This window comes from Diplotaxodon limnothrissa, linkage group LG23 (genome assembly GCF_057381915.1).
Source record: "Diplotaxodon limnothrissa isolate DT_005_m linkage group LG23, D_limnothrissa_male_GT1.1, whole genome shotgun sequence".
Classification (NCBI taxonomy): Eukaryota; Metazoa; Chordata; class Actinopteri; order Cichliformes; family Cichlidae; genus Diplotaxodon; species Diplotaxodon limnothrissa.
This window is the reverse complement of record NC_140617.1, coordinates 39,040,422-39,298,505: the sequence shown is the minus strand read 5'-3', so window position 1 is coordinate 39,298,505 and position 258,084 is coordinate 39,040,422. Positions and strand designations below refer to the sequence as shown.

The 258,084-nt window shown below is 40.5% G+C and overlaps 3 protein-coding genes across 3 annotated transcripts; 1 reads left to right on the top strand and 2 right to left on the bottom strand.

Moving 5' to 3' along the window:
* Positions 1-55,430: 55,430 nt before the first annotated feature.
* On the bottom strand, positions 55,431-67,317 carry LOC146608650 (MSL complex subunit 3-like). Its single transcript, XM_085347768.1, has 14 exons — positions 67,068-67,317; positions 65,197-65,279; positions 64,991-65,086; positions 64,699-64,793; positions 64,517-64,614; positions 64,166-64,294; positions 63,777-63,934; positions 61,938-62,096; positions 61,599-61,834; positions 61,422-61,511; positions 59,886-59,995; positions 59,611-59,710; positions 59,441-59,525; positions 55,431-56,661 (listed from the first exon to the last, which is right to left on the bottom strand). The coding sequence occupies exons 1-14, from the start codon at positions 67,164-67,166 to the stop codon at positions 56,562-56,564; spliced, it is 1,638 nt and encodes a 545-aa protein (XP_085203894.1). The 5' UTR covers positions 67,167-67,317; the 3' UTR covers positions 55,431-56,561.
* A 5,484-nt stretch (positions 67,318-72,801) lies between these two features.
* Positions 72,802-213,443, top strand: LOC146608648 (rho GTPase-activating protein 6-like). Its single transcript, XM_085347713.1, has 14 exons — positions 72,802-73,269; positions 189,434-189,593; positions 193,024-193,095; positions 195,586-195,734; positions 195,872-196,000; positions 196,097-196,292; positions 197,332-197,387; positions 205,054-205,204; positions 205,298-205,446; positions 208,068-208,247; positions 210,403-210,494; positions 210,590-210,819; positions 210,979-211,050; positions 212,580-213,443. The coding sequence occupies exons 1-14, from the start codon at positions 72,802-72,804 to the stop codon at positions 213,122-213,124; spliced, it is 2,649 nt and encodes an 882-aa protein (XP_085203839.1). The 3' UTR covers positions 213,125-213,443.
* LOC146608649 (zinc finger BED domain-containing protein 4-like) lies at positions 123,117-132,465 on the bottom strand. The gene is made up of 8 exons (XM_085347751.1): positions 132,453-132,465; positions 131,685-131,821; positions 124,599-125,052; positions 124,357-124,501; positions 124,046-124,277; positions 123,813-123,956; positions 123,650-123,718; positions 123,117-123,554 (listed from the first exon to the last, which is right to left on the bottom strand). Exons 1-8 carry the CDS (start codon positions 132,463-132,465, stop codon positions 123,117-123,119), a joined length of 1,632 nt encoding a protein of 543 aa, XP_085203877.1.
* Positions 213,444-258,084: the final 44,641 nt, after the last annotated feature.

Genomic DNA, 258,084 nt, shown 5'->3' with positions numbered 1-258,084 from the left:
TGCCCTAACAGTTCTCTGATGACAGAGTCACACTCAGGACAACAGTGGTTGAAGACCACAGCATGATCACAGTAATTATTGAAATTGAAACATTGTTTCCAGTGAGATGATTGTTTTGAAAAATGGGGACCAAGTCTGCAACCACTCACAGTCAGTTGCCATCTTCAACTGTTGGTTGAAGATGGCAGTTGGTGTGCCAACTGTAGTGATAAAATGAGAACAACTCAGAGCCATCAGTCTGCTGAAAGTTGGCAATCTGTGGTAATACAGCAATGAGCTATAATGAATACTTGAGAATCACAAATCAGTTGCTGTCTTATTAAACAGAAGTAAGATAAGACAGGACGTAAAGCTTTAGTTTCTAAAAAGGGGCTGAAAGCTCACCTGGGCTTTTCTTTACGTTTTAACAAAACATGCCCTATAATGTTCCCCCTCAGGGTCCCATGAGAATTTTTATATTTTTGCGTTGTGTTAATGATTCTTTTATTGGATTTTAATGCGTCTACTCCATGTACAACACTTACACAGGAAGTGCTGTAAATAAAACATGAAGTTTGCTTGGTTTTAACATGCCAACCCCATACCTGTGTAAATATACATTTTGAATTCTTGCGAAGTAATATAAATGTAAAAGGGCATCTGCACTATGGGCTCTGTGTAAGCCAAAGCTTGATGAGCTAACAGGGTCATCTTAGTGTGTTGAAAATGAGAGCTGAAACAAAGATCAATAGGCAGCATGACTCCTACAGCTCAACAGGAGGTCTTCCTTCTCTCACCCCAACCGGTCGCAGCAGATGGCCGCCCCTCCCTGAGCCTGGTTCTGCCGGAGGTTTCTTCCTGTTAAAAGGGAGTTTTTCCTTCCCACTGTTGCCAAAGTGCCTGCTCATAGGGGGTCATATGATTGTTGGGTTTTTCTCTGTATCTATGAAGCGCCTTGAGGCGACTTATGTTGTGATTTGGCGCTATATAAATAAAATTGAATTGAATTGAATTGAATGCCTGTTTAGCAACAAGTATAGCTTTAGATCATATATTACCTCAAATGTTCCGATATAGATGGTTCCCCTTTATTCATTAACCACTCATTCTGGACCAAATAAAGTCAGTAGTCAATAAGTAAAACTGTGATTAGGAAAGACTTATTACTGTTCTTCAGTAATAAGTCTGAAGAACAAAAACAGAGCAACTACAAGGACAACAGAGAACAAGTGTAATGCCTTAAGTTGTTTCTGGACAAGATAACGGTGATGCTTGTTCTTGTGTCTACACTGTGTCAAAGTGTGGCACGCAGATAGCGTCCTCTGTATCAACAGCAGACCCAAAACACTTTACAGCGTCGCTTTTCAACCTTTGCGGCACAGCGGTGCGTCTCTGTTGGACAACAGAGTCCACAACACAACACCTCATTGATTCTCTGTAAATGTCACGTAGAGCTCTGTGGAATCAAGGGGCAGAAAATACAAAAGGGTAGCAGAGCAAGTTAGAAATGATAGTTTTTAACATGATATTTCTTTTTTTTTTTTTTTTTTTCTTTTTTTTTCTAAATGACATCAGAAACAGCAGTATGCGACATTACGTGATGGCAGAGCTTCAGTTCATCCTTTGTCATTTTTTTTTTTTTTTTTTTTTTTTTTTTAATAAATAGGACAGGGGGAATGAATGAGAGAAAGAGGGGGAGAGAAAGAAAGAAAACCAAAGGGGAGAAGAGACGGTGAGAAGGGGGGGGAAGAGAGAGAAAAAAAAAAAAGAACTCCTGGGTCACCTGTATGGAGAAGAAAAAAAAAACAAACAAACAAACAAACAAAAAAAACAAACAGAGGAGACAGCAAACAACAAAGAGCAACATAATAATAGGGAAAACAAAGCACCATCACAATAAACTAGCTAGTCATAGATATCAATATTTACTAAATAATAAACGATATTGTGCAGCACGCAAGATAGACAGCGCACAGTGTGCTTTGAGGCAGCAGCCAAGAAAGCTTTAGTCCGCGTCTGTGAATACCCATGTGTGCATACCTGTGTGGATCAGCATGCTTGCATTCCAAAGGTTTCTCCATGTAATGATCTGCTAGGGAGTGTGGGGGGGCCACAGCCCCGTCCTCCAGGGTGTGAAGCGGGTATGGAGGAGATCAAAACTCCAGATATCCAGAGGCCCCCAGAACACAAGAGACCATGGAAGACCAACAGAGGGGCAGCCGCGCCACTGTTCCAGTAAGAGCTGAGGAGAGTCCCAGATGAGGGCTCGCCCAGCAGCCGCGGAGCAGAAGTCAGGGGGACTTGCAGTGACGCGCCCGTGAGCTCCGCCGGCCCCCAGCTGTGCCTGAGTGACCGAGCCCCAGGCCGAGAGGCCGGGGGCACCCCACCTCCAAAGGGGCCCGAGCGAGCCCCTCTGGAGTATCACTTGAACTCACCGAGGGCAAAACTAGGATGATTACAGAGATTTTATTCCACATCACAAAGCGCCGGTGTTGTCTGAAGTTAGAATAATTGCCAAAGCCTTAATTTAACTTTAATTGCTTTAACTTTACTGTATGTGTTGAGCTAGAAGAGAAAACCAAAACCTGTAATGAGATTCAGCATTTTGATGGCAGTTTGCACCCTTATGGCTGCCGAACCAAGAGTAAGAAGATGCTTAAACACTGGGGCAGAGGTAATTATACTCACCAGTCAGCTTATTTTCACACTTTGTGACGACCAAAGCCCTTGAAATGTTTTATAAGCCTTAGTATATCAATGTTATTCGGTTTTTGAGACTTCTAGATGACCAGTCTGATTCCTCCCAGATTGGACAATATATTTTTAAGCAAAAAATTTGTAAATATGATACAATTTAAAACTCATATATAAAAATACATTTTTAATGTTTCTTTTTGCTATGGCAGAAGGTTCAAGAAATACTCCACATTTAAAACAATTGAATATTCTGGAAATTAAAAGTCAAGTGAAACTGGTTTGCTCTTAGATTCTCAGAAAACCACACGTATGAAATAATTATGTACGTTTCTGTAATTGTAATAACTGCATCATTTCTGTAAGTATGCATTTCCTAAAATTGGTTTTAATCATTTGTATTTGTTCTAGATCTTCTTAAAATCCATTCCGCCCTGTGTCAGAGCTCTTTATGCTCTTAACTGAGGCCATGCCTGTGGGGAGTTTCACTATCACTATGTTTCTGGTTGGTTGGCGGCTCTCGCGTGATGCAAAGCCTCGACTACTCTCCGTCTATTTGGTTCAAGTCAATTGGAAAGGTTAGAGGGAGAGCGAGCGAGGGAGCGTGTGTGAAAAGAATCCATAGCTGCAGAATGTGCAAATGTACGGCGCTAAATACGATCGAGCAAAGCCGTTCGTCACCGGGTGCATTCAGTCCACGTCAAAACACACGCGGGCTGCAAAACATTATATCTGACTGGAACATCTGCACCCAACAATGAAGCATAATTCCACAGGCTAAAAATACCCTCGAACGCTCCCTAAATAAGATTACTCGGGAGAATGGGGATCATTAGGATGAATAAGGAACACTTATGGTCATGTCTCGCTTCTTGAATCATAATTTCCGAAAGAAAATCTCTCTCCACTCTCGGATTGTATTTACACAAAAAAAAAGGCACAAAAAAACCCCCAGACAGAGACAGAAAATAAAAACTGCAATCAAGTAGTTTATGCCGTTGATAATAACGTAACGGATGAATCCCATCACAGTGATGAAGCCACAAGTGCTCCCATCAAAAATCTTTTCTTAACAAAAATGGCAAAAATGCAACAAGTTTTTACAGACAAAAGAGTTGCTCCCCTATATTTATGATCTAATGCTAAACTATGTTGAAAGAATTCTAACTCCACATATTGAGAATCTGCTGTGTAATGAGGTGCAGTGAGCTTTCATTCTTCTCTTAAATCCAGATGCTGTTGGAGTGTTACATGCTTTTCTGGTCAACTGGGAACACAATGCCCAGAAAACCATGCGCTTATTATTGTGCCAGGTGGAACAAAGGACCTGGAGAACATGACTGTCTGATGAAACGGCAACTTATATATTTCACACATGACGACATGTCAAGTCACAAATGACGATAAAGCTACTTGATCTCTGTTTAACTCATTTCCAGTCTCCAGCGTGTACCTGACTATTTTCAGAGGACTGTTTTTTCTTTGTAATGTCTGACCTACAAATCACTCAAGCATAAAAAGCCACCTAACTAAAGGGATGAACCAGTGTTGTGGTTACACACAGCAGGCGACTTAGCAATGAACCAATTTTAAATTGTATCTTTAGGCACTTTGTTACTATCAGCCTGTCACAGAACAGATGTTTCCCCATTTCTAATTGATGCCAAAGACAGCCTAGTTTGACAGGTGAGTCCCAGAGAGCTACTAGCCGAAAACTTGGCATATCTCGGCACTGTGTGCAGTGTGCCCTTAAATAAATTTGAGGGCACTGAACAAATGAGAGACAAAAGAAGAAGTGACAGGCCTAAAAGCTATCTACAGCAGATGAGCAGTACCTGAAAGTCCTTTCCTTAAGAAATAGGAAATAATCCAGCAAAGATTTGACACAGGATCTGTGTCACATGTGACCTTTCAGTTGATCCATCTACTGTTTATACTTCATCAGTAATGTCTCAGTGGAAGGGTGGCTGTCATGAAGCCATTCTTGAGAAAGGAAACACATTTTGGGGCCGCATTTCAGCCAGTAGTGCTTGGGATCTTATGAAAATGGATGGAATAATGAACACAGAAAAGTACCATCAGATATTGATCCAGCATCTAGCAATTTTTCTGTCTGAAAATAATCTTAAAATGTATTAAAGCATACCTGGATAGAAAAAAACACTATCAGTCATGGATTGGGCTCCCAAGAGCTTGGGCGTCAACATTATTGCAGCGGTGTGGAATCATCTTGAGAGAGAACGCCAGCCAACATCTAAAAAAGAGCTTTAAATGTCCTCAAGAAGCCTGGACAACTATTTCTGATGACTACAGAAACTGTGTGCGTATTTTATAATGTATATGCAGAAGTCATAGAAGTGTAAGCAACAAAAAATACAATAAACTCAGTAATATCAGTTTGCGCCTCGAGGCAACTGTTGTTGTGATTTGGTTTCTATATAAATAAAACTGAATTGAAGCACCAGTCTGGTCTTATGTGGAATCATTTTTCATAACAGTTGCCATTTGTGATAGTTGACCCATAAAAAGGGGTAAAAGAGGGTCTGTAATACCTTATAACACCACAGATTTTGATTGAGTGCCTTGCTAGGAGTTTGCTTTGCGGTTTGTTTCGGGTTTCACGTGTCAGCTGTTCTGAACCCAACATTATGGAGTTTTCCTTGGCTTCCAGTTTGTTGCAGGGACACGTGAAAAAATTTAACTCCACAGTATGTTTATACCATCACACGAGGCTGTGTGATGTGAGGGCTCATGTGTGCGAACTGTACGGCAGGCTTACAGTACATTTAGTGTGTGTGTGTGTGTGTGTGTGTGTGTGTGTGTGTGTGTGTGTGTGTGTGTGTGTGTGTGACCATGCTGCTCTGAGAGTACACATTGGCACTTATGTATTATGTGTCAGTATTTGGAGCAGAACTAATGCTTCCACTAGCCTCTTTTTTGAAAACACACGTATTAGCAAACAAACAACTGGCTGAACTCAGGGTTTGGTTTATCTTTAGCTTCTGTTTTACTCACTGACTGTAACAGGATTTTTTAAAATTCCATTTAACCTTCACTGAATCGGATTCTTTGACTAAATGAATTAGCAGATGAACGAATTGAGTCAAATTACAGTATGTGACACTGACGTAGGAAACCCCTCATCATAATAGGAAACGACACGCTCAATGCAAGTGCATAACAAGTTTATGTAACTTCATAAAAACATTTCCCCACTTGTACATTTGACGTTAAAGATAAACGACAAGCACTCGTCAAGTGCACATTTTGCTGTCATGTTTGATTTATTTGTTTCCCGGTGCTTGACTGAGACAGGAATTTGAAAACATGCAACATACAAGATGTTTTGCACTTTGCTTTTCCTGCTAGGGCCTCAGAATCGCTCAGTGCACGGAGTAAAACCAAAGCCAAAGTGATGAATTATTAACCGTCCGCTCGGAAAAAAGGATGTGTTGTTCTACTTTTTAAAAATGTATTTGCAAAAAGAGAATTTATGGAAAAAGAACAGAAAGATACGTTATTAAGATTGTGAAAACTGTGTTGTGTGCTGGTGTATATCTGTGTGTCTGAGGTGGGATTATTTGTTGTTTTGAGTTGACGTATCTGCCTGAGCGAAGCGGCGTGGAGAGAAATCAGCTGCCAGGATGGAGATCAGGTGGGAGATTGTCCTTTAGAGCTGACGAGAGCTATGTGTACGGCCTGTAAACATATCAGGGCGGTAGCTTATAGATAACTTTGTTCTGTCTTTCCAGTTGAGTAATATGTTTTGGGGTTTGTTTGTTTTTTCCCTCGGCCACTGCTGAAGCTGAAGTTGAAGATTTGTAGATGCTGTGGGATTGTAAATGAGGAAATATTGACTGAAAGGAAGACTGAAGGTGAGAGGGGAATACTAAGCATGTGCAGAGCCAGAATGCATGGAAGCAGTAGTAGCAGTAGTCCACTGCAGTGGAACATTCTGTACAAGTGCTGTGGTCTATGAAGCTCAGAAGCTTACAACTCACAACATGACTCATGACTGCTTTAGTTTCTGGTTGTCAGAGAGGAGTGAAGCAAAAATATACTAGTCAAAGTTTTTGTTTTATATAGCTTAAAATAGATTTTTATAGAAGAACAATATCTGTATTTACGTGATGCAAGCAGTCATTCCTGTTGCTCTCATAGACATGCAAGGACACACACGCCATTATCAAGTTGGCGTGAGGCACTGATGGTCACAATGTGCATACACTGTTTTTTTGTGTGTGTAGGTTCAAAGGCCACAGGCTTAAGAATAGAGTAAATGCTCAGAAGCTCAGAAGCAATTCTGAGGTGTACAAGTGAGTTCATTTGTGTTTGGTAAAGGTCAGAAGGAGCTGCTTTGTGTCTTTGTGGATCTAGAGAACGCATATGATGGGGTGCCAGGAGATGAACTGCGGTGCTGTGCAAGGAAGTCGGGTGGATGAGTTTTGGGAGTAATTTGTGACAGGATAGCAGCAGGGATGGTTTAAAAGATCGTGGTGAGACCCACTATGGTGGATAGGTTGGATTTACACTGACAAAAAGACAGGAAGCTGAGCTGGAGGTGACAAAGTTGAAGACACTAAGATTTTAATTGGGAGTGAGCAGGATGGACAAGATTAGAAACCAGTACATCAGAGAGACAGCTCGGGTTGAGTTGTTTTGGAGACAAAGCTAAAGAGGATGGTTTAGTTTCCAGTGGTTTACAGATGTGCAAACGAAGGCTATATTGGACAAAGGAGCTCCCAGGAAGAAGGAAAAGTGCATGACCACAGAGAAGATTCATGGATGTAGTGAAGGAGCACATGGCTGAGGGATTCAAGAGATGGGGTGAGATGGAGGCAGATGATTCAGGTGACCATGAAAGGAAGCTGCTGAGAAAAGAAGAAAAAGAAGAAGAAACAAAGAACCAGTATGGCCACTGAATAAACCCAATCAGCTTGAAGATTGAGAACTATTCACAGAATATATCTGGGTTTATTATAAGGGTTAAAATGACTTGCTGAGAAGTGTATTTAAAAAACACATTTTCTTCTTAAAATAGTAGATCTAAAAGTGACAATATTGGGCTATGCTGTATGCATGCTTAAGTAAGGTCAAAGGTCACGACAGAGCTAGCACTGGAAAGGGGGCCTATAATGGTCACCCCCCTCCATTTCCATGCAGGGACGTTAATGAGCTCTTTATTGATTTTAAACAGAAAGCATAAGTAGAAGGCCATACTTTCAGGTTAAGTATGCAATTTGCTTCCAGCAGGCAGTGAAGGGTGTGTTTATAGTGTAAATCTGAAGCAGCTGTGGGAGTTAATTGATTAATACAGAAATGCATTATGCTGAATGGAGAGACACTTGCAGATGGTGTGTTCAATGTCAATCCAAGGAGTAATAGAGATGTTTATCCAGTGGGAAATGTAGTTAAGTTGGTGGACAGGAAAGTAGTAAAAATTCAGTGTCATACTGTTTTAGAGTGTAGTTATTTTAATCGTAGATTGTTTGTCTTTTCAATGCAGTTTATGTCCTGGTGGATTAACAAACGGTGGAGTCAGTTTAAAGGGAGTGACGGTAAAGTAAACTGAGTTAAACTGAGTTTAAATTTTTACTTTTGGTCATGTTAAAATATAGATTCTGAGATAAATAAATGGATTGGGTTGTATGGTTATTGTTATGATTAGGTAGTATACAAATGGTCGACTTGCTATATATAACAAGATATCATTGGCATATAGGCTGATTTTAAGATAATGTGGAGTGGTTTTATGCTAAATGTTTTTCATAGCTACACTTAAAATAATGCCAAGATGTGTAATCATTGTGCACATTTCTGTTTCAACTGTGATGACCAATCTTTGCATATTTCTAACTAATGTTTAACTATGGTTAAGAGTTTATTATTCACCTAACACACCTCACTTATCACCTGAGTATTGCAAACTGGCGTTAGGGAAATGAGAAGGTGGTCTCAGCAAATAGGCTGGCAAAAAGGCCGTTATCCACTGATACAGCAGAGACCTATGTGCCCATGTGTCATTAAATAACACGCCAAGCATCCTTATCAAGGCTTCCATGCAGAACACATAACACATGAAAGAGCTAAAAGAGAAACAGATGCTTCTGCATCACATCTGCAAAATGCATGACGCACATCTCTGGGCGAAACTCAATGAAAACGTCACTTTTTGCGTCACTGATGCGCGCTGCATGTTATTTTTCAGTTTCAATGTGATTTGAAAATAAAAGTGTAACTGCTTGCTCTGAAAACCATTTGTTTTTGTGAGGCAGAGACGGGGGAAATTACAATCTGAAAAAAAAGAGAGAGAGAGTTAAACTTCATTTGCATAACAGATCGAATTTGGGGGCTCACGTCAAAGAGGGGCGGAAGCTGACGCGCATCACTACAGCCATTCAGTATTATCTGCTGTGAGAAATGAATGGAATTATGGGAAAGAAAATGTGGTAATCACGGCACAAGAGAACATTAGTGTTCACCAGGAAATGAATCCCTGCAGAAGACACTGTTCGGAATGCAGGACTGATTAAAGCATTTCATTTCAGAGCTTGTATCTTTTATCAAATAAGCACTGACAGATAACTAATGTGTAATAGACCGGGATGAAATTAAACGTCTGAAATAGGGGGAAAAGAAAAACATCACAACATCACATGTTAAGATAAACAAAAAACATCTTAAAGTAGATGTCAACACACTGATAAACTCAGAAACAACCTCACTTTCAATTTGAAAGGTGCAGGTCACCTGCGAAGCGGACCTGTGCCTGGTTTAAATTACAAGCTGGTAAAGTACACGGATAAGTGGATGGATGGGCTGCGATATGAAGCAGACAGAGAGGTAAGAGAAAGAGAGAGATATGTGGCACAGCCCCTCACCACCCCCACCCCACGCAGTGATCACCGACCAAATCCCTTAGGAGGATTATCCAGACTCAAATCAAGAAAAACGTGCAACTTTAAGGGTTATAGGCAGAGAGTGAGAAAGGGAGAAATTGAGTGGGGGTGGTTGCCCTGTAGTTTGGTGTTATTTTTCCTTCTCCAGTATTTGATTTTTTTGTGTGAGATACTGTACAGTATGTGCTCTGTGCCATCCAACAAACACCTCTGAATTTTAGGAAGCAAACACTGTAAGCTTTGTGCCTCAATCACACAGAAGTAAAAATAAATAAGAGTTTTTTGCATTCTGCGACTAAGACGGCATAACATTCTACGGCTGGAACTCAGACACAGAAAAACTGATGAGTATTTTAACCTGCTTTGTAAATCCACTTTAGATTCATCTGCACCTTTTAAGCCAAGGACTAGACATGGTACTCAGCCGTTACCTCGAATTAATAAGACAATGCTGGAGGGCAGGAAGGAGGTGGAAGAAAACAAATGATTAAAAACTGAAACCGGTAATGCTTTCAATGAACAGGTTAAAGAGGAAAGGACCAACTAATTTTCTCAACTTGAATTCATTCTGATAAGCACAGCCACAAGCTCACAGTGGATTCTCTTCTAAATCCTGTATGTTAAAATCAGATTATGGCAGCAAGTAGGAAATGCCTTCACATTCTATACTTTTTTTAAGGACAATGACATAAAATCCAAATCAATAATCTCTTACTCCATGATATTTTATCTTTTTTCTTTCTATGGATTAGCTTTTTAAGTGCTGCACAAATAAACTTTATTTTTATCATTATTTTATGATTAATATATAGCCATAAGTCTTTTTGCAATCACAGGACTTGTGCCCTTCTGGTCAACAGAAACGGTTCAGGGCTGGTGTGCATTGGCTTTTTATAGCTCCAGCATGACTGCTCTCCAGTCCACAAAACAAGCTTTACCAGAAGAGTTGAAGTGGTTAAGTTCATATGTGAGCTTGGGTAGACAAGCAAATAATTTTGGCAACATAGTGGATGTTTGAAAATATGTCAGCCCACACTGTCATGAACTAAGTCGTGCTACCAGTTTCTAGTCTTTATGCTAAACTAAGCTATATTTTCATGATTTTAGTTTATTTTTTGCCCCAATATCTCTCAGAAAAGAAATGTTGCATATATGTTATACATATAATAAACATTTCAACTTTTTTTTCCAATTTATATGTGCTTGGAGTCTGAAACACACTGCTCAGTAATGCTGACAGTCGGGCTCTGGGGAGGCCAATCCAGGACTGATAGTGCCCCACTGTGTGTTTTTCTATCCAGTTATACTTTTACCTCATAGGCAGTGTTTTGGAATTGTTGTCATACCGAAAACCATCGATCTCTGCCCAAGCCACACACTTTCCATTTGTTATTACATAGTGGATCAAAATCTAATTGTACTTTTCAGCAAGAAAAAGTCTGGCCTCTTGGAAGCTAAACATAAAGAGATGAGGCATGGCTCAAGACTTTTGCACAGTACCATACAAAGGAATAAGGCTGATACTAAATAAGACAATATTTCATATGCAGACAACTATGTGTGGGTGAATGAGTGGAATTATAAACAGAAATTCCAAAGATGCAATCGAGATTGTTAATAGTTAAAGGATTATGGGTCATTTTATGTAATGAAGCCCTTGAATTACTGAAAAATGAATAAACAATTAGGGTGCCATGACTTGTCAGATGGCTCTCTGTACAATGGAACTATGCCCTCTGAAGAAGCAGCATGTACTGGCATAAAGCAGACGGCAATTTGGCACGGATAACTGTAATCTGATATTCAGAGCACAAACAAGCACTGCTGGCTAGTTTCACTGCCAAATTCCAACACACTAAAGCCAAGATTTTCCCACCCTATAAACACTGATAAAGGTCCTGTGTTTGTCTTCACAATGCATGCATTGGATTTGATAAGACAGACTGGGTTAATGTTCCTGAGATAGAGCCAGATGTGTGACGACAAAACTCTCATTAGTTCCTAATTAGAATGAAGACAACAAACAGAAACAGAAAGATCTCCGATCCCCTCACCTGCTGCAGCTGTTTTACTGCCTGTCTTACAATGAATGATTTATAACAAGCATTCAAAGGTGATGAAAGATCCACGACTCATTAAAGTTTATGGAGCAAATTTAGCTTGTGCGCCATCTGCAAACAGAACGGTCTGACACTGTATTGTGGCAGATCATGGATACACACCAGCCATCTGGGTATACGCAAAGTGCAGCACTCTCTTGATGCCTGTTAGTGTTATGCTTTTATTAACCCTCTGATGCATGAATTATGAAAGCCTTGGTCAAGATTTTTTTCTTAAGTGCTTTTATTCTTCTCAGGACATGAAAAAAAATGTTCAACTCTTTTTTTCCCAAAAATATGTTTTTTTATAAAGTTATAAACTTGTCCACTCCAGTGGACTACATGCGCCTGAGCACTTAGCATGAAATACTGTGAATTTACTATAAAAATTAATTACCTTGTGTTCTATTGTAAATATACAAACACTTGTTTGCTTGTATCCTTTGAAAAACATCTCAGCAATTTTTTTGGAACTTTCAACTCATAAGGCCCCAATGTTTAGACGTAAATAACAAAACCAATCAACAGTCCTAGCTATGAATCCTACACCTGAATATGGCAAACTATCTCCAACAAGAGAAACATTTTTGAGTCTACACAGTTCTATAACGATGCAGGACAGTATTACCAAGCCCTTAGTAGCATGCTGGAAGAAAACACAAACTGACATCTTAGTCTCTGCATCTCCAAACACTTCTGTGTTCATCACACCTAGGCTGTCCGTAGTTCCTATGTCTCTGTTCTGCTCTGGCAGCCACTCTCATCATCACTGGACTTATCACTGAACTCATCATCACTGCACTCATCAATGAAATCATCATCACTGGAGCTGGATGGAATTTCCTGGACTATTCTGTACGCTGCCTTATTCTTTGCTGCATTTGAAGTCTACAAAATATGATAAAATAATTATTATAGTAACTCAAACTACAGCTGATCTGCACAGAAATATATATTTTAAATGAGTAGCTTATAAATGTAACAATTATATGCTTACTTATAACCAAAACAGTCCCAAAAAACAGTGAGACAATTTATGACTTATGTTAAAAAAATATAGTGGGTAATGCATGATGTCCACTACAGTGGACACATGGTTAATCGTAGTTTTCTACATATTAGACATAACAATTTCTTATTCCAAACAGATAATATCCTTCCCTAGATGTTACTGCATATCATCATATTTTTTTTACCTGTTGGGCTCTTTTAGCATAGAAGGATTGACAGGATATGCCAGCAGTGGTCGGCAGGGGTGACAGTTTGTCTGCCATCTTTGATTCAGAGGAAATTTACTTGCAGTTGCACTAACTGAACACTGAATTGACCTCAATGGAGCATGGCAGCAGAGAGCACTCTAAAGGCTAATATGCAGTTCCACCATAGAAACCAATGCATTAAAGAGATATGTACGTTTTAGTAGCTGTCCACTCCAGTGACCACTATGCATCAGAGGGTTAATTTCTTGCTATTTTACCTTCTGTCTACAATATATGAGCCCAATGTGTAAAAATAGATGTGCCGTACATTGCGACTGGCTGACAAAACAGTCGAACATAAGGAGTTGTGCAATTGGCTGCTCTGGTGAAAAACACGGGGAGGGGAAATTGAAGCTATTTATTTAAATTAGACACCATATTAAGATGAAAATGCAATGGCGTGCAAAACATGCACTCTGTAGACAGTTGCTTCTGCATTGCATCCATTCATATAAATGCGCCAAATATATGTTTTTCATTTTATTTATAAAAAGCACATTTTGAATGTGTTGAGCTCTCAGGATTTACAAGGATAGTTTAATACTGTGTTTTGGAAAAGTCTGCAGGAGCACGGTGCCTTCACTTAAAGGGTACATCTTTCACCATCTTACAATGCTGTGATTGCAGCCATTCCCCAACTCTCTGTGAATGGTACTCATGGCCATTGATCAGTGTTCTTTGATCAGTGGGCTTTGATCAGTAGTTGTTGATCAATGGTCAAGACAATTTGCATATAAATGATCAAGGAACTGACCTCACAGGCCATTGCTCATTAAGTGGGCTAGTTTCAGTTATTGTGCAAATGTACTGTTTATAAGATTGGGGAAACCTGCAGTCAGCTGAGACTGAAGAAGTCACTTGGATGAGTGATGAAACATTTATCCCACCGAAAAGGCTACGTCCAGATGAACAGAATCAACCTTTTGGTTTGGATTGAATTGGTTGCTAGTAAATTGCCGCTGTCTCCCATAGTTTGTATGGAAGACACAGATTTGTCTGCAAACACTTGCCAACTATATAGTGTAACAAGTGAGTTGCAGTGGCCCTGAGAGGTCAAATACACTGCAACTTGAGAAAAATGCTGCAAAAGCACACAAAACACAGCAGTGGAAATGTTTTTTAAAATTGCACAGTAGCTCATGGAAAAAAGACGTAAAAGACAACAGAAGTGTTTTTGGAGAAAAAATAACATGATGGACCAGCTGCAGAAGGGACGAGCTAACGGTAAACGTATGAAACATTTTACTACAGCATTTTGAGAATCATGCAATTAAAACACCAGTTACCGATGTAAACAGGGAAAAGTTGTACATTTTAAAATATGTTAAAACATTTGTACAAGATGTCAAAACACTACAGGCAACCACATCTACTGAAGCAATCAAAAAGGGGTTTACATCTTTACCTTGTGACCAGAGTTTGCCACAGGGTTGCTGACCAGTCTCTACACCTGTGTGACTGAAGCCTTAGATTTTAAACCTTTGGTATATTTCTTGTACAAAGTGTCAAAGATTTAATGTTACCTTGCAATGCTTTAGAACAGTTGCTAGCAGTGTGTAGTATTTCCTTTCAGACACTTGCTAAAGTAGACTTAGCAAGTATCTTAGCAAGTGTTTGTTTACCAAATGACTTAGCAGCATATTTAAAAAAAAACAACAACTTTTCCTTAAGTTTATACTCCAGCTTCTCTAGATGTAAGATCTTTTCCATCATTCATGTACTTCTGATGCTAAACACAGAAAAACTTTGCATATTAGTTGAAAAGACTGGTCATAAGCCACATTTGGTGGACTTAGTGATGTGACGACACATGAATCAAGGATCATGTGTATCAGTGAGTGTGAGCAACGGACACACAGTGAGTCACATTAAGCAAAGAGTTGGCTTTCTAATGTTTCCTCACACATTAGCTCAATTCAAACAGCTTGATACCTGCAGATACTCAGTTCAAATATCACTCACATCAAAGACCAAAGATATATTTGCCTTAAGGTGGAACTTTTAAAACAACTTAATGCTTTCTTTCTTTTTTAATTGATAAAAGTCATTGCATTTGCAGACACTGCAAATTCATCCTCCTGTTAGTAAGATCAAAATGTGAGACTGCATGAAACCTTTTTCCAAACAGATTTCCCATATGAGGTCTGACTCTTCTACCTGTGAACTCCCAAATACATGCAGCAAGTATGCACATTTAAGGGGATCCAAAACCCGTGCTTCTTTTTTAAGTACTTGCCAGTCTCGTTTCAGCTCTTTCTTTGCCTCACACACCTGGCTCACCATCCTTCCTTTTTAGTAAGTGTCTGTCCTCTCTTGCTTATCTCTTCCCTAATCCTTTCAAACATCCGGTGACTCCTTGTACTGTAGTCTGTGATCCTATTCCTGCTCTCATTTTCCACATTTCCCCAAACCTTTTTTTTTTTTATCACTGAATATTAAAACAAGTCAGAGGCTACCTTGGAGAGTCCCAAATAAGGACTGCTTAGTCACTCAAACTCAAATAATAGAAGAACAGAAGAAGGAGAAAAAAAGACCTCTCTCAAAGACACAGCAACCTCCATTAGTTATCCCCTCTTGTTTTTAGCTTTGATACCAAGCTGTACTTCACTGTAAAGGTCCAGAAAGTTTTTTCTAAACAAACCAAAAATTGAATGCAAGGCTGATTTTTTTAGGTGCAAACTTGAATAAGAACGGAGACATGCTTTTTTGAAGAAGTCCATCTTTCACAAAATTTGAAAAAAGGCTATTTGTATGATAACCTGCAGCCATGTGAAAGCAAACGTGTGAATTCCAGGTGTAAAACTCCAAACGCGCACTCACCCAGACAGCTTTGGCATCTTGGAGAAACCAAACATGTCCCAGAAGGTTTACGTCCCAAAGCTCAGGTGCTCCACATCAGTATTCTAATCCACACCCAATTCCCCTCACAGTTAAAACCAGGACAATCCAGCGTCAACCTGGATCCATGTCCGGAGTCGGCAAAAGTCTGTTGAATACCTCGCAGTTACAGGAAACAAGCGGCAGCAAGTATCACCCTTGCTGAATGCCCCATCCGGGGTAGAGTCTTAAGTGACTGCAGAGACAGCAAGGGTCACCCTGCACCTCTCTCCTGCTCTCTTTAGGACGAGTCAGTCCGTTCTGCAGCTTTCCACCTGGATCGGTTGGGCTGCAATGAGCCCTCTGTGTGTGCTTCCCATCTCAGCGCACGCAGGAGTGCAGTGATCGTAACCGCGGCGAGGGAGGGAGAGAGAACAGGAGAGGGAGATGAGAGGGCGGGAGAGAGCAAATGGATGATGGAGCCTCTCTGGTTCTGGTTTTGCCCCCCTGTTCATCGGGGCTGTGTGTCTCTTCGCCAGGCAAAGGAGAGGACGCATGGGGGGGTACAAGAGGAGGAAAACAAGATGAGAGATGGAGGCGGGACAGAAAGGAGAGTTAAAGTGCATTGGTTGTAAAGAGAAAACAAGTGATGGAGACAGAAGAAGGGGGGCTAGAGTGGTGACGGGCAGAGGAAAGCTGACTCTGCAGAACAGGACGCTGATGGGAGCGGGACCCCATCGCTCACGGTTTGCCTGTTAGGTTTCACAATGTGAGTTAATGCATGGGCACTCTCATCCGGAGCGCCATCACCATGACGCAGAACACAGACGGCTTCCTGGTTACTCATCAGATTAAACATTTGGCTTTCCATCGATTTTAAGGCGTGTCGCAAAATGTTTTTCAATTTAGCCTTTTTTATTAAAAGAATGCAAATTATGTGGAAAAGTTAGTCGATCATTGATTGTCTCTGACAGGAACAATAAAAGGCTCTTGTTACGTTACATCGCATCATGTAATGAAAACCTGAAATGAAAATCGAGTCAGGTCTAACAAGTGTGTGTGTGTGTGTGTGTGTGTGTGTGTGTGTGTGTGTGTGTGTGTGTGTGTGTGTGTGTGTGTGTGTGTGTTAAACGCACACAGATGGCTCAGTTTTAACAAGATGCTCGACCTGATGGCCCCACGTCACAAGAGGTGAAAGAACAAACAAGTGAGATAGTGACGAATGAGCTGAATGCAAACAAGTGCCGGGGGGGAGACTTTTTAGCATCATATGCAGTATAACATGCATGTTTTTTGTTTAGTTGAAGATAATAAGGAAACGGTTCTTTCAGACCATTATTTCTCTCTGTGCCGACTGTAGTAAGACTTGCAAAGATAAGGCGGAAGTCACTACATCAGCTGGTGACCAACTTCTCATTTCTTTTTCATTTTTTTTCATTTCTTTTTCATTTCTTCTGCTCTTCTTCATCTACTTGGGTGCTAGTCTTTTCTTTTAATGGGTTCTTTGAATTCACTACTCAGCTTTGAGGCTCAAGTAGTTCACAAGTACCATCCTGAAAAGCGCAAGAAGTGTGAAAAAGTGCTTGCTGCTTTCCTGATTTCCTATGTCTTTGTGTTTGTCATGCTTGTTTTGTGTTTCAGATCATTACATACATTTAAATATTACACAAAGATAACACAAGTAAACACAATTATTAAGGGCAGAGAAAAAATCAAAGCCTACATGGCCCTTTGTGAAAAAGTGATTGTCCCCTAAACCTAGTAAGTGGTTGGGCCACTCTTAGCAGTTACTGCCAGGTGTTGCAAACACTTGCTTGCAGTTGTGAGTCTTCTACAGCACTATGGAGGAATTTTGGCACACTTATCTTTGCAGAATTGCTGTAATTCAGCCACATTGGAGAGTTTGACCATGAACCACCTTTTGAAGGTCATGCCACAGCATCTCAATCAGATTCAGATCAGGACTTTGACTGGGCCACTCTAAAGTATTCATTGTGTTTTTCCTTCAGCCAGTCAGAGGTGAATTTAAAACTGCTGGCTAAGGGTAAACGTAAATACAGTAAAATCATAATCCACGTCGGCAGTAATGACACCAGGATACGCCAATCGCAGGTCACTAAAATCAATATTGAATCGGTGTGTAACTTTGCCAAAACAATGTCGGACTCTGTAGTTTTCTCTGGTCCCCTCCCCAATCAGACCAGGAGTGACATGTTTAGCCGCATGTTCTCCTTAAATTGCTGGCTGTCTGAGTGGTGTCCCAGAAACGATGTGGGCTTCATAGATAATTGGCAAACCTTCTGGAGGAAACCTGGTCTTGTTAGGAGAGACGGCATCCATCCCACTTTGGATGGAGCAGCTCTCATTTCTAGAAATATGGACAAATTTATTAAACCCCCCCAAATATGACTGAGTTGGGACCAGGAAGCAGAGTTGCAGTCTTACACGCCTCTCTGCAGCTTCTCTCCTCCTGCTACCCCCCCAAAAACCCATCTCCATAGAGACTGTGTCAGCTCCCAAACAGACAAAAAACAAACTAAAAGCCAGCAATAAACTACTTAAACGTAAAAAATCACAAAGAACGAACAATACAGTATCCACATCTGAACCAAAGAGTAAAACAGTGAAATGTGGATTATTAAATATTAGGCCTCTCTCCTCCAAGTCTCTGTTAGTACATGACTTAATAATTGATCAACAAATTGATTTACTTTACCTTACAGAAACCTGGTTGCAGCCGGATGATTATTGATGATTATTATCCGATACAGTTGACCATAATATCCTATTAGAGCGATTAGAACATGCTGTAGGTATTACAGGTCCTGCACTGCAGTGGTTTGTATCATATCTGTCTAATAGACTCCAATTTGTACATGCAAATGGAGAGTCCTCTTCACACACTAAGGTCAATTATGGAGTTCCACAGGGTTCAGTGCTAGGACCAATTATGTTTACATTATACATGCTTCCCTTAGGCAGCATCATTAGAAGACATAGCATAAATTTTCACTGCTATGCAGATGACACCGAGCTCTATCTATCCATGAAGCCAGATAACACACACCAATTAGTTAAACTGCAGGAATGTCTTAAAGACATAAAGACCTGGATGGCCGCTAACTTTCTGCTTCTTAATTCAGATCAAACTGAGGTTTTTGTACTCGGCCCTGGAAATCTTAGAAATATGGTATCTAACCAGATTCTTACTCTGGATGGCATTACCTTGGCCTCCAGTAACGCTGTGAGGAACCTTGGAGTCATTTTTGACCAGGACATGTCCTTCAACGCACATATTAAACAAATATGTAAGACTGCTTTCTTCCATTTGCGCAACATCTCTAAAATTAGAAATATCCTGTCTCAGAGTGATGCTGAAAAACTAGTTCATGCATTTATTACTTCCAGGCTGGACTACTGTAATTCATTAGTATCAGGATGTCCAAAAAACTCACTGAAAAGCCTTCAGCTAATCCAAAATGCTGCAGCAAGAGTCCTGACAGGGACTAGAAAGAGAGAGCATATTTCTCCTGTTTTGGCTTCCCTTCATTGGCTTCCTGTTAAATCCAGAATTGAATACAAGGTCTTAAATAATCAGGCCCCATCTTATCTTAATGACCTTGTAGTACCATATCACCCCATTAGAGCACTTCACTCTCGCTCTGCAGGCCTACTTGCTGTTCCTAGAGTATTTAAAAGTAGAATGGGAGGCAGAGCCTTCAGTTTTCAGGCCCCTCTTCTGTGGAACCAGCTTCCAGTTTGGATTCGGGAGACAGACACTATCTCTACTTTCAAGATTAGGATTAAAACTTTCCTTTTTGCTAAAGCATATAGTTAGGGCTGGACCAGGTGACCCTGAATCCTCCCTTAGTTATGCTGCAATAGACGTAGGCTGCCGGGGGATTCCCATGATGCATTGAGTTTCTCCTTTCCAGTCACCTTTCTCACTCAGTATGTGTTAATAGACCTCTCTGCATTGAATCATATCTGTTATTAACCTCTGTCTCTCTTCCACAGCATGTCTTTATCCTGTCTTCCTTCTCTCGCCCCAACCGGTCGCAGCAGATGGCCCCGCCCCTTCCTGAGCCTGGTACTGTTAAAAGGGAGTTTTTCTTTTGAGGTCATGAACTGATGGCTGGACATTCTCCTTCAGACCATCACTCGATCATCACCATATTTTACTGTTAGTATGATGTTCCTTCTCTGAAATGCTCTGTTACTTTTACAGTGGGGCAAAAAAGTATTTAGTCAGCCACCGATTGTGCAAGTTCCCCCACTTAAAATGATGACAGAGGTCAGTAATTTGCACCAGAGGTACACGTCAACTGTGAGAGACAGAATGTGAAAAAAAAATCCATGAATCCACATGGTAGGATTTGTAAAGAATTTATTCGTAAATTAGGGTGGAAAATAAGTATTTGGTCACCTCAAACAAGGAAAATCTCTGGCTCTCACAGACCTGTAACGTCTTCTGTAAGAAGCTTTTCTGTCCCCCACTCGTTACCTGTATGAATGGCACCTGTTTGAACTCATCATCTGTATAAAAGACACCTGTCCACAGCCTCAAACAGTCAGACTCCAAACGCCGCCATGGCCAAGACCAAAGAGCTTTCGAAGGACACCAGGAAAAGTATTGTAGACCTGCACCAGACTGGGAAGAGTGAATCTACAATAGGCAAGCAGCTTGGTGTGAAAAAATCAACTGTGGGAGCAATCATCAGAAAATGGAAGACATACAAGACCACTGATAATCTCCCTCGATCTGGGGCTCCACGCAAGATCTCATCCCGTGGGGTCAAAATGATCATGAGAACGGTGAGCAAAGATCCCAGAACCACACGGGGGGACCTGGTGAATGACCTGCAGAGAGCTGGGACCAAAGTAACAAAGGTCACCATCAGTAACACACTACAACGGCAGGGAATCAAATCCCGCAGTGCCAGACGTGTTCCGCTGCTGAAGCCAGTGCATGTCCAGGCCCGTCTGAAGTTTGCCAGAGAGCACATGGATGATACAGCAGAGGATTGGGAGAATGTCATGTGGTCAGATGAAACCAAAGTAGAACTTTTTGGTATAAACTCAACTCGTCGTGTTTGGAGGAAGACGAATACTGAGTTGCATCCCAAGAACACCATACCTACTGTGAAGCATGGGGGTGGAAACATCATGCTATGGGGCTGTTTTTCTGCCAAGGGGACAGGACGACTGATCCATGTTAAGGACAGAATGAATGGGGCCATGTATCGTGAGATTTTGAGCCAAAACCTCCTTCCATCAGTGAGAACTTTGAAGATGAAACGAGGCTGGGTCTTCCAACATGACAATGATCCAAAACACACCGCCCGGGCAACAAAGGAGTGGCTCCGTAAGAAGCATTTGAAAGTCCTGGAGTGGCCTAGCCAGTCTCCAGACCTCAACCCCATAGAAAATCTGTGGCGGGAGTTGAAAGTCCTTGTTGCTCGGCGACAGCCCCAAAACATCACTGCTCTCGAGAAGATCTGCATGGAGGAATGGGCCAAAATACCAGCTACTGTGTGTGCAAACCTGGTAAAGACCTATAGTAAACGTTTGACCTCTGTTATTGCCAACAAAGGTTATGTTACAAAGTATTGAGTTGTATTTTTGTTACTGACCAAATACTTATTTTCCACCCTGATTTACGAATAAATTCTTTACAAATCCTACCATGTGGATTCATGGATTTTTTTTTCACATTCTGTCTCTCACAGTTGAAGTGTACCTCTGGTGCAAATTACTGACCTCTGTCATCATTTTAGGTGGGGGAACTTGCACAATCGGTGGCTGACTAAATACTTTTTTGCCCCACTGTACGTGTGATGTAATGGGACTCAAAAAATCTAAAAAAGTATTTTCTCAAAAGTCTTAGAGATTATCAAGATATTTTCTGGAAAAACTGAGGCAAGCCTTCATGTTCCTTTTGCTCAGTAGTGGTCTTGCCTTGGAATTTTGCCATGGATGCCATTTTTGCTCAGTCTGTTTCATATGGTGGAGTCATGAACACTGACCTTGATGCAAGTGAGACCAGCAGTTCTGTTTTTCTGGGGGTCTTTTGTGACCTACTGGATGAGTCATCGATGCCCTCTTGGAGGATTTTGGTTGGCCTGTCACTCCAGGGAAGGTTCACCACTTTTCCATGTTTTCCTCATTTGTGGATAACGGCTCTCACTGTGGTTCGCTGGGGCTACTCTACTCCACCTTCAGGCTGGTCGTATTTAAGTGATTTCTTAACCCTTTAAGACCTACCATAGAACCAAGTCCGCCAGAGCTTATCTTTATATTCTTACATGTTGTGGTGCCATTTTTGGGAGCATTTCAAGTTTCTATACATCAATACAACCATTATAACCCAAGTTTTAATAATATGTATGCATTAAGTCCAAACAAACTACATAAATTGCAAAAAAGTGCATTAAACTACAAAAAAATTGAAAATCATTTTGGTTTTTTTTACATATATTTCTAGTTAGAGAAATTGAAGAGGTTGATTGCTCAAAACTGTAAATACAAAAAAGTTGCACAAAATAGTTTCCAATCACAGGAAATCTATTTTGTGTCTTCATAGTTTTATTTTTGAGATACACCAATTTTTATATACTGCAGGAAAAACAAAAATAAATATTATAATGCAAATTTGCAAAGAAAACAGCACGTGCATCAAAATAAACTATTTCCAGCAGTGTAATTTGAGTTCTAAGCATCCCAGAAACTATTCAGAAAAGAATAAAGCCAAATATGACTTTTTAAAACACCCGTATAGGCTTTTAAGGCCCTGAAGGTAAAAAAAAAAAAACCCTACATTTTCCACGAAAATGACATCACTTCCGGTTTCGGCCAGGTAATGGTGGACATACGATAGTTCGCGCTGAACTATCGTATCTATTCCAATGTAGGAAGTGTTGCGAACAGCTGATCGGATCGGCAAAGCGTGTTTATGGAATATAATGGTTATTTTGCTGCAAGCGCTTTTTATGCAATTTTTGCAAAGCTTTATGTGGAAGGAAACTGTGACCTAGGACAAGCTAATGGCGTAACATGTAAGTACAACTCCTCCAGTTTCATATGCAAAAAGAAATATTGCACTACCTTACGTGGTTCCAGTTCTACAGATATTTAAAAATAGTTACGCAAAACGGAGCATGCCCGCTCTGACCGGTTTTAAAGGGTTAATTGAGAACAGGTGTGGCAGTACTCAGGCCTGGGTGAGGCTAGAGAAATTGAACTCAGCTTTCCAAACACGTGATACCTTACAGTTAATTTATGTTATAACGGGATGGGCAGTGTACACAGGGCCCTGTCGGTTTGCTTTTTCCCCTCTAAATCATAAACACCTTCATTCAGAAACTGCATTTTGTGTTTTCTTGTGTTATCTTTGTCTAATATTTGACTTTGTTTGATGATCTGAAACATTTGACACAAAAACAGGAAATCAGGAAGGGGGCAAACAGTTTTAAACACCACTGTATTCTCAGGTGGGCTGTGGTATCTTTACATTTATATAACTGTTAATAGAAATCTATCCAGAGCGATGAAAGAAAAGTCAGCAGCTCACCAAAATTTCTCCTGGGATATTTGTAAATACTTATCATATCAAATATCAATGGGAGTCTCTATAGCTGACACAGAAAGGACACGGATAACGATACACTTGATGGCATCTTTTGGAAGGCAAATATTCATTCAACTTCAACTTCCACAAGGCTTTTATAACAATGCCAACATTCTTGCACAATGCAAACACATACATTTTTATGTTAAAATGAACTTCTACCCTTTATCAATGTGCTGTTCACTGGTGTGTCTGTGAATTAAAGGCATCACATGTCGCCTCTCTTGCTCGGAGTGTGAAGCACCAAAGACATAAAGCAGGCTTTTTTCATCAAGCAGCTTTGATGCAAAGACTCTTTGATAGCCTTCTCTGTCCCTTAGGCACACACTGAAGCACATGCATGCATACACATCAAACATACTTTTATGGGTGGCAAGATACAAACGGTTTTCGTTACCCTTTCATAATTTCATACTGGTTTAGGCACAAACCCATCTTGGGCCAGGAACGACACAAATGAAAACCCTCTTTATCTGTTGGTAGATTCAATTTCCTGGCTGCATTTTATTAAAAACTAGAAGCTATTTTGAGAGGTATTTGGTGTTGTGTATCTCTAGGTACTTTCAGATAACAATTTCAGAAATCAATCATACTAGTTTTGAAATAATGGGACTTTTTTTTGTGAATAAGCAACCCAAGTGGGTTGCTGTCTTTCTAACGGTGATGAAAGTGGTGATATGTGATTTGCCCCAATGAGACAAAAGAACAACCACTAGAGCAGGGCACATGTTCTTAATAGGGCTTCTTTGCTTTTAACAGCATGACAGATACCAGAACCTGTTGTTATCTTGCAATATAATGATAAGTCTCTTAGGACTTCTATAGCAGTAGACAAAGTTTCTTTCCATGCAAAGCCATCCAATGAAGACAAGGCATTGCAGATAATGGAGTTCAGATGTTGTTGTATGAGGTGCTGGTTGGGTGTTCTTGTCAGTTTTAGAAGTTGGAAAAAAAACATACTTTACAAGAAAAGCTAATTGGATTGAAACTTGCAGAAGCTTGTGACAAACAATTGGTTCTTGAGTGGATAAGCAAGACAAGTGGTACCTTTAGGCTTAAAAGATTGGTTGAAGTAATTGATGAGGGAGCTGCCTAACTTTAAATTGACAGGATTATAAAAGATGAAGGGATTCAAGAGAATGGAAAGGAGCCAAGAGGTTCAAGGACTGAGAGAGAAGGAATGACTAAGGAAGTTTGGGAAAGTGATACAACTTTGCCAAGGTCTTCAAATTTCTATTTTATCATTTTGACTTGTTCTAAGGAGATGTTGTTTTTTTCACTAACTTCTATTAATAAAAAAGTGTGGCACTGCCTGCCATAAAAAAAGAAAATCTTACAAAGGTAACCCTCATGAAGTTTGAAAAGGTTTAGAATACAGGGAAATTCAATTTATTCAGCAAACTTAATTTAGAGCCAAAATGATTCTGATTTTGTGCATCATCCTAAAAGGAAAAAACGAACAATTTAGTTCACCAAAGCTCACACTCTGGGGCAGAAACAGGTTATAAATATGCAAAAGGATGAAAAAGATGGTTTATTAAATAAGTCTGCATTCTTAACTTTTTGAGTGGGGTTCTTTGAGGGTCATGCAAGACGTTTTACATCCAAACTTGTAATTTGCTTCCGCACTTCACTGATTCCACCTCCAGTGGCTTGCAGAGCCATACAACTTTCAAAGCTGTTCCATCTCAGAGGGACTCTGAGTGCAAACTTTGATAAGTGCTATATGAAAAGTAAGCTTTCTTACCTCAAGAAACAAAACAAAAGAAAACTCAGTGTTTTCTTTCTGCCTGTCTTGTAAACCAGTTATTGTATCTTGACATCTTGTACAGTAATCAGTGTTATAAGTCTGATTATTAAGCATTAAAAAAAAGTAACTCAAGGGTGCCAGTTTAGCTCAGTGGGCGAGCAGGCAACCACATGCCGCATGGCCAGAAATCAGCGGCCTGGATTCGAGTCCGACCCGCAGCCCTTTGCTGCACGTCTTCCCCACTCTCTCTCTCTGCTTTCCTATCTTCACTATCCAATAAAGGCAAAGTGACAAAAAATAATATTAAAAAAAAAAATAATCAAAAAGGCTTCTAACACATCTTCAGTATACCGATGCAACACTTCTCTCGACCTGTTTTGATAACAGCAAATCATGTTCACATGAACAAGGGTGTATTTAATATTGCAGACAGAAAAGCTCTTAGGATCACGAAAACAATGGAGGGTAAAATATGTGTACATGTAATGTTTTTTTTTTTTTTTGAGAAACATACTGTGTGCAAGTCTTTGAAACATATGGATTTAGTATATAGAGCAGAAACAGACTCGATACAATTCTAACAAACTCCAAAGTCAATATTTGGTATGACCGGGGCTTAAAGTGAGCCAAAAAAAATCCTCAGTGATGCTTCGAAACATTTGGATAATGAGCAATCAAATATAACTAGTTATTACTGTCTATTACAGGATTATTACTGTTGAATAAGTTAATCGTTCATGCACTGAAGCCTTGTGTTGCTTCCAGTGACGGCATGAAAATACTACATGGAGATAATGTCACTCATGGTCCTCTTTTCTTCACAAAGACAAATATATGACATTGCAAAAGTTGTCATTTTGGTCACAAATTTCCTTACATGAACTTAAAGTTTTGCAGTGTAAAGTCTTTTAGTGACATAGACTTCTTAGCATTTAACAAGACTATCAAACTACTGAACAGATGCTTTTTGAATGGGCCCTGACTTTGTCCCACCTCTGGTCCCAACATGATTATCGGCTCTGATATCCGTTTGTAACTCTGCAAACAATAGTTTTGAAAAGCAGCAGACAATAATCCATGGAGTTTTTGTATGTATGTCAAATATTTTGTGTTTCCCTCGCAGTCTGAACAGAAAGGAAAATTAATTAAAAAGAGTTCAAAAATGTATTTTAATGTGACACCTGACAGACAGGATGGCGGGACTTTTCGCTCAAGGCAAACGTGTAATCTCGGCTGATTTAAAACAGCGATGCTTACTACAGTGAGGACAGATAGCAAAGCCACTGGCATCCCACTGCTGGTTTGTGTCCCATAGAGATAAGAGAAGGAAAGACAGTCTGCCCACCTCTGTCAACCAATGAATAACAATATAGCCCAAGGTCACCATTCCACTGTGAGTGAGTGTGTGAGCGAAAACTGGAAAAGGCAAAATGTGTGTGCTGCATTATTAACGCCACGCCGGCGTTCAGCACACCTTCAGTTAATCATTAACCCGTGTCTGTTTGTGCGCATTTATATCTAGATATATCTTTTGTCTCCTGTAAAATAGCAGAGCACATCACATCAAACAAAATAAGCTTTATAACAGTACAGCGTGATGAGATTTTCACTAGAAGTTGCTTCAGGAACAAAAAAGTCACAGAGACGAAATGCTTTGTGCCGAAGCATATCCATCATGCTGTAAATCCAGTGATGATAGATAATGAAAGTTATGTCGCATCTTCAAGCACACTCTGGACCTTGACGACTTTGACGCTTCCTTGAGTCTGAGCGGCAGTGTTCGTCCATTAATCACTGTCACCTTACTGTTTTCTGTTCTGCAGAACACTGACAAATCCACACAGAGCCTATCATATCTGCTGAAAAGATGATTATCTACTACCTGTTTTGCTTCTTCAGTTGCATTTTGATGGTAATACTTTCTGGTTGCACTGCATTGTTTCCGTTCTCCTCTTCAGAAAATTACTTCACCACTCCTGGTGGATAGGAGTGGTCTTTTATGGAGATAGCTGCCCCTCCCTGAGCCTGGTTCTGCCGGAGGTTTCTCCCTGTTAAAAGTGAATTTTTCCTTCCCAATGTTGCCAAAGTGTTTGCTCATAGGGGTCACATGATGGTTGGGTTTTTCTCTGTATGTATCACGATGATGACTTATATTGTATGTCTACTGCATAAGCAATGGCCAAAATACATTTTCAAAGCAAAAAAGTTTCAAACCAATGGGTCACAGAGGTTCCGTCCATAATTTAGATACAGGTTATGACTGCTGCTTGCTACATTTAACTGTAGTTCTTGCATTAATTCTGTGTTTTTTAAATATATATAAATACTTTTTTATATTTCAGTGTTACCTCTCTGTATCTGATGCATTGAATTCTTTTTTCAGTAAAAGTGCACCAGTGCTAACTAATCTGAATAACCTGATAGTATGAGCCTTAAAAAAAATAAAACCTTTTTCATCACTTTTTCGCTCTTTGGGATCTAAACTGATTTCATATGTGGTCTCTCTGCAATCCAATAGATCGAAATCTGTTGCAGCGGCAGAGAACTGTAATCCATGTGTGTGCTTCACTTTTATAAGCATTGTTTTCTTTCAAATAGATTGTCATGTCATGCGGTGGTTTATAAGGTCACAGCGCGGCGTGAGCCATTCAGTCCTAACATTGTAACGTTCTTCACTTTAACTATTTTGTTTGAATGTATAGCGTAATACACAGGAACACACAGTGCCTTAACATGCTGTGACAGCTACACGACATCATAGTGATAGATGAATACAATAATACTACAAAAAAGTCAAATCATCATTTGTTAAACTGTTTTTCTTTTGACCTACTAAACACAGGCAAGATTTCCCAGCATTCAACACTGCAGAGCCAGGCGTTCCTGGCCAGCTCCCTGTCATTACAAGGGATAAAGCAGACTCCACGCTTTGCATGCACACACATACACCAACTTTATGGGACTCGTCTAAACAATGAGATCATAGAATTTCATTCCCGTACCCCTTTAATCCAGCCGGCAATCTCACTGTTTCTCTCTTTTTCTTATGACACAGGCCTAATCTGATAGCGCAGACAACCCGAAAGAGAGGGAAGGGACAGTTCGAGGGAGGAGAAATGGACTAACATTATAAAACAAAGTGGGAACCAGGGAGTGTGTGACAGGCAGCGAGAGAGAAAGGTCAGGAGGATAAATGATGGATACTGGGAGAAAGGTTGTAAGACAAAGGTGTGATGCTAGAGTTGAAGATGGATTGAATGAGAAGGAGACGAGCAAACAGGAAAGGAAAGGGTCAAGTGGGGGCAAACGGGAGAAAGGATTATAAGTGAAGGTGATGAGAGAGAAGAAAAGATGAGGAGAGAAAAAAAGGCTTATACTTTTAATATACATAATGTAATGCAGGTCAAGATCCAGTGGGGACGTTTATTTAGAGATTTAGTGACAAGGCATGAAAGAGGGTCAACAAGCAAAGCCGGTATTTTATGCAAAGAACATCAAAAATAAATTTGTTTCAGCCACAGTATGTGGATTCAGTCCTTGTGGAGTTGGAAGTTTCATTAGATCTTGCTAGATAGGCCAGCCTTAGTTTCCAGCAGGAGAGCACCAACGGGTTCGAGTCAGCAGTTTGATCTACATTTATATGAAGTAAGTGCCGGTTGCTGCTATTAGTTCTTTACAGATTAATCTGTCAATTATTTTCTTGGGTAATCAATAAACAGTTTGGTTTGTAAATCATTAAAGTCACAAATTACATCTGGTACCAGAAACATCTGGTTTTATCCAGTTTAAAAAAAATGACACATTTATTATGGTGTAGAATGAATGATAAATGATAAAATAATCAAGCATAGCATTATTTCAGGCACATGCCTGGTCGATCGGGGGATCTCAGTACCAATGAGATCACCTGATCAGCATCAGCTGATGTTGCAGTATTATATGATACTATATACTGTTTAAAAATAATCTTGCTTTTTGCCATAACAAGTCATGGCTGATGCTCCATTTCTACTTCAGTGAGAAATCCATATCGTAAATTACAACCAAACCAGGAACCCCTGTTAACCTTATGCAGTAACCTTCCACGTAACCTGACATGAAATGGCATTACATAAAGGTCGATGCAGCCTGATATGACTGAATGACGTGGAAGGTTACAGCGTAAGGATCAGGGTTTCTGGTTAGGGCGTAATTTATGATGTAGATCTAATTTACCGGTGTACGCTCTACCTGACTCTGCTCGGATTATCTGGTTGTTGCGCTCATAACGTTCCAAACACGTGAATTACCGACAGTGAAGTTTGCAGAGCACCCTCTGGTGGACAAACTATGCAACATCAACAGAAAAAAGGGTGTTTCTCCTGTTTCCTCTTTTAATTTTTCAAGTATCAGTCATTATAAGTGCGTGCAACAATACATCAGCAAATTTCAGCTATCAGCTGATATACTGGTCATGCTCTAGTACTGCAATTGTATCTTTACTTATCTGGGACCTGCGATGAGAATTAAGCCTTTCCTCACACCTTGTTTGCAATGACTTGCCAATTAATTTATATCCGAAAATATATTAATATAAACATGCAAAGTAATCAAAGAACAAGAAATTGATTGCAAAATAAGGATGACATTGGATGAAATCTCATTGGGCGCTTTCACTATGTGCATTACTGACTGTTGATCCAAAGGCTAAATCAGCAGATTAGCTGACGAGGTTTTCTAAACTGGATGAAGTGTTTAAACCAGACGACATGATTAATGAGCTTGTCAGCCTTAAGTGCCAGTACTTCCCAACAAAGATGGACAATTTAAACTAAAGATAAACTGACAAACTATTAATGACATTAAAAATAGAACATCTACAGAAAGAAACATACCTACCATTAACACCTGCTGTAGATTTATTTCTTAGGCATGTGAGGACTCTGTGCTGTATATTAAAGTTTGAGCCCAACATTTTCCCAAAGAGGCAGAGTTTTTCATCCACCTGGCACATCTTACGTACCTGGAAGCCAATAGAACCTTTCTGGCGCATTACATAGGGAGCACTGATTGCTCCATGTGGGCTTAGACAAATAAAACATTTGGCTCAAGTATGCTTTCTTCCTTCTACCTCTCCATCTTCCCCCTCTTTCCCCACAACTCCTGCTGTCAGCTTACTAAACATCCCTCTTCGATAATTGGGCTTGTCATAGACATTTAGGAGATAAGGAAAACTGGGAACAGCAGAAGCCATTTGTCACCTCTCAGCATATTAGCAAGCTGCCGACTGCGCCTGAGCTTTTAGAAGGGGTCGCTTCCACATAGGCCTGCATCGGCTGCAAAGCCCATAGAAAAAAAACCCATCTTCCTCTGGAGGGTACATCGATACCATGCACATATTCCCATAATGCCTGGTGTGCACGCACATAAATGGACACCCATAGTTAAGTAGACTGAAAAAATTGATTAAATGCTATTAGCTATTCTCCAAGCCTACCCTGACATTTAATTACACACACACTGACTGAGTATGAATGCTGACGAGCGATGTACTGGGTTTTGAGGCAGCCAACAAAGCTAATTGTCTGAAAGCCAAACACAGTCTCACACACACACACACACACTGTATACAGGCTTGTATTTTTAGGGAGATCGTTAGAACACTATATTTTTTAATCAGCTATATATAGTAACACCATAGAAAATTGTGACAGGAAATAAAAGCCCATGACAACACAAAACAAAGCAAAGCAGTTCAGTTAAAAGGAAACTAAATCATTGATTTCAGTCATTTTCAACTGGGGACGACTCATTTATTAGTTAAGAACTACTGCTTGGTGAATGTAGGGACTAAAAGTGTGCTTTCCAGGCCAAGGACCAATAATTGATGATGAGAAAAGGACTCAAGGGGTTTTTTATGTGTGTTTTCTTTCTTTTTTTGACATGGGCAATAATCCCAGTATTGCTAAACATAACTGGGCAATGCTCCCAGTGAAGAGATGGAAAAAAAAAAGTGTCACTGTAAAGTTTTGGGCAGAAGAGGACATAATAAATAACAGCTTTTCCTGGAACAGAAGTCGAGAGGGCACATTGCAAAAAGAAAAATACAGCAATTTTTAAAGCAATTTTGCATGTTCAAACAAATTAGGAGTGTTAACGTGGAGAGCTACGTTGTGACAGCACACATGACGGAACTAAAAATAAAGATTAATTAAACATCATCGTAGCCAAGAAATTAAAAATTCTCTTTCAGAGACTACTCGCTCACTAGTCTTCATGCTGTTTAAAAATAAATAGCAGTCTCTAACCCACAGAAATATGCAGTTTTGGCAGAAAAACATCTCAGGTTTGCAAAGTTGCATCTGAACAAACTACAGGACTTCTGGAACAATCGCTTTTGCACAGAAGAGACCAAAGTTCAGATGTCTGGCTATAATGCAAACCACCTTTTTTGAGAAAAACCAAACACCTCTTGCTAACTGTGAAGCACGGTGGTGGAGGGGTAATGATTTGGGCTTGTTTTGCAGCCACACACCAGGGTGCCGTGCACTCGTTCGGTCAACTATGAACTCCTCTGTATACCATGCTTTGTATTCTAGAGTCAAATCAGAATCAGAATCAGAATCAGAATCAGAAAGGGGTTTATTGCCAAATGTTGAGCAGGTTTACAACATTAGGAAATTGCTGCGGTGCTTCAGTGCAAACATAGTGTCATAAATAGCACTTAAATAGACATGGAAAAAAATAAAAGTAGGGATAAGAATTAAAAGTGCTACGTGGGAAGATATGTGCATGAGATATACATGAGATATATACATGAGAATAAGAATTAAGAGTGCTACGTTGAAAGATATGTGAGGCCTTCTGCCTGACAGTTAATGGTGCTTTTATATTTACCACGTCGCATGGTGCCGTGCAATGACACTGGTGTAATTTCTCAATTTTTGTAACTCTAAGCATTCTGCTGTTGCCGCCTAACTAGGTGAAGACATGAGTGTGAAATTTTCCACAGTCCTGATGTGGTGGTATTTTCTGAGTGGCGACACCTAGAGTTCGGGAGAATACTGCAGCGGCTACTTGCGTCTTAATGATGAGCATAAATAGAAGTGGCAATGACATTACAGCAGCACAAGCTACAACCAATGCAGTGGCTGTAGTGTGGCCAAACTTGGCCAAAATTAGGTCATGCAGCAGGGCAATGATCCCAAACAGAGCAACAAATCCACAATAGAACGGGTGAGAAAGAAAAAAAAATCCAGATCCAAAGGACAGACCTCTGAAGCAGAACTGAAACTGAAGCACAGTTTTAAAGAAGAACTGGATTCGGCCACAACTATGTGAGAGTCTGTCAGAAAACAGTTACTTTAAGCTGTTGCTGCTAAAGGTGGTTCTACAGGCTACTTAATCACAGGCTGTGATTAGTTTTAATACTGCACACTGCAGTGACTGTTAAGTGAAGACATAGCAGGCGATAACATGACTCTGTGTAGGTCTTTCTTTTTGACATGGCTGTCAGACACCTTAAATGTTTATTAGGCAGACAATGCAAAAGCAAAAGAAAATAGAGAGCCGATAGACTTACCCAGGAAGTTTATGTGCGCTAAAAATGAGTAGATGCTGACTTTTGCTTTCATGCAGGGTTATAACACAGTTTTCCCAGTTGAAAGTCCTTTACTTAATCATTTAAGTAATTAGTTGGTTTTTTTTGTTTTTTTAAGTGTGTACACATGTGTGGGAGTTGGGTTCCCTTTCAGACCGCTTGAATTACAGCATCATAAAAGGTTATTATTCATCTTTTGTCCAGTGGCAGCAAAACGCATGTTGCCTACATCAGCTTTAAAAGCTATTGCTGCTGGTTGCTGCTGGTTCAGGGACAGGCTAATAAAAACGAATTGAAACTTCAGCCTGCAATCCAATTTAAAGTGCAACTTCACTTCAGAAAAACAAGTTGGTTTTTTTTTCCCCCCCCAACTATTTGGGCATCAAGCATCAGAGAGTGTAATCTAATAAACAGCTATTAAGGGGAATTTAAAAAACCTGATGATCCAAATCTCATCCATCTGATAAAACTTCGTTTAACAGGCGCAGCTCAAAGCATATGCAACTGTGGGTGGCATATGGGTTCTAACTGTTCCTCCACATGTAGAGACAGAAATCCTGTGACGAATATAAATGTTCCTTAACTGGTTGAGTCGCTGCCATGTCTGCATTAAGTCATTAAGGGATTTGTGGCTTTATACATTAACTCATTTGATATTTGGGAATGATATCTCACTGTTTGGAAACAGATGACGGATTTACGGCACAAATCCCCAGTTAGCGCACGGCTGGTCCGACACCACACATCCAGGTTTATATTACAAATGCTGTTCTCAGTAATATCGCATTTCTTTGCTTCTCTGGAGCAAAACCAAGACCAATAAATAACCTCAGAATTTGCATATTAACTATGGTTAAACATTAAATGATCTTCTTAATACATACTTACATTAGAATATCCATCACAAGTTCAGCCAATTTAGGATGCAACATTTGGCAGCAGGTACTTTCCAAGATATTACCTATATGATGAAAGCTAGAAACTGACACCCAGTTTCTGCTGGTGGTCTGATTTGCAGCCCTGCAGTGTGCATTTCAGGAACTGCAATACATGAAACTCACTTTTGTGTGTATGTTTTATTCCACACATGCTGAGGGTTTGGAATAATAGAAGCCGGGCTTCGACTGTGTGTTTCACGATGCCTTCCAAAACCATAGCTCCGTTTCCTTTTTCCAGCCAACAGAAATTTACATGAATTTTCCATCTGACAGGCGGAAGAAGAGTTGGAAGAGGACTAGACATTGAGCACCTGCCAGCAAACTAATCGGCCTATGACCGATTTGGCCTCGAGGCCCGTCCTGCCTGACCCAACCTATTCGAGCACAAACACCCTGCAGTGCGGCGGGAGACGCAGGCCGAGCGGCCATGTTTTAAAACCAGGGGAAGAACAGCTCGCAACTTTTCTTCCTGTGTTTGAGAATGGGAGAATTTGATTTGGCTTTCAGCAAAACAGCTGAAGCGTCTTGTTTCACTCAGATGGAAAAACTATGGTGTCGACAGGAAACCACTGAATTTCATCACATTCAAATCTTATTATAGAAAGTTTGTAATACCTCAGGATCTAATTTCCTTGTTATGTACAAGTCCAATGAGATTGAAATTGCAGAACAAATGGAAAAAAGAGATCACCCAAGGGATTTTCAGGAAACGTAGGTGCACTTTCAACCTCAGATGAATAATCACAGTCAAGAAATGAACAATGCCTCTCATTTCCAATGCTTATATCCTAGTTATGCGCCTTTATAGAATTACAGGTTAAAGCTGCAGTCTTAAATGTAATTTGTTTGGGAGTATTCCACTAAATATGCACTCTCTTGCTTTTGCATATGAACTAACAGCAGCAAAGGAAAGGGAAACTGTTATCTAATTACCTGTTATATCGGGTTTAAGATTTCCCTTCCAAATGCACAGTGTCAGGCCCAGTTCTATCAGGGTGCAAAGGCACCGATTACAGCCTTGGTTTAATATATTAGAACCTCTGCTGAAATATTAATAGCAAATGTGCCGCAAAGACATGCCATTAATTATACCAAGGACGTGGTCTTTTGTGAAGTATAACATAAAATAATTGCAACCTAATAAGCAATGGTCAACCTCTGGTGATGAAAAATTAGGCCAATGCAGAAGAGGCAAAAAAAACTGCAGTTCCACTAATGACCACAAGGTGACAAAAGGGAATCACTCTCCATAGAGTCCCAGCTTTACACCATTTAAAAGCATATTTATTTCCTGGTATAAAATACCGTTTTGGCCTCTATATAAAGTTTCACCCTTCACAATAACTGTCATGGTTCTCAAGATCTGGAGAGGTCGTGGTGTGTGTATTTTTTGTCTTAACCTCTCCCACCAGGGCGGAACTGGACCTTGGTTCCCCGCCTCTGAACCCACCCTGAACACACACCTGTGGCTCATTCACACTGATCCTGGCAGACTACTTAAGATGGCAAGAGAGGCTGCTTCCTCGCTGGATCGTCACATTACCAAGTGTCAGTGTAGCGTTGCCTATGAAAGTGTTCCTTTGATCCCCTAGAGTTTCCTCCTGACTTTGTTTTTTCCTCTGTGTACAGGCCTTCTAGACTCCCTGCCCGTCTTCCCTGCCGTCTGGATTTCTGTGGATGTGTGTGAGTGAGCGTGAGCTTCTTAGTGTGGACATTTTTGAGTTACGGATCAAGTGGAAGAAGAGCGTGTGTGTACCCCCGTCTTGGACCTTCCCTTCGGACCCCGCCCTACTCCCTGGAGCCCCGTGTTATCTGTTCCACTGTATATATGTATATATTCTCACTTGGTGTCACATTGCAAATAAACCCTCACCTTCTCTCTAAACTTCAGAGTCCTGCGAGTGAGTCCTCTGCCTACTAATCTGTGACAATAACTCTTAGTTCTTTATAACTTATCAACGTTCATCCACTGTTGGTTGGTAGCTGTCCCAACACAATAATTTGGGTCAGTTCACTCTCTGCCTGTTCCATTTGGAGCATTTCAAGGGGCTTATCTGCGTAATATTATGGCTTGCTTTTCTATACAGCACATCCTAGACCTTTGTGCTTAATTTTTGATCAGTATAATTCTGATATTTTATTAAATGATTAGGCCATTTACTGCTACTACTAGGCAACTTAGCATTGCGCCGTACAGTTTGAATGTATCTTGCTAGCCAAGCTTGATAACACTGGCTAATGAATTAGCACTCCACTCTGCATTTCATATAAGCTAATTTCGAGCTACAAAACAAACAAAAGGAAAAAAAAACCAATATGGCGGCACTCAAAGTGCCAACCTGACGCTTTAAAATCGTTGATGTCATGGTGGCTGTTTATTATGGCAATAGCTCTGCTTTGTGGTTGCAATACAACGTTTTTCATCCAGATGTATTTTTATTACTTTGGCAGAAAAGAAAAAGTGCGACTTTCAGAGAAAGGGATCGGTAGTGAATACAGAGGGAGAAAGAGAGTATTGAGTAGAAAAGGGTGGGCAGAAAAATCAACAGTATAAATATTACATGGAAGATGAAGAGACAAGAAAAGAGAGAGCCTCTGGAATGTTCTGGAAAGCAGAGAAACAAAAAGGGATGCTAAGAAAGCGCACATATGAAACCACATTTTTAACCTCCAAATTTATATTCAAAAAATAATTTTTAAAAAAGGCATTATATTTTAGAGCTTGCCACATGGATGAACATAAAGTTTCTGTATTTGCGTTTTTAATCTAGATAAAAGCAGCTGTAGATGGCTATAAACTAGGTGATAATCTGTTTTTGGCAGGCCGCGATCACTTTTAGGTGTCTGCCCTTTGCACCACAATAATTTCACACGCACCTTAACTGATTTTAGGTTTGGAACTGGGCCTGTAGAACCTAGCCCTACATCCGAGGAAAACCCTTTATACTACAGTAAGGGGGTAGTGGAGAAAAAGCACAGCAGATTCCCTTGGCTTTACTTGTCTCACTCTTTCTGCAGCTGCTGAGTCAACATTCAAATATTTGCAATATCGGTGGTCAGAAAACCACGAACAGCAGGTGGAGAGATTGAAAGAAAATCAGTTCATGCATGTCTGTCTGCCTGACACAGCAGAGCCAAGTCTGAATCAAATTTCATTTGTCTGCTTTCTGGGCCACATGTTTCCAAGCCAATGACCTATCACCTTGTTGCTGTAATCCTTCAACAATGATGCTGCGATCTGGTGCTTCCTCAATCCTACAGTCCACTGCTGACCAACAGCTGCATGGGTTTATCTTTATGTAGGAAAAAAAAAATTACACAGACCCTGCAAACTCACATCTTCTCTTCTTTTAGCTTTTCTCACAGCTGTTGTAGCTTAAAGATAAATAAATAAATAACAGTGTTGTGAAATCAAAAAATATCACTCAAATTGATTTGGCTCATATTCAAATGTGTTCATTTTAATTACCTGGATATTATTTAACACAACTTGCCATATATTAGGTTTAATATAGCAATAACTGTGTCTACCATAGGTCACCGGTTTCTTACTAGCTTCATACTAACTTCACTAGCCATTGCTAGTAAAAATTTCAACTATTTATACACTAATTTGAACTATTTTGGCTATATACCCTTTACTTTTCATAAAATAATACTTCTAAATTATTAACATAATTAAGTTTTTTTAAATCAGCCATTAAACCCTAATTTTCATCTTCAGTTAAGCTTTTATTAATATTAATCTTTTAATGTTTACATTTTCAGCCAATCTATCAGTGTGGTCGATTTTAACCATGCTAGCCCCACGTTTAGCTATTTAGCTATTTAACTTTAACTAACAGTTTCAAACATTTACCCATTATTGTTGTCCATTTCATAATAGCTGCTAAAAATTGTAACCATTTAGCATTACTTTGACCTAAATTTATTTAGTTACAGAAAGTTACAGCTTTTAGTTACATTTTGACCTTCTTTTTTTTTTTTAGCTTTTAGATAATTTACCCTTGTAGCCTAACAGTTTTAACCATTTGATTGCTAGCCTTAGCTAATAAGTTAAACGATTTACCCAGTACATTTGACTTCTTTTAACCACAGAGCCTTACTTTTAACTAATTTAACCCTTTAGCCAATAGATTAAGATTTGTTTGACCAGTCGTTACTTAAGCTTGTTCATACTATTTATTTTCACCATTTTGACTCTGCTCGATTGCTAATTAATTCCCATGCACCTAGTATTCAGCGTTACAACTGACAAAATTAGCAATTTTTTCATACTAGCTGACCTACCAGATAATATTTTAATGTGAACCTTGACAACAAAAGTACCTTGAGGTGTACAAATCTAGCAGGTGAATGTCACATCGTATTACATATTCATGGAAGGATCAGAAGCAAATTTGTTATCAGTCCAAGTAAAAACTTCACCAGGCTATTGAATAGACAACATTAAAACAACCTCCTCCTGAGCTTTTTTTACTCTCTACAGTAACTACATAACTTGTGTTCAAAATTTATGTGCAAAACCACATTTTAAGTGACCACAACCCACAAATACATGCACACACGCACGCACACTTCCCAGCAACCATATAGCTAAACCCTTCAATCCATGATGTAATCTCTAAGTGTGTTCAGTAATTACAAGGTCTCGGGTGCTTGGAGCCACCTCAGCCTTATGTAACTTAAGATTCACGTGCCGTTAATTCAGTGAGCGAGATTACAATATGGTTGTTCTAAAGCCTGCTGTGGGACGGTCCAGTATTGCATCCAGCTCCTTGCTAGTCAGCAGATGATGAAGAAAGCTAAAAACATGTATAAACTCTCATTCATAAGAGAAATCAAAATAAACTTTGAGATTGTTTGGCTAGGGATGCAAAATGGCACAAGCAAACTTTAAAACAATATGCATCTATGTCAAGCACATACTGTATTTAAGCTAAAGTCGTGTAGGCAGATTTTTGATGCCTCATAATTATAACAGCTATAGCCTGAATTTGATCCCTGCTTTGATCGACGTTTCTTCTTTAAAACATTTCACTGGATTAGATGTACAGATAATAGACACCTCTGCATAAGCAGGATCAACACAGAGGTGACTTTGGCATGCAAAACAAATATAAACTTTATTCGCAGTGCACTTAATGCTCATATGCTTCAGATAAAAGCACATAGCGATGAGATGCCATCAAAAGCTCAAAGATTGAAAATGGGTCTTGAAAAATTGCAGGAGTATACATTAAAAGTCAGTGGCCCTGAGCCAGAGGCCCATAACTGGCTTCACTACCAGCCACAATCTCTATGAAAACCTCCCCCGGAGCTTCATCAACAAAGCCTTCACTGAAGAGCTTTAACACGCCAGAGGCTGAAAAGGGATTACTTCAAATCAAAGAACAACAAAAGCATGTACGGTACAAGCGGCGTCTAGGGGCACCAGAACTTACTGGAAAGCTGCTAACATTCCCAGTTCGTCGTCATCATCACACGGCTCCATCCTGTCAGCTGGACAGATGAAGGAAAGATCGGGTGGAGTGAGCGGAATGGTTCTCCCAGCCCCACCACCACCACCACCTCCACCACCAACAGGCTTAGAAAAAAAAGAGCTCCTATCTCGCTCCCTGAGTCCAAGTCCTCCTCTAAAAAAAATCTACTTCCTCTGAATCTCTTTAGAAAAAAATCCCCAAACTCAATTTTCTGTGTGTGTGTATGTGTGTTTGCATATGTGTATATCTTTGTGTGTTCCTGTGTTTTTTTCCTCATTCCTAGCTTGGTGCCAAATGTTCCAGCTTAGTGCTGCTGTGCAGCACCGCTGGTGATGGATTTAGCCGGGGCATCTGGGCCAGGGATAAACTCCATTCTCACACACACACACAAATGCACGGACACCCACACACACATGGTATGCACATGAGTGTCATGCGAAATAGCAGCGGACAATGTTGAGACCCCCCCTCACAAAACCTCAACAGTAAGATCACAAGATGTGAGCTTTACAGTAAAGACACACACACACAGACCCACACACTACTTTTGCACTCGCAGAGCATCCGCACAGAGCCGCTGGATCAATGCATGAACAGATGTGTGCCAACTTCAGAGCTGCCACTAAGCGCAGACATCAGCAGCTGTACTTACACATGTGCATGTGTGCGTATCTCTTAAACCTTGCTGCTCCTGGGAAAAGATGCGTGGGACATATAGTAGGCACCTCACTACATTTATGTGTTTGTGTGAGAATCAGTGGCCATGATACAATCCTCTGTGGTCAGAGCAGACGGAGGTCAGCTGTGCCTGTGGGCATGCAGCAGACAGTGTGCGATTAACACAACAATGATGTATACAATAAGGACAAAACATAATAGCAAGCTCGTCCTTGCTGACTCGCTACAGAGGAGAAGCAGGGCCTGATGATAATAAAACCTGATCGTGTAAAGTGAGAGACAAGATTATTTCGGGGGCACCATCAAGTGCTGTTTCTTCTTTTTCTCTTTGAGGCAGATGTGTATAAAATCTCCTGTAAAGTTAACACGGGCTGATCTTCAGCATGAGTGTGAGTCTCTGATGTTTTTTTAACAGGGCAAACTTTCTGTTTTATAATTACAGGCCAGTCCATCATTTTACACTTTATATTTCTAATACTAACATATCTCAGGGATTAAGTGTGCTGCTAAACTTCTTTATACTAATAGAAAAGGGAGTGTCACTGGAGGCCCACTTAAATTAAAAGTGTATTTGGCCACAGCTGAGGGAGTTTGACACCCCTGCTGCAGATCCGACAGATAATCCTCTATTTTGTAAATCTTGGTCAATCAGTGTTTCAGAATAGACTTAATTTTTTATTCAGTAAGATCAGAAATAAGCAATTGAGCCCTTAAACTCAGCGCTAACAACCAAAATACGTTTTCCCATAGACTTTTATAGGACAGGAAGTCATTTTGCAACCAGAGCTATCGCCATCTGGTGGTCTTCAGATGGAATGCAGGTTCAAGGAACTAATGCACTTTTTTTTGTTCACTACATCCATGTTTTAGGCTGTCTATGATGTTGACAGCCACCAAATACTAGGTGTCCTGTGAGCTGAAAAGCATTATATAAGTACCAGTCCATTCAAACTTCTGAGATGTTTGAGATACTGAGATACTTTGTGTTACTTAGTGAGCTGGATGTTGTAGATGCAATTTTAGCTTTCAGTTTATTTAAACATAAAGTATTCATTATACAGCATTATTGCCGAATACTATCAAATAAGAAGTGCATAAGTCCTCTCTCACCAGATTGATGTAGAATGATGTAGTGGTCAGGATAAAATCACATTTAATGGGAAACTGGAGTCGAAAACATCATTGTCATTGGACATTGACTATATTACAATGCAGTGACTTCACATGAGCCCCAGGTGGCAGACTTCAAAAAAGTATACAGGAATGACTACCTGGTCATCATGTCTCCAACTGTTTTTGTATTTAAAGAGGATAATCAAGGCACAAGTTGTTCCAGGACTTTGCCACGGCGCTACCTGTGGACATCCTGACACACTGGTAAACAGTACTGGCTTTTCAAAAAGTGTATAGCGCCCAAGACACAGGCTCTAGGAGAAACAACTGGTGGCTTTATATGTCAAAACCTGTTATAACAAGCACTACCTTGATAACCTAAGTGATAAATAGGAACTACAGTCTTCTACTTTGTGACATCTAACAGCCTCTTTGAAGTGTTACCAGTCTGATAATCCTGTAGATTTATAATCGCATGTCGTGATGTCCTCTGCGGTCACACTTTGTGGCCGAGTAAATCATTCGTTTAACAGCTGAATTTGGCTTCGGTACACTGCAACATCAGTTTCTGTGTATCGCAATATGCAAATAACTGTTAAACAAGTTGGCAGTGACAGAAAATCATCGATATGTCATTATCAAAGGACAATGAAGTCAGCTTAAGCTGCCTTTTAAGGATGTGGCAGGACAGTTTTGGCACTGTGATGACTGTTCTGCACATTATTCCAAGATATGATGCCATCTCTGCACATTCCAGTCCAGTGAAGACCAGCTCCGTTTGCTGCCTCTTGAGATGCCACCTGCTCCTGACTCTTGGCCAAGGATATCTATAGCCAACACTACAGGGATGTCACTACTGATTTGTATGCAGCCATGACCCTGTTGGTCTAATTTTACACCTAACATAAATATCTGCTTATGCAGTGTATTGCATTGATATGAAATATGAAATATCAGCCAGCTAGCATTTTTCACTACAGATATGGCAGGATCCTTTAATTAGTAAATGAAAGTAACCCTAAACACACATACAGGTGTGTATGTATGTACAAATTATACTGGAAGCATCTCCTGGTCGAAAGACCTCAGCCTTGTCCATCTGGAGGCTTTGTAGACTTTATGTAACCCTGCCTGTTTACTGAGAAAAGCGTCCCCTGAGTAAAGGCACTTTACTTTTTTATCCACTCACTGTCATGAGCTCTGTTTTATGCAATATTATGTGGATTGTCATGGGAGAGCAGATGACGGGGGAAGGTAGTGCAGCGGGAGACGCAAAGAGGACAAAATTAGGGGAAGACGGAAGGAAGAAGGGAGATATGCGGAAGGAGAAGCAATTCAGAGATGACTCATGAAGCAAATTACAGGATGAGTGATCTCATTTCGTCTTTAGGGGAGTAATAATTGGAAAAAATACAATAATGACAATCCCAATTCAGAATCAAAAGTAATAAGCTGTCATCAGTTCTCTTCATTCACATCTCATTCATGGTGTCGTAGAAGAGTTGACGTGACACAGAGCTCAGTCCTGGGTGCCATATTACTTTTTCATTTTAAAAAGAATTTAATCACGCCCTCTCCAATCAGTCATAAAACACCACTAACTAACCAACACATCAATCTGGGACAAAAAAAAAAAAACACCTTTTAAAAAGTACACGATTGGCATTTATCTTGTGTTTTATACCAAAGAAAAAAATTTGTATGCAACTCACATCCAGTCGTGCTTACAAATTCATCTGCTGCTGCAGTGAGGGCACTAAATCAAAGGTCAGAATTTTAAACTCGAATGTTATGCACTGTTGGAGTGATTTGGACATCTCAGCGCTGTGATCTTGTGTTCAAAAAAGTACCAAACCAACCAGATGGAGGCAGGACGCAGTTGAATTTTAAATCGGCCTCGCATCTTTCTGCTGTATTTTTTAGTCAGTTTCATTAGATGTCTCCTTTGTATTATGGCAGGACTCAGTCTGATCAATTCTGTATTTGAAAACCCGCTTAGATTTAAATCCATCAGTCCTTGCCACAGCCCGATTAAAGGAGGAAATTGAAACTTGTAAAAAGAATAAATTTATAATGAATCTCTGCATCACATTACCCTGAATCCCCATTTTCTCTCTTCACATTTCCTTTGTATTAAGGCTGGACCGCAGTCTGGTCCCCTACTTGTTTACATTTTGGGTTGACTCATGGTGCCACGGCAACCATAGACAACTTTTTATGGGGAAAGCGAAGCCTTTAAAGCAAGAGTCCACAAAAAATCAGGTTCACACACAATTCCTCTGGTATATAATGATATTTATCCATCCAGATTGTTTTGGTGTCAGTTCCTCAGTTTTAAATATATATCGCCCAGAGAAATGTCAGCATTGTCGTAAATGCAACGGAAAGAAAAAAAGAAAATGACATTTGAAAATCTCCACAAAGCCGCAAATCTCGCTGAGGGCAGTTTCACATAGGAACTATTTTCTCTCTGCTCACTACATCCAGTATTAAAAATGAGAGACTCACCACGATGATTTGACAAACATCCGTGCCAGGAATGACTGTATGAACTGTTTGGGACATATTTTCTTTTGTTCTTGCTTAGATTTTGTAACCGTTAAAATATGTTGTTTTAGATGGGTAGGTATATTAAACTAAACCTTCAGCCAAGTTCCTTTCAGCCCCAATTACAAACAAATTCAGATAGAAAATGCTGTTGAACATTTGTACATGAATGGTAAATGGCCTGTATTTGTATAGCGCTTTACTTAGTCCCTAAGGACCCCAAAGCACTTTACACTACATTCAGTCATTCACCCATTCACACACTGGTGATGGCAAGTTACATTGTAGCCACAGCCACCCTGGGGCGCACTGACAGAGGCAAGGCTGCCAGACACTGGCGCCACTGGGCCCTCTGACCACCACCAGTAGGCAACGGGTGAAGTGTCTTGCCCAAGGACACAACGACCGAGACTGTCTGAGCCAGGGCTCAAACCGGCAACCTTCCGATTACAAGACGAACTGCCAACTCTTGAGCCATGAATGCAATTAACTCTCCTCATAACCCTGATCTTCTAATGGAAATGTCTTATTCATTTAGACAGCATGTGCCTAACATGGAGTTTATTTGGCGAGGTCGGGGTCAATAAGGACAGCAGAGTTGTGAGCTGTAATACCAAAACAATGAGCTGAAAGCTGATAAAATGGTGTTTAAAGAGTATGATCACAATATTGTGTGGGCTTGTTACTTTGAGTGATACCTTTCATGTTAGAAATAACCAAGTCACAGTCAACAGCCACTTTATGAGGTACACCAGTTCAACTGCTTATTAACACAAATATTCAACTAGCCAATCACATGGCAGCAACTCAGTGCAACTTGTCTTGTAAACATGGTCAACTGTCTGAAGTTCAAGCTGAGCATCAGAATGGGAAAGAAAGTTAAGTTAGATTAGAACATGGCATGGTTGCTGGTACCAGACTGGCTGCTCCGAGTTTTTCGGAAACTGCTGATTTACACAGTCGTCTATGGAGTTTACAGAGATTGGGCTAAAAAAAGAGAAAATATCCAGCGAGCTGCAGATGCCTGGGCAGAAATGCCTTGTTGGTGTCAGGGGAGAATGGCCAGACTGCTTCGAGCTGACAGGAAGACAACTACAACTTGAATAACCCCTCATTACAACCAAGTTATGCAGAAAAGCATCTATGAATGCACAACACGTTGAACACCGAAGCAGATCACCGCAACAGGTGCCACTCCTGCCAGCTAAGAACAGGGAGCTGAAGGCAGAATTTGCACAGGCTCGCCAATATTGAACAACAGAGGATTAAAAAATTCATATTTGGTCTGATGCGTCTTGATTTCTGCTGTGAAATTTGAATGGTAGGGTTAGAATTTGGTGTAAACAACATGAATCCTTGTATTAACAGGTGGATGGTAGTTCATGGTATGGGGGATATTTTCTTAGCACACTTTAGGCTCCTTAATTCATGCTCAATCGTCCAGGTAAGTAAATCTCCAAACGTTGATTCTGTTTATAAGATTGGGGAAACCTGCAGTCAGCTGAGACTGAAGAAGTCACTTGGATAAGTGACGAAACGTTTCTCCCACAAAACGTTACGTCCAGATGAACAGAATCACCTTTTGGAGATTTAGGCTCCTTAGTACCAACTGAGCATTGTTGAAGCACCACAGCCTTGTTGTTAGTCATGTCCATCCCATTATGACCAAACTGTACCCATTGTCTGATGGTTGCTTTCAGCAGGATAACACACTAAGTTATATGGTTTATAGAACAACTCAGCTGGCCTACCCTGTCATCAGATCTCAGTCCAACAGAGAGAGCACCTTTGGGATGTGGTGGAACAGGAGATTATGCAGCCAACAAATCTGCAGAAACTGTGCAACACTATCATATCGGTATAGCCCAAAGGAATGTTTCCAGCATTTTGCTGAATCAGGATGGCTCAGAAGGCAAAACACAATTCACAATCCAGTACCAGTACTGTGTTCATAATGGAGGTGGAAGGTGACTGGTTCTATAAAAACATTGGGTTAGGGTTATGGGCAGCTAGAGGATTATGAGTGGTTTGTAGCTTGCCTCCACCAGTGTGTGAATGTGAGAGAAAATAAATCGTGGAATTGTAAAGCGCTTTGAGTGTTTAGAAAAGCGCTATATAAATGCAATCCATTATTAGTATTATTATTATTATTGTTGTTTGTAAGTTTGGTTTTGAATTGCATTGGGACAGACATTATTATAGTGTTGACCTGCTAGCAGGTCTGCTTACTGCCACATTAAATGCTTAATTATCCATTTACTTGGATAATTTACATGAAACATAAATTGCATATGTTCATATTTCCCTATTTTTAACACATATAGGTAAGCCTGCCACCATCCTACAAAGCAAAGCACAGCCTCACACTAAAGTCAGACTCGCATTTTATGTCAAAAAAATCACAGAGCTTGAAAGGAGTAGAAAATGCAGTTGCTACAGTAAGATAAGGAGGAGGGCTCCAATCAGAGTGTCTCCACCCAACTGTGAAAATGTCTGTTTGCCACACACTGCGCTTGCCTGGAGAGATAGAAACAACTTTCTTCAAAATTCTCCAGCTTCTGCTCAGATGAAATGAGGTGCAAAGTGCATGGGGACACGGAAACACACTGCGATATTTGAATATCTGTGCTGTGCCATACGTGGCTAAAATAGAAATACTTTACCCATCACAAGCACCGCAGGTTCACCGCATTCCACCTCTTAAAAATATATACGGGAGACATAAAAGGATGAAATGGCACTAAACACTATATCATATCTTACCTCATGGCTTAATGTGCCATCTTTTTGCAGCTCTCTGCCCGACTGTCTCCTAATCCTCAGGCTGCCACCCAGCAGGTCCCAGCAAAAACAATAACCTGAACTGCAGCAAAATTACTTTATGTTCAGGGTCAGTGGGGGTGGTGTGGAAAAGAAAAACAAGATGTTCAAAGTTGAGGAGCAGATGGGATGCAAGGAAGTGAAGGAGAAAAGTGAGCTGAGAAGAAACAGACGTGATTAGGATTGGAGGAAGCTGGGAGTCGAGGGCAGAGGGTCCAGAAGAGTGCTGATGGGGTCAGGTGATTCAACGGCAAGTGGAAAATCTCTTTATCTGCTTTCTTTCCTTACATCTCTGAAGCTCTCTCTGCTATGATTATCATCAGGCTGCCTCTCCTTTTTCCCCCTCACCCTCCCTCTCTCGCTTGCTCTCGCTAAACATCTGGGGATGTGATTATTACTTTTGCTCGGGAAAAAATCCGAACGAGGGCAAAGACATTAACACAGAAACAGTTGCTTATGTTTAGAAAAGGTAATCATATTCTTGTATTTATGTTATGTTAATACTATTGTGAGGGTAATAATGTGCATTAGAAAGTCTCACCTTAATTGTTTTCAGCAATTGTCATTACTGTCACTTCCAGCCACTTCCTCCCCTCAACCCCAACCGGTCACGGCAGATGGCCCCGCCCCTCCCTGAGCCTGCTTCTGCTGGAGGTTTCTTCCTGTTAAAAGGGAGTTTTTCCTTCCCACTGTCACCAAAGCTCTTCGGATCATCTAATTTTGGGGTTTTTCTCTGTATTATTATAGGATCTTCACCTTACATTAAAAAAAATGCCAATGACATTTTTGGGGTAACTTTTTAAATGCTAAAATACCACTGATTCAATGTGAATAAGTAGCTTTACCTAAACGAATGATTGCTGTGGAGCAGCTGAGTAAGGCAAATGGCTTGGCTTAGCAAAAAGATTGATCTTTCTTCAGCAATATGAAACAAAAAATTTAAAAGAAGAGGTAAAACTATGGCAAGAGGAAAAGACCAGGAGCAGAACTGCAGAAATTGGACCAACACTGCAAAGGCTTAAAGCTACAGCGACACCTTAACAAGGACTCAGTAACATATCTTAGCAATTTCTTAAAGGTTTTGCAACACTACAACGCAAAGACTCATGGGAATTTAATGTTCATATATAAATAGGAGAATTAGCAGTGTTATTACTGGGTCTTCTTTTCCTTGACACCAGCTGTGAAATGTGTCAATATGTCTACTCTTCTCTTCCTCCTAAGAGTCGACATTTTTATCACATTTTCATGAGAAACAGGGATCATGGGAGCTCGTTGGACCGTTTTCCAGGACCAGATCAAATGTGTATATCTAACCTTACTGCACGTGGAGATTACTTCTGACTGGATAACTTCCAATTTCCTCCACCCTTTCTGCACAACTTAATCAATTCTGATTGGATCTTGTCTCTCCAGAATATTTCCCTCTCAATTTTATTCGCTGACAAAAGTCTCCATCATCGCTTTTGTCCTTGTGCATTAGTTTATATGTAGTTATCATCTTGTTTTTGTCAGAAAAAAAATGAAGAAGAGTAAATGAAGAAAAATATGATGACGTTATTATTATTAGTCAATGAAATTTAAATTGTCCGACAGTGGACTCCTCTTTGTGATTATCCTGCTAAACCTCAATACTGCTGACCATAATATTTTATTACAGAGATTAGAGCATGCCGTTAGTATTAAACATACTGTACTGCACTAGTTTGAATCATGCATGTCTATAGACTTCAATTTGTTCATGTAAATTCATTTCCCTGCTATGCCATATACCCAGCTTTATCAATCCATAAATCAGATGACAAGCTGGGTCTGCCAGAAGTTTCCTTCTTTTCAAAGGGATTTTTAATTCCCACTTTCCATACTACTATATAAATAAAATTAAACTGAACTAAACTGAATCAATATGTTCAGCTAGCAATGGGCCAATGTGATTGACAGTATTGTGGTGAAAACAAACTTTTGGCCAGTGTTTACATTTGTTGTCAAATTTGTTATTATACAAAATATGTGTACAACCGTACGAAAAAGAGCAGGGGTGGGGGAACTCCAGGCCTCAGGGGCCAGTGTCCTGCAGGTTTTAGATGTGTCCTTGATCAAACACAGCTGATTTAAATGGCTAAATGACCCCCTCAACATGTCTTGAACACTCCAGAGACCTGGTAATGAACTAATCATTTGATTCAGGTGTGTTGGCCCAGGGTGAGATCTGAAACCCTAGGACACGGCTCCATTGAGGCCTGGAGTTCCCCACCCCTGTTGTAGAGCCACCTTTGGCAGCGATAACTTAAAGTAAGGATAAGAGTTTTTGGTATGAATTTATCAATCCCTCACATCATGCCTGAGGTTTGCAGGCATTTGTTCATGCAGAACTCTTTTAAGGTCCCACCACAGCATTTAAATAAGGTTGAAAAAATAAGGTTTTTTCTTTTTCAGTCATTTCAGTTGTTTTCTGTTTGATGTTATTCTTGGGCTCATTGTCCTGTTTCAAGACACAATTTGGTCCCGGCCTTTGCTGTCATACATATGGCCTCACATTTGTTACACTTTGGTATAGAGAGGAGTTCATAGTCAACTCACTGCAAGGTGCCCAGGTCTTGTGGCTACAAAACAAAAGCCCAAATCCTCACCCTTCCACCACTGTGCTTAACAGTGGGCGTGAGGCGTTAGTGCTGATATGCTGTGCTTGGTTTTCACCAAATGTGGTGCTGTGCATTATGGGTAAGCATCTCCACTTTGGTCCATCCAGAGGACATAGTTGCATAAGTCTTGTGAATTGTTCAGATACAACTTTACAAACATAATCCATGCTACCATGTTCTTTTAGACGGAAAAGGCTTTCATCAAACAAGCAGTACTTGCTCAGTTTTTTTCATTAACTTTAACATCATGCTTGTAGAATCTGAGATATAACTCTTGGGTTTTTTGCCATTTTTTTTTGTGCACAGTCTGACCTTGGGGTGAATCAGCTTGGATGGAAGACTTTGGTAAAAATAGAGGTTTTGGGAGTGTGTTGGTCTAGAGCATTCAGGTTTAATAACACAATCATCAGCAGCTGGCTGCTACTTACCTCTTAATTCCTGTGGATTCACATAATGTTGCATCTTTGATATCTATACTGAACGCCATCTCAGTGAAGGCTGGAAAATTATAAGTGGGCTCTTTTCTAGCAGCCGTCGTAGCTTGTTAGGAGACTCACACGCTGATTAGCAGGAATTCAGAACCATGCTGCCTGAATGATTTGAGTTCATAAATATTTTTTGTTCAGTCAATGTCTTGATTGAAAACGCCTTCAGGTCATACCACAGCATTTCCATAGCAGTGGAGTGAGGTGGGCTGACAATGCCTTATAAAATATCTCAACACAATTAACTTTTGCCTTAACAATTACAAGAGGTTGCAAAACAGACCCAAATCATGATTCTCTCCCTACCATGATAATTGGTGTGAAATGCCTTTATTCTCTCATAGTGTTGTGTATTTTGGCCAAAGAGGTTCAGCCTTTGTCTCATCCATCCATCATTATCCCAGAGGTGATACCAAATGTTAACATTTGTAGTCAACCTTTATGACGCCCTTCCCGTGCCTACCACTTTCCGAACTGGACTGTGTCCTGTTGCTTTGATATTAGCAGAGCACCCACTTACTGTGTATGTATGCACTGATAAGCACCTATTTCTTTAGAAACGGTTTGCAGCTTTGTGCGATTCTTTGTGCAATGCTTCTTTACAACCCAAACTTCTATTAATTCCAACCTTTGTCTCGACATAGATTCTGGGATGGTCATTGTTTGTCAGGCACAGGCATTCATAAACTCCTTTTCTGGAATGTGTGTTTACTATTAGTTTAATCAGATGACATTTTTTTCTATAATTGCAAGTAATCAACGAATAAATCCTGGTAATTCCAGACGGCTGCCTTATTATATGCTCAAGAACAGCGGGGCATTTCAAAGAGCTACTGTTGTCAACAAGATTTACAGTCCAATTTGGATTTCTTCCCACCTGACTGTGAAAAATATAAAGTCAAATAGACATTTGCCATTCCTGCTCAGCTACCCGATTTGAAAGATGAAAAACAAGCTGCTGACAAAGACAGCAAAAGCATGAATGCATTTACATTCGTCAGCTGGCTCAGAAACACTCCTCAGCCAAAGTTTAATCAGTCTTCATGCAAAGATACTGAACACTCTGCGGGGAGTTTGGGGTGATTTAAAGACACGGCAAGAGTGTCAGCCAGTGAGTAAGTTCAGACATTTGTCTGCATGTGGAAGGCTAATTATATATACCAGGGCATGGCGGAGTGATGGAGAGTGGAAAGAAGGAAGTGAAACAAGAAAGGAATAAGAAAAGTAACACTTGATGCACAACACCCTGGTTTTTTCTTACTTGCCAGAGACTCTCAGTAGAATTCAAGGAGAAAAGGTGATTTATGGTTTCTATCCGAAGTAATGCAGGGTTTATTTTATCTGCTCTCGCAGTCCTGCTACTGGGAATCAGACTCCCATTATAGAACCGCTCGTGATTAAAGCCAGATGAAACAGCTCATGATTGCCACTGTAGGCTGAAAGCAAAGACTCTCACACACACACACACACACTTGTGACCGTGTGCTATTGGTCTGAGCCTCTTCTCTCCTGCGTCGTTACTGTTATTTGGCCCTTGCCTTACCAAAGAAAACCTCTTTTTTTTTTAAACATTCAATCAACTCGTGCAATGGTTTTATGAAAATGTCAATGAAATCCCATCCCAAGCTGAAAAAAATACACAACCACGTATTGATATTGCTGGCCTCGAGGAAAAAACATTGATTAGACCTTGTGTTTTTAATCAAAGTTGTCATATGTAAGAGTATAATTAATTTCAGTCTAATAAATAGACATTGCAAAATCACTGGATGGAATAAAATGTGATGACGTATCTCAGAGTGATGGCCTGAAATGGTACAACGGTTTACGAGTCAAGGTTGACGACTTTGGTCTGGTGTGACATTTCTAAAACAAAGCCGTGGGTTCTAACCTTGGTCATCATCGTGACTTTCCATTACAGTCTACAGCTATATAAATGCAGATGAAACATGCTAAAATCACATATTAGCGTACTGATATTGTCATAAAGCAAAGTTGCTAACATTTTTCAGCCCTACATCATGTCCCATATTTAAAAACGTGACAAATCACTCCACTAGTTATGGTACAATATATACATCTCCTTATATTAGCACTACTCTCCTTAAACAAAGACAAATACAGTGAAATAGTTCAAATTGGCTCTTCTAGCTTTAACATGAAATTGCCTCTCAGTCATTTTTAACTGTTGCCTGACTAAACTGCCTGATCCATTAACTGCAGTCAAGTACTTACTCGTCGTTTCCAAGAAAAGATGTCTCTCTCCACGCCACAGTTCGCACTTTACACAAGGCCGTGACTGAAGAAGACTTCTTTGGAAGCGAGTCCTCGAAGGGTTTGAAGCCGCTCTCAGCTGTTACTGGAGTCAAGATTTGGTCAGAGCTCAGTGATGTGATGTCACTGCTAATGTCAAATGATGTCCAAGAGGATACGGTGGACAAAGAGGGGCTGATGTCCACCGTCTCCCCTCTCAATGCGTGCCTTAGATCCATGACGCTAGAATGAAGATGGAAAGCGGTGGATGGAGAGAAGCAAGAAAGAAGAGAATGAAGAGGAAAACTGGAAGACTTTGATAACGGCTGGCGAGAAGACGTATGCATCATGTATGATGTGTCAATAAGACAAAGGTTTGGAATGGGTGAAAAGTGGAAATGTGGTGGAAAGCTCTCCTAAATTAGATAAGAGAATAGAAAGAGATACTTCCGCGAACTCCTATTGGCCAAAAGCGTCTCACTGTCTTCTCTCTGGCTGCAGTTAAGTACTGAAGTCAATGAAGAGATGAGCAGAAAGTCAAAAGACTTGTCAAAGCGAACATTAGACAAACGAGACGAGGATACAGATGTGAAGTGAAGAAAAGAAACTTGGGGACATAAGAAGGAGTGAGATAGAGAGATAGGAGAGTGGGATGGAAAAGCAGAGGCTGGCTTTTCCAAATGGAAAAAGGAAAAAGAAAAAAAGAAGCACATTCAGGTGAAAGGTGCCGGCAGCAGCACTTACAAGGTGATAGCTCACATCTCATTATGCCCCATTTCCTCCGCTAACAATTGAATCATGTGGTAAGCTGATAGAGACAACGATGGATGGGAAATCGAATTGAGATGCTTGAACTGGTGGCTTCTGTGGCTACGTGATAGCAGCAGGCAGAGAGTGCCGTATCAGGTTGCACTGATAAGCGGTTCATTACAAGAAGTCTGACCCAGTCCAAATACAATTAAGGTTCGCCACTGAAACCCATTAGAACTCTGATACGGGGAAGCCAGCATAGCCAGTTTCCCATAGGTGCACTAGAAGTAAAGAGCATAACTCTGCAGGCAGTAAAGATGTGTAATGTATCAAAGAGACGAACAAATTCTCATTTTTATTTAACTCTCGTGTTGTTTTGCAACTGTAGATTACACAAGAAGAAGAAACTTGCCTGGTAAAAACATTTGTATCAGCCAAACCCTAAATCACCCAATATTTAGCATTTCTAGGATAAGTACTGAGTAAGCATATACACTGTCAGTTTTCTAAAGATCTATATAACAATAATAGTCTAAAAATGATGTATGTATAAAACTTTTTCATCAGAAAGACATCTAAAGCTTTAGATTAGAATAAATAAGGCTTGTGTTTTCACTTGTCTAAATAATAATATGTTAATATTCTGCTTTATAACAGCAAAAACAATTACAGAGGAAACAATTTTCTTTGTATGAGATAAAGAAGAAAGGATCAATACCACTCTTATTCCTATAAAGAAAGGCAAATTATCAGCTAATCTAGCTACATCCATTGATTGTGTGGGTTCAGCAAAGACATCAACACTTGCTAACAATTTCCAGAGAACAAGAGTTGCCAGACCTCATTTTTCTGATGTATGACAGTCAACTTAATTCTGTTTTCTTACTCCTCCTAGTTTGAGTGCATAATCTTAGCTATGGTGGCCAGTGTAGGACAAACATGTTTTAGTCTCTTTTAGCCATCTTTGAAAAGTGTAGGCTGTCAGTCCGGTGTTTACCTCAGCTGTCAAAATGCCGGTGGAGAAGCCGCTAGATGTCCTTTCCTTTGCGAAGGAAGTGTTATGAGTCACACTTCTGTTTGATGACAGCGATACTGAGGTGACTTGTTCAGGATGTCTTGCTATTCTCTCAGTATGCGGTGTGTTTTTTGCCTCTGTTAGCCTTTGTTAGCTGGCATTAGATCCACCTCAAAGTTTTATCCCCATAATGTTGCAAGAATGTAATCAAACTGATTATCAGAGAGAAACTGGAGTTGTATCGCTCTGGACCAACCAACACAACTTTGACTTCACTTATTCATGTAATAATTACTTTAATAGGAATTCCACATTTGTGAGAAAAAAAAATGGATTTGTGGGTTGAGCAGCAGAGTTGAGCACTCTTCTGTCAAACAGCGTATTCTGCTATTGACTCTTTTAGCGGTCAGTTGGTGTCTACAAGCATGCCGTTTGACTGATCTGCTTTGGCTCGTGCCACAGTGCAACTTAAAGCTTGTGTTCCTTTTTGTGCCAAGTTTATAAAGAATATACATACCAGTAAAGTGCTAACATGCTGCTGCTTCTTCAAACATTAGTGTTACAAAAACACATTTTGATTAGTTTTTGTAACAGTGAATGCACTCCCTGTGCTGCAGATTACAGCTCTGAAACATTAATGGTGACTAAAGGAAATGTTGACATTGATCCACTGATAAACTAAAGCAAACTGAAATGTTTAAATTATATGTCTGTTGTTTTAATTGATTGAGCAGCTGTTGGTGATAAATAGCCCGACCAGTTTTCTAATCCATGTTCAATATCAGCAGTGGAAGGGCAGATAAAAAAAACAAAAAAAAAAAAAAACAATTATCCCAAGCTGAATGTAAATTCCAGCAACAATCTGACATTTGTGATGTTGATAAGGCACATAAAAAAAGCACATTAGCACAACAGGGGTGTAATGTGTAGATTCACAGGACTTAAAACAGACTAGGTAGAAGCACAAGGTTTTCATTATATTTACAATCTTTCACTTGCTCCTAACTAGGAGCAAGTTACGTGTTCAGGATAAGTTACCACGGCGACTTCGTTTGGTTTTGTAACACAAAAAAAAAAAACCTTTCGGTTTGGCATGGCTTACTAACCCACGCATCCCCGTTGAAGTAGACCCTTCAGCTACCTCCAGGGTGCATCCCGCCTGTATCTCCTCCCTGTGAGAGCCCAGATGTGATCCTGAATTTGACAAGCAGAAAAAAATGGCTTGATGGGAATTTTTTCTGCTCTTACAGACACAGTGGCCCCTGTAAGCTCACTCCAATCCCAAGACAAAAAGCCTTGCGGACTACAGTCTTCTGACCTCATTCCTAAAATCCACTGAATGATGTGGTGACATTCCTGACTTCACTATGACAAGTATTTCCAACTTTTCCCTACACATTAAATCAAGTGCTGTTTCAGAACCCGATCTAAATAAGTGCCAAAAACATGGCCACCTCTTGAGACGAGCACTCAGAGCCTCATCCACATTCAGCAGACATCGATCGGACCAACAGTCCAGCTGGCTGTGGCAGTATCGTACACCATCAGTTAAACATATCTTCCCGCTACTGTAGTCATTTTATTCTCTGTCATTTTATCACCTTGGATGACTGCCGGTGGTGCCACACTTAAACAGTATAAACGAGCACCAGGAGTTTCAATAAGGGTCGCTTTTAAGTTGCTGCGAGACAGAAGAGTCCTGTTGACAAAGACGGCGGAATCAAAATGTCAAGCTGTGGCAGCAACTTCCACCGCCTCAATTTTAAATCATCTGCTGCGTGCTGACAAGCAAGGTCGAGGCAGCTGATAAAATTCTCCTGTCTGTGTCCAAATTTAAAGTGCTCCATCACAATCCACTCGCATGCTTCCTGCTAATTCATCTTATAGTGAAAAAGGCACCAAGGTGCAAGAAGCGCATACACAAAACTGGCAGGGGCACCAAGTCGTCTCGCTGCCTCGCGCTTATGTAAATAAGCTGCAAGCCTTCAGAAAACGTCTTTATTTGAACTATGAACAGAGCTGGAAGGAAACAAAAGCGCTCAAATGAAACAGAAAAATTCAGACATCCTGTACATAGCGTGTGCGGCCAAAACAAACTGAGGTATTATTGGAGTGAGCCAGTGGTGTACAAAGAAATATAACATGCTGATGAACAGGCGTTTAGCATTTATTTACATGTTCACAATTTCACGAGTAAAGCACGTCGTTTCTTTTGCTGCATTAAAAATTGTACATTTGTACATAAAATTCAAAACTGAACTGGTCCAAAAAAAGCTTCAGGGTCTAGAAGAACTGTGCATTAAGACTACCCGTTAACTGAAGATGAGCTTTAGGACAAATTGCACCCGATTCTTACTGACAGGAGGGAAGAAACGATAAAAATCAGATGACTGACAGTTATCAGACATGCAAAACAAAGCAGGAAAGCAGACCTCAGGACACTGAACAGACCATAAAACTGTCAAGAACCTAAAGAAATCAGTCCTGAATCAAAGTTCTTGAACAGTCTGTGAATTTGATCAGCTCAGTGAAAGCAGGAAAACATTGAGGACAGGGAGAGAGAGTCCTAATGCAGCCTCAGGGAAACTGTATACAGAAGGTTGGTGGCAGCGTTGCCACAAATAGGACGGGGCTAAGCTTAAAGACAAAAAACAAACAAACAAAAAAAACAAGCAAATCTGCATACAAAGCCCTTGCGAGTATCCCAAATGGGTTCATCGGGAAGGCAGACAAGCAGAGCACCGCAATGTGGTCGCAGCTCTGAACTAGAGTGAAGAAAGCGAGGCTTTGATGGTTAGCAGTTTTCTAAGATTTCAGTCTTACCAAGGGTTACAGAAAGCTGCCCTCGACATGAACCACAGCAAAGCGGCACAGGCGTGGCCTCGCGCGCGTGACATTGCCACACACAGAGCATAGGCGAGGGTTAGTGGGGACAGTAGAAGCAAATGTTCCACAGTACAACACCCAGAAAGCTAATGTTGGGCCAGAGGCGAAGAAATCGGAAATCCAGAGAAAGCTGACATTTAGTCCAGTAAACACGAGCTCAGACAGGTCAGCGCTAGACAAGCTGAGGGGGGTGGTTAGAGGTCAGGGAAGAGACGAGCAAAGGAAGAAGTGGGCGACCCATGTCTCCTTCAGTAAACCGGCCTCGGTTGTTTCATGCTGTAGTGAGCCTCAGATGCCGACACGTATGCAGACTCTGGAAAAAAATCCTCATGGAACTCGGCCAGAAACCTGAAAAAGAGCAAAAAGGAGAACAAATAAATACTCAGAATGAGCCATTTTTTTCAGATGAAGATGACATGACAGGCTTACACGACAACAGTGCAAGGATGGTGTTGGCTAGGGCTTAGTATAGTCACTGATTTCTATAATCGATTCAATTCTGATTTACAAGGTCCAAATTTTGACTCAGTCAGAAATATTATAATTCTGATCATTTATCAGTACATATCCATATTTTTATATGTATAAAAACAAAGCTGACACTTGTGAGAGTTCAGAGGTGTAAGCATCATAGCATGTGCCTTTGTGTCAAAGTAACTGAGGATAAAATATTTTTATAGCAGATAACCTTAGAAATATTCTGCAGTAGATCACAAACTGAAGAAAACCATGAATCAACATCACCTGATGCTGCTGAAGTGAAGCAGAGCACAGGTTTTAATATATACACAGCTAACCGTTTTGATATTTAAAAAGTCTACATTTCCTCAATATTGAACAGCAGAAATGAGACTTTGTCGGAAGTCATTTTTGAAAAAACAAAACAAAACCGCGGCCAACAGCGCTGTACACAAAGGTAGACTGGTGTACAATAAGCAAGCATATAATGCAGAAAACAGAGATTTTAGATGGGAAACTGTTCTTGAAGTACACAGAGAGTGAGAGCTGCGCAGGAAGTGTGATTTTATCGTGGTGGAAGCAAAACAGCGAAAGTAAGAGGGAATTAATGACAATGTTTATCAAACGTGAAGCGTAGTTTGGATCTTCTTTTGTTGCTAGTTCAGTGAATTTTAATCAGAGTGACAAAACCTGCAGCATCAGAATCTGTGAGATGTCGGCTTTCAGCCCCGATGGCATGTACGTGTCGTCGGGTGAACGATCCACACTTTGTGTTTACGTCTTTGTGAGAAATCAATTTACCTGCTCTCATTTGCAGTTTTAGCTGTTTGGTTGTTGGTGAAATAGTTTTGTGAGCTTTAACCTGAGATTCTGGCATTTTTCTAGCAAAATACATTTAAAAATCCATTCAGGATTTAATGAATTGATATCGCTTTATTCAAGCTAAAATAGATTTGAATCAGAAAATCGATTTTTTTAAACCCACCCCTAGTCTTAGCTGACATCAGCCTGTGTTTTCCTAGATATCCCTGGCTGTGTTGCACATAAATCCTACACTCTGTTGCCTTCTGCCCTCAGCTTGGAGTGGACATTTTGGAGACAAAGCCCACACCCCACCAATCAATCCCTATAACCAATCAATGTGACAGAAAGACCAAGAAGACGACTGACGGACAGCCAGAGAGGGAAAGAGTGAAAAATCCCCCCACCCCACCCTCCCATCTAATCAGTAGCGGGGAAAACTAATCTGGAATCTTCTTAGTATCCGCCACTCGGCCAAATCCTCTAAATCTTGCCATCTCATCTTAGCTCCACCGGCCTTCCTAATCTCAATGCAAACAAATTATCCTCATCAGAGCAGAACTTAAGAAACAACAAACAAACTAATGGGACATTGATGGGAAAGCGTGACAAGCAATCAAAGACTCTTTTGTCTTAAAAACTTTAAATAAAAAGAATAAAATCAGTATTAAAAAGCAGCTATTTGTTGCTCTGAAAAGTGTGGGGCCTCTTTTGTGCCAGAAATTTAGGCCTCGTTGTCATCGTTGGCGCTGGATCAGAAACGACACAGGTACATATGCCATGACGTGCCCCACACGTGCGCCCCACACTTAATCGTATTCGCACTAGCGGAGAAAGAGAGAGTGAGAGATCAACTGTGGCCAAATCCCAGAATGCAATGCACATCAGTCCCTGCGACATCAATCAGTTTTTGCCCGCTCGGCACAATCTGCCACAAGGCTGATTACAGATAAAAACAGAAGAAGAAAAAAAATATTCCACTATGTTAGTTTGTGTTCAGGGTCTCACTAACTGCAACATGGTGAACATATTAATTAGACATGAAGGAAACATCAGAGAGCAACACTGATCCTGGAACAGCTCCGTGCCCTTTAACACAACGATGATCCTTCAGAAAAAGAAAGAAGCGATCAGCAGTCGAGTGAATTAAGAGAACCTTCTGCACATGTTTACCCCACTGCTGATGGGATAGCCTTGCCAAGAGGCACTGCTAATGTTTGAGGTAATAGTGTAATAGTCACACTATGACAATGATGTTTGAGACAAGAAAAGGGGCACAAACAAAAACAAAAACCAACAAAAAAAGTGATGCATCCCATCCTTTCCTGCTGCACGCCCCCCTCTCCTCACCTTGTCCTGACAAACTGACCGTCTCCCTGACAACCCTTTAATGACATCCATTTATAAACACTTACCACTTAGGTGATGAAAGAGGCAACGCCGGCTCTCAGAGCAGAGATCTGTTCCCGCTCCATGCCGAGCTCTGCTCACTGGCTCCACAGCGCTGCTTGATGGCAGAAGGCGGCACTGCATGCGTTTGATTACAGAACCAGAGGACCTAAATCCCCTCAGGTTTGGGAGCAGCTGAATTGAAGATCACTCGGGAGGATTTAAAGATTAGACTCCCGCGCTTGTGTAACGCCCACTCATCTCCCTCCCTCCAGCACGTGCTCCCTCTCACTCCAGCTTTCCCCTCCATGTTCTCATTTACTTGCTCCTCCTTTTCCTTTTTGTTCTCGTGATTCTCAGTTATTTTGGGCGTACTAGTGATTTGTCCATCCTTTTAAACTCTTGCTTTTGTGAACCAAGCAGAAATGAGCGTGAATCAGGTTTGCTGATCTAAGTCTCCTAACTAACAACCGATTACCTGAGGAACTGTTCCAGATGTTTAATCAGGGCTCGGAGACTCCTCTCAGGCAGCTGCATTTTTCCCAGGATTTCAGGAAGCTTCACTAAAAGCCAAAAACAGGGATTATGGGAGTGTTTCAGTGTGGGGAAAAGGCTAGTAGCATAAACCGTGTCTGGACTGAAACTGACCGAAGAGTCGCAAAAGGTGCTGTGACCCATACAGGTAGGATGGCGGAGGAGGCTGGTCATTCAGAGGGTAGTTATCAGGAGTCAGCTTCCAACTCAAAACCTGCTGGGCAGAGCAAACAGAACAGCACAGTTTAGTAGAGTTGTGAGTGCAATGTTTCAACCTCCTGTCAACTGGGTGGTGTATACAAATCTACAGCAGCACATTACAATACATAAAATGATCCTAGTGCCTTTGAGCAATTCCCACATTCCAGATAATCACACAGTTTCATCACCTCATTGAGCTCGTTGTTTCTGCGGCTCTCCAGGCCGTAGAAAGGGCCGCTGCGCTCTTTGCTCGGGGTCAAAGGCAACGGGGAAGAGGAGCCGCTGTGCACTGGAGTCTCTGCGGGACGGGGAAAATAAAAGGAAAGATCACTGCCAGAAAGACAGATCAGCTGATTCTGTTAATTATTCACATTTTCACAGCACGCTATCGATGATCAACAAAAACATTCAAAGGAAACGATTCAAACTGTTAGAGCTTAGTTATTGTTTTCATTTCATTTGGACCTGTTAAATTCAGTTTTGTTTCAGTTAGTTTCCAGTGTGGATTTTCTCATTACAGCTTAGTTTGAAAATGTTTAGTTTTTAATTAATTTCACTGCTAGTTTTAGTCTTTAATTATTACGGTGTGTGTCAGAGGTACGATTTAGGAATAATAATAAAATCATTAAAAACGAACTAAAATAAAATGTAAAGTTCACAAAATAGTTGTTTTTTATTTTCATTTTGTTAACTAAAATGTTTCTTTACATTTAACTTGAGTTCACTGTAATAACTTTATTGGCAGAGAGCAGCTCGCTGACTTTGAAGAGGGGAAGAATGTGGGAGGACAGAAGTGAGATAACACCACCTACTGGGCTAAACTGCTTACTACAAAATCAAAGTTAGCACTCAAACACAATCACTGTGCGTTTACAGGAAGTGCGTTATTCTGATCTTCACCCAATCAGGAAACATGGCTACAATAAAGCCTGCAGTGAGGAGCTCATGTCTCCCCCTTCTGGAAGTGAGTGTAATTATGCAAACATTCCCCTAAGAACATAAAAATAAATGAATCTGCATCTCTGAGGGAAAGACAAAGTTTCCAAACTACACCAAATTTGATAGAGAACACCAACGATCCCTTATGAGCGAGCTGTTGAACCCAACTGGGAGCTGCTTCCACAGGAGCCCGAGAGCCGAAACCTCTCATTCTACTCTTGCAAACTCTTCTTGTTGGTTTTCATTTTGTTTAGAATTACATAGCTTTTAAATTTCTTGACGGCAGCTGTGTTTGTCAATTTTGGGGAGGTTTTATCTGCACAGGCGACTAGATCAAAGAATACGGTTACAGATAAATGCTTGGTCTCATTCCTTGGTACTTGAGCATGCCGTGACCTGTGACAATACAAGCCTAGTAGAGCAATCGTTTAGCAGAGAGTTGCTACTATTGCCATTTTACACATAAAACCTGCTTCAGAAAGTTTAAAAGCAGAACGAAGAACCAGGTGAATACTTATCTACTTCTGTCTTGAAGCATTCTCAATCATCCAGGAAAGTAAATCTCCAAAAGTTGATTCCGTTCTGATTTGTCTACTTATGTGGACAAATTAAGGATTCTAATGAGTTAAATCATGAGTCAAATTTGATTTAGACTTGCAGGGAATTTTGGGGAGGTGCACGTCAGGTTACGCTGTAGGGTTTCAAAGAGGTTTGCAGCTACGACATGATAGTGATTTTCACAAACTTACAATCACACAGAGTACTTTCAGAGACGCGGAGCTTACTTTTGTCAAGGTTAAGGAAGAACTTGGGCTGCGATGAGGTGTCGACCACTCGCCGTTTGAGCTGCGGTGACGCCGTGGCGCTGCCTCCACCTATATCATGACATATGTTGCATTTCTAAGTTGAGTTTGTGTAAACACAAAGCTACATCAAATCCAGGAGGAACTTAAACTCATTACCGCCGCTGCTTCCCTCAGCTGGACGGTCACCTCCGGACGTGTTCCTGGTAGAGCGCCTCAGTGATTGCGACTGGTAGGAAATGCAGTCCATATCGGGGTGGCGCCGGCGCTTTGGGGTTGGGGCTGGAGTGGTGGGGGTTGTAGTAGAGATGTCACTTAGGGCTGGCTGGCTGTCTGTGGACTGAGGGGTAGGCGGGTTGTGCCCCAGTGGGCTTGGACTGCGTTCTCTTTGGGTGCTTTGGAAGCAAAGGCAAATGCATAAAAAATAAAATAAACAGCACAGCAGTTGAACGCAGTGCTTTCTGATGCGGCACAAGGGATTCATCGCAGCACACTTACTTGCTTGAGCAGGGGGAGCTTTCATTCATGGCCAGGAAGAGCCTCGAGGAGCTGACCTTCTTAAACTGGGCTTGCTCACAGGGGTAGAGAAGGATCATGGGTAAGGTGAAGTCAAACGTAATCCTCAGGCCGTCGACCATTTCCTTACACAGCTCCTCACTTTATTAAAAAACAGGAAGGAATAAGAGATGTAACAAGTGTGCGTTGATTATACAGGCCCCAGTGAAGGGAAGCTATTCGAGTGCCCTGTTTCAGTATAATTTCAACAAGATAAATGTTACTGTGGTTTACAGAGAACGGTCAGAAGAAAGGACAAATAACCACTCATTGCAACCAAGGTGCAAAGAAGAGCATCTCTGCTTCTGTAGCTCATCCACTTCAATTTTTAACATGTTGCATGTCCAGAGGACCACACCTGGTGCCACTCCTGTCAGCTAAGAAAAAAATTGAGGCTAACGTTTGGAAGGGCTCACCAAATCTGGTTGGGGGAGGGGGATGTCCTTCAATGCACATATTAAACAAATATGTAAGACTGCGTTCTTCCACTTGCACAACATTTCTAAAGTTACAAATATCCTGTCTCAGAGTGACGCTGAAAAACTAGTTCATGCATTTATTACTTCCAGGCTGGACTACTGCAATTCATTATTATCAGGATGTCCAAAAAACTCACTGAAAAGCCTTCAGCTAATCCAAAATGCTGCAGCAAGAGTCCTGACAGGGACTAGAAAGAGAGAGCATATTTCTCCTGTTTTGGCTTCCCTTCATTGGCTTCCTGTTAAATTCAGAATTGAATTCAAAATCCTGCTCCTCACATACAAGGTCTTAAATAATCAGGCCCCATCTTATCTTAATGACCTTGTAGTACCATATCACCCTATTAGAGCACTTCGCTCTCGCTCTGCAGGCCTACTTGTTGTTCCTAGAGTATTTAAAAGTAGAATGGGAGGGAGAGCCTTCAGTTTTCAGGCCCCTCTTCTGTGGAACCAGCTTCCAGTTTGGATTCAGGAGGCAGACACTATCTCTACTTTCAAGATTAGGCTTAAAACTTTCCTTTTTGCTAAAGCATATAGTTAGGGCTGGACCAGGTGACCCTGAATCCTCCCTTAGTTATGCTGCAATAGACGTAGGCTGCTGGGGGATTCCCATGATGCATTGAGTTTTTCTTTTTCAGTCACCTTTCTCACTCACTGTGTGTTAATAGACCTCTCTGCATTAAATCATATCTGTTATTAACCTCTGTCTCTCTTCCACAGCATGTCTTTATCCTGTCTTCCTTCTCTCACCCCAACCGGTTGCAGCAGATGGCCACCCCTCCCTGAGCCTGGTTCTGCCGGAGGTTTCTTCCTGTTAAAAGGGAGTTTTTCCTTCCCACTGTTTCCAAAGTGCTTGCTCATAGGGGGTCATATGACTGTTGGGTTTTTCTCTGTATCTATGATTGTACGATCTACTGTACAATATAAAGCGTCTTGAAGCGACTGTTATTGTGAGTTGGCGCTATATAAATAAAATTGAATTGATTACTGTCTGATCCAAGTCTCCATTTCTGCCATGACTTTCAGAAGGTCAAATCTGCAGCATCTCTGTGACGCCATCATATCAACAAGAACCAAATGCCATCTTTACATGACGAATTAAGGCAGCGCTGAAGGCAAAAGGGGATCAAATATGTACCTAATAAAGTGGCCACTGAGTGGACAAATTTGTATGTATTAGAGCATGTTTCAGTTTTAATTCCCATTAACCATTTTCTATTGGACACTTGGAAATGAAGACTAAGTGGTTTGCGTGCTTGGATCGCCTTTTTTCCCCTCCTGTTTAAAGAACATCAATACTAACCTTTTCTCTGGAGGGATTGGCTGTGGACTGCCGCTCTGCGTGGTGCTCTGCTGACGCCTGTACCGCTCGTTGGCCATGAACGCTTTGTTGATCGCAAAGTGCTTGACGTAGGACTCCAGGATGTGCACAACGTTTGTCTGACAGGGAACCATCACAAGCTGAGAGAGGTAAAACAACACGAGGTTAAATACTGACACGCTTCAGTTCCATATCCTACAATTCTTTCCAAACACAAACCAGTGTCAGAAATCTTTGAGTCGTGCCCACCCGTCCTTTAGCTGCCAAGCTAAATTATGATGGATTTGTAGAACAAAAACAACCAATGAGCTGTTGACATTTTGTATATAGGCTTTAGAAAGCGGTGTGTGCCCAGGATCTGCTGCCCGCACCTTCTTCCTCTTGTTGATGTAGAAGCAGTCATCTTCCAGTTTCTTCTTCAGAACATCGGGGATGTTGATGTCAACATGAATGACCTTCTCCTCATATTCCCTCTTGACATTCACGTCTGCCTCAACCCTCTGATACAAAAACAAATGTACAAATGGAGGATCAATAAAAACAATCGCGTAGATTTTCCGTGGCCAGAAATCCCTCCCACAACCACAGTTGAATTTATCAGCCACATATTACACATATCAAGGTCATTTACTTCAAGTTAAGCCTGACAGTGATGTTATCTAAAGGCCTGCAATGCAACTAGTGATCTACATGCCCTTGAACCTGTGCCGATCAACTTTTACCATTTTGTTGATGTCCTCAGAGAAGGTGCTGTCCCCGCTATTTGAAGACTCGGGGTCAGAATCGTCCCCGTCGCTGCTTTCCGAAGTTGAAATTAAGCCTGGAGAAAGAACACGTGGGGCTTAACTTGATTGCTGAGGGAGACGGGGAGCAAAAGACAAAGAGATGCAGAGAGATTTCTCACACGCGTCATCGCTGTCGTCCTCCTTTGGGAGAGTCTTCAGAGAAGATTTAGTACCAGACTGACGACGGCGCCTCTTTACCCATCCCTTTCTCTTCCTATCACCGAGAAACAAAAAGAAAAAAAAACTGTCTCAGACTTTTCTACAGACAGACATTCCAAAAGGTCAAATCCAAAACTTGCAGGCAATGAAATGAAATACACCACACTGGACTTTTTAAATCAAAATTTTTCAGAACTTCATCATCATGTAATTGCTGATCATCATCAGTAGACGATTAGAACGTGAACTTACATGCGACCTAGAGCTTTGCGAGCCAGTTTACGTTGTAATTTTCGGTTTTCCTCGGTGTCCCTTAGGACATGATCCTCTGCGGCCCAACGATCCCAGCTACAAAAACAGCCATATATGCAAAATATATCAATAATTAAAAGTGTGTGGCCTTGACAGCAGTGCTACATTACTGCTTCATACAAAAGCTGATGAAAGGAGAATTTTACCTTCTGTTCCAACCATTGAAATGAATCAGGTACTTCGGGATTCGTCTTCCATGTTCATCTGTACCTATCAAGACATCAAGGACCTGCAACATGAACACACAGTTAGCGCAGTCCTGCTAAACATCTATTCATATCTTAGCAAGTACCCAACACCACCATTTTCTGGGGTAATCATTCATTTCCAGTTTTAATAAAGGGTCAATAATCAATAAAGGGTTCAAGTACAAGAAGAAAAATAAGGAATTTGCATATTAGCATAACTAGCAGACCAACAAAGAGATTTTGTATCACTTATTTGTGGCAAGCACAGTGTACATTGTTGTGGTCTGCAGGTGGCACGGCATTGGCATTCAGGCGACCTTCAGATCAAAAGTGGCCCCGAGCACAACATCCTCAAGCTCTGAGCAACCATTTAGTCACCATAAGTTGCGCTTGCAGAATGTAAAAAAATACAATACAATCATCAGAAACCACTATTATTATAGCTGTAAAGAGATTTCTGTCTTAGTTTTACTTGTGTGACTGAGCCGTTAGCTTGACAAAGCTACCTCCTAATTCAGAGCAAGCAAAGTGTGTCCAGTGTTGGTCGTTTTGTTTGTTAACTTACATTAAATTGGCTCACCCAATATCATGGCTAACAACATAACCGGATGGTGGTGTACTCTTGTTCTTTTCCCAGGGTATTTTAATTTATTTAACAAAATATTGATATTGTAGCGATACAGGCACACCAGATACCGCCACGCAATATATGAGAATACTATCACACCCCAAGACATGATGCAAAAACTCCATTTGCTTAGTTATTACCTGCATATGAAGCTAAGTTATGTGTAATACTCAGTCTATTATAATTTAAAAAAATCTCTTGCACTTGTTACTCTGACTGTTATTACTTTGCAAATCAGAATTTGACACTTGCAACATCTAGACTCAGCAAAATCTTGATGTTAATGCAATCAGTATCAATCATAAAGCTATGAAAGGATTAGACCATAGAAAGTACAAACAAGTGTAGATAAACCCTTTACCCTTGAACCTCTCATAATAAAACAGTAATTACCCAACTTATAACTAAAGCTAAATACTTAAAGGTTTATCAGGATAAAAAAAAAATATCCACGTAAATCAGCTACATTCTGACACTAAGAATGATCATTTAATATAATATACTAAGACAACTGCAAATAAGTGTTTATGCTAACCACTAGCTAGCGCAGGTTAGCAACAGCCATGCTAGAGTGGAGTAAAGACTGTAGCTTTCTTGGAGCGTTAGCTTACCAGCTAGTCAGGCAGCAGAATAGCCACCAGTCTGCTGGACAATTTTAGCCCGCTTAAAAAAAAGCCAGCAAACAACTAAACTGAAATAGGCAGACAACTGTGTGTGCAAAGTTAGCAGCCCTGCTGTCGTGGTGCGCTTGTTGGTTGGTGTGTTGACATTAATCTGCTTTGCACGGCAAGCCGCCCGGGTAATAACTCCCTTACTGCTGTTTAAAGATGCTTCTAATGCTAACTGACTGCAACAGAATTTTCATGTGAAATTCCCCTTTCAGCAGCCTCCTCCACACAAACAAACCGGTAACATTACAAAACGTCAAGGTTGTGTTGACTTTTTTTTTTCTAAATTGTGACCCGCGAGCGACACACAGCTAATCAAACACACCCGGAAACCACTCGAAAAACATCAAGAGAACCTAGCCTGGGCGTTATTTGTGCAAGCGTATTTTCCTGTGGCCTAAGCAGCCATCCCAAGCTACATTTAGAGCCCCACACCTTAAAGAATCAACGCTGCTTCCCCCTTAGAATGAATTACACGTTTATACAAAGTCGAAAATCCGACCAGTCTGCATCTTTCTGCGCAAAACATTTACCTTAGCGTCATACAACACTTTAGCCTTGGTGGGGTCGGGTTCGAAGCACAGGACTCGCTCTCCTTTGTGAAATTGATATTTAATTCCCCGCGAATTCATTTGTTCATGGCGACGTGTGGGAGAGGAGGCATCGATCTGAACCCTGTAAACCCCTTAACCCTTTCGTTGCCAGACTCTTCCCTGTGAAGGCTCTTCCACCAAAACACACTGTGGAAGGATGGCGCTGTTGTGGGATGAGATGCTGCTAGTCTTACTGCTGCTGATGCTCTGGCTGCTTTCAAGGACCGCTCGTAATTTCTCTAGTCGACACAGCGCGGGACCACTGTGGGTCACGCGCTTACTTGTGGTTACTTGTGGATAACAAGTGCAGAGGCGGCGAGTCAAATGCATTTATAAACCCCCCTCCACGTACTTTCATTACAAACTGAAGCTGGAAACTATGGCTCTTGCACGTGAATTGCCGCAGCCTTGTAACTACAATCACAGTGAAGGCAGCATTTAAAAGCGCAATGAGCTTTTGAAATGAGCTTTCGGGGACACCGTACAGATGGTGTAGTTTCAAAGATTCACCAGAAGATGTCAGTATTTGAACTTTAAAAAAAATCCCAACGAAACGGACTTTGTTAGTGTAAAAGAATGGCGTTGTTGTAGCTGCATCCCTCAGAAAGCTTCAGGATTAGCACAGCAGTTTAAGGAAATAGGGTACAATGTATTAACTTAAATGCCTTTTTATAGGGTGCCCACTCAGCTGACTGATACACATGATTGGGAGGCTTTAAAGCAAATGAAAAACAAAGGCAATACCTGAAACAAATATCACTCACTTGAATAATTCCTCCAATGTACAATCGACTTCAGGAACTAAAAATGCTACACATAAGATACACATGCTGTAGAAATCCAAACGAAAACACCTGAACTCGACCTGAGCTGTCTCCCATTAATCCAGGTGTGGACAAGCAGGTGTGGGCGGATCCAAATAGCATCGGATCTCGAGGCTGGTACTGATATCAGATCGATGCTAGCGCAACTCAATACTTTGTTTCTATCTGCTAAGTTCAGTATGTGGCCCACTGAATTATATGAAATAAATGTTGGGGTTTTTTGTTGTAAAAAAAACAGCGTCCAACTACTTGAAAAGGTAAAAGGTGTGTTTTATTATATTAACCTATTATTGTGAAAAGTAAAAACATACAGTGATTTAGTGTTCAGAATTTACAAATTAATTTCGATCATCTCATAAATAATGATGCACTGCTTTCCCCTACATAACCTACCTTTACATGTTAAAAGTATTAATATTGCTTTGGTATTGGTATGCAACATTGGCCCTATAGTTACTTGGTATTGGTCCAATACAAAAAATGTCATTGGTTTGAACTAATTGAGTTGAGGCTAAGTCCCGCACCCATGCTCGAGGGCACGGAGAGAAAGTAGGATTTTTCATTATGAAAAAAATCCCACGGATGAGATCTCAAAGATGAAAGCCATCCATGTATTAATTAAGTTCTGAACAGACTAAAACCACGTAGCATATAAAAAGCACAGCTATATTATGGACAATTTGCTAAGGTTAAATGTACTTTTAAGTACAAATTAAGCAAGCTGAGGATGGTACAGCCTTCCAGGGGTGCAGCACATGTAGTTTTTCATATTTGCAGTTTTGGAAGATCACTTAGAGTAGACTAAATGAAAACTTTGCATGTCTCAATAATGCTAAATTTCCCTTAACTGAACCAATGTGTTATCGCTTACGTACACTAACTAGTGTATCAATCTGCAGACATCATTTAAAAACGTGATTTATTTGTAGGTCTAGACAGATATTTACTCGTGGTACATATTTCAGCAGGGTTTTTTTTCCTGACCTTGTAACCTTTTCACTGAGGCTTATCTCTCTCTAAGAGCCTTGAACAATGAAATGTGAACTGATCCCTGGCACAGGAAACCATGTCTCTGCTGCTAAATCTGCACTCATTTTGCTTAAAATGGTTTCAGGCAATGCTGGTCTACTACTGTGGACCAAATATGGACAGCGTGCATATAACGCTGAACATTACCGACCAATGTGCAGCGCTGCTAATTTCCGCTCATTGCCTTTTACCCTGACTGCACGTGATATATTTTAACAGATGTGTCAAATCAGTTTCAAATGAAATGCTTTCTAGGATTACATGTTTGTAACACGAGCTCACTAATTCACAGATGAAGAGCTGGAAGACAGCAAAACATTAAAAAGTCAAAGATTGGTGTAAATGTTTCAGTGATGCATAAATTCCTGTTACATTTGGCAGATGAGGGGTGTGTTCAGAGCAGGTGCTTCTTATTTCTGTATAAAAGTGGACACAGCCAGCCCACAGACACCCATATCTGATTATTAGTGCTAAGCAACAGACAAATAAAATACTAGAATTTCACTCTATACAACAGAAAACTTCTTGGGTGGGCTATACCACACAGAAAATTCAAGAAAAACACAGTGGGGAGATCCAGGTCACTGACTGGAAATAGTGGAATTGAGGCCTAGCGAGCGCCTACAGGCTGCAGCATCCTGTGTTGGCCCACCTGCCAATCAAAGCCACCAAGGCCCTAAACTTTAGGCCTTACCCGTGTGATTGCAGTAGTTATTGAAAAGTTTTGGTATCGACCTGATACCAGTACCAGATACTGACACTTTTAACTTTGTGTAGGCAGCTTATATAGGGAGGATAAGTGTGTTGTGACTTATTTGATGAGTCACTGTCATTTTGCTAATTCTGAATAAATCAACTAACAAAACTGATGACCACAAAATCAATGTGATTTGTAGTTTCACTTTTACAACATGATTGTGTCGATCAGTACCAATACCGATGTTGGTATGCTTACTATCGATTTTTGGATTGTTCCGCCCACCTCTAGTTATTATAAACCACAGTATCATAGGAGAAAACTCGAAATATTTATTTACATGGAGGCCAAAACAGTTTTTGTACCAGGCTGTAAACATCCTGGGGTGATGCTTTTTGAAGTTATGCATTTTAGCATGAGAGTCTTTGGGTTTGACTCACTTTTGAAAACACCCTCAAGTGGCTACTAGAGCAATTGCAGTCTTTGGAGCTCCCGAAATTGATTTTTTTATTTTTGCTGTTTTTGCAGCTACAGTTGACAGTTGCCCCCAAGGCATTTCAGAAGTTGATGTCATAAGAAGTTATAAGGATAAATTCACTGTACTCAGCTCTAAAAATCTTACAAACTAATGACTACTGTAATTCTTTATTATTAAGTGTTCCTGAAAACTCCCTGAGAAGCTTTCAGTTGATCCAAAATGCTGCACCAAGAGTACAGACAGGGACTATAAAGAGAGAGCATATTTCCCTAATACTAGCTTCTCTTCATTGGCTCCCTTGTAAATCCAGAATCACATTTAAAATCCTTCTCCTCACATGAATAATCAGGGTCCATCTTATCTTAAAGACCCTACAGTACCATATCACTCCAACAGACCGCTTCTTGCTCAGACTACAGGCTTACTTGTGGTTCCTAGGATATTTAAAAGTAGAATGGGAGGCAGAGCCTTCAGCTTCCAGGTGGGTCCAGCTCCCAATTCGGAGTTAAAAGACGGACACCCTCTCTACTTTTAAGATTCAGCTTAAACTTTTCTTTTTGACAGAGCATATGGTTATTAATAATAACTCGTCTTCTCTTCCACAATGTGTCTTTTGTCCTGTCTTCCTCCATCCCCAGCTGGTCGCAGTGGAGGTTTCTTCCTCTTAAAAGGGAGATTATCCTTCCTTACTCATAGGTGATCCACTTGAGATGACTGCTGTTGTGATTTGGTGCTGTATAAATAGATTGAATTAAATGTTTATGATTGTGCTTAGTGATTGGGGTTAGTGGTTAAACCTAGGGATGAGAGACTCGGGAATGCAGTATTATGGCTATCTGTCCTCACAAAGGTGCCATGTGCCCCTCCCCCTACACACAGAGTGGAGCAGGCAGCAGTCGGTGTACTGGAACGGTAGTGACAGAGAACGCTTTTAACCAATATGTGAGAATGACTGTAATCTGAATGACATCAGACTATTCAGTGTGCTTACCAGCATCCCTGGGAGTGTACCCACCAACTTTGTAGTGGACTGAATGAAAGATTGTTGAGAAAGGTGAAGAAAAAATCTCTAATCATGAAACAGATTCATGAACTGTCTTCTTCTAATTGGGACTGGAGTGTTTTTGTTCAGCCCGCGTCCCATTCTTTCCCCCCTCAGACTGTTTTTAGAAGGGTCAAATCTATCTCAGCTGTTATCAGTGTCATGTCACGCTGTTCTGTGGGTATCTGTGTGTGCGCATATGTGTATCTGTGTGTCATGCTGTGCAGCTTCATAAGCTCCTTTATCAGCCGGGAGACACCCTCCTCCCCAGACTCCCGCTGTCTCTTTTCATTTTTCCCATACTTTCACACACACGGGGCCACACATGCTTCTGCTTTCTCTCTCTCTCTATTACACACACACACACACACACACACACACACACACACACACACACACACACACACACACACACACACACACGCACTCCTTGTGCACACACAGCCAGCTTAACTCCCCCCTTTTTGGGCATCTGTGTAAACAAATGTCTCATGCACAGGTGTATAAAGAAAGGAATGGGTCTATTAATCCTGGCTTACTTATTGTTTGGCTAATAATAGCGCGCAGCAGCCTTTTGCTGATAGGTCTATTATTCCCAGACAGCAAGGTGGATTAATAGGAAGCTGGGATTAATACTCATCCCCAGCTAAATCACATCTACCTCTATGCATGACCTCCTTCCTGGCTGCTGATTGTCTGTCCTTGTCTTAATTACCTCTTATGGAAATGGGCTTTATAATTACAGAAAGTCATCTTACCCTTATTTTATTTTATTAAAAAAAAAAAGTGATGTAACTTAACTAAGACTGACCTTAAAATGATATTTTTCTGGGTGTGTTACGGCTGTGTGTATTTGTGTGAGCGTGATCTGTGAGAGCCGCTTATAGGCACTCTTAGGCTGAAGCGGAAGGGGTGAGCCGCCTTTTTCTTTGGAACAGTTTTCTCCTGTTTTCCGGGTTAGGGAGCGAGGGTTAGTATTGTCATTTGTTTGTTCTGTTTCTTTCTTAGGGTTGAGTTAGTTTTCTGGTGGGACTTAGTTGGTTTTGTTTATTATTTTGGCCTGAGTTCACCCTGGAGCTATGCTTCATTATCTTCAATAAAATCACCTTTTTTACTCACAACTGGTTTTGGATGTTTGGCTTGGGAACCAGGGCGGGTATTTGTCTCTCTCTCCTCCAACCTTATGTGCGTCTCTACACGCCTGGACTAGGGGCGTAACAGGGTGGACTTTGGTAGAGGAGGAACAGTGCTCACCAGCTGGTTATCTTGTGGAGAAAACCAGCCAAGCCCAATGTATTTATTAAACCATCACCAAACATTCAATTGACTATTAAGCAAAAAATAAAAACAAGCGAGGAGGCATTCGTCTTACATTTTCTGAACCCCACCCCTAAGCGCACTCTCCCCCACCCCACCTTTCTAGGATTCTCGCTCCAGCTCCAGCACAGGAATAAGCAGAGGAGCACGGAGGAGGAAAAGAAGACTTTGTCCACGGTGTCTCCACTCAGATGCATCACCGCCCGGCTCTTTTAATGGGGCAGCGCTGAACTTTTAAGTTCGCGGGGAAGCTTCTCCGAAGTGCGCTAATGTGAGTTCTGAACACAATGTCAGCCGCTCAAGGACTTCTAAACAGCGTCTTTTCCTGCTCGTCCCCTGCCTCCAAAGCCATAACCAAACGCAGGCTACGCCAGACCCGGAGCCTGGACCCCGCCATCATCAGACACTGCGGCACCGGGAGCGATGGAGCGGCCGCAGACACAGGTGCGTCCGCCGAGCGCTTGGCTGTGAAGCCGGCTTTACGCACCAAGATCCCGACCCTGAAGGAACCTATAACCCCTTCCATCTCCTCTCCTTCCATACCTCTGGATGTTTCCCCGTCCTCCAACTTCCACTTTGACTATGACGTGGTTAAGCGTGCCAAAAGGAATACCGCCGGGGATTTACCGTTTATGGTGAGGGGAGCTGGTGCCGCTCCCTCAGGGAGCACCGGCACGCTGTTTTCCCCGCGGAGGTGGCTACAGAAGAAAGTGCAGCCTTCCAGCTCTCACTCTTACGTCGTGTGGAAGTCAGAGGTAAACTCCCTTCCCAGGGTGACAGGTTTTTTTTTCTTTTGGTGGCCAAAAGGAACAGATTAAAACGAAATCCCACTCTTATCGTTCAGCTCGCTAATTAGTTTTCTTACATGAATGCATATGATACATATTTGTGAGAGTTATGTGCCCTCCAACCCCATCGCTTTCCTTGAAGTGCATTCTTGAGCGTCTGTGTGCTTCGGGGGGGGGGGGGGGGGGGGTGATAGGATCGATACTTTGTTTCTAGCCTCTTAAGTTTAGTGTGTAGCCTGCTGACTTGTGTTAAATGCATAATTTAAAAAGAAAATATTCATATTAACTTCGTAAATGAAAAAATATACCTCAAACACGCTCTATCAAAAATATCTGAACCTCTTGTGTTGACTGTATATTTTATTTGTAGCCTGTAGCACATTTAAACAACAGAAATTGACCCAAAGTGCTTTAGAGACAGACAATGTAAATTCAAGGTTTCCAAAAACGCAGTTTAAAAAAGATGAAAAGCTAAAAGATGTGTGTTTTCTAATTTCATTATGTAATTATTGTGAAAAGTAAATATCACAGCGACTGATTACTCATTCAGAATGTGCTTTTATAAGGTTAAAGTATTGGTATCAGCAGTCCTGGCCCTGCATTTGCTTGATATCAGATCGATACCAAAATTGCACAATGCTATCTGAAATTCGACCATGACCTGAGGTAGCGAGATGTTGGAGCTTTACCTAAAAGATTTATGGGTTTTAAAAGACAGGGAATGTTTGACATCTGCAACTGAAAGCCCTACAGTACCAAAGCAGTCAGCCCATTTCAGCCTGGAAAGTGCTTTTTTTTCCTAGTCTGGCCCAAGGGCACATGGGTAATTAACTCAGGGGGAAGGGATAGCTCTGGTCCACCTCCCCCACCTGGATTTTTGTTTCTCCCTTGGCTGCATGGTCATTACTGTGTTTTCAGTCTTTGTGGGAGTCACACCTTATCCTGGGAAAGCAAAAGAAAATCTTACAGCACTTTGAGGATTAAATCACTCCAACAAAAGGTGCAATGAAGTGTCGATAGATTTTTCCCTCCTACTGTTGTCATCATTGGGCTGCTTTGGCTTTTGTCTTCATATAGATGTCAAACTGAGTGTGAATATGGGGCAGGCAGTAGATGAAATCCTTACCAAAACATCCTTGGGGGACTTCTTTTAAGTGTGTGTGTGTGTGGGGGGGGGGGATGCATAGTTGACACGAGTCCACCTGTACTCTGTCTGGAAAGGTATAATTTTCCTGCTTCTTTAAACACTTAGTCTCCTTTTCTGCATATTTTTCTTGTATTTGATTGGAAGTGTGTGTGTATATGTGGCGGTATGTGTGTGTGTGTGTTGATATGAGGGGCTTAAGGACACATGGCCGGGGACTTGGTTCTCACGACTGCAAGCAGTCACAGGGTCAAAAGCACGCAGCCATCAAACAGCTCCCCCATCATTTCCCATTAAAAGGAACGGCTCCAGCGCCGCTCTCTGTTTTACTTTCTTGCAGCACGCCTCTTCTTTCTTTCTCACACTCGCACGCACACATGCAGGCGTCCATACTCGCATTTTCCTCCCTCTCTTCTTCTGCGAGATGTCTTGAGGTTCTCAGAGAGTGGCGTTTCCCATCACTGTAAGCCTGTTTAAGTTGCAGTTTCCACCCCCCGATTGGGGCCAACATGAGGCCATCGGTATGGAGTCATTAGTGCAATCTGGACCGAAGGTATTGCACCTCGGAGTGTTTGTAAAATTACGGAGCCAAGAAAGTGTTACTGGTCTACTGGGATGTGTCAAACACCTATGGGTGTGAAGTAAAACTCTGAAATGAAGTGTAAGCATGTATTTAATAGTGGGAATCGAAAGAATTTTGCTTTTAACATTAGTTAAGATGCAATTAGTTAATTTCTTTCCAAGGTTGACATGACCGGGGGTGTTGAACATGTTAACTTATGGGGCACGTGGATAAGGGCCTAGTCACAAAGAGTTAGAAGCCATTGGGCAACCATCTGGCAACCACAAGGGAAAAATGTGGAAAACAACTTCAGATTGCCTTGGTTGGTAGCAGATTGCCACAGTGGCCTGTAGTTTGCACAGAAGATGCCAACTGGTCTGCGAACACTTGACAACTACTCTCCGAGTGCTAGTCAGGCTGTGAGAAGTGTGACACAAACCGGACACGGAGACTGCTTGCCTTCAAAATAAAAGTTGTGGCTTTTGAAGAATGTTGGCTGCAGCACCGAGCAACTTCAGTGCAAACTACAGGCAAGGATTGCAAGAAGGATTTTGGTGCAGCACCCTCTTTGCAGCCTAGCAACAGCCAATAACCACTCACCAATATTTCGGCTTAGTGACCGGTGGTTGCCAAGGGGTCATCAGACAGCGTTTGAACAATGTGCGCATGATGTCATGTGAGAAACCTGTATACTTAGGATTAATACTGAGGAGAGCCAAACTATGAAATTCGCATGATTTCATTTCAAATCATGACAAGTGTAATCATCACAGCTTAATGAAATCAATAACACATGGTTTTTAAATACCCAATCACCAGAGGAACTTCCAATTCAGAGAAATAGCAAAAGAATGAGTCATCAACCTGTCAATCTCAATTCCTCTGGATGTTTTTTAAAAAGCACTTACAACTTGTTTCACTTAAAAAATTGCAGTTTTAAAAAGATAAACATTTAAAAAGACTGAACATGGCTTGTCTTGACGGGTTGCCAGGAGAAAGCCTCTACTCTCTTAAAAGAACATGGCAGCACAGATTAATTTTTCAAAGTCTTCTGGATCAATGTCCATGGACATACAAGACCACAGTGGAGATGTTTGGCCATAACACACAGCACCATGTTTGCACTGACATACTGTGTTTGGTTTTTACAAAACTCATCATAACAATTGTCAAGCACAGTGGTGGAGGCGTGATGATTTGGGCTTTGTTTCCAGCCATGGGACCTGGCCATCTTACAGTCATTGAGTCAACCTTGAACCCGTCTGTATACCAAAGTATTGTAGAGTTTAATGTCAGGCCATCTGTCTGGTTGCTAAAACTTGGATGGAATTGGGTCATGCAGCAGAAAAATGATTCCAAGCACAGCAGTAAATCTACAATAGTATGGCTTAAAGAGAAAAGAATCACCTTTTAAGGTTGAAGTGTGCACCAGTCAGCTTCAACCTTATTCAAATGGTGTGGCAGGACATTAAGAGTGCTGTGCATAAACAAACATCTGCACACCTCAATAAAATGAAGCAATACTGTAAAAAAAGAGTGGATCAAAATTCCTCCATAACGATGTGAATGATACTAAAAGGGCATATGGTAAAATGTTTATTTGGTTATTCTCAGGACTGCATAGATTCCCATGAAAATCTTCTTTGTCACACGTAAGTTCAAAATGAAAATATACCTTCAGTAATAAAAATAAGAAATAGTAGGCTGAGATAACCCTGACCTTTCGTCTTTCGTATGCCTCAGATAAGTTCATAACACACTGAATCCTGATTTTGAATGACGCAATTTAGACGCTCAATTTTCTTTTTAATATTTAACTGATAAATCAGATAACCTTGAAATGACATCACTATGACATCATCAGGAGAAAGCTCTCTTGTTAATTTTGTAAAATATTATTGTATTTAGAGTTAAATACACAATAAAGAGGGGTGTTCTTTTTAGGGTGGACCTATGTTGTCGATGTACCCCTCTGTTGTGATGTCTGTTTTAAAAAAGAAGATAGAGATGGCCAGAATAGTCAAATTAAGCCTTCATAATGAGACTTTACAGAACAACTGGTGACATCCAGATGGTTACATTGATCTTTCGTGTACAGTCTACGAGAAGAACTGCGAGGTTGCTGCTGATGCAAATGCACTGCATTAATATTATCGCATTACCTCTGATGGTTTAGCTCAACTATTTATAACGAAGTAATAGCTCCTGTATCTAACGAGGGCATATTTGTGTTGTTTTATTGTATGTATTAATAACATAATAAATGTTTAAAGATAAAGGTAGACCAGCACTGCAATATCAGTGATGTAAATGCAGGTGCCAGTTCATGCATCGCTATCTAGTCAAAGTTCAGACATTTGCCCAGATAGAGATCATTTGCACGTGTACTACTGAGTGTGTATGCATGTGAACAGGGCAACCTGTGCAGAATGGTCTCATGCTATGCCTTTTTAAGGAGGGAGATATGGACAGAGAGGAAGAATGAAAGGGTGAAACATAGACGGAGTGAAGCAAAGCCTGACAGTTATATTGGCCACGATTGCTTAACAGCTAAATTTTTCCACGGCCAGGTTGTTGATGCTGAAAGAGCAAAAAGAGATGCAAAAAGAAAAAGAAAAATTCATCAGGCAGTACCCTCTGTGTTATTACAGTAGGAGAGGGGGGTGGGGGAGCGGGGGGAGGTGGGGGGTGTCAGTGACTGGATGTGGTCCTTCTCGTGGAGTTACGGGCTCCAAAATTGGACACCGTATCAACACATGTTCTTGCAAAATAGCACGAGTATAAAAACAATGTAGGTTTTTATAGGCACATTCAGACATTGGTATTTGAAAGTTTAGCATTTGAAGCATACGCTGAACCTACACGTGCGCCGCTGTATTTCCAGGTACGCGCACAGAGACGCACACGCGCAAAGGCTCGGAGAGGAAACAGCAGTCGGCTAATTTAATCTTGCTTGTTTATGGGGCTCCAGATTGTTGACATTGTAGATCCTATTTTTAGAACCACTTACTCAAATGCTTTACAGAGGAGACTTAGTATGAAAAGAAATGTTACTAAATGATTGATAACAGATGACTTTGAGAAAGTTAGCGCTGGGTCTTTGAGGTAAAAGCTTTGCCTTTTTGGTGATTAACATTCGTAACTGTAATCAAAATGTTACATGCACAATTACACACTGAGCTCCTAAGTAATAGCAGTGTTAGAGGCAAAGTGAAGGAACGTGGGGTGGGGAGGGGCAGACTAATCTAAATAAAGAGACAATAAAAGGTGATTTTTGCTGTAATGTCTCACGTGTTATTAGCTTCCAAAAGTGACGATACACAATTGTGGTTGCTTACATTTGCACAAAAGTAACCACAGTTTTTGTGTTTTTGTTTCCTTACAGCATTACTGAATCCCTTGGCATGAGAACTTCAGATAAGGAGAATTCCCATTTGAATATTCTACTTCCGCTTGTGCTTATGAATTTTAACAAAATCTGAGGCATGAAAGTTTTATATAAGCTCTCAGATATGCAAGGTAAAAAACAAAGTTGGCATGCCTTATGATCTCCCCCAAAGGAATGCGAAGTTAGGAAATGGCTCTGTGTTAGTGTTTATTAGTCTATCATTGTATTTTATCTCTTGATTATCTTCTGGAAAAATTACTGCTGCTTGCATCTAGTTGTTACCATTCTTAAAATTCTCGAAAGGCCCATGTGTTTATGCAACATCATCAAACTATGTCAGGGTGCTGAGCGCTCACCGAATAAGTAGAATAACACAACGAGAACCAGTCATTTGTTTGTCTTCTTAGAATAAGTCAATTTGTCTCGTTTTCTTTGCTGGTCATTTAGGGTGGCACACATTGGTGTGGAATAAAGTGTCTCAGCAGGATGTTGCCATTAAATACCGTACCCATGACATTTAAAGGCCCTGGAAGATGAGACCTTGGAACTGTAGGTTTTAATTTACGTGGGCTCATATCCAAGTTGCCTATGTAACCTGGATAAACATATAGGTCATTTGTCCCCATCCTCTGAAAGTGACCCTAACAAATTCATACATTAAGTTTATATCACAGATTGTATATAAAAGATGTACATAGCCCCAGTGAACTCTCTCAGTACTTTATGGACTTAAATCTGACATATGCACTGTAGCTTTTTGGCTGTCACCATCTTGTCTTTTTGGAACCAGAAGACTACATTTAGACAAACAGCTGGAGTTATCAGCTAAGGCATGCTCAGTATGCATCCTTGGTAAGCTGCATTTTAAACACTGACACAGATAACCGGTAATCGTGTCACTAATCACTAAAATTTGACCCCTTGCTTTTTGGACATTTCTTTTCATTTAGAGTGCTAAATGATCAATTAACTCTAGCTAGCATGCTTGGTAAGGTAGAAGATACAGATAGCGAGAACTGGTAGTTCTAAACTAGAAGCAAAATGATAATGATAATCACAATACAACATTTTTAATTTATTTTATCAACTTTTCTTCTGATGATGCTGTCTTTGTTGAGCACTCAGTGGATCTGCGCTCGACAGTGCAGCCTAGGCGGAGTAGTCGAACGCAGATTCACTGAGCGCAGGGCAAGCTAGCGAGACAGAAGTTAAGCTCTCCTTGCAACATGGCAAATTGAACCTCCCCCACCCTCATTCAGATCTGGCGTTTGGAACTATTTTGGTTTTCATGTGACGTATGACCCTGAACGTAAGCGAGTCATGGACAAAAGTAAAACAGTATGTTGGATGTGCCACGCAATGCTCAATTACATGGGTGGGAACTAGTGTGTTAGCGCAGTTAGCTCGTTAACGTGTTGACGTCGTCCAGCCCCACACACGGGGCAATCCGCGGTAGCTCATTAACAGAGATTTGAGGTGTTGCGGCGTTAACGTCATTTTAACTAGATTAACGCTGACAGCACTAGTGGGAACACAACGAATATGACTGCACATTTACTCTGACATCATCCTAGTGCAAAGACAAGTGGAAGCAGACAAAAACAACAAGCACACATGCTACAAACTTTACCCGAGTCATTTAGACAGCCGTTAGCACATGATTCTCATTATGGGGACCTGATATGTTTAATATGCTGCTGAGAATATAGCCCAGAAGAAGCGTATAGTATAGCTTTTATTTTGGAAAGAGCCATTTCTCTGTAATAAACTCTGTTTTCCAAAGATGAGTGATTTCTCCATCAGATAGATTTATTTTTTTATTACTTTGTTGTTTCAGCAACATTAAATTTAAAAACTGTACTTTTGAGTTAAAATATATATTTATAATTTTAATAAATGACAAATTAAAAAGGCATGAACATTTTTTTTTGTATCGAAAAAATATTGAACCGTGACACCAAAATATCAAACCAAACCGAACCATGAATTTTGTGTATCGTTGCACCCCTAAGATATATATCTATATCTATATCTATATATAAAATAAAATGTTCATGCCTTTTTAATTTGTCATTTATTAAAATTATAAATATATATTTTAACTCAAAAGTACAGTTTTTAAATTTAACCCTAACCCTTGTGCGTGTTTTTTATTTTGACAGCGAATGCGCACCTGCGGACCACTTATGTGCAGCCCTGGTTATTTAGCTCATCATATCGCAGCCACAGAAATTATTTTGTCCATGAAACCATAAAGCTGCACTTTCTTTTTGCCTTATAGTCTGATTTGTCATAACTTTTCCGTTTTGTGGTAAGCTTTTCTTTGGCTGTCACTTCTTCACCCTGACCTGTCTTATTTGGCTCAGCAGAACTGAAATGCTTTTACACACGGACTCACATAAGCTCAGCGATTCTCTGCGCGATCAACCTCTCACATGTTTAAGCTTGCTGCGGGAGATTTCACTTGTCATGTTTGCATAGTAAGCTAACGATTAATAAGACAATGTCAGAGGAATTGGTGCACAAATTATCATCACTCACCAATCAGTACTGTCGCTCTCTATACACAGTTCACGCGATTGCAAAGTGAAAGCAAAAAAACAAGCGCAAATTCAAACGCGATTTCAATATGTCACATATTGACAGTGGCTCACCGATGCCAATGACATAATTACCCAGCTACATTTCCGAAAGAATGCAAAAGCATTGACATATATTTTTCCTTCCTACAATAGCCGGACGGGCAGGGCAGAGATAGATTTTGGTAGCCCAACTGGAAAAATCGCTAGCCCCGGGACGTCGGGCTACCGATTTTGCGAGCCCTGTATCTGATTGAGGAATCACTCATCTTTGGAAAAGAGAGTTTATTACAGAGAAATGGCTCTTTCCAAAATAAAAGCTATACTATCCGCTTCTTCTGGGCTATATTCTCAGCAGCATATTAAACATATCAGGTCCCCATAAGGAGAATTATGTGCTAACGGCTGTCTAAATGACTCGGGTAAAGTTAGTAGCATGCTTGTTGTTTTTGTCTTTGCACTAGGATGATGTCGGTGTAAATGTGCAGTCATATTCGTTGTGTTCCCACTAGTGCTTTCAGGTTAACCTCGTTAAAATGACCTTAACGCCACAACACGGCAAATCTCCGTTAACGAGCTACCCCTGATCGCCCCGTGCATGGGGCTAGACGGCCAACACGTTAACGAGCTAACTGCGCTAACACACTAGCTCCCACCCATGTAATTGAGCATTGCGTGGCACATCCAACATACTGTTTTACTTTAGTCCATGACTTGCTTACCTTCAGGGTCATACGTCACATGAAAACCAAAATAATTCCAAACGCCAGATCTGAATGAGGGTGGGGGAGGTCCATGTTGCAAGGAGAGCTTAACTTCTGTCTTGCTAGCTTGCCCTGCGCTCTTCCTTCTGACTATGCTGTCTGTGTGGAGCGCTCAGTGGATCTGCGCTCGACAGTGCAGCCTAGGCGGAGTAGTCGAACGCAGATTCACTGAGCGCTCCACACAGACAGCATCGTCAGAAGGAAAGTTGATAAAATAAATTACAAATGTTGTATTGTTCGATACATATGCGTACCGAACCGAAAGCACTGTATCGAACGGTTCAATATCGATACGAATATCGTTGCACCCCTAATATATATATATATATATATATATATATATATATATATATATATATATATATATATATATATATATATATATATGTCTGTGGGAATTGTTTTGTATCTCTTAAGCCATTCCTGATATACAGTCTTGTGAAAAAGAAGATTTAATAGGAAACTGTTCAGTCCCGTTGAAAACTGAGTACAACCTTAATGCTTCAGTTGAAATTAAGAGGGTAAGTAGTAGCCAGCTGCTGCTAATCAAATGCACTTGATTTACTGATCATCAACGAGTCTGCGCACCTCTATGGAAGCACAAGTTTTGGCATTTTTCTGGTCTGGGACATTCAAGTGTATGTTAACACAAGGCCACGATTTTCCTAGGAGTGCCCCAGGAAATTCACCCCAAGGTCAGACTGAGCAATGATCAGCAAAATACAAAAGAGAAAAGTTTAAAAAGAGGTCAGTCTCAGACCCTACGAGCCTACTTAGCATGGACAGGTACCAGGAGAAAGCCTTTTATTCTGTAAGAAGAGCGCTGCAGTATGATTTAGTTTGCAAAGTGGCATCTGAACAAACCACCAGGCTTCTGAATTTATGTCCTTTGGACAGGTGAGACAAAAGTGATAACAAAATACAGCATATCAGTGCAAACACCTTACGCCAAGCACAGTGGTAGAAGGGTACTATGAGTTTGTTTTGTAGCAACACAACCACAAAACTTGCAATCATTCAGTTGTCCATGTAGTCCTCTGTATACCAAAGTATTCTAGAGTCAAATGTGAGGCCATCAGTACAACAGCTTAACCTTTACTTAAAAATCTACAACAGAATGGCCGGGAAAGAAAAGAATCAAGGTGTTGCGATGGCCCAGTCCAGGCCTTAACTAAATCGAAATGCTGTGGCAGGACTTTAAGAGAGCAAATACCCACAAACCTTAATGAACTTGGGCATTGTAAAGAAGGGTGGGCCAAAATTCCTCCACAATGGTGTGAGAGACTGATAAAGTCATACAGAAATGGATTTCTGCATCATTCTGTTATTGGGTGCAGTTAGTTTATTGCAGGACTGCATAGAGTGCTGTGAAAATTGACTTTTCACAGCTGTAAAATACAATATGAAAAGGTGTTTAGGCAGATACAGAAATATCAACTCGACAACAATGAGAGCTATACTTCAATTAATAGTCACCTATTAAAGTATTGTGAAGCAAAAGGTAGAGGAAGAGTGAAAATGTTTCCTTTAAAGGACACAATATGTAATGTTAATAATGTTAAAGATGAAATACAACTGTTATTAGGATCCCAACATTTTGCTGGCTACTTGGTAAAATTTCCCTTTTTACATTACTGTGATGTACTGTGATAGAATCGCCCACAAGGTATGTGAAATATCTAATTAAAAAGCCTTTGTGTTGCATGTTTTCTGAAGCATTTAAACTGCTGCACATGTTTGCCATTGCTTACGCTGTGAACCATACAAGGTGGGGAGTTGACACGGGTCATGGCTCCGAGCCAGGAGGCAGCAGTTCTTGTTCTTTTCTACCAAATGGGTTCCACGCTGTAGTGTTTATAACAACAATAACTCTTCGGGGCTTTTGCTCCAAAGCTTTAAGTAAAGGACAAGACAAGTGTTTTTTCTTTTACCTTAATGATGCAAACTGTTCAAATTACTTTTGGGTTGCATCCCTGAAATTCTTGTGCAGGACACTCTAGACTGAGAACTGAAGGCAATCATACCTTTGCCGTCAGCACTCCAAGACTAAGAGAACAGGCTATCCATGTTCCTAAAATGATTACTTCACCAGTGCTTGGGGTATTCGACCCACATCATGATTCAGAATAAAATACATTTGCTACATTATGATTAACAACTGCATGATCAATCATAAGGTCAGGATTAGACACAAAGAACTTCACACTTATATGCAAGTACCCATTATTTTACTGTGTACATGCTAAACAGCATTCATTATATAAAATATGACAGTTGTGGTGTATGAAATGTAAGCTCTAAAGTATAATACTGTCAGCTGTTTAGCTGCCATTATACTGTTGGTGTGGTGCTGCTACCATAATCTGTATGAAAACACACACATATAAGTTGTTTTGTCATGTTATTCTTTTTATCTTTATGAAATCACTATGTAGTAAGATGGCAAAATCGCTGTTCATAAACACACACAAAGAAATATTAATAATATATAAAAAAAAAAACACCCAGCACGCCCCTGTGGGCGGTTTATCCTTCAAGCTCGGGTCCTCTACCAGAGGCCTGGGAGCTTGAGGGTCCTGCGCAGTATCTTAGCTGTTCCCAGGACTGCGCTCTTCTGGACAGAGATCTCCGATGTTATTCCCGGGATCTGCTGGAGCCACTCGCCTAGCTTGGGAGTCACCGCACCTAGTGCTCCGATTACCACGGGGACCACCGTTACCTTCACCCTCCACATCCTCTCGAGCTCTTCTCTGAGCCCTTGGTATTTCTCCAGCTTCTCGTGTTCCTTCTTCCTGATATTGCTGTCATTCGGAACCGCTACATCGATCACTACGGCCGTCTTCTTCTGTTTGTCTACCACCACTATGTCCGGTTGGTTAGCCACCACCATTTTGTCCGTCTGTATCTGGAAGTCCCACAGGATCTTAGCTCGGTCATTCTCCACCACCCTTGGGGGCATCTCCCATTTTGACCTCGGGACTTCCAGGTTATACTCGGCACAGATGTTCCTGTACACTATGCCGGCCACTTGGTTATGGCGTTCCATGTATGCCTTGCCTGCTAGCATCTTGCACCCTGCTGTTATGTGCTGGATTGTCTCTGGGGCATCTTTACACAGCCTGCACCTGGGGTCTTGCCTGGTGTGATAGACCCCAGCCTCTATGGATCTTGTACTCAGAGCTTGTTCTTGTGCTGCCATGATTAGTGCCTCTATGCTGTCTTTCAGTCCAGCTTTGTCCAGCCACTGGTAGGATTTCTGGATATCAGCCACCTCCTCTATCTGCCGGTGGTACATACCGTGCAGGGGCCTGTCCTTCCATGATGGTTCCTCGTCTCCCTCCTCTTTCTTGGGTTTCTGCTGCCTGAGGTATTCACTGAGCACTCGGTCAGTTGGGGCCATCTTCCCAATGTATTCTTGGATGTTCGTTGTCTCATCCTGGACTGTGGTGCTGACACTCACCAGTCCCCGGCCCCCTTCCTTCCGCTTAGCGTACAGCCTCCGGGTGCTGGACTTGGGGTGAAACCCTCCATGCATGGTAAGGAGCTTTCTTGTCTTTATGTCAGTGGCTTCTATCTCCTCCTTTGGCCAGCCTATTACCCCAGCAGGGTACCTGATCACGGGCAGGGCGTACGTGTTGATGGCCCGGATCTTGTTCTTACCATTCAGCTGACTCCTCAGGACTTGCCTGACCCTCTGCAGGTACTTGGTGGTTGCAGCCTTTCTAGCGGCCTCTTCATGGTTCCCATTTGCCTGCGGGATCCCCAGGTACTTGTAACTGTCCTCTATGTCTGCAATGTTGCCTTCTGGTAGTTCAATCCCCTCAGTTCTGACTACCTTCCCTCTCTTTGTTACCATCCGACTACACTTCTCCAGTCCGAACGACATTCCAATGTCATTGCTGTATAGCCTGGTAGTGTGGATCAGTGAATCGATGTCTCGTTCACTCTTGGCATACAGCTTGATGTCATCCATGTACAGGAGGTGGCTGACAACTGCTCCGTTCCGTAGTCGGTATCCGTAGCCAGTCTTGTTAATGATCTCACTGAGGGGGTTCAGGCCTATGCAGAACAGCAGTGGGGACAGAGCATCTCCTTGGTAGATCCCGCACTTGATGGTGACTTGTGCTATGGGCTTGGAGTTGGCCTCTAGTGTTGTACGCCACATCCCCATTGAGTTCCTGATGAAGGCTCTTAGGGTCCCATTGATCTTGTACAATTCTAGGCATTCCAGTATCCAGCTGTGGGGCATTGAGTCATAGGCCTTCTTGTAATCAATCCAGGCAGTGCACAGGTTGGTCAGTCTGGTCTTGCAGTCTCGGCTGACTGTTCTGTCTACCAGTAGCTGGTGTTTTGCGCCTCTGGTATTCTTGCCAATTCCTTTCTGTGTCCCACTCATGTATTGACCCATGTGCCTGTTCATCTTAGCCGATATGATGCCTGACAGGAGCTTCCATGTAGTACTGAGGCAGGTTATTGGTCGGTAGTTGGAGGGGACCGGTCCCTTCTTGGGGTCCTTGGGGATCAGGACCGTCCGACCTTCGGTTAGCCATTCCGGGTGTCTCTCGTTAACTAGCAGCTGGTTCATTTGTGCTGCCAGACGCTCGTGGAGTGCAGTCAGCTTCTTTAGCCAGTAGGCGTGAACCATGTCGGGCCCTGGTGCTGTCCAACTCTTCATACTGGAGACCCTTTCTTGGATATCTGCCACTGTGATGGTTACTGGACCCTGTTCAGGGAGGTCGCTGTGGTCTGCCCTCAGATCCACTAGCCACTGAGCATTGCCGTTATGGGTTGCGTCCTTCTCCCATATGCTCTTCCAGTATTGCTCTGTCTCCAGCCTTGGTGGTGCTGTTCTCTTATTATTGTTCCCTTGCCACTGAGAGTACACCTTTGCTGGTTCTGTGGAGAACAGCTGGTTTATTCTCCTGCCTTCTATCTCTCTGGTGTACCTCCTCAAGCGGCTGGCCAAGGCTGTGAGTCTTTGCTTGGCAGTTTCCAAGGCCTCAGGTATGGACAGCTTGCTGTATTTCTTATGCACCTTCTTTGTCGCACCTTTCTGCAACTCCGTTAGTTGGCTAACCTCCCTCCGTGCTACTTTGATCTTGGCCTCTAGCCTCCTTCTCCATGGAGGGTACTGCCCCTTGTGGCTGTTCAACTTGTAGCCAAGCATCTCACTGATCACTGCTGCCGTATTGTAGATCAGCTTGTTAGTGTCGGTAATCGTGGTTGTAGGTATTGCCCGTAGTGCTGCATTAACATCATCTAGCAGACCTTCTGAGGGTACTTCACGTAATCTTGGTAACCGGCTACGGGGTATCCAGGTTTCAAGCTTGGCCATTATCCTATTTTTCAGGTCAGTTCCTCTCGCACTCAACGATCCTTCTCCTATCGCACTTGGGGCTATGTACCCAATCTCGGGTGGGGGTGATGATATCTCCCCCCTGACCTGGCGTCCTGACTCCTCCTTGCCGTAGCATTTGTGTTGTACCTCGTCAATCTCTAGCTGTGAGAGCAGTCCCTTCTTTCGAATGTTGGAACACTGAGCTACTAGTTGTTTCGCCGTCATTGTGGATGTTGGGTATCGAAGAATCCATAGGTCCGTCATCCTATTCATGTAGCCCCTTCCGCCGGGGTTACTTGCGTAGTAGCATTCCAACAACGCCCTGTTTTCGTCTCTTGCCCACCGATGCCTTCTTGTTCCAGTAGCCCACTTTTCGCCAGGGTGCCCTGGTTCCTCAACACCTGACGCGGACCTTGTTGATCCGGGCGACGTCCGAGCCGGCATGCCTTCATATTTATCTGTCTCGCTCATGTCTGCGGTAGGCTTGCTTAGCATAGGGGGTCTAGCCTTAGGACCCTTACTGGATACAGACGCCCCAGGCAGGAATCGAACTTGCGATCCTCTGTTCCAAAGGCGTGTAGTCTAACCACTACGCTATCCAGCAGCAGCTGGATAGTGTATATATATATATATATATATATATATATATATATATTCTTCTTTGACAGCTACATATTGATTGTATGAGGCAAAGTAATAAGTAACTGGCAGTATAAGCATGTCACTGTTTGACGAATAGTTAATTATAGATATTCATTTAACACATTTCAGTGACCCCCAACATGCAACTGAATAAAAAATAGTTTACCAAAATGTGCTTACGAACATCAAGGCACATGTAATGCAGATGTAATATTAACAACATTTACAGCCAAAATAGTAAGACAGATTGTACGATACATTTTTTTAATTGGGAAAAGTGCAAGAGAGCAGCCAGAGCCACAGACAGTTAAGTCACGTTAGTAACAAAGTTAACACATCGGTGCTGTGATGATCGAAACAGTGTTCACAATCAGAACCACAATCACTTTTATTTCCAAATTTGTACACAAATGATGAATTTGTTGTGGTGTTATGGGGCAATACAGTAGTGGTACACATTTCTATCTAATGTATAGATTTCTATCTGTAAAAGGACTGTTAATAGATGCACAGGAAAGTACTCATGATGTCGCCTTTTTAATAAATATAATTTGTAAAGATCTGAGTGTTATATAAATAATTCCCTAAAGCTGTATTGATGATAATCGTGGGACCCTAGGCAGTTTATATAATAGGTTTAATCCCAACTGATTAAGAGGAGTTAGGTAACAGACATACACAATATGATGTATATTTACAAACTGCATATTTTTTCAGGTTAAATGGGATCCCAGTCTGCAGCTTCTTGTGCCCTGAATTAACTTTCATTTCTTTTCTGAAAGCTGTCAACATGTACAGCCTTCAACTGTATTGACAAAGAGTAATATCTTATAAAATTTACAGTATTTTTACATCAGTTTGTTACACACCAACCCCAATAACAATTTAAAATAATAACAAACATAGTTTATAATAGTGGCGGTTCAGCCATCTATTTGTTCGCAGTTGATTCTTTTACATGCTCCAGCAAACAGAGAGGTTTGAACTTGTGAACCTTCCTGCCATCCATTTTTCCCTTCTTACTCCCTGATTTCCTCCCTAAGTTCCCTCCGACTGATGAAGCTGCATTGGAGGAAAAAGACTTTGATGTTTGGACATCTTTGGAATGCTCATACGAAAATTGCGCATGCACAAACGCCCGCACAGAAAAAAACTAAACAAATTTTTGCTGTATCAGTGTTTTAAGAGAACAGTGGTATCGGTTCATAATGTGAAACAGAGTGAAGGAGTGAAACAGACGATGTTGTCACAGTCTTGCAAGAGCCTTGATGAAAACATTGAAAGTGTGATGAAATGCATGTGGATTTTTCTTGGCTCGAAACAGAAGGTCCTGGAGCGAGTCACAGCTGTGTTAAAGTTGTAGTCGGACCTCCCATCACCCTGAACTGCGATAAAAGGGCGTCCTAGTCATTGTCTGTATAAAATGCAAAGGTAGTTTGTATAGCACAGTGTTTAAGAAAGTGATAAAGTTTTTATTCAGTCAATTCTAATTGGTAGAGACACTACAAAATAAACACAGTGACAGAAATGAAATGATGATTTTACGGTGGATTTTTGTTTTACTTTAACCAACTGAAATCATGTTTTCACTTCGAAGACTACAATCTGTGCTTATAACAGAATAAATTAAGATGCCCTTCAAAATAAAAGACCTGTTTCGTATTACATACATACATTCCTGGTTATAATGACCTCTGCAGCATTCTCTCCTACAGTCTCCCCTCTTGAGAGGAGGTCTGCATGTATGCATGTGGGCCTGCAAGGGGTATTAGTCTGATTATGATTCTTATTCAATTTAATAGGCCTGGTTGTCAGCATTAAACTGATGGGCCAAGATTTTTGTACACAGGGGAGTAATAGAAACCCTGTAAGTAATGTTAAACATGTCAGCTTTTGCAGCTGCAATACTTGCATCATACCATCGCATCATTCTTCCATAATGAAATTCTACTTTCTGGGCAGTATGGCAGGATTAGTCTCCCTAAAAATGGATTGCTTTTATTGCACTTTGAATTACACAGACTTACATTGCTGTGGAACTGTTTTAAGTGACCCTTCATTTCTTGATATTTTGCCTCCAAGCACCCAGAGTTTCTTGTAATTTGAAAGTGGCCTTGATCAGTGGTTCTCCAGGCTTTCTGAAGGTCTTTCTTTTACATCTGCTGTTCACTGAAACCTCATCAGAAATGGTCTCAGTGGGAAGGGTCGCTGTCAAAAAGCCATTCTTAATGTAGGGAAACAGAAAAGGATAAAGTATCCCAAATTACACAAAAACTGGACTGAAAATCAGTGGCAACAGGTCCGATTGAGTGATGAAACATTTGATTAAAACTGTCATTAATAGGTCCAAAAATGATCAGGCGAGAAGTACAACAACAGTAAGTCTCTACAGCCATCTGGAACAGCGGTCCACAACCTTTTTTGCGCCACAGACCGGTTTATGTCTGACAATATTTTCACGGACTGGCCTTTAAGGTGGCGCAGGTAAATACAACAAAATAAAAAGAAGATTTATTCATAACACACGGGAAAAGATCCAGGGAAACCGAGTTAATGATTAAAACAGTAAGAAAATAACGATAAAAAAAAACTATAAAAACCCTGAAAACCCTAAATTTCACACCCGAGCCTCAACTCTCTTGGCCCGGTACCAAACGACTCACGGACTGCGTTGAGGACCGCTGATCTAGCAAACATGGAGGAGGGTCTGTCATGGTCTTGGGTTGCATTTCAGCCAGTGGTGTTGGAGATCTTGGTTGATGGTATTATGAGTACAAAAAAGTACCATCAGATTTAGATCCAGCATACAATAGCACGTAGAAAGCAAAAGCGGCAACAGCTTCATTTTTTTTAGCATGACAATGATCCCAAACAGACTGCCAATACAGAAAAAGCAGAAAAAAGTGGATAGAAAAAAACACATTGGAGCACTATCGATCATGGATTAGCCTCCCCAGAGCCAAGATCTTCACATTGTTGAAGCAATGCTGGATCGTATTTACAGAAAACAGAAAAAAGGCAGCCAATATCCAAAGAAGAGCTTTGATTGTCCTTTGAGAAATATGAAGAACTATTCCTGAAGACTACTTAAAGAATTGACAAGAAAGCTGCCTAAGAGAGTTCAGGCTGGTCATCGTACTAAATATTTACTTTAAAGCTCATTACAATTGTGCAAACTCTGTTTTTGAATTGTTAGTTTGCACTTCATTCAGTAAATTGCTGCACCTATTCCCCATTTTACTGGCAAAATATGAAGAAATAAGGGGTAGCTCAAGACTTTTGCACAATACTGTACAAGTTAAAAGTAAAACTTTTATGCTGAAGTAAGTTAGTCTAATTCACTTCAGTGTAGTGCTGGATTTATATTTTCTAGCTTCATTAGTTCTGCAAGACATACAGCACAGGTAGTGGCATCATCAAACTTAGTATATTTACATTTATTTCTTATACGCCACTACATGTTAGGAGGAATAATGCAAGTTTTGCTGTATCATATCATATTTTTATGTCAGTTTATCAAATGTTAACATTTATAGAATATGAAGGGTTAGATTCAACTGTACATACCCAAGCAAGTGTACACGAACATGTCAGGACTGTAAGAAATTGATTAGAAACTAAGTTAGAGTTTTAAAACACAGGTCAGCTTTTTAAATCTGAGGCTTTTCTTTATTTGATAATTGAAACAATTTGGAGGTTTGAACTACTGGTTTAAGACAAGATCTGTCAAGGAGGTACATTGTTCTCTGTGTAATCAGGACAATATATTTTCAAACAAGCCAAATTTTCCCACTATAAAGCATGAGTACAGTTGACAAATCCTTTTTCGCTCAGTAGCCCGTTTTTCTTCATTCTGCTGTAACGTAATATCTTCCTTTTGCACCATAAAGTAATCAGACAAACCTAACCAGCAGATCACAACATAAGAAATACAACTTAGAAGCCAAGAGGAGATGGTATAAAATACAACGTGTTTAAGAAAATGTGAACAGAAACACGAAACCGCACCGAGCAATCTTTTTTGACAAGTTTCCACGATATTCAGTTGAAAAGAAACACACAAGGCTATGGGGTTTGTTTGGTAGTATTTTGGTTTAGCATTCTCACATCTCCTTTGGGACGTTTCTCAATAGAGAGGGAGACGAAGGCGGCTTGAAATAGAGACGACTGAAAAGAAAACATTAATTTCCGTAGCCAGAATCTCCCTGTCTGTTGCAGATTAAAACTCTCCTTTAGTGAGAAACCAGCAGTGTTGAGTTACTTTTTTTTGTACAGAGGATTTTGTGCATGTGTGTGGGAGAGAATCCAAAAGTAGGGTCGATGATTTAATTGCGGACTTTCAAGTCTGACGGCAGTAATGTCTGTCCCCTCTTTTACTCTGTGTGTGTATTACGGTGACCCCCATGTCCGCTAACTTTCTCTCTAATGTGGTTTGTCACAGGCCAGAGAGGAAGCACGGATAAGTCTCACATAGGCCACGGTGTGTTAAGTTTACAACTTCCCATTTATGTATTCATTTCAATCACTGTATACTCTGGTGATATGACCCTCACAGTGGATGAAAACATTTCACAACATCTCAAAACACAGCTGGCCTCTGCCTAATCTTGGAACAGTTACAGGGAGATAGAGGCTGAAAGAATTTTTAACTGTAGTTTTTTTATGATCTCAGAGTTATTTATAGTTAGTTTAGGTTCTTGCAGAAAATTTGCTATGAGGAAAGCGTTAATCTCACTGTTATGCTACTTACTACCAGCCTGGAATTCACATTTGCGTTTTGATCACTACTGGTGGATAGCTGCAGATATACGCACTTTCATATCAGATGTTTCTTTTTGATATGCCCTTGATTTGATACTCCGAACCAAGCACATTGGTTTTTAACCTTTTTTTTTTTTTTGAATGTTCCTTAGCACTGCTTAGTAACTGTCGCTCTAGCCAATCCTCCAATTATTTACATGATAACAAAGACTAGTTAACAATGATCTTTTGTATACAGTCTCTGGAGTCACAGACTGTCCTTGAACATGGTACAGGTTTAGTTAGGTGGGTTTTTAGTGGTTGGTAATTCGATTCACTACAATTTAGTGCTGTCAGCATTAATCTCGTTAAAATGACGTTAATGCCATAACCGCGGATTACCCCATGCGTGGGGCTGCACGGCGCTAACTCGTTAATGACCTAACAGAGCTAAAGCTTTGACTCTGTGCAGCCCCAACTAGCTAACGGAGATTTGCCCCGTTAATGCAGTTATGGCGTTAACGTCATTTTAACGAGATTAACGCTGACAGCACTAAATTGTAGTGAATCGAATTACCAACCACTAAAAAACCACCTAACTAAACCTGTACCATGTTCAAGGACAGTCTGTGACTCCAGAGACTGTGTACAAAAGATCATTGTTAACTGGTCATTGTTATCATGTAAATATTTGGAGGATTGGCTAGAGCGACAGTTACTAAGCAGTGCTAAGGAACATTCAACAAAAAAATGGTTAAAAACCAATGTGCTTGGTTCGGAGTATCAAATCAAGGGCATATCAAAAAGAAACATCTGATGTGAAAGTGCGTATTTCTGCAGCTATCCACCAGTAGTGATCAAAACGCAAATGTGAATTCCAGGCTGGTAGTAAGTAACATAACAATGGGTGTGGCTGCAGTGACTCCATAGCGTGCTGGCAAAAGTATGGGACGAGTCTGATTATCATATGGACATATGGTGTGCAAACGGAGAGGGGCACATTGAGCACTGAACATTGTAATTTTTGTACGTAAAAGTTTATATTAAGCCATGTATTTTAAAATTTACAGCAAGCTTCTATGTCCATTACTTAAAAAATATATATAGCGTTATGAAATTGAATGATTATTTCACATGAATATTTAAAGGATAGCGTTGTTTTAAATCGCTAGTTCCGCTATCTGCTGGATGTTGAGAATATTAATAATAATAATAATAATGGATTGGATTTATATAGCACTTTTCAAGGCACCCAAAGCGCTTTGCTATGAGGTGCCGTAAGGGACATACTGAAACGCTCTCACACACACAACTGAAACGCTCTCATACACACTACTGAAACGCTCTCACGCACACTACTGAAACGCTCTCACGCACACTACTGAAACGCTCTCACGCACACTACTGAAACGCTCTCATACACACTACTGAAACGCTCTCACACACAAAACTGAAACGCTCTCACACACACTACTGAAATTTTAGCTCTCACACACACAACTGAAACGCTCTCACACACACTACTGAAACGCTCTCACACACACAACTGAAAAACCAAGACATTTCAGTTAAACAGGAAGGCGTTTCAGTTAAACAGGAAGGCATTTCAGTTGAACAGGAAGGCATTTCAGTTAAACAGGAAGGCATTTCAGTTGAACAGGAAGGCATTTCAGTTAAACAGGAAGGCGTTTCAGTTAAACAGGAAGGCATTTCAGTTGAACAGGAAGGCATTTCAGTTAAACAGGAAGGCATTTCAGTTAAACAGGAAGGCATTTCAGTTGAACAGGAAGGTGTTTCAGTTAAACAGGAAGGCATTTCAGTTGAACAGGAAGGCATTTCAGTTAAACAGGAAGGCATTTCAGTTAAACAGGAAGGCATTTCAGTTGAACAGGAAGGCATTTCAGTTGAACAGGAAGGCGTTTCAGTTGAACACGAAGGCATTTCAGTTAAACAGGAAGTTAATTCTTGACAAGGAAACTGAAGGAAAAAGTGTTAGATTTCAAACAAACCACTACACAGACGTCTACTCAGCAACGTGTTAGTTAGGGGTGGGTTTTTATAATCGATTTATTGATTAAAATTGATTCTGGCTTGGATAACGTGAAATCGATTCATTAAAATCCTGAATCGATTTTTTAATATAAATTTATTTTGCCCGAAATGCCAGAATCTCTGGTGAAACCTCACAAAATTTCAACAACCACCAAACAGCTAAGACAGTAAATGAGAGCAGGTACACGTAAACACACAGCGCGGACCCGCGGATCAGAATCAGTGAGATGTCGCCTTTCTCACCCGACAGCACGGACACGGTCGAGGCTGAAAGCCGACAGCTCGCTGACTCTGATCTGTCGGCAGGTCCGCGCTTTGTTTTCACGCCGTTTTTGCGCCGATTCTAAAGCTGTTAGTTTTATCTCTCTCCAAACAATATTGACTGAACCAGCAGCAAAAGAAGATCCAAACTGCGCTTCACATAAACATCATCAACGTCATGAATTCCCTCACTGTTTTGCTTCCACCACGATAAAATCGCACACAATGCACAGCCCTCTCTCTCTCTTTCTCTCTCTCTGTACTTCAAGAACAGTTTCCCGTCTAAAAATTTGTTTTCTGCATTATTCGCTTGCTTGTTAGGCACAAGTCTACTGTTGTTTACAGCGCAGTCGGCCGCTGTTTTTTTTTTTTTTTCATTTTACATACTTCCGAAAAGAAAACCTAATTTCTGCCGTTCAATACTGAACAAATTTAAACTTTTTAAAATTATGCAAAATGCAAAACGTTAGCCGTGTCTCTAATAAAACCACTGTAACGTCAGAGGTAACGTTCATATGTTGATTAATGGTTTTCTTTCGTTTTTGATGTACTGCAGAATATTTTTTATAAAATCCCAGGCCAGGAAAACCACCTTCATGTTTTTATGTGTTTTATCTTCAGCTACTTTGACACAAAGGCATCTGCTGTGTCACAGGCTGGGTCTCTGACCCAGCGCTCTGAGTTCATGTTTGTATTTGTCTCATTTTGTTATGTGATTAGTTTTGTGTCATTTCCTCTCTGTCTTTAGTTTGGGCAGCTTTTGTTTATTGTTCCTCTGGTTTTCTATGTTTTGGGTTCTTGTATTTATTCATTATGTATTAGGTCTGTTAGTTTGTGCTGTCATGTCTAGTTTTAGTGTTTCCTGTTTTATTCTGACAGTGTCATGTGTTCTTTGTTTATTGTATTTAGCTTTCCTCTCCTGGTCCTGTCATTAGGTTTATGTTAGTCAGCTGTTCCCCTCATGTGTCTCTACTTCCCCTGATCACCTCTTGTATGTATTTAAGCCCTTTGTTTTCTGCATGCCATTGTCGGTTCGTCTGTTTACCTCACCTCAGTCATAGGTCTAGTTTTCGTCTGTTATTTCCACGTTAGTCATAGTCTTAGCCTGTTTATTTCCACCTCAGTCATAGTTAAGGTTTTGGTCTCAGTACCGTTTAGTATTTTGTTTCTTAGTGTCTTGTCAGTTTACTTTGGTTTCCTGGTTTACTCCTGCAATCATCCAAATAAAGGATCGCTTTCTGTTTAAACCTGCAACACCTCGTCCACATCTGCTTTTGGGTCCTGTTTCAAAAACACACCGGCGCACCCCGCCGTGACATGCTGTGATGCTCACACCTTTGACAAAGTCTTGCGTGTGTCAGCTTCCTTTTTTTTAAATACAAAAATATGTAAATGTACTGATCTGAATTATAATACTTCTGACTGTCAAAATTCCCCATAATCAAATCGAATTGAATTGAATCGAATCGTGGAACAAATTGATTCTGGACCTTAGTGAGACAGCTGCATTACTTAACAATATATTAGCCTCAGCATAAGTCAAAATTTAGAATAGCGCGAGACGTGCATTATCCTGGCTATTTTTTTGGCATATGTGCTTTTTGTCTTTTTTAGCAAAGAAAAAAATATCTTAAAATCATCAATAAAACCAGGGAGAGAAGGCTTAGCGTTCCTCCATTTAGCACAATGGATATGATATTTACTCAAAATATCATATCATATCCAATGCTAGATGATCCATATAAAAAAAATTATGATGTAATTCAAACAGTGGCACATCATTAATATTTAGGGAAATCCAATTTTTTAAGTTGCACCAAATACATTGTGTGATAGGGCATAGAAAAAAAAAGATGTTCTAGGGTTTCATTTTCATCAGTACAAAAAGAACACTGATCCACCTCAAAGCCAAATCTCTTTTTTTAGAAATTCCTCCACAGTATTAGTTTTGTTTAAAGTGTGTTTCTTTAACTTTAGGTAGAATAGGCTATTTCATAAATTTTTAGTATGCTTTATCCAGTGTATATGAAATAACTAAATTAGAACCATGCCATGTAATCATTCTGTTGTAACTATGAAATATTTTGTCTTTGAAGAAACTACTAACAAATTTCTTATTGCATTTTTATCAAACAGCTGACATTGCCCTAGCAATAAATTTGGGAGCACTGATGAGAAATTATTGTATATCATAAAAATTTTAATCAAATGAAGCAGAGGCAGTGGGACCAGTTCACAAAATTTGTTATATTCTCTTTGAGAACAGTTTAGACAATATTTTTCTGAAAAGTCTGTGTAACTTAGAATGACACCGTTATCATCCAACAAATCTGTTATGAATATAATATTTTTGTTCAAACCAGTCACTCTTGAAAATTGATTTTTGATTAAGTGTTATTACCCTATTATTCCATAAGGTTGAATTATGGGGAGAAGTTGTGGGTAAATCTCATTTTCCCAAAAATGCAACGTCTGTTTTGGAAAGTTTGATATCTTTATGGGGATTTTATTTGCCGCAAAATCACATTTCAAAATAAAGTCTAATCCTGTATACTATTTTATTAAACAAGAATCATGGGATGTGGAGCTAAGTAGAGTCTGGCTGTGACAGACAAGATTTTAACCATTTAATTCTAAGGGTGCCAACCATAAATTCTAATTCTGGAGTTTTGATACCACCTTTATTGTATCCCTTCACAAGCTGAGATCTTTCTATGTAATGGGTTTTATTCCTCCACAAAAATTCGAACACATTTCTATTTATGGTTTTCATGGTATTTATCGTTTTTTTATTTTTATATCGTTTACGTGGCGCAAAAAAGGTTGGGGACTGCTGTACTAGCAGGTTGCTGAGTAGACATCCTTGTAGTGTTTTGAAATATACCACTTTTTCCATCAGTTTCCTTGTCAGGAAACAACTTCCTGTTCAGCGGAAATGCCTCTGGTTTCAGTGGTGTGTGTGAGAGCGTTTCAGTAGTGTGTGTGAGAGCGTTTCAGTAGTGTGTGTGAGAGCGTTTCAGTAGTGTGTGTGAGAGCTAAAATTTCAGTAGTGTGTGTGTGAGAGCGTTTCAGTAGTGTGTGTGAGAGCTAAAATTTCAGTAGTGTGTGTGAGAGCGTTTCAGTTGTGTGTGTGTGAGAGCGTTTCAGTAGTGTGTGTGAGAGCTAAAATTTCAGTAGTGTGTGTGAGAGCGTTTCAGAAATGTGTGTGAGAGCGTTTCAGTAGTGTGTGTGAGAGCTAAAATTTCAGTAGTGTGTGTGAGAGCGTTTCAGTAATAATGTCCCTTACGGCACCTCATACTTTACAATGCCACTATTCATTCACTCTCACATTCACACACTGGTGGAGGCAAGCTACAGTTGTAGCCACAGCTGCCCTGGGGCAGACTGACAGAAGCGAGGCTGCCATATCGCGCCATCGGCCCCTCTGGCCTCATGCATGCACTCATTGGCATTAAGGTCTGCTATAATAAAGTGTCAGTTTAACATAAACACTGAACCAATAAAAGAATCTATCTGGTCATTAAGTCTGACGTCACTAACCGTGTCTGGGCCTAAACTCCGCTGCAGGTCCATATATCAAACGATCATGGTATTACTGAGAGTTGAAAAACTGTCTAAAGTCTTTCATCTTTAATAAAATGATTAGCGTTCTGCTCTACCAGGTGTAACAATTGAGTTTAACATCCAGGCATCCGTGAAAACGGAATTTATGACATTTAACGGAGTTAGAAGTTAGCAGGAAGTTAGCTCGCTAGCTTCTATCTAAATACAATATAGCATGTCCTGACTGCGGGGTTTTGGAAACAAATTAAAACGTACAGCTCTGTTATCACTTCCAACATAAATGAAGACAGAAAACTAAACAGCAGTGACGTTTGTAGGGTTACTGAAGTTTGGCTAGCTAGTATATAATGATGTGCTACGTGACCGCTAGCGACACAGCTATGTTAGCATAATATAAACAAGCTAACTCTTTTTCCACTCGATAAAAGTTAACGTGAGTGTTCTCGGTGGTCAGGAACAAATGTAATCGCATGGCAGGATGCTGTTAAAGGACCAACTTCAGCCAGGAGAACAACTGAGATAATCCATCCACAATATGGGGTTAGTCATTCATACACTGCTGCATGGGCTGGGCTGTAGTTACATCCTAAGTAGGGATGGGTATCGTTTAGGTTTTATCCGATACCGGTGCCAAATCGGTACTTTTGAAACGGTGCCGGTGCTCAAACGGTGCTCAAACTGGTGCTTAAAGAATGGAGAACACAAAATTGGTCCAAAAACCTCTCATGTTCAGCTGTTTTTTGTAAAAAGATAACAATGTTAGCCTTTTCTGCAGCTATGGGGCATATATGGTATCACTCTTGGCTGGAAGCAGTGCTTAAACAATGGAAAAAACACAAACTTTGTCCAAAAACCTCTCATGTTTAACTGTTTCCCACTTTTTCTTTGGTCATTTTAGCCTTTTTGGCCAGGGTGAAGGGAGTATCTGCCATCAAACAAGAAGACAGCCGCATGTAGATATGATGATGTTTGCTAGTTCACCTTACATGCATTAATGTAATAACGTGGTTAGCCTACTCAACGTAAATTACACACGAACAACATTAAGCTACTCACGCAGAGAAGAACGGCTGATGCTGCATCATCATCCTCATCATTTCTGCTACACTGGCAGGGCTTTGGGCCAGGACTCTACTCTTCGTGTTTTTGGGGGATGTTGCATAACAGGCAACCCACCCGCAGTAGATGTGCTCGGTGTGAGGTCTCGCAGCAAGCTATCAAATACGGCGCATTTCTGGGCTTTAAAAAAAAACGCTATGCGTCGCCAGGTGTTTCATCGGATTTGAGGAGTTACCTCCTTTGACAGTATCACAGTATCAGCTTAAAGCACTTGTTGCTGCTGAGTTTGCATATTTTGCTGTGAAGTACAGCCAGACTTTTGACCGCTTCGCCTTGGACATTTTAATCTGTAGCTCTGCTCTAAAAGAACGTACGTACCTGGCCCCGCCTACTATCCTCGGAAACGTAAAATGATTGGCTAGAAGTGTATCACAGCTCAGGAAAAAAAAGCACCGAAATAAAGCACCGAAATGTGCGTTGCTTTTCGGTCTGGTTACTACCGTTTATGTCAGAACCGGTGCCATCATGGCACCGGACACCGGTACCCATCCCTAATCCTAAAGTTTTAAAAACTGAGCTTAAATAAATGATTAGCGGTAATAAAAGCCGAGGGAGGTCAACAGTGATCACTGACTATTTTAGGAGCTTTTTGAGATTTAATAGAAGAAAATACAAAACATTAAACATGTTAACAACACAAAAGCCATATTAAATGCAGACTACTTTAGGCCCGGAAGTATTCGTCACGTCATCACTTAACGACCGGATTGCTGTTAGCTAGCTAGTATTAGCTTAGCATTAGCTATGTCCTGATAAGGTGCATGTCACTACCCGATCCGTACCGGAAACCCGATCGGTACCCTGCATGCGCAAATCCTACGTCACTTCCTCTCTTTGCCAACAGTGCGACATTCAATATATTTGAATGATACGGTTAGCGCCCAGTTAGCTCCTAGCATTTCTCAACAGCTCTGCCTCCTTTTCGACTGCCCGGGACATTTAAACAATGGATAATCCGTATACAAAGAAATTCATGCTTTTCTCCTCAACAGAGAGTGTCCCCCGATTGAGCAACAGCGCCGTAAAATAAGAAGAATGGCGCCTAATTACAGAGTTAATAATGCAGACTTTGTAATATCTCACGTGTAGATTCATCAGCCAGATTAAGGCAAGGCAAGGCAAGTTTATTTGTATAGCACAATTCAACAACAAGGTGATTCAAAGTGCTTTACAGAGACATTAGAAACAAGAACAAATAAAAAGCATGATTTAAAATTGATTAAAACAAGCAAATAAACTAACTAACTAATTAACAAACAAACAAACAAACAAAACAGTATATAAAATCAAAACAGATAAAATCAGAACAGTAGATAAAATCAGTAGTTAAATGTAAGTTTTGAAATTTAAGCTTAAAAGTGTGGATTTGGTGCTTTATTCAAATGCAGCTGAGAACAGGTGAGTCTTTAACCTGGATTTAAATGAACTGAGTGTTTCAGCTGATCTGAGGCTTTCTGGGAGTTTGTTCCAGATATAAGGAGCATAAAAGCTGAATGCAGCTTCTCCGTGTCTGGTTCTGACTCTGGGAACTGATAAAAGACCGGATCCAGATGACCTGAGGGATCTGGAAGGTTCATACTGGGTCAGGAGTGTTTAAGTGTTTACTGACAATTGACAGTGATAGCGCACATCATCATCACTATTCCAACAATCCTCTCCTCACAGACAAGCATAAACACACTCGACTATTGCTAAATCAAATTTAACACACGTTTGTAATGACGCTAATTCAGTTTATAATAGGGTTTATTTGCTCGGTCAGCAGGTGGCGGTATCCTCGTACACTGGGGAGTAAACTGCCATTAAACGAACAGAAGAAGAAGAAAACATCTGCACATGCGCGGTACGGATCGGGTAGACCCGATTTGTACGGTCAGACTTTACACATGCGCAGTAAGGATCGGAGAGTCCTGATCCGTAACTTTCTTTTTATTTTTCGTTTTTGTCTACATTGTACTGAAATGCTTCATTATTGCAAACATTTTAAGATATACTTGTTATTCTTAACATCTTAACAGATACTCTGACCCATAACTATCGTAAAACGCTACGACCGGAAGTAGAAACCTTTCGCGCATGCGGGGTACCGATCGGGTTTCCGGTACGGATCGGGTAGTGACAGTGCACTTCTTCTACTGGCTGGAGACTGATTACACAGAGGAAAGCTAGCAACCACCAAACAAAGTGGTGATCATTCTGGAAGACGAGTTTACAGAGTTCCACGCTCATTTTTCTCCACTGTTGTGTCCAGTACAGCATCTGGACACATGATACTGTATGAAACTATGATATTCATTAGCGTAATCCACTTCAAAATAGCAAGTTTAAGAGTATGCAATATGAGACAATAATCAAAGTCCAGTACCTGTGGTACAATATAGAGGAGGCTAAGAAAGCATAAACCCCATATATTTCACAAGGGTACACATTTTTTCTAGAGTTGTCTTTGATATAAAACATTTCCAGTTACAGATTGAGTTTAGTAAAGCTTAGCAGACTGTGTTTTTCTGTCATGTCATCTGTCTGCATATAGCCTAAATATCTGTCTTCTATGTGTGCATCATCCTCATAAAGCATATCAAAAGGACACTCCAAGTTCATTTCCTGTCCTACTGCTGAAAAATGAGCCCAAAGGAATAAAATCCATTTTTAAAATTTTAAATTTGATCAAGCTCTGCTGCTTTGTTTTGCTTTTAAAAAAAAACAGGAACGAGACTTGATTTGAAACTTGAGTTGTACGGAGGGCATCTTGCTTATAGCCTCACAAGTATTTTCAGTAGAATTTGTCTTTGTTACAACTCTTATGTTTGTACAGCAGCTGTGTGCATCATTTTTCATGTCTATTTATTACAGAATAAAATCGTTTTGGTGCCGTGTTTAGTCCAGATTAACTTCTGTTCTCACTCACACTCATGGAGGATTCAGGCTGCTCCGAGGGCTAAGCTTTGAGAATTAGTACTTGTGATTGTGTGCATTTTTATGTATTCGCGTGTGTGCGCATGTGTGTTCGTGTACGTATTTTACCTTGTAGCCTTATCCAGTTTCCCCATATCAAATAAATCAAATACTTGTTAAAGTAGTTTAAATAAGCCGTGGATTTAGAGAAAATGTGAATTTTGCTGGGTGTACCCCGTTCTCGTACGTGTGTGTGTGTGTGTGCTTGTGTGCGTGAGTCTCTCTCAGTGGGGAGGTTTAGGGAATTATTTATTTGGAATTCCAGGTCAGAGCTTCATGCCGAGGCCCCGGGGCTCCTACTGAAATAGGGCTGGCGGCTGACTGAGTGACCCCCGACTTCCTCTCTACTGCTCTTCACTTTCTCTCTCTCTCTTTTTCCCTGGTTTTATTTTTCTTCAGAGAAGCTCACTCCCATCCATTCTTTGTTTTATTGACTCACTTTTATGGACATGCCTACAAACCCCTCTGCTTTCCAATCTGCAACCTAAGCTACATGGAGCCACTGAAGGAAACAAAGATGAGATCACACCAGTTTGAGTTTAGTTTTGAGAACCAATCTGGGATGGCAGCCTGAGTTTGTTGGATAGGTCCAGTTTCACCTTTCCAAGTACTAGAGTGACGCCATGCAGCAATTTGTTCTCTGACATAAAGATTCAGTGTCATTTTTCAGATATCTGCACATTTCGTTTGCAGTTCTCTGTCAAGTTTGTGTCTACCTTTGCTGACTCATCTGTGTCAAAAGCTAGCTGCCATAAATGACTGTGCTGACTTTTATGGTTCCCAGAGGATGACTCACTCTTCCTGATCCCCTTGTAACTTTGAATCTAGCTGTACCACCAGGGTCAAAACAAACGAAAGTTCACTTAATTCAGTAGTTGCTCAACATCTTTTCTGGGAGACATTACATTTAAATATTTACATTTAAAGTTTCTGTGAAACTTTGTTTTTACATATACAGTGGGGCAAAAAAGTATTTAGTCAGCCACCGATTGTGCAAGTTCCCCCACCTAAAATGATGACAGAGGTCAGTAATTTGCACCAGAGGTACACTTCAACTGTGAGAGACAGAATGTGAAAAAAAAATCCATGAATCCACATGGTAGGATTTGTAAAGAATTTATTCGTAAATCAGGGTGGAAAATAAGTATTTGGTCAATAACAAAAATACAACTCAATACTTTGTAACATAACCTTTGTTGGCAATAACAGAGGTCAAACGTTTACTATAGGTCTTTACCAGGTTTGCAAATGGTAAATGGCCTGCATTTGTATAGCGCTTTACTAGTCCCTAAGGACCCCAAAGCGCTTTACACTACATTCAGTCATTCACCCATTCACACACACATTCACACACTGGCAATGGCAAGCTACATTGTAGCCACAGCTGCCCTGGGGCGCACTGACAGAGGCGAGGCTGCCGGACACTGGCGCCACCGGGCCCTCTGACCACCACCAGTAGGCAAACATGGGGTTAGTATCTTGCCCAAGGATATTTGGCATGCAGCCAGGAGGCAGCCTGGGATCGAACCACCGACCTTCTGATTAGTGGCTGACCTGCTCTGCCACCTGAGCTACAGCCACCTCAGTAGCTGGTATTTTGGCCCATTCCTCCATGCAGATCTTCTCGAGAGCAGTGATGTTTTGGGGCTGTCGCCGAGCAACACGGACTTTCAACTCCCGCCACAGATTTTCTATGGGGTTGAGGTCTGGAGACTGGCTAGGCCACTCCAGGACTTTCAAATGCTTCTTACGGAGCCACTCCTTTGTTGCCCGGGCGGTGTGTTTTGGATCATTGTCATGTTGGAAGACCCAGCCTCGTTTCGTCTTCAAAGTTCTCACTGATGGAAGGAAGTTTTGGCTCAAAATCTCACGATACATGGCCCCATTCATTCTGTCCTTAACACGGATCAGTCGTCCTGTCCCCTTGGCAGAAAAACAGCCCCATAGCATGATGTTTCCACCCCCATGCTTCACAGTAGGTATGGCCTTCTTGGGATGCAACTCAGTATTCTTCTTCCTCCAAACACGACGAGCTGAGTTTATACCAAAAAGTTCTACTTTGGTTTCATCTGACCACATGACATTCTCCCAATCCTCTGCTGTATCATCCATGTGCTCTCTGGCAAACTTCAGACGGGCCTGGACATGCACTGGCTTCAGCAGCGGAACACGTCTGGCACTGCGGGATTTTTGATTTTTGATTCCCTGCCGTTGTAGTGTGTTACTGATGGTGACCTTTGTTACTTTGGTCCCAGCTCTCTGCAGGTCTTTCACCAGGTCCCCCCGTGTGGTTCTGGGATCTTTGCTCACCGTTCTCATGATCATTTTGACCCCACGGGATGAGATCTTGCGTGGAGCCCCAGATCGAGGGAGATTATCAGTGGTCTTGTATGTCTTCCATTTTCTGATGATTGCTCCCACAGTTGATTTTTTCACACCAAGCTGCTTGCCTATTGTAGATTCACTCTTCCCAGTCTGGTGCAGGTCTACAATACTTTTCCTGGTGTCCTTCGAAAGCTCTTTGGTCTTGGCCATGGCGGAGTTTGGAATCTGACTGTTTGAGGCTGTGGACAGGTGTCTTTTATACAGATGATGAGTTCAAACAGGTGCCATTCATACAGGTAACGAGTGGGGGACAGAAAAGCTTCTTACAGAAGACGTTACAGGTCTGTGAGAGCCAGAGATTTTCCTTGTTTGAGGTGACCAAATACTTATTTTCCACCCTAATTTATGAATAAATTCTTTACAAATCCTACCATGTGAATTCATGGATTTTTTTTTTTCACATTCTGTCTCTCACAGTTGAAGTGTACCTCTGGTGCAAATTACTGACCTCTGTCATCATTTTAAGTGGGGGAACTTGCACAATCGGTGGCTGACTAAATACTTTTTTGCCCCACTGTACTAACTGCATATTAAATCTTGCATGCACTCATTCGCATAGATGTGCAAAATAAGCACCTACATTTGTCTTTTGGACCATTTCGCTCTATTAATCTGAAAGGATATATCTTACCAACAAATTGAGGAATCTCTGTATGTCTCACTCTGTTCTTTGCCTACTGTATCGTCACTATGATACATTCAGTCTACCAGAGGAACCAGAGAAAGTGCAGTGTTGAGTCTAAAGATGTGTGGGTGATGTTGCTTGGTTACAGCATCAAAGCTGGTAATGACATTGACATGAGTAGACAAAGCACTCAAAGAAACCTGGATAGAAATGTATGGGATAATTCTAAAATGCTAACAGAGGCAGACCTCCTGGCATTGCCTCCAAGTCAAAAAGGGAAACAATTAGCAAATCATGTTTTTTGAACTGACACGTGTACACTGTTTCCACTGTGTGTGGTCGCTGGCATTTAATTTGCTGTCTTAGAAAAAACATGTATTAGGATGCTTTTTTAAAAAACTCTTTTGTGTCTTATTATATCCATTAGGTGAGTTAGCACGTCATTTCTTCATTGCTATGGATTTTCAATGTGGACCCACACATTCCATCATACAGCACACCCTAACCCTAAAGTAGATTTTATGCATCTGCGAGTCCTCTTGTGATGTAAATTTGGAAGTGTGAGGGTTCGCATAGATGTCCACATAACTGCCTGTTTTTGTAGCTATGACTAGTCAGCAGAGAATTTGCACCCAGATACCAGATTTCAAGCAGACTTCAAAGAAGTATAACAGGAATGACTACTTGGCCATTGGGTCTCTAGTTGACCATGTCCATGTCTGCTGCTGAGTATAATTCAGGCTTAACCAGAACCCTGTCCTAACCCTGACCCCACCCTGACACCAACACCGGGCTATCAGATATCAGATTGCACATTTGCAGCTTTTTATTGTATCTGATATCCCCGTGTTGGTGTTGTTCCTGCATCATTATAATTAATGTTGGCCGTGTATAAACACTGAAACTGACCAGTCATTTTGCAATGATGTCATAGCTTTGTTCATACAAAACTATATTCTGATTCAAATCATGTTGGTTTGCAAGTGATATTTTTTATAGCATTTGCTACCTTCTTGCCTAATGCTAAGTAAATGCTCAGACGATTGGTCACCTGCAATACTGATCCTGGACCAACACCGTTATGACAATGTAGGAACAAAACCAACATGGAGAAATGAGACTGTGCCAGCTTTTATCTCCTACTGAAACTGAAAATTGTGGCTCGCTTCCCACTCATTTACACGTTCCTTCATTGCTGATGAGTTGCCTCTAGAAGGACTTCGATGATATCATGAGCTAATAAAAAAAAAAGCCTCTATTGTGACATCTGCCTTTGCTTATAAAATCTGATGTGCACTTTCCAGTTCCCAAATAAAAGAAGAAAAAAATATCACCCTCCTTTCAGCCATAACCAGTAAACCCCTGATAGTAAGGGCATATTTCTAATTGTTTTTGTGATTCATTTAAGAACTGTTTGGCTTTTGGTCTGAACCTAAAACTGTGACATGCACATTGTATTGTTTACTTATGTTTTACAAGTCAATGATGGGAAAAAAAAACCCTAAAACTAATCTCTGGGTGTTTTCCTTTTGTGATTTTCCCACAGTGTTGGCTATCGTCACAAAACACTGCTCACTACACAGTCAGCCATCTTCTTTCCAGCAGCTTATCGTCTCCCTGCTTTCCGCACATCTCTTGGCCACCTCGGTTATCTGCTGGGAGTACACTCAACATTTGGCTGAACACTTAATTCAATTGGGAACGTCTTAGGGACTTTCTCTCAAGCAATGTTGATTTGTCCCTCACTTGTGTCACTAAGCATAGCATAAACATTTACTCATTCTTTTTTTTTTCATGCATAAAATACAGATGAGAAATATCCATGCTGCTGATGAACTGAGCACTGAGTTTGCTGCATACATCTGCTGCAAGTTTCTTTTTGGGGCCAATAGGTCAGTAGGGTGTAAGCACTAGAAATGAAGTCACATTGAGGCAAATACTCAAGTGACACCCACAGATCATCTTACTAACAGATCTATTATAGGCTGAACCCTTTTTTTCCTGCCCAGCTGATCAACCTCTACGCAACTCCTTATCATCCAAGGGTGCAAATCAATGGTTGCAGTGCCTGAAAAGCAAAGTGATTTAAACCAGATGACCCCCTTCACCCCATCAAGCCACAAATCTGTCAAACAGTAGGGAAGCAAAACAGAACGAGGCAGCGGGCATTTTTTTTTGACACAGCCGGAGCTCTGCGGCTATAAATAGAAAAACAGCTCAGCAGAGGAATGGGTCGAGGCGCAGCATATATCTCCAGTTAAACAACGGTGTGGATATTCTTAAACTCAGACTTTATAATGCAGAGTTTCTGGCGAGGAAACTAATATTGTAAGTTAGTTTATCAGAAAGGTAATGTAATGGCAATGCTGACTGAGAATCTGCATCAAAATGCCATCTAGTGGGCACTTTTGTTATTAAAACACAAGCCGTTCACCCCTAACCCACACACATGGTACCCAGACAAATTTTTTCAGTGCTTGCTTATGTTAAAGTCTACTCATATAAACACTGAAAAGACATTGAAATCCTAAAAAATGCTCACTAAAAGTTAAAAGTGTCTGAGCTGTGACAGATTAAAGCAATTGAAACACTATTTATATTATAGACTCACTCCATGTGGTCCACACTTAAGGACAAACCACAGTGAAAATTTGGCTGGATCCTTCAGGCTGTTTTCTGGCCTCCAGAGCCATATGTTTGACACTGCTGGTCTATAGCACAAACTTCTGTTTGTGGATATTGTGTTCTCACACACGTACACACTATTGGAGTTGTAATATATTTCATATTCCTTTTTATTAAAAAACAAAACAAAAAAACAACAGCAAAGTCAAATAGACTCCAACTTAATAAAACACCAACAAATAGAAAAACACAGAATCAGCACACAAAAAACAATGAAAGTTAAATAAAAACCATAGAAGTAGAAAATAAAAATAAAATCACAGAAAATTCAGCAGAAGTGTTTCTGGAGAAACAATAATGTGACGGACCAGCTGAGGAAGTGACGGAAACCAAAACATGTGAAGAACTGCACGGAGATGAAAAAGAATAGAAAAAAAAAGAATTCTAATGTGTGTTTTAATCGCATGAGACATATAATACTGTAGATACATAATGTAGATACGTGTTTGCTATTAGCTAGTCATGAGTTGCTATTGTTACTGTCAGCTCATTGTTTCCGGAGCAGTTCCATCGCATTGTCTTCTCAGCAAAAACACTTTAGTTTTTTCTCTTTCCATTGTGTTTTATTCAACTTCTGTTGTGTTTTGTGTGTTTTTACAGCAATTTTCTATTTGCTGGTGTTTTCTTGAGTTGCAGTGCGTTTGACCTCTCCAGGCCACCATACATATGGCTTGTTGGGGTGCAAGTACAGGTAGAAATGTACAATCCCACAAACCTGAATCATCTCTATTTTTGTTACCTACTGAAAGTCAAACTTTCTCTTAGTGCAGGTTTCCACAAAAAGCCAAGAAAGAGAAAAACGTGCGGAGATAAAAATCATGTTGTGATGGCTCAGTCACGCTACAGTTAAACCAGGGCAGCAGCCTCCTTGTAACGAGTGATTGGTGATTGCATGGAAGTTTTTCGCAGTCAGCAACCAATTGCAAGTAGTTGCAGCCACTGAAATTTCTCTGCAACCTGTATCTACACAATTGCAGTCCGACCTGAAGTGACTGTAATTGCTCTCAGATAGACTTGTGAAGGTTTGCAAATAATAATTTATTAATTTATGTTTCAGTCAGTCTTAGTCAGTCTGTGCTGATGAGTAGAAGCCATCTGGTTGTAATCTGATTATATGAAAGCAAGATTGCCAAGCACCTATGTAATTCTGTAATTCAGCTACTCCCTTGGGACAAGGGGTCGCTACAACAGGTAGAACCACTGGTTTTGATTCGACGGTTTTATGCCAGATTCCCTTCCTGACACAACTGGCTGGAATCAAACCAGCAACATTTTGCTTGCCATGCGACTGTCAGCCACTGCGCCATCTTCTGGCTATTTTAGCACCATCTTGACGCCCCAAAGTTGCTTTGAAGACAGACTTCAAGTGGTTCCCATCTTTTAAGCCACCATTTCAAAGGCAACAAGACCGCAAGTTCATTGCACACAGTTGGAGTAATTCTGGAGGATCTATGAGTAGCAGCTGCATGATACCAACACTGAACCAGTGCATTTAAACTTGTTCTGTGCCGTAGATTTTCTATCAACACGTCTCCACCTCCAGTTAATGAGAGACCCCTGAGTTCCTTATTACTCATTACTAAAACAAATATTAATAAATTTAGTCAGTTAAAAAAAGACTTAGCTAGAGCTTGAGCTTTAAAACAAGAAATTTCCTGTCATGGTTTGTTAGGAAAGAGGGCCCGATATGTAAACACAAGCAACAGGCAGGGGGTGTAAAAGCAAGGAACTAAGTAGAGTTGAGTGTTTCAATCTATGCATGATAGGAAACAATGGCGATTCAAAAAACAGGAACGAAGAAAGAAACAGACACACATGGGAGTGATGGATAACACACAACATGTAAACTCAATTAAAAATTCATGACATCAGAAAAAACAGCATCAGCTGAAGACTGGGGGTTTAACCAATATTATTAGGGCAATATTTTTAAGCCCTGAACCTGCCTTTCTGAGGATATAGAAATGCCATTATCATCTAATGTAATTCAGTAAAATGCGGCCATGTTTAAATTAAATGTAGAAATTTTTTTAGCCAGCAGAGGGCACCAGCAAGCTTCTAATAACCCTTTTGGTTTGTGGACAAACTTGGGGAACACTGAGCTGTCTCCTGACTGTCTCACATGCAAACATGGACACACACACACACACAAGATGAATCACTGTAAAAATGTGGGTGGGCTGTGTTGTGGCCAGTCACAGCTGCACACATCTGTCTCTTCAGCATTTCTGTGTCATAAGTATCTTATAAATACATGACAATAGCTGATAACGGCTGCAGGCAGAGTGTATTTCACAGCACTGGGGCCAAATAAAACCTTTAATAAATGCACTGGACAAGGAGGAAAAATCCAGCGATTTGATCTGAGTTCCCGAAACATGTTAACTCCATAAGAATGTTTTACAGCCCTCAAACATTTAAGCCTTATTTATATAGATGATGTTTTCTTGATTGGTTGTGGGCTGCAGAGCACTGATACAATCACGTCCCCTGCTGTTAAAGCTATCTGAGCAATAAAATCTTCTGGTAAATGTGGGTATGTGTTGTTCTTATTACACACTAGCTTAGTATGCTCATAAGGTAACTGCAGCCGAATGGAGTTGTTTGTACTGTCACCAGCACACACATTATCCACACACATCCACACACACACAAACATAACAATGTGTGTTTGTACTGCTTTAGTAGGGAACAGCGTCACTTCCAAGCAGAGATCCTATTCTCTCCTGCAGCGCACCTTCCCAGAACATTTTGGTGTGTGTATCTGAGTGTGCGTGTGCATGCTCATATATGGGATATTAGTTTTTGAGGTCCAGTAGTCCCAGAAGATTCAAAAATTGTTGACCTACCTTTTGGATTGGAATGATAAAAACACGTTTGCTTTTACAAAAAAAAGAAGAAGAAAAAAATCATAGGAAAACTTCATTTTTGTAAAATGAAGCTTAACCCTGCACTTTGCTGACTTTTCCTATTTAAATAGTCCTTTATCTACTCTGAACAGTCTTTAGAAAAGCCCTACTAGCAATCGCCAATATAAAAAGTTGTATGTAGCCGCAAGGCATCACCCTCTAAATTCTTGACTCATTTTCAAATCATTTTTATTATTTTTGGCCAGTGTGACCAGTGTACTCTACCTTCTTTTGAAAGAAGCTGGAATGCTCAGTTATAAGCTAATGCTAGCTAACATAGCTAGCATGCTAAAATAATTAACCCTCTGTAGCCCAACAGGATTCTATTAAAAAGATTTCCAGATTTATGAGAATTCTAAAAGAACGAGGAAATCTGCTAAACATTCAAAATCTCTAAATATAGCTAAAATGTTGATTATATTAGTTTTAGTAATATAATAACTTATTTAATAGCTTAGCTTATAGATTATTTATTTTCTGATATTGTTATTACTGATTTTCAGCAGATAAGACATGCAACCCTTCCAACAACTAACTGGCTTTAGCTGGCTAAACAATGATAGTTAGTTATAAGCTAACATTATACCAGGTAAGACTCAAGTTTCCTAAAAAAAAAAAAAACCCCACACACTTTTCCTCTCAGAGACAGTTTGATTACATTCACAAATTGAATGAAAATTTATTCGCTAAGTGTCCGAGTGTGACAACGTCAGAGTCACTTAAAAGAATGCTTTCGTTTCTGTTAGCGGTGGCTAACAGCAGCTAACAGAGGCTAACCAGTGGCAATTACTGACACAATCCTCAACAACACACCTCCATAGCGTTGTTATCGGACAGCTTCATTTGATGAGGTTCACTCAACTTGTATCGGACATATTTCACAAACTTTTACCTGGTGGCCACGTCCAGTTCAGCGACTTCAGGCCTAGCAGACAGTTATGGGCTACGGCTGTCCATGTTGCACATTTGTTAATCTACTTTACATTTTAACAGTATCCAAGTGGATGAATTTTGTTTTATTTATTTTTTAAATTATGTATTGTACAGCAAGTTGAAAACTGTCAATAGAATTTAATATTGCCTTTTGTAATGCCACAAGTGGCCACTCCAAAAACTGCAGTTTTTGGCACTACCTCTTTGGCTTGGCATTTTTCAGTCCTGCAGGCTGCTGTTTGGTCTTTCTTGCATTTTTACTTTCCCCGTAGCAGAAATTTTTATTTTTTTTTAAAAAGCAGAAGACGAGACAGAAGACTGACAAGTGATGAAAACTTAGCAAAAGTGTAAAGAACACAATAGAAAGCAATAGCAATAGCAAACCTTGCATCTATTTTTGTCTCTCACTGCAAAATAATTAAAGTGAAACTTAAAGGCTGAAGAAGAAAAAGCTAATGGAGGGACCTCAAGTAGCAGGTCAGATATCAATTAGCATGCAGGGTTTACTTTTGGAGGCCTCAAAACAAAGGCAGACAAATTATTTCAAAGAGCTAAACTCTAGAGCTGAGCATGAAGAGATGACTGTGCTTAATAAGAGTGTGAGGTGTGTCAGCTTGGTTTCCCACTGAGAGCTGCAATTTGCCTTAATTTGACCTAATTGGAGGAGGGTTTGCTGTTGTCAAGCTGCCAGCTTTAAGCGAGAATGCTGAAAAAGAGGACTTTTGCTAAATTACCGATATGAAATTGAGAAATGTCTAGAGAGTGAGAGATGGAGAGAAACTAAGTAGGAAAATAATAGACATGCCAAGAGAAAATAGGGGGAAAGAAGACATGAGGTAAAAACAAAAAAACAAAACCAAAAAAAAAACCTACCACAAACACACACACACCTGTGTCGGATTAGCTCTGGCTAGCAGGGAGGCTGTGTGTTAATGGAGATTTAATAGGCTCTGAAATGACTTACTGCAGTCATACAGTGTGTGTTCAGACGTGCAGTGTGTGCTTCACTGCGTGTTCTTTAAAGGTTCTCTGTATGCTTTTTGGCTTCATGAAGTTAGTAAATCTTTCCATTTTGATTTCTGTTAAACATGTAGACACTCAGCTATTGTAAAGAAAATGTGGGGTATGCTGGCTCTAAGATAGCTGAATGTTTAGATTTGGTTGATAGCCTGTATTTACAGAATTTAGATTTTATATTGAGCCACAGGAGACTAAACCACAGGCTGTATAAAAAAGATGGACATAGCCAACATGATGTCACCAGCTGGTTACAAAACTCTTAATTTGAAACCTCAAGCTGAACTTTTTTTTCTCTATCTCAGCATTTTAAAGCTGGACATCAAGATTAAGCAGCAGATCTGACTGAAAATTAGGGATACTGCATAATCATTCATTAGCAACTTATAATATCATGTTGTTTTTAATAAGACATTAAAGCAGATGATGTGAGGTCATAGAGCTAGGGACCCGTGAGCTGTTTCCTATTGACTTTTTTTATATAACCGGATATCTTTTTGCAACCACATGTGTTGCCTCTGCTGGCTACTAGTTAGAATGCAAGTTTAAGTCATGTCCACATGTCCATCTTCTCTATACTTTCTATATTTTCAGCTTTTTATAGGTTGATGTCTGTCTCTATGTTAGCTTCTTTACATTTTATTTACTTAATTCACAGATGCATTCCCAATGAAAAGGACAATAAGACATTGTTTACTGCAATTTATTAAGAAAAACAGCTCTAATCCAATCGTTTAGGTGTTTTTTTTAGATGTATTACCATGTAGAACTATTGGTCAAACCAAAGTGTTTATATACAGTTAAGTGGCAGATTTGTTTAGAATGTTTGCCTCTCATCTGGTTTGTTTTGGTAGGGATCCAAAATGAAGCCAAAGCTGAACTGGACTTTTAACTTTGACTGTCTCCCCAAGTGAGGCACTCCCACAGAGTATTATGTTAAAATGCCCAATATTAAAAAGCCTACCTGCTTTGCCTGAAAGCTAGGTCGATGCTAAACTAAATTGCCATAGTTGCTAGCTGTCTGTTAGACGAGTAATTTCACCCTACCGGACCTCTCAGACATGTTATTGGAGCTCGTGCCTTTTGGAAAAAAATTGCAAAGCAATCATGTGACAGATAGCATGACTTGACATGTGACTAATTTTACTTGCTTATGCTAGTGTTAATTTGCTGTGCGAAGCATCCATAAATTCCTTGTTAACCAAAATAACTTGACCTATAAGGTGACTTGTGTTTCTAAAAAAAAAAAACAAGATATAGGAAAAAGGTGAAGCTTAAGGCAAAACAGTACAAACCACAAACCAGTTGGTGATTTCCATCTTTTATTTACAGTCACTGTTTTAGAACTACAGCTCATGCTTTTTACTTACAAAATGTGACACATATTTCACATTTCTACCACATTATGCTGTCTTTAAATCATTTGCTATAACATCTGAGCATCAGCATTTGCCAGCGGACTTTCAAAGAGGATATGAAAGCATCTTAGAAGAAATATGCACACAGAACTAATTACCGTGCAGATTCTGTTCCTCTTTTGCTTGTTTCCATTTTACTTTTCAAGGACTTCAAACTCCAACTCTGCAGACTCTCTCCTTTCTGACTGTTCTGTCTGTTGCCACAGCAACAACTCAGTGATGTAAACACCGCCGCTGACCCTGGCTGTAGGAGTGAGAACAAAGAAAGCGTCATTTTTTAACGTAAGCATTAAGCGATAGTTTATATGTTCAAAGGCTCTGACGCAGTCAGTGCAGCTTCTCAGCAATGGAAAAATCAGACAAGAGGAAGATGAACGAACTAACAAATACAATCAAAGTAGGAATAGAGATGTGAAGTGAAAAATGCAATTTACCTTTAATGTCCTTCATATCTAATGTAATGCTATGCATAGGCATAAGGAAGCGCATATTTATATTTCCGGCAAACTACAGCACAAGCACAAGGTTATGATTTCTATTCCAGTTGTTAACATATAACTGTACCCGTGCTCTCTTTACTTGGAAAAAAACCCCCTAAATCATATGATAATGATTCACAGCAAAATCTCCAGTGTTAAATTAACACTGGAGAGTATCTATATGGGTCCACACCTCTGAGTGTTAAATACAACACTGTTGAGTGTTAAATTAACACTTTTGACAGTGTTATATGTTTAAAAGTAACCTAGTCAGTTTTGAGGATTAACAAAGACTAACACTGAGCAGTGCTGATTTTCTAACACTGGAATATTTCTAACATTTTGAGTTATTTTCCAGTGTTAGAAAATCAGCACTGCTCAGTGTTAGTCTTTGTGGCATGCCATGGACATATTGGGTTAGTACAACATAAGCAACTTTACCAACAATTAGTATTAATGTTGATTTTGATGTGTTAAATGTCTTAGACAACTAAGGTAATTTTTGGCTCAAGATTGCAAAACACCAATATATAAACAGCCACAAAGCCAACAGACCAACAGGTTAAGTCATGGCTATCTCCATCTCTGCTAGAGAGTATATGCCTCAGGTATGAAGGCTTATTAGCAATATTTCATACGTACATGATAAATTGGTTGTGTGTAAATGAAATAAGCACCAATACCATGAAAATTGTTTCTGTTTTTTTCATCTAAGTAATATAGTCAAAATATCATGTGTCATCACTGATGTTTTACCTAAATTACTGAAATCTGTCCACCAAAAGCTAAAGTTTGGCTAACAACCTGGCAAACATACTTTCCAGTCAGTGTCAGGCAAGTGCTCTGTTTCCAGTTTGCACACACACAAAGGAGGAGGAAAGGAGCGTGCTTTAAGCTCCACATCAACTGGAAAGATTGGAACATTCAATTTCTTATTTTACGGCTAAAGTGACACAACAGAAGTTATAGCTAGCGCAAACCCAGCATGTTTCTGTGTGTACAATGATACAAGGTGGTGGGAGTGTGGGTGGAGCCAACCAGGGAGTCTAGCTTAGATTCCAGCTGCATTCCAGAGAGAGAAAAAGACATGGGAGATGGATCTGTCAAACCCCACCTCCTGTCTTCCTTATACTTTTCTTCGTCCTCCACCTAAACACACATACACACAGTCACTGCCTGCTGAAGCTCAGGGTAAACCGCATATCAGTAACTGTCTAGGAAATTAACCTTCTCAGAACATAAAACCTTCATGTGTCTTTGGGTGTATGTGCCTAAAAAATCCCAAGTTTATTCTGCTCTTCCATATTTAGATGTTTCAGTGGTGAAATCCAAATCAGACAAAGTAAATGTTTAAAGTCATTGTAGACAAGTTCTATTGGAAGCATTCTTACTGGACAAATTGTTAAAGCAGCTGAACAATTTACAAGTGGAGCATACCAATGTGCTGCCAGAATAATGTGAAGAAAATGCTGAGACTTTAAATTGCCTGTTATTGGGAGGATGACTGGAAGGTCAACTTGCTGATGGATGAGACTGGTGATAATCTGCATTTTTATTATTGTTAATGAATCCCATGAAAGACCAAACCCAGTGATAGCCTGATATGTTTATCCCGATGTGCTTTAGAGATTTGATTCCTACTGCTGTAAATACACTTTAGAGGCATACTGTATGTTGATCTTTAACTGAAAATATTGCCTGAAAAATATCCATGTTTGAGTTACATTTGCTAAATGGTTCAGTTAACACTCTTCTATGCATTTGATTGAGATCTGTCTTATATAAACACCTTAGACATATTATATACACTGCTGCAGCCTGCCTGCAAATGTTGCAACATCTGCACGCCACTTTGCAACCTACCTTGATACCAGCCATTCCCATATTAAAAAGATGCATTTATTGTGCATTATTTGTGGGGCGACCGTGGTTTGTGGGGAAACCGTGGTTCAGGGGGTTGGGAAACCCGTCTGATCCCCAGCACTATCTGTTGTGTCCTTGGGCAAGACACTTCACCTACCGCCTACTGGTGATGGCCAGAGGGGCCGTTGGTGCGATATGGCAGCCTCGCTTCTATCAGTCTGCCCCTGGGCAGCTTGCTTCCATTCAGTGTGTGAATGTGAGAGTGAATGAATAGTGAAATTGTAAAGCGCTTTGAGCGTCTCGAAAAGCGCTATATAAATGCAATCCATTATTATTACTATATTGTAAAGATTTACATTGTTAAAGGCTTAGTTCTACTAGAGAAAAAAAACATTCACATGAGATTCACGTCTGTTTCATGCTGTGATTATCCAGCAGTGCAGAGTTTGGAAAAAAAATAGGGATGGAACTTTGACAAAAATGTCTGCTCATTGTTTGTGTATATGCAAGTGCAACACTATGAAACACTTGATTTCTGATGGAGTCCAGCACTTTCCAGTACTTCTACATACCTGCAAAAATAAAATATAAAAAAGTGTTCCCTAGAAACCCAGTGCAGGAGAGTATTCATGTTTACTTCAAAGGTTCAGCCAGACATAGCTGACGAAAAGAGAGCAAATTAATATAAAAATTCTACAATGCATTGGCTACAAAAACACACTTCTTTTCCACTGCAGGGACAGGGCTAAAGGAAACTAAGATCAGCCTATGTTACTATAGTATCACTCAACTGAAAATAGCTGTTTCTAGCTGTTTCTATATAAAATGGCAAATTTTTGTAATGGTTTTGTAATGTTGGGAAACTCATGATAAGAAACAAAAATCAGTAGATTAAAGTCCTGTAAGATTTAAATATCTGTGGAAATGTAATATTCATTTTGAACATTATGGAGCTGTCATAATTATTGTCAACACACAATTTAATTTATTTGGTAAAACTTTCTATATCAATTACTTTTTATTTATCATAACTGGCAGTTAGCTATCTTGGCAGTTAGGATAAATAGTCATGAAAATGAATGAATTTTTTCCATTTTCATGGACATGAATTGGGATTTTTTACACATCAGTGATCAATTAAAATAGAAAAAGGACCTCATATATACAGTACAAACTGATATTTAATTTGTTATGTTTTTTTGTGAGAAGGCTCAATAAACACATCTGAATGACTAGTTAAATTATTATTATTATTATTATCATCATTATTATTATTAATAATAACCAACCCCATCCATCATTCATTCATTCTCTTCTGCTTGTCCTTATCAGAGGCACGGGAGGCACAAATCCATTAAATGTGCTATGTCTTATAATGTCACACAGGACGTTATAAGACATAGCTCACGCTGCAACATATCTTCTTCACAGTAGTATCTGTGTGACCTGCGTCCTACAAACTGCACTGTCCTAAATTATTGTTCTTTTCCTAAAAAGATACTTGTAATTCTTTAATAGTTAACAGAAATGTATGCATCTGTAGGACATCTTAAATAAGCTATAGACTGCAGACAGCACAGTGGCACACTGTTGCTACCCTAGGCGCCTTTCTGCATGGACAGGCGTATCAGGTACTTCTGAAGTGGAAATGCTGAGGGGAAAATCGATGTATTTCTTTAGGGCAGAATTTTACAACACTCCGAGCTTTCTTTGTGTGGCGAATTTGGATCGCACATAAACAAAACGGCATAATATCTCTGATAATGCCTGATAATTTGCTAACAGTGTAGCAGAGACACATACTTAATAGCTGCACATGTTGAATCAACAGTTTTGTCTTTCACCCATATTATCAGTAAAAGGATAAAAGCATTGCTTTCATTTGTGAACAGCACATTTCTCAAACGCTGCTGTGTTTATACAGCAGGCTAAATATTTATACCATGAACTGAGAAGAATTGAGGCCGCTCGCTCTGACTTTGGTAACCGTTTGATATGCTTCAGGCCAGGTGACTTCCATGCTGCTCTGATCACACACGTCTATGTTCTGTGTATCCAGCTATGCAAATATATACTGTACAGGTCATATCAGCATGTTCTTTGATCCTGCAATCCTGCAAGTGTAGGAATGCACACATAGTTGTAAAAAGGGAATATTGGAAAAATGCAAAGAATCCAAATACATGCAAATGCACACACTCTCATAAACACAATTGACGGGTATGCTAAAGCAGTGTCACTTGTGCTAATTTGTTATTAACATAAGAGTAAAACTGAGTTCAAAGTCCACAGGAGGCCTAACCAAAGGGAGAAATCTGCAGCTTCTACTTTTATCATCGCAGCAGACTCGATTAAGCTGGAGAAATTTGTCTTCTTGTGGCTTTAATTGCATTTGTGGCATTGCTCTGCTTCATGCTACCTGTTGTTTTCCATTCTTCAAATGAAAGAAGCTGCTGTCGGAAGATGTGGGCCAGGGTGTACTGCAAACACAGCACACAGAAGAGAGATGGATGACTTTAAACACAAAGAAAGAAGATGGTAGGCGTGACAGAGAAAGAGATATGACTCCAGGGAGGGAGGGAGGGAAGTATTTCTCATCTCAACAGTCTCTAAGATACCTCCTTGTTTTAGCTCCTTCACAGAAGGCTTTGGCCTATTCTGGCATAAACAAACACCTGATACCTTCAAATTTATGAGACAAATTGATTTGCATGGGAAAGTGCGGCAGTGACCAGACTGAGCTGATTATCATAGTGGTGAAAATAAGCAGAACAATACAGGCAACGGGAGCCAGGTACAGTATGTTAGTAACAGCCATTCAGCTCCTTTTTTGTCTGTGTCCGTGCTTCTGCACCTGGTGCTTGTATGATTAGTAATTCAAAAACCAAATGGAAACATTAAGCAAATACATTTGCAGGCAAGGATCAGATTGGATGTTAACCCCACCAACACCCAGGGTATACTGCTAAGTCATTATAAGAAATACAAAACTGTTTAATTTGATTTCATTGTGTTTTGATGGCTGAAATGGCTCTCTACTTGCAGATTTGGAGTGCAAGATGTCAGACAAAGAAACTGTTTAGAGAAATTTTGTTAATTTTCAGTTAATAGCTGTTTTGGAACACCTTGTTGGTGCAGAAATACTCTTTTATGGCTTATTTTTTGTAAATTCAACATGCTTTGCATGCTTTTGCAAGAGATTGCTTAGTCACTTAGACTTTGCCTAGTTATCTGCAATGTATAAGTGGCCTTGGCTCAAGAGGTAGAGCATGGCAGCTACTAATTATGAGGTTGGAGGTACGATCCTTGGTTCTTCCAGTCTGCATGCCAAAGTATCCTTGGTGAAAATGCTGAACTCCAAGTTGCTGTTTGATGCAACCATGTAAATGAGACAAGTTGTATAAAGTCAGTTGAGTGCACAAGTAGAAAAGTACTAAGTAGGAACCTGCCCATTGTATAGATTCAAAACTTTTATCCCTTAAGTAAGTACATTTTTTATCCTTGAATGACACATGGATTAGTGTCCGGTGGCGTAACAGACAAAGGAACATTCCTCTGAAAATTGTCAGGTATAAGGACTGGACTGAAAATGAGTATAAAAGCTGCCAAAGTCCAAAGAAAAACTTTGAAAGACCTTCATAAAACCTAAGGACTGTTGCTCAAGACCACACAATTACAAGAATGTTTAGATCTTTGGAATGACAGGGGATTTGAGGAGACTCAAGAAGACTTGAGAATACTTTAAAGCATCAGGACAGGTTTGTTTGTGTGAATTCATATAAAACGAGTTCAAACGCTGTCCAAACATCCAGTGTTTCAGCTCTAACAGATCTCAGATATCCATGATGGCAGAGTCATACACACAAAAGCTGGTGCACAAATACACACAAGGGCCCATCCGATGTGTTTGGATAAATGTGCAGAGAGTGAAGCTATCCTTCTGCTGGAAGAGGCTTGAACAAACACACTTGCGTCACATCAGTCAGTGAACATTTTATTCTACTATTCAAGCTATTCCAAACCCTCCTCTCGAGCGTCTCTGGATATTCGCTCGCCGGAGAAAATCTCCTTAACGGCTGTTAGTCAAGAGCCGGTCCGAACCTCCCACGTCAGACAGAACTGTGTCAGCGACAAGCGGCAAGAAGACAAAGTAAGGTTTTGCTATGGTGGCTCTCTTGACGTATTATAGCACGCGTGGGGCTGCTGTTTTCTTCACGTACTGTCAGCTTCTATAAAAGAAGAATGTTTGAATTTGTGGGAAAGTCTTTCGAACACCCAAAAAAGAGAAAATATGTGATATCGTAGTGTTCATCGCTCACATGTGTGGTTAAGAACCACCGCCAACCCTGTGACTTTGTATCTCCAATCTCAGCCCATGTGAGCATGCTGATGTCATGTCACTCTCCCAGCGTCCCATAATGACCCAGACGCTTCTACTGTGGCGCTATGGCAACAAGTGCAGGCTATTTCTGACTTTCCTGCAGCCACCAAATACATCACACAGCACAAATTTACAGAAATGTATTCAAATACAATTACCTTGTGAAGAATCACAGCACATTATTGGGTATAAGCTGCACTATTAGACAACATTAGCGTGTCCTATTATATGCTGACACATGCGTATAGACGATATCACAGAAACACACACGTCCCTGTTATTGTCCAGCGCAGCGGGCGAGCCGAGACACCATGGCAACTGTTGTGGCAAAAAACATTAAGGAGGCGTGGGAGGTGGAGGACAGCGTGTCTGCTGGCGTCCGCGTGCGTGCGTGTGTGCACGTGCGAATTAAGGTGGAGGAGCTGAAAGACAAAGTATCTGTTTGTGAGATAGCAGCCTTTATGATACAGAGAAGGATTATACTCTGCACTTGAACAAACGGGTTGTGTTTTTGTCACGGATTTGAGCACTGCGTGACCGCTGCCGGTTAACATAAAATCAGAAAAACTGAAATAATAAGAACTCCAATGTAAAACAACAGCGTAGAAAGTGCAGCGCACTGGCTAATCATTTGAGTCATACTTCTAAACAGATTGTGTAGGTAACTTGTGTGGACATCTCACTCTGTTTCATTATGTTTTCCCTTCTTCCCTGCAAACCACAACTCCGTTTTTGCATTTACGTGTGGACTAGAAAAACGGAGAAAACGCAGCGTCAAAGGTGTGCGCATTTTTTGACGTCACACTGTGCGCCACGTTATTGTTTCGGTGAAATGAATTTCTACAATACTGTTACTGTTAATTCTACTCTCTGCAGTGTTTAAATGCTTACATATACACACAGTTACTGTCCCTCCACACATACCACTCGGTTCTGCTTCTATGCCCCAGCTTTGTTTACTTTTTCCCACCGAGGCTTCTAGACTTCTGATTGGCCAACATTTCTGCACGGTTAGGAATCTAGCGCCACCTGCTGCTTTGGCATGTTCATAGCAGCGTTTTCCTTCATTTCTGCCTTTACGTGTGGACGGGATTATTTTTTAAAACGAAAACGGAAAATCTCCGTTTTCAAAAATACCCGTGTACGTGTGGATGTAGCCTCAGTCTCTGACTGGAAGCGCTAATTCGTCATTCGGCTTTTGTCAGACTAAAGTAACTGTTAAAACTGTTTGAAAAGCTAAGCTATACAACAAGGAGAGATTGAGAATTTCCTTTTAGTTCTCAGTTTATTTGATATTGACAAAAGTTAGTCAATTTTGTCTGTTCTTCTGTAAAACAAACTAAGATTTATTTTTAGAATTAATATTTTGTTTCTAAGTGGAATTGACAATTTAGTCGTCTGTTTCGTTTGTTCTATTTTGAAACTTAAACGCTTTAGCGGCTGCCTTTTGTGTATTTTGCAATATTTGCCTTTATTTATCTGAAAAAGTCTCATGTTCCTTAAGTACATCTACCCTGTTGAACTTATTATGGGAAATAAATATTTAAATAAAAACAAGCTGCTGATTATTTCACATTTTACTTGTGAGCAACGGCACATTTAACTTACAAATATAGTTATTTGGCTTATATCGTGATAGATATCGTTATCGCCTGAAATGAAAAAAACATATCGTGATATGAAAAAATCTTATATCGCCCAGCTCTAGTGACAACTCGTACTTTTCCACTCTCTTTTTTCTCCCTCCCTCGCTCACAGACACATAACAGGTATGGCAGTCCATTCTCCCTGCAGCACGGACTGCACTGCCCATGAGTAGGGATGGGTATCGTTTAGGTTTTATCCGATACCGGTGCCAAAACGGTACTTTTGAAACGGTGCCGGTGCTTAAACGGTGCTCGAACCGGTGCTTAAAGAATAAAGAACACAAACTTCGTCCAAAAACCTCTTGTGTTTTTATTTTCCCCAGTAATTTTTTTAAGCAAAATTATAACAAAGTTAGCCCTTTCTGTCAATAAAACATAACGTCTTTGGAACCAGTGCTTAAACAATTGAAAACAAACTTTTTCATGAAACCTGTGATGTTTAGCAGTTTTTTTTGCAAGAAGATAATCATATTAGCCTTTTCTGGAGCTATACGGCATCGCTCTTGGCTGATGGCATGCCCAGCACAAGAGAAAACTCTTTCAGAAGGCGTTGATGAGGCTGGGACACACAAGTATTTTTCTGATAGGGCAGATAAATTGGGGAGTGTATCCCTCTTACTCCACCACCAGGCCACAGGGTCTTGTCCAGAGGTAATTCCTGGCAGTCTTTTGTATATTTGAAGCTCCTTATGTACCTGCTCTGTGATTGAGGGGACTCTACCCGCTTGAGAAGCAGCCTGTTGAAGCTCTCTGTCTTCATCCTCAAACAGCTTTTCTAAGGGTGACTTTTGGACCTTACTTAGCTGAAAAACAACAAAAAAAGATGTGTGAGGTTTGCAAAATAAATAAAGATCACTTTTAGAATGTAGTGGTTGTGTTAGAAAAAATCTGAAATTACATATTTTTCTGGCTTGTCCATGTCAGCATCATCCACCTCGCTGTGTGCTTTGGGGTCCTCAGTGGGAGGCTATGGACACACAGATAGTAAAAGAGCATTCCTTCAACATAGAAACTACATCATGATGCAAAAGGACAAGATTGTACACACACAATGAAAATACCTGCGCAACTGCTACTGTGGCATTTGCAACTGCTGCCTTCTCCAACCTGTCCCAGATGTCAGTAGCTGCCTCACCATCTAGCCTGCCTTTAAAACGTGGGTCCATCATCGTGGCCTCCTTCAGAAATTTCTGAAGGTTTTCATCCTTTAAGTAAAACAAGATATAACATAGGACCTGATACTGGAAAAAAGGTAACCCTATTTTCCATGCGCATTGACATTGTCTGCAAATACCTGATATCTTTTCTGCAGACTACCCCAGACTTTCTCTTTTATTGAAGAGGTGAAAACACTGTCTTCATCACATCGGCTGAAATGTGCCTCCAGCTTGGCCAGGATGGGGATGATTTGGCTGCATGTGGGTGACTTGTCACTTGAGACACACATGGTTGACGTGTACAGGACTTGCATGCACTTAATAAACTCCTCTGCCTTGATTAAATCAGTGTGCGTGAACCTTTCTAGTCTGTTGAAAATTTTTCACAATGTTAAAGGTAAATGACGTTATTTAGCTCTTGCAAGTGATGCTCATGTCATTCACTTACTTGTCCTTCTCCATAGGCTTCCTCAGCCGTTGATCCAGAGCAGCTACCTGGATTGCATCAAACTGCTCCATAACTCTCTCCACCATTAGGAAGAGAGAATTCCAGCGCGTCTTAACGTCAAGAATTACATTATGCTCTGGCAAATCTAAAGCACAGATAGACACAAACATATTTTAAATTACTATAAAAAAGGTAATATGAATAACAATACTTCTTGATATGTAACTGCATGTGCTACTTACTCAGGATTCGCTGCTTTTCTCTGAGCACAGTTTTGCTCAAGGATGAACGTTTGAGCCACACCACAACTGAACGGATTTTGGCACACCAGCTGGAAACTGCAGGAATGTCATACACCTTTTGTGCGGCCAGGTTGAGGGTATGAGCAAAGCATCCCACTTTTAAAAAGTCCAATTTTTTCAAAGCAACATCCATGTTGCAGGCATTATCTACAGTGGCAGCAATTATTTTCCCTCCCAAGTGAAATTGCTCCACAACGCTTGATATTTCTTTAGCGACAACTGGACCTGTTTGTGACTCATAAACTGCTTCAGTGCTGAGCACATTCTGCTTCATTTTGCCTTTGTAGATGTAGTGAACAGTCACTGTGAGGAAATGGTCCTGAGCAATACTGGTCCATCCATCACAGGTGATAGCGACCTTGTTAACCTGTGCCAAATTCTGGATGAGGTTTGTAGCGACTTCCACAGTCGCTAGAGGCCGGGGATGAAGCCTGCCTATTTGCCTGACGCGCTGTCAACTTTACGCAATAATGCGAGAGGTGGAATTGTTTGCTTGTTTATTAAAGTGCTTTGCGATTTTTACAGAGTAGTATCATCGGCTCCTGATTCAGACTCTTACAACGTCACAGGCTCTAATATAACGAAGCGAAACATGTTGTGCAGCGGTCAACAAAAACTACGGCTACCCAGCCCTCCTCTCTGTCAAAATCAAACCCAGTGAATGACAGACTGACAACGCCCATTTATGTCACCGCTAGCACCCACGTGACTCCCATAACAACCAAGCAAATAAAAACCCAGTGATCATCAGAATTCAATACATTCAATTATGGCTCCTACACACCAGCCCCTAATTATTAGGATCCCTTCTAATAATTACCCATAATTAACCAAGTAGGAGACATAAAACATGCAGAGAAAAGTCAAGCATTTACTGTATTTCAATATTACCCGCAGGAATCCTATAGGTAATCTTAAAGTCTATCTTTAAAGAAAAAAAATGAGAGACATTTTATGTCCAAATACAATCCAAGTCTGATAATTGGACCCAGAAGTCTTTGACTGTGATCTGCCTCCAGCAGTAGACACAGTTTGGTAATAGGTCGATCCAGGCAACTAGTCTGAGTTTTAATCCGAACTTGACGAACGAATCCTCTTCGGTCAGGAAAAGTCTTTATCACACGTCCCATTGGCCAAGAGTTTCGAGGTGCCGAACTGTCCATGATAAGAACCAGATCTCCCACGATGAGGTTCCTTTTTACTCCAATCCATCGCTGACGTTCCTGTTGCTGTAGTAGGTATTCCTTCACCCATCTTTTCCAAAACAAGTCAGACATGTATTGGACTTGTTTCCATCTTCTGTGTGTGTACATATCAGTGGAATGGAATACTCCTGGTGGTAATATCGGTGAAGTCTTTAACAGAAGAAGATGATTAGGGGTCAAAGCTTCCAGGTCGTTAGGATCCATTGAGGCTTTGGTAATTGGGCGGCTGTTAATGATGGCTTCAACCTCACAAAGTACAGTATGAAGACCTTCTTCATCCAGGTTTTGTACTTTCATTATGGAATTAAGTACTTTGCGAACCAGTCTTATCAGTCGCTCCCAGGTTCCTCCGTGATGTGAACCTCCAGGTAGAAAAATGTTTAAACAAGCGAGTAACAGAATTTTCTCCAGCTTGTTCAACACTCACTGTGGCAACTGTTTTTACCTCAGGATCATCAGATGCAAGCAGACTGATGTCATCTGGGTAGACAGGCCATTCACTCCTAGATTGTAGAAGATACTGAGGCCCAGACAACCATTTTGTATTCTTCATAAAAACATCGACTTTCACTCCTCTTGAGGCCATATCTGCTGGATTACTGGCAGTGTCCACATATCTCCATTGCGAGGAAGATGAAACTCTTAAGATTTGTGAAACTCGGTTGGCCACAAAAACCTTGAATCTTGAAGTTTCACTCCTGATGTATTTAAGAACAGAAGCACTATCTGTCCAAAACACAGAATCCAGAAGTTCCATCTGCAGCTCTTTCCTCCAGAGTACATCCAATCGACTGGCCATGGTTGCTGCAATGAGCTCCATCCTCGGGATGGTAAAGGATTTAAGAGGAGCAACACGAGCCTTTCCCATAACAAACGCACAGTGTCGTTCTGAACAGATGTTTTCAATCAGCAGGTAGGTCACTGTTCCATACCCATCCTCACTGGCATCACAGAAATGGTGCAACTGAGCACTCGTGATTTCTCCAAATCCATCAGGTTTCAGACAACGACTCACTTCAAACTTGCTCAATAGCTGGAGCTGCTGGAGCCATGTTAACCATCTTTTGGAAAACAGCTCTGGTACGTTATCGTCCCAGCCGATTCCTTCCTGGCATAGATCTCTTAGGATTTTCTTAGCAGTTAAGACCACAGGACTTAGCATTCCAAGAGGATCATAGATAGAACTGACAATTGAAAGGATTCCTCTTCTGGTGAGCGGTCTGTCCTTGAGCACAATCTTGAACTTAAAAGAGTCTGATTTTATACACCACTCCACGCCCAAAACTCGCTTGATCATTGAGGAATCCAATTCCATGTTCAACTCTTTCATTCCTGTGGCTCTATGACTTTCAGGAATTGATTCCAGCACTGCAGGCTTGTTGGTGATCCACTTTTTGAGCAGAAATCCTCCTTTGGCACACAAAGAAACCAACTCGTGGTACATTAACACTGCTTCCTCATCAGTTTCAACGGACACAAGACAATCGTCCACATAAAAACAGTGCAACAACTTCTTCACAGCTTCCTCACTGTAGAGATGTCCGAAGTCATCCGCACACTTTCTGAGTGCAAAGTTGGCACAACTTGGTGACGAAGTTGCCCCGAAGAGATGTACATTCATCCTATATTCAGATGTTGGTTGTTCCAGATCACCTTTAGGCCACCAGAGAAATCTCAATAGATCTTTATCTTCAGCTGGAATCATGACTTGATGGAACATGGATTCAATATCTCCCATAACTACAACTGGCTCCTTCCTGAATCTTGTGATCACTCCTATTAAAGAGCTTGTAAGATCAGGTCCTTGTAAGAGTTGGGAGTTTAAAGATGTTCCCTGATAACTCATTCCACAGTCAAACACAACTCTGAGTTTCTTCTTGGTCAGATGGTAAACACCATGGTGTGGTATATACCACAGCTTGCCATCATTGCGATTCATCTCCTCTTCCGGGACCTTTTCAGCATAACCTTTAGCCAGAAGCTCATTCATGAAGACTTTGTACTCAGTATGAAACACTGTGTCTCTCTCAAATCTCTTTTGTAGAAAGCGCAGACGTTGTTGAACAACTTTCTTATTGTTTGGCATACTGATACTGGCATTCCGAAAAGGTAATGCTATCTGGATATGACCACCCACATATTTGGCAGAGTTAGTCACTATTTCCAGAAATCTCTGATCCTCTCTTGACAATCCAACCTGCTCATCAACTTTGCTCTCAGGAAAGTCATTCTTGAACTGTTGCTGCCAAAGCTCCTCCAGCGTGACAACAGAAATTCTGTTGACTGTAACTTGTGGATGCTTCTGATCACCTGTAGCTTCACAGTTTCCTGAAAGTGGTCCATTGATGGTCCAGCCAAGCCTTGTCCTTACGGCATACGGTCCTCCATCAACACTACACACCACTTCCAGAGGTTCCAAGGCTTTGGGAATGTTCGTTCCAATCAGAAGTTCGATTCCTGCATTTATTTGAGGCAAGGTTATGTGTTTTAAATGTGCCCATCCTTCAATATCTCCTGGTGTTGTAATATTTCCTTTATGTACAGGCATGGACTCCTGTGTGTACACTTTTGGCAGTTCCAGAAATTCGTCACCACAAAGAGCGGCAACCTCCAGTCCTGATAAAGTGTTGCTGCTCACAATTCTTTCCTGGCCCATGGTTCTGAGGAGGATGTTTCCTTTCCTTCCCTCAAGGTGAAGTCTGCGCATCAGACTCTCAGTGCAGAAAACTGCTGTGCTCCCTTGGTCCAAAAAAGCATATGTTGTAATAATGTTGCTTCCTTTCTTTGACTTTACTTGGACAGGCACAATGGGCAGTTTACAGTCCTGGTCTCCAGCCCCTGTAAGACCACTCGACACCAGTGTGTTCACATGCGGTTGCATGTTCCTGTCAGTCTTTTCAGAAGGTGAACTTTCTTTGTGCAGGATGGTGGGATGTTTCCGGCTGCATTTTGAACAGGAAATCCTCTTACGGCAGTCTTTACTGATGTGTCCTATACACAAGCAGCCAAAACAGATGCCATTTTCCTTTAAGAAGGTTATCTTCTTCTCATGAGCCATTTTTCCCAACTGTGCACAGACGTCCAACATGTGTCTTCCTCCACAACAAATACAGACGTTCCTTCCAACCTGATTATTTTTCATTTCCATTTCCGCAGGCTTAGGTGTACTCTCCACAACTTGCATAGTGGTGGCAAAGCTTGTTCCTTTATTTCCAGGTCTGCCTTGATACTTGGCTTTACTCATTCCTTTTGTTGGTAAAGAAAGCGGAGAATCTTGTATATTACCGAATACAGGATCAGTTAATATTCTTATTTGCTTCTCCAAAAAGTCTGCAATATCCATAAATTTGGCTCTTCTTTTATGTCTTTCTTGCAGGTCACAAACATGGCTTCTCCATTTGTCCCTAAATTTATACGGCAATTTTTTAATAATGTTCACCATATTAGAAGGCATGTCCAAATCACTCAGATGCTGCACCTCCTCCATTGCATTACAGCATCCCCTGAGGAACAAACTGTAGTTCTGAAGAGCTTTTACTTCCTCTGTTTTAATTGATGGCCATGAAAGTGCCTTGTCCAGATATGCAGCTGCGACCTTCTGTTCATCACCATAGTGCTCCTTTAACAGTGATTTTGCCTTGCGATAACCATGATCTGAGTTCATTTGTTGACCGCTTCTCACCAATTCCTTTGCATGGCCTCTTGTGTACTGTTCCAAAAAATATAAACGATCGCTGTTATTTTTCGTATTGCACTCAACTGCATTCTCAAATGCTTTAATAAATGAATAATATTGAAGTGGATCTCCATCAAAATGAGGTATTTCTCTCTTTGGTAAAGAGAAGAGGCTTTGTTGTTGGATTAAGAGTGTTGTTATTTCATTTTGTTTAGTCATTATTCCAATAACATCATTTTGTGGTTCCGGTTCCACCATACCATTTGTATAACAGTCATTTTGTCCATTTGCATCAGATGGGTTTGAAGGAATAACTGAATATTGTCGAGGATGCTTATTTTGAGAAGATTCAGTCAGCACGGCTTGTTGCATGACACATTCCTGGGTTTTATCTTTTCTCCTGTTTTGAGTTTCAGCATTAGTCAATGAATTTTGTTTTGCAGAAATGTGAGGTATAAATTCCAATGCATCAACATTAAGGGTTTGTTTAGATCTTTCATGGAAAATGTATGAATTCATTCCATCTGAAACTTTTAAAGATCCTTTTTTGCTTGTTATACTTTGAGCTTTAAGGACATTTATTGTAGCCATTTTTTCAGCAATTTCAGTGTCCAATTTTAGCCTTTCCTTTCTTTTACGAAGACGTTCCTCCTCTTCTTCCAGTACATGTTTCTCATCCAATAATTTCTGCTTTATCATTAAAGCTGCCAACTCTGCCTCAGCTTTCATACGAACAGATGAAGTTGAAGATCCTGATGAAGAAGTTTTGTCGCTTTCAACATTTGAAACACTATCACTTGGCTTGATATCATCCTCCACTTCTGTCTCAGTATTTGATGCAACATTGTTTTCCAATAAATTGATTTGCTTTGGACGAACAGCAGGATTTTGTTCTCTTTGATTTATCCAGTTCTGAATTTCATTTAAAAACACATTGGTGTATTTCATGATACTTGAAAACCATTCCTCTTGTTTTATTATTTCCTCCTCTGGCACCAAAGACGACACCTCAACATGTGAACTTGAAGCCTTTTCACACAGTGCCTTTAAATCCACCAAATACTGCTTAATTTGAGAAAGATTTTCATTGTGTTGCATGAGCGCTTTCATTTTTTGTATTAGTCCTTTCATTTTATTGACATAAATTTTGCATTCATTTTGTAATTTTTCGATTTTATTCAACAATGCCTTTCCAGTCATTTTTCTTTCTCTCTTTTCCCCCAAATGATTAGAGGAACAATCATCACCACCTGCTTGACTCATGATTTTCCCGTTTGTTTGTTCGATTTTTTTTAATTTATTTATTTTAATCTTCAGTGATCATCCATTAAAATATATCCACTGGAAGCCACAATAGACTTTGACCATAAAATCCTTTCAACGTAACGGCACTTTAATTGTCCATTTGAACGTCATCCAAGCAGCATAATTAATAAGACGCAGCGCAGACATCATTCCAAGGGGGGCGCAGCCAAAAACGTTGCACATTTAACCAACATTCATTCCATTCAGTGTCTCCTCTTGAACATCTCAGCGCTAATGCAATGTGGCTTCCTTTTCCACAACCAGACATGCACAGGTATTCTTACCTGCGCTCCTCAGAATTGCGTCAGGTGTGTCGGTGCTGCTGGGCTCACTCATTCAGATGCGCTGCACTTACTTGGCGTCTTTCAGGTTCCTTGATCTGATTTCTTTTGATCCTGCTTACGGCTTGCTTCTCCAGAATGCCGTTTTTTGTTGACTAAAGATGTAGCGACTTCCACAGTCGCTAGAGGCCGGGGATGAAGCCTGCCTATTTGCCTGACGCGCTGTCAACTTTACGCAATAATGCGAGAGGTGGAATTGTTTGCTTGTTTATTAAAGTGCTTTGCGATTTTTACAGAGTAGTATCATCGGCTCCTGATTCAGACTCTTACAACGTCACAGGCTCTAATATAACGAAGCGAAACATGTTGTGCAGCGGTCAACAAAAACTACGGCTACCCAGCCCTCCTCTCTGTCAAAATCAAAACCAGTGAATGACAGACTGACAACGCCCATTTATGTCACCGCTAGCACCCACGTGACTCCCATAACAACCAAGCAAATAAAAACCCAGCGATCATCAGAATTCAATACATTCAATTATGGCTCCTACAAGGTTGCTTTTCTCCACACAATACCAAGCAGGTATAAGTGTGTTGGATAGATCATCCCTGGATGGGGGCTGATACCTCGGATTAAGGGCAGAGGACATCTCCCTGAATTGAAGAAAAATAACAAAACAAAAAAGAAACATATAGCTCACCTTTTATTCAAATATAGTTTACTTATAATATTTAGAGAAGACTTACAAAGCTAAGCAGCTATGAACATATTAACCTTTACAGTATTATGCAGTCTATTTTTTATGTCAGAGTAATACAACATTTTTCACCTGAATGATGGTGACTCCACCGTTGAAAATGGATGGAGATCTTTGACTATAAATTTTGTCACTGCCCTGTGAATTTCGTCCACTTTTTCTTTCGTCATTTTAGCCTTTTTGGCCAGGATGAAGGGAGTATCTGCCATCAAACAAGAAGACAGCCGCATGTAACTACGACGGTGTTTGCTAGTTCACCTTACATGCATTAATGTAATAACGTGGTTAGCCTACTCAACTTAAATTACACACGAACAACGTTAAGATACTCACCCAGAGAAGAACGGCTGATGCTGCATCATCATCCTCATCATTTCTGCTACACTGGCAGGGCTTTGGGCCAGGACTCTCCTCTTCGGGTTCTTGGATGTTGCTAACTCCGAGAACAGGCACCGCAGCAGATGTGCTAGGTGTGCTGTCTTGCTGCAAGTTATCAAATGCGGTGCATTTCTCGGCTTTTAAAAAAACGCTATGCGACACCATGTGTTTCATTAGATTTGAGGTATTACCTCCTTTGCACATTATTACCTTTAAGCACTTGTTGCAGGCTGCTGAGTTTATATCTTTTGCTGTGAAATACAGCCACACTCTCGAGCGCTTCGCCTTCGGCATTTTAGCTCCGCTCTAAAGAAAAAACCGTACATACCTGGGCCCGCCTACTATCCTGGGAAAGGAAGTGATTGGCTAGATTTCTCAGGGAAAAAAAGCACCGAAATGAAGCACCGAATTGTGCGCTGCTTTTCGGTCTGGTTACTACCGTTTATGTCAGAACCGGTTCCACAATGGCACCGGACACCGGTACCCATCCCTACCCATGAGGCTACATTCTTTAGGGCATAGGTGTCAAACTCTGGCCCGTGGGCCAAATTTGGCCCGCAGCCTAATTACATTTGGCCCGCAGCCTAATTACATTTGGCCCGCGAAGCCATACCAAATTACTATTAGAGCTGGCCTACTGGTATTATACAGCTAATATTAGTGATGGGTCGTTCGCGAACGAAATGGCTCTTAGAGCCGGCTCTTTGACGTGAACGACGCGAGCCGGCTCCTTATCGCGAGCCGTCACGTGGGTTTTTTTTTTTTTTCTTTCTCTCAGCCTCTCTCTCTCTCGCACTTTTTTTCCGTTTCACTCTGCACGCGAGCCTTGTGCTTTACGCTGGGCAGAGGGGGGAGGGGCGGTAGTTACACTCAGTAGCACAGGAACAGAGCCAGAGAGAGAGAAAGAGAGGCAGGGACAACAACATTAGAAAGGTATAGTAATCATCCACAACTATTTTCGGTTGCAGATGATAAAGGATTGAGAAAGTTTATTCATGCAGGTCCATATGACAGAGAATATGCATGTTCTTTTAGTTTTCATATTATAATTTATATTTAATTGTGTTGTGGTTTGCAGTGTTTTGTGTTCTTTTCACTTTAAATTTGTGAAAGGAAAAAGCTGAAAATTTAAATAGTTAAAAGTTGAAATGTTGAATAGTTGATTTTTGTATTATATGATTTATTTATTACATTTTATGTGGAGTGAATAAATAAAAGTATATTTACGGTGGCCCCTAGAGACAAAGCACATACAAACTTCAAATCACGTACGAACTCTGAAGCATGTACAAACTGCAAAACACGTAAAAACACGTACAAACTCCAAAACACGTAAAAACTCCAAAACACGTAAAAACTCAGAAGCATATAAAAACTCAGAAGCACATAAAAACTCAAAACACGTACAAAAGACAACAGAAGTGCTCCAGGATGCTGGGCGCAGTGTTGAGCCTTTGTTATCTTGTGGCTACACAAGCCAGCAAGTACCAACGACCGGATTTGGTGTGTGGTAATCAGAATCAGAATCAGAAAGGGGTTTATTGCCAAATGTTGAGCAGGTTTACAACATTAGGAAATTGCTGCGGTGCTTCAGTGCAAACATAGTGTCATAAATAGCACTTAAATAGACATGAAAAAATAAAAGTAGGGATAAGAATTAAAAGTGCTACGTAGAAAATAACAGGTAATAACAGGTAAATGAACTTTTTTTTTAAATTATTTGAATATATATATGAGTGCCTGTGTATAAATACACAAACAAATACACACATGCTTTCAATTGTGTAATTTAAGTGATCTAGTAGCTCTGCTTTGGAAGTTCAGTTAATGCTAGAAATGTGTTTTGGAGTTTGTACGTGTTTTGTCTCTAGGGGCCACCGCATATATTTATATATAAACATATATAAATAAAACCACTTGTTTTTACGTTAGTAATTCCTTTTGTGCATAATTTTATATTATTGTTAATAATAAATTAATTAAAGCAACAAAACAACCTGAAGAGCCGGTTCGGAGCCGAAAGAGCCGGCTCTTTTTAGTGAGCCGAACCGAAAGAGCCGGATCTCTAAAAAGAGCCGGAAATCCCATCACTAGCTAATATATATATTGTTTAGTATTAAGCTTTGCTTGTTCCATATTTTTACAGTTTTTCATATAGTTTTTCAGCAAAACGTGTTTGAATCCATAAGAAAAGATTCATTCTTATATCTGGAGGAATAAATATATTTCAATAAATATTAACGTTAGCCCGCGACTTTGTTCCAGTTTTGAATTTTGGCCCACTCTGTATTTGAGTTTGACACCCCTGCTTTAGGGCGATGCCTGTAACACTCTGCTATTGCCTTCATATTAAATCATTGTAAAAAAAACTTTTTCACGTCATTATGAGACGCAAGATTGAGACACGGGCATTTGAGCCTCTTAATGTGTGTTTTGTTTGGGTTTCCACCGGCGTGGAATTACCAAAAATAGAGCGAGCATAGCCTAACATATGAAACAGGAAAAAACCGCAGTGTAATCCATTTATTTCAACAAAGTAACTGTATTCTAAATACCACCTTTTTAAACGGTAACTGTAATGGAGTACAGATACTCATATTTTGTATTTTAAATACGTAACGGCGGTACATGTACTCCGTTACTCTCCAACACTGGATTTGTTTTCAAAGTGTTCCTTTTATTTTTTTTGACAGTGTACATATGTAGTATGACTCTGTTTTTTACTCCTTGCACAGGGACTATGGATGAAAATTAGGAATATGTCCTCAAATCTTACATTGCTACACAATCTTACAAGGTCGACTGAAATCCTGATTGAGTTCCATGAACCCGCGTAACACTGAAAGGTGAACTGAATGGAAGAGTGTTTTCATCTAAAGAATGTGACACTCAGAGGAGTGAGAGCAGAGCCAAAAACAACATTAAATCATGTCGACATGGCCACTGCTGGTTCAGACAATGCAGATGCCGGTAGTACTAAGACAACCCTCAGATGAGATTCTGACAGAAATGAAATCCATAAGCCTTCCATAATCCGTAAGAAATTTCACCACCACTTAGCAGCACTCTTGGTCATTTATTTTGAAGTATTATTGAAATTTAATTTCAGTGATCACCAGGACATGAAAATAGTTTTTATACGTTGACCAGCCAATAAATCTGAAACCTCACATTGAGTTGCAGCATCTGAAATTCTCTGTACTTAATCTGTGAGTGATTCATGATTCACGATGAACAACAAATCATTACAAAAGCTCATTACGCCGAGTAAACCACCACAAACGTTCCTGTGGGGCTGTTTTACATTTGTTAACTGATCTGGGTTTTTTTAATAGTTGCACTGCTTTATGACACATTTTGAGTGTGGTGGTAAAGTACTAAGAACACATGCAGTTTTTTGTTTTTCTTTACTTCTGCCTGCAGCGGTTAATTTCGTTCAAGAAGCGACGATGATTGGAGGCCATATGAGTTATTTTCTGAATTTAAGTCTAAGATGTTTAAAGGGAAAAGTTAGCCTGTCAGCTATAAATGTGGGCCAGTTTAATTTAATCTGGGGAAAATGAAGTTCAAAGTACTGGAACTGCATGCAGCATCTCTGCAATGTACCCTGCTATTACAGAGAACTCATAAACTGCACAGTTAGATACACAAGAAAAAATTGTATATATATATATGTGTACTCAAAACCATCCACCTTTTCTTTAAGTGTCTGAAAATTAAATGCACACTGACTATCTATTTTAAATACACTCCTATGATTTATGATTAATATTATTATCTTCAGTACCAAGGCCCTAATCAAATTATTTGTCTCTGGACACAATATTTATGGTATTTTCCCAACATCAATTTCCCACCATTATTTGTGCCTCTTAACACTATTTTTCATCTGTTCCCTTTCATATGTACTGATTAGTGTCCATGTACGTGACTTTTAAAGGATGAACAAAGCATTGTTTTGATGTTTGAGTAGGTGGTGGTGGAGCAAATCATTTCGCCGCTCATACATATCCTAGATTTTCACACTTCGTTTAAGCTATTTTTTAATATTTACTAATGAAAAACATGTTTCTTGGTTCGGTACCACCTCGTCCACCTAACTACCTGGTTAGGCAAGGTTATAAAAGCTACCTTGTTGGGGGCAGGGGGGCATGACTTGATTAGGGTCTTCTACTTTTGGTTGCTCCCTTTAGCCTATCATTCTGTCACAAATCATGCCTGATTCCTCTTCTCTCCCATGCATACCTCAACTTCTCCAGTCTTTCTTCAAACTGCTCCCTACTTTCACTGCAGATCATCAGTCAGCCAGTTCACCTAAATCAAGGTTGATTAGGATGAGACATTAAAACTGAAGTGTTAGTTTTACAAAAATACATTTTGTAGCTCTTTTCTTGGTTGCCATGCTGAAATATACCCACTTTATCTGGACAAAATAGGTACTGCTTACAAGAAACAGACTAATAAAAATGTGACTGCAAACAAATATATATTGCTTTTTTGTGACTGCTTCATGATTTGCTATGAAACTGGGCTCTGTCCCTGACACTGTTTTATATCTACTGGACTTCTGTCATAGTTCTAGCTTGATCATTTTTCTAAGGTGATTTCAGCTATTTTTGGCATTGATCCCTGATGAATGAATTTGAGGATTCAAAGATAACGAAAAATAATGTATGTATGCCTTTAAAGCACCTGACTCGCATATAGACAACCTAACCAGTATTACTTATAGATGCACAGAGAGCAAGCTGTCAACCAAGTGACACAAACACGCTGACAGAGCAGCAGGTAGAAAGCTGGACAGATGGATGGAAGGTTGGAAGGTCACATCAAGAGAGAGACAGACACAGATAAACATGTACAGAGATGTGCTGACAGACTGAGACAGAGAACATACTTCACCAAGAAGAAAAACGGATTTATTTTGTCAGTGTGGTGACGCCACTGAAAGCTGGGCAATTACAACACCCAGGCTTAGAGGAATGCATATGACTTGAACAGCACATGCCATGCACACATTCAAAAAATAGAAACCTGTGCTGAAATCAGTGTGTGCGCACTCTGATATGTAAGCATGCTTTGATATCAAGATGTAAAAAGGTTTTGCAGGAGTTTTATTTGCTTAAAGCCAAACTTAAAGTGTATAATAATCACAAATGAACATATGTTTGCTTCTCCTACTTAAATCTTTTGTGAATGGCACTATTAGAGGTCAAGCGCTGGCCTTAAATCAAAATTTCTGAGGCTGATACGCATGTAGTAACCCACTCAGGCCATTTACTTGCTGACAGAATCAACAATGGCTGGTTTGCAAAAGAGAACATTTTAACTGGAGCAAGACCAAAAACACACACTGGCCATCTGTAATTGTTTGGATATTTTTAATCTGTTTTCTAATAAAGAAGATTAACATGTAGATGTCGACACATGTGCAATCCCCGGCATGTTTGGATAATTATTCATGTGGTGTGCATCAAACCAACAACTGGAAATGTCCCAGTAAAAAACAACAACAACCCAAAAGCATCTGTTTCAAGGAGGGAATGCTGACATGTGATAGTGAGAGCCTGTGTTTGGAGAGCTTGGTGTAATAAGAGGAACTATGAGTCAAACAGCATTAAGAAAGAATACAGAGGCTTGGAATGTGTGCAAAACCTAAATCTGAACCCACCACTTAATTTAAATCAATCAGTCATCAGTAGCTACCAAAACAAATGATGTGAGATTACTCAGACCTAATTTATGTACACAGTAGATTGCTTGTCTTATGTTTCCACCCAGATGATATTGTTTCTTTGACAGTCTAATAATAATTTACAAAGAAGTTTTCATTATATTATGGTGGGGTTTTTTTTTCAATTTGAAGAGTGTTTAATGGGCAAAAAAACCTGTAAGTGAGATCACTATCTAACCTTTGTATTGTCCCTGTATTACACTAAGTATAGCATACTTTTAATTCAATTCAGTTTTATTTATATAGCACCAACTCACAACAACAGTTGCCTGAAGGTGCTTTATGATGTAAAGACCCTACAATAATACAAAGGAAACACAGAAAACCCCAACCATCATATGACCCCTTTTGAGCAAGCACTTTGGCGACAGTGGGAAGGAAAAACTCTCCTTTAACAGGAAGAAACCTACAGTAGAACCAGGCTCAGGGATATTAACACCAAAATAGTTCAGGTATGTGCCTTTGAAGAAACAGTGCCAGTTGTATCCCTCTGCCTTACATCTCTGTTTTGCTGCCTGCCAGTCAAGCTAGTCCAAAGTAGAGATGGCACAATACCACTTTTTTATGTCCGATACTGATACCGATATCATAAATTTGGATATCTGCCGATACCGATATGAATCCGATATAGTGTTTTTAATCAACAAAACTGTTTTTTTTAAATATCTTGCTGCATTTTATATAAAGTTCATACTCAAGTTTAAAACAACAACTACACTAAAGCTATTCTGTTATACCTGTATGCAAAAAAAAAAAATTTCATAGTTCAGCAATACTGATCAATCTAATAAACTTAAACCTACACCATCCTCCCTATTCTGGTATTTTAAAGAGTACTTAGCGTAAATATTAAGCAACCTAACTAATAGGGTTCCAACTCCCAGCAACAACAAAAATAAATAAATAAAAAATAGGGAACCACCCCTCACGCGCCACCTCATGATGCTTAATCGACGTAATCAACCTTAATTTGATGCAGTGTGAAAAAAAATGCACAGAAATCAATTATTTTTCAAGAAATATTAAATAGATTCAACATCTTTCTTCAACAAAATTGCAGACTGCACAGATGGTACCTTCCCAAAGGAAAAAGTACTATAGCTTACTAGGGTATATTAGACTTAATAGTCACTATATACAGCAATGGACTTCTATATATTTTACATCAAATTAAAACTTTGGGTGTCAGATAATTATTTATTAAAAGCTAGACATTTTAAATGAGAAAAAAAAAAGAAAAATATGTCTTTGTGCCCCCTTTTCCCTGTTCATGCCCTATCGGCCCCCCCTGGCTAAACTTTGTTAGATCTGCCCCTGCACAGTTACCAGCCGTCAGCTGCATAGAAAAAAGATCCTCGAGTAGAAAGTAATAATAAATAAATTCTAACAACAGCTTATCAAGCTTAAACGTGCTGCTGTTGTTTATCCACTGGTTTCCTCTTTCTGGTGCAAAGTGGGCCAAAAATAAACAAGAGAGACGGAGTCGCGACAGAAAAGCCGATCAGCTGATCATTAAGCAGTTTCATGATTGAAGTAGCAGCAAGAAGAGGCAGTCGCTCCATATATCGTTTGTTAAGCTTAACGCAGGAATGCTTTACAAACATTCAGAGATGGACTTACACACTTGCTTTACTTCTCTCGGGATAACTTTGTCGGAGATGAAATGCCGGGTTGCTAGCGAAGCTCCAAATGCTATCCAGACCACCGACAGGTCCCGCATGCCACAGCCGCTCTATCACGTGATGCATACTGCTCCGACGTGCTAACGTTCTGAGGCGAGTTACGGCGTGTTGCAAGTTTTGTGAGGTGCTTTCGTGATATTTAACGGATCGGATTACATTTTTTATTTTTCTCCGATATCCGATCCAGTAATTTAGGTCAGTATCGGACCGATACCGATACGTAATATCGGATCAGTCCATCTCTAGTCCAAAGTAGACGACCATACACCTCAATTAAGGCCCTTCAAATGTCCACATGCCTTTCAATCTTCAAATGCGCTTGTTCTGCCAGAGGTTTCTTCATGTTAAAGGAGAGTTTTTCCTCCCCCACTGTTGCCAAGTACTTGCAGATATGGAGCAACTGAGGTAGTGTTATATCTCTGAGGCTGTTGGGTTCACTATTGTGAACCGGAACTATATAAGAAATAACTGAATTAAATAAGTGGACTGAATTTAAAGGATCACCACTATTCCACTCAGTCCAGTCTAATGGCAAATTGTTAAAAACGTGGAAAATTTGTCTCTTCAGCCCTTCGTCCTTTTAACCTCTCAGTGCTGAAATGCTAATGGGGTATTGTTGGGACACTGCTGGACACCCAACTTTATGAATATGATAGCTCGAGAACAAGCCAATGGAGGAAATCATGTCGCAGGTCATTTCAATAGATACACCATAAGTTCATCGATGACTTTGACTATCAGTCAAGTTTTCCAGAAATCTTGTGCAATAATTGTGACCTAGGTTTTTAAAATTGACACTGTGGCAGACCACCAGGTGGCTCCACTCTCACCCAGGGTGAAGGGAAGTGAGGGGGTGAAGGTTTAGGCGTTTTCTATGTTCAGTTGTGTAAAGCAGTGATTAAAGTTGGAGGGGAAAATTGAGATCTCTTACATACCTCCACAACACCATAAATTAATCTACTAGAAGGCTAAGGGATAGTGCAAGTGGCATAATATTAATGCCCACTAGAAAATGAGCATTCAAACAGGGTGTTTGTGTTGCATTTAAAACCAAATCCTGATCTTTTCTTGAAACTTACCAAGTAGTTTGGTGCTGAAACATAATGAATCAGCGCAAACGAAAGTAAATTGCAAAAATAATACGGAACCATAAAACTAGTGAAGCTCAAACTGTGGTTTCATGTGAATATCCTGCCATCAAAAAAAACTTTGTGTTATGTCTTTTTTCTCATTGACACCATTTTCAGGTCACTACAACTTGTCCAAGTTTGGAGATTTCCATTGCTAGGACACCACAGGTGAAAGTCTGTCTCCATAAAATCTGTTAACTTTAGGTTAAACAAATCTATTTATGTGTTTGCATTTTCTTGTTTAAGTTTATTTTCATTTTTTAATGTGTTCCAGCTGTTTTCTTGTGCTTATGCAGACAAACAAGCGTCACAAACACAAACCAGTGGATTAAATTTTGTGATGATTGCACAAGCAGCTCTGGCACTGTGTTGATTGATATATTCCTCATGAGAGATAATGGTAGAATATTCTCTTAAAAAGGCAGCCTGGATTCATTATTGCAACTCATTTTAAATAAATTGCGCATAAATTGCGCAATTGCCATAAACCCCCCAGGAATTACATCTTCCGCACTGGCTAGAAATATTCTGGGAGTGTGTATTATCTCATTTTGAATGTATCCTGTCAGGACAAACATTTCCACGGAACAACAGTCCTGTCCTCCCAGTAGCTTTGAGCATGCTCTGATGGAGGTGGTATGGAGATGAAAGCTAAAGCAATGCACAGCTAGTACTCAGAATACTTTACATCCCTCCTTTCTCCCCCTCATTGGCCCTCAGGACAGAGTATGGTGATTTAGGACAAGTGGGTTGGTCTGTTGATAGAGGCCTCTAGATTGAATCCAGACCCATGCTGTCGTCACTTTGTGTGTGCAAGTGTGTGTGTGTGTGTGGTTTTGGTCTATGTTGAGTGATCAATTCCCCTTAAAAACAACTTTTTGGTGTGTTTTTTTTCACTGCCGGATGAAGATCGTCTCTAGAGTTTAAATGTGGTCTGAAAACCCTTGAAAAGATATAATTTGTAAGTCGTTTTTGTTTGTAAGTGATTTCTCTATTTACCTCCTGAGTGAAGGGATCCACGGTGCTGTCTTTTTCTCTTTCTGTCTCACACACACACACATTCCCCAGTTCTGAGGTCATCCCCTGGAGCCTCTTTGTGCAACTCCTGCTGTAAATTCGTTTATGTGTGCCCAGGTTTTTATATGAGGTGCCGTAAGGGACATTATTACTGAAACGCTCTCACACACACTACTGAAATTTTAGCTCTCACACACACTACTGAAACGCTCTCACACACACTACTGAAACGCTCTCACACACACTACTGAAACGCTCTCACACACACTACTGAAACGCTCTCACACACACTACTGAAACGCTCTCACACACACAACTGAAACGCTCTCACACACACTACTGAAACGCTCTCACACACACTACTGAAATTTTAGCTCTCACACACACTACTGAAACGCTCTCACACACACTACTGAAATTTTAGCTCTCACACACACTACTGAAACGCTCTCACACACACTACTGAAACGCTCTCACACACACAACTGAAATTTTAGCTCTCACACACACAACTGAAATTTTAGCTCTCACACACACAACTGAAACGCTCTCACACACACTACTGAAACGCTCTCACACACACTACTGAAATTTTAGCTCTCACACACACTACTGAAACGCTCTCACACACACTACTGAAACGCTCTCACACACACTACTGAAACGCTCTCACACACACTACTGAAATTTTAGCTCTCACACACTACTGAAACGCTCTCACACACACTACTGAAACGCTCTCACACACACTACTGAAATTTTAGCTCTCACACACACAACTGAAACGCTCTCACACACACTACTGAAACGCTCTCACACACACTACTGAAATTTTAGCTCTCACACACTACTGAAACGCTCTCACACACACTACTGAAACGCTCTCACACACACTACTGAAATTTTAGCTCTCACACACACAACTGAAACGCTCTCACACACACTACTGAAACGCTCTCACACACACTACTGAAATTTTAGCTCTCACACACACTACTGAAACGCTCTCACACACACTACTGAAACGCTCTCACACACACTACTGAAACGCTCTCACACACACTACTGAAATTTTAGCTCTCACACACACAACTGAAACGCTCTCACACACACTACTGAAAAACCAAGGCATTTCAGTTGAACAGGAAGGCATTTCAGTTAAACAGGAAGGCGTTTCAGTCGAACAGGAAGGCGTTTCAGTCGAACAGGAAGGCGTTTCAGTCGAACAGGAAGGCATTTCAGTTAAACAGGAAGGCATTTCAGTTAAACAGGAAGTTAATTCTTGACAAGGAAACTGAAGGAAAAAGTGTTAGATTTCAAACAAACCACCACACAGATGTCTACTCAGCAACCTGTTAGTTAGGGGTGGGTTTTTATAATCGATTTATTGATTAAAATCGATTCTGGCTTGGATAACGTGAAATCGATTCATTAAAATCCTGAATCGATTTTTTAATATAAATTTATTTTACCCGAAATGCCAGAATCTCTGGTGAAACCTCACAAAATTTCAACAACCACCAAACAGCTAAGACAGTAAATGAGAGCAGGTACAGGGCTTCTGCACAAAGACGTAAACACACAGCGCGGACCCGCGGATCAGAATCAGTGAGATGTCGCCTTTCTCAATTTTTAGTATGCTTTATCCAGTGTATATGAAATAACTAAATTAGAACCATGCCATGTAACCATTCTGTTGTAACTATGAAATATTTTGTCTTTGAAGAAACTACTAACAAATTTCTTATTGCATTTTTATCAAACAGCTGACATTGCCCTAGCAATAAATTTGGGAGCACTGATGAGAAATTATTGTATATCATAAAAATTTTAATCAAATGAAGCAGAGGCAGTGGGACCAGTTCACAAAATTTGTTATATTCTCTTTGAGAACAGTTTAGACAATATTTTTCTGAAAAGTCTGTGTAACTTAGAATGACACCGTTATCATCCAACAAATCTGTTATGAATATAATATTTTTGTTCAAACCAGTCACTCTTGAAAATTGATTTTTGATTAAGTGTTATTACCCTATTATTCCATAAGGTTGAATTATGGGGAGAAGTTGTGGGTAAATCTCATTTTCCCAAAAATGCAACGTCTGTTTTGGAAAGTTTGATATCTTTATGGGGATTTTATTTGCCGCAAAATCACATTTCAAAATAAAGTCTAATCCTGTATACTATTTTATTAAACAAGAATCATGGGATGTGGAGCTAAGTAGAGTCTGGCTGTGACAGACAAGATTTTAACCATTTAATTCTAAGGGTGCCAACCATAAATTCCAATTCTGGAGTTTTGATACCACCTTTATTGTATCCCTTCACAAGCTGAGATCTTTCTATGTAATGGGTTTTATTCCTCCACAAAAATTCGAACACATTTCTATTTATGGTTTTCATGGTATTTATCGTTTTTTTATTTTTTATATTGTTTACGTGGCGCAAAAAAGGTTGGGGACTGCTGTACTAGCAGGTTGCTGAGTAGAAATCCTTGTAGTGTTTTGAAATATACCACTTTTTCCATCAGTTTCCTTGTCAGGAAACAACTTCCTGTTCAGCAGAAATGCCTCTGGTTTCAGTAGTGTGTGTGAGAGCGTTTCAGTAGTGTGTGTGAGAGCGTTTCAGTTGTGTGTGTGAGAGTGTTTCAGTTGTGTGTGTGAGAGCGTTTCAGTAGTGTGTGTGAGAGCGTTTCAGTAGTGTGTGTGAGAGCGTTTCAGTAGTGTGTGTGAGAGCTAAAATTTCAGTAGTGTGTGTGAGAGCGTTTCAGTAGTGTGTGTGAGAGCGTTTCAGTAGTGTGTGTGAGAGCTAAAATTTCAGTAGTGTGTGTGAGAGCGTTTCAGTAGTGTGTGTGAGAGCGTTTCAGTTGTGTGTGTGAGAGCTAAAATTTCAGTAGTGTGTGTGAGAGCGTTTCAGTAGTGTGTGTGAGAGCGTTTCAGTAATGTGTGTGAGAGCGTTTCAGTTGTGTGTGTGAGAGCGTTTCAGTTGTGTGTGTGAGAGCGTTTCAGTAGTGTGTGAGAGCTAAAATTTCAGTAGTGTGTGTGAGAGCGTTTCAGTAGTGTGTGTGAGAGCGTTTCAGTAGTGTGCGTGAGAGCTAAAATTTCAGTAGTGTGTGTGAGAGCGTTTCAGTAGTGTGTGTGAGAGCTAAAATTTCAGTAGTGTGTGTGAGAGCGTTTCAGTTGTGTGTGTGAGAGCGTTTCAGTTGTGTGTGTGAGAGCGTTTCAGTAATAATGTCCCTTACGGCACCTCATATTTTTACCCCCACCCGCTCCCCTTTCTCTCTCACACCTTCATCCTTGCAGCTGAAACTAAAGGTGAAAGATCAGCATCTGAAAGAAAGAGAGAAAAAACCTTAAGAACAACATGTAATTAACAATCAAAGTGGTGATTGTGGACTGAGTTTTTCACGTTTTTTTTTCTTGTGCTGTTGTAGTCGATAACTTTTTTCATTTCCTGTATATATTTTAGCTAGATTTGTAAGTATGCAGTATTATTTTAGTTGATTTCTTTTCCTAAAGTCATGTTTGTATTTTATTTTCAGCTAAATGTTTTTCTCAAACTTTCTTTTGTACTCACTCTAACAGCCGTGGAAAATGGCTGCCGGTCCCTTAGCCTGGTTTTGCTGGAGGTTTCTTCCTGTTAAAGGGGAGTTTTTCCTTTCCACTGTCGCCGAAGTGCTTGCTCAAAGAGAATCATTTGATTGTTGGTGTTTTCTTTTGTCTTTTTGTATCATTGCAGGGTCTTTACCCTACAATGTAAAGCCCCTTGAGGAAACTGTTGTTGTGATTTGATGTTATATAAATAAAAGTGAACTTAATTGAGCTTTTAGTAAAGTAAATCACCTTAAATGACACAGCTGGTGTTGCATGATGTGTAACTGACACATATATTTGCAAACTAATAACATAATACATGTAAAAAATGAAAAGAGAAGAAAACTAAAGATAAATTTAAGAAATATGGAAATAAATAGAGTTTGTTAACATATATATATAAAAAAAAACAAAAAACACCCAGCACGCCCCTGCGGGCGGTTTAGCCTTCAAGCTCGGGTCCTCTACCAGAGGCCTGGGAGCTTGAGGGTCCTGCGCAGTATCTTAGCTGTTCCCAGGACTGCGCTCTTCCGGACAGAGATCTTCGATGTTATTCCCGGGATCTGCTGGAGCCACTCGCCTAGCTTGGGAGTCACCGCACCTAGTGCTCCGATTACCACGGGGACCACCGTTACCTTCACCCTCCACATCCTCTCGAGCTCTTCTCTGAGCCCTTGGTATTTCTCCAGCTTCTCGTGTTCCTTCTTCCTGATATTGCTGTCATTCGGAACCGCTACATCGATCACTATGGCCGTCTTCTTCTGTTTGTCTACCACCACTATGTCCGGTTGGTTAGCCACCACCATTTTGTCCGTCTGTATCTGGAAGTCCCACAGGATCTTAGCTCGGTCATTCTCCACCACCCTTGGGGGCATCTCCTAGGGCTGGGCGATATATCGAGTTTTTTAAAAATATCGATATATTTTCATACGAGATATAAGATGTGACAATATCGTTTATATTGATATAGTCTATGTTATGTTATAATTATACTTGTGGAGCCGCAGGTTTGCCTCTCTTTCGTCCACTTTTGTCTCTACGCAACGTTACTCGGCCTCGCCTCTCCTTCACTGAACACAACTCCGCCTCCCCCATAGCTTCACCTGCAGGCAATGACAAGATGAAAGCGGAAAATCTCCGTTAGCGAGTTACCGTGCGTGGGGCTGGACGGCGTCAACATGTTAGCGAGCTAACCGCGCTAACGACATGCAGCCCGGAGGGGCTGCACGGCCTAAAATCCTATCATTTTCTCAAAAATCGACAGTGCGCCTTATGTATTAATTCTGGTTGTGCTTACTGACCGCGAACCGATTTTATGTGGTACACAGCGCTCAGCAATCTGTCAAAAAATGTTTTAATATGACTTTGCTAAGCTACGGAGCTGCACCGCTTGATGGATTGTCGGAGGATTACGGCTACCGAGGAGGAGCCTCGCGGAGTGATACGTACTGTGTGTGTGTATAAGGACCACAAATGGCACCTGTTCAGAGACGTGGTGCAGCTGTGAAATCTGTCTCTTTGTTATTATGCTCAGCGTCTATTAGTTTACATTTTGACTGCACAATTGTGAGCTTTTTGTTATGCACAAAAACAACATTGTTTTCTTTTATTTATGGACCATGATTATTTAATAAATGCTGATAATTTATTTTTGAGTAATTTCTTCATGTACATCTACGCTGTATGTAAATAAAAGTGCCCGTGTGACATCTGGGACACAGTGTGACTAAGAACTCTCTTTTTGTTCTTAACTTATGGCTTAAAAAAAAAAAAATCGAGATATATATCTTATATCGCCATCCAGCTAAAAAATATCGAGATATGAATTTTGGGTCATATCGCCCAGCCCTAGCATCTCCCATTTTGACCGTGGGACTTCCAGGTTATACTCGGCACAGATGTTCCTGTACACTATGCCGGCCACTTGGTTATGGCGTTCCATGTATGCCTTGCCTGCTAGCATCTTGCACCCTGCTGTTATGTGCTGGATTGTCTCTGGGGCATCTTTACACAGTAGTGATGGGATTTCCGGCTCTTTTTAGAGATCTGGCTCTTTCGGTTCGGCTCACTAAAAAGAGCCGGCTCTTTCGGCTCCGAACCGGCTCTTCAGGTTGTTTTGTTGCTTTAATAATTTATTATTAACAATAATATAAAATTATGCACAAAAGGAATTACTAACGTAAAAACAAGTGGTTTTATTTATATATGTTTATATATAAATATATGCGGTGGCCCCTAGAGACAAAACACGTACAAACTCCATAACACATTTCTAGCATTAACTGAACTTCCAAAGCAGAGCTACTAGATCACTTAAATTACACAATTGAAAGCATGTGTGTATTTGTTTGTGTATTTATACACAGGCACTCATATATATATTCAAATAATTTAAAAAAAAGTTCATTTACCTGTTATTACCTGTTATTTTCTACGTAGCACTTTTAATTCTTATCCCTACTTTTATTTTTTCATGTGTATTTAAGTGCTATTTATGACACTATGTTTGCACTGAAGCACCGCAGCAATTTCCTAATGTTGTAAACCTGCTCAACATTTGGCAATAAACCCCTTTCTGATTCTGATTCTGATTACCACACACCAAATCCGGTCGTTGGTACTTGCTGGCTTGTGTAGCCACAAGATAACAAAGGCTCAACACTGCGCCCAGCATCCTGGAGCACTTCTGTTGTCTTTTGTACGTGTTTTGAGTTTTTATGTGCTTCTGAGTTTTTATATGCTTCTGAGTTTTTACGTGTTTTGAGTTTTTATGTGCTTCTGAGTTTTTATATGCTTCTGAGTTTTTACGTGCTTCGGAGTTTTTACGTGTTTTGGAGTTTGTACGTGTTTTTACGTGTTTTGCAGTTTGTACATGCTTCAGAGTTCATACGTGATTTGAAGTTTGTATGTGCTTTGTCTCTAGGGGCCACCGTAAATATACTTTTATTTATTCACTCCACATAAAATGTAATAAATAAATCATATAATACAAAAATCAACTATTCACATTTCAACTTTTAACTATTTAAATTTTCAGCTTTTTCCTTTCACAAATTTAAAGTGAAAAGAACACAAAACACTGCAAACCACAACACAATTAAATATAAATTATAATATGAAAACTAAAAGAACATGCATATTCTCTGTCATATGGACCTGCATGAATAAACTTTCTCAATCCTTTATCATCTGCAACCGAAAATAGTTGTGGATGATTACTATACCTTTCTAATGTTGTTGTCCCTGCCTCTCTTTCTCTCTCTCTGGCTCTGTTCCTGTGCTACTGAGTGTAACTACCGCCCCTCCCCCCTCTGCCCAGCGTAAAGCACAAGGCTCGCGTGCAGAGTGAAACGGAAAAAAAGTGCGAGAGAGAGAGGCTGAGAGAAAGAAAAAAAAAAAACCCCACGTGACGGCTCGCGATAAGGAGCCGGCTCGCGTCGTTCACGTCAAAGAGCCGGCTCTAAGAGCCATTTCGTTCGCGAACGACCCATCACTATTACACAGCCTGGTGTGATAGACCCCAGCCTCTATGGATCTTGTACTCAGAGATTGTTCTTGTGCTGCCATGATTAGTGCCTTTGTGCTGTCTTTCAGTCCAGCTTTGTCCAGCCACTGGTAGGATTTCTGGATATCAGCCACCTCCTCTATCTGCCGGTGGTACATACCGTGCAGGGGCCTGTCCTTCCATGATGGTTCCTCGTCTCCCTCCTCTTTCTTGGGTTTCTGCTGCCTGAGGTATTCACTGAGCACTCGGTCAGTTGGGGCCATCTTCCCAATGTATTCTTGGATGTTCGTTGTCTCATCCTGGACTGTGGTGCTGACACTCACCAGTCCCCGGCCCCCTTCCTTCCGCTTAGCGTACAGCCTCAGGGTGCTGAACTTGGGGTGAAACCCTCCATGCATGGTAAGGAGCTTTCTTGTCTTTATGTCAGTGGCTTCTATCTCCTCCTTTGGCCAGCCTATTACCCCAGCAGGGTACCTGATCACGGGCAGGGCGTACGTGTTGATGGCCCGGATCTTGTTCTTACCATTCAGCTGACTCCTCAGGACTTGCCTGACCCTCTGCAGGTACTTGGTGGTTGCAGTTTTTCTAGCGGCCTCTTCATGGTTCCCATTCACCTGCGGGATCCCCAGGTACTTGTAACTGTCCTCTATGTCTGCAATGTTGCCTTCTGGTAGTTCAATCCCCTCAGTTCTGACTACCTTCCCTCTCTTTGTTACCATTCGACTACACTTCTCCAGTCCGAACGACATTCCAATGTCATTGCTGTATAGCCTGGTAGTGTGGATCAGTGAATCGATGTCTCGTTCACTCTTGGCATACAGCTTGATGTCATCCATGTACAGGAGGTGGCTGACAACTGCTCCATTCCGTAGTCGGTATCCGTAGCCAGTCTTGTTACTGATCTCTCTGAGGGGGTTCAGGCCTATGCAGAACAGCAGTGGGGACAGAGCATCTCCTTGGTAGATCCCGCACTTGATGGTGACTTGTGCTATGGGCTTGGAGTTGGCCTCCAGTGTTGTACGCCACATCCCCATTGAGTTCCTGATGAAGGCTCTTAGGGTCCTGTTGATCTTGTACAATTCTAAGCATATATATATATATATATATATATATATATATATATATATCGCTGTCCTGCAGGTTTTCGATATCACCCTGGGTCAACACACCTGAATCAAATGATTAATTCCCTAACAGCCTTAGGCTTCTGGAGAACTTCAAGACATGTTGAGGAGGTAATTTAACCATTTAAATCAGCTGTGTTGGATCAAGGACACATCTAAAACCTGCAGGACACTGGCGCTGGCCTGGAGTTGGAAATCCCTGGTTTATGTGTAGCTCTCTTGAGGGCCAATCTTAGCATTCCAGCACCTTCATTCATTGGCCTGTTGCATGACCCAATATCAGCCAAGTTATAGCTGTTGGGCAGAAGGCCTCACATTTTGACTGTAGAATACTTTGGTATACAGAGGAGGTCATGGAAGACTCAGTGACTGCAAGTTGCTCAAGTCCTGTGGCTACAAAACAAGCCCAAATCATCATACTTCCACCACCGTGCTTGAGAGTTGTGTCTGGTATTTGCCAGTTGTGAATTTAATAAGTGCCAAACATTAACTTTGGTCTAGTACATTACGACATTATCATGAACTTCCACACCTAACATGCTAACTGAGGCCTGAGAAGTCTGAGATATCTGAGCTGTTGGGGTTTTTAAAATTTTGCATTACACAGTCTGACCTTTGGCTGAATTTGGCGGGATGTCCACTCTTGGGAAGATTGTGACATCATGTTAACACACACCTGATCTGTTAAAAACCATGTTTTTTTTTTATTATTTTGGCTTGATTCATTTAAATTATTAGACTTCACAGAGGCATATTTATTTGTGACTAAATTTTAATCAGTTGATATTGTATTTATAGCTGAAGTCCATTCAGTTTATGCAGATCAATCAAAGAATGCAGGCTGAAGGTCCTTCCTCATTTGCTTCAGTTTATATACATAACATGCATGAAATATCCTCTGCTTTTAAACCTGTTTTTACCCAGCATCCACAGAATGAGGCGATGCAAATGCCTCTATCGTGTGACATCTATTTTGTGAGTGTTTATTAAACAGATCGAGGCCTCACAGGATTTTCTCTCTCTTATACTGGATCGTCTTAAAGCACTTTAACAGAACACTTTCCACTTAATGGAGTGATTTCACAACTCAGGCATTCAGGCTTTTGGAGGGAGGGCTCTGCTCCTCCTGAAATAAACAATGTAAACATGAACTTTTGCAGTTTGCAAAGCCATAAACCATATAGAACTGGAATTATAGTCCGGCCTCATGTTCTCTCTGTAAAATATTCAATTGCATATTGCATTCAATGTTTTTTGGGTTGTTTTTTTTTTTTTTTTTACTGTTTTGGTGTTTAATTTGCTTGAGAATAGGCATACAAAATCACAACATAAGTATAAATCACTGAAAATAATCCTCGCCGTCTGTTCTCTCACCCCAAAATTTCAAGCCGTTTCTTCTCGAGATCGACTTTTAATCGCTGAGACATTACACATCAACAAAAACACACCGAGCCAAATTCAACAGTGGAAAATCTGGAGCGTGCTTTGAAGGTGATATATAATCACCTGCAGCCTCATTTTCAGCATCCTTTTAACAGTTTAATGATGATACGAGGAGCGATGGTCGGCTCAGGGGGGACGTGTAGAGTCAGGCTTTGCTCTACAGTGTCCTTCGTGAACAATTTAATCTTGTTCTAACATGCAGCAGTAAACTGAGCCCCACCAACTCACACTGTGCATACATACATTAATGTCCGTCTATTTCTGCTCTCCTCGCTTTTCTTCTTCCCCTTTGCACTGCCTCTCCTTTAGCATCTATCACAGGCTCAGTGCATTTTTGTGTGTGAGCCACAGGACCACTGAAATAACATTTTACGAGATAATAGGCTCCTCCTTCAGGGCCATTAAACACAACTGTGGTGCTAAAGACTGAACTTCCCTTCGTTAAAATGTGTTAGATCGTATAGTTCACCTGTAAATCTTTGCCCCTCCTTTAATCGTGTACATTATTATCAAGAATCTAGTCTGATATTTTATAAATATTCAATTTTATTTTCTTCCTGCGTGGGTTTTCTGACACATTCTGGATGAAGACATTAAACACACACCCACACATATACACCAGGGCCTTCTTGCAAATCAAAGGCCTTTCTGTTTGGAGTTCCTCCCACACTATTGGCCTAAGTAATCATTCTAAATGACTCTAAATTCACGAAAGGTGTGAATGTGTGCGTAAATTGTTGTCTTTGTGTATGCGTGACAGACTGGTAACCTGTTCAGGGTGTACCCCGCCTCTTGCCCTGTGACCTTAAGTAACCCTGAAATGGATAAGCAAAAGAAAATGGACAAATAAAATAAAAGAGACAGAAGGCAACAATGTTACTAATTCTTAGTAGTAATGCTAAATATATATATATATATATATATATATATATATATATATATATAAACTAGCAATTTAACTAGTTTAGGTTAGGTGTACTTAAGTTACATAAAGATTAAACTAACAAAAAAGGGGATATGATGATTTATGAACATAAAAATACGTGGGCAGAGTTTGACCATAGACTGTATCTAAACAATGTAAACACGGCCATAGCAACTGCTACACTTTTAAGCTGTAACATGATTTATTCATTTATTTGAGCAAGAAATTGCAGTATTTTCATCGAGAAGGTGGAGTGTGGATTTAGCAACTATTGCTATCTATCTTTGTTAGCAAGCCGCTTCAATAGCTGCTATATGTCAAGCTAAATAGTGCTAACTACTAGCAGATTCTCTCAGCTACACCTGATAATACCACATAGTTGATTTGTCAGATTGTTGCATCAGATGCCGTTCGTGACAAAACCACAACCTTTCATGCGTTGGCAAATCTTTAAACTGCTAAGCTATGAAGACACTAAATAACAGACTAATGAAATACTAACACCAAGAACAATAATAGGCCATATTATTTGTCCCACAGTTGCATGAAATGCTATGGCTGAAAAGTCCAGTTTGCTGACCACACAAACTATCTGCACTGTCAAACTGGCCATTTAAAAGAAAAAAAAAATCTCCCCTGTAACGTTATTATAGAAGAAGACATAAGCTCCTGATTGACTCACTTTTGCAGCTGCCCTCAAGTAGCCGTTAAAGGAACTGTGGTGCTAATGTTATGGGACTTCTCCTTTGGTTTATAGCAACTTTTGAAATATTTGTATTACAGATTTATCAGTGAGGGAGAGCATCCAGTGTTAATTTTAGCAACCTTAAAGGGGCAGTCGGAGCTTTTATTTGCAAAACAAAACACCTTTTTTTTTTTAAACACTGAGTCACTTGTTTAGTCATTTTTGGTAAGCAAGTCTCCTGCCAGGAGTACTTACAGCTGCAGTTTAAATGACTAAAACCTGACCAAACGTTTGAATTAGAACATTTGCCTATCAAAAAGTCATTCACTTATGGCGCCCCTTTTGTGTTCTTGGTGCTCGTCAACATTCCAAACACAAGAGATTTTACAGATAGAAATGTGCATCTACCTGCGTTATGCATGCCAGGATAGGCTTCAGCGACTCTGCAACTCTGACTCAGGACACGTCACAAAAAAAGACACACAGCACAAATCATAAGGTGAAATTTCATCAGCTACACGCACAAATAAAGTTCATTAAAAAAAAAGTGCAAATATGTGAATGAAAAACCACACTGCTGATTTCATTTAATCCAAAGATGATTAACTTGTCGTAAACAATAAACACATCTCATTCAAAACCTTGTGGAGAAGATCTGATAAGCAGGAGTCTATTGTCTGCAAGAGCATGTGTTTTTTTAGCTGGTAACTTTATATCAGTGCAGTGTCTTGATGATTCTTGTGTGAGATACAAAGTATATTGTACACCACAGCACCTGCTTTAAGGCTGAGTCAGTCTTCGGGAGTTAAGGAATCTGTTATCTGCTGATTTTAAAGTGAGTGCTCCTATGAACTCCTCGGCATTCTTTAAAAGGTACTATCTGATGAGAGGAATCCAGTTTCTCATTTTTCCTACCAACCCGTTCACACGTTCTGTATATAAGATTAGAAAACAGATATTTCTCAATAACACCTACAGAGCAGCGCAAATATGTTTTATTAACTCTTGCTAAGGGTTTGTTTATGAGCGCTTTGATAAAACCTCACTGTGCTCTTTTTGTTTCGCTTTACTTACTTTGATATCTATTACTAGCCTTGATAGACTGTATATAAAAGATGGAGTTAGCTGTTGGGTTTAAAAAGCAAAGCCAGTGCAGAAGTGCTTTTATTGTGCATTCTTTACATGGCCAGCAGAGAGGGAGTCTTAGACGTCTGTGGCTTCCAAGACTGTGTTTTTATTACCTTTCCAAGCATGTTAACTTTTTTCATTTATTGTTTCAAGGACTTTTTAATTTTGCGTTACTTTGTTTTTCTTTTTAGTTTTCAGCTACATTGTAAAAATACTATAAAAATACAGACATTCCATACACTAATTTTCAGGGTTTTAAGACAATTTAATGCTGTAAGTGCTGATGCCACTGAGGGAAAAATGAATATAAATAGCACACTATTGGATATAGCTATGGTAGATTACAATACTTTTTCATTAGTGAGTGCAAAGACTCATGGGAATATGAACGTTTATTACAAATCACTGATTTAAACCTTTTGATGGTTTAATATTTTTCTCATTTGGACTCTGATAAGGATGTATGAGGGACTTTCCAGTGTATGTGTGACGAGAACAGTGTTAACATTCAGCCAGCATCATTTCTAGTGGCTAGATTCCATTTTTTAATGGTTTAATCTGAAACTGCATCAAAGCTGATAGACTGCTGTGGTTTAAAAAAAACACACCAGCCTAAATTCACAGTGAATGGATGACAGCCATATACAGTAAATTGGACTTAGATATGGTAAAGGCAGCCATAAAGTTGTTTTTGGACTATTTTGAAGCTGCAATGCTAATGTTTTGGATGCTGTCATTTTGGTTTTTGGAAGCTAGCAGTTACCTTATGCTGATGATGTCATGATCCTGGGTCCTTTTGACCCAGCGTTTTGTGTTTTCTCTTCTTGCGATTTTGGTTCTGTTCTTCCTCTGTTTAGTGTTTACTCTGTTCTGCCCGTGTGTTCCTGTATCTAGTCCGCGTTTCTTAGTTTGTGTCCTTTCATGTGTAAGTTCCTGTTTTATTGTGAAGGTCTGCGTCTTATGTGAGTGTTTTCAGTTTGCCTCCCTAGTCTCGTCACATTAATCACTCCCAGCTGTGTTCCCCACCTGTGTGTAATCTCCCTGTGTTCTCTGAGTGTATTTAAGTTGTGTCTTCAGTCATAGTAGTTGCTGGTTCGCCTGTGTTGTTTCCCCTCGGTCTCCCTGCATCTCTCCATGTGTATTTCTCTGGACCTCCCTGCATCTTCGTTTCTGGTTTGTTTTGTTAGTTTTACCCAGTTTAGGTTCAAGTTTCATGTTCCCAGTGCCTTTGTTGTTTGTATTTCCTTCGTTAATAAATACTCACCTGCACCAGAGCTGCCGCGTCCTGGTCCTAAATAATTCCACACGGCTTGCCCCGGCAAACCGTGACAGATGAACGGTTGGAGTTCCAAGTTAGCAGCTAACGCTATCTAGCAGGGTTAGCGATCTGCACTCAAAATACTTATGGGTTCAATTTTAGTATAATAAAATCCTAGAATTTAATTTACCAAAACTGAAGCACAGTCTTCTGGGATGATCTGTAGCACAAAGAAAGCCATCATATTAGTTATAATGATCAGCTAAAAATACTCCAAATGCACAAACAGTGCACACACAAAGTGCAGAAATCCAGTTTAATGTCAAAATACGTTTTGTGCTCTTTACTGCTGTAAAGTTGGACGTTTTGACGTGGGAGTCTTTGGGGACTGACTCCTTTTTGGAACCAGCCCCAAGTGGCCATTAGAGGAACTGCAACTGTTGCCACTCGAGCGTAATAATGTAACTCTTCCACATCTGAGGTTGACCCTTGGTGAGGATATGCTGTTACATTTTACAGTAGTAAGCTATTTGTGGATATTGCTGCAGAAATACTACAACAGAACCAGGGCAATCAAACAGCTGCCACTATTATACTGCAAATTGTGTTTTCCGAATAAAACAGTACTCTTGACATAACTTTCCTGTAATTTAACAGTGAGAATTTTCCCCTAAACACATCTGGCTTCCAAAAACTAAGTCTGGCAATGGACAAAATGCTCACACCAGTGCTTCACAACAGGACTTTATAAACAATGGATGACGTCATGGTGGCTACATCTATCGTTCATGCAGAGTCTGAGGCAGTATTCCTGTAACATCATTTTACAAGTAAGCTGACAGGAAGCAACGGGTTACACACTGACGCATGTAAACAGGAGGATTCAAAGAGGCCTGACAAATGTTAATAAAGTAGACTGAGTTGGTTAAACATGTCTACCAAGTGAATTGATGGAACAATAACAGCAGATACTACAGGATGCAAGTGGAGTAGTTTTGACACAGATTGCTCAACGCTGGTTCCACATTAAGTATTTCACAAACTTATTTGAAATACACCAGCGGGGAGGGTGGAGAGGGGGTTTGGTGGCAGGGCGTAGGGGCACTTGCCTTTCATGGTCTCTCTTGAAAGCATATTTGCAAAGGGGAAAGCTCATAAACAAAAATTACTACCAAGTGTTACAATGGAAGCACTCGATCACAGTTTCAGCTCTGCGGTCCATCTGTTACACTCTCGCCTCTGTGATTTATTTCTTTTAGTAATTAGGCTTACAGCGAGCTATTTGTCAATGCTGGAAGAAATGTTGCATCTTTGACATGCCAACTTTCCCTAAAGGAGTTTGTTTTTAGCTTGACCAACAAGTTGATTTGTTTTGTTTGTTTTAATTTTCCAGTGAGGATGGCAGAAATGAATCTGCTGTCAGGAGATTTTTTTTTTTTTAATTATTATTATTATTTGTTATGATTCAACTTTTATCAAAAAACAGTGAAGTTTTGCTGGGGAGTATTCTGCCAGCCTGATTGCAACAGCACGTATAGCTCCATATTATGAGCTATCCACAAAGAAAACCCTCCCAGTATGGGGTTTCTTCAGTCAAATCTTATAAACTGTGGAGCTCCATTTGTGGGTCACTGACATGAAAACATTTGTTCTACCCTGCTGTTGATAATCAAAAGCTTTTGCACTGCTGGTCCTCCTTCTTCAGAGCCCCGCCCATCCTTTGCTTTTCTCTCTCCGGCTTTAAGCATCGAGTACCCAGAAAAACGCTGAATAGACCGGAAAGAGGCGACTTTGTGATCAAAATAAAAGCACATATATGGTTCTCATGAGTTAAAAGTCAATGTACTGGTATAGTATAAGCTTGCCTGTGTAGTTATTGTGTTTTTTTCCCCCCTTTGATTTGGAGTTATGATTTATTTATATAGCACATAACATTATGGGCAAACTCAATGTGCTTAACACAAAAGATAAAAACATAAAAAAGCTGTGTAGGTTTACTTCGCTTTAAGACAGGGATTAACATAGAAACACGTTTCTCCAGTCAACAAATGAACTGCAGTTTGTTTAGTTTGTTTCTGGTAATACAGTATCCGTAGGCCAGGGTTAAGTCTTAGTTTGAAAAACTACGCCGGAAGTATCAGTCAGTAGCGTTGCCAGCTTGATGTAGGTCTCTGCTCGCTGTCTCACTTCTCTTCGCTCTGGTTCAGCATCTGTCTTCACAACAGTTTGCGGGGCGCGCAGTATGGATCCGTTACGCGTTACGCGCTATGGTGTCCCTTCTGGCACAGAGCGTTTCCTGACACGCGCTTTTCACTGCTGTGGAAATTCTTAAAAGGGGTTCTGTTGTGACTCGCAGTCTCCAAACTTCCAACATCTTTCGCTGTCTTTTAATGTGAGAAGAAGCAGAGCGCACAAGTGACCTGCGGACACATTTCCTGACGCGCACAGACACTTTTCTTTTTTGGAGGGGGAGACTTGGGATATCATTTACTGAAGCTGCATTATTTACTATATGTGGATAATTATTCGGGACGATGGGAGACTCCGTGTTCTTCGACAGGCAGAATTCCTATCTTGTAAGTACCCCCCCTCAGGTTTATTAGCCGTGGATTAATGACAGCGACTGGAGCGTGCACTGAGACTCGAGGGCTTACATCTTGTAGTTTCTGCGCGCATGCCTGATAAAGATGTTCATTTCCTGCACGATGCAGTTGTGTATCGATATGAAGCCTCTCTCTCTTTCCTCATATCTGAGATCATGCATTAAAAAAGAGTGCCACGGAGAATTACCGTTATTTTATCAGCAGCCACTCAAAGCCAAATTAAAGCCCAATTCTGCACCAGCTTTTAGAGCTTTCACCTCATAAACGTCACTCAGTCGGTGTGAATCAGAAATCTGAACCTAAGCAGAGCAAAGGGGCCTCAACATGCCAAAGAAAAAAAAGAAAAAGAAAGAGAAAAAACTTCCTGTGATGGAACTTTTTTAAGAGGCATGTGGTGATTCCTCAGCCACCCTTTCTCCTGCCATCTGCTGCCCTGTCTCATCTCAAGTGGTGAGGAATCCTCCGCTGACTGCTCCAACGGTCCGCCTGCTCGTTTATGAGCAGTGTTTCTGTGGCTAGAAGCCCTCATAACGCTCAGAGCGCTGATTGGAAAACAATACAATTTTCTTTGGCTCGGCTGGCCATCGCGCTGTGGTCTGGATCGGTGCTTTGTAGCAGGCCCGTGTGGTGTGAATGCCATCAACACATGGCCCACAGTTACGTGCCTAAAATTCACCCAGCAGAGGCCAATGAGGCTTTGGTGCAGTGACCAGATAGTTAAAGTGGCTGCCGTCTGTCTAGAGAAATGAAATCTGATGTAACTGGATTTGTATTTGTTTATTGAAATTGTGGTCTGCATCTGTGAGCCCAATAATAAATGGCTGAAAATCATACCGAAAGCCCTCAGAATGACTGCTCTGATTGGAGCAACACAAACAGCTTTTAATAATTGTAAAGCCACAATAAGGGGACAGCATCTTTAAAGTCATATTGATGGCTTAAGTTCTTGTTTGGATAAAAACAAAAAAACAATAGTAATGCCCAAAAGAATGTGATCCACAGTACAAGCATCTAACATGACTTTCCTACCACCCTTAGGGTCAGGGTGAAGAGCTCAGTAAGTGGCATTCCTATTGAAGTTGCATTCCGACTGAATGCCACCCTGTGGACGTTTTCCAGTTGAGTACAACTGGGAGGAGATCAAAGGCAGAGCAAGAGGAAGTGAAGAAATGTTTATCCTATAGATTTGATGTCTTTTTGATTTTTGATGTTGAGCACAGGGAAGCTCGTCACAACATAACACTCATAATATAGCAGAGTGTTTCTCCTGAGTCTTCTTTACTTAGACTCAAACAGTAAACTTAAGACAGTTATCACATTAAGCTAAAGTGGTATCAAGTAAGAAAAGTTAATAATGCTAGCTAGTAAGGTTATTAAATCCATAAGGCAACTTAAAGATTGTGGCTTATGTTTAGAAATACAAATTTATTCAGTGTTTAGACTCAGTATGATAACCTTGCACATTACCATTTTCCAAAGGTAGTTACAACCCGTTGGTTGTCCCAAACCCAAAGATAATTCTTAAGCAGTTAAGTTTCGTGTCATTTTTTTTAAATAAATGGCGCTTAATCATGTAAATCCTACATATTAACCTGTTTTCTTGTCGGTTTTGACCGTTAGGGGCACTATGTAATCAGTAAGCCTTGACTCAGAAGAGTAGATGATAGTTTCTCATTAATTAAAAGCCACCACTGAAGGAAATGTTTGTCCGGTAAAGACTACATATGCTAAGTAGCACTGGAATGTCAGAGTTTCTTGTAAACATAGCTTCGTCTTTTGCCTCGACATTGTTGCAGTTCTTTTATTTTTATTTTTCACTTCAGCTTGTGCATGAGTATGTGGGTTCACTGAGGCTGTATGGACACATCTGGCATAGTTTCTCTAGATGTTCTACACTTAATAAAAGCAAAAATAAGCAAGTTTCGGAGTTGGGCACAAGAAGTTTAAGTGAAATTCATTCAGACAGGATGTATTGATTGTTAACATTTTAAGTCTTTCATTCGGAAACTTGGACATTGCTGTATTACAAAAAGCAGCCGGTAAAGGCATAAGAATTACATCCTGACAGTGCATCACAACCAAATACAAGTGAGTGTTCAGCCAGGATGTGCACTGTCGGCTCATAAATCGTAAACGCTTGGTATGATATGATATGACAAAGAAGTAATTCCAGATGAAATTGAACTTGTATTAATGGGGGCATTATGCCTCTTCAAGCTGCTTCTTACATGCTGCTGATAAACAAATCTGTTATTTTTTTTGTTCATGCCAGACTAGATAGATGGGAGGAAATTGTTTTGTAGATGTAGATTACAGGTTTTACGTGGTATTATGAGGATTATAACAATGATACACAGGCAACCCTTTTAGTCAACATAGGCAAGATTCATCACCCACAAAGACTCTAAAAATGTTAAGAGGAACAAATCACTCTTGATGTAATGGTTTATCAGCACTGAAAAAGGAAAAATACACAGCTGAGCTGCTTAAATACACAGCTGAGCTGCATAAAAGCTTTCTATCTTTAAGACAGCACTGCGTCTAACTTTCCTTCCGGCCCTGCTAGTTGTCTTTTAGGTGTTACTACTAAACTGCTAGATCCCATCTTATCGCTTAACATTTTTTAGTCCGGATAACAGGATAAACATGAATGTATATTAAATATTGATGTTGTAATTGTTGAAAAAAAATAACCAGGCTTTCTTAAGTTCTCAGTCAGTGCTTGCTAAGCTATTTGTATTGTGTTACAATTACTTGACTTTTTATTTGTGAAGTGTTATACTTCACACCTGCAGAGGTCGCCAGTTTCGCTGTGGTTTGTAAAGGAAGGGGCTTCCAACCAATTTTCAGCCAGTAGGAAGAGAAACATAAACCCCACATGACGCTACTGATGCTAGCTAATGAGCTAAGAGCACCCTTTTTTTTGGTCAGGAATGCATTTTAAATTGTCTTCTTAACTGTCGAAGATTGATGTTTGGTCAGACGGTCAACAAGTTATAAATGGTAGCACAATGCGGCAGCTAGCATAACGTTTCAGGTTTAAAATGCATCTTTATTTCTAACTAGTGTGAAGTATAGGAATTCACATACTACACTAATAGGCATGTCACGATATCAGAAAGTTAGAAGTTATAGCATTAGTTATTTTACGCTAGTTTAAGCATGCATGTAATGTTGCAAATATTTTAACCTACAAAACATAGTTGATTTCATAAAAACAATATCAGCTGTCACTTTTGCCATCTTCCCCATGTCGTTTTTCCAGTGTCCTTCTTTGGCATTAATAATCACCTAGAACAGTTGTAGGGATGTGTTTCAGCAGTTAAAAGTATTGTTGATATTATTTCAAGTGGCATCCCTACTAGGAGGTATACATTTTAGATTTACATTACATTTATATTTTACAAAGTGTACTATTTGGAATTATATTAACAGAAGCAGGAACATTAAGATACATGTCAACAATGCTAACAGTCTATGATTATGCTATTTTGTGAGTTAGTTATGCTATTTTGTCTAAGTGAGTTAGACTAGTCATTATATAACATTAAAATTATGTAAAACTGAAATTGGTAGAGGTTGTTGATATTTTTTTAACCTAGTTCATTAAAAGAAACACTGGACAAATTACCATCTTGACCTTAAACTCAACAGCCACACCGTGAAAAAAAAAATCCTAAAAAAACAGTAATATTCCGGCAGCTGGGGCGCCAAAATAATACCAGAACAGAAATAACAGAAAATAACTTTCTCATGAAAATACGGTTATTTTCAGTAATGACAATACAGTTTGTTGCCCTAATTTTACATGGGATTTTGCTTTTCTCAAGTGCTTTTAAACATTAAATTAGGAACATTTTAATGTGATTAAACAATGAAATTACCTATAAACAAGGTCAATGAATGCAGCAATATGAATAATAATACTTAAATGTACAGAAATATACAGTTAACGGTTGGTTTAAATAATAATGGATTGCATTCATATCGCGCTTTTTGAGACCCTCAAAGCGCTTAACAATTCCACTTTATAATTCCCCTCTGGCCATCACCAGTAGGTGGTAGGTGAAGTGTCTTGCTTAAGGACACAACTACCGAGAGTGTCCGAGCCAGGGCTGGAACCGGCAACTTTCTGATTACAAGGCAAAACTGCCAACTCCTGAGCCACGATTGCCCTAAACAACAACAACAACAATAATTATTTGATGTAAAAAAAGTTTATAAGAATCATTTTATGTATTTTTCCATAGCATTACATTTGAGTTTAACAGTTCAATCTTTCAAATAACGGACAAATATTTGTGAAATTATGATACATTTGTGAATGTATTTTAACAATATAAATATGCATATGTACGGACAAATACATGTAAAAAACAAGAAAATTATGTTTTATTACATTTACAGTGATTTTACGTTAATTTACATTTGAAATGTAAAATCAGTCTATTTATGTGAATTTAATGATATTCTAGAAAAACAGTACAAAACTGTAAAATACACAGTAAAATACTTGTATGTTACAATTGTTTTTACAGTGCATATTATGGTGGTCCCCTAACTCGAGGACATTTTTAGTAGATTAAAGTAAGTGAGATCTAACAGTCTAATGCTATTCTATCCAACAGTTAATATAATTAACTGGTTATTTCTTGTCTCACACTCTTAAATGTCGTTAAACAAGTTGAATAAAAGAATCAGTGGTCACTGAATCAGCTTTTGGAGCCAAAATGTTTGTTCAGTCCACTAGACTAGTTCAGTCATTTATTTAGCAACCACAGTGATTGAACACATAGGCTCAAACAGGACAATCAAGTCGTGTGTGCCACATCAGAAGATTAGTGTCTGTTTTGGTTTATTTAACCTACTTCTGTTGGGTTTGGCCCTATCAGTTCAATATTCCATGACAAGCTACAGGACTGGTGGGTTTAACTGATTAAACTTTGTTAATGACTTGTGAGTTTAGCTGTGGGTCATGTGCACCATGAAGCACTACGTTGTCTGGATGTCATATCGTAGCAACGGAGAAGTGAAGGAACAAGGAAGTGTCAGAACACGAGTTTGAGTGAGCTAATCTTGGACAACAGCCAGTTGTAGCGCCAATAGTTTGCCAGTAGTCCAATAATGATTGTCTTTGTCTTGAATCTTTTTTTGTATTTGCAAGTGTTAGCAAGCGATTACAAGTTTTCCTCTTTAAGAAGGCCACAATTCAGATGAGGGGGTATTTTTAGAGTCAGAAGTCTTGATATAGTGAAGAAAGATCCAGGAAGTCTTGTTTTATTTTAATTAACTATACTTTAAGGTAGCAGCTCTTGAGTTACACTGAGAAGTACAAGGGCCGACAGAGCACAACTCAAAGGAAGCATTGATTAAATGATTGATGAGACTCCTGCATTAGCTTTTTAGTCTTAAACTCTTTGTGTCACTGATCAAATAAAAAAAAAAAAAAAAACGCTACATCTTCCTCAAACCACCCAGAAATACTTGTCAGCCTCAGACTGCTTAGACATCCTCCCTCTTCTTTTGTATTCAGCTCCTCTCCTCATTTTCCTGCGTGCCATTGTTTTCAGGAACTTGAAATTCTTCTTTCACCTCCTCCCTCCACCTCTCCTCCTCTAATTTAGAAATGCTGGGAGCAAACATTTTTATAGCACTCTTCTTACCTGCCGATGTGTGACCTTGTTCTATCTTGGAAAGTTTGTTTGCTTTAGTCCGCTGCCACTGCCACTCCCAGTACAAATAGCCTTGGGAGGCACAAGCTTTTAACAATGCCAATTGCAAAAGGTCAATTGCAAAATAAAGAGGCTTTTTTGCAGATTGGGTGTTTGGACGAATGGCATCAACTATCCGTGCAGCTCCTTACTCATCAGCAGAGTGTGTCTATTTACTTTGATCACAAGTTTTCCAAAGCACACCCCAATCCAGACGGAAAACTTAGCGGGAGTGGAGGTTTTGTTCACGGGAGTGCACTTGGTAAGAATGCACTGAGTCGTCGGCTAAATTTGCACTTTTGAAGCAATAGTTTGCCAATCAAAGCTATGTGAAGGTCTTGTTGACCTCTTGTAAAGTAAGTCATGAGTTGACACTGCACATGCTCAATAGCATGGCACCTTGTGGGACTTTTGCACGGATATGGCAAGTGTAGAACAGTTGCAGCGTGGCAGGAAAAAGAAAACCCACAAAGGCAAAAAAGAAAAAAGAAAAAAATGGCCTCTGTGCGTTCCATTGCTGTCACTTTTGGCTCGTCATGACAACACTGTCAGTCCCTCGTTTTTCTTCCTAGACCCATCAGGGAAAGGCACTTGTTTTATTATCAACAGCGAAAGAAGTCCGCCCTCCACTAAAAGTCTTGTCTTTTTATGGAGACGTCGAAGGCTGAGCGGAGGAAAGCAGAGTGGAGGAAACACAGAGGAGAAAGTTCTGGCGAGATCTGATCCAATGTTTGGAGGCAGATGTGCTCGGAGAGGCAAGAGTCTGTCTCTGAAGCTGGATAAAATATGTGCTCTAGATGTTTTAAGGAGTTTGATTTACCACTCCTGCTTGCCTTTTTCATTAGCTGATCCAGAGGTGTGTCTTTGTTCAGCCCGACCTAAGGGACTTGGCCAGTAGGCTCCAGTAAAGGTTAGGCACGTTTCCTGGTTGTTTGCGCACAAATCCGCCAGTGTATGTTGTCCGTCATCGTGTTGCTGTGTGAAAGTGAAGAAGCATTACATCATAGTTTGGGAATTTTAAAGAATCCCAGCAGTATGTTGCTACGAGATGGCGTAATGAGCTGGAATCAAGGGAGAACTTATCCTGGGTTTCAAGTTTTGAGATGTTTTCATACACACAAAGCAGAGCTGAATTCTAAATATTAACAGATTGTGCTGCCCCACTGAGAAATCCCTACTTATGTTTTCAACACCTCAGACAGCTGTTGCTCTCCGGATAACCTAAAGGAGTTGGCTCTACCAAAAAGCTGTTAAGTCTCCTTGCTTTGCACTTTCTAGCATCAATAATAGTGAATTTGTGTCGCATAGCAATCTGATGAGAAAAGTAAATGCTTGCAGACTTGAGGTTACATGGAAAAAAGTGACCCTTACTGCTTACATGGGGTTAAAAATACAATTTAAAGTCAATAAGTAATAAAGGTAAAACTAAGGCTACTGTTGAGTCATTCTATCGAGCATGAAGTCTTGTTTTGCTGCTTCAGTGTGTTGCTGAAGGTTAAAGGGCATGGGGGGAAAGTGTGTCTGTGGGTGTTTTTCCTTTAACAAGGTACATCTGCTTTTCTCCGACAAAAATGCTCATGTACCAATCGGTTCCATGCTGTATACAACATGACCTCACAGGGGAAGTCTTAGATTAGATAAAAGAAAATTCCATGAGTCACATAGTTCATTAATTAAAAAGATCAAATTATCATTCACATGATGGGCATCCGACTCAGCATCACATTTACTGATGAGAGCCAAAGTCCTGATGTCACATTTAGTCTAGCTGAGTCTTAACTACCTCAGTACAGTTGTTCACTGAGGTTTTTGTGCTCCACGTTCTCTTTCAGGACACAAATAAGTCCCTACAACAGCAACTATTTCTTTTCTTTACATTTTTCCAGCATTACTAAGTGTACCATGTTATTTGTGGCATTGTGAAAAATAATTTCCAAGTGGTCCAGCAACCAAAGATTGCTGATATATCTGCGGATGTATGTGAAGCTTACGCCCCAATCACTGAAATCTAGAGATCAATTGGCGACCCCTTGGTAACCACAGGTCACTAGGGTTGGCAAGTGGTTGCTGGTATTTGCTTTGGAGCTTTAGCAATCAATTTCAAAGATTTCAGTCTTTGAGACCTGTAGACCAGTCAGTGGCTACAGAAAAAATATATTTTCCCTAGTTTATGCGCGGTGCTGTAATTTATATTGAAGATAACAACTTGTCTGCAAACACTTGCCAACTATTTGCAGAGCACTTTTCTGTTTAGTGCCACAGCTTTTTCAAGTTTCACCACCACTTGACCAATAATTTGCCATTGCTTGCACAAGTTGGAATCTTCCATGCAAACTACCAGGAACTGCACCGATCTGCTGAAGGCCAAAGTAACTGCTGGGAGGTGTTTAGTGCAGCATTCTCTTTTTGACCTTTTTTATCAAGCAACAGCCATCATCCTTCAGTAACCATTCATCAACCAGTTGGGGAATACACATTTTTCCCTAGTGACTGGAGGTGGCCAAGGGTGTCACCACCCAATCTCTAGGCCTGTATGACTGAACCTTGCCTAGCATGGGCTCCAGGATAGATAGTTGGCTTACAAATTTTGTAGGAACCGAAGGTGATGGCTTCCAGATGATGCTTAACATCGACCATATAGTGCCAGGTCCCCCACGGCTATGAACTCTGCAGCCAGCAATATTCACAGTCAGCCACAGTTCAGATAAAAACAGCTGAAGTACATTGACCAACTCTATTAGAGGCATTAAGAGCCTATAAAATGTAACCAGCAACAATCTTGGACATTTTGGAAATTGTGTTAATTTACCAAGTACAAGGTAGTAAAAACAGAGTGTTGACTATATCTTTATAAAAAAAAGCGGCAGGTGCTGTGCACAAAACAAGCAAACCTTTTTCTTTGCACTGCTAACAATGCCTTAAGTTTTTGAGACTAAGAATAGAATAGCCCTTTATTGTCATTGTACATGAACACGAAATTGTGGGTGCTCCACAATCCAAAGGTAGGTCTGATTTAGAACTGTGGTACCCAAAATGCCTCATTCTTGGTGATGTAAAAAGGTAAAACTGGGACCTATAACTAGGTGGTGATTCTTTTGCTTTTCTGTTCAATGCAAGGTTGGAAAAATTGTATGTATTTATGATAATAATGGCAATCTAGATGAGAGGGAACTAGTCAGTCATTCACCTTCCATCAGAATGAAAAAACTCAATAGTATGTGCTATTGCTAAAGCGTCAAAGCAAGATAGGATAAACAAGATAATGTCTTGCTATATCTGTACATTACAATCAGTTGCATAGTAACACAGTACAGAATACGCAGCAGCTGCAAAGGGCTGTTTTAAAGACAGCTCATCAAGATCTTACTATAAACGAGTGTGAACAAGTAGCTTCAAGGTGAAAAGCAGCCTAGCTTTACGTACAGTAAGCTGCCTCATTCTCAGTCTGTCATGTGGTGAAAGCTGCCTGTCATATTACCAGTGTGTGAGTCTACGTGACCTGCCATCATGTGCACATTCAATTGATCATCACCAGCTTTGTCATCAGTCAGATGCTGAGTCAGATGGACTGATAGCATCAAATCGAGAGGTGGAAATCTGGTGACATCTCAGAGATTCTCCCTAAAGGAAATCATCTTCATCTGCCAAGATGGTGCCAAGAATAACACACAGATTTTTGTGACGTTAATAACGCACATTTGGCGCATGCTTGCGTGGGGTGTGGGCATCCATGTGTCGCTTGGTATGCATGCACAGGACGAACCCTTGCCATGTGCGTGTCCATGCTTTCAGCTTGTGTGCAGACTGGTTAGAAGTGCGACCCAGGAGCTCAAGGGGCTTTTTTAGTGAGACAGGATTAGCTGCTCTCAAGGCTGCCACTGGAATGCGTGGATCAACAAGTCTGTTGTGGCAGTGCACGGTCGAACACACGCACACGTCCGTTCCGTCGTGGCACATTCACTATTTATCTTTCAGCCCATTACTCTCTATTAATATGCCTGCTTTTCTTTCCTTCCTCTTGCTTTTCACACCGGGAACATAATTGGAATTTGATTTCAGCAAACAAGCTCTGGTGACATGAGCAAATGCGTGGCTGATTTTTTTTTATCTCATTTATCAACTTGTGGATATAAATGAGGATTAATGGACATTTTGCTTCCCAACTGTAGAACATGTCATGTGTACAGCGTAAATTCTTTAGTTTCATTCAAAAGCTTCCTTTGCCACAAAAATGAAATGACGCCATCCAAGCAGGTGAGCGGAGACTTACACGTGCTGATTGATGGATTAGCGCAGAAGTAGCTCTTTTGGAGTGTTTACACGGTGACTTACGCATGACTGCATCTTCAATCATTCACTCAGCGTGGCATCACTTGTTGGATCTGAAAATCCTTGTGCAAATAATTAATTTCCACACATTTTGAAACCATCTGAAAGCTGGAGAAAACTTCTCTTCAAGACGGTTTTATTGAAAGCACAGCCTTTGTTTATTTACCCCGTGTTGTCCCTGAAGGCGATGCAGCGGCGCTTTAGACAAATAAAATTGCCATTTCGCGGCCGGGAAAAGAAAAGAAACACTGCGCTGACAGAGAGTTGGCTCTTGCATGTGGCATTCTTCAAACTAACTTCAAACTGTCTGTTTCTTGCCAGTTATATTTATTTTTCTTTTAAATGGCAGCTTTTATGAAAACGGTGGGAGATTAAAAAAAAAAGGTGTTGCCACACCTGGGTCCACATTGAATAATGACTAGATCCTTGGCACCAGCCCTAACCATGAAATGTTTCATGGGGGTAAATTCAGGAGTGTGTAAAAATGATGGTTTTACCAACAAAAAATCCGTCAGTCCATTCACCTAAATTAGTTAGTTTACAAAAAGTTAAACACATATGCCTTGAAGACCACATTACTCAGTTACAGTAACCATAACAGCTCTGGTCTGAATGATTGCTGCTCTCTCTTACAATCCTGTTTTGACTAATGTGGCCCAGACAGAATTCCTATCAATCCATCCATCCATCCAAGTCTGTATCACAGGGGCAGCAGTCTAAGCAGAGATACCCAGACCTCCGTTTCCCCAGCCACCATGTATAGCTGCACAACCCAAGAACTCTTGGTTCAAATATAGAAAACAGCTGAACTGCCCGGTAAACATAAAGTACCACTGCTTATCTTGTTGATTCTGGTAATCACCACTTCTGGGCCACGTAACTTTAAAATGCGAGAGAGCTGAACTATATAAAGGCACTTTTTTCTTTGTTCTCATGTTGTAACATTGAGACCTATAATTTAGTCAAGGTGCAAGTCAAAAAGCAGCTCTAAATTCCCTAAAAATAATTTTCACACAGCCCCTTATCTGTTGCACACGTCAAAGTGCTCACAAAGCACTGCGTGCTGTCAAGGCGGGAAGGCGATAAGTAGTTTAGTGTGTTCGTTAAACACCCCATTACCACTTATCAGTCTCTGTTTAAATTGTTCAGCACCTCGTCATTATTAACACTTCATAGCGTTGTTCACTGGCACATGCTTGTACACATTTTATAGAGAGCTGAAGGTCAGCTGCTTTGGAGAGCAGGACAGCAGCGCCGAAACACTGCTGTTCATTCTCTTTCCGCTGGGAAATCAATAATAGACCAGCTGACCCAGAGATGACCCGTGTTACACGTGCACACGTAAACACATGCACTGTCACATCCACTGTGCCGAGAGAACAAAGCATCGCCGGGCATTGACGGGAGTGGCGCTGGGTCTCCAGGAAGTTACACTTGGTTAAAACTTCCTGGAGTGAAACAAGGCTGATGGGCTTTAAGTGTTGATTTTGTTAGTTTTAAGGAGTTCTGTCCTCTGTCCTCTTTGGCTTACTTGTCGATCAAAATGAGATCAGATATTAGTCAGTCATGGCTAATAAATGCTCAAGCAGACTTGGAGGTAACTTTCACGTCTTTTGCACTGTAAGTGGAATTTTTTTTTTCTTTCCAGCCATCTGTTTTCACATTGAATTTGGCTTTCTGGTGCTGTTACCATACCATGCCATAGCACTTTATTTAGAAAGTACTTTTAAAAACAACACAGCTGACCAAAGTGCTGTACAGTAACACCAAATATAAAAGACAAATGCAGGCCAGAAGGTAAAAGATATAAAAGCTCAAAGAAGCTAAACAATAAACGAGTACATAAAGGGAACATAAGATCACAGACATCTCAAACATCAGGGATAGATGATGGCTATTGAAGACTTCAAAGAAAGTAAGCGAGGATATCCAACGTCAGTTAGTACTCGTTTTACCAGAGGCATGATAATGATTTAGTCCACGGCTTGATGATGAACTGAAAATAAACTCCATTACTCTGATGTATTTCTGAAGTCACTCTGTAGGTGAACCATCATTAAACATCACTGTTTTCACCAGGCATTAACAGCTCCATCTGGATAGCATATATAATGTATCTGACTGAAGCTTTTTCTCAGCCACTATTATTCATCCCCAACACACATCCCCTGGGAGCTGAGGGTATAGCAAAAGAGGAAGTAATAACACGAGGCAACACATGCGTCAATCAAGACTGTATTGTCATTTCAGGTAACTTATATGTAATCTAAAAATGTAAACTTTTGTATTAATGATTGTTAGATTAGTTCCCCTGATTCTTCCCTGCATATGAAAAGAAACTGGCTCCCAATTTTATTTAGGATGAAATGACACCATTTAGAAAGCATCATCCTATCATATTATATAACAAGGCCCCTAGTGGGATAGCTATACTGAATGACTGGTTTCTGGATAACTGATTATCTGCAGGGCTGTTCTAATAATTGGATTGGAAATAGATCCAGTGCTGCCTCAAACAGTTGCATTTGTTATGCTGCTCATCAGCAGTAGTGCTGGTTACTAGAAGGAGGGCTAACATAGCATGAAGGAGGCAAACAGCAAAGATTAGCAGAATTTTGGATGTATTTTACATTTTAAGTTGATAAATTTGCTGTTTGCAGCTTTGAATTACCTGCAAACGGCAGTCAAACAAGACCTCGGTCACATAGGCCTAAAGGCAGCCCCAAGGAAACCTCCAGCTGCTGTAGATAAAGTGTATTTCCTTAGTAAATGGCAGAAAAATGTTTGTTTAGTATAGAAGTTGTAGGTGACCATGGTAATCCAAAGAAACAGCAAAGACGCTACGTCCAGATGAACAGAATCAACTTTTGGAGAAACAGGAAAGAGGTTTGCAGAGTAGCACTGTCTTCTTCTTTGAAAACAGTTGCACCTTGTAACTATAAGTAACCTCCAGTAACCACATGTCAACAGGTTGGGGAACACATTTTTCCCTAGTGTGTGATTGTATGATATGCTATCACAGACTTTCTTAAATGCTTTAGCAATTAATTTCACAGTGACTGCCAGTATTCTCTAGGAAACATTTGCAGCCGCCTGGGGAATATTCATTTTTTGCCCATGATCAGTAGTTGTCAGCAGTCTCAGCAGGGGCTTAGATTGAAAATAAGTAAAAAGATCCATCAATCATGCTTTCCTTGTCTTCCTTGGTAACTTGACTAAAGTGATTCCACTGTGCCTTGTCTGCTTCTCCATGTATGTGTTGAAGTGCACGCACACTTGAGACTGAAAGAAAAGAAAATACATGAAAGCAAAATGCAACATATACATATATCTTGGCTGTATTTAAAGCCATGGTATGCAGTTACAAGAATGTAAACGCTCACTAGCGGTTGAGCCATTAGTAGCCTTCGGTGCTGAAATCTGCTTTGTCTCAGCCCGGTTGTACATTTAACTCCAGTTGTTGAATGCTTTCAATCTCCATCGGTGTGACTGCAAAGGCAGTCCAGACTGAACCGACTCTTTCTTGGAAAGAGCCCTAAAGCGTTTAAAAAAAGAAGCACTTAAGACGTTTAAATCAAAGATAAAGATAAACAATTTGTTCACACTGTCACACGTGGTAAAAATAGAAAGGAAACAAACTGGGGAAAAAAGCACAGTTTTGGTCAGGCGTAATGAATGAGTCACAGGAAATCGCAAGACTATTTTTACCGTTGCATGTTTCACTGCAGTTGTTACGCGTCAAGTACGTATTGTTTAAAATAACCCCAAGCAGAACACACTTTTTTAGGGTCTTTTTCCTCCTCGTAGAGGCTGCGCGCACAATTACACTGTGTCTAAATGCTTGCATGTGCCTCAAAGTGACCGCAGGTCTGTTTTAAGTCTGCCATCTTCTTCGCCAGCATCATCCGGATTCTGAGGAGCTGAGCAGCATGTATAATCCCTGCTCTTTAACTACCTCGCGGGATTAACGTGGCACCCATGTGGAAAATAAAGAGCCTTAGTGGAGACTTTATTCTGATCCCACTGTGTTAAATGGTTACGGTGGAAGAAACATCAAGAGGGAAAACCCAAGAGAATGTTCTGTACTTTCTTTTTTGTGTGTGTGGTTGGGTCACGTTCTCGCCACTGGTGTGAAAAATAAACAAGCCGTTTTTGTAATAGGATCAACATATAATAATATTGCTTACATGCACGGAAAAACGCTGAAATACGAGAGCAAAGGGCATTCAGATGGAAGCTGAACACTGTGCTTTTGAAATGGTTCCGGGAGAAGACAGTCATCTTAAATGGCAGCCGTAACCCCAGCTTCCTTAAAAAAAAAAAACCCAAAAGACCAACGGATCCAACGTGCAAATGTTTATTTGCCTGGAAGAATTCAATTAGGAAATCTTCTTGGGCAAGGAGGGGGTGAGGGCCATGGTTGCAAAACCACTCTTCAAATGAAAACTTCGAGAAGTGCGGTCGGTGAAATCAAGCTTGTTGTGAAATTAGACGAGCAGAGAAAAAAATGGCGGGCTCTTGGGAAAAAAAATTAGAAATGGTCCTAAAGACAACATCTGTTCCAGAAATGACAGATTAATGACAAAAACAGCTTGGAATTAGAAATTAATTGCCAGAAATTCTTTGTACAATTTATTCTGTGCTTTGGCACATGCCTTAAAGCTTCTGGGAAACTCATAAGGCTTTCTGCATGAAGGAGAAGCTTCTCATTTTTTGAGCGCAGTCGTCGTCGTCTGCGGGAAGAAAGGGGACATCGTTGTCTGGTTGTGGGTGCTACACATTCATTTTTGTTTGTTCCCGAGATATTTTATTGAAGCCTTGGCAGCCTAGAAGGTGAGGATGAAACCTGAGTAACCATTAGTGGAAGTAGCAAAAAAATTATAGTGGGAATACTAGAGTCCTACTTCACATCTGAGGCCCTGGCACATTATGTCGTTTTGGCACAGATGCCGGTTCTAATCTCAGATTTCTTTTTTATAGTACATTCCAGGATTGATGGAATGACACAGTGTTTCTCTGGGAGTGGTTTGTGTGTGTGTGTGAGGGAGCCAATTCTCACGGTGCTGGCATCGTAGAACGCTTAGATTGCAGAGTTCGATGGGAACCTAATGCCCATGGGGCCACTTACGCAACCGCTTTGATTGACAGATAAATGGCACAAACTCACATTCAGAAACTCTTTAATAACTTCATATGTTATTATCTTAACTGCAATTAGCTGACATAAATAGAAATGAGATATGCAAAGAGGGTCTGACTTTTGGACAACCGAACACAGTTTCAGAAATACCAGCTCAGTCTCATGAAAGCTCTTTTAACTTCTATTCCTGGGCAAGAATCCATCGTACCATCCATGGACACATTGTAAAGGTATTTATTAAAATTTTAAGGGTGATGACAAGTAATTCTCATGAAAACAGAGGACAATTTGTGACTGTGTGATTAAACATTTTCCTGTGAGACCAGGCTTATAATAATGTGGGTAACCACAAAACTGAGATGTAAACCTACTAGCAAAATATTAAAAAAAACATAGTTGGAACAGTATTCTTTGATTTGTAAGGAGACAGGATCCAAACACTGGGCAGGGTTAAAGTTCAAAACATAAAACTTTATGTCCTTACACAGGAGGAAACAGGTCATGAGGTCATTACCCATATTGTATGTGCATGTGTTCCCTATTAGCTGTTTACCGTCAGCTTGTCACTTTCGCAGCTGTTCTAACCCCCGTTAATTATTGTGATATACATATTTATGAGCTTGCAGATTATTTTCACAAGTTGCAGTGTGTTTGACCTCTCAGGGCCACCGTGCAGCCCACACTGCTAAAGTTCATGATTTTTTTGATAACCTTGAATTAGAAAGTTAAAAAACAAGATACTGAGAAACACATGAAACTATAACAGGAAAACACTCGGGATGCCACTAATGGGATTTTATTTAATTGGTTATTTCATTTGATTCTAATTAAAAAAATATTATGAAAATGTATTAACCTTTGTATTAAAGTGCTTCAAAAAGTTTATATCCAGTGTAAATCTCATTTACTTGTGTTTTATGACAGTTTTGTGAATATCTTTGAGATTTTGGAACGTTGGTCCAATAAAACCAAAAGCTAATTGTATAGGTCTTTTCTAACTTTCTGGAAACTTTCAGGATTTTATATGTTTACTAAGTTATCAATCAGGATAAAATCATTCTATTTAGTAGCTAATTATAGAGGCACATACGGGCACAATCTGTAACTTCTTGTCCAAGGTGTAAACCCCATTAAAACAGCAGAACCTGCCTGGGTTGATGGCCCATTTTTGATCTCCATCGTTTAAGTCTCCATCCTGTGTGTTTGAGTTATTAAAAAAACATTGTGAAAATGCTAGATGCATGAATGATATGATATGAGCAGATCTAGGAAGCCAGTGAGCGATCATGGTCTTGTTAATAGACTTGTGACTGTGTTTGGTGAAGGTGTCTTTGTAGAGGATGGTACAAACTGTAAATTATTAATCTGAATTAGAGCAGGGCGATATGGCCAAAAATATTTATCACGATATATATTTGAAAATTTGCGATAACGATATAACTGACGATATAATTTATGCGAGACAAAATACAACTCCACAACATTACTAGCACAAAAAGACAACCTTCCATTTATTTTCACTTAAACAGGAAGCTGGTTTTTATGTACATTAAAGCTTTATAAAAATGTAACAGTGCAAATGCAAATTCCTTGCTGAAAGTTTAACCAAAAGGCATTTCCAGTAGAAATGGGCTGACATATCCTGAGCATAACCATGTATAATATCCACTGAAGTTAAAAAGAGGTGCTTTGCAACATTAAACTGCAGTGTGCAGTACGCATTTTTCGGACCATAAGGTGCAAGGGATTATAAGGCACATTAAGCGAAACAAAGCAGTCAGATAAATCAAACTTTATTAAACTCAATCTTCTTGCTTCCTCCACTTCTGTACCATTGATTCATTAATGTTGAATTTTCTGGCAGCTGCTCTATTCCCATGTTGTTGCAGTATATTAACTCATTCACTGCCAGCCATTGGCAGTGAATGAGTTAAACCCATTGACTCATTCACTGCAATTGACGGCTATAGACGTCAATGGCAGTGAATGAGTTAACTAACCTCGTATTGTGGATGGATTATCTCAGTTGTTCTCCTGACTGAAGTTTGGTCCGTTTACAGCATCCTGCCATGCGATTGCATTTGTCTCTAACCATGAGGAACCTTCACGTTAACTTTTATAAGTGGAAAAGTGTTAGTGTTCGTCCTCCAGCTTCACTGTTTATGTTATGCTAACATAGCTGTATCGCTAGCGATCACGTAGCACATCATTATATACCAGCTAGCCCAACTTCAGTAACCTTACAAACGTCACTGCTGTTTAGTTTCCTGTCTTCATTTATGTTGGAAGTGATAACAGAGCTGGACGTTTGAATTTTTTCAGAAATCTCTCAGTCAGAAGATGCAATATCATGCTTAGGTAACTAGCGAAACTAGCGAGCTAACTTCCGCTAGCTTCCTGCTAACTTCTAACTAAATGTAATAACTTTTGTTTTCATGGATGCCTGGAAGTTAAACTTCATAGTTACACCTAGTAAAGCAGCAATGCTGATCGTTTTATTAAAGATGAAAGAATTTAGACAGTTTTTAACTCTCATTAATGCTGCAGTGCTGTTTGACCTGAAGGATACAGAGTTTAGGACCCAGATTACTCCCAGATTTAAGAGCATCTTAGTCCGACAAATACGACAATAACAACGGCCGCTTGCATGTTCTGCAATAAAAATGTGCTTTGTCGTGTATCTGACAGACAAACACCAAACCAGTTCCACATCACTGAAGTTGCACCATTTTTACAAACCAATTCTGGTTCATCTGTTTCACTCAACAATCGGCCACGTGCGTATGAAAACAAAGGCACTGCGCATGCGCGTTTTACTCCCATTCTATCGCGATATTTCATTTTCCTATCGTTGCCTAACATTATACCGGTATTACCATGAACGGTATAATATGGCCCAGCCCTAATCTGAATAAACACTGATTGATGGGAAATTATAATATACCAGTATCATTCAAATGAACATGAAAAGCTTTATTTTTGCAAATTGTCCTACTCCCTAATTCACACTGTAAGTGTCTGGTGACCGCAATCATCATCTTTTAGTCGCTGAAAGCCTGGACTGGTCTGTTTGGCAGTGATGAGGTTACCGCTGAGTTGTGACCTTAATTTGAGTTTCACATCACTCAATAGAACGCATAAAGTCCTGGTGGAACTCGCAAACGCGCCTGCATACACGCAAAGGACCGAGTACTGATTGCTCTGACCATCTCTGCTGCCATTAGGCTCTAATCACTTTGTCTCATTTGAAATGCAGCGGGCGATGCATTTCTTCCGCTTATTTATGCTAAAAGACACATGATCCTTACCCCTCAGTGCACGCACGCACGCGCACACACACACACACACACACACACACACACACACACACACACACACACACACACACACAGAGCAATCACTGTAATGCTCAACTCTCCACACTGGATTAGTAATGATTAACCAGCTTTATTAGCTCAGCCGGCTAGATTGGTTAAAGAGAGTGAAGGAGAATTTACCGACTCATATACAGTTGGGATTACACACATTCCTCGGCTAAGGTTCCATTTGCATCTGTGCGTGTGTGTCTGTGTGTGCAGCTAAGAAGACAAAATGCTGACAGTGAAGACAGGGTGACACTGACACAGAAAAGTTACCTGGCAGGCAATCTCCTGGGTAAAAAGAATAAAGAACAGCTTTTCATTTACTCAAATTGCTTAATTTTTATTGCAGACCTACTAAGAGGATTTTTAGACTTTAGTCAGAGCATCACAGTGGAAACGTTACAGCAAAAGAGGGGCAAAAATAATGATGTTGAACTTGCTTACTCAAAATATGACCTTGGATATGGAAGAGAAAGTGAAGAAAGGAGATAAAGTAGGATGGAGAAAGGGAAAGAGTCAAATTTTCCATTGTTTATCGTCTGGCTCCTTGACCGTCCCAAGCAATTTGAAGATTTCCCAACACACACTGCAAACAAATTAATTGTTTGCAAGGCAAAGCAGAGTTGAAGACCTACTCTTAGCATTTGAAGAACAGCTGCTACCAATCTGCTATCAAAAACGATCATGGTGTATGCTATGATTTAAGACATTGCATGCAGAACAAAGGCTTAATAAATAAAACATATTAATTATTCTATTAAAAAACGCTATTTCACTTTGCACAGGTCTCATCTATAGAGATAGAAAAGGCGACATTACAGCAAAAAAGAGTTTTACCATAATGACAAAATAAGCATGAAGCGTATGTCATATAACTGGCAATTGTAATTTTAACATGAATTCAGGGAAAGGGTGAATTCTCTAAAGTACTTTAATTTCTGCAAGTACAAAAACAGAATTTAATACTATGGGAGTATAATATTGCTTATATAATCTAGTCTGCCAGTGATAGCTGTGGTGCACCTGAACACCCAAAACATTGCACTTCATTAAATAATGTAGTGTACTGATTAATGTACAGGGAGATAAAGTTTTGATTCTTTGGGTGTACATGGACACATACATAGTACATCATTGCTATTTTGACCCAGGGTTTTGTCTCAGTGCAATAACTCAACATGAACCATGAATTTGGAATTGCAGAACGCCATTTTTAAGGCATTTGTGTTGGCAAGAAGTTTAAGCTCCGATTGTTAAAAGACAACTTTAGATGAAAAACAATGAATAGTTTAACACAAGCAATAAACTGTGAGACTATAAAATGAGTGCGATGTGAAAGTGGGAAAAACACATGAAATTGGTTCTTAAAGCTGTGCTAAAATGCTCACGTTTACAGAAAAGTTTTTTGACTTCTATGGACAGTTTCCCTCTTCATAAAACCTTGATTGAGATTTCAATCATCATTTTTAGTGTGGGTTCTGCTAATTATAGTCTCTGAACTGGACCTGCCCAGTTTTTGAGGCACCGGACGAATATTTCTTGTTGTGCGATACAGCCCTTCCAAAAGTATGGCTTTACTTTTTTTGATTTGTAGTATAGCTTACTATGGATTAACAGTTATAATGAATGTAGCTTGCTTACTACCATTAATCATGAATAAAAACTCCACCCTTAGCTAAGGGCCATATTATTTTTTCTCTCTACAAAACAGCAACGTGGCGGTGGCTGAAATGCTAAGGGTGAGATTTCAAAATGCAGTCTACAAGAAATGGATAATGCCACGAAAGGCTACATGGTGGCTAGCTAGCTAGCAAATCATGTTAGAATTAGCATAAGGATGAAGTTAAAAGTCAGGTTGACAGAACAGCATTTCCCTATTTTAGTGGCCTCTTGACCAAAAATGCAACTTGACAGAAGGCCCTCTATCACTTTTTTCATTTTCTTTTTTCTTAAACCACTCATCTACCAGTTTTTCCTCCGTATTTGTCAGAGAAAATCTAAGGTATTGGGGGGGAAAGCAAGGGGCAGGCATAAAAACACGTTCCATAAAAAACATTAGTTTGAAAGTAGTGCTGGATGTCCATTTGGACAAAAACATAAATGACATTTCCTGCCATATTTACCATGAGACCAGGTTGGCCTTCTACAAGCGAGTACCGCATAGACACTCATATAAACACACACATTACCTCAACTTCTCATTCTACTATCAACCGTGGTGTTGATACAATACCTGATTTCCTTTGCAGATTATGTAACCATTATGCAAGAACCTAAGTCTTGAAGGTCAGGCCTCATTACTACTGCAGGCCTTTCATATTAATCTGTCTTTAAAATGTTTGAAGTTCATTCGAGGCTTTAGATGTGCTTGCCAGTGATTGGTGGCAATATTTGGAGCATGCACTCCAAGTTGCTCATTCTTGTGGCTGAGCCAGCAAGGCCTCATTAAATGCAAAGGCAGACCAGAAAAAACAATATGAAGTGAAAGCTGATACCCATGTAAGTGCTTTTGAACCACTTTCAAAATCTGTTATTTTTTTGCTAATGTGTGGTGGCAACTCACAGCTAGAAAAATGTCGATAACCATTAAAACTATAGTTTATGGCTCTTGCTTGTTTTTTGGCAGTGGATGTTATTATTTTAAAAACACTGTGATTCCTATATCATATGAAACATAAATACCAGAATAATTCCTTAAAGTGCATATTAAACTGAAAAAAGGGTTCGTAAACTAACTCAAGCTGTGCGTTTTTGGACTAGAGTGTGTTGTGTAGTTCTTCCATGATACCAAGTGCATTAAACGTTGAAAGTCAACACAAAAATTGTTTTGAAAGGTAAACTGAGCCAAGTTTTCCATTTTGGATCCTTTTAGAAAGAAATCTCTGAGGGGGAAGTGTTGGACAGATTGTCATGTGAGTGCTTTAAAAGAACAACACTGTTGTGTAACTTTGCTAGTATGTGTATTTTGTTCTCTTTTGGTTTGATGGACTTGCATTTTACTAGAATCTATTACATGTCTTATTAAGTTCAACTTAATAAGAAACAATATGGTCAAATACATGCAACGTGGATGATAAATCTTTCCCTTACATATTGTCTTTATTAGGAACACTTTGCAACTATCGCCAGAACCCAATAAACCCAATGATGATAAAATCTGAACTTTTCTGCAACAAATGTTAATAATCAGTTTTGAAGTCAAAGGAGCTTGCAAAGAAAAGCGTCTGGACTTCTTTAAGTTGCTTGAAGACGTTTCACCTCTCATCCGAGAAGCTTCTTCAGTTCTAAGGTCAAATGGTGGAGAGTCCCAGATATAAACCTAGTGGGAGTGACCCCCCACAGAGGGACAAAAGGACCCCTTGATGATCCTCTAATCGCCTGAGCCAAGGTGGGAAACTGGGCGTGGGTCCCAATCAGCCAGAGTTTCGGGTGTGTTCATTGTGAAACCTGGCCCCACCTTATCATGCGAATTCCTGAGGTCAGATGGCCCAGGATGTGAGTGGGCGTTAAGGCGTCTGGGAAGGGATCTCAAAACGCCCAGTTTCACACCTTGGCTCAGGCGATTAGAGGATCATCAAGGAGTCCTTTTGTCCCTCTGTGGGGGGTCACTCCCACTAGGTTTATATCTGGGACTCTCCACCATTTGACCTTAGAACTGAAGAAGCTTCTCGGATGAGAGGTGAAACGTCTTCAAGCAACTTAAAGAAGTCCAGACGCTTTTCTTTGCAAGCTCCTTTGACTACGATGACCTGGATGACTGAGAACCTTCACAGACAGATCAGTTTTGAACAATTTACTCTGTTGAACTTTTAATTTTAGATGATGTTTAATCATCAGTCGATGTAATGATGTGGGATTTTTTTTTTAGATACCAATATCTGGTCATTTAAAAGTTTAAAAATCCAATATGCTGATCTGTTTGCCAATATTTACTTTTTCTTCCAGACACATAAAATATGGAAGAGATTTCTCTAACATTTGTTATGTGTATTTATGTACCCATTTACTCCAAAAATGTAAATGTCATTACATGTGTTTGTTACTCATGGCTAGGGATGGGTATCGTTTAGGTTTTATCCGATACCGGTGCCAAATCGGTACTTTTGAAACGGTGCCGGTGCTCAAACGGTGCTCAAACCGGTGCTTAAAGAATGGAGAACACAAAATTGGTCCAAAAACCTCTCATGTTCAGCTGTTTTTTGTAAAAAGATAACAATGTTAGCCTTTTCTGCAGCTATGGGGCATATATGGTATCACTCTTGGCTGGAAGCAGTGCTTAAACAATGGAAAAAACACAAACTTTGTCCTAAACCTCTCATGTTTAACTGTTTTCCACGGTCATTTTAGCCTTTTTAGCCAGGGTGAAGGGAGTACCTGCCATCAAACAAGAAGACAGCCGCATGTAGCTATGATGATGTTTGCTAGTTCACCTTACATGCACTAATGTAATAACGTGGTTAGCCTACTCAACGTAAATTACACGAACAACATTAAGCTACTCACGCAGAGAAGAACGGCTGCTGCTGCATCATCATCCTCATCATTTCTGCTACACTGGCAGGGCTAGGGGCCAGGACTCTCCTCTTCGTGTTTTTGGGGGATGTTGCATAACAGGCAACCCACCCGCAGTAGATGTGTTCGGTGTGAGGTCTCGCAGCAAGCTATCAAATACGGCGCATTTCTGGGCTTTTAAAAAAAACGCTATGCGTCGCCAGGTGTTTCATCGGATTTGAGGTGTTACCTCCTTTTACAGTATCACAGTATCAGCTTAAAGCACTTGTTGCAGGCTGCTGAGTTTGCATATTTTGCTATGAAGTACAGCCAGACTTTTGACCGCTTCGCCTTGGACATTTTTAATCTGTAGCTCTGCTCTAACAGAACGTACATACCTGGCCCCGCCTACTATCCTCGGAAACGTAAAATGATTGGCTAGAATCTAAAGTGTATCACAGCTCAGGAAAAAAAAGCACCGAAATAAAGCACCGAAATGTGCGCTGCTTTTCGGTCTGGTTACTACCGTTTATGTCAGAACCGGTGCCATCATGGCACCGGACACCGGTACCCATCCCTACTCATGGCCATTATAAATACCAATACCAACACATTACCCAATAGCTAATATAAACCCATCACTCATATAAGTCAGTCTCAATACAGATCACACTGTTAGTCAAATTACTAGTTCTCTCAAGTTTAAAGGTTACTTTTTACCTCTAAGTGAAGCTTTAAGGTAAATTTCGATTCAAAGTGTTTTGTTTTTTTAGTCAGCAGTTCAACATGATAAATGCATTATACAAACGAATTTTAAATAAACAACATAATAAAAATCTTAATTTTAAGAAGTCAAAAGCTTCAAGTTTTACAGAAGAACCCAAACAGAATGGAAAACTTCAGTCTGGTTAATGCCAAACTAATAAGATAAATAAATTGAAATTGTTTACAAGAAATATACAAAAAAATCAGGCGAGCTTATTTCATAATACTTATGAAATGAAAAAAAAAAAGACTTTTTATTGTCTTATTGCCCAGCCCGAATTTCATTGACATGTTTAAAAACCTGTTTTTCAAACCTTCTGCGTTCTTTTCCAACTACATATAGACAGTTATGTCCTAATCGCAGCAGCTGACCCTGTCGTTGGACTAGACTACATGGTATGATAATTGCATTTACTGCCATAACTTGCTGTTTTTATCACTATAATACTCCATCGGCATGAGCCCCCATACTGGAGGCTTATAATCTAATGTTTTAAAACTGCTGATTAGCCTGCTACTACTAAATTCCTTTGCCATGCACTATGTAAACTGTGTAGTGATAATAATTCAGTAGGTATTTTCCCTCAGGTGAAATCACAAGCAATCCAAAACAGGTGGAAAAACCCCTTAATTATCCGTGTGTGATGAGTACACATGCAAAAATGTCCGCAAACACACTAACGGCATCCACAAGCTGGGCTGTCTGGTAATTGTCTGCAGATGTGAACTTCGGGATTCAGGTCAGCAAAAGTAATGTAATACAATGCTTGAAGCCAATCTGTAGGCTTATAAACCATCAGACTGTTGAAAAATACTCATGCATTCCTCTAGTTCGGTGTTGTGGCACAGAAACTCTGCTTAAGGGTCATTTAAAGCCAGCCACTAACACCGAGGCAAAAGAAAACAAATTGAAGTAGCCCACGATGTGAACATTTGTGGAATGTTCCTTTATCGTGTTTATATTCGCTCTAAGTGATCTCACAGGCCTTTGGTGCCTTCAAGGGATATTACTGCACTTATTCCACCATAGCAGTTTATACAAACCTGCACAAATGTCCAGGATAGTTTGTACATTTGAGATGTGTGTGTGTTGGTGTTGTGTATTAGAGAGAGTGATTGTTGAACAGTTGGTCCACGGATGTTCACAAAGACCTTCGCACTCAAATGGACATGGCTACCGTGACGTCACTAACTGGTTTCTGAAGTGCTGTTTTGAAGCCTTGAGATGAGCATTTTCGGCCTTGCCAACTTGATGATGTTTCAAAAAGTAGATGCGACATCTGCAATCAGCAAACCCCTGATAACCCTCCTTTCTGACACATAGCATGACCAAGATTTAGAAAGCTGATTTAATCTTTGTTCAGTATGACCAAAAATAAGTGACTAACACCATAAACTCTGCAGTGTTTCTAGAGGTCAAATCAGAAAACCTTTCTATAGATTTCTATTGGTATTTTGCAACCCGTGGAGCTACGTCCACCTTTTATACTCTAGACTACTGTGTTGTTATTAGAATTATGTTTAAATGAGCAAAGGTGAGAATCACTAGGCACCCCACAATGTAATATTATTATATAGCATATACTGCAAATCATCACCTTTTTTTAGCTGCAAATTATGTCTTCAAAGTGTATCAGTATATGTTTTGTCTAATAATATACAGTTATCTCACTTTAGTTTTTTTAAATTCATTTATTTTGCCATAAATATTGCAATAAGTCAGTCTGATATCAGTCTGCGATTGGATGGGACCAAGATAGTAACTACATGCAATCTGCTTTTGATAGTACAGCAATGAAATGTAATACATTTTCAAAAATCACGTGTCTCTTGCTGTTTACATTGACCAAAAATCACATTTAACAGAAATTCAAAATTAACTATTACATTTGCACTCAGCAACCTTCATGTTCTACATGAATATAACCGGAATACAACCAGCCGGCAACCAGCCGAGTTGAGTCTCTTCACTTGTGCTAGTTGACAAGGACTCATTCAGACTGATGGCAACATGTTGGCAATCTGTTGGCAATTAGGCAGCAATTATCTACAAAGCTTTGACATTTTTGATAGTGATTGCAGTCATTCCAAGTCAGACTCCAACTATTTGCAGAAAAGTTGGCTTCTTTCAGGTGACCTGTGCAATCACCTTCGGATCAAAAGTGGGTGAGCAACATCCTTAAACTCTGGGCAACCATTCAGTCACCACAAGCTGTAGCCAGTCGCAGAATGTGGGAAAAAAATACAATCACCAGGCAACCATCGACTTTTATTTATTTTGACGCAAGGAAGTTAATGTCCTATTTTTACTTGTGTGACTGAGATGTTATCCAAAGTTACTTCCTAATTCAGCGCAAGCTAAGTATGTCCAGTGCTGGATGGTTTTTCAGTTGAACCAATTTAACCTCCTAAGATCCGAACTCTTTCTTGGGATGCATTTTTAATGTCTCTTTGCTATTTGGGCTGATTGGGACCTGATGAATGTAGAAACAAAGAAATACTCGATTTTTTATTTTTACCTGATTTTGTTTCTGAGAAAAATGAGATCCACATATGAGGACATTCGCTTTAAATTTTGATAGGACAGTGGTAGTATAATGTTCTCATAAGTGGATATCAGGCCCTTGTAGAGCAAAATTTAGTATTTTGGTCTAGGCAACCCAAAATGTGATGTCCACATATGTGGACGCCAGGTCCTAGGAGGTTAATGTAAGTTTGCTAGGCTAAATCTTTGCTCTCAGCATGGTGATTCATGAGATGAGCCCTCTCATTCCCAGAGTGTTTTAATTTATTAAACACTCCCCCCCCCCCCATCCTTAGAAATGAGTGAGTTTTTAAATATCGTGCTTTATTTGTCTGTCAGTTGTGTGTTGAATCCAAAAAGACTTAGCATGATAAAATAAATAAAACCACACAACTGAAATATGAACAAGGGTATGTAGAGAGACACTCAGTCCTTAACATTCAGCCTCTTATACTAAGGACACTGTCAGTAACCCTTGTGGACATGTGTATGCATACATTTCATTGATGACACACGGTCACAAGTCAATGGGAAACCAATGAAAAAAAAAGAAAGCTACAGCAGTTTTTGTAATGCCACTTGCTTGAGGCCAAGAATGGTCACACTGATGCCTCTGTGGTATTGTAGGTGGAGTTGCAGTGCTCAGATTCTGCATGCACTCATGCATGTATCCAGGGACACACACAATTCTTATTACCTGTCCTGTAGTAAATCGATCACAGATGACAGAATTCTGTGAGACATATTTTCTTTGAACCCCCCCCCCCCAAAAAACCCCCCCAAAAAAACTAGAATGAGTCACCAAAAGTACCTGTGGTCTGGTCCAAGTGATGTTTGGTTGTGGTACTAGACAGAGCAAAGAGCAAGTCATGTTGTGTATTATTTAGTAAATTATAGGAATATATAATGACCAAAATGATCCAGTAATGCAAAAACAATCCAGTAGAGCATCAATTATTATAACCCCAGTCTTTATGTTATGTGCCACTAAACCTACCTTTACACATTCTGCATAACTTTCATGATGCATTTAATTAACATCACATTGTGAGTGCACATTTGCAGGGTTATCATAACTGTTTCACCATGGTCATGGCATCTAATGATTTATGCAGTGCATCATAGCAACAAGTGTTCCAGTGCCTGAGTGTGTGCATGCGTGTGTGTATCTTCCAGGTGCGTTACCATAGTAATATTTCTCTCACTTCCTGGCTCTTTTGAGTTCTGTATGTATGTGTTGCCAAGGAAACTGACATAGTCTATTGCCTGAGGTTTTGCGCCATTTGTCCCATTGTCTAAAATAGAACAGAAACCACATGCTGCAGTTCAGTGTATGTCCAAATGGTATTAGTCATCTAACTGCATAGTGCTGGCCCAGTCAGCAGAGTCATTAATCTTTCCAGGGTAAAATCTGTCAGATGGGAGCACAAAGCAGCAGTAACACTGATAGCATAGCATTTGCTGAATCCAGTCCTTAACAGAAGCGTTAAACTAAGGCCTGCACACTTAAAAATCTCTTGATGCTTGGTCTCATACTAATCCTTGTCTTTCTTCTTCCTTCACATAATATATTCAGTCATTTCTGCTGAAACAACAACAACAAAAAAGTAGTAAATAGCACCCGTTAAACTTTAAATTATCTGATTATATCTGCCCAGCCATTCCAGCAAACAGCCAATTGGAGGCTTTACAATACAAGCCAGCATGACAGAAGGAGCTGGGGTAAGAGGTGGCTTGCAAAGTGGCTTGCATCAGCTGTGCACAGGCTAAAGCTGCTCATGCTAGACTAAAGGGTGATTGGCACCTGTCTCCAAACAATTGTGGTCTGACTCAGACTGACTGCTGTAACTCAGGCAAATTGCCAACACGTGTCCAGCCGCTGATTTTTTTTTCCCATAATTAGCAGACTTTGGTGCACAACGGGGAGGGGTAATAACTGACGTAAACATTGAGCTTTTTTTTCTTGGATTTTTGTGCCCTGAATGGACTTACTATTCTACAGATGGATATCAGATGGATGAATATCATCACCAAGGAATTGGTATTCCTTTACCTCAATGTTATTTAAGCATGGAAAATACTAAAATAATTTAAAGTTACTATTAATTTAAAGAAACATGCAGTGTAAATAGATAGAATTGATGCTGGTGCACCAGTTTTGGTTGGGACATATTCAATCATTGTTGGCCAGAAGAGTGGCCAACCATGAGCAAGAGCATCAAGTTGGAATTATGGTTAAAAAGAAAGTTTTTTAATGATGTAGATGGTAAGAAAATTCAACGCACATTTACTATGTTTTTTTTTCTTTTGGACACATTAAACAAACAGATTTATATTTGTTATTTATAGTTATTTACTTACTCGTTTACACTCTTACAAGTATTAGCGTATTATGCTGAAGTAAGCATGTCTTCTGCAATCTTGAATTCTTTGAGCAAAGTGTTAGACAGATTGTCCTGTCCTGTGTGCAACACTATTGAACAACACTATTGTGTAACTTTGCTATTTTCTGAGCGTATTTTGGCGTGCTGGCATGTTCAGCTTAATAGGAAATAATATGGTCAAATGTGGTCAGTGTGGAATTCATATTCTGCAAAGAATAAAACCTCTTTCACTGACATATTCTCTTGATTAGGATCACTACATCTACTGTCATGGTTTGAAGACCAAAACTCCCTAAACCCAGTGTGTGTTTTAAAGTTAAAATTTTAATTTTCTACAACGAATATTAAATACAAATTTAGAGAGACTTTCTCAAAACAAAGCTGAAGGGTGTTTCTTTTGTCTCTTTTTTACTAATCGCCTATTATAAACGTGATACCGATGAATTGGCTAATAGCGCTAATATTGGCAGATAATACAGCCCTATAATGTACTTTTACTACTATAAATGCACATACACAACATATTATCTTATTTAAGAGTTGAATTGTACAAGGCACTTTGGTAACAGTGAGCTGACTGCCTGTGTGTCATTCATTCAAAGGTATAAACCAGAGTCCAGCAGTGATAGCAGGACTTGGTCTCCCTCCCTCGGCTCTTCTGTCAGCATTCCACAGTTTTCGACACTTAAGAGCCGAAGCTCATCCGTCTTGTTCAGAGATCCCGCTGAGCAGAACCAGCTCGACCGAGGACAGACCTCTTTTTTTTTCTTTACTTTTTTTTATAACATCGTTCCAACAGCTTGTCTTTTCTTTTGTTGTATGTGTGTGCCCTCTGAAGTGAAGCGGGCTGAAAAAGGGTTTCCTCAGTCAGCGATAAGGAATGGCGGTACACAGGCGTGCACTGACAAAAAATATGCAGAACAGCTGTGCTGGATAAAATGCTTTCTGAAAGGGGGGCAACATGCAACTCGCTTCACTCGCTCACTCGCACACAAAGTCATTTGGCTCTCCAGGTTGCCTGTATCCACATCATGTTTTCCTTCCATGGCTGAATGATGGCTCTGTTGCCTCACTGCACTGACTGGGGTCAAATAACAAGCGAGCTGACAGCAGGGAGGGTTGAATGGCTTCAGGAAAATATTGTTGATAGAGGCCCAAATATGAAAAGTTAAGTCTTCATGGTGTCTCATTTTTCTTCTACATACCATGGGTAAACATCAATCAGATGAAAATTTAAACAGGGATCTAATAAGAAAAAGAAAATGCTCATTCTTGCATAAATGCAGACACATTGCACACTGTTAAGCCCTCAGTCTGGTTAAGACATTAGGTAAATTGACACAGAGGAATGCATGAATTGATATTCAGGTGGCTGAAACGTTCAAAACCAATGCTGTCTCAGAATCTCCAGTATTTAATTACGTTTTACATCAGTTCAGTTTCATCCTGATCGCAGATAAAGCCCAACCTGGAAGGTAAATATGCTCATTTTGAATCCAGGGCACATATTGTAGATCCATCAGTATAGGGCCAGCTTAAGATGTCCCCAATTGCTCCTTAGAACTAGAATAGAGGAGTGTCTTCCAAAGCACGTGGTGTCTTTATTCGTCTTTGTAGGCTACATCAGCAGTACAGTAGGTTTAATCAGCTTCACATTCATTAGTTTTTAAACATTTGGTGCTAAATAAACTAAGTCCCATAAGACTTAATTATTTCCATACGCAATCAGGGGATCAAGACATTTTACCCAAGTAAAAAGGTTTTAGAGGTCCTTCTCCTCGAATAGATTAAAACCTTCTGTAAATCTACAAATTAGTCCACACCTCACACCTCTGCTTCTTTTCTGCAGCTTGCTGCTGCCTGGCTCTTTGCGTCTGTGAGCCCGACTTCATCACAAGTTGGCTGACCACATCAAAGAAGAACAGCTCTGTTTTGCATTGCTAAAGTGTGCTTTGTAAAGCAGGAGAGGAAAACCCGGTGAAGTGAGCGTTAGTTGGCAAGATTAGTGAGGTGGAAGCAGACATGGAGCGCACCAAAATTATAGAAGATATTTTAATGATGCAATTTTATTTATATAGCACCAAATCACCAAAACAATCTGTGCTTTATATTGTAGGGTAAAGAGCCTATAGTAATACAGAGAAAACTTCAACAATCGGGCAACCTCTTTTGAGCAAGCGCTCGAAGACAGGTGGAAGGAAAAACTCCCTTTTAATAGGAAAGAGGAGAGGAAGACAGGAGAAAAGGCATGCAGCCACTGAGCTGACTGCTTGATTCACTTGTATCTCCTATCATATGAAAACATACTATATGGAAAGTGAATAAAGTTAAGAACAGGATTGTCACTGGAGGGTTCAATCAACAATCGAGTTACCTGACGAGGAACCATATTCGATACACATAGATACTGACAGGATGGCATTTAACCCCCAACCGCAGCCCTAATCCTAACCATATGATAACTTATGTCGTAACTTCTCTGACCTGGACTTGCAACATAAAAATTGAAAATTGGTGCATCTTTATATGAAAACCGATAAAAATCAGCAATGCAATGTAAAATGACATGAAATGGTTCCATGTTCCCATACTGTTAATATTCCTTTTGGTATAAGTTTTGTCTCACTTGTTCTTCCCAGGGGGATTTCACCTGGAGCAGCCTGTCGGGGCGGAGCGTGCGTCTGATGCCAGTTGCCATCCAAAGCCTGTCAGAGCTGGAGAGGGCCCGGCTACAGGAAGTGGCCTTCTCCCGTTTACACCAGGACTATGACTTGGGATGTCAGATAACCATGCCAAAAGGTGGGGATTGTTTTGTTCTTTTTAATGCATACTGTAGACTTGAGTTAAACAGCGTCACATCATTTTTATGTTTAAATCAGTATATCCAATCCATTCAGAGCTCACAAAGTCCTTTGGATAACATCAGGGTTTTGAGAACCTGACAGTTATATGACTGTTACCAAACCAAATGCATGTATTATTGCCTCCAGGACTCTTCTGTGTTACATGCGGTACAAACTGATATGCTTGACCTGGGTTTGTAGTGCAAGCTTGTCCAGATATCTTTAATTGTTCCATAAAGTACAGCCAATGCTCAAGTCCCTGACCACATCCCTCAAGTGTATTGAAGGGAAGTCGTGTATGGTCTATGTTTGGAGAAGTTGTGACAACACACGAAAGATATAAGCCTTATTTCACATAGGGATTGGTTGCTTCCTGTTCGCCTTGGTATCTGTTGACCTCCCGTCCTCATAACGACATGAAACTCCCTTTCCGCTGTGGCAGAGGCCAAGTGCAGCCACTGTAAATGCTATTTAAAAAGTCTTAGGGTGTGCACAAGAGTGATATAGTTGACCTTATTGTTCCGTGTTTTGCTCTTGTAAACCAGATAATTAAGCTTTTGCTAAACTTGGATTAATTTGTCAAATTTTCTCATTTTCCGAACACAGACAGAGCACTGCAGTGAGACTGCAGTGAGACTGCTGGAGTTGGTGGTTTTCCACTGGCCTCGCCCAGCCTAAAAATGTCCACATGCATCATTTTTTAGATATCAGAGAAAACAAATATAATCCCACCCAATTTAGGAAGATAAGTTTGCAAATTTTAATAAATGTAAACCCTTACTGAATTTTTAAAAGTGGACTTGTCAGTGATGTAATTTTAGCTCTGTAGTCCTGAAGTCGATCAGTCTGGAGTTCAGAAATACGCAGATATGCAGTCCTGTTAAAACTAGGTACACCTTCATTCAAGCATGTGTTAATATAATGCCACGATCTTCCCAGGAGTGAATATCAAAGCAAATTCATCCTATGTTGCCTATTGCAGCCACGGGTTCTGAGCACCTTGCAGTCATTATGCTCACCATGAACTTCTCTGCATATTCTAAAGGCCATGTGTCCGAAGGCTAAAGCTCGACTGAAATTGAATCATTCAACAGGTCAATGATCCCAAATCTACAGCAGAGTCTTTTGCCAGGAGTGATCCAAGATTCTTCCACAGCGATGTGGGATGCTGATAATGTACAAAAAATGATTAATTCAAGTTATTGCTGCTGAAGTTGGTTCTACAAGCTACTGGATCATGGGTTGGGCTTAGTTTTTCACAACACTGAATGTTATTTTTCACATGGCTGCATAACATGAACGCAGCTTTCATGACCTCACCCACTAATTCGTCAAGGCTCGCCTTGAAAGATTGGGCAATGTCTTTTAACAGTTGGTCTGTTAATGTTTTTAAAGTAGTCGTGTTACTCACGTATACGGAAGGTCTTACAAACCACAAAGTAGCGAGTCCCTAAATTCAACCCTGCTTTATCAACTTTTTTTAGTATCACGGGCACCACGATTACCCAATTAAAAAGTCATTCGTCTTTCAGTTTCATCAGCTTGCATATTAACTCATGCAAAAGACACATGTTAAAATTGACCAATCCCCACATTTCTTAGTTGACTCTTTTTGGGGCAGCTAGCACTTTTTTTTTTTGCATTCTGCTGTTCTTTACAGTTACTTTAGTCTTGCAAGGTAATAATCAATAAAAATAACAGCTAAAACTCACAATATCATATGACATCTGAATTTTGAATCTGTTTCTGCTACAAGCTAAGGTGCACAAAGGGTCACAGTGAGGGTAGCATTGTGCACTATATCAGTTGAGTGGGTGCCATAGCAGCACTATAGTGCAGTGAGTGGATTATCCGGGGCTTGCATTCCAGCTGAAGGTTAAACCTCTCCCCAGCATGATTTAATACGTACTTGTCTGCGTTGCTTATGAATTCCAGAGCCCCTGACGGCCGCCATGTGGAAGCAAGAGAAATATTTCAACTGTGTGAGATTTTGTGTGCGCGCCCGATCGCTGTTTCGGCTCCGCTATAACGTGCGTTTTGTGTCTGATATTTATCCGAGAGGCAGGGCTCGTGTTTCTAGGGTTTCTTCGAGAACAAGGAGAGGATTAAAGGAGGACAGAAGCTGGGAAGACAAGGAGGGATGGGATGAGAAAAAGGCAGCAAAGGTTCATCATACGACTTCACAACTGGTTGCGAGCTGAGGAGAGGAGTGTGCCGTTTTCGGGGGGATTTCCGCAAGGCTTTTGGAAATCATCTGTCAAAAATCCAAACCATTTCCTCTGTCTTCCTCTCCCTTCTCACTCTTGCTGCCCCCGCTTTCAATCACAACATCTGCTTTCTTTCTCGCGGTGTCTCACGCCCCTCACTGTTTTCACCTACTTTTCTCCCAGACTTTGTGCTTCTGCTGCGCTTAAAGTTTCAGGCCAGGTTAAATGGATCAGAAACCTGACATAAGCTGCCAGCACCACCATCAAGCACATTATGTGCACTGGATGCAGTTCCCTCATCCCCCCTCCAAGTGACTCATTTGACACAGCTGTAAGGGAACATCTGCGGTTCAAACCGAGGTTGCTACACCAGCAGATCGAGGCTCCGCGAATTAGCCCAGAAAGATCTCACGTGTTAAAAGGACTGCGTTTTTATAGCAGAGTGACAGAACGATAACATTAAAAGTTGCTGAGGTTTCCACAAAACTGACATTCCTCGCCACAAGATGAAGATCCCAAGACTTTCAAGTCTCACGTGGCGCAGCTTCCACAGTTTCCTGATCATCAGTCAACAAATTCAGGAGCCATTCATCATGTTGACGGCCGACAAAACGGCTTCCTCTTTTCAAAGAATTGCGGTGAAATACCTCGATGGAAAGCTCACATGTGGACATTGATGTCCTTTTTAGGATGGAGATTTTTTTTTTTTTGTTAAGTTAAAGCCCATCAGCTGCTTCTCTAAAGATCACTATGAAAGTAAATGCAGTGAATGGGGGCAATGCTGTGCTCTTAATGCAGAAAAGGTTTTTTATTAAGATAAACCAGGCTAAGAATGTGTATATGCGCCCATATATGGTGCTGTGACATGTACTGCTGTCTGAGGTAAGAAAAGCCTTACATATACTTGGTAATTTAGATAAAAACTATAAGTGATTTAATGTGTTTTCACAGTCATTTTTTCCTGTGCTGACTACTACTGTTGCTGACCCTGTCTGACAGCTCCATTAAATGGATTTGAGTGCATGGATACCTCACCTCCCTCCCCCACCACAGAAGTTAATTCATGTCTGCATTCCTGACATAAGCTTATTAAATATAATAATCCAGATAAGAAAGAGCAGATATGGGAATCGTTTGTTTCAGGTGATTTATTTTGGCCCTTTTTCCCCCCATGTGCAGATGGACAGAAGAGGAAAAAGTCGCTGAGAAGGAAGTTGGACTCGCTCGCAAAAGAGAAAAACAAAGACAAAGGTACGCCAACTTCTTTTAACACCCACTCTGATATTTTGCCATTTCCCTCTGCGTCTCTTTGCCTTCAGGTGTTGTCACGACTGTCTCCATCCCCCCTCCCTCCCTCCACCCAACTAGTGAGACATAGGGGTCCAGTCTGTGGTCTCCACCCCTCGGGCAGGTGAACAGGGAGGTTACAAAAACAGTTTCTGTTTACTGGACTTCTACAGTTTATATTTAGCTTTAGTGGAGCGACTCCTTGTAAGGGGACTGGCTCTGAGGATCAGCCACTGTGCTGCGCTAAGCAAACCCTGCATATTTGGCAGGAAGAGCAAAAAACATAGTCTAAGACAATAAAGTGGAGAGCGAAGTGAACTGTAAAATGAAAATGGGATCTTGTTACAGAAGGTGTGAGAACACTTAATGATAAGGAAAAGTGCTACTGTTAAGGTGATATATGAACAAAGCTAATTACTAGCTAATTAGTAATGACTAGGGTGACTAGCAGCAAGAAAACATGTTTATTTCCACTGTAAATTTGGACATTTTAACCTAGGAGTCTATGGGGTGGCATTTGGAGTCAACCTCCTGAATGAAAAACACACCTGAGTTTATAAAGCTTTTTAAATCAGAAACAAAAAACACAATAAATTTACTCGTAACTGCTAAAGCCAGCATGGCAGTGCATAGTTAAAAGATGCAAAACAGCAGCCAAAACACAAAAATGTACATTTTTTCCAGGTTTTCGAGAGTGAGTGTTAGGTTGGCATGTAAATAATGCACATGCTTCGATCAACGCTTATTGCTTATAACGTCTGTCAGATGTTATAAGTAATATAGCGTTATAAGTCCGGTTGTTATCATGGTGGTGGTGCATGGTGGGCTTAGCTTTGAACTGAGCCCAGAAGGCTTGATTTATGCATGGTTTCAAGCACAAAAGGATTCTAAGTCCTCTCTGCAAGAGAGAAACAGAGGGGGGAAAAGAAAATTGTGTCTCTGGTGATGCTGCTGCAGTAATCTGATCTGTAGACATGTGATGGTCAAACACCAGCCAAAACTGCATTTGCAAATGGATTAATAGCTGCTACAGTCTCTTTTGTTAAAAGCGGATGTTTTACCTCAGACAACATCCAGCAACTTGTCATTCTAAGGAAAAGACACACTAATTGGTCTCAACTATGTCTTGCTGTATTGTGCTGAGTTGAGCATTTACTACTTCCTGAAGCTGTGAGATGACTCCTGCATGAACTTAGACCAGTTGTCACTGGTGACGTGAAAAACCAAGTGCTGAAAATCAAGTGTGTGTTCCTGAGACGCCAAAGGTCTGAAAATGGAAGATTTATAAAGATCTGACATGGCTTGATGAACATGGTTTAGCTGCTCATCATGTCTATGTTATGGGGTTTAGAGACTGGATATAAGCACGTGTGCTTGTGTATGTGTTGGATATTTAAGCGACTGTAGAGCAAACTCTTTGTGCCACAGTGTTATTCATAAACCACAGCCTTTCACTTGTGGTTGTGGACTACATTTTGCTTTCCCTCTCCTCTGTCTTCCTTTGCCTCTTTTCTTCACTCCGGCTCTCTCTCACACACACACACCGCACAGCTGGACAAGTTTTTTTTCTTCCTCCCCCCCTCAGCTGTTGGCTCAGCCCTTAGGATTGTGTGTAAATGGAATATATAGCCTGCAATAGCCCAGTATGACATAATTCCTCTCTGAAGGCAGCACTGCACGTAATTGGGCCCTCGCATGTGTGCATCCATCAGAAGTACATGAGAAGCTGATGACTGTTTTAAACTTTAAAAACGTTAAAGCGAAAATCTAGCCTGACTCATCGGATGCTGACTGTCGGCATGACCACCAAACATTTCTCTGTGCCAGCTCTGCTTGCAGAAACGGCACAATCCGTCACAGCAAACGACATATTCCGAGAGGCAGCGTTACAACTGGACCATCAGAGGAGCACGTGAATGCAGGGTTGCTATTTTGCAGTTGTACCATCACTGAATTCTGGGCTTATGTAAGACTAGGGTAAATGGAGCAAAGGAATAACAAGTAACCATTATTCATATCGAGTATGTGTCAAAGCTGCGCACCAACTGAAGTTAACCTCGTCGTGGGTGAGCGTCATCAAAGTTGTGTTATTTCTGTCAAAGGCCCCTAGAATTAGTGGGCTGTTGTAGCCGGATTTACGTCGGTTGACTTTCTGTGATGTCTTATTTTGGAAAACAGATGTAGTTCTTTAGTAGTGCCGTAAAAGTTTTACTGATATAGTTAATGTGGTTTGAGATGCCTCCATTGCATGTGTGTAAAAGGCAGGCTGCAGCAGAAGTGATAAAGCTGTTAACTGTTTATGCTGAAGAGCTATTTTTGGATGTTGGTAAGGAGCTTCTTTTTCCCATTTCTTCATGGAGCTAATATTAGTTCAGTTACCCTAACCTTTTTTTTTGTTTTCTTTCCTGTTTTTCCCTCTCTCGTCCTCCAACATCTTTTGGCTCTTTTTCACAGAATTCATACCCCAGGCCTTTAGTATACCCCTGTCCCAGGTCATCGCCAACGACAGAGCTCAAAGGCAGCGACAGGATTCTTTTCGTCAGGACCCTCCACAGCGGGAGGAGCACAAAGACTCCTCAGACCTCGTATCGTCCATTTTACAGGTCCGTCAGCTCGTCTGTATGGCTCTCCTTCTGTGTGTTCAGTCTTGTAATTCCCATCTTCAATCTTGGGAACATTTGGGACAAATGTATTTGCACTCCAGAGAATAGACTGAATTCCTAAATCATGTGTCCTGCAGTTTGCCACCAAGCGGCCGTCCAACAAGGAGTTATCCAGCAGTAACTCGTCGCTAAGTTCCACATCAGAAACGGCTAATGAGTCAACATCGCCCAACACCCCTGAAGCTGCCCCACGAGCGCGGAGGAGGGTGAGGCATTGAAATTCATCATAGCCTGAGCCGCCCGCACAGATCAAGTGGAGGTTTTTTTTTTCTATTCAGCCGGGTTTGTTGATTATCCTCTAGGGAGGCATGTCAGTGGACTCCATCACAGACCTAGACGACAACCAGTCCCGCTTGCTTGAGGCGCTGCAGCTCTCTCTGCCAGCTGAAACGCCGAGTAAAAAAGAGAAGCACAGGGACAAAAGGCTGAGCCTGAATCCCATTTACCGTCAGGTGCCACGTGTCGTCGATAGTTGCTGTCAGCACATCGAAAAATATGGTGAGCAGCTGCTTAATCGCTTAAACAAACCCCCCAAAAATCAGGATCCTGTTTGAAATGTAAATAAAAAAAGAACGCAGGAAATCTCATAAACCCATATTTTAACCACGATAGAACATACATATTTAATGTTTAAACTGAGAAAATGTACTATTTAGGGGAAAACAAGCAACATCAATTTGACTTGGATGGCAGAAACATGCCTTAAAAAAGTAGGGACCGGACCATGTTTTCCACTGTGTAGCATTACCTGTTCTTTTAACAACAGTCTGTAAATGTCTGGGAACTGAGGAGACCAGTTGCTGGTTCAAACTTGGTTCTTCTTTGTCGTATGTTTTGTTTTACGATACCCTAAATGTTTTCAGCTGGACTTCAGGCAGGCAAGTTCAGCATCCAGACACTTCTACTTTGACGCCATGCTGTTGTAATAAATACAGCATATGGATCCTCTTCCTGAATTATGAATTTATTATGAATAGGGCTTCCTTGAAAAAGATGTTATCTGAATGGGAGCATGTGTTGATTTAAAACCTGTATAAGCATTTCTGCAAGTGTTCCTGAGCTCATGCACTCCAACACAGAATAATACAGTTTTTTTAATGCAGTATCACCTGAGGGCACAAGGTTCAGGGGCATCCAGCATCCAGTAAATTTTCCTTGTTCTTTTACATGCAGAGTTTTGTACAAATTCTAAGTCTTAACAATTTCACATTGAGCAACATTAATCTTTCCAGAATTTATAGATGCAGACTAAGAAACTCTCTCTTTTTACACCCAATGATGTTACTGGCCTGTTGCCAATTAACCTAATTAGCTGAAAAAGCGTTACTTTTCCAGCCTTTTCTTGCAACTATTCCAACTTTTTTGAGACGTGTTGCTGCATCAAATTCAAAATGGGCTGATATTTTTCATAAAACAGTCAAATGTCTCAGTTTAAACATTTGATACGTTTTCTGTGTCCCTGCCTCTTCAGAATTGGGACTCTACATTTACCAAGCCGTGTCTGATTTCTCTTATATCTGCACTTTTAATTCTTCAGGTTTGCACACTGTGGGGATCTTTAGAGTTGGAAGCTCCAAGAAGAGAGTCCGACAGGTCAGTATTCTGTCCATGTAGTAAAATATATTCCTTCATGTGGTATAACATCTCTCACAGGGCCTTAATTGGGTTGTTTTATACTCATCAGTAACCCATTGTCCTTTATTTGAAAGTATCATTTTATGACATCCACAAACAAGATGCAAAGCGCCATGCTAAAAAGCCCAACAATAAATCAGAGGCCTGTTTTGTAGAAAGTGAAAGTTTCTGGTGTGAAATGTTCTTCACACTTCTCTTTCCTTTCACAAGAGTCAACACCAACAAACAAAATGTTGTTGCCAAGAATAGAACGTGTTAAAACCAGCACATTGCACTAAAATGTGCCATTTAAGCTAGCAAAGCTTGATCTACTGAATTTTCCAGCCTCACAGTATACAAATACAGTGATCCAGCAGAGTTTATTCTCATTATTCAAGCAAATATGAAGTTATTCTACAAACTCCTACACCGCTCATTATCCGTTACCTTTGACTCGAATGAACACACAGTGAAAGAATGAATAAATCGGGGTTAAACGAAATGGAGCAATCAGTGTGGGTGGTATAATTTTTTATATAATCTGTTGCGTGTTTTGTTGGCATGTAGTTGCACTTGTAGCGGTTACAGAAAACTAAAGGCACTTAGGGAGGGGAGGTTACTCATTCACTGACAGCCTCTGAGAAAACATCTGTGACTTTCAGGTCTCCATCATAGCAGAGGTGTGGTGACTGAGATGAAACAAATGCTAGCTTTGTCGTAAGAATTTTTGCTAAATGTTAAGCTTAAGGTACAATGAGCAGATGTTCGACGCTCTAGAGCACAATTAGCTAGTTTGTACATCAGCTAAGTTGCACTTTGCAACCTCTTCTGCAAGTCACGTGATGGCTAATGATGGCTCATCGCGTGATACAATAAGTTTTTCAAATTGACGGTATCATTGTTATGGAGACCAGCTAACAAAAAAAGAAAAAAAATATATGCTTTTTAAAAAATAAAGTATGTTGCCATTACCTATAGGGTCTTTAAGCAATGCACAGGTTTTTTAGTGTGGGAAGTGTTTCAATTTCTATTTGTAGTCTGTCTATAGTTTGAGTGCTATTGACCAATCACATTTTAGCAGACTGTAAAAGACAAAAGGATTTATTAATTTAATTTGCTGTATATTTCGTGTAAAAACGACCACATTAGTGAATGTGCAGACAACCCATTGTCATGGCAACAAAATAGGCTTTGTAATTTTGAAGAAGTCTGTAACAGCAGTCTGGCGAGGAAGGAGCGGCTAGCCGGTCCAGCGGGCATGTGGTGTGGAGGTTAGCCGGATAACACGGAACCAGTCGGTTAAATCCAATAACAGACCTTTATTCGCCGTCAGCAACATTACACTTTATAAGCCAGGTCTCCTCGGCTGTACTCGTCCGAACCTACATGCGCGGGGATTGGTACCACCAGCGCCAGCTTGTCACAACAGTAAGTAAGGTGCTTTCTTGGAGCATGGAACATGAGCAGCATGAAATGGCTGCCGCTAACAACTCACACACCCACTAGGAGACCCCCACAGCTACTACAATAGTTGGGCAACCCCCCCTAGTGGTGCTATAACCCAAAAGGTTTGTTACATCACCCCCCCGGCAATTCGCAGGCTGTCCTCAGCCGGACCCAGGTGACCCTCCTCCCGCTACCCTTCTTCACTATACATAGTTACATTAGGTACTAAGCAGGTTGTGGAGGAATTGTTAGACACCCTTACCTTATAGCATTGGTACAGTCAATAAACAAAATTAGTGCTTGAAGCAAACAATATAGAACATGCAGTATTACTGCCAATCCATCTTCCAGAGATGGTCATAGACAAGGGAAACAGTCAGACATACAACACAACCGGTCACTCAAATCAGTATAACAGAAAACCAAACAAAGGCTCTCACGGGCCACGATTACCAGGGCTCAGTGGAACAGAACAAGTAATCACCCCTTATGAACAGAACAATTACAGCATGTACATGTATGAAACCAACCCTCAGTCAACATTGAGTCTGTCCGTATGATGACGGTTAGTCCACCTGGTAGCAGTCCAACCCTCAGTGATTCTGGGGCACCGGCGGGGTCTCAAATGATATTGTTCCCCCTTGGCCGGTGGCGACTCAGAGGCGCCCTCAGCGGGGTGCCCGCCTGCTCCGATATCCCCTGAACTCGGGAATGAGGGCTGTTCCCCCGTTTCAGTCTCATCCAGGCTCTCCTGGGACGAAGTCCGGTGCCCTGAAGGAGATGTGGAGTCCCAGGAGTAAAATGGCTGAACGTTCACGACGTGGAAGACTCCTGCGTCTTCACCAGTGTCAATCTTGGCTAATCTGTAGTTGACCTCCCCAAGCTTCTGAGTAACCCGGAGGGGCCCTGTAAACAAGGGTGCCAGCTTGGCCGTGAAGCAAGATTGAGCGTCCGATCGATGATGAGCTTTGACTTTCACCAAGTCTCCGACTGCATAGGTCATCGGCCGGCATCTCAGGTCGTAGTAGCGTTTCTGCCTAGCATGGCTGCGAGCCAGTGTCTCCCTGGCTCGATCGTGGGCCTCCTGAAGCGACGCTTTAAGGGTCTCCGGATAGGGCATGGATGACTCCTCGCTCTCTCCAGACGGCTTAGTAAGCAAGTCAAGGGGTGTCTCCAGCTCCCTACCATACAACATCATAGCAGGGCTGAGTCCTGTACTCTCATGGGGGGCTGAGCGCAGCGCGAAACAGATTTGGGACATGAACTTATCCCACGACGCGTGCTTATCGCCCACGTATGCACGGATGGCCGTTTTGAGAGTTCTGTTCACTCTTTCGGTCGCATTAGTTTGCGGATGATACGCCGTCGTGAGGCGGTGGGTGGACCCAAGAGTGGAGAGAACAGAATCAAACAGCTCACTGACAAAAGGTGAGCCCCTGTCCGAAATAAGGTACCTAGGGGCCCCATGCCTAGCAAATACCTCGTTAATGAACTTACTGGCTGCCACTCGAGCCATCGCATCCCGAACCGCACACACTTCGATCCACTTCGAGAAATAGTCTACGAAGACCAGTATGTACGAGTTCCCCGAAGCGGTGCGAGGTAGTGGTCCGACAAAATCGACCCCTGCGTATTCCCAGGGTCGCTGGGGCGAAATGGGGACCATGAAGCCCGCTGGCTTTCTTTGACTGGGTTTTGTGAGTTGACATACTGGGCACGACAAGACGTAGCGTTTAACTTCCGATGCCATCTTGGGCCAGTAAAACCTAGACTGCATTCTCGCTAGTGTCTTAGCAATCCCCAGGTGACCTGCTGTAGGGTGGTCATGATAATAACCGCACAGGGTACCCCGGAGAGCCGTAGGAGCATACAGCTTCAGCTCCTCCTGGGGCTGAAGACTGCGCTTATGTTTCGGGCCTCGGTAATAGAGTAGGCCGTCATTGACCACCAAGGACGGTGAAGGACTGGCGTCCGAACCCAGATTGGGGGAACACTCCAGGTCTCGGAGCTTTGGACCTGCACCTGGGTCATCTAACTGCAGCTGCCTTAGTTGTGTTCGGTCCTCTAACAAAAGGGGAGGCTGGGCACGAAGATCCATGCCCCACATGACAGCATGCTCCGGCAAGATTTCAATAGGAGGACCCTCTGGTGCAGGCAGTGGGTTGCGAGACAGAGCGTCTGGCACCCTGTTGTGTACCCCCGCCTTGTGTACGATGGTAAAGTCAAAGTCCTGCAAGCGCAGGGACCACCGCGCCAACCGGCCAGTAGGGTTTGGGCATGACATCAGCCACTTAAGGCTGTTGTGGTCAGTCAAGACCGTCACATGAAGCCCTTCCACATAGGGACGAAAGTGTTCTAAAGCCCAAATCACAGCCAGACACTCCTTTTCTGGCGTAGAGTATGGTTTCTCTGCCTTGTGAAGAGCTCGACTTGCGTAAGCGACCGCTACTTCCCTACCCTCTGCATCCTTCTGCATTAAGGCCGCCCCCAAGCCAAGGTCACATGCATCCGTATGGATGAAGAAAGGCCGGGAAAAGTCAGGGAGTGACAGGACAGGCGCTGTCGCAATGCTCTGTTTCAGGAAGTCCATGGACTCCTGACACCTGTCATCCCACTGAAAGGTAACATCCTTCCTTGTCAGGGCGTGCAGAGGTTCTGCATGGCGAGCATATTCCTTTACGAATCTGCGGTAGTATCCCGTCAGACCGAGAAACTGCCGCACCTGTTTCATTGAGGACGGAGTTCTGAACTGCATCACAGCCTTGATTTTGTCATCGTCCGGTTTAATGCCATCCGGGGTAACCCGGTAGCCCAGGAAGGTGAGCTCCTTCAGGCAGAACTGGCATTTCTTAAGCTTCAATGAGAGACCCGCAGACCTAAGTCTCTCAAGGACCTCCCGCAGGTCCAACAAATGCTGTTCGAAGGTAGGGGACACAACCACAATGTCGTCCAGATATACAGCACATGTCTTGTAAACAAGGCCGCTGAGGACGTTGTGCATCAGCCTCTGAAAGGTGGCTGGTGCGTTGCAGAGGCCGAAAGGGAGCACGCGAAACTGAAACAGCCCACAATGGGAAACAAAGGCTGTTTTAGGACGTGAGTCCCCTGAGACCGGCACCTGCCAGTAACCCCTCGCCAGGTCCAATGTTGAAATGAATCGACCTCTCGCTAGGAAGTCGAGAGACTCATCGACCCGCGGTAAGGGGTATGAGTCCTTCCGAGTCACCTGGTTCAGCCCCCTAAAGTCCACACAGAACCGTGGGTCAGCGCCCAACCTGTTAACGATCACGACAGGTGCGGCCCAGGGGCTCATGGACAGTTCAATTATGCCATCTTCCAGCATTTTCTGGACCTGCTCTTCAATGAGTTGTTTCTTTGCAGGGGAGGTGCGGTATGGGGGGAGGTTAATAGGCCTCGCATCTCCCGTGTCGATCACATGTTCAGTTAAAGACGTGCGGCCCAAATGACCATCAAACATGCAGCTAAATTGTTCAAGGAGGACAACTAATAGTTCTCTCTGACTATCTGTTAGGTTTGCCTCCAGAGCTTTGGTCTCCAGCGAGGGCTCTACCATGTCAAGCGTCATAATGACATTATCATCGCTCAACAGATCAACTGAGCAACCCTCCTCTTCATCCGCGCCTGGGCATGGACTGTCGTCCATAACTACGGTTCTCGAGGGGATGTGGATTGTCAAAGAGGCCCTGCTCATAAAGTCCATCCCTAAGACAAAGGGGGACGACAAGTTGCGGATGACAGCAAACCGGTGATAAAACCTTTTGTTCAAGAACCCTATGGGCAGCCATGTAACACCCTCCGGGAGACAGCGAGCACCGTCTACTAGGCTCACCGGTGGACCCATCCACTGGTGGGTCCTGCTGGGAGACAAGTTGTTCTCCAAAATGAGTTCAGCCCGCACAGCAGACAGGGATGCCCCTGTATCTAGCGTAGCGTTCACTGCCACCGAGTTGAAGTTAATTTTGGCTTTCAGTGGGGTGTTCCAGTGTGCTCCAGACTCTACATCTTCCATGTGCCCCACAATGCCTTGCACAATCTGGTGGGCATCATGCGGGCGAGGCATACTTTGTGAATGGGGGGAGGGCTGCCTCATTAAAATGTCCTCCTCCCCCGGGGGTTTCCCGACTGCTGACTGGCCGCACGAGCTGCCGGCAGTGAATCCAGCCCCTCAGCATCGGCCAGTTCCAGGCCCGGTGGTGGTCCTGGAAGAGGTCGGTGGGAGGTTGCCCTGGGTCTGGCAGCACCTCGTTCTTTTGGGGCAACCCAGGTGCAACTTGGGCACGTGCGTGTGGTAAACCCTGGGCGGGAGCATTTAAAACAATGTGGTTCTCTCGCGCTTGCAACACTAGGAGATGAAGTAGGGGTTGAGCGGCCAACTGGACCTAAGGCTGTGTGGAGCTCTAGTGATTGGACGCGATCGAGGATGCCCCGCCAAACGTGCTCTTGGTTATCAGCTGACACAAACACTGATTCAAAAAGTTGGTAAAAATGTGCCCATGTAGTAATGTGAGAGCTGAGGGCCCTAAACCATTTACTGGGCTCTCCCTTGAGGAAGTGAGGGAGCTCACTCAGAACCTGCGAGTCGGTTAGGCGCAGCGACGATCTGTAGCTATCCACTGATTGGAGCCACTCCTCCGGTGACACTCCGCCGTCACCAGCGAACACTGGGGGCTCCAGCTTGGCCTGGTGCAGCGCTGCGGCGATCATCCTCGATGTATTGCAGAGTTCCGCCGACTGACGCTGGAGAAGCGGAGGGGGCTCTGTGTTAATCCCTTTCTGCGTGAATGGCGTGGAAAAAGCCACTGGGTTGGGGGTTCTCTGAGGAGGTGTTTGCTCCCCCGGTTCCCCTCTCGCGCCACCATCCAAGTGCTTCAGAAGGCTCTTTTGTAGCTCCAGCGAATCGTGCAAGCAGACTCGCAGTTTCTCCACCTCTTCTTGCAAGCTTTCCACCTTAAGATTGAGGTCATGAGGGGTAGAGCGAGGGATGATGTACTTAGTCAGGCTGGGAGCTTCAGCATCTGAGTCGCAGCCGTCTCCCTCGCTGCCTGTGTCTGGGTGGGACGCCATTTCAAAAGTATGGCCGAAACCACTCTCTCTCTCACAAAAGTTATGGCAAAGTGAAAGAGCGTTCCCACAGAGTACCTAAGCGTTAATATCCATCAGACAGAGAGCGTCCGTGCACACTCTGATGCTTCACACAAAACAAAACGTCCCTCTGGATGAACACCGAGTCAAAGTCACTGTAGCGTTAGCCTTAGCTTTAGCACCGCCGATGTCGTAACGGTCCAATAGCACTGAGTTAGCGGTCCGACGGACCGTACAGTTACTCACGGAGTACTCCCCCTCGCAGGCGAGCGTGTCAAGCGATGGGTCGGCGCTCTTCCATGCCTGCAAATGTTGTTGAAATCCCGGGGGGTCGGCTCCTTCACGGGGTCCTATCGGCCCGGCCAATACAGCCAGACGAAGAGAAAAAAAAAAACACGCCACCTCAGCCGAAGTGTCGATCGTTGAAAAACACGGGAAAAACATCCGAGCCCACCGTCTGTCGGTCCGGATGACGATGAAGATCCAGAGAACAATGTTCGGGCGCCACTTTGTAACAGCAGTCTGGCGAGGAAGGAGCGGCTAGCCGGTCCAGCGGGCATGTGGTGTGGAGGTTAGCCGGATAACACGGAACCAGTCGGTTAAATCCAATAACAGACCTTTATTCGCCGTCAGCAACATTACACTTTATAAGCCAGGTCTCCTCGGCTGTACTCGTCCGAACCTACATGCGCGGGGATTGGTACCACCAGCGCCAGCTTGTCACAACAGTAAGTAAGGTGCTTTCTTGGAGCATGGAACATGAGCAGCATGAAATGGCTGCCGCTAACAACTCACACACCCACTAGGAGACCCCCACAGCTACTACAATAGTTGGGCAACCCCCCCTAGTGGTGCTATAACCCAAAAGGTTTGTTACAAGTCATCCAAAGGTCAGATGGAAGAGATTTTAATCTGTACTGGTAAAACGAGTTTGAGCTGAGAGTCGAGCAGGTCCCTTGGAGGACCAGAAGGAAGTGAGTTTCTGTGGGTGTGTGCACTACCTAGAAATAATGTCCATTGTTGTGTGCAGAGGATGTCTCTGAGTGCCCCTTTTCCTTTCTTTCCCCTCGGCCTGTTGTTTTTGGTTGTCCTTCAGCTGCGAGAAGAGTTTGATCGTGGCATTGATGTGCAGCTAGACGAGGAGTACAGTGTTCACGATGTATCTGCTCTGCTGAAGGAGTTCCTAAGGGATTTGCCGGACCCTCTCCTAACCAAGGAGCTCTACACGGCCTTTATTAACACCACATGTAAGTGTCTTTTCGCACCCCTCCCACTTTCCCTTCTGTTGTCTCCTCATTCCTAACCTCCCGTTGACACCTTTTTTTCCTTGCGCACTGCAGTGTTGGACTCATATGAGCAGCAGAGTGTCGTTCAGCTGCTGATCTACCTTCTCCCAGCATGCAATAGTGACACACTTCACCGCCTGCTGGAGTTCCTGTCCACTGTGGCTGATCATGCCCATGACCAGCAAGATAAAGACGGGCAGGAGGTGAGCAACAGGCTGAAACATCCAAATGTAGAGCCTGTGGACGGTTTAATGGCATTTTGGTTCCACCTTATTGGGAAGAAATTACCAAAGAAGTCATAGGAAGCAGTTTGCGTGGGTGGATTCTGTACATATGTTCCAGAAACAGCACAAGCACTACAAAAACACTGATGTAAGATTACTAAATAGCTTAGTAGTGATTATAACATCCGGGGATAGTGTCAACCGTTGCATTTGCTCAAATTTTGCAATTTAGGCTGGGGACTGGACTGGGCCAACTACTCCAAGTTGAGGAAGTCTGCAAAAGTAAAAATTTCAGCATCTTTCTCCAGCACACTTGGCCAGTAAAGTTGCAGTGTACGTACGTCTGTTCAGACTTGATTGTTGGGAGAAAAAAGGTCATCAAATAATTTTACCCTATTACACTTTTTGTGAACTTTCGGTACAAAATAGTTTCGGTACAAAATTTCACAGAAAAAGCAAAAAAGTAGAACCGATGCGCCACCGTGTCAAAAGGAGTTGAAGTGGTTAAGCATCTGACTGGGATGCCTCCTGGACACCTCCTATGCCAGGTGTTTTGGACATTTCATACTGGGATGAGGCCTTGGGAGAATTGTGCTAGAAACGTGTTGATGGTCACCAAAAGCACCTGGTTGAAGTGCAACTTGCTAAAAGACATTTTACAAAATATTAGTGGGGGGGTGAATTTGATCCTGTATGTATACCTTTGACCCTGTGTGGATTAGAGAAAATCCAAGATATATGTATAACAATCCCTCCTGGAAAAAGAACAGTTCAAAGAAATCATTAAAAGCCCCAAATTACCATGACATTCATGTCCATAATGATTGTATGGAAACTTCTGAAGACATCTGTGTATGTGCACTGAGAAAGAAAGTTTATTGTCTCTGGTGATGCATACTTTCATTATCTTTTGCAGGAGAATGTTTGTTGCTGTGTTTACGTGTGAAAAAGTGCTTTTTTGGCACACACGTTCGCACAGATGGATTTTTGTTTTGTTGTCTCTGTGTGTCTATATACACAAGAGAATGAACCCAAACATCGATGCGTATGATTCCTCCTTCGTGGCTCTAGTATCTCTGTCCGCAACTCTGACAGGAAGTCGGATTGCTTCAAGCTCATCTAGGAAAATATCAGCACTCCTTGGCTGCTTTGTGGTTCTCGTCTCTGTGCTGGGACTGGGAGTGGAAAAGGGAGGAAACTCAACAAGAAATATTTAAAAAAAAAAAGGAAAAAAAGGAAAATTTGTTTTTTAAAAAGCTGTCAAAGCTTTAAATGACTTTTAATTTTAGATGTCGATTGTCCAAAAGTACATGCACTATTACACAACCCAGAGAAAGCCAGAGACAGCTGTCGTGCTCGCCTGCGCTTCGTGTTCAGAAACCCCCATGATGCTACTTTTCATCTATCTTCAGCTTAAAGTGACAAAAAGCAGAGGGGTGAGGGTTGATAAGAAACACAGCACAGAAGTTGGAAGGGAGATTTTCCAAAGGAATGGATGAGAGATGGTAATGTGAGAGGGAGGAGAAAGTGGGAGGAAGAACTCCCAAGTCTGTGTTATTACAGAAGATAATTTCTGCAGTTCTTTTGGAATTATTAAAAAAAAAAAATCTCCTAATATGGAAGAGAAATGAGAAAATTGTCCCTGGTGTCTGTGATGCGGCCTTTGCCCTTTATCTGTTAAAAATTGTTTTTCTCTTTGAATTTCAAAACAAATGGAAAATGGATGGAAATTAAATATCACAAATATTGTAATCATACCTGCATTAATACACCAGGTAAAACACACACATATGCAAACACACAGACCCATCTACTGAAATATTCTAGCTAAAACTTGGGTTTGTCAGCACTTTTGATATGTGAGTGTTTGATGATATAAACTGGTTTGTTTAGCATTTGAATGGCGCGCAGCTTTTACATCTACTTGAAGTAGATACATAGCCAAACGGACCCAGAGAAAAACCCAATAGACCGGAAAAACGGGCAGGAGACAAGAACACAAAGGAAACACATGGCATGCACGCATGGCGACTGTTGTTAAAGTAGCACATAACTCAACCCCTCGACCTCACCTCAACACCATTCCGAGTCTTCCGTGTTGTATTGAGTACAACTAATCATTAATCTTCTATGTAAACTTTGATGCTGTCCATTAAGTTGTTACTCTAATAAATAGGCATTCCGAATTTTTCTGTTATTTCTCACCCTTTGAAAAACAAAAATGTCTCTAGTTCATGAAATCGTATTTAAAATTTATTATTAAAAAAAAGACGGGTTCTGCTGGAAGTTTCTTCCTGGTAAAAGGGAGTTTTTCATTCCCACTGTCGCCAAGTGTTTGTTCAAAGGGGCTTGTTTGATAGTTGGAGTTTCTCTCTGTTGTTGTCGGGTCTTTACCTTACAGTATACAGCGCATAGGCAACTGTTACTGTGATTTGGCACTATATAAATATAATATAACTGAATTGTATTGAAAAAAATGTTTTTTTTCATTAGTTTGGCCTACCATACGGTTGCAGTTCATTTAAATTAATAGTAAAAGACTGAGCCTGAGGAATTACTGAGTGAGCCATTATTAATAGGTTGGTACATTTGTGTCCCAGATCACAGGGAACAAGATGACAGCTTTAAACCTTGCCACCATCTTTGGTCCCAACCTCCTCCACAAGCAGAAGAGCACAGACAAGGAGTTCACTGTCCAGAGCTCAGCCAGGGCTGAGGAGAGCACGGCCGTCATCGCCGTGCTGGAAAAGATGATCGCCAGCTACCAAGCACTCTTCATGGTCAGTCGCTGAAGATTTCTAAAAATAAAATACTGTGCAAAAGTCTTGAGCAACCCTCCATTTCTTTTTATTTTGCTTCCAAGCCGCCAATCTTTGTTGTCATTTTTTTAAGTGGTCTTGAGCAATAGTTCCCTGAGTTTCATTTGGACTTCGGCTGCTTTTTCCACGCATTTTCAGTTCAGCCCTTGTACTTGACAATTTTCTCAAAAAATTTATTTTTTTGGTCTTTTAGCCTTTATTGGCTACAGATAATGTAGATAGACAGGAAAAGCGGGGAGAGAGAGAGGGGAAGACATGCAGCAAAGGGCCACGGGTCAGACTCAAACCCAGCTCTACTGCTCACCAACCATACGGTGTATGGTTGCCTGCTCTGTAGGTCCTGTGGATGTTATTCTAGAGCAGACAGAGGATAAAAGCCAGACTAGTGAAAGATAAGAGAAAAAAGCAGAGAAATAGAAAAAGAAAAGGGCGAGAAAAAGTTGAGGGTGAAGTAAACAGGGTGTCCAACTGCTGCTTCTGTTTAAAGGCACAATCATATGATACACAGCACCAAAAAGGCAAAACAGAGGGGGGTACACAAACAAATATACAATTTTGCTGTGTGTGTGTATGTGCGTGAGATAGAGAAAGAGGCTGTGAGTGTCTGTGTGTGAGTGTTTGTCACAGACCATGCTTGAAAAATGAGGGTGAGAGACTGCAATAATGCTACCCGACTTAGAGGCAGAGGCATATAGGGAAAGACCCAGGAGGCCCCAGCTGTCCACGGCACACAAGTGAACTGAAGATCCAGGGCCACACGTCCCGACAACAACAATGCATCCACCCCAGCCTAGAGAAGAGGGAGGCCCCAGACGAAGCTCTGGGGTGGGATGGAGGTGTCAGGGGACCAGAGGCAGCGAGCAGCCAACCCCGCCGGAGGCTGGCTCCCTCAGCACAAGCCGAAGATGGGGCCACAGACCCTGGAGAACCACCCAAACCCTGGCAGAGCCCCCACCACATGATGAAGAGGCCCAAGCCACCCTGGACCACAACCCCTCTTAAATGCCCAATCAGGCACCACAGATCCACCAAGTGCCTAATTTCTTTTGGGGGAGATCACATAAAAGGCAGTCAACATCTAAAGAAGAGCTTTGAATGTCCTTCAAAAAGCCTGGAGAACTCTTCCTGAAGACTACTGACGACTAGGGAGTTCATGCTGGTTGAAAAAAAAAAGGTGGTGGCCATTAGAAGAGAGGGGGTGGCTCAAGGCCCTAGCACAGGATAGGATGAAAATCTTCTCTGTTGTGTCTTGTGTGCTGATGAAAATGGAATTTGGCCTTTGGTAATGAGACAGACGAGAAGGAAAAGATGAGATAAAGTAAAAATTTAGAAAAACAAAAAAGCAAAAAAACAAATATGTAGACGAATCAAAAACATCTTAAAGTTTTCATCCAGATACTTGAACCTGTTTTTCCAAAATAAAAGCCGAACATTCATGCATTAAATCTTTTATTTGCTGTCAGAAGAGGTCACAGTATTACACAGATTACTGCCTCATCAGTTGCTTTTGTTCTTTTCTGTCCCTCAAACGGGAAAACAGTTTGGGTCATTTCAGGTCCGCAACTTTGAAACTCTAATGTTTCGTAATCTGCCACGGAGGCTTACATTCCTGCAGTAAGCCAATGAAGAGCCATTAATCGCATAAAGTGAATTGGGACTGACTTGCGCGTCTTAGAGAGTAAAAACAGATTTGTAGGCAGCTCAAGTTCTATGAATGACATCTGCAAGTTGTTTTGTAACCTGCTTATGTCTGAATTTGTTAGTGAGCGACATTTACTTTCAAAGCATTTCAGGATGGGAGTCATTTGCAGACATTAGGTTTTTGGACGGTGCTCTTCATCTTAAGCATAAAAATCAGCTAATTAGAAGATCAGATTAAGAAGTCCACTGGAAATGAAGGTAACAAGGCACATCATTAACTTATTATCGTTTCTTCCCATCATACTGAGGCAAGGAAAAGGGAAAAATAAAGTTTTCATTACTAGAAATCCAGTACATTTTGATATCCTTGCAGTAGAAAGGACTACAAGGATCTGACCATTCTTTAGAAGATAAATGCAGCATCGGTGGGTGGATGTTAAGTATTCAGTTATTTTGCTTACGTTGTTTTATGTAGGTTCCTCCTGATCTGCAAAACGAAGTTTTAATGAGCCTTTTGGAGACCGATCCAGATGTGGTCGACTACCTTCTGAGGAGAAAAGCATCTCAGTGAGTTACACCTATAGAGCGCTTAGTCTTGTGTTTCCCTTTCCTTCAATCTCCGACTATTTGAACCCATTTTAATTATTTTTTTCCTCCCGCAGGAGTCCGGACCTGTTACAGCCAGAGGAGCCCTTCGTCCTGAGCGAGCGGCATTCGTCCAGCGACTCCAACAAGGCGTCGAGTGGTGAAGTGTCCCCTTATGATAACAACTCCCCGGTCCTGAGTGAGCGCAGAGGGGAACCAGGGAGCCCGGCCAGTGAGCAGCTCTACCGCGTCCCAGAACAGTACTCTCTAGTGGGGCAGAGCGGAGCTGTCACTTGGGGTTATAAAGGTGAGAGATGCACAATGTCTGGTATTTACAGAGATAGGTGATTAGCACGTGTTATCACACTTTGGCCTTTCTTCTTGGGTATCAGCAACATGTCTCATAATAAATGTTCTGTATAACTCAGAAGTGGCAGGAATTTGACCTCTCTTGTGCCTTTTTCAGAAGAACATGCTAACATTTGGGGCACATGGCACAGTACTCTGAAATCGGCACTCAAGAATCAAACATATACAGGTAAACAATTTTCAAGTCAGTCCATGCCCGCTGCAAATTTTGTTTCAAGTGGCTAATGAGCCAGAGCGCTATGCGCTTGAGACATGGTATTAGTTATTAACCATGACAGGAACAGATCTGAAGCACGTAGCACATTCTATATTATTAAATTGGCCACTTTTTGCAGACCGTTTGTTTTATCTGTGTAGCCAGGCAGCACATACGATCCTGGTTAAAAGCTAATTAACCATTGACTGTATAAAAGGATTGCTAGAGTCTCTGTGATGATACCTATTCGTTTGTGGGCTGGCATTTTGAAACACTGGGTTTATCACTGTACTGTACCCAAACTAGCCAAATTTGGAGTTAGCTAATCCTTGGATGCTTGCGTAGCAACCTACATCCACAAACTACATGTACCTTGATACATTTTTAGCTTTAATAGAGAAAGAAAGGTGGTGGCATTAAGTTTTACCCAGACTGGAAGAGGAAGAGTAGTCATAGCTTTCTATTGACTTGTTTAGGTTAAAGATACCTCATGTGCTAGCCAAAAACAAAAACAAAAACAATACCTAAAAGTCATAAGATGCCGGAAGCAGGAAGAACGGCAAAACTGGGGACTCTAATTTTTGAATTCTACACTTTATATACTTTTTGATATTTAATAATAATAGGTCAAATATTCAGTTGTCATTTTCAAGTTACTATGTTTTTATAGGTTTAGCTGACGTTTAGCTTTTGACCGTGTTGGCAAGTACCTTAGGTAAAGGCAGCAACTTTTTTAACACCTAAAATTCAGTAAAGTAAAGGCATTTTTTTAGCATGTCAGCCCCTAGTTATAGGGCTGAGTGGCTTTTTCTCTTTCAGTGGGCATGGTTTTCAAAGTATGACACATTATACTCCCCATCCCCCGATTCAGTTGTGATAAACTTAAAATAAGCTACAGAAACCAGAAACGTTTTTGCATAAGGCTGTACTTTCACAACCATGTTTCATCACAAAACCCCCAAAACCAGTGCTTTTAAGGCTTTGTTCTGTATTTACTGATGACTCATCATGGATACACGTTAAGTTACGAATGGGTAACGTACACTGAATGTGGCACATGAAAAAACTGCAAATCGTGAACATAACATTGCATTTGCAGGGGGATGCCGCATATGAGAATAATACTAAATAATAAAGGCTTTTAGAACCTTATAGATGTTATTACTTACTGTATGTGTGTATATGTGGTTTTGTTAAGATTAAGGAGGAGATAGGACACATGCAGACATATGTACATAAATGTGTATGTATATGTATATTCATACATATACAGATGATGATTATAATAAGATGACTGAGAATTCTAGTGATTCAATCTACCAAAAATAGGTTTATGTAGTAAATTAGTATTTGGTTTATTATCAATAACATAAAAATTAATTATTAATAAAAGCCTTTCTTACATTTCTTTGTACAATTTTATATCAGTCACTAAATGGAGATGTGTGTCTCCCTCAATATTCGTTGACAATCTTACTGATGAAGTGATGCTGTCTTCTTAGGTTCCCATAGCAACATGTCAGAAGGAAGCTCCCGCAGCTCACAGGAAGGTCTAGATGGACTCCATAGTGATAGCAGGCATCAGACAGCAGTACAACGGACTCAGACAACGCCTGACATCTCCGAGTGCAGACTCCACCCACCGGTCACCAGAGTGTGCACCAACCCTCATGCGGACAAGGGGCGACCACGCCTGCAGCTAAACATCAACCCTTCTGTGACTTCGCAAAGGGGACATGGAGTTAACTCGACCCTCAGACCTCAAGCCGGAGTAAACACCGGAGAAGGCGGCCCCCTCGATGGACGCTCTCCTCCCCCTTATAATGCGCACCATCGACTGGCTAGCTCACAAAGTACCCCTCAGCTTGCGACGGCTCAGCAGCCACACGGGAGGTCGAGCGCAGGACAGAGCAACTCGGCTTCAACAACAGAAGTCCCAGTGGTCGCACAGAGTCCAGAGTGGCAGGAGTGGCAGAGGGACCGGTGGCAGATATGGCAACTGCTATCCTCGGACAATGCTGACACACTGCCAGAAACTCTGGTGTGATTTCAGACAATGTACTCTGTCTCAGCCTCTTCTGGCCAATCAAAGACAAGATCAAACCCCTCCAATGACAATCACTCCTTATCCCTATCCTTTCCCTTTTTATTTCTGCTGCCCTCTCATCCATTCACTCACTGATTTCCTGCTTTCTATGAACATCATGTGCTGTCCTGCAACTTAGCGCCGTGGCGTTGTTGTTTACGTGTGCAGCTGCTGCCTCCAACAGACTTTTACATCCAGGAGCCACTAGTATTTGTTGATCTGTTCGGATGTTAAAAAAGTTGCTCAATTTCCTGGCCCATATATTATGTCAACATTTAGTTAGGAGCATTTTTTAAAAATGCCTACCCGAAATACCTCAAAAAATCCGTTCAGAATATTTTCAGATTTTCTATTTTTGAGCGACATCAGTCTTCATATCTCAATATTAGGAAAACATTTTTTAAGTTTTTTACATTTTAATTTCATCATTTTTACATTGGTCACCACACACTAAGATGTACGCGTTAGTAACTGCTGCTAATTACAGACTTGTTGTGTGTATACTAATGATGTAATTCAGCGGCATCTTTCTGAAAAGATCAAATGTTGAGTTGCTTTTTGATGTCAGATTACCTTTGACTGTATATATATGTACATGAATACACAAATTGTTGACATACATGCTTAAATATTATATGTAAAGTGTATAATTTGCTTAAAAGTATCTACCTAAATGTAAGCCAGCCCCTTAATCGGCAGTCCAGATGTTGGTGTTTGTCAGACTGCTGTTTCTGTCTTTGATATTGAATGTAAAATGCTTCACTTGCAGTAAGACGCTTAAACCTAATTATGAAGCAATCTGCTGTAAGTTTGCTTGTGCTCTCGCCACCTGCTGCACTGCAGAAACAATGTGCCAAAGTATCTCTCTCTCTTTTTAAACTAAAGGATCATTGTTGTTCAGTTGTGTTGATTCCATCCATTTGGTTAATTTTTGTAAGACTCAAGAGTTAAGTTACTGGCATTTTTATCAAGAATTTCATATTTTAGCACAAAGCATAAACTGTAAATAATAGATGGAAGTAACCACTAGCTCTGAAATCCTCCAGGTTAGCATTTTTGCCAAAACTGGACATTATGAATAAAGATTGGATCTGACTGAAACTGAGGGAAACCACACGCTCACTGAGGTGTTATCGTTACTGACAGGTCATCAGAAAAGGGACAGGGCATTCTCACTGGCTGACTCTAGTAAGTACCATAATTAATAAACTGGGCATCGTGTTTCATTAAGAATGACTTGAAACTAGCAAATGAGCCCATAAACTAGAAAAGTGTTTACCGAGCCCACAGATCAAATGAGCCGAAGGGTGTTTTCCCCACTGACTTCCATACAGTTTTAAATTATTTTGAATCCAGCACTATCGCCCCCTGTTGGCCATTAAAATGAAACTTGTGCATATATTTCAGAAGCTTTCATAAAAGTCTACGGTACTGAAACAGGAATTCGTTGTCATATTTCCATTCCTAAAACTGCTAAATTAGAATTATGTATTAATGAACATTTAAACCTTTTTGTGGATATTTATTACATTTCTCACTGATACAAAAACTGTGCACGTCAGTCAGAGCTTTCTGAGAATTTCTTAGTCATGTAGAATCAGAAGGTTGAATCTGGAAGTGTTGAAATTTGCCATCATTACAAATGTTTTACAGAGCAGATGTTGTCTTTTTATTCTCCAAAATTTTCTTAAAACTTAAAATTTATTGTATTATTTGATTTGAATTTCTGCTGAAAGTGTTGCTTAGATCATAACATGATCAAAAAGTCATTGGTGCAAGCTGGATATCCCAGCTAGGTATAAACTAATTTCCCGTCTACTAGCAATGATGTGTTTTTCCAGGAATCCTAAAAAGAAATTATGATGCTTTTGTGATCCAAGTGTTATGCTGGGGAAAAAAAAGCTTTCATGTGATGTTTTCTCACTTCTGTGTGGCACTGCTGTTGCTAATTAAGGTTGAAGGCAACTTTGTGAATATCTGTTTTTATAATAATCTACACCCACAGCCAACCTGCCCAACTCTTCTCAAATGTCGTAGTCAAGTGGGTATTTGCTGGCAAATATTTCACATTTTCTCATCTTAAGGTGTAATATTTGCTTATATGGAGCCACTTCAGCATTAAATAGGAAGATGGACTATGAATCATCATCACATTTTATTTTCTTAAACATTGACAAGTCAATGGGAACAAGCCTCTCACACGTGCAAGAAATGCACGGATTGTGGAAAGGCCTATGGCGCCATCTGTTGATAGACTCTGTACGTTAGCCTGTTGCTGCTCTTACACTTCACAATATCCATGGGAATCCATCTGTCCATCTGTACTCAGTTTAAAATCAAAGCTTGTGATTATATTTTTGTGAAAACATGCAAATCTATGTCAGGAAATAAATGTGCCATAGGTCTTGCTTTTTAAAGCTGTTTCTCCATGCAGTGCTTAAGGTTCATTGTGAATCTTCTGTATTATTTTATTTTCTCTTGAGTGTTGTAATATCAAAATACAATATAACAAGTTTTATTCAGAAAAGAGGCAGTTCTTCAGTAACCACCATGGTCTTGGCTTTCCCCAGATCGAGATGTTTGTCTTGTCGATGTCACGTTGTAACTCCAAGAAACGTTGTGCTGTTGTGTTCTGTTTTTATATTTTGGTGGGGTTTACTGGGTCCAAGTTGTAATGGAATGTCTGGTATTTGCTTTTTGTACTGCGAGTCCTCATCAGTATGCTACAATGGAATTAAATATGACAAAGTTTACAACTGCTGTGCATTTCTATTATATAGCATGCTGTGGTGTAGCATGTTGTTATCCACGATAGTGTTGTTCAGTTGCTTGCTTCTATCATGGAACAGTATTTTTTTAATAGTATTTTACAATCTAGTCTTTTACACAGATATACGCACACAGTGTAATATTTTATGGAAAAGGTGGTAAATGGCCTGTATTTGTATAGCGCTTTACTAGTCCCAAAGGACCCCAAAGCGCTTTACACATTCAGTCATCCACCCATTCACACACACATTCACACACTGGTGATGGCAAGATACATTGCAGTCACAGCCACCCTGACAGAGGCGCACTGACAGAGGCGAGGCTGCTGGACACTGGCCCCACCGGGCCCTCTGACCACCACCAGTAGGCAGTGGGTGAAGTGTCTTGCCCAAGGACACAACGACCGAGACTGTCCGAGCCGGGGCTCGAACCAGCAACCTTCCGATTACAAGACGAACTGCCGACTCTTGAGCCACGATCGCCCCAGTGTTATAGTTTATTATAAGATTGTATATATATGTGTGTATATAATACATCTGTAATACAGTGGCATAGTTTCCATACTCAAAAAACACAGCAACAAAACCATCTTTAGTTAACTAAAAATACTAGATTTGCCTCAATACAAAGCTAATCATAATAAGTGTTGTTTTATGTTATATTGTTTTTATTTTACTTAATTTTTTGTAGAAACTATAACATTCTGTTTGTATATGTGTGTTTTTTTTGCTGCTGATACAACCAAATTCCCCCTTGTGGGACAATTAAAGGATTATTCTATTCTATTCTAACAACCAATTGCACACAAAAATGCGAGCTTTACAGATATATTAATAATGCCCAACATACTATTTTCTATAGCTGTATAAGCATTTAAAATGGCCAGTAAATGAAAAAATTTAAATCAAAGAAAAAATAAAAGGCAGCAGAGACATGCTTCAACCATGTTATGAGTGTTGATGCTGCAGAGGTTGACCACTAGAAGGCACGTATGTCATAGCAGGTCTCGCTACCATTTTGTTAACCTTCCCTTTCACTCTTGCTGCCAGCCTTTTCTCACAAATCACCCTGACGCTTGTGTTCACCCACTCATATGTTCTCTGCACTCTCTTCTTCTTCACCCCACTGTTCATTGAATTATCAGCTTTGTCCCTCTGTGGTTACTACAGCTTTCCTTTTCACCCTTGTTCTTGGAAATAGGCACCAGCACACTTCTCCATTCCTCAGGCATCCTTTCATTCTGCAAAATTGTGTTTAGCAGTCTGGACAAAAGATCTCCAGTAGCCATGATAAATTTGGTTTCCCTACTGTAAAATAATGCAGTGTTATCTATGGTCAGAACAGGCAGTAGTCACTGTTAAATGTTTCAATGTCTTTAGTAAATCGCAAGTAGGCCTATAGGGTAACTTACTTTGGTTGACTGGAGACAGCAATAGTCTATCACTATTCTTTGATACATGGTGTACAATGTGGCACTGAATAAAAGTATCCAAATCTACAATAGTTTCATGATTTATTAGATTAATGCTCTTTTCTGCTCAGTGTTTTTAAGTTTGGTGTGTGCCAGATAATACGATCATATCTTTCTTGAATGTTCACAGTGTTCAAAGTCTTATTGACTTACTTAGAGCATTATTTCACTGTTTCATTTCATCTGTGGACTCACATGCAAATGTGGACCTGGCTATTGAGAGAAAGTTAGCAGTCTGTGTTAATGATGCTGTTCTTCATTTTTCCCCATTAAAGTGAGTGTTGGTGATTTTCAGTCATTGAAACAGCTGCCAATTATCTTCAGTTGGCAGAACAAATAGAAATCATTATTTTTTAGCTTTCTGTTTTGAGTCTTTGATTTGAATCTCTTATTTTCTTTTCCTCATTATCCAGCAGATACTGCATAATTGCAGCCATATGGTTATATTTTCTATAGAAAGGGTACCTAACACCATTTTTAAGGCATAGTTAAGTACTTCTTGGTAATGTGTGGATTACAGTGTAATTTACAGTGGTCCATTCAAAGATTAGCTGAACTCCATTATGACTCTATTAACGCAAAGTGCACTTAGTAATCAGGTTTGCTTTCATGAAAGATAAATGGAAGCTTACGTTAAAATTTTTTTATTGCGTGTCTTCTTAATTTGGAGAAATTTAAAACTTTATGAAGTGAAATTTTATTTACTTTGTAAAAGTGAGAAGAAAATTTTAATGTTGGGAATCTGAGTTTAAAAAAAAAATACATGCACAAAGAACATGATTATGGAGGAGGTCAAAGCAGCAGGCGGTGTAGATTGTTAGGTGCTGAAAGATAAAAGGTGGAGAGGGAGCCATGTAAACTCCTCAACCAGCCAGCAGAACATTAACAAAATGAACATGAGCCAGGAAGTCTGAGAGAAAGCTGTCACACACAGCTCTCATTTGACATCTGTGCTTCTTGTTTTAGATGCAAGAACAAACAAAAGAAAAAAAAAAGAAGAAAAAACTCTGAGTCACTCGACTGTAAATGTCAGACTGAGGCGCACGCGGGCACTTTCACAGTCTCACCTTCAAAAACTTATTACACTTAGAAAAAAAATACATGCCTGTGAGTGAAGTGCTGCGTCAAGAGAGGTGGTGGTCTGCAGAGCAATGAAGTGAGTCATCTCTCAAAACGCACAGAGTATAATGGAGCCAGTCGAAGTCTGTGGCAAGACACCCGGGCGCTCTGTTGAAATCCTGGTGTAAATATGACAATAAGTGATCAGATTCAAGTGTTTTTGGCTCAGCATTCATTTGAAATTCTGTGGCTTTCGGTAGCTTTGTCCCACGAATCACCAAAAACATCAAGCATGGGAAAATGATTTCACTGCCCCGCATGGGAACTTCTGAAACTTCAAACTGAGGCTTTTTGTTGTTTTTTTGTATTCCATCACTGCCCAAAATACCATTAACAGATTTTTTTTCTGCTTTTATTTTCTTAGTCAAAAAATGAGCAAGTGTGTGCAAGTGGTTGATGTAGTTTCCCAATATTGCCACTAGAGATCAGCCAAGAGCCTCAAATAGATAAAACATCTTTTTTTCGGGTTATGTGGTCTGCTTTTCCTTCATTGCATATCATGAAAACCTCAAGTAAGAATAACAGGATTCAAGCTAGTCGCAGGTGGTGACCATTTATACCTTGTCACAAATTGCAAAGTAAAAGGCAAAAAAAATGTGAGGATAGATGTGTGATGGAAAGAGAAAGTAGAGAAGGGAGAGTTTTCCTCTCCCCTGCCTGATAGAATATTAAATCACCTAACACACCCACAGAGAAGTCAGATTAACTGATAGAAGAACATTAGACTCATTGAAAGAAGTAATGGATGAGCATCTAGGTGTTTAACTAAGTGTGCAAGGGGACACAGACTTGGAGAATGCCTGTAACCGACAGGTGGCCACGAGCCAGCATTTGAAATGGAGACAGACTCAAGAAATAATGAAAATAAGTCACCGTCTCATTAGTGATTCATCCAAAGATCTGCAGTGCCCACTTTTCATTGATCCTTGACTCTATTTTACTTTCTCGCAGATTATCAGAAGTTCTGATCAACTCTGACAGAGTCTGGAAACTTTGGAAAGTAATTGGATCTCAGTTCACAATCAGATATTCACTTTTAAGTCCCCAACAACAGCAGCAATCTGAGAACCTTTTTCTTTGTTGCATTCTTCATTTTGTCAGCTACATTTTTTCTGCTTAGCTCTCCTGCTATTTATCAGAGAAACTGCACCCTCATTCCAGCACCCCAGTTGTTCACAACACAACTGAGAGCTTTTGTTGTGGACTGCGTCCTTGTGATGCTTTGAATGAGAAAGTCATGTTCTGCTCAAGGAGCCTGTGATTAATTGCAATCACTTAAGGAGCCCAGAAGCAGTTTGTCTCAGATACTGTACTCCTAGTGTGCTTCTTTCTGTTTCCCTTTTGTCCCCTTATTGTCAGTTTCTGGAAGGGAGCCGGATTTTAAATAGAATTTTGTGGAGCATGACAACAAAACAAAGCTGCTTTATTTCAGCAGCTAATGACTTGGCCCCGAGTAACGTTCTCCAGTTGGCCAAGCTAAAAAACAATTTGCCAGAAAAGTACACATGCACAAATAGGTATGCATGAACTCATCCACACAGAGACACTTGTAATCGCCAGTACAAGGGTTCAGCCCCACTCTTGCAGGGGATTCATGCATGCCCCAAACAAAAATGTGCATTTCGCTTTGTTTTGTCATGTTTCCAAAGGCCGTGCAAGGGAGGTCACTTTTTTTTGGAACGCAACAGTTTAAGAACTACATTTCTTTTGCCTATGTTTGCAGAAATACATGATGTAAAGTAAGCAACACACTCATAGACACATGGAAATCCTGAAAGGAATTTGTACCCACAAGGTCCTAATTAGCAGGCACAGTCGGTCAATTCTCATGTGCCGCTTCACAAGGTCCAAAAAAAATGGCCTGCAGATAGAAATGTTAGAAAATGTACAAAACAGGATGCCTGACCTTATTTAACCCACTGTTATTTGACCAAACTCCTGTCTACAGAGACATAAAAGGGTAAGATAGAGGTGGAGGTGGATTGTAAAGTGGCTTACAGATAAACAGCAAATGCAAGGAGGATAAATGGTGACTTGAATAGCCTCATATGAGATTTACTAGTTGGATGTCTACAAGGGAAATAGCTAAACAACCTTCGGTCTATATAGGCTTGAATGAAGACTGGCTGATCCACTTTGTGGCCTATGTGAACTAACACCATGCTCATCTTCATTCTCTCAGATGCACAAAGTTCCAAATACTGAAATAAGCCTAATGAAATACAAGTTTAGGTTTTTAGGGCATTAGATACTTACATAGAAACTTCACTGTCTTGTCAAGTCAAAATCTGTCTTTCCTTCACACACTGTGGTTCAAGAGAAAGTTACAAATGCGTTCAAGATCGCGCAATGAAATGTTAAAAGCCAAAACACTAACATGCTGAAATGCTCTAAGAACTAGAAACTTCAAAGACCATCTTAGAATCATTATCCTGTCAGTTCTGTTGAACCAAGGATGCAATCTTGTTTTTTTGGTGAAGACATGATACTTAAAAAATGGTCATAAGTACACAAAAAAATTCCTTACCTTATAAACATGAAGTAATAATTTTGATTAAAATGCAAGTGAAATATCTCAAATCAAATATATTATATACATATAACAGAGAACCAGAGGCAGAGAAAACAGCAGCAGGACTCCTTGCTTACAGTCTGTGACAAAGACACAGCATGAAAAGTGGGTTGCAAAGTGGCTTGCAGTCCACAACAACTGCAGAAAGGCTAAAGCGGCTTAAATAGCATGTCTTGTATTAGATTTGCCAATTGGATGTGTAGAAGGCTATCAGCTGGTCCATCACCTGATATCTTTCCCTAACAAAGACGTAATTTAACGTGTTATTTTGAGTGGCACAGTGGTCAGGGTACCAGAAAAAAAACTTAATGTAAAATATGGTGCCTGTGCTGGTGATAATAAAGGTAATGAAGGTGTGGCACAGAGGTCTTGACTTCAAAGACAACACTTACTGTGTTAAATTCATTACTAGCTTTAATGATTTCAAAGGATTTTCTCAAAACAGTTAAATACATAATTGTGCAAACCTAATGTAGCGATTTAAATTCCTGCATCTTTACACAAACCCATGAATTTGTTTTTTGCCTGCAGACTGATTTTCAACCAAATGTTACAAAACTTTGTAACCTAATCTTGTTGTCGTGCTGGAACCAGACACATACCCTCACTGGCTGACATGAGTGTGGATGGGCTCATTTCAGATGTTCCCTTGGTTGGAGTTTGGTCTATTTTGGGCATGTCCTTTGTGCCATAGGATGTCCATTGATGTCTGTCGATTGGGAACCCTCAACAATAACTTTTATTGAGGAAAAAACTGAATCCTTATCCTCCATCTTCCCTGTACTAATTCGTTTATATTAGCCTAACCATAGCGTTGTAGTTAGCACATTGCTATATGTCAGCTAGCCCAACTTCACAAACCCTCCAAATGTCTTATGTCCAAAGAAATAACAAGGCTGTATTTTTTGGAAACCCTTCAGTCAGAACATGGTACATCATCTTTAGATAGAAATTTGTGAGTATTTTCTGACTCTGCTAAAGCTCATAAATCCTCTTCTTCATGGATTCCTGGATGTTAAACTTTATTGCTACCCCTATGAGAATGGCCGCACTGATCATTTTATTGGAGCTGGAAAAATTTGGACTATTTTTACCTCTCAGTGGTGCCTTGGTGTTTGTTTGTATTTCAGACCCCCAGGAAAACTTTGGACCTGGAAATGCCAGACTTAACAATCGGATACTAAAAAAACTAAGAATTATATCAGCTAACAAAGATCATAGCAAGGTTACTGGGTTGATGGGCCCAAGCTTATCTGATTGCAAAACAAGAGGTGTGCTGGATCCTTCAAAATAAATATAATATATTTTTTAGATTTTTTGTTAGACAGCATGACTTTCAAAGCATCATTTGTGCACGCACACACTCACACACAGAGAAAAATAAATCTTTGTTTTCTCAGCTGGAAAGCACTTGACTTGTTTGTTTTCGAAAATACTGAGTGGAAGGCTAGAAACTGAATGTTACCTGCCCTCAGAATAAAAGTACAAAAAGAGACTCTGAGAACAGCCTTGGAACATATACTGCAAAAACTTCAAAATCAATGGCAAACACACCGGCAGCGAACAAATGCGTGTTTACAGGTCACTCAGAGGCACAGCTGCAATCAATGAGCCGTCGGTTCAATTAAGTAGAAAGAAAAGACACTACGGATGTGCGGTAACAGAAAAGCAGAGGGCCAAAAAGCCAAAGGAAAGCGGGTGAAATAAACAAGCCGATGGGAGAACTTTAAAACAGATTAGAATATAAAGTGGTGATGCTTATCCACGCTGACTGTTAAATATACATGTTATAAATTTGAATTTTCACCAATTACTCAAAAGTGATGGTTAGTAATGGAAAAGTAAATAATGTAAGACAGCTTAGGCAGCTGTCTGTCTCACACTGCACGCTCACAGCAATCCTTCAGGTTAATTGCATATCACACACAGCAAGGTCTTGGTCACAGACTGCACAATGCCAGTTCTGAGTCACGCTATGATGCCTACGCCGCAGCGTTAATATAAACTAGGAATGTCTGTCGCACAGCAATTCAAATATTTGACATTACTGCACAGCCAATTCTAAACTATGTGCGCACCTCATACGGTACGGGGATATAACATGATTAAAAAGAGAAACCTTGTCATGAAATATGCATTACTTGATTCCAGATTAAATCGGGTCATTGTTGATATACGGTGACAAAGCTTATGTCATCTTACTATTTCCAACTTTACTGGTTTTATAGCTCCGGAGCATGAATTCTAAATTTAGACCTTGAAAACAGTTTGACAAAATTATGTAAAAATCAATCTTAATGGTGCAGTTTTTTTTTTTTTTAAATCACTGAACTTTGGATGAAATTTGCTCACCTGACAGTTTTTTCTTTTTTTGATTAAAAGCTCAGAAGAGATCTAGCAAATGGACATTTTAGGTGAAAGAGAAGTGCCGCTTCTCAGTGACAAGCTTCAAGAACGACATCTTATTCAACAGTGTGAGAAGTTTTGTCAGCCCAAAATTGCTACTGAAAAGCAGTTTGGTTCATGTAGCATCTGTATGGAAACACAGTAATAGTCCAAAGACTCTACCATCCAAAGACATGCAGTCAATGAGGTTAGGTTCATTGGTAACTCTAAATTACCGATAGAGCTCGAATGTGAGTGTGAATGGTTGTCTGTCTCTATGTGTTAGCCCTACGACATACTGGCGGCCTGACAGAGTGTACCCTGCCTCTCGCCCTAAGACAGCTGGGATAGGCTCCACCCCCCTGCGACCCTGACAAGGATAAGCAGAAGAGAATGGATGGATGAATGTAAAATGCAGTACATCTGCTTGGTATAAACAAAATGTATACCAAATTTCATTACATGAAAGTTACATGGGAAATTTTTCATGTTGAAAATCACAATGCTAACTTGATTGTAGACGTGTAACTTGAACAGAGCGACAGTGAAGAAGATAATAGGGAAAAAGAAAGGCTGGGATAGATTCTGCCTTACATATTTTGTATATTTTCATAGGTCAGGCTCGCATGCATGCACCTGGATGGTAGCAGCATGACAGAGACAGACATGAGTCTGGAGGAGCAGCAGGGAACTACAGAAAGGATCAGCATGAGTACACAGTCAGAAGAACATCAGCAGGAAGAGGCAGGAACTGTTAAATAATACATCAGCCAAGGCACTATGACCGATCACACACAGTTCATTAATGATCTTTGTCACGATCACTGTTATGGCAAGCTAGCTGAAGATGTCATTTCTTCATCACCACAGCCTCTGTCTGGATGGAGAGTCTGAGTGTTGATGCTTAATGGAGGAGGGCTCAGATGTTGAGCGTGATGAAGAGTTTGAGATGAGTGACTTAAAAAGCACTGATTAGAGTAAAAGTGTGAGTGACGTGGCACACACAGGTCCAAATCAGCACTGTGTCAAATCACAAGCTGTTAATGTGTGCCACGGAGAAGGTTGTGGCAAATGTCTAGTCCGGCCACTAATCATAAAGAAAAGGTTACACTGATGCCAAGATGGCCATGATGACTTTACCTGGAGCTATCAGGGTTTGTTTAGGGAGAACCATGTAGCACAACCATCCCTGCATCTTATCCTGTCATTCAAAAAGCATACAGCATGCCATCCCTGAAACAAATGAACTATGGACAGCACACAGTGAAGCAGTACTGCCAGCACTGAATAATGAATCACTGGTTGTTTGTGGAGACTGCCTGTGTGACAGCCCTGGCCACAATGCCACATATGGGACTTACTGACTTTTGCACACTAACTCAGATTTGGTGGTGGTGTGGGAGATTGTCATGGTTACAGAAGTAAAAAAAAAAAAAAGAGTTACTGGCTGGAAGTAGGGGGCATGGGGAGATGTCTGCAGAAGATTGAAGGTTATGCTGTCTCAGTATCTGTAATTGCTACTTAATAACACACCTTCATCCATCCATTTTCATCCGCTTTGTCCGGGGCCGGGTCGCGGGGGCAGCAGCCTAAGCAAAGAGGCCCAGACCTCCCTCTCCCCAGCCACCTCCTCCAGCTTATCCGGGGGAATACCAAGGCGTTCCCAGGCCAGCCGAGAGATATAATCTCTCCAGCGTGTCCTGGGTCTGCCCCGGGGCCTCCTCCCGGTGGGACATGCCTGGAACACCTCACCCAGGAGGCGCCCAGGGGGCATCCTTGTCAGATGCCCGAACCACCTCAGCTGGCTCCTTTCGATGTGGAGCAGCAGCTGCTCTACTCTGAGCCCCTCCCGGATGGCCGAACTTCTCACCCTATCTCTAAGGGAGAGGCCAGCCACCCTTCGGAGGAAGCTCATTTCTGCCGCTTGTATCCGCGTAATAACACACCTCTGGACAAAAAGTCACACACACACATATCCAGCAAGAGTATGACCTGTGGCACATTGTAAAAGTAAAAAAAGAGACTGATAAAGAGCGACAATGAAGATGTCAATGAATGAATCCAGGTCATAACAAACCATCTCTGCTGTTCTGTGAGCACCTGTGATGGAAAAACAGCTGAGCATCCTCCGTGCAGAGGTGGGTGGATCAATTCAAATCAATACAATATTGATACCAATGCTCGTATTCATATCGGAATGACACTAGCTTAATAGGATCGATACTTTGTTTCTATCCTCTAAGTTTAGTGTGCAGCACACTGAATTGTGTTAAAAAAAAACTTGGAAATGGAATTAATAACATTAAACATGCACTATGAAAAAGTCAGAACATTTTTGTGTTGACTGTTGTCTTTAGCCTTTAGCACATTTAAACAATAGAAGGTGATCCAAAGTCCTTTAGAGACAGGGATGGTGACATTTCAGGTCTTATTTTTATATTAACTAATTATTATTATGATTATATCGATAGAATGTAAAAAACAAAACAAAAAAACAGTACGGTCAAGAAGACTACAAACACCAATACTGAAAGGTCAACACATCACGAAAAGTGGACATGAACTGCACCTTTAGAAAGGACATTGTGTCTGGAGCAGTCCGCAGGTGCAAATCTTTCTCCATCCGTCCAACATTGCAAGAGCCAAAGCCTGGGACAGCAGTCACCTTGGCTCAGCATAAAGGTGTTGGAAAACCTGACAAGGCTCTCTCTGTGGCAAGACATCTGAGCAGATTTGCACCTTCAGTGTCTCACGAATATCGCTGAGGGGAAAAAAACCAACAACAAATCAACAGAGGACACAAAATCACACACACATTGTTAGATAATCCCATGTTTTTATACAGCAGGTAAAATGCAATCATGCAATCAAAATACATAATTTATATATAAATGAATTATCTTTTACATGAAGTCTGTTGCATTGTTCCAAGGTGTGTTATAAACTAGCACTACATATATATATTCTAATGTCTCTACTCTGTGTTTCTGTAGCTTATCTTAGACTCATTAAATTTACCCACTTAGACTCTGAAACCACTTGTACTCACCTGACAATTACACTAATCTCCTCAAACACTAGTAAGACTGCTGACAGTGATACCTGTATCTCCATGGCATTAAAGGACATGGGCATTTCTCACTTTTAGTCAAGCTTAAGTTTTATTTGTCATCCATGTTAGGTTCTGCATTAATTCATTAAATGTCTTTTTAAAAATATTCAAAGCCCTGTTGATGAGAAGGAGATGAGAAACTCCGGTACATGACCTCAGTATTATCTGCCAACTACCGCTAGCTAGCAAACTAGTCATTAGTTTGCTAGCTAACTAGCACATGTTTAGGTTCAAATACTTTTATTAGCCAAACATCAACTATGGATTTGAATGTCAACTTAAAATTAGTGACTTTTAAAAAATAGGCATTTTCATTCAACTTTTCAAAATTGTCTGTCCAATTTTAGACACTAATAAACTACCATTAGCCAAAGTTAGAGTTCTTGCTGTTGATGGATCATTCCAGAGTCTTGGGATAGAGTTTGTGGAGGGAGAGCAATGCCACTTCTAATCCAGCATACAGCAAAACATCTGGTAGGTCAGAGTCATGGTTAGATCCCCAATCAAGTGGTCAGAGGAAGGAGCAGATTGTTGGCATTTCTGTGCAGTTATCTAATGGTTCTCGGTTCCTGGTACATATAGTGTTTCATGTCATCTTTAATAAGTATTGAAAAACTCAACGAACTGAATGTCACAGCAGAAATCTAAGACTGATCAGATCAGTTCTAATCTTCTGTTGTCTATTTTTGTGTAGCCTGTGTGAATTGTCACCCCCTTTTCCTGTTCTTAGCTACACCTAGTGTGGTCTATTGCTACTGTGGCCCATCTGCTGCGAGGTTGTTGTGCATTCAGAGGTGCTCTTCTGCATGCCTTGGTTGCAACGAGTGGTAATTTGAGTTAATATTATCATCAGCGGGAAGCAGTCTGGCCATTCTCCTCTGACCTCTGAGATCATTTCAATTATAAATTACATATTGAGGATTTACTGTAGATGCTGCAAAGTTAGCTCAGTGTAAATGTGTGGTAGTTAACAGCTGTAAGATTAAATTTGAACTCTGAAAGGATTCCTGGTTCTGGCTAATGAGTGGATGTTTGTAAGATGTTTGAAGTCAGCAAAAATTCAACTGTACATGTCCCAAAATAAGCTTAAATTTCTTTATTTATTTATTTAATTTAAGCAACTCATTAACGTCACAGTGGATTTCCCACTTGAAGGCAACAAGGTGCAGCAGTATGATGTTGAATGCTGATGTTAGCAAGCAGACCTTCCTTGGAGTAATGGTATTTATAGCGAGACCAAATAAATGTAAATCCACTCTTGCATTTTACTTCTCCTCTTTCAGGCAGCTCTGAAAATGTTGGTGTCCTTAAAAAACATCTGCCAATCTCCAGAATCTCAATGAGCTAACATCCATTTGCACTTTTCACAGATGAGCCCTCTAAGCATGGCTGTCAGCTGGTTTTTGCTGATTCCTCCTTTGCACTGTGCTGTCTGCAGAGCAGTGATAGTGAAAAGATACTGTCTGTAGTTACTTTCTGACTCATCATCTTAGGTGACTGTTTGACTTTGATTCGGGCCCCATCCTCTGATGTGGCCTCTTCTGAAGTTACTTCACCTCTCCTTCACCTGATGGCTTTTAAAGCAGGATGCAGTCATAGGCCACTGAGAGGAACTAGATTGGTGGGAGTAGCAGTATAACTGCTCTCTCTTGGTTTTGCTTTGATTATTTGGCAGCAGAGGGGCTTTATTTCTCATGAGTAGCTATCCGTAGCTCCAGGCAACAGATAGAGGAACTAGAAAATGAATTATTTCAGAAGTGTTGCTGTTGCAGTGGTGTGTTGCCTCAGCTTTAATTTTGTTGCAGACTTGATATAGTGAATTACATGGTTCAGCGTTCTGGCTTAAATGCTTTACTGTATGATGGGCTTGAGGACACGTGACTCAGTTCAGTTGTGAGTTCATTTGGGAAAGCTGTTAAGCTCACATATTCCTGTAAGTTACCATTGTGTTCTGACCTTTGCATTGTAAGGCGAATAAGTCACTATAGTGTGTCAGTAATTGATTCCATTTCATCCATTGATTTTCTTCCATTTATCCAATTCAGGGCTGTTGGGGCTGAAGCCTATGGTAGCAGTAATAGGGCAAGAGGTAGGGTAGACCATGGACAGGCCACCAGACTTACATCCATGCTCACATACACACCTACAGTCAATTTAGAATCACCAGCTATCACACATGCTTTTGGAGTGTGGGAGGAAGCTCGAGTACACGCAGGGAACCCACACAGACGTAGTAAAGATTTAAACCTGGGAAATGTCTGAGTGTTGTTCTAACTAATTGGAATTTTTATGTAAGGTCTCTCCATTATCACCAGAAAGGTACTAAAGGGTAAAACTCCTGGTCTCTTTGTAACACGAAAAATGGCCTTGCAGCTGTTTATCTTGGTAGTATTAAAATCTTTCTCTAGCATCTGTCTATGTTATGTTTACCTGTGTCATCAGCCATGTGAAAGTCAGTCAAAGGCCAAAAATCAAAGTTGAGCTGTAGTCAAAAGTGCAGAACAGCCTCAGAATTGGGCTGACAGTACATCCTGTGAAGATGCGTGAATGCTTTATTTAATCCTGGCTGCAGAAAGTGATCCTAAAACTAAAATTCAAGTATTATTTCTACACTGAGAAAAAGTAATGTCATACTTTGTATAGCAAGTACAGCATCTATCCTAGTGCACAGTGTTGGGGAGTAAAGGAATACATGTACCGCCGTTACGTATTTAAAATACAAAATATGAGTACCTGTATTCCGTTACAGTTACCGTTTAACAAGGTGGTATTCAGAATACAGTTACTTTGTTGAAATAAATGGATTACACTGCGGTACTTTCCTGTTTCATATTGTCGCGGGTCAGGACTGTTTGGGTCTTGTTTGACAGCTTGTTCCAGGCGGCAGCGTTACGGTTGCCATGGTTACAGGGCGACGCTCTCTCTCTCTCTGCGACTGTGTGTTTCCTGGGTGAGAGAGCGCCTTTTCGTTGTTGTTGTTGTGTGCTAAGCTAACAGGCAGAATGCTACAAGCATACAGGGAGTGCAGAATAATTAGGCAAGTTGTATTTTTGAGGAATAATTTTATTATTGAACAACAACCATGTTCTCAATGAACCCAAAAAACTCATTAATATCAAAGCTGAATGTTTTTGGAAGTAGTTTTTAGTTTGTTTTTAGTTTTAGCTATTTTAGGGGGATATCTGTGTGTGCAGGTGACTATTACTGTGCATAATTATTAGGCAACTTAACAAAAAACAAATATATACCCATTTCAATTATTTATTTTTACCAGTGAAACCAATATAACATCTCCACATTCACAAATATACATTTCTGACATTCAAAAACAAAACAAAAACAAATCAGCGACCAATATAGCCACCTTTCTTTGCAAGGACACTCAAAAGCCTGCCATCCATGGATTCTGTCAGTGTTTTGATCTGTTCACCATCAACATTGCGTGCAGCAGCAACCACAGCCTCCCAGACACTGTTCAGAGAGGTGTACTGTTTTCCCTCCTTGTAAATCTCACATTTGATGATGGACCACAGGTTCTCAATGGGGTCCAGATCAGGTGAACAAGGTGGCCATGTCATTAGTTTTTCTTCTTTTATACCCTTTCTTGCCAGCCACGCTGTGGAGTACTTGGACACGTGTGATGGAGCATTGTCCTGCATGAAAATCACGTTTTTCTTGAAGGATGCAGACTTCTTCCTGTACCACTGCTTGAAGAAGGTGTCTTCCAGAAACTGGCAGTAGGACTGGGAGTTGAGCTTGACTCCATCCTCAACCCGAAAAGGCCCCACAAGCTCATCTTTGATGATACCAGCCCAAACCAGTACTCCACCTCCACCTTGCTGGCGTCTGAGTCGGACTGGAGCTCTCTGCCCTTTACCAATCCAGCCACGGGCCCATCCATCTGGCCCATCAAGACTCACTCTCATTTCATCAGTCCATAAAACCTTAGAAAAACCAGTCTTGAGATATTTCTTGGCCCAGTCTTGACGTTTCAGCTTGTGTGTCTTGTTCAGTGGTGGTCGTCTTTCAGCCTTTCTTACCTTGGCCATGTCTCTGAGTATTGCACACCTTGTGCTTTTGGGCACTCCAGTGATGTTGCAGCTCTGAAATATGGCCAAACTGGTGGCAAGTGGCATCTTGGCAGCTGCACGCTTGACTTTTCTCAGTTCATGGGCAGTTATTTTGCGCCTTGGTTTTTCCACACGCTTCTTGCGACCCTGTTGACTATTTTGAATGAAATGCTTGATTGTTCGATGATCACGCTTCAGAAGCTTTGCAGTTTTGAGACTGCTGCATCCCTCTGCAAGATATCTCACTATTTTTGACTTTTCTGAGCCTGTCAAGTCCTTCTTTTGACCCATTTTGCCAAAGGAAAGGAAGTTGCCTAATAATTATGCACACCTGATATAGGGTGTTGATGTCATTAGACCACACCCCTTCTCATTACAGAGTTGTATGCTTAATTGGTAGTAGGCTTTCGAGCCTATACAGCTTGGAGTAAGACAACATGCATGAAGAGGATGATGTGGACAAAATAGTCATTTGCCTAATAATTCTGCACTCCCTGTAGCTCTAAAGAATTATGGGCAGTGTAGTCCGAGTTGCAGGGAGAATGGACACAAAGCTTGTTTTGAAGCCAATGGACTGCTGTTATGTGTATGTGAGCGAGGAGGGAGAAAAAGGGGAGTGGAAAGGTACGAGTTGTCATCGAGCAAAAACGGGAGCTGGAAGCATGTAAATATAATAATAACCACTGCAGCCAAGAAGAGTGCCTGACGAGACCAGTTGTAAGTAAGCTATTAAGACTCGTGTTTTCCTCCGAAAACAATAAGTTCCGTTGGAGCAGCCTTTCGACGCCTCTCTCTGTCTCTCGCAAGAAAAGTTGACCCACACAACAAAGTAAAGCTAGTTTTCGGCTACAAGCCGACAGGGACCCCGCCGTATTAGTCAGAGGTCCCTTTAGTACAGTTCTGAGTCGCGGACCTTCAGTAATAGTAATAAATCCCACAGCAATAGTACATTCACGTTGTTGTAAAAAGCATGATAATATATTAAGTAATCCAAAGTATTTAGAATACGTTACTGTCATTGAGTAACGTAACGGAATACGTTACAGAATACATTTTGGAGCATGTATTCTGTAATCTGTAGTGGAATACATTTTAGAATAACCTTCCCAACACTGCTAGTGCATCTATGCTAGTCCTCAGATCAATGGCCAAAAAGCTTATAATGATGAGTGGTGGATGATTATATTTTAGAACCATCCTTTTAGTAAAAGTAGCAATGAAAACACTTTGCAAGAAACTGTATTACTGGCAAATAAATATAAATGATCAGAAGCAAAAATAAATAATCAACAGAAAAATTAGTATGAAATTAGTTTCATCAGTTGCATCACTGCTGAAACAACACAAATACTCATGAAAAATGAATGTTGTGTGTTGGCAAACAATCCCTTCTGTGTCTAACAGCTGCACACGGAGGAAAAAACAAGTGGGTTTGCAATTAGAATGACATCATTGGAAAGATGTAGTTATTTTACCTGAGTGATCCTCTCTCTCTCTCTCTCTCTCTTATATATAGGCACTTCATAGGTTTAAATTGTTATTATGCAATACCATCAGGAGGCATAAATTGAATTGATTCTGCAGCATGACAACAAGCCCAATTATACAGCCAGACTTCTAGAGAGTAATCTTCAGCAACTAGAACTACAAGTATGATACCAGCTGTCCACTTTGACAGCCTTTTGACTGGCTCAGATTGTCAAAAGTTAACAGTTCAGGAAAGACGCTTCTCTCAATTTTGACTGTTGTGTATAAAACAGGCCGTGTGGGTCAGGTACAGGTTAGCCTGTCACAAACTTTTGCTTCAGACACTATGCCAAATGGGGAAAATTACAAGTCATCAGAAAATCATATGCTATGTATATTATGGAAACCACCACAGAAAAGGAAGACAGCCACATAAAAGCCTGGGAAACTGCTTAAAACTAAATAAAGCCAGTGGAGAGTTCTCAGAGGTTTTTTTTGCCTTCTTTGATACAGTAGGCTATGCACCAGAACCCCAGATTGCCTCCCTATGAAAACAAAGGAGACCAGAGAGAGAACTGCAAATTGAATTAAAGGAAAAAGAAACCCAACTGTCCTTTCTGGAGATTCAGTCTTGGTTGAAAAAAAGTTTCAAAATAAAAGCTAAGGTGACGTTAGGGCTGCTCAATTAATCGAATTTTAATCACGATTACGATCTGGGCTTTCAACGATCATTAAAAATGACTCAGCCGATTATTAGCCCCTCCCTCATGCTTTATTCTCGCGCTGCTCCGTGTGGTAAATCAAGCGCACCTCTCTGCATTTCGAACACGCATCACAACAATTAAGAGGACCCGAGGGAAGCTCGGAAAGCTAAGCAGAAGTTATTTGGAGAGGAGAGGTAAAAAAAAAAAAAAAATTCAGTGGTGTGGAAACATTATGGGTTCGGGGGAGTCAGACGTGGATCAAGTAGACATAGTGTGTAAACTTTGCTACGGTGTCGTAGCTGCACCACAGAGCAACACTGCAAAGTTCACTAAACATAGATGTTTACATTTTTCATTTATTTCTTATATTGCAAACATTTGCACTGTTATCAGTATTTGCACACTATTTTATATTATTTTTTAAAGTCATTATTCAATACATTGTTATTGTTAACCCTTTAAAGCCGGTCAGAGCAGCACGCTCCGTTTTGTGTAACTATTTTTAAATCCCTGTAGAACCTGAACCATGTAAGCTAGCCAAAGGAGCTTGCAAAGAAAAGCGTCTGGACTTCTTTAAGTTGCTTGAAGACGTTTCACCTCTCATCCGAGAAGCTTCTTCAGTTCTAAGGTCAAATGGTGGAGAGTCCCAGATATAAACCTAGTGGGAGTAACCCCCCACAGAGGGACAAAAGGACCCCCTGATGATCCTCTAATCGCCTGAGCCAAGGTGTGTAACTGGGTGTGGGTCCCAATCAGCCAGAGTTTCGGGTGTGTTCATTGTGAAACCTGGCCCCACCTTATCATGCGAATTCCTGAGGTCAGATGGCCCAGGATGTGAGTGGGCATTAAGGCGTCTGGGAAGGGATCTCAAAACTGGATTATAGATGGCAGAGAGTTGGTGTCGTAAACCACCGCCTCTGTTCAAAGATGGTCGCTCACAGTGGCCATAGATGACTTCTTTCACTCCTCTTTCAAACCATCTGTCCTCTCTGTCCAAAATGTGAACATTGGCATCCTCGAAAGAGTGTCCTTTATCCTTAAGATGCAGATGGACTGCTGAGTCTTGTCCTGTGGAGGTGGCTCTTCTGTGTTGTGCCATGCGCTTGTGAAGTGGCTGTTTGGTCTCTACAATGTAGAGGTCTGAGCATTCCTCGCTGCACTGTACAGCATACACCACATTGTTAAGTTTGTGTTTTGGCGTTTTGTCTTTCGGGTGAACCAGTTTTTGTCTGAGCGTGTTGCTGGGTCTGAAATACACTGGGATGTCATGCTTGGAGAAAACTCTCCTGAGTTTCTCTGATACACCAGCTACATAGGGGATGACAATGTTGTTGCGTCTGTCCTTCTTATCCTCCCTCGCTGGTGTCTGGTCTTCTTTTCTGTGCCTCTTTGCTGACTTTAAGAACGCCCATTTAGGATAGCCGCACGTTTTGAGTGCTTCCTTTACATGTGTGTGTTCCTTCTTTTTTCCTTCAGGCTTAGAGGGAACATGTTCTGCCCGGTGGTGTAGGGTCCTAATTACTCCAAGTTTGTGTTCCAGAGGATGATGGGAGTCAAAGAGGAGGTACTGGTCCGTGTGTGTGGGCTTCCGGTAAACTTCAATGTTGAGGTTGCCATCCTCCTTAATGTGCACAGCGCAGTCCAGGAAACGCAAACAGTTGTCCTTTGTGTCTTCCCTGGTGAACTTGATGTTTTTATCCACAGCGTTAATGTGCGCAGTGAAGGATTCCACTTCTTGTGTCTTGATTTTGACCCAGGTGTCGTCTACATATCTGTACCAGTGGCTGGGTACTCTTCCTTTGAAAGAGCCAAGAGCCTTCCTTTCCGTCTTCAAGCAACTTAAAGAAGTCCAGACGCTTTTCTTTGCAGGCTCCTTTGACTACGATGACCTGGATGACTGAGAACCTTCACAGACATGTAAGCTAGCGCAATATTTTTTTTTTTGCATATGAAACCGGAGGAGTTGTACTTACATCTTATGCCATCAGCTTGTCCTCGGTCACGGTTTCCTTCCACATAAAGCTTTGCAAAAATTGCATAAAAAGCGCTTGCAGGAACAAAAACATAATATTCCAGAAACACGCTTTGCCGATCCGATCAGCTGTTCGTAACACTTCCCACATTGAAACAGACGTCAGCGCGAACTATCGCATTTCCGCCATTTCCTGCCCGAAACCGGAAGTGACGCCATACTCGCGGAAAATGTAGTTTTTACTTGTAGGCCTTAAAAGCCTATACTGGTGTTTTTATAAGTCATGTTTGACTTTTCTGAATAGTTTCTGGGATGCTTAGAATTCGAACTGCACTGCTGGAAATAGTTTATTTTGATGCACATGCTGTTTTCTTTGCAAATTTGCATCATAGGATTGTTTTTTTGTTTTTCCTGCAGTATATAAGAATTGCTGTATCTCCAAAATAAAACTATGAAGACACTCAAAATAAATTTCTTGTTGTTGTAAACTATTTTTTGCAACTTTTTTGTATTTAAAGTTTTGAGGGATAAACCTCTATTTCTAAAGTAGAAATATATGTAAAAAACAAAAACAAAAACGATTTTCAATTGTTTTGTAGTTTATTGCACTTTTTGCAATTAATGTTGTTACTATGGACTTAATGCAGACATATTATTAAAATATGGGCTATAACAGTTGTATTGATGTATAGCAACTTGAAATGCTCCCAAAAATGGCACTACAACATGTAAAAAAAATAATATAAGCTCTGGCGGGCTTGGTTCTATGGTAGGTCTTAAAGGGTTAAATAAATATCGTCAAATAATCGAGATCTCAATTTCAGTGAAAATAATCGTGATTGTCATTTTTGCCATAATCGAGCAGCCCTAGGTGACATTACCCCACCTTTTGTTTTTCATCCATCCTTAACATCCGTTTTGCATTCTTCTTTGACTTTTTAGCAAAGGGAAGTTTTCGTACAAGAATTTCTGCCTATTAATCATTTATCAGCCAGAACCAACAAACAAAAAAAACAAAAAAATTCTGGCCGGTGGTGAGACGAGGGAAGTCAAAAATAAACTACAGTCAACTCTTAAGCTACAGCTTATCCCACTGAGCTAATCAGCCAGCATGTTAAGATCACTCCACAGCTTATATTATTCATTTATAAACACAGTGACAGGTCAGAGGCTCGTCCAAGCCCATTTGGACGAAACACACAAGACGGAAATACATGTTACATGTACTATACACTTACACTGATTACACTGAAAGCTGTCAGATCAAAACCATTTCATGACCAAATAGATTCTCAACCAAATGTCATCGAATTATAAAATAGCCAGTGTTCACTTCGATATTTACTGGTTTCTAAGACAGACTCAAACTGAACAATTTTCATAGCAACTGGGGAGCAAAACGAAATGCATGTGCACAACAAGAGTGAGATCACCAGAGCAAATTTTAACTTCCTGTTAAAAGACATCACTATGAAAAAAAAAGTAATATAAAAGTATTTTACTGTGTATTTTACAGTTTTGTACTGTTCTTCTAGAATATCATTAAATTCACATAAATAGACTGTGATTTTACATTTCAAATGTAAATTAACGTAAAATCACTGTAAATGTAATAAAACATGATTTTCTTGTTTTTTAAATGTATTTGTTTGTACATATGCATATTTAGATTGTTAGAATACATTCACAAATGCATCATCATTTCACAAATATCTGTCCGTTATTTGAAAGATTGAACTGTTAAATTCAAATGTAATGCTATGGAAAAATATATAAAATGATTCTTATAAACTGTTTTTACATCAAATGATTATTATTATTATTGTTATTTAGGGCGATCATGGCTCAAGAGTTGGCAGTTCGCCTTGTAATCAGAAGGTTCCCGGTTTCGTTTCGTTCCCACTTTTGCCGAGTGATTGGTCATTGGGGATCTCTATGTAATATTATGAGGTCTTTAACCTACAATCCAACGTGCCTTGTACTAGCTGTATTTTACACTGAATTTTACATTTACCAAGGTGTTAATTTCAGATGACCTCTAAAGTGTCTCAGGTTGTCTCGCAAATCTATGTGAGCATATATACCGAAGGCGAAGATTGAAAAAGCCAATCAGTGTCGCATGTTTTTTGGTCAATGGGTCAAAATGTTGTTTTTTTTTAAGTTTTAAACTGAAAACAAAAATAATAAGTTTTCAAACTTTAGCACAGCACTGTAGGCTCTTCTTTTATCTTCATGAAGTGAAAATGCATTAAAAAAATACATGATGTAGAAATATGTCATGCTGCATGTATCCATGCATATACACCTTTGGGTATCTCAGTGCAAACTGGTTCACTAGATTAATGTAACATATTGTAATTCTAAACTTTAAATTTTTCAGTGGTGATATCAGATACATTCGATTGCCAGATTTCAAAGTGTGAAATACATCTGTTCAATGACAAAACTCTCCCCTGGTGACTTTTCTTCGTGCTCTTTAAAGTCCTTTTGAATGTTGCAATTGACACCCGCTGCCCTCATTCACTTATAATCAATGTGCAATCAGCCTCACATCTAATTTCAGGGCTATTAAGTAGCGGGCCTCAGTAATGGTCTGCGGCAGAGATAATACTCTGATTGAGACTGAGCGATCCTCATCTCCTGTGTTAGAAACCTTTGCACACACACATTATTTAAAGTCCGTGCCTAATTACACGTTATGAAAAGACATTAGGGGAAACTTACTAAAAGCCATGAAGCATTAAATGTCAAGTTCATTAAAAATCTGCTGCCAGTATTTGGAGCATTTTGTAATAACTGTGTTATGCTTATTGGACATTCAAAGTTAGATTTAATGGGGATTGGAATACTTCTAAATATAGATGCACCACTACGTTTGTGTGATTTTTATATTATTGTAAAGCAACCTGGGTATATTTGGTCCCAGGGCTTTTCCATTTAAAGCAGCAGGTAATTTAAACAACCCCATATTATAAAAATTCCCAATCAGTTTTGTTTGCTTTACTCATTGACATTCTGTCAAACCGAGAGGATTCTATCTTGGCCCAGCTGTGAGATATGAGTCAGCAATGCATTATTCAACGTGGTTAGCATTATTAGGGATGGTATGAAGCGACTCAAAGTACCTCCGAGATTTAAGGGCGGAGAGGCTGATGTTTTTAAAGGGGTTCTTATCGGAAGTTTAGTTCGGGAAAGTTGAATCCCCTGCGAGCTTTGTGTTTGAGTAAGAGGGGAGTGAATGCTTGAGGGATGAATAATGCAGGTCAGGAACCTATTGTTTGGTGAAGGACCTATGCAGCCCAGGGTGCTGCAAAGGAGACTTTGTGAAATATTGATTTACCACTTAGAAGTTGTTGTCTGGATGTTGCCCATCTTCTAGGATGTGAATGGAGATATAAATCAGCTTTGTCTGTTGTTGCTTTGGCAACAGTGGGAAGAAAAAAACTCTAACAGGAAGAAACCTCGGTCAGAACCATCCTGAGGGAGGGAGAGTCTTCTGCCGTGACCGATTGGGGGTGAGATTTACACCATTACATCAACATCACTTTTACATTTTTTGATAACCATTATACTTGTGCTCTATACTAACATACTAAAGACGGTAAACATTGCATCATAATCGTATAATACATTTACACGCTAAACGACTGCAAACACAGTCAAACCCATGGCTAATCACAGTCAGCCTCATCTGACTGGCCAGTCAGTCATCTCTTTTTCCATCAAGGGAATGCCAGCTTGACTTTGCCTCCTGTGGGCACGATATTAGTCCACAGTGGGAGTTCAATGTGGTGTTTAACCACATATTCACCGTAGGTAATTGAGAGGGGTGCTGTGCCACTCACAGTGTTTCACACTGAAGTGTCCAATCCTCAGAGAAACGGAGATAGCAGCAATGGCAGAGAACAAATACGGAAACATTTTTTCGATAAAATGACACTACTAAAATGATAGACATTGTCAGTGACCTAGCCTTTAACATATATGTTCATAAGTACAGCCTCTCCAAATCAAATCAGTTAAACAGGTTCAAAAAATTATTACTTTTTAAAAATGTCAGTCTTTATGAATGTAGGGCTACAGGACTGTTGAAGCAGTTTACATTAACTTTAGCTAAGTGTATGTATGTGTCATGGTTTGTGGAGACAGACCGTGCGGAGATGTGTGTGGTGGACCCAGGTGCGAACACAAGTGAGGATACGGAATGTACTTAAACAAAAGCGAGCCTTTTATTGTGGCTGATGATCACGAAAGAAACAAACGAGAATGAGGGCAGCAGAAGAGTAATAACTAAACAGAAACCTAAACTCTGAACAAACTATGAAAGCTAACTATGGCAATGGCTGTGACTCTGCCCATGGCGAGAAAAACAGACGACCTGACGACGAACAAAGGAAGACTGAGGACTTAAATACACACATGAGGTGATCAGGGGAAGTGGAGACACATGAGAACACAGCTGACTAGAATGAAACATAATGACAATACAGGGGAGAGTAACACTAACTACAATGAACAAAGAACACCAGACTCTTCCAAAATAAAACAGGAAACATGTGAAGAAGACATGACAATACAAACTTGATAACATAAGACATGCAGTCAAAACAGCCTGGGAGGGTGAGGGAAACGTAAATACAGGGGAAGAAAATACAAGAGGAATCGAAATAGACAAATGAGCTTAGGTAATCTAATGAACTTGAAAATAAACCATAAACATCAAACATTACCTAAAACTTAAAACGCTGGGTCAAAGACCCAGGATCGTGACAGTATGTGTATGTGCAGAATTTGCCAAAAATTAAGAGGTATACAAAGACTGGACAAGGGTTGCTTAGGAATACATAAACTTAAAATACCATAAAATATATAAAGCTAAACCTTTGTTTTTTATCCTAATTCCATATGAAAACACTTTTGTCTACCAATTTCTGTATTTTGTAAATGATTTAAAAAAAAAGCACCACTCTCATTTAAACTACAGATGTCCTGGCATGCTGCCCTTTTAGCTTGAATTTATTTCAATATTCGCCTTGCTAGAGCAGTTGTGTGTGACAAAACAGCAGTTCTCATGCAATGCTGTGATGGACTTGCCCCGCTGGGTGAGCTAACAGGCCAGCTTTTCCCACGGGTGAGCACAAATGCAAACGCCTGTGTCTGTCCAGGTCGGGGCACAAAGGAGTAATAAGAAGCGGTATGAAAATGACAGATGACAGGGCGGGAGGAGAGGAAATGCGTGTCTGGAGTGTGGCAGTGATTGCTGAGAGGAAGTGAGAGGTTGGGGGGGGGATAAAACAAGGGATGAGAGGACAGGTGAAGAGAGGAGAAGTGATGGCATGGGCTATAATTACAAGATATAAGAACCTGGCTGTCACTTGTGCTCCTTTTTTATGTGGTGCTACGCTTCTCTGCTACACCGTCTCACTTCCCTTGTCTTCTCTTAAAATGCCTTCCAGTGTCTTCATCAGGCTTTCTACAGCTGCAAATTTTTGCAAATTGTCCACTTTTTTTGGTACTGTTCTCCTACTTTGACACATTCTGTTGTTCTCAGGCCGCACCGTGTTCAGAAATAACCATGTTATAATGCTAGTGAGCATAAAGAGACAGAGGTAACAAAGCCCAGTTAGCCGCACTTGTCAAATAACTGCATATCAAGTGCCACAAAACATTAAACATTCTGGCACATGAATGCTAAATTCACTGCTGGTTTCCAGGGGGAGTGCCTGCTTTTGCTTTACTTTGGTGGGGGGGGGGACATTTTTATTGTCCCGCAGCCAGCCGGCCTAGTGTTTATGAAGTATGAGGAAATTGCACAAAAATGTAAATGCCTGCAGTAAAAAAAACTCCTGTATGTAACTGATTAATACGCAGAGGGAAGCATGGTTCAATTTTTTACGAGAGAAAATGAGTATGACAGAGAAGCGCAGAGTTGCCCGTGCCATTACACAGTGGGCATATTAATGTTTCATTGCCGAGCTGTTTGTCGTCTGTTCCCTGCTTTTTCCATCTTCTCTCCTCCATCTCCTCCGTCCTCCACGTATCCTTTTAATTTTCTTTTTCTTCAAATGCCTTCCCCCCACCACCACTTGCTTACTGAAGAGAAGAAAAGGATTCCTCATGAATTACTTAGCTGTAAAGGCATAGAAGGCAGAAAGGCTCGTAATCTAGTGCAGAGCTTTTTGGTCATGGCCTGTCTAACCATGGGGTTTCCAACTTTGGGATATGATCTCTTATACGATCCGTTTTTGTGTTATTTTGAGTTAAAATGTCCCTAGAACAACAATCTCGCCAGTTAATTAGGAATTGCCTTTTTCAGCTAAGAAACATCTCCAAACTGTGAACTTTGCTATCTAAATCTGAGTTAGAAATGGTTATTCATGCTTTTATTTCACCTCGCTTAGATTATTGTAACGGTGTTTTTCTTTGTTTGAGCAAAAGGAATCTTGACCGTCTCCAGTTAGTCCAGAATGCTGCTGCAGGGCTCTTAACTAAGAGACGAAAAAGAGAGCACATTACACCAGTGTTACGTTCATTACACTGGCTTCCAGTACATTTCAGAATTCATTTTAAAATCTTGGTACTGACTTTAAAAACTTTGAATTGTGATGCCCCTGCCTACATTTCTGATCTTTTAGAACCCCACGCTCCCTCTCGCAGCCTGAGATCATCTAATCAAAGGCTGTTGGTAGTCCCACGAACTCGTTTTAAGACCAGAGGAGATAGATCTTTTAGAGCGGTGGCCCCCAGGTTGTGGAATGCTCTCCCTCCATCATTATGTTGCCTTGATTGTATTTATTCTTTTAAAAGCAGCTTAACAGTCATTTATTTAGATTGGCTTTTATTTAGATTTTTTTTGTTAAATTTGCTGTATGTTTGATTATTAATGTATTTTATGTATTTCTGTTTTTATATTACTGTGAAACACTTTATGGTTTTTATCCTGTGAAAAGTGCTATATAAATAAATTGATTTGATTTGATTTAAAATTGTTGCACAGCTACAGCTGTTCCAGCTACTAGTTTTATCGTCATCATACTTACATGGTATAGATATTCCAGACCTGCAGGATGAACCATAAGCACTTTTGTGGTCCCCGACTTTCTAATTAGAAACTGGATCAAGAATTACAGAAACAAGTGCTTATATTCCGAGCCAAATTAGGTTTATATAGCAAATCAAAAGCAAGACTGTGTAGGTGAGCGTGTCACAAGGTTTACAGCCTGTGACAATTCAGCAGTTAATGTTGGCTTACATGGTAGAAACAGGATGCCTCTGTCTGGCAGAACTTCAATGACTCCAGCATACATAGTCTCAGTAGTGTACAGAAAAGTTTATTGTCAAGCCAAACAGACTTTGAAACTGGGTGAGCGCTAAAAGCTAGAATATGCAGGGAATATTTTGATGTTGTTGCTCTTCTAGTGATGGCAATTTTTTGAAAAAGAGATTTGATTTAGGTCTGTCTTTTGGAGCAACTCTCAGACCAAACATTTTGGGAAGCAGTCTGGAAATATCCTTAAGCTCAAAGGAAGAGGGTAAAAGACTAAAAACCGAAAAATCGTACCTTAGAACATTTTTTTGGACCTCAGAGGGTTAACCCAACAAATCATGAAAAATTAGGTTAAACTTTTTGTTCATGTCATTGCAGATTTCTGACATTTTGTATAAATTAAGCATGTAACAATTTGATTTTTTTCTAACAAAAAAAGTGAAACTTAAGTTACACTTGTGTTTGTAAATGAACAGCCCCATGTTGTGTAGCTTTCTGGATTTTATTCTTATTGGGCTACATACTTATTTATTAGACAGGCTATACAGCACATAACATCAAAATTCACGTTTTATGTAACTAAAGTGTTTAATTATGTGGGCTACAGAAAATGATTAAGTTATAGACTATAGTTATATGAAAAACGTGTATACTTACTGCATTTGAATCATTTAAATTATATGTAACCGCCCGCATATGCGATAACTTTAATTCAAATTCTTTAACTCTCACTCTCTTTTGCAACTTTGTACTTTTGTGTTACTCGCAGCAACAACTCCACCTCATTGTTAGTCCATTTAAAAAACTTGGTGCTTTTCCTCGACATTTTGCCGCAACGTCTCAAAGAGCTGGAAAGTAAATAAACGACAGACAGAAATGACACAGGTCGAATCGTCTTGTGTTTCACGCTTGCGCAGTACTGGAACGTAAGCGTTTTCGGCCGTTTCAATGTGGATGCACAACTCTGTGAAAGCGACTGAAAACGCTAGTGTGGACGCAGAGTGTTTTCAGACGCATACGCTGTTTTCAAATCTATCAGGGCTAGTGTGGACGTAGCCTGACACTGAAGAAGCCACTTGGATGATGATGAAACGTTGCTCCCGCTGAAAACGCTACGTCCAGATGAACAGAATCAACTTTTTGGTTTCTAAAACTATGATTGGTTTAGGATGTGGTGAAAATGCAACCTTTGTTAACTCTATGCCTCAGTGGTTAACCTGGTTGATGTCAAGAGGTTCATGCAATTCTTCCTGCACTTCAGAATAAGTCATGTAAGACAAAGTCATTTGGAAAACAGAGAAAGCTTTGCACAAAGATTTTTAGTTGCACTTTTCCCCTAAATATTCTTCTTCAGCACAGGTATTGTGATAGATGTCTCCTATATTTGGCTTAAAGAGAAAGAGCAAGGACAGTAGATGACAAAAGCCTTTGGCAGCAGATTCACAAGGACAAGGTCAGCCAATGTGAATATGAAACTCTGCAGTTACAAATCAGGTTGTTTTTGATCCATGGGCCTGCAGAAAAACTGAATTTGTAAGGAATAAATGAAACCAGCAAATTTCAGTGGTAGAAGACTAATGGTTAGGGTATTGTTTTTTTGACAGCAATGTTACAAAAGTCTCAGAATTAATGGCTTGACAGTAAAGCACTATGCACAGCACCAAATGAATTACAACTTTTGTGGACAGCTTTATTTGTCAGTAAGAAAAAAACAGAGTGAGCAGAAGGAGTTCTCTATATTTCAAGTATAGAAGCAAAATCAATCTACTGTGTATACAGGTATAGGAGTTATGTTGTCATCATCAAACACATCCACTGGCTTGATCGTACCTTTTAGCTTTTAAAGAAGCATCTAGGCTCACACAACTTGTGCTTTCTTTTAAAATGAGAAGCGTCCATCAGGTTTCCATGTGGGTTAGGGTTTAGGTTAGTAAGTTAAACTGGAAAGGCTTTTAACAAGGGAAAACAAGGGGAAGAGGTTTCGGTTTAAAGAACTAAATACCATTAATATCTAAAATAAAGTGCTAACCTCAGATAGGTTAGAGGTTAAAGATAAAATATTACCTGCAAACTAACCTGAACTGTACAGTTTAAGGGGAAATAATTGGATCTTTAAAGCTGATGGAGGGTCACATAGGTTTTATTTCCATGAACTTTCAAAATACTTCTTGCCATATATACGAGGACATTATTCTATAACTTGGATTACGATTGACAGCAATACCAGGGTTGATTTGAACATGTTGTCCTGCTGTTTCATTACCAAGTTTTCTAAAAAGAACCCAAAAGGCTTTAGATGATTTTCTTTTTCCATAAAAAAGTCAATTTTACCCATTTTAATCATCTGTGCTAATGTTTTGTGATTATTGGCCTACTTTCTCAGTTTTGCCTGCAGTAGTCCAGTTAAATTCCTGATGTCCTCAGTGAGTGGAAATATCCAGCATGTGGTTTGTGCAGGGCGTGTCCGCCCACAGCTGTGGCCTTTCACCACGTCAGAAATGACTGCATCAGCATACGGTTCTTTCCATTTCCCTGAGAGGGAGCAACTGCTTCATTGTTTTCACCATGACCATGGTAGTATAGTGCTGTTACTGTGAATATGTCAAGCATTTAGTCTGTCAGTTGCTGATGGAAATCCAAATATATCACTTGGTTGAGGTCTAGAGGCTAAAAAACACCAATTTCAAACTACATCTGTTATCAATTTGTGTCCAACACACGTTTTTTTTAAAACCAGGACAGTGTGCTGTGTCATTCTCTGTTTAGAGTCAGCACAATGACTCAGAAAGAGTCTTTTGGACTCCACAGAATGTGTATTTTCCTGTAAAATAGCTGCTTTTCTGCATTGTTTCAAGCTTGTACTTAACAAAATGTCACATGCTGGGAAACCCACCCTGGACACAACTACTGTAAATGTTTTCCAGCACAGGGCAAACACATTGTAGACATGGATAGCATATTTTCCTGCATGCTTAATAATATATCACATCTTAATCAGGTGACAGTATGTAAGGGAGTTGAAGTAGGCTGGAACAATCTGGAATGGCGTTCTGACACTTTCAATTAATGAGTTATGAATTCATCAGCTCTTACAGGCAAATTTATACATAATAATAGCAAATGTTTTTTTTTTTTTTTTTTTAAACTAAGACCTGGCATTGCTTCTAGCTAATATCATGAACACACTCACTCAACAAATCAGCAAGTAAGGTCATCTGTTGGTCCCATCTGGACATTGCACACGTCACAATAAAGTTGCTGTTGCAGGATTTTTAGCTTTAAGCTATATTGCTATTTTAAAAATTTCACAATGCAGTGCTTCAAACACATAACATGTGCCTGTCACACAATCTTTCTTTGCTACCACAGTTACATTACAACAATACCCAAATTAATTAATTGGTGAATCTAAACAAATCTGTTGTTTGCTCTGCTCACAAAAACATTTTAGTTCTATTAATGATAATCAAAATTCTCAAAAGACTTAAAGGCTCAAGTCTGATAAATTATCATCACGTATGAACAGGATTTTAATTGTATTTGCATTGTTACTAGGCTACGTTTGTATTTGCTAAGAAACACAAACACATACAGTATAACTGAACAGTGTAGGGCTAATTTTAAGGTGAACAGCCATCATACACACAATACTGATAAAAGCAATGTAAAGTAAAAAAATTAAAAAATAAATAAAAAGGAGAAGGATGAAAATATTTTTGTCTTTGGTTGCTTAAAGGAGGACTGTGTGTGACACTTCTCCCAACTTTGTTGTAGAAATGTTAATGATGATTTACCATTAGGTCTTGACCAATCTTGTTTCGTGTTGCAAATACACGATAGTTATGAATAATTAATGCCATCTGTTATCTGGCAGCATGAAACGATTAATCACGCATTTGTCACAAGCAAGAAACATGATAGTTGGTAACCTCGAGGGGAAGAGAGACTCAAATCCTTTGCAGTAAAACTGGAAACGATGAACATTTGCCTTCAAAGTAAAAGTTGGGCCTTACCACAACTTGAGCATTACTTGTAGCTTTTACTTTGTGAACAGACTCTCTTTCTGGTTTATGTTGCACTATTCAAAGTTCCACTAATGCTTGGTCAGTAGTTTGCTAGCAGACAAATCAGCATCATTTTTGCTGCGCTATGAATTCTGGGGTTTGGTGGGTCATGAAGGACACACCCGACCCATCCTTAAAATCTGGGGAATCGGAGGACACATTTGTCAGCTGCATTTGAAGGAGTCTATGAATTAGGACAGCCTTTGTCGCGTTGCTATGACATAATCGGCCTACAAATGCAGCCTATGAATTTGGACACGCCCTCTGACTAGCATCAACAATTGCCAGTAACCAGTCGCAGAACAACTTTTTCCTAGCAACTGGAGGTTACTAGGGAATAGGGATGGGTACCGATAATGGCACCGGTTCTGACATAAACGGTAGTAACCAGACCGAAAAGCAGCGCACATTTCGGTGCTTTGTTTTGTTCCTGAGATGTCATACACTTTGAATTCTAGCCAATCATTTTACCTTTCCAAGGATAGTAGGCGGGCCCAGGTACGTACGTTCTTTTAGAGCAGAGCTACAGATTAAAAATGCCCAAGGCAAAGCGGTCAAAAGTCTGGCTTTACTTCACAGCAAAAGATGCAAACTCAGCAGCCTGCAACAAGTGCTTTAACCCTCTGGGGTCCAGGGTATAATTGGCCGTTTTTGACTACTTTGATTTTACCTCTATATTTCACCTTTAAAAACTGTTTATCTTGCCTTGTTTGGTATCATTATTTTCAGCACAACCTCAAATATCTGAAATTTGGCATACTATATTAGCACAAGTGATCAAAATCCAGACAAAAAATTCAAAATCCCAGTAGAAAAAATTTATATTTTTTACTATAAAACCCACAAACATATTTAACGAAGCATTTTCTTAATTTGAAATGCAAGTAGAAATTGTACATTTCTACAAAAGTTATGTGGTACTATTTACCTAAAAATGAAGCCAAGGCCTCAGGCGTTTTTTATATAGTAATTTAAATCTATTTACAGAACAATCAAGTGTGCTGCATCAAATAAGAAGGCACACAAATTATATTTTATCATAACTCTGGTTTTACATGGCCCATCGACACAATTCAAAAACTCCGCACTTTCGACCCAAGTTGAAATGGAGACTCTGAATCGCTGCATCTTGTAGCTGTGTTATCTTAAATTGGTCATATGATTTTGATGCGCCGGCGCGTCCATCAACCCCAGAGGGTTAAGGTGATACTGTGCAAAGGAGGTAACACCTCGAATCTAATGAAACACCTGGCGACGCATAGCCTTGTTTTTAAAAACCGAGAAATGCACCGTATTTGATAGCTTGCTGCAAGACCTCACACCGAGCACATCTATTGCGGGTGTGGTAAATCTCCATTAGCGAGTTAGCGCGGATCGCCCCGTGCGTGGGGCTGGACGGTGCTTATCATTTTGCAGGAAAAAAAGAGACTGCTAAAAAGCACCGTTTAAGCACCGGCACCGTTTCAAGAGTACCGATTTGGCACTGGTATCGGATAAAACCTAAACGATACCCATCCCTACTAGGGAACCACTTGGTGTCTAGGGAGCTTTAGGAACCAATTTCAGTCGATTAACATTTAATGCTAACTTTAGATTGCAAACACGTTCACAATGACTAGATTTACTTATTTATCTTTAATGGGTACTTCCGCTAGTTCTTAGCACCAAAGTATTTTACTTTATCCTTTTGATTTTGACTGTTCCACATCTCATAGCAGTCCATCCAGCTAGTCCATCCTAGTGTGGCTAAACTAATTTTCAGACAAGCAAACTTTGCGTCCCATGAGGAGCAGGCATGTCTTTTTACATCTTTTTTGTTCTTACTGATAGTCATGCCGACCTGTGTATTTATGGTATCGCAACCAAATTTGCTGTTAAAAATCTTCACTGAAATCATGATGTTTAAGAGTTATATCAGTGATACTGCTGCAAAGAACAGACATGTTAAATTTTGTGAAATTTTTCCTCATGTTTAGGACTCTACATGTACAGACAGAAGATTACTTTTGGAAAGTTGGAGCACACGAGGACCGTTTGGCGTTAGACTTGCCAGAAAGCTGCTTAAGACAGCCACAGGCTCCTGGAAATAGAGTGGAAAAAGTGACTAAGGTGGTGTGTATCTCTGTGTGCGTGTGTTCTTGCCCAAAAGAACCACAGATCTCAATGCCATTTTTGGATCAGCCACAAAAGGATTATATCCTCATGAACATCAGTGTCTGGTCTGATCACTGATAGATGGCTTCACTGAAAGATCTTGCCTTCAAGTCTTTTCATAATTTGTTTGTCATTCGTCTTTCAGAGACTGTTTTTTAACCAAATGGCTTAGTGTTGTGGGTCCACATGCTTAGGAGGAGCAGAGGTACGATACTGTGCTGGGTAATTCAACACATGTTTTGCTTCTTCACAAGGGCATCTGAACACAAGTTCCACGTCAAATAGGCCACCTTTTCTTTGTGGCGTGCACATGAAAACATGTCCTTGTGTCGGTGTTTCCTCTGTATCAGCAATGAAAACAGCTTGTGGTAATGTTGCGTGTTACCAGTAATGTCTGGAGAAACGAGTTCACGGAGCACCATCTGCCAAATACATTTACATATCAGGGACAACAAAATATAAGCTCATTAAATTCAACGCTTTTAGGACAGGCTTGCAAAATTTGCCCCTTGACTGACCTGCCATCCATATTTAAAGAGATGTTTTAGGTATTTTGAAATATAATTGAATTAAAAAGTTACTAACGTGTTGTGTTAGAACCCCAATTGTCAACCAAAATGTGTGCATATTTGAAACACTCGTAAGATTAGAGCATGTGTTAGCTGTATCAAGCGGAAACAAAGACCAAATTGAGCTTTAAGATAAGATAAGATAAGATAAGATAAGATAACCTTTATTAGTCCCACACGTGGGAAATTTGTTTTGTCACAAAGCTACACATGTTAATATTTTATAGCAACAATGGACAGGATGGCTGCGTGCAATTTGGAAGTTGACATCCACAGTGACATATCACAAATTTAACATCTGACTGAACATTTTGAGCTCATTTAGGACAGGGCGCTTCTCTTTTTTTTGCAACAATTTCTGCTTTTGCCAGGCTCATTTACAGCTGTACCAACCTGACCAAAGAGCAGAACGATAAAGTTCACAGGTACCAAGAGTGGACCATTTGACAGTTACTAAAGAAAGAAAGCAACACAATTTTAAGTTAAATGGATATTGTTTGCTTTCAAATGTCCTCTGAATGTTTGGACTAGGTCAGAAATTATCATTTCAGCTGCTAAAAGATTAACAGCTCTGCCATTTAAAGACTGTACACAGCAGTGTGAACCACAAAGCATTAAAATAATTACCAGGGTTTTAATAGTTTTGCAATTTTCATTAGTTTTTATTTTTATTTAGTTTTGACTTCAGATTTTCAATTTTATATCAGTTTTAATTAGTTTTTACCAATTGTTTGCTAGTTTAGTTTAGTTTTTATTTTTTTGAAAATCCTTAGTTTCAGTTTAGTTTTGATTAGTTTCAGTTATAGTTTTAGTTGTGTTTGCAATAATTAAGTGTAACAAAATCCCAGTTTCATCATATCAGTCATGCTCTTCTGCTTATCCTTGGGTATGTTGCTATTCCAGCTACCATACTCTGCACCCTGGACAGGTCGCCTGTCTGTCGCAGTGCTAACACGCAGAGACAGACAACTCACATTCCCACCTATGGGTTCTTTAAATAAATAAATAAATAAATAAATAAATAAAGGCAGATGAACAACCATTGATACCAGGCAACTATAAAATGTATATCTTGGCCCCAATGAGACTATTAACTCTTGCAGCACCGGGTGTTCGTAATTTTGGTTCAAGTGAATTGATAAACTTTTTGAAGGCAATTGACTCACACAGTTATGTAGATATCCCCGTCCTGTTGGCATCACGCTGCCTTGCCTGGGGTTAGCTTCTGTTTTCTAGGGATGAGGGTTGAGTGTGCTCCCTTACCTTCTCAAGGTAAGCTAGGTTAGCCTTCTTGTGTGAGCTTTTCAAGTGCACTTTAAGGTTGTTGGGATTTTTTTCCCTTTAGAAATGTCCCTCATAATTTGTCTCTTTCCACTACAAGACACTTGCTTTATCCAAAACACAGTCATATTCAAAGTAATCCCAAATTGGAAGAAAATGAAGAATAACCAAAGAATAATTCAAAGCGATACAGAATCATTAACAACTTCACCACATTTTTCTAGTATGTGTTTACTTTTTACTTGTTTTCACATTGAAATACTCGCCAGCTTCATCAAAAGGAATACACACCCACACACACATATGTGTGCATATAGAGGACACATTACTTACATATTATTGTGTGTGTTATATGGTATTGAGAGGAATTTAGTTTTTCTTTCTCTCTGCTCTTACTATAGATTTCCTCCCTGGCTGCAATCCTCAACCACGCTTTATGAAGATGTTGGAGGGAGATAAATCAAAAGGGGAAAAATATGGAAAAAAATCAACTTGATGAATCCACAACATCCCTCATTTGTAAGTTATAATGTTTAAAACCATATGAAGCCACAGAGTAATGCTGTGATCAAACCGACATATAAACTGACTGCGTTAAAAAAAAAGTAATAACGGTAATCATTTTGATTGAGACCAGTGTGTCAGCTTCACGGGCTGGGGTTCTGAAAAACTACAAAGTGGAATCAGGCTGAAGTTTTTCCACCAAGCAACATAATGTCCTCAAGCAGAACTTGAAGAAAATTATTAAATAAGCAAATTAAGTAATATGATTTATGCATCACTGGAAGGAGTCAGGCTAGCATTTTGTGATTACAGTAAGAGTCATGTTTCCCAAAGTGTCACTGACGACATCCTAAAGCCTTGAACCTGCAGCAGATACAGGACGTGCTAATGTCCCTGTGCAGGAAGATGACCTTACTGTTGCTTTACTTGAACAAAATAGATTCAGATGGAGGACTTTCTAGTGTCAGACCTTTTTTTTGTTGGACATGTGTAAACTTTCCTAAAAACCAGACAAACAGATGGATCAGTGATCATGATGGCAAACAGAAGGTGAAGCAGTTTGTTTGCATCAAACAAAGTTCTCAATGTTTCCCACAGATTTGGATTCTTTTTGTGAGGTGGGTGGGATGATTATCAATGTTCTTATATAACCAACAGACAGTTGATAGGATAGGTTCTAAAGAGTCGATCCAAGTGCAGGGTGAAATAGTCTCTTTGAAGATGAGCCTGGTACGTGAACGGATCCAAAAGGGATCCAGACCGGATGAACTGGGAAGTAACCAGATGTGAATTGTATCTGGTCCTGATGCGTTCCAGATCCATTCCACCATGCAAGTGCATGCTAATCTGAACCTGGTAAATGGATCTGTTGCGGAGCCTCTGGTAGATTTGGGATGGGTCCTGTCTGGAGTCACTTTTCTATCTCGGGGAACTGTGTTGGTATGTGGAATTGTAGCCCAGGGTTTATATTGTTAACAAATATTTATGTGATGATGTGTTTCAGATCATTTTGTGGAGTAACAAATGCAATGTAATGTGGAGTGTAATGAATTACTTTCCTTGAAAAGTAACTAAGTAATGTAATTTATTACTTTAAAAAAAAAGAACAAGTATTGTGTAATACAATGGTTTTTTGAGAACTGATGCCAACACTGCTAGTTATACACCAATTAGATGAAATACTGTATATGAAGTGACTGACCTGTTTTTTTTAAAAAGAAAAAAAATTATTTGATGTTTTGTTGATACTGTGAAGATGACTTCCCAGTTCATCCGCCCTGGATCCGTTCATGTACCAGGCTCATCTTGTCTTCCAAGAGACGAAGGTTTAGAAGTGTGAAATCCAGAACATCTAGACTCAACAACTCCTTCTTCCCCACTGCTATCAGACTCCTGAACAGCTGACCTACCTCAACTGCAATTTGCACATCAGGACAATCTGCACACTAAGTTCATTTTGCACATTAAGCTCCTTTGAACATCCTTTTACATTGACAACACTATACTTCACTTGTCTTCATTTACTTATTTTGTACTATCCTTATTTTTATCCTTATTTATCTTGTTCCTTCAACCCTACCTAACTTGGCATTTGTGTATGGACAGCAAAGGAAGAATATCATTGCACAGAGAAATGCAATTTTTTTGTACACATGACAATAAACACTTTGAATCCTTGAATGACTCGGTATGTTAGAGTGAGGTGAATAGTCAAAACAGGCAGTTCCGCTTCTTCTTCTTGGAGTTCTTCTCAAACATGACTTAGCTTGGGTACTGAGTTTATCCAGCTTGTATGTAAAGATGTCTTCTTTCTCTTAGATTTCTTGTAGAAACTCCTTGAGAGCCATCAAAATTTCCAGCTCTAAATCCTATTTGTCTTGCTTGACTTCCTCGATGTCTTGCTTTCCTTGCAGAGACTCCTGCAAAGACCCCACAGTTCCTCTGTTTTGTAGTAGATTTACAATGGTGGTACTTTATTCGCTCTGCTCCTGCATGACTTTAAGGTACAAAGCTTTGGCTATTTTCCCCTCTGGATCCAGTTCCTCTACCTTGAAATCATGACGGACCTTGTTGGAGCAGAACTGGGCTATAAACTCATTGATTTCAGAGTAGACTTTCTGTGTTTTGCTGCAGTTGTGACTGAGCTTCAAGGAGCTTCTGCTGGAGCTGCTCGATCTGCTCTTGTTGTTTACTGCATTGGACCTCAAAGTTAGCCTCTTTGTCAGACTTCAGGTCTGTATGAAGCTTCTGTGGCTTGGGTAGAAGACTCCACATGTTGCTCTGAAGTAGGGTGGCTGCTTTGTTCCTGGAGGGTCTTGATCACAACATCCCGTGTGGCAGTTGTTTGATCTTTGTCTGTAACAGTCAACACAGTAAAGTTTTTCTCTGTTTCAGATGTGGGCTTTTTCCACAAGCCTCTTCCATCTTTTTAATTTTGGTTGGTTTCTTGGAACAGACCAATTTACCTAATTTAAATGAAGTCTACCATTTATGTCAAAAAGAGAGGTCAAATATCTAGCCAGAAGCTTGCTGATATTGCTGCAATAGATAGCTGCTACTTGATAAGGTGCATTTAACCACATATACATATGGGGTGTATGTATACTTTTGTCCGCTTAGCACTCTGAAATGTCCTTCTAGTGTTGGAGTGCTGGGCAGGAGTTAGGGTAAAGGTACAAACAATCTCGTCTAGTTTTCGCCCACTTTGTCTGTAATATATAATGTGTAATGATATCACAGTGAAATGCTTCTACTTGTGCAGGTTTTACACATTCGTTCAGTCCTCGATATACTTTAAGAAGTGGTTTTAAAAGGAAAAAAAAAGGTGTTTCTCCAGTGCAACAATGTGACAGAGCGCACTACATATTATCATTTATTTACAAAAGCATGCACATTTAGTGGTTTCACGCTCTCAGTGACAAAAACACAACCAAGCTTCTTTCATTCAGCTATTGCTTGTGTTGACACTTCTGGGTTCGGCCCTGTTGACTGTCTCGCAGTTCTCACCTGGTGGGAAAACAAGTCAAACAAACTATAAACAGCAAAGTGCTGTATACCCACTGAGCGAAACCTTTAAGATTGTTCGGTGTTTGAGCTGCTCTCCAAATGAAAAGAAAAAAAAGGAAAGGTTTGAAAAGTCTTTAAGATTTCATGTGGCTTTTGAAAGCTTTTCATTCCCTTTCAATGCCTGATTTTTTTCCGATTCATCTGACATACCTTAATGCTTTCTAAAAGCCAGAGGCTGCATTGTTCAGAGGGCGTTTTTGGCAAAAGTAGAAATATAGACTTCTACATATGTAGAAATACAGTACGAGAATCAGAGAACATGAAATATATATAAAGAGAAGTGAGGACTGTGGTTTTGCCTTATTTGAAAAGCTCTCAACATGATCGCATTTGGGAATTTAGAAGCAGATGGTGAATCAAAAAATAGAAATGCTATTTCATTTTATCAGAGAACACAACACCTTTATGGATCTTGGATAGAGGAACAAGGGATCGGCTGTTTAGTGCAGCTCACAAAGCAAAGGAGCTGTTATTTGATATGTCATATTGAAAAGATTTTCTGTTGCTAAAAGGGAGCAGACGGAATAAAAATAACATAAATATTCTGCTTTTTAAAGAAAACGTCAAGAAATTTTAAAAAAGGAACTAAAAAGAAAAAAAGTCAGTGTACATGAGTAACCTCCCCATGTTGCGCTACAACATAACATGTGTGCTGTACGTTAAAATCAAGTAATGAGATTTGTAATTGAGGACACTCAAGACAAACGGAAAACAGATGTCGGTATACTGAGAGGTTTGGAGACCAATGATCCTCTCAACATGTTCCATGGGAAGTCATAAAGCAGAAAAAGCAGGGGGATAGTAAAGAAAAAAACTAGGACCAAACACAAATGAAACACAATTTACATGAACTACCGCCCACACAAACATATGAAAACATCAGTGATATTCTCTTCGCATTTGACCTTAAAACCTTTTCTCTTTGCTGCTGTGGGGAACGTCCTCCAGACACTGACCTTCACACGTTGGCTGCATGACCAGTGTATCCTTGAGCCGCGGATGGACGGTATGTGTGTGGGTGGAGACCTTTAGTTAAATTATGCTGCATAAATGAGCAGCCCAGATTTTTATTAACCCTTGTGGATTTATAAGATTTATCTGACTGTCTAAGGATTTTGATTAGAACTGCAGATTTCCAAGGAAATGTGCATGGATATATAGGATGTACATTTGAGACCTTGAGCTAAACAATTGTCTTTTATTCAACATAAATGGGAAATAATTAAACTACCATAGACTTGTGATGCATAAAGATTAACCTAGTAGCCCAGTTAAGGTTTTACAATTTCTGTCTGGCACTTACTGACTAAAGATGTGCAGTTGCCTTCTTTTTTCAAGTTCTTAAGACAACCTTGACCTGAATGACTGAGAATCCTACACAAATACTTACTGACCCTTCCAATAGCAAGGGCTATCCTAGAGTCTGTTAGTGGTCCTAGGCAAAAATTCATAGGAGGGCCACTCTAAACAGCATTGTTCTTCATTATTGGTTACAAACTGACACCAAAATCAATAGCCTTATAAAGGGTTACCCCAGAAATGGCAAAGACCATGTTTAATAATGCAAAAGACAAAGTTATGACTGTTAATACTGTTAAAGCTAGCTTTTACATTTTTTAGCTTGATAGCAAATGAGTACTACATTTAAGCACTAGATTTGCAGTCTTCTCCAGTGGATGTGATGTCACTTTTATCATTCAGTGCCATTCGTAAGGATGAGAATGGTGAGCTTAACAGGTCCTTTCAAGTCTGACTCCCAGCCACTGATTTTCAGTCATGGTCGGTCAAATCATGGCTAGCAAAGCTCAACACACCAGGCTACTCTTCTTACTAAGTTAGCAAATAGAAAATGTCAAGCAAACAAACAAAAAAGTAAGAAGAAATTACATCATTCAAGTGTTTCTGTCACGATCCTGGGTCTTAGGACCCAGTGTTTTGAGTTTTAGTTCATCTTGATGTTTGTAGTATGTTAAGCTCATTAGGCGTCCTATGTTCATTTGCTTATTAGTTTCCCCTTGTGTTTCCAACCCATGTTAAGTCTCCCCTGCTCTTCATGCGTTTCATGTCTGTGTCTTACGTTGTCAAGTTCGGGTTGTCATGTCTGTCTCATTATGTTTCCTGTTTTATTGTGAAGAGGTCTGGTGTTCTGTGTTCATCATGTTCAGTTTTACTCTCCCACTGTGACGTCATTATGTTCATGTGTGCCAGCTGTTTCCCCGTGTGTTCCCACTTCCCTCATCATCCTGTGTGTATTTAGTCCGTGTGCTTTCAGTCATTTGTTGTCAGGTCGTCTGCTCATCCATGTCTCATCTCCAGGTACCCATGTCAGTTCACTATGGTTAAGCTTTTTCATGTTTTGTTATTAGTTCACCCAGTTTAGGTTATTGTTTAGTTTTCACCGATGCCCGATTATTTTTACCCTCGTTGCTAGCCTCAATAAACGGCTTGTTTTGTTTATCCACACTACGTTTTGGTCTGCGTTTGAGTCCTCCTCTGCAACACATACGGTCTGCCCCAGCCAGATCGTGACAGTTTCTCCCCACAGTTAAGTCTAGACTAGCAGCATTTAGTTATTCATCTTTATATTATGTTGCTTCCCCCCCCTTTTCTTTAAGCTAGTCATTAAGCTAGCATATGTATGTTATTAGCCAACCTGAATTTGAGTTAAATAATGTTTAAATATGAAAACAATGAACCATAAAAATGTTATGAATGAACATCTTTTTCATCACGCTTAATTTGATCCACATGTGATCTTAATGACAAGAGGATTAGATTCCCTGCTCTCCCATATGGAAAAGAAATAGTAAAAACTCGCATAAGATGTGGCCTACTTCATATAGTGAATCATATAAGGCTTATATGATTTACTCATGAAAGTGGCCACTTTCTCATTACTCTCATATATTGTTTTAGTAAGTATCCAAAACATACAAGTTTAATTTATATAATTTTTCAAGGGATCTTATATCTGTTTTCACTCTTGTATGCTTTTCATACAAGTTTCACACAAGACAGATACAAACGTTATAAGATTTATATATATATTTTCCATATGGGCTATCTCCTTGCAAATCTGCATCTAAGGTATTTGCTCCAACTTTGTCACACAGTTGGCAGTTTTAGTGGTAGACAGTGATAATACCCTCCAGGCCTGCTGGATTTAATAACTTGTCTGTTGGAAACCAAGCAACAGACTATTCATTTTCATGGCTAAATATTTGTGTGTATGTGTGTGGTTTTTGGTATTTTGTTTTTTCAAATTGTATAATTGGCTTGCTTCCCTTGCATTTTGAATAGATACAAGTTTTATATGAGGTTTTCTTTATGGTACAACTAAAAAGACACCTCACAAAAATATAAATTCCCTTCAGTAGTGTGTATCCCCCAAGAGGTATTGGCGATGGCCTTGAAATGTCCTTTCTTTTCAAGCCTGTACTTGGAACAGATTGATAAAAGTATACTGTCTGACTTATGGAGTTCTTTGTCTAAAGTCTCCAATTAAAAGGTTCTAAATTACCCACCATTGTTATAATATACATTATAAAAAATTTTCTTTAGTCTAGGTCATGATTCCTGCTAATTAACCTCGTTACACTTTGAACTGTCCTATGGGACCCCGGAGCCATCTTACAAGCCACAGCCAGCCTGCTAATAACCCTCAGCTTTAGAGAGAAATCCCAAAGAGGAGCCAACGTTTTGGAAGCGGCATCATCGGTTAAATGCTGACATTTGGAAAGAATAAGTAGACTCCCAATGACACACGAACAAAAAAAAAAAAGCCCAAATAACATTGTGATCACAGTGTAGCACGGCGTGCTTTTGCGTGAAAGAGCACCTAGAAATGATTTCTCCTTGTCCGTGAAGCTCCATTATTTTTCTTCTCATGTTAAGACTCTTATGTGGCTTTCACTTATACAAACTTCTGAAAGAGAAGTTTTCTCAGAACTCTGCTCGCTGAGCTCTTTGTGTGCTATTTACCGTGTACCTAAAGTTTATGAATAATTACAGGAGAAAGGCCAGATTTGACTTTTCTAAATGCAAATCAAGTTGGGGGGCCACGAGGGGATTGTGCTGAGCCACTCAAATGAGGCGAGGGGAACAAAGAGCAACAAAGAGCAGAGGAGTCACCCATTTTATTAATTGTGTTGGTTTTAGCAATTGCCCTTTAGAAAAGTCAGTTGGCTTAATTAAATTACTACGCACGCTTGGAGGAGGAAGCCATAGGAAATAGCCCCTTGTAAAATGGAGTGTTGCAAGCATTCAGTCCCTTATCTAATGAGAATGAGAGCCAAGAGGATGCTCAAAGGTCTTTATGTGTCCTCTGAGTCCTTCACTTACTGCTGTAATATCAGGATTTAGTTGAGAAAAGCAA

Excerpts from the sequence above, each read along its gene's own strand:
- LOC146608650 (XM_085347768.1), bottom strand. The coding sequence starts at position 67,166 with ATGAATTCGCGGGGAATTAAATATCAATTTCACAAAGGAGAGCGAGTC. Across the intron at positions 64,794-64,990 it reads CGCAAAGCTCTAGGTCGCAT|GAAGAGAAAGGGATGGGTAA; the intron begins GTAAGTTCACGT and ends TCTCGGTGATAG. Across the intron at positions 61,512-61,598 it reads AGCTGAGGGAAGCAGCGGCG|GTGGAGGCAGCGCCACGGCG; the intron begins GTAATGAGTTTA and ends GTCATGATATAG.
- LOC146608648 (XM_085347713.1), top strand. The coding sequence starts at position 72,802 with ATGTCAGCCGCTCAAGGACTTCTAAACAGCGTCTTTTCCTGCTCGTCC. Across the intron at positions 197,388-205,053 it reads CCAAGAAGAGAGTCCGACAG|CTGCGAGAAGAGTTTGATCG; the intron begins GTCAGTATTCTG and ends GTTGTCCTTCAG. Across the intron at positions 211,051-212,579 it reads CAAGAATCAAACATATACAG|GTTCCCATAGCAACATGTCA; the intron begins GTAAACAATTTT and ends CTGTCTTCTTAG.
- LOC146608649 (XM_085347751.1), bottom strand. Across the intron at positions 125,053-131,684 it reads TTGGTATTGTGTGGAGAAAA|ACAAACCTCATCCAGAATTT; the intron begins GCAACCTTGTAG and ends GTGGAAGTCGCT. Across the intron at positions 123,957-124,045 it reads GTCTGCAGAAAAGATATCAG|GATGAAAACCTTCAGAAATT; the intron begins GTATTTGCAGAC and ends TTTTACTTAAAG.